The 288,358-nt window shown below is 42.6% G+C and overlaps 1 protein-coding gene across 10 annotated transcripts; it reads right to left on the bottom strand.

The window, feature by feature from the left end:
• Positions 1-91,144: 91,144 nt before the first annotated feature.
• Positions 91,145-284,395, bottom strand: LOC137521656 (myosin-binding protein C, fast-type-like). Of its 10 annotated transcripts, none has more exons than XM_068241196.1 (33): positions 284,115-284,395; positions 224,545-224,590; positions 223,455-223,527; positions 211,764-211,940; positions 206,738-206,767; positions 206,332-206,361; positions 202,552-202,623; positions 197,979-198,127; positions 194,311-194,428; positions 192,208-192,250; positions 190,487-190,549; positions 187,985-188,214; positions 183,420-183,552; positions 182,566-182,690; positions 154,280-154,385; positions 154,021-154,187; positions 153,763-153,928; positions 150,198-150,304; positions 145,813-145,842; positions 139,688-139,827; positions 138,053-138,212; positions 137,215-137,319; positions 128,966-129,154; positions 118,939-119,073; positions 116,466-116,633; positions 114,515-114,603; positions 113,709-113,904; positions 109,183-109,322; positions 101,135-101,294; positions 99,620-99,756; positions 97,038-97,224; positions 96,430-96,467; positions 91,145-95,144 (listed from the first exon to the last, which is right to left on the bottom strand). In XM_068241196.1, the coding sequence occupies exons 3-32, from the start codon at positions 223,501-223,503 to the stop codon at positions 96,457-96,459; spliced, it is 3,612 nt and encodes a 1,203-aa protein (XP_068097297.1). In that variant the 5' UTR covers positions 223,504-223,527; positions 224,545-224,590; positions 284,115-284,395; the 3' UTR covers positions 91,145-95,144; positions 96,430-96,456. The 10 variants fall into 10 exon arrangements, with proteins under 10 accessions (XP_068097297.1, XP_068097300.1, XP_068097302.1 ...); XM_068241199.1 differs by having other exon boundaries at positions 211,764-211,937; XM_068241201.1 differs by lacking the exon at positions 206,738-206,767.
• Positions 284,396-288,358: the final 3,963 nt, after the last annotated feature.

Here is a 288,358-nt window from a genome sequence, read left to right as displayed (position 1 = left end):
TGGGTAGAAAACCGGAAGTGGCCTTTAAATTGCTTTCAAATTTTTTTTTAGGGTATATGAGGCATGTAGCATCATTATTTTGTAAAGGGGAACACTAATTGATGATGTGGGGACTTAAAATCCCCCCCCTCAAAAAAAATGGCTGTCAATTAACATTAGGCCTAGGTTCCAGACAGTGGTCATGCAGCCCACATTGTGTCCAAAGTCCAACCGCACAACTAGGACATGGCAGTTTTCAGCCAAGACACCTCCAAAAAATGATGCAGCAATTGTGTTTTGGGTTAAATATAGGTGGTATCAGTGGCCTGTGGCACCATGGCCTGGCGGTAAGAGCTAAACAGGCAGCAGGAGCAGGGCAATGCAGCAGCAGGTGTAATGTGTGCCAGGAGCATGCCAGACGTGGCACGTTGCAATTGGAACTTAGCACGTGGCACTTGGCACATGTCATGTGGCACTTGGCACATGTCACGTGGCGCGTGGCACTTGGCACATATCACATGGCACTTGGCATGTGTCACTTGTCACATGTCACTTGGCATGTGTCACGTGGCACTTGCCAAGTGCCATGTGATACGTGCCACATGGCACTTGCCACGTGTCACTTGCCAAGTGTCACGTGGCACTTGCCACATGTCACTTGCCAAGTGTCACGTGGCAACACCAGGGGGGGTCTTAGCGTTAGGCACCACCAGTGGGATCACGTGACAAGTGCCATGTGACATGAGCAAGTGCCAAGTGCCGAGTGACAGTCAGACAGCAGAGGAGAAGACACTAGTGCACACTAACTGTCACACAGCAACTGCTCACAGCACAGCAGTTCTGTAGAAAGCTAACACAGTAATACTACTACTCTCTACAACTACTAGCACACTGACTGCAGTACTACCGTACTAACTACACAATATCACAGTAATCCTATCCCCTAATCCCTAACCTAACCTATACCTAAGGCTAATAGCTGGCCAGCAGGCAGCAGCTGGCCTGGTCTGTGCACAGCACACACAGAGACACAGCACACAGTGAGCCTGCAGCACATACTCTGATTGTCACACAAATGACATCAAGCTAATTAATGACTTAACAATAGTGTAGTGATAATGAAGGGGTTAATCACTGAATAGCTTATAACTGTGTACAGCTCTTGCTACTAGGCCCAGCAGCACTCGAGCACACACTTTGACTGTCACACTATAACATCAATCAAGCTAATTAACGATTTAACAATAGTGTAGTGATAGTAGTGAAGGGGTTAATCACTGAACAGCTTTAGGTTTATAACTGTGTACAGCCCCCTTGCTAGGCCACCAGCACTGGAGCATGTCTCTCAGTGAGCATTCAGCAAGCTAAGACGATATGTCTCATCATGGCAGCCCTCCTTATTATACAGGGGGGCTGGCCAGTGTTCCTTTCTGTGATTGCGTGCCAGGGTTTAGGCTGGGAGCCCTCTGATTGGCTTAATGAGGTCAGGTGGGGCTGGCCAGGGTTCCCCTCTGTGATTGGTTGCTAGGGCTTCTGCTGGGAGCCCTTTGATTGGCTCCAGGGTGTCAGCTCCTTAGTTACAGTATTTTGGATCCGGATATCCGCAATATCTGCGGATATCCAGGGTATGCGGCCAAATATCTGCAGATAGGAATCTTGAATCCGATCCGGATAGGGGAAAAAAGTTTGGATATCCAGGTTACCTGGATATCCGGAATCCTGATGAGCAGCTCTGACCACCAGGGGGGTCTTAGGGTTAGGCACCTCCGGGGGGGGGGGTCTTAGTATTAGGCACCACCAGGGGGATCTCAGGGTTAGGCACCACCAGGGGGTCTTAGGTTTAGGCACCACCAGGGGGGTCTAAGGGTTAGGGATAGGTAGAGGGAGGGTTATGTGTGAGAATAGGGTTAGGTTTAATTGTAGTAAAATGTTAGTAATATTTACTAATGTTTTACTACAGTTATTACGAATGTACTTAAATTTTTTTATGATTTGATTTTTTTTAAATATGTGAATTAAGTTTTAATCTGTACTAAATGACTTTTTAAAGGTTTATCAATTTTATTATAAAAATTGTTACAAAATATCGTTTAGAAACTTTATAGTAGTATAAAATGTAAAGATATGTTTTTGGATCCTGATCTGGTTAAATCATAAAAAAAAAAAAAAAATAACAAACAGTACTTAAAACATCGTTTATGTAAAATCCCTTTTAAATCATAATAATTATAATCATCATTGTGAATATACAAATGTTATTGTAATTTTCCATCTATAATTACAGAGAATAGTGTTTTACCAATACATTTCATATACATTATTTAATGATTTTAATTTGTAAAACATTATTGTAAAAAAAATATTAAAATATAATTGATTTATAAACGATATTTCAGATTAACATTTACACCAGGGGCCCTTTTTTCCCGACGCCCTTTTTGCATGTACGCACTCTAGAAAGTCCAGCAAGTGCAAGAGTCCTGTGTCATAAGGCCAAAGTGATAACTAAGTGGCTTGGGGAACAAACCATTGAGATTTTAGGTCCATGGCCAGGAAACTCCCCAGAAAATAATTCAGTTGAGAACTTGTGATCAATCCTCAAGAGGTGAGTGGACAAACAAAAATCCACAAATTCTGACAAAGCATTGATTATGAAATAATGGGTTGCCATCAGTTAGGATTTGGCCTGGAAACTGATTGACAGCATGCCAGGGTAAATTACGGAGGTCTTGTAAAAGAAGGGCCAACACTGTAAATATTGCCTCTTTGCATAAACTCAATGTAATTGTCAATAAAAGCATTTGCAATGTATGAAACACTTATAATTATACTTTATGTGTATAACACCACAGAAACAAACACCAAAAAGATTTAAAAACAATTAAAAACTAAACTTTGTGAAAATCAATATTTGTGCCATTCTCAAAACACTTGGCCACGACTGTAGGTTCAAACTTCCCCAGGCTCAATCGGGGACAGTCACAGTGTATCCGATATATGATCTGCTGTGACTGTCCAATTAGTGCAATCTATAACATGTCTAGCATCTGCAGGACAGAAGTTTGCATTCTGTCATCGCAACCAACAAATTAATGCTGTACTTAACTTAGGATCTGTTATTTTGATATGTTAGTTGGTCCATTTTAGGAAACTGCATATTTGTCCCTCCCCCTGTACTGAAATATAACCTTAAGTGGCTGTATTCAATGCGTGTGTATGTGTGTGGGTGTCTGTATGTGTTTTACAATTTAGATTATTTTACTGCATTGCAACCAATAAAACTACCCCTGCCATATTACCACCAAAAGTAGAAAATAAACCATGTCTCCACCTTAATAATTTATTTTAGCTTTTGCTGCATTGGTTGGGCTTATGGGTGCTGCCTGCAATCCCATGGGTATATGGTTAACAAGTATCCTCAAATTTATAAATAAAAACACTGCATTAATTAATTACCCAGTTATGTTGACAAGATTGTCTCAAGTACACATTAATTTAGAGTTTAACCTATTTATGTACAACACAAATGTACTCTTTTAGGGTTGGAACTCACAAAAAATTCAAATGACTCACAAAAACGATTGTATTTTTGAGAGTGATTTTGCCTCTAAAAACAGAGCAATATTGGCCCTTGCAACCCATGAATCAAATCGATCTGAAAAAAAAGCGTCATGGTAGTGGAATCACAGCCATTGGCTTTCAATAACCTATCATGTCTGAAAACACGATTTATGCTTTGTAGTAACTTAAACTAGTTACTGTGCTATGTTTATTTAGTTTCTGTTTTTCTAACACCCAAACCATGTTCTACAAGCAAAGTAACCCCTTTACTACATCAGCACCAATGCTTGGAGTCTCAATGCTGAGTATTCTGTGTACCTGTGCGGTGGACCTTTTGGTGCAGCCATCAAGTGATCCTATGGTCAACAATGTATGTCCGGATTGATAAGTGTGAATTCTTAATTTACTTAAGCATCTAACTATATCGCTTTTGCTAACTATATGTTAACTCATGGGTCACGGTTATTCTAGGTTAACCCAAACATCATTATGTGTTTAGCACCATTCAAAGGTCACTGCATGTCTTTCAGCTCTCACTGCTCATAACAGAAGACCTAAGCCTTTTTTAGGATGTTGAACTGATAATCTAAAGAGCGTCTACCACACGAATACAAGAAAAAATATGTTTTCCACCAAGCAAAGCCTAATTTTAATTGACAACATTCAGCTGATTTCCCTGTTCATGTGAATAAACTCCTTTGCACCTGCATCTTTTACACTGTACCTTTTGTACGTTTTAAGAAAACAAACTTTAGCTTTACATAGCATTTTAGTAAGAGAGCTTTTTGGTCTCTTTCAGCCCCTTACACACTCCAATGAGTTCTGGTTCACCATGAGCTTGCTTGGTAGTCTGTAACTCTGGTATGTGTTTCAAGTCCTACCCCATACAGCCACATTAATCCATGCCATGCACTGATGTGAATCAAGCAATCCGAAACAGTCTGTATGCATTTTGGATTACTGTGAAGAAAAATGTTAGGGCCAGCACTCAAATGGAGAAAAGCGTGCTATAGCTGATAAGATCTCTTTGCCCTCCGAGATTGAAAACATGTAAAAAATCATGTCAGAAACGGGCTGGAAGCAACTACAGTCCGCTGACTGCTGTTTCAAAGCAACATGCTTCTTTTTCAAGTCTCAAGCACATTCTTGTCCTTGCAACTTTGACAAAAGTGTTGCTTTGAAACAGAAGGCTGTAGTTGCTTCCAGACCATTTCTGACGTGATTTTTTACGTTTTCAACAAAGAGCTACTTTCTGTAAAAGAGCTACTTTCTGTAAAAGTGGTGCTGCTGACATCTGTTCCTGTGTTGGATTATTGTGGCTCTGTACAATTAAAAAGGTGACACATCATTGCATTCCAGCAGTCCTGGAGGTGTGGTTAGCTTACAGGGACAACAAAGGATGGTTTGCATATTCAGCAGTGATGCATCGTGGGAGACATCATATGCTCACTCCAACCTGAATAATCGCAAATACCTTCTGTTTTAAGAAGACAAAGTTTTGTTTTCCATTGCATTTTATTAAGAGGGCTGGGTAGTCTGTAACACTGAACTTTTTGAGATCCAGAAAGTGGTAAAATGTAAATCAACGTATTACATCTTAATTTGAGGTGGGAGCTAAGTTGGTGCTGAAGTATACAGTATATTAACATTCTTTTCGACATCACACACTTCACTGCGGGACCGTCAAGAATGGGCTTTCTGGAGATGTATATTTTGCCACGCAAAAATTGTCTGTTTTTATTTGTTCTAACTTCTACTCAACATTCTGATATGAGAAATGGGAATTTGTTTTGGGGCTGGTTCACACTAGTAAAGAAATCGGACCATTCAACAGACTGGACCACAATGGAGATGTCGATGGATCCTATATTATACACTTATCTGTGGGTCAATAATTGCACGTGATTGTGGATAATGGGTACAATATTGCCCAGTGTGAATGAGCCATAAATAACACAACCATAAATATTTTATTGAGTGAGCTAAATGCTTCTAGTTCTTTCATTGAAGAAGCTGTCACTTAAGGACTTGTACACACTGAAAATCGGCAAGCGCAAACTCAATGCAATGCAATTGAGTTTTTTAATCAAATCTCTCCTTGTGATTTTTGTGCATTTGCGATGCGATTGTAATTTTGCTAAGGCTAACTTTTCGAGATTGTTAACCTAAAAAACTATAAAAATCGCATGCATTACGTTTTTCATGTGTTTTTTAAGCGCAGCACTTAAAAAAGCGCTTAAAAACAGTCACTGTGGTTGGGTTTTCTAAAAACACGCGCATGATTCTCATGGTTTTTCAAAAGGCTTTGAGATAAACTTGCCTTAGCTCGACTTAGCTCGACGATAAGCTCGACTTAGTGGCTGATATTGTGGTGAAACCCCTCTCACAGTGTGACGTCATGATCATTGTCCTGACAGTTTGCTGTCTGTGATCCTCGTTGCATTGTGGGAAATAACATATTTTTTTTTTCAACTGCCAAGCAAGCAATATCTTCCTCTGTGCATAGAACTCTGAGTAACAAACATTCCGTACTGATCACCTGGCAAAACTAAAGATGTCACCACCAGTGATAATTCTCAAAATGTAAATGAGGGGGAGGAGACATTTTACAATGGGCAAACACTGACTAAATAATCTATAAATGAATAATACAAAAAATAAACAATTGCATTCATTATGTTATTTTCACTACAGTTCACAGTGATCAGGAGCCAATGAAAATGGCTCCTAACCAAGTCACGCAGCTCTGCTGTCTGTAGGTATCAGAGATCTGTTGTGATGGGGACGTGCTATTGGGCCCCTGTGCATGGGATCAGGCTGTATTAAAGTTACGCCTCATCAGGCTCTGGCAGCCACAGGGCCTTGGAGCCCATCTCATAAGGGTCAAAAAACAAGTGTGGCCATCATGATCTTTAAAGGGACTCCGAGCTCTACCTAGAATCAAAATTTGAACTTACCTGGGGCATGCGCTGTACTGTCACGCCGGCCGCCGTGATGACGCGTGGCGGCCGGCGTGATGACGACTGACGTGAGCTATCAGGAAGAGGGAGCCCGACACTCGTCCGGGTGTCCCCCGGGAGCTGCCGGGGAGATGGGCCAGAAGTACGCCGAGGGACCTCCCGACCTACGATGGGCTGGAGAGAGCCCCAGGTAAGTTCAAATTTTGATTCTAGGTAGAGCTCAGAGTCCCTTTAAACCCATAACAAGTGTAACAACAAATACACCAGGGTCCATATGCAATTCACTTTTTCAGCCTGAGTTATCCTCCAAGGTGATATTTTCACACCTTGGGGCCCAAATGCATTTTATTGACAAATTTAAAAATATCACCTAGGTGAAAACTAAGGTAAAAAGTGAATTGCAAATGCCCCCTTGTTATAAAATGCATTTTAAGCCACCAGTAAACAAAACTAATACTCAAAATTTTTGATAATACCTTTTTTCACCTACTTGTAAATACTTTTTCAATTGTAAAATGTTTAAAAGTTATTTTAAAGAGAATATGAAAATTATCTCACAACTTGTAAATAACATGCATTTTAAATCTCCAGCATGCAAAAACACTCAAAATAATTTTAATAGTAGTTTTTCAACTACTTTTTGGTACTTTTTCGATGAAAAAAAAGCTGGAAAGCAATTTAAAAAAAAAAAGGGTGAAAAATGATCTCCTAAGAGAAAACTCGGGAGAAAAAGAGAATTGTATATGGCCCCTGATCCGAAGTATAGTTCTCTTAAGAGGAGGAAGGGAAAGTTAGTAGATGGGGACCCCACAGCTCTGGGCTCCTCTGCTATCATAGAAGCCGCTCCCCTCGCAATGTATTATGTGATAGTATCCTAAGCAAATGTTATTCAAATAAACAGCTGTGTCTGATTCATAAACATTACTGTAATATCAATGTAAGATTGGAGATTCACCTTCCTCCAAATGTTCATTCATGACAGAGTCCTTTTACTGAAAAATAAATGTCAAACCCAACAAGAAGAATATCACTCGCTGAGCACAGCTCAAAGACACTGCCTCAAGACTACAGTTCTACCCACAGCCTGATGAATACCTATTGTTGAAACTTTACAAAATCGCACACTTGCAGTAGTTTGTGCATGTCTTTTTGAATAGTAAATGACATAACAGTCTGTTAATGTGACATTTATGCCCATTTATGTGAGGGAAACCACATAATCCTGAGATAATCTTCCTCATTAGCACTTGGTCGCTGTGGCTGGCGCCTTGAAAAATTTCTAGCAAGCGAATGTCAGACTGAGGTCTGCAGAAATGGAACGATGGAACAGAGATGATAGGGAGGGTAGAGCATGAATAAGAGCCCTTCTTACCAAGTCTAAAATGGTTTGTTGCTGCTTGTAAACCATGAATAAATAAAGAAAAAAGGGTCTGATTCACAAAGCTGCGCTGCTTTACCAGCACAAGCTACATGACAGCACCACATGCTAAATTCAGGGTGGCACGCTAAGCATGGTCGTGCAGCGTAGTATGCCTTTTTTAGTTACGTGCATTGCCTACATAGCAACACACGCTCCTTTAAATTCTGACCGCTACTGTGAAGTATTGCGACCCTGATACTTCAACAGCGTGGCCTCTACTATGTTAATTACCATAGTAGTGGCCGCGCTAGTGAAGTATCGTTATGCTATGTAAGCAATGAGCGTAACTAAGGAAGGCATGCTACACTGCACGACCACATGTAGCGTGCCTCCCTGAATGTAGCTTGCAGTGCTGTCATGTAGCTTGCGCTGCTATAGCTGAGCGTGCCCAGACTGGTGCTGCTGCTCTCTAAGGCTGCTCCAGACATTACATCTCATTTCTGCTACTTTAAACCTCTTAATGGAAAGACTGGACCGAAATTTCAGTGGATTCTAATGTATCACTTCTCCAGCAACACCTATAACCTTTCAGAACACCTGGATTACTTGGGGTGGCAAAGATTTAAGCTGGATTGGATCTTCCTTGGTATCACACACTGCTGGACACTGCACACCTTCCTTGGAATTGACCTGAGACCTTAAAGACTTTCTGCCTCTTTGTGCCCGCCGTCTCCCATCCTGTGAGTAACTTTCATCGATTATCTACAGCATCTATGCTCAATAGACTATATTTTTCTACATATATTATATATTATATCTTCAAACTCCTAAACAAAGGACTGTGTTTTCAAATTCATGCTGTCCATCCATACATCTCTGTGTAAGGACAATTCAGTCTATACAGGCCCTTTGATCTCTGCAGGATACCAGCCTCAGCTGTGAAAGTTCACACCTTGACTTTAAATAGGGCCTTTCTTAGCAGGAGCCCTGAGCTGTCTCTTGTCCATCCTAATGTGTAAACATCAATATTCAGCACAGACACTTCTAGCTGTATACCAACCAAGAAATATATATACAATTGACAAATCAACAATAATTCTACTGAAGTCTGTTGGAATCTACAGAAAGACAAAGAGAGGATCCAGGGGACGTGGGAAAAGACGTTATTCACTGCAGAACCAAAATAACTCTGTGACAAAATCTACAGAGTACACCCAGCCAACAACCCTAATAGCTCCAGCACAATCCAGCAGAGATGACAGCCACACATCTGGAGACTGTTCCCTCCTGGAGTCCTCAATCTCAGACCTCAGCTCCCAGGGTAGCCCCATCAAGGCTGTCCTCTGCAACTTCAGATCAATAAACAACAAAACAGCAATCATACATGATCTAATAGAGTCTTCTGATCTGGCCTGCCTGACTGAAACCTGGCTTTCTGAACCTGTTGGCCCCACCCTGGAGGCAGCTGTGCCAACAAACTATTCCGTGATATACTGCAACAGGAAAGAACGCAGGTGAGGAGGGGTTGCACTTTGCTTTAGATCAGCTTTGAAAATCAGACCACTTACTGTAGGTCCTACCAACTCGTTTGAATGCTTGGGGGTGCAACTTTCAGCTGAGGAAAACATTAACATATTGCTGATCTACCGCCCACCAGAAAAATACTCAGACTTCCTTGAGGAACTTGTAGACCTCCTATGCAACCTAACACTGGAACACCCCAGATGGATTGTTCTTGGAGATTTCAATACATGGGTGGACGACTCCTCTTCACAATTTGGAAAAGAGCTACCTCGTGCCTTACATAAACTGGGCTTCCTCCAATCAATCAGCTCTGCTACTCACAGGAAAGGTCACACTCTGGACCTTATATTCCATACTGGGCTGTCAATAGCCAATGTGGAAATTAATCCTGTTGCCTGGTCAGACCATCACACTATCCACTTCTCCCTCTCAATACCAGCCGTCAAACACCAGGTCAAGAATCAAATAAAATATCGCCGCTTAAAAGGGCTAACACCTCAACATATCCGAGATAACCTTAGCTTTGATAAATTGACTGACTCCAGCTTGGACCCTGATACTCTGGTGTTTAAATACAACAAATGTGTGTCCTCCACCTTTCAGACCATTGCTCCTCTGCGCACCAAATATCTTACTCCACACCATCATGCACAGTGGTTTGATAACGCTATAAAAGAGCTGAAAAGACAAGGCCGAAAACTTGAGAGGCTATGGCGCAAATCTCAGTCCCCAGAAGACAAACATGCCTTAATCTTCCACTTGAAGAGCTACCAAAAGGTAATCACGGGAAAAAAATCATCCTTTCTATCACAAGAGATTGCAAATGCAGTTAACAAACCAGCCCAACTGTTCCGCACAGTGGAAAAACTCTGCAACCCAGCATGTCAAAAACTTAATATCGAGTCTTCAAAGGACCTCTGTGACCAATTTGCCCATTTCTTCACAGACAAAGTCTCCGCTATAAGGTCCGCCATCCAACTTACAGCATCTGAGCCTAATATAGCGCCGAAGACCATTAGCAGAGACAACGTAACACCTTGGTCAAACTTCAAAGAAATTGATGAAGAAGTCACATCAAGCATCCTCCTTCACGTCCGCCTAACTACCTGTGACCTGGATCCTGGCCCAACACAGTTCATGTTGAACTGCCCCGAGCTGTTCGTACCGGTATTCCTCAAAATTGTTAACTGTTCCTTACAATCAGGGATATTTCCTGCTTTACTGAAGGAAGCAATCATCAGGCCTCTCCTCAAAAAATCCTCCCTGGACCCAGATGCAATGACCAGCTACAGACCTGTCTCTAACCTCCCCTTTCTGGGCAAGCTAATTGAAAAAGCTGTATACCTCCAGCTAGAAGCCAGAATCCTACAAAATAACAGTTATGACCCATTCCAGTCTGGCTTCAGGAAACACCACAGCACTGAAACTGCCCTCATCCAAATATGCAACCACCTGCTCATGGCAAGAGACAGAGAAGAGTGCTCGATCCTCATACTGCTAGACCTTTCTGCAGCCTTTGACACAGTTGACCATGACATCTTGATAAACAGGCTACAGGAATACTGTGGCATTGATGGCATAGTACTTCAGTGGTTCCAATCCTTCTTGAGTGGCAGAACCCACAAAGTGTCTATGGGGCCCTTCCTGTCCACCCCTGTAACACTTAAGTATGGGGTGCCCCAGGGCTCAATCCTCTCTCCCCTGCTTTTCACGATTTACATGCTACCGTTGGGAAAACTAATCCAAAAACATGGCCTGACATACCACTGCTATGCAGACGACACCCAACTATATCTTTCCTTCAAGCCTGGTGTGACAGACCCAACTCTAACTATAAACGCCTGCTTACGTGAACTACAGCAATGGATGAATGACAACTGGCTGAAACTAAATGCAGACAAAACTTCTGATTGGAGGGCAGAGCATGATAACAAAACAACTTAACCTGCAGTCTTCACCACTGGGAATAGGAGGCACGGATCTACGCAGCTCTGATCATGTGCGTAGCCTGGGAGTTCTAATTGATGGGGATTTAAACTTCAGAACTCAAATCTCTGCTGTGGTGAAATCATCCTATTTTCACCTGAAGAACATTGCAAAAATCAAGCACCTCATACCCCCAGAAGATCTGCCAACCTTAGTCCACGCCTTCATCACATCCCGACTGGACTACTGCAATGCTTTCTACACTGGCCTTCCAAAAAAGGTCTTGTACCGCCTACAGCTGATACAGAATACTGCTGCCAGACTGCTAACCAACCAACCCCGTCACTGCCACATAACGCCAGTCCTGCATTCCCTTCACTGGCTACCTATAGAATGGAGGGTCCTATTCAAGATCGGCCTACTGACATTTAAATCCCTGAATAATCTAGGCCCTGGATACATGAAAGATATGTTACAGCTGCGTAGCAATCCCACTCATTCTCAGATCCACAGGTTCTAATAATCTAGTCATACCCAGAGTCCACTTGGAAACTTTTGGTCCCAGAGCCTTCTGTCATGCTGCCCCTACGTTTTGGAACTCCTTACCTCAACAGATCAGGACAGCCCCATCCCTGGACGTGTTTAAATCCAGACTGAAAACCCACCTGTTCAGTCTGGCATTTGCAGAAATATAACTTTTGTTGTGTGAATACTTCATCCTACTAATTACTGAATCTGAGAGAGCCTAAGCGCTTTGAGTCCTATGGGAGAAAAGCGCTATAGAAATGTTATTGTATTGTATATTGTATTGTATAGCAACACCCCTTCATGAATCAATCCCATAGATTTAAACTGTTAGTCCACAGAAATTTCGTAGTGTTTGACAGATAATAGCCAGTCGAGGGGTCTCAACTCCGCTCCTGGAGCTCTGTGAAGCTGGCCCACCTACAATCAGCACAAATAAAAATTCCATCATGTTTGGTTAGTGCTACTTTTGTGCTGCAAAGGACAAAAGTTCACTCAGGGCTCACTTAGCTTTTGTGATTTTGTAGGGGGGGGGGGGGGGGGCTGAGTGAACTTTTGACCTTTATAAAAAATGTGAATATCTCAAAAACTAGAAAACATAGAAATATGATTTTGGCAGCACAAATGAGCACATGCACAGCACTACCCACCCATACCAGTTTTAGTCTGTCGGTTGTTGTATGGGGCTGAGTGAGGGGATTGTTTTGGAAATAATAAGTGCTATTATTTTCAAAACGAAAGCAGCGCAAATCTTAATTTTTGCAGCACAAATGGGCACAAATGTAGCACTAACCAAACTCTCTCAACTTGGTATCTGTCAAACACTACTAGAGGAAAAGGAGAGAGAAATGAAAGAGTTTAAAGCAATATTGACTAAATTAGGGATGCTTATTTAGATTCCACGGAATTTAATTTTCCATATTTTTGATTGGAAAACAGAAATCGAATTTCCAAAGAAAATCTGATTTACCACAACTCAGTAATTTTAGCCCAATCACAGAACTCGAAGCATTGGATCAATCAGAGAAGGCAGAATTTCTGCAGTAATTTTAGACCTATCACAAGACTCAGACGCTAACGAGTATTCTTGAGTCTTGTGCTTGGCCTAAAATCTCTGTGGTATTCTGATTACCGCTGTAAAATGCTGCATTACAAAAAAAGTCTCCTCTGAAATCGGAAATTGGAAAATCAGAAATCTGCAGAATCGGTAATCGGTTTTGGCGGAAATCAGAATTTTATCTTATCAGATATGCCTTTTAAGCCACCAGAAAGCAAGAACATGATTTTGACAGTACTTTTTCACCTACTTTTCAATGGCAGAGTGGTGAAGTTATTTTAAACAAAAATGATCTCCTAGTAGAAATCTTAAGCGAAATAATGAATTGGATGGTGCCTACTCTGTCTGCACCTACAAGCTGTGCTGAATTGTGCTATAATAATGAATAATAGACGTACATACAACATTTTGCATGCTGAATTTTGGGGGAACATGACACAATATTTTTCTCTTATTTGTTAATGTAAGTAACGTGAGTCATTAAATGTACACAACTAAAAATGTGCAATACATTTGTAGAAGTACTAATATCTTCTAATGAATAAAGCCCATAGGTGAAACTATTAAACATTTTGTGAAGATCACAAGGATGTTGCAGCATTTTTATAGCTACTACACCACTTACAGGGCTGGATTTACCATAAGACACTGTAGGCACGTGCCTACAGGCGCCTGATGATGGAAAGGCGACTCATTCCCCTCCCCTTCCTTCCTTCCCTATGCAGAGTCCTCATGAGAGTGTAAAATGAGAGGTTACTCACCTGCTCTCAGCATTCCACTGACGAGATCTGCCTTCAGTCAGGTGCACCTCTAGCTACTTAATACTGAGGGTACATCTGGCTACCTAATATTTTGGGGCACCTCTAGCTTCTTAACCTCCCTGGCGGTCTATTAGGAACTGCCAGGGGGCAGCGCAACACTATTTAACCACTTGCCGACCGCGCACTCATACCCCGCGTCGGCAAAGTGGCAGCTGCAGGACCAGCGACGCAGTTCTGCATCGCCGGCTGCAGGCTAATTAATCAGGAAGCAGCCGCTCACGCGAGCGGCTGCTTCCTGTCAATTCACGCCGGGGGGCTCCGTGAATAGCCTGCGGGCCGCAGATCGCGGCTCGCAGGCTAAATGTAAACACAAGCGGAAATAATCCGCTTTGTTTACATTCGTACAACACTGCTAACAGTAGCAGCGTTGTACCAGATCAGCGATCCCCGGCCAATCAGCGGCCGGGGATCGCTGTCACATGACAGGCAGGAGCCTGTTAGAGGCTGTACAGGACAGATCCGTTCCTGTGCAGCCTCGGATCTCCGGGTAAGGGAGGGAGGAGAGGGAGGGGGGGAATTTCGCCGCGGAGGGGGGCTTTGAGGTGCCCCCCCCGCAACTCCCAGGCAGGCAGGAGCGATCAGACCCCCCCAGCACATCATCCCCCTAGTGGGGAAAAAAGGGGGGCGATCTGGTCGCTCTGCCTGCATTCTGATCTGTGCTGGGGGCTGCACAGCCCACCCAGCACAGATCAGCTAAAACAGCGCTGGTCCTTAAGGGGGGGTAAAGGGTGGGTCCCCAAGTGGTTAAGAAAAAAAATTATATCATGTAGCAAGCCTAGGGCTCGCTACATGATAGCTGCTGTACAGCGGCATCCCCCTGCCTGCTTCGATCGCCTCCGGCGATCTTTTATCAGGAAATCCCGTTCAAAGAACGGGATTTCCTGAAGGGCTTCCTGAAGGGCTTCGTCATGGACGTCGTGACGTCTAAGGGAGTCCCGATCCACCCCTCAGCGCTGCCTGGCCCTGATTGGCCAGGCAGCGCACGGGGTCTGGGGGGGGGGGGCGGCGCAGCTAGACGAACAGCGGCGATCAAGCGCGCAGCGGCGGCGATCGGAATGCACACGTAGCTAGCAAAGTGCTAGCTGTGTGTTGCAAAAAAAAAAGTAAGTAAATCGGCCCAGCAGGGCCTGAGAAATCCTCCTGTGCGGCATAGCCCGAGCTCAGCCCGGGCTTACCGCCAGGGAGGTTAATATTGTGGGTACCTCTAGCTTCCTAATACTAAGGGGCACCTGACGCTGCCTGTGATGGGCAAGGGAAGTAAGATAGAAGTGAAAGCTGCGTCAGCCAGCACACTTGCTTAGCGGTTCGGCAGGGTTTGCATATGTGTGGTCCAGGACATCTGTGCCTATAGGCTCCTGTGAGGTAAATCTGGGCCTGACCACTAGTGATGGGCGAACAGTGTTCGCCACTGTTCGAGTTCGCCCGGATTTTGGCCTGTTCGGGTTCGGTTCGGCACCCCCCGAACACCTCATGGTGTTCGGGAGGGTGCTCGGGCACGCTGCCCGAACCCGAACAGGCCTTCTTTGTTCGGCCGAACACAGCCGTGTCCGGCCGAACATAGCCCCCTATAGGGAGAGCATGCCCCGAGCACGGGGGGGGGGGGGTCGGAAATGCCCCCCACCCCTCCCCGCTAAGCTCTTTCTTCTGCCGGTACCCTATAATTAAATTTAAGTGCCCAAAAGTACCTGAGGAGGAGGAGGGCAGGAAGAGGGAAGCCGGAGTTCTTGGGCGCTAGTACCATCTGGTACTTCCGCCCTCTCTTGACGCACTTCCTGTTTACATTTGAAGTCGCGTCAAGAGTGCGCAGAAGTACCGTGATGACGCGTACGAGGGTACGTGTCATCATGTAGATGACGCGTACCCTCGTTCGCGTCATCGCGGTACTTCTGCGCCCTCTTCACGCGACTTCAAATGTAAACAGGAAGTGCGTCAAGAGAGGGCGGAAGCACCAGATGGTACTAGTGCCCAAGAACTCCGGCTTCCCTCTTCCTGCCCTCCTCCTTCTCAGGTACTTTTGGGCACTTAAATTTAATTATAGGGTACCGGCAGAAGGGAGAGCTTAGCGGGGAGGGGTGGGGGGCATTTCCGACCCCCCCCCCCCCCCCCCGCGCTCGGGGCATGCTCTCCCTTTATGCTGGGACCCTATAGGGGCCCCAAAGGGACATGTTCGGGTTGGGTTCGGGGTTCGGCTCGAACATGCCGAACATCAGGGGCATGTTCGGCCGAACCACACCGAACCCGAACATCCAGATGTTCGCCCAACACTACTGACCACTTATTACTATATATTACCACATATTGCTATATCTGTGATTCTATTGGATATTTAGAATAAAATCTAATTTACCAGCAGTTATATTTTAGTGATGTACGGTAATATACAATGTTGAATCAACTGTATTATTACAGTGGGAAAATACAGTGAAATATGGTAACACACTTATGTGCAAATCTCAATACAGAAAAACTCTAGGAGTAGGAGATTATGGCCCATATGCAAATCACTTTTTCACCTGAGTTATCTCCAAGGTGATATTTTTAAATTTGTCGATAAAATGTTTTTTAAGCCACCAGAAAGCAAGAAAATACTCAAAATAATTTTGATATCACTTTTTCATTTACATTTCGGTACTTTTTTAATTGAAAAGTGCTGGAAAGTTATTTTTAATGGAAGGTGAAAAATGATCTCCTAGGTGAAAACTCAGGTGAAAAAGTGAATTGCATATGGGCCAATATGTGTAAGTCTTTTCATAAGGTGTGAACCAAGTTCTCACACATGACACTGGAGCGTACATTTTTCATTTGATATTTTGTATCATTGGGCGGTAGTGACAGCACAGATCAGACTACTGTAGTACAAATTGGAATACTGGGAGCTGAGTCAAATTTCTTTTTGTTTTTCATTTGTTCGAATGTCCTGCCAATGCCTCGTGCATTGTGGTGAGTCCACACATGCAGACGGAGATACAGTTCATATTCATAAAGTAGCATTTTAAATTAAGAATCATATTCCAGCCCTCTTTGATGGCTCTCTTGACACCTCCCCATGATACCCCATAATATACAGCCCCCACTCATGCACAGCCCCCACCCCCACTCAGGCACAGTTCACATCCAAAGTGTACCTGTAAGGAAAAAAGTGCCCAATTTAGATACTAATCTCAGTAGAGGGATGCCTCTGCATAATCCAGAAGCTTACCCCACCCCTCCAAATCACAGTTCCAGCGCTGCAACCCCCTCCCTGAATTTCATCGACGAAGGGCTTGTTGATGGAGAACAGGTGCACTGTGTAGGCACAGATGGCTTGCGCATCTGCAGTAGCACAAAGCCAATTAGGTTTGGCTTTTTCCATTGAGCACATGCGGTCCTGTGCTACTGCGTAAGAGTGAGACCCATCATGCACCCGCCACCTACGCAGTGCGGCAAAGCTTTTTCATCTATATTTTATGAGGGTATATTTGTAATGATTGTGTAACGATTGGTGTAGCAACACAGACGTCTGATTAAGTGGTGATCTGCAGAATCACCAATAATACAGACGCTATACCTGATTATGTGGCGATCTGCAGTATCACCAATAATGCAAATATAGCTGACAGGATAGCAAGGTGTATAGTGCTTAGTGCAACAGTAACGGATAAGTTTAATGAGACCTCACCAGAGGAGCTGGTGGGTACTATCAGAAACAGTAACTGAATAGCTTTAACTAAACCCCACCAGAGGAGCTGGTGGATACTATCAGAAGAGCACCTCACCAGTGGCGAGGGCCCACTGGTGAGTAAAGAGGTCCGACAGGCTAGGTTCGGCAACTGAGAGGCAGATACAGTACAGAATCAGTAAGCAAAAGAGTAGTAGGTATTCAGGCAGAGGTCCAGCAACTAGATCAGATGGGCAGAAGTACAGAAACGTAAAACAATAGCAGAGTCAGAGATAAGCCAGAGTCATACACAGAATATCCATAATATACAATAAAGCAATAGTCCTAGTCTTGTGTGAAATCCCTGGTTTCCTCCCAAATCAAAGCACACCGGATACTAGTGTAAGGTCTGAGCGCTAACACTGTGTATTCGCAACAGCAGACAGGTTGCGACTGAAGACTGAAGGCTTTTTAAGCAGAGGAGACCCCACGGCCGCGCCCACTACCAATCAGCCAATCCTGAACGGCGTGAGTCCCCTCTGACGTCAGCCGACCAGCGGGTCAGGTGACGCGCCTCCTCCCAGCATAGAGGTCCTGTCTACGCACGCGGCCGCGCGATACAGCAACCCGATGTGCTAATGACAATTCCGTCCCCGGCGTGCTAGACGCCGACGGAACGGAAAAAACCTCCGAGCAGGGAACTGAGGCGGCTGCGGACACACCCTGCGTGCCCGCAGCCGCATATGTTACAATATTACTATCACTTTACTACATAGGGGCCTGTAATTATGGACCAGACCAAAAAAAAGACAGAAAAATTACACCTATTGTATATTTCCCAATAATATATTGTCGCCATACATTGTCACAGGGACATAATTTAAACGCTCTAATGATTGGGACAAATGGGCAAATACAATTTGTGGGTTTTATCCACATGAGAATGTTTTATTTTAAAACTATAATGGCCAAAACCTGAGAAATAATGATTTTTTTGCCATTTATTTTTCCTGTTAAAATGAATTTAGAATAAAAAAAATTGGTGTAAAAAAAAACAAGGTATAGATCATTTTGTTGCGATAAATAGTAATATAGTTATTGGCGAATAAAAGGGAGGAACACTGACAGGTGAAAATTGCTCTTGTCCGTTAGGGTAAAAACCCCTATGGGGGGGGGAGTGGTTAAATATAAAATAAAACTGTGGGATATCTAAAAAAAGGTCATTTTTAGGAAAAGGAAGATAGATACAACTGTTTTTCTCATCCGTTTATTTTCCCATGCCTTCAATGGCATGAATACTATACCGATGAAAGATGATACAGCCATTATTTGAAGAACATTATGTTTAAATTGTTTATAGTACAGCTCCTAAGTCATTTGGTTGTAAACAAGCACTTGAAAGCTAACTAGTCTTAACATCATCAAAGACTTCCCCCCCAAGGTGACCCCTTCTTCTAAGAGAAGAGAACATGATAGCGTATTATTGTGATATAGTTACTCTGGGTCTGTTAATATGTCTCTGTCAACAACACCTACCAATTATACAGTTGCAGATTGAGTTCAATTTCATTTAATGGACTTTGCAATCATCCTATTTGTCTTGTGTTTATTTAAAGCAAACCTGAAGTGAAAATAAACTTATGAGATAATGATTGTATGTGTAGTACAGCTAAGAAATCTAACATTAGTAGTAGAAAGAAAGACTCATGTTGTTTTCCAGTAAAGGAAGAGTAAAAAAAACTTAAGTTGTTATGTATGTAAAAGAGTTTCTCTGAGTTCTCCAACCATTATTTCTGCTTTGTTTTGTAGCTTAAAACACAGAGTGTGCTTTCTAAACTGCAAATATTACAGAATGATGCAATGTTATTAAAAAATCAGCTATATAACTGAAAATAAAAACATGGGACTCTTTTCTTTGCTACTAATGTACTATTCATTATCCTTACTACATACAATTCATTATATCATAAGTTGTTTTTTTGCTTTAACCAGATAGACCTTACTATTGGAAGCTCTATGACCACAAAGAGACCCAGAGTGCTTGAAAGGTTTGATGGGTTATTGTATTGCTAAAAGCATGTGTACTTAAAGGGAACCTGAAGTAAGGGGCAAATGGAAGCTGCCATATTTATTTCTTTTTGAACAATAACTGCCTGGCAGTCCTAGGTATTTGTTATAAGGCTGTTATATTAATTTTGGCATCTGTTATATTGCTTCTGCAATGTAGCACCCACTGCTGCTTAACTCACACTTTAACTTATCACCCTCTGCAACTTGGCACCTACTGTAACACAGCACCCTCTTTAACTTACCACTCACTGTAATTCAATACACATTTCATCTTGATACTCAGTGCTATTTAGCAATAGCACCCATTGCAGCTTGGCATCTAATATAACCTAGCACCCACTGCAACTTAGCACCCACTACAACTTGGCACCTCCTGCTGTGTAGCAACCACTAAACTTTGCACTCCCTGGTACTTGGCTCTAGAGATGGCCCGAACGGTCCGCCCGGCGAGTAGTTTGCACGGATATCAACTACCCGCGCCTGCGGCGGGTGGCGAACACATGCCATATTCAATCCACACCTACACCTCGTCGTTGGGCTAAACTTTGACCCTCTACATTACAGTCAGCAGACACATGGCAGCCAATCAGGCTGCACTCACTAGGGATGCTCGCTGGATTCCGCGGAATTGGTAATTCCGTTATTCCGGCCGGAATTAAGTCAATTCCGATTCCGACAGTCGAAACGGAATTGCTAAACCTCTCAAACGGAATTCCGCGGAAATGTTTTTATTTCCGCTGAATTTTCCGGAAAACACACAAAAATCTCTCAATCTCTCTCTCCCTCTCCCCTCCTCCATCCTCTTGTATCATCCATCATCTTGTAGAGAATTGCAGTTTTTCCATGGCTGGGATTTGAACCCAGGTCGCAGTGTGTAGTAGGTATCTGACTTACCCCCTAGACCACCAACCACACTACATGCGAAAGCCAGCCTAGCATGTACCATTATGATCAGTCCAAGAGAAAAATGAGCTCTGTCTCTCTCTCTCTCTCTCTAGGACTTGATGCCATTGAACTGAATTTTCAGCTTAAAACCATCAACGGATACTGGCAGATTTTCTACAGGCATTTTCGGAATTCCGCCAGCTTGAAAAAGCAATTCCGTTCCGACCAAATGGAACGGAATGACCAATTTCCGCCTAAAAATTCCAGAAAATACAATTCCACGGAAAGCGGTGACCATCCCTACTAGAGATAGAGAGAGAGAGAGAGAGATAGAGATGAATCTACCTGATATCTGGGGTTCTCTTCGGACAACTGTTGAACACAAAAGGCATGGCCATGCCTTGCTACAAATCCTTAGCGAGAGCTCATTTTTCTCTTGGATTGATTATAATGGTACATGCTAGGCTGGCTTAAGCATGTAGTGTGGTTGGTGGTATAAGGGGTAAGTCAGATACCTCAGATACCTACTACACACTGAGACCTGGGTTCAATTCCTGGCCAAGGTATGTAAGCTGGCTTTTGAAAAAGTACAAATCCTTAAGCACGCTACTTTTTCTATTGGATTGATCATAATGGTACATGCTAGGCTGGCTTTAGCATGTAATGTGGTTGGTGGTCTAGGGGGTAAGTCAGATACCTCCTACACACTGAAACCTGGGTTAAAATCTTGGCCAAGGTATGTAAGCTGGCTTTTGAAAAAGTACAAATCCTTATGCTACTTTTTCTATTGGATTGATCATAATGGTACATGCTAGGCTGGCTTTAGCATGTAGTGTGGTTGGTGGTCTAGGGGGTAAGTCAGATACCTACTACACACTGAGACCTGGGTTCAAATCCTGGCCAAGGTATGTAAGCTGGCTTTTGAAAAAGTACAAATCCTTATGCTACTTTTTCTATTGGATTGATCATAATGGTACATGCTAGGCTGGCTTTAGCATGTAGTGTGGTTGGTGGTCTAGGGCGTAAGTCAGATACCTCCTACACACTGAGACCTGGGTTCAAATCCTGGCCAAGGTATGTAAGCTGGCTTTTGAAAAAGTACAAATCCTTATGCTACTTTTTCTATTGGATTGATCATAATGGCACATGCTAGGCTGGCTTTAGCATGTAGTGTGGTTGGTGGTCTAGGGGGTAAGTCAGATACCTCCTACACACTGAAACCTGGGTTCAAATCCTGGCCAAGGTGTGTAAGCTGGCTTTTGAAAAAGTACAAATCCTTATGCTACTTTTTCTATTGGATTGATCATAATGGTGCATGCTTGGCTGGCTTTAGCATGTAGTGTGGTTGGTGGTCATGGGGGTAAGTCAGATACCTACTACACCCTGAGACCTGGGTTCAAATACTGGCCAAGGTATGCAAGCTGGCTTTTGAAAAACTGCAGTTCTCTACAAGCTGATGGATGATACAAGAGGATGGATGGATGAAGAGAGAGAAATTGAGAGATTTTTAAAAAATTTCCAACGGAATCCGGAATTTCTAGGAACTTCATACAAATCCGGCTGAATTTTTTAAGGAATTTAACACTGATGGAATCCGTGAATTTCGGCGGAACGGAATTTGCTGGTTCCGATCATCCCTAGCTGTTTGTAGCCTGCCCCCTTTTCAGAATTTAAACCCCAGTCTCCCAGTGACTGACTGTACCAGATTTGAGGCATCTGCCACTAAGAGTGTAAGAATGGCAGCAATGTAAATATTCCCCTTGAAAGTCAATAGGTGAATTTTGGTTGGCTGCTGTAGGCTCCACACACTTTCCTGAATATTAATCCCAGGAGTACAGTGACCAACTGTGTGAGGTTTGAGAACCCTGCCAATAACAGAACTGAAATAAATAACTGAAATAAATCTAACAAATCTGATTGGCTCCACCCCCTTTAGGGAATTTGGACCCCGTCACCCAATGACTGACTGTGTCAGGTTTCAGGCCTCTGCCATTAACAGTGTAAGAATGGCTGCAGTTTATATTTTCCCGTGTTTGGTGCCGCCCACTTTTTCTAACCTTGATATACAGTCACTCAACTACCAAGTTTATGAGCTTTGGGGTCCTTGGTATCAATAATTTGTATATTCCCATTGAAATTAAACAAATCTGATTGGCTGTTTGTGGCTCTGCCCCTTTCTGAATTTGAACCCCAGTCACCCAGTGACCAACTGTACCAGGTTTGAGGCATCTGCTATTGACAGTGTAAAAATGGTAGCAATTTAAATATTCTATTGAAAATCAACAGGTGATTTTTTTTTTTGGCTGTTGTAGGCTCCACCCATTTTCCTGAATATTAATCCTTGTCGCCCAGTAACCAGCTGTGCAGACTTTGAAAACCCTGCCATTAACAGTGTAAGAATGGCTGCAGTTTATATTTTATCAGTGAAATCTGTTTTTGTCTCCGCCCACTTTTTGTAACCTTGACACACAGTCACTCAATGACCAAGTTTGTGAGCTTTCAGGTTCCTGGCATCAAAAATGTGTGAATGGAAGCAGTTTATCCAGCAAAGAACTCTGATAGGCTGTTTGTGGCCCAACCCCTTTAGTGAATTTTGACCCCAGTCACTCAATGACCGACTGTAGCAGGTTTGAAGCCTCAGCCATAAACAGTGTAAGAATGGCAGCAGTTTAAATATTCCCCTTGAAAATCAATAGATGAATTTTGATTGGCTATTGTAGGCTCCACCCACTTTCCTGAAACTTAATCTCAGTCACCCAGTGACCAAGTGTGCCAAGTTTGAGAACCCTGCGATTAACAGTGTAAGAATGGCTGCAGTTTACATTTTCATATTAAAAATGAATGGCTGAAATTTGATTGGCTGTTTTATGCTCCACCCACTTTTCCTTGATTTGTAACCTTGATCACCAAGTGACCAACTGTGCCAAGTGTGGGGACTCTGGCTTGAGTTCTGTGAGAATGGCAGCCTTTTCCATTGACATGAATGGGTGAAATCTGATTTGCTGTTTTTAGCTCTGCCCACGTGTGCAGGGGGGCCGTGAGACCCCCAGATCATATCATCTCAGGTAGTAAGGGTAGTAAGGTATCTGTATACCAAGTTTCGTTCAAATCAGTCAAGCACGCACGCACACACGCACACACGATTTTATATATATACTAGCTGATTGCCCGGCGTTGCCCGGGTATGTATTTGGCTAGTGTTGGCTCCGCCCACTTTTTCTAACCCTAACACACAATTACTCAATGACCAAGTTTGTGAGCTTTGCGGTCTTTGGAAACAATAATTTGCATTGAAATGAAAAAAATCTGATTGGCTGTTTGTGGCTCCACCCCTTTTCTGAATTTGAACCCCAGTCACCCAATGACCAACTGTAGCAGGTTTGAGGCCTGTGCCATTAACAGTGCAAGAATGGCAGCAATTAAATATTCCCCTTGAGAAGCAATAGGTGAAGTTTGATTCACTTTTGTAGGCTCCACCCACTTTTCTGAATATTTAACCCAGTCACCCAGTGACCAACTGTGCAAAGTTTGAGAACCCTACCATTAACAGTGTAAGTATGGCTGCAGTTTACATTTTCCCAGTGAAATTTGCATTTGTCTCCACCCACTAATGACGTGGAACTGCCTGTGTATGTATTTGACCGGTTTTGGCTCCGCCCACTTTTTCTAACCCTAATGCACGAACACTCAATGACCAAGTTTGTGAACTTCGGGGTCTTTGGCATCAATAATTTGTATATTCCCATAGAAATTAAACAAATCAGATTGGCTGTCTGTGGCTGCACTCCTCTCCAACATTTGAACCCCAGTCACCCAATGACCAACTATAGCAGGTTTGAGGCATCTGCTACAGCCCCGTTTCTATGGGTGTGTGATACGTGCAATCGCCCGGGGTGCTTTATTGTGCGGCAGGAGGGGGGGCGCCGGAGCGGGGGAACGGACATAATAGTTATAACTCACCTTCTTCATCCGTTCCCCGCAGTTTCAATATTTTTCCTCTCCCGGCGTCCGTCGCCTGGTAACAGCGCCCCCTGTGATGACATACCGCATGTCATCACAGGAAGCACTGTGACTAATGAGATAGATGCCGGGAAAGGAAGGACATTGAAGCAGCGCGGGTTCGGCGGAAGCAGGTGAGTTATTACTATTATGTTCGCTCCCCCCGCTCCTGCGCCCAACTCATACCGCCCATACCAACTAACCTAAACTGTGGGAACCTACCTAACTAACCTAAACTGCAGGAACCTACCTATTTATCCTACACTGCAGGAACCTACCTACCTAACTAACCTATACTGCGGGAACCTACCTAACTAACCTATACTGCGGGAACCTACCTAACTAACCTATACTGCGGGAACCTACCTAACTAACCTATACTGCGGGAACCTACCTAACTAACCTATACTGCGGGAACCTACCTAGCCAAGCTATACTGTAGGAACCTACCTAACTATCCTATACTGCGGGAACCTACCTAACTAACCTATACTGCGGGAACCTACCTAACTAACCTATACTGCGGGAACCTACCTAACTAACCTATACTGCGAGAACCTACCTAGCCAAGCTATACTGTGGGAACCTACCTAACTATCCTATACTGCGGGAACTTACCTAACTAACCTATACTGCGGGAACCTACCTAACTAACCTATACTGCGGGAACCTACCTAGCCAAGCTATACTGCGGGAACCTACCTAACTATCCTAAACTGCAGGAACCTACCTATCTAACCCATACTGGGGGGACCTACCTATCTAACCTATACTGGGGGAACCTACCTATTGAACCTATACTGGGGGAACCTACCGATCTAACCCATACTGGGGGAACCTACCTATCGAACCTATACTGCGGGAACCTACCTATCTAACCTATACTGCGGGCACCTACCTATCTAAACTATACTGGGGGCACCTACCTATCTAACCCACACTGGTGGCAACTATACGGGCTACCCTATACTGGAGGCACCAACGTAGATAACCTATAAAGCAGGCACCTACCTATCTAACCTACACTGGGGGCAACTATGCAGGCTACCCTATACTGGAGGCACCTACGTAGCTAACCTGTTCAACCTGTACTGCGGGCACCTATGCCTGGCTCCATGGGGGTGGGGTGGGGGGCGATTTTTACACCCTCGCCCTGGGTGAAATTTAGCCTAGAAACTGCTCTGATCTGCTAATACCAGTGTAAAAATGGCAGCAATTTAAATATTCCTTTTGAAAATCAACAGGTGAATTTTGACTATTTTGGCTATTTTGGCTATTATAGGCTCCACCCACTTCCCTGAATATTAATCTCAGTCACCCAGTGACCATCTTGGCAAAGTTTGAGATCCCTGCCATTAACAGTGAAGAAGGGCTGCAGTTTACATTTTCCCATTGAAATTTGTTTTTGGCTCCGCCCACTTTTTGTAAACTGGACACACAGTCACTCAATGACCATGTTTGTGAGCTTTGGGTCCTTGGCATCAATAATTTGTATTTTCCCAGTGAAATGAAACATCTGATTGGCTGTTTGTGGCTCTATCACAGGCATGGGCAAACTTGGCCCTCCAGCTGTTAAGGAACTACAAATCCCACAATGCATTTGCCTTTATGAGTCATGACTGTGGCTGTCAGACTCCTGCAATGCATTGTGGGACTTGTAGTTCCTCAACAGCTGGAGGGCCAAGTTTGCCCATGCCTCCTCTATCCCCTTTTCTGAATTTGAACCCCAGTGACCCAATGATCAACTGTACCAGGTTTGAGGCTTGTGCCATTAACAGTGCAAGAATGGCAGCAATTTTAATATTCCCTTTGAAAATCAACAGGTGAATTTTGATTGTTTTTTTTAGGCTCCACCCACTTTTCTGTATAATAATCTGTGCCATTAACAGTGCAAGAATGGCAGCAATGTAAATATTCCCCTTGAAAATCAAAAGATGAATTTTGATTGGCTGCTGTACACTCCACCCACTTTCCTAAATATTAATCCTAGTCACCCAGTGGCCAACTGTGTCAAGTTTGAGAACCCTGCCAATAACAGAATGGCTGAAATCAATCTAACAAATCTGATTGGCTGTTTGTGGCTCCACCGCCTTTAGTGAATTTGGTCCCCAGTCACCCAATTACTGACTGTATCAGGTTTGAGGCCTCTGCCATTAACAGTGTAAGAATGGTAGCAATGTAAATATTCCCCATGAAAATCAATAGCTGAATTTTGATTGGCTGTTGTAGGCTCCACCCACATTTCTGAATAATAATCCCAGGCACCCAGTGGCCAATTGTATCAAGTTTGGGAACCCTGCCATGTAAAAAATTAAGTTTCTGGCACCGCCCACTTTTTGTAACCTTGACATATAGTCACTCAATTACCAAGTTTATCAGGTTTGGGATCCTTGGTATCAATACTTTGTATATCTGATTGGCTGTTTGTGGCTCCGCCCCTTTCTGAATTTGAACCCCAGTCACCCAGTGCCCAGCTGTACCAGGTTTGAGGCATCTGCTATTAACAGTATAAGAATGGTTGCAGTTTAAATATTCCCTTTGACAATCAAAAGTTGAATTTTGATTGGCTGTTGTAGGCTCTACCCACTTCCCAAAATCTTAATCACATTCACTCAATGACCAACTGTGCAAAGTTTGACAACCCTGCCATTAACAGTGTAAGAATGGCTGCAGTTTATATTTTCCCAGTAAAATGTGTTTTTGGCTCCACCCACTTTGTGTAACCTTGTCACACAGTCACTCAATGACCAATTTTGTGAGCTTTCAGGTTCCTGGCATCAAAAATGTGTGAATGGAAGCAGTTTATCCAGCAAAGAAATCTGATTGGCTGTTTGTGGCCCCGCCCCTTTAGTGAATTTGGACCCCAGTCACCTAATGACTGACTGCAGCAAGTCTGAAGCCTCTGCCATAAACAGTGTAAGAATGGCAGCAGTTTAAATATTCCCCTTTAAACGCAATAGGTGAATTTTGATTGGCTGTTGTAGGCTCCACCCACTTTCCAAAATCTTAATCTTATTCACCCAGTGGCGAAGTGTGGCAAGTTTGAGAACCCTGCGATTAACAGTGTAAGAATGGCTGCATTTTTTCCCATTTAAAAGGAATGGCTGAATTTTGATTGGCTGTTTTATGCTCCACCCGCTTTTCCTGGATTTGTAACCTCGGTCACCAAGTGACCAACTGTGCCAAGTGTGGGGACTCTGGCTTGATTACTGTGAGAATGGCAGCCTTTTACATTTTTTCCATTGACTTGAATGGGTGGAATCTGATTTGCTGTTTGTAGCTCCGCCCAGGTGGGCAGGGGGGCCGCGAGACCCCCAGAACCTATCATCCCAGGTAGTAAGGGATCTGTGTACCAAGTTTCGTTCAAATCGGTCAAGGGGTTTTCGAGTGATCGCGGCACATACACACACACACACACACATACACACACACACACACACACACACACATACATCCGATTTTATATATATAGATAGATATACATATATAGTTAGTCATGTCCATAAATATTGGGACATCAACACAATTCTTACATTTTTGGCTCTATACACAACCACAATGGATTTAAAATGAAGCAAACACAAGGTGCTTTAACTGCAGACTGTCAGCTTTAATTTGAGGGTGTTTACATTCAAATCAGGTGAACGGTGTAGGACTTACATCAGTTTGCATATGTGCCTCCCACTTGTTAATAGACCAAAAGTAATAGGACACAATAATAATGATAAATAAATCCTTTGCAGTCACTTACGGCCTGAAGTCTGGAATGTGTAGACATCACCAGACGCTGGGTTTCATCCCTGGTGATGCTCTGGCAGGCCTCTACTGCAACTGTCTTTAGTTCCTGCTTGTTCTTGGGGTATTTTCTTCAGCAAGTAAAATGCATGCTCATTTGGATTCAGGTCAGGTGATTGACATGGCCATTGCATACCGTCCCACTTCTTTCCCTTTAAAAACTTCTTAGGTTGCTTTTGAAGTATGCTTTGGGTCATTGTCCATCTGCACTGTGAAGCACCGTCCAATGAGTTCTGAAGCATTTGGCTGAATGTGAGCAGATAATATTGCCTGAAACACTTTAGAATTCATCCTGCTGCTTGTGCAGGAAAAATATAAAAGAAGACAAGCTTTTGGGTCACAAGCTATCGGACAGCCCATGTAGTCATTAAGAAACTTTACATCCAATAGGAGTCCAATAGATATTGACCAGAGCACATGTCCACATCATATATATATAAACATACCCCTTTCCAATAAGCATTTAGGCCTATCGTATTAAGGTTAGGTAGGCCCAGTGGATACGGAGCAGATAAAAATGGCGGGTATAATAATGGCGCCGCATTAAGTTACATTGTATGACACTGTAAAATGCTTTTAAGGTTTAAAAAGGCCGGAGCGGAGACACAGATAGCACTGGAGGGAGGAGAGACATTTCCATACAATCCTCCTCTTCTCTCTGCCTCTCTCTAGGGGGATGAGCTGGGTTTCCACTAAGCTAAATGAGCCCCTCCAGTCACTCCATTCATTCCCAGCTCCCTCCCTGATGCTGGAGGCACAGCCCGTCCACTGACTGAGCAGCGATGTACGGTAAGCGGCTTCTCCTCTCTGTCTTCCTGGCTAGCAGCCAGGGCTGGGCCGAGGCATAGGCTGGAGAGGCTCCAGCCTCAGGGCGCAGTGTAGGAGGGGGCGCAAAATTCATTCAGCTGTCATTCCTAATTATGTTTGAAGCAAAAAGAAATAAGAAAAGGGGATACATAGCAGTGACTGAAAGCCAGATAACTAGAAGGTGTTGGGGAGGTTGTGGGCCCTGTGGCCCTGTGGCCCTCTTAGTCTAACAGCAATGAGTGTGTGACAGCTGGGGTGGGAGGGATCGAGGGGCGCACTTTGGTGTCTAAGCCTTGGGTGCTGGAGGACCTTGTCCCAGCTCTGCTGGCAGCATTGTGCAGGGTGGGCAGCAGGTCGTGCATGGGGTGTGATGGGTGCTGTACTGTATGCATTGTGATCAGAGCCAGCCCAGCATCATGCAGATTGATCAGCATACCTCCCAACATTCCACTACCGGCAACCCCTGTGCCTTTTTTTTCCATGCGCTTTTTTTCCTTGAATGCCTTGCTATGGGCCTTCTCAATTCTGCTACCACAGATGTAATGCACAACTTGTGCAGCACACGTGCAAATATGAAGTACAAATTAAAATGAAGGGAAAAGCAGCTAATGTCAGGTCAGATTAAATGTTGACGTATATGACAGCCATGCGGTCATATCAGTGTCGGATGAGGATTCAGAGAAGGAGTCTGATGTCTCTTTGGTTACAGGAAGAAATAATCTGACAGGTGCTGCAGAGCTTAAGACTGAGGCCTATCACAGCCAAATATCATCACCCTTGGTATTCACTGGGCCATGGTTAACTCACGATCCTCATCCTCTAATTACTGGAGATATTCTGATCTTCTTCTCCATGGAATAAACAATTATCATGCCAGGTTTGTATGAAGAAAGGACCGGCTCAGGATAAGCTGTTTGTGAAAAATGACTCTGAGCTTTAAAAAGCCACAGCACTGCCAGTTTTCACACCTATGAAGTCATTATGCTGACTCAATCAGCACATGTACAATGACAAGACCGATGATGAAAGAATTGTATTAAAAGGATGCATAGGCCACAGTGAGATAGCAACATAGAGGGGCTCTGAGTGGTATCAGGGGATTCAGGACAGACAACGTTTCATCCTGCTAACGTAAGCCATACACTATGGGCTTGATTTACAAAGCGGTGCAAAGTGTTTGCACGCCTGTGAAAACCTCTGTATCACGCCTAAACTCAGTTTAGGCGTGATAAAATGAAACTCGCGCGAAGTTCCGCGCGCAAAACTTTGCGCAAAGTTTTGCGCGCGCAGTCGCCCGGCGCACAGTGCAGTTCGCGCGATGTGCCCATTAAAGCCTATGGGCGCTGCGTACGGAATTGCGCGATTGCGCGCGCAAAACTTTGCGCGCGGGACTTTGCGCGCGATAAAGAGCAAAAGCAGTGATAACTCAGCTTTGCAAGTCTTTTAGGCGTGATAACTGAGTTATCACCGCTTTGTGAATCGAGCCCTATATGTTTGTATTAATAGGTTAGACACAGAGGCATAAATACAAATCAACAGGTTCTCCTGCAAAACCTTGGATGGGGCCCCACCAACTCCTCCCCAGCCCAGTATTAAGTAGTCTTTGGGCCCACAGATATCACTGTTAAGTAGTCTTTGCATCACTAGATTTGAGTTTCAGTCTTGGTGCCCTCCCTCCCCTAAAGTGGGAGAAACATTACAGCAGTCAAGTCATGTTTGAGAGGAGCCTCTGCAAATGAGCATCTGCTCTGATGATATCCTGTTTGGTAGCCATCTTCATTGTTAACAAAACAAAAAGTTTGAAACAAGTTCAATAGTACCTGGGCTGGTGGCACTGGCTGGCAGTGGAGTGAGGAGGAGGAGGAGTCCGAGTAGCAGAGTGACGTTGAGGCCGGGCAGCGGGCGGTTCAGCGCTAGTACCCTTGTGGTACTTCCGCCCTTTCTCTGACCTCACGTCCTCTGCGTGATGACGCATACGAGGGTACGCGTGATGCGTACCCTCGTATGCAGAGGACGTGAGGTCAGAGAAAGGGCGGAAGTACCACAAGGGTACTAGCGCTGAACCGCCCGCTGCCCGGCCTCAACGTCACTCTGCTACTCGGACTCCTCCTCACTCCACTGCCAGCCAGTGCCACCAGCCCAGGTACTATTGAACTTGTTTCAAACTTTTTGTATGGGGAAGCGGGCAGAGGGGGGAGCGCTAGCGGAGGGGGTGGGGGGAATTTCCGACCCCCCCCGCGATCGGGGCATGCTCCCCCCTTATGCCTGCGACCCCATAGGGGGCATAGGGGGGCAGTATTCGGCCGAACAGGGCCCTGTTCGGCCGAACAGGGGCCCTGTTCGGCCATGTTCGGCCATGCATTCTGCAGTTCGGGCGAACCCCGAACAGTTTGGCCGAACACCACCAGGTGTTCGGCCGAACTCGAACATCACCCGAACAGGGTGATGTTCTGCAGAACCCGAACAGTGGCGAACACTGTTCGCCCAACACTAGTGGAGATCTATAAACCTGACTCCACTCCACTTGGGTATTTAGGAACTGTAGTGGAAATAACATAATGAATACAATAGCTTATTTTTTACAGTATTCATTTCTTATTGATTATTTAGTCAGTGTTTGTCCATTGTAAAATCTTTACTCTCCCTGATTTACATTCTGAAATGCATCACTGGTGGTGACATCTTATTACTGCCAGGAGTTCTATGTAGAGATTTCATGAACTCGAATTTCTGCAAAAGTGAACTTCCGCAAAAGTTCGAGTTCGCGTGAACCGCCATAGACTTCAATGGGCAGGCGAATTTAGAAACCTACAGGGAAAGTGATGGGAAAGTTGTTTCAAGGGGTCTAACACCTGGACTGTTGCATGCCAGAGGGGATCCATGCCAAACGTCCCACCAAAAATTACAGAGTTGACGCAGAGTCGGGTTTTAATTGGTAAAGGGCAGAAATCACACTACATCCCTTCAATTGCGGAATAAAAGGCTGCTTTTAAATGTCCAGAGTGTAATGTAAGAGTTATGCCTGCTTCACACTGACAGACCAAATGCCACGTTTACCGAGATTAAGTGCTAACAGGTCTGTAAGGCCCTTAGACGTGTGGGTGCTGCATGTGCGCTCGAACTGAATGGAGCAGAGTAGCGTGTACTAGAGGCCAGGATGGGGAGTTATTTATGGCACTTTATGCTGGTAGAAAGCAGACTGGCTCTGTGTACAACCTATTTTTTTTAAGCCTATCTGTGAACTGCTCCATGCTAACTAGTTACGCAACTATGTAGCCACCTAAGATTGAGTGCTAACAGGTATGTAAGGCCGTTAGATGTGCGGGTGCTGCATGCGCACTCAACTGAAAGGACCAGATTAGAAAAATAATGTTATTAGTGCACTGGAATGTTGAATAGGCCCTGTGGACCTGGAGTTGATATGCCTGTCCTGACCGTGCTTTGCAGATCAGGTATCAGTGGTTAGATGGACCCTTGCCCCAACACTGTGTTCCAGAGATGCAGTGACTTGGCTCTGCACATGATGGCGCAGGTTTACACATACAAATTTAATTTGAGAAAAATGTCAAGGTTATTTCAAAAATAATTCATTGTTACATAGTTACATAGTTATTTGGGTTGAAAAAAAAGATCGAGTTCAACCAGAGCATTGAAAAACATTTTTTATTAGTGCACTGGGATGTGGAATAGGCCCTGGGGACCTGGGGTTGATACACCTGCCCTGACCGTGCTTTGCAGACCAGGTGTCAGTGGTTAGATGGACCCTTGCTGCAATACTGTGTGCCAGAGATGCCTTGACTTGGCTTTCCATATTACGGTACAGGTTGGGGATTGCCGTCCAGGAAAAACAAGTTCTGTCGGGTACCTTCCACTGTAGTGTCCCTTCCACGCGCGCTGCACACTCGTTCCCTCTTGGTGCCCAGGGGTGCCCCGGATCTCCCAGGAACCTAGAAACGCCCCTGATGGTAACAGCTGGCAGGCTAACAGTTTGAACAAGCCAGCTATCAGATGCCAGGCAAGTGAGTGACTTGGAGACATCGGCTTCTTACACTCAAAAATGTCCTTGACAGAAAGCTGACTGTGGGCAGATGAGCAGGAACTGCTTAAGGTGAGAGGCGGAGTAGAGGGTGGCTGCAAAGGGACAAGGACAGTAGAGGGTGATGTGGCTGAAAAAGCTGGACCAGGAGGAAGGTGGCTTAGACTTTGGGTGCTGATTCTCCTCATGTGTTGCTCCCATTGGTGTTGGTGTTTGGAACTCAGGTGCCTTATCAAAACAGTTGTGCCTAGGTGGGTGTTGGGGTTCCCACGACTCAGAGTCTTGTGGCACAGGTTGCAAATGGCTTTGTTGTTGTCAGAGGTAGACACACAAAAAATTGCCACACTGGTGAGCTTTGGGTTGACAGCATTCTGCTGGTGGTGGTAGTAACAGCAGAACTTGGCAGGCGTGTTGGCCGTCTGACCCCAGGTGCTGATACATGCTGTGTGGCAGTGCCACTAGCTCCTTTTGATAGTTACAACAACTCGTCTCCTCCTCCTCTCTGTCTCACCCATCTGAACTGTTCTCTGTTCTTCATTGCTTCTTGCGGGCACCCACATAAAATCCATGGACACATCGTTATCATCATCATCAACTGCTTCACTTGTATCACACACCTCCAAAAGGCACCAACTACAGGTACTACAAAATAATCATGACACCTTACGTTCATGTGTATACTGATGCCTGACTGAGACATATCAGGTTGTGTAACATCCTTATCGCCTTCATCCTCTGCCAATAATGATTGTGTATCACTAAATTCATCACACGAATGTGTGACTAACCCCTCTGACATATCAAGTGGAGAGGCCGTGGTGCTAGTGGTGGTGGTGGTGGCTGCCGAGCGAGTGGTAATAAGCTGTTGTGGGGTGGCCGAATCAGAGCAGGAGGAGGATGGTGGAAGCTGTAGAAGATGGGGTGTGCTGTGTAAGCCAGTCAACTACGTCCTCTGAATTTTGGGAGTTGATGGTACGCGCCCTCTGGACACTGGGAATTCTTCCAGGGCCACAGGAAATAACAGCAGCAAAACCTCGAGGACCCCTGGAGGGTGGCCTGCCTCTGCCTGCCATTTTTATTGGGGGGGTACTGGGCCTGCAACAAGTGAAAAATAATGCACTGGAGTGCTATTGTGCCTGCAACTGAATGGGCCAACAATCGCAGTAATGTACACAGCTCTGGGTGTCAGTGGGCTGTGTAGTGTCACACACAGAGAAATGCAATAATACTATGAAAATACAGTGGAAGAAAAAACACTGGAGTGGAACAGTGCCTGCAACTTAATGTGGCAACAGCAATAGCAGTAGTGTGCACAGCTCTGGGTGTCAGTGAGCTGTGTAGTGTCTCACACAGAGAAATGCAATAGTTTGAACACAATACAGTGGAAAATAAGGCACTGGAGTAGTACTGTACTTGCTTCTAATGTGGCACACAATTATAGCAGTAGTACTCAGCAGTGGGCACAGCTCTGAGTAAGTGCCAGTGGGCTCTGTGGAGTGTCACACACAGAGACATGCAATAAATCAAACACAATACAGTGAAAAATAAGGCACTGAAGTAGCACTGTGCTTGTTTCTAATGTGGCACACAAATATAGCAATAGTACTCAGCAGTGGGCACAGCTCTGAGTGAGTGCCAGTGGGTTCTGTGGAGTGTCACACACAGAGATATGCAATAGTTCAAACACAATACAGTGAAAAATAAGGCAATGAAGTAGCACGGTGCTGTTTTCTAATGTGACACACAATTATAGCACTAGTACTGGGCTCAGCTCTGAGTGAGTGCCAGTGGGCTCTGTGGAGTATCATACACAGAGATATGCAATAGTTTAAACACAATACGGTGAAAAATAAGGCACTGGAGTAGTACTGTGCCTGTGTCTAATGTAGCACACAATGGGCTTGATTTACTAAGCGGTGCTAACTTTAGCACTGGCCCTTAGCACGTCTAAACTCAGTTGAAATGTGAGAAGTAGTGATCGTGCGCAAAGTACCGAGCGCAAAGTTTGCGCGAAGTTTGCGCTCTGCGCGAAGTGGCCACTAAAGCCTATGGGACATAGGACTTTGCGCGCGCAAAACTTTGCGCGCGGTACTTAGCGCATGATCTGATTGAGAAAAACGGTGCTAACCTACTTAGCACCCTGGTTAGCACGCCTAAAGACTTTAGACGTGCTAAGTAGGTTAGCACCGCTTAGTAAATCAAGCCCAATAGCAGTAAGCAGTAGTACTGGGAACAGCTCTGAGTGTCAGTGTGCACTGTGGAGTGCTGCACACACAAAAAAAAGAAAGAAACAGCAGAAGGACATAGTAGCCCTCAGAAGGGCTGTTTGGGGTGCTTTATCAGCAAGCCAGTCAGCAGGAACAACACAACAGGCCTAGCTAACGTTTTCCCTATGTGCAGCAATGTCTCTCCCTTCCTCTCTTCCTATATCAGCCAAAGACTGAATGCAACATGGCCAGCGGAACTGCATTTTTAAAGGGGAGTGGGGGGTCTAGAGGGGGGGGGGTGCTAGCTAATTGGCTTCCATGTGTCTGCTGACTGTGGGGTATTGTTTCAAAGTTTAGCCCAATGATGATATATAGGGGGCGTGTCGAACACTCTATGTGTTCGCTACCCGCCACAGGCGCAAACAGCTGATCTTCGCTGGGAATTGTCTGCCAGCGAAACATTCGTGCAATCTCTAGTTCTATGCACAGAGGGAGATATCGCTTGCTTGGCAGTTGGAGAAAGCCGTTATTTTGCACAATGCAACAAGGTTCACAGACAGCAAACTCTCAGGACCATGGTCATGACATCACACTGTGGGAGGGGTTTCACCACAATATCAACCACACAGACCCCCGATGATCTATTCGGGAAAAGGTAAAGATTTCCTGTGGGGAAGGAGCTATCAGCTTTTGAATGGGTTAAAGTTCCTCTTGAAAAACCTTTGCACCAGAACAAATTCAGCTATTTTTAAAATGGCAGCTGTAACTCATCTAAAACTATTTCTATTGAGATGTAGGGCAGCGTGATAGAACGCTGGTAGTACAGCCTGTGTCTGTACTGGGTTCTTGTTAAATAATGCCATGTACTCTAGTAATCCGTTAGGAACATGTTGAATTACTTGACAGAAGATTTCATCAGCAAATGAAATGATAACCTCAGTGAGATTAGGATATGTTATAACGTTTATAGTAAATAGTCCTAAGTCGTAATACTATACTTTAATTAAGTCAGATATGAATAAATGAAGAGCTTCCTTTTTAGTACGTACTTAAAGAGACACTGAAGCGAAAAAAAAATATGATATAGTGAATTGGTTGTGTACTATGAATAATTACTAGAAGATTAGCAGCAAAGAAAATATTCTCATACTTTTATTTTCAGGTATATAGTGTTTTTTCTAACATTGCATCATTCTATAATATGTGCACATTACACAACACTCAGCATTCAAAATGAGTCTTTCAGAGCAGTCTGTGAAGTAATGACCTCTCCTCTGGCAGAGGAAAAGTAAATAGTCCAGGAACAGTTGAGATAATAAAAGTCAGATATCAGCCCTCTCCACCACTAACTTAGTCGGAGAGCTTGATGGCTTGTTTGCATAGGGATAACAACTGGAGTTTCTCAACTCTTCCTGTACTGGAAACAATTACACTGATGTATCTGATCTTAATGTTTTATTTCTTAGCTGTGCTACACATACAAATCATAATATCATCATTTTTTTTTTCGCTTCAGTGTCTCTTTAAAGAGGAATTTTAACCCAGGATTGAACTTCATCCCAGTCAGTAGCTTATAACCCCTTTCCCACAAGAAATTTTTACCTTTTCTCTAATAAACGAACAAAGTCCATCAGCGCACCAAATTAGATGCAGCGCACTTTAACTGGTTGCCAACTGTGTCACGCAGAGATGGGCATGACCCAGAGGACTGCCTAATGCCGATCAGCGTAAAGTCCTGGGACGGGGATTTGCAGGAGATTGCACGCTGCTCCTCCATCAGTCCCCCAGCAGCGATCACCATCTATTTAGTCTGCGATCTATGGCATCGCTGTACTGGGGACAGCCGTGTGACACGGCTGTCCCCCTGGGTCGCAAGAGAGCAATCGGCTCTCATTGGCTGAAGCCTATGACAGCCGATCGCTTTCATAGGCTGGCTAGGGGAGGGAGGGATTTATAAATTTAAAAAAAAGAAATTTCTTAGAAAAATAAACAATAAAGTATTTATAAAAAATCAAACAAACATTGGGGGAGCGATCATTGCCCACCAACAGAGAGCTGTGTTGGTGGGCAGAAAAGGGGGGGCTGGTCTTTAGGGGGGTTTAAGCCCATGGTCCTTAAGAGGTTAATGTGCAGTATTCCAATTTCCACATCAAGATACAGTGGGATGCGAAAGTTTGGGCAACCTTGTAAATTTTCATGATTTTCCTGTATAAAACGTTGGTTGTTACAAAAAAAATATGTCAGTTAAATTTATCATATAGGAGATACACACAGTGATATTTAAGAAGTGAAATGAAGTTTATTGGATTTACAGAAAGTGCAAAATAATTGTTTTAATAAAATTAGGCAGGTGCATAAATTTGGACACTGTTGTCATTTTATTGATTCCAAAACCTTTAGAACTAATTATTGGAACTCAAATTGGCTTGGTAAGCTCAGTGACCGGTGACCTACATACACATGTGAATCCAATTATGAGAATAGGGGGGTCAATTGCAAGTTTCCCTCTTTTTTTAAGTTTCTCTGAAGAGTAGCAACATGGGGGTCTCAGAACAACTCTCAAATGACCTGAAGAAAAATATTGTTCACCATCATGGTTTAGGGGAAGGATACAGAACGCTGTCTCAGAGACTTCAGCTGTGTTTCCACAGTTAGGAACACTTTGAAGAAATGGAAGACCACAGGCTCAGTTCCAGTTAAGGCTTGAAGTGGCAGACCAAGACAAATCTCGGATAAACAGAAGCAACGAATGGTGAGAACAGTCAAAGTCAACCCTCAGACCAGCACCAAAGACCTACAACATCATCTTGCTGCAGATGGAGTCACTGAGCATTGTTCAACCATTCGGCGCATTTTACACAAGGAGATGCTGTATGCGAGAGTGATGCAGAGGAAGCCTTTTCTCCGCCCACAGCACAAACAGAGCCGCTTAAGGTATGCTAAAGCACATTTGGACAAGCCAGCTTCATTTTGGAATAAGGTGCTGTGGACTGATGAAACTAAAATTGAGTTATTTGGGCATAACAAGGGGCGTTATGCATGGAGGAAAAACACAGCATTCCAAGAAAAACATCTGCTACCTACAGTAAAATATAGTGGTGGTTCCATCGTCCTGTGGGGCTGTGTGGCCAGTGCAGGGACTGGGAATCTTGTCAAAGTTGAGGGATGCATGGATCCCACTCAGTATCAGCTGATTCTGGAGACCAATGTCCAGGAATCAGTGACAAAACTGAAGCTTCCCCAGGGCTGGATCTTTCAACAAGACAACAACCCTAAACACTGCTCAAAATCCACTAAGGCATTCATGCAGAGGAACAAGTACAACATTCTGGAATGGCCATCTCAATCCCCAGAGCTGAATATAATTAAAAATCTGTGATGTAAGTAGAGATGTGGCGAACGGTTCCCGAACCGTTCGCCGGCGAACATCTCTAAATTCATGGGCCTCTTACTACTTCCGGGTCGCAATGACCCGGAGTAGTACGCCTGCGCTGCCCGGCGGAGCGCGTCCTAGATCGCGCTCCCGTTGCCGGGCACTCTCTGCGCATGTGCGTGACGTCATGAGTGACGTCACGCTCATGCGCAGAGAGCGCCCGGCAACAGGAGCGCGATCTAGGACGCGCTCCGCAGGGCAGCGCAGGCGTACTACTCCGGGTCATTGCGACCCGGAAGTAGTAAGAGGCCCAGAGAGGTTCGCCAGGCGAACTGTTCGGCCCAACTCTAGATGTAAGTTAAAGAGAGCTGTCCATGCTTGGAAGCCATCATTCCTGAATGAACTAGAGATGTTTTGTAAAGAGGAATGGTCCAATACACCTTCAACCTGAATCTAGACTCTCATTGGAACCTACAGGAAGCATTTAGAGGCTATAATTTCTGCAAAAGGAGGATCTACTAAATATTGATTTCATTTCTTTTTTGTGGTGCCCAAATCTATGCACCTGCCTCTGTTTAAACAATTATTGCGCACTTTCTGTAAATCCAATAATTTTCATTTCACTTCTCAAATATCACTGTGTGTGTCTCCTATATGATATATTTAACTGACATTTTTTATTGTAACAACCAATGATTTATACAGGAAAATCATGAAAATTAACAAGGTTGCCCAAACTTTCGCATCCCACTGTAACTGAGAATTCTTTTGGGGCCACGCAGGGTCCCCCTTTCTCAATGGGTGTGGTATACCACACGTAGCAACCACACTCTGTAGTTTCTGCAGGGTGTACAGATGCTCTGAGACCTTCTATAATACCCACCTTGTTGTTTTAAGCACTTTCCTTACATCTCTGGCTGCAGCTGTTATAAGTTTATTCTGTGCCGGTTTAAGCTACAATGGGGCCCGAGGCAAAATTAACTTGGGACGAATTGAACATTTTCGCAAAAATAATGCAGAAAGAATATCTGCATTTTCACCCATCACTGTTGAGGACCAATGATGACACTTACAAAATGTAATCAATATACTATAATAACTTCTGGGTTATAATTGATATGATACCCCCTCACATCCATACTTTATGTAACTGACAAGATATCTGTAGGACAAGTTACTTAGATGACATGCTAACGTCTGCTTGGTGTTCTGCCCTCTGTAACGCCCTGTGGAGTAGGGCTTTATTCATACTATGTGCCTTTTCTATGTCATTTACAGCAATGCTTATAATGTGTAATATAGAGGGCCATCACAGATTGCATAGACTGCAATGTCTGACACTCCCACTTGTGTTTTTTAGTCCATGGGGTTAGCGGTGCAGCAATGTAGGTGGTGCCTGTGTTGCTGTATAACAGTTGTCCCCCTCTAGAAGTTTACTCTACAAAAAAAATGGGCAGGTTAAACAAACAAAACAGTAGTACTTAACAGCAATACCGTACTTAGGCTGCGGAAGCTTTTGGACTGGGTTAGACAAATAGATTTAGAACAGCTGAATGAACTGCTTTCACAATGACCACTGCAGAATGCAGATCATATACAAGGCAGTTTTGTAAAGTTAGGTTGGCAACAACACAACATTGTGGTTATGGAAAGAGATAGATGATGTCTTTTTTTAAAAGGCCCGGTTCACACTTGTGGAAAAAAAAAGTCTGTTTGCGGATGGGAATGGACCCAATGTTAACCTATGGATCCATTCACATTGGTCTGTTAGAACGGATCCGTTCTGCACGATCTGCTGAACAGACCGAAAATTTGGTTCTGCAGAAGTTTTTCGGGACCGCCAAGCCCGCTGAGAAGGGAAATGGAAGCTGAAGCCCTGCATTGAAACGGAATCTTTCCTCACACTAGTGAAGCAATGGACTGTTCTAGCCAGCAAAATCCATTTTGGTAATGGTGGTCGGGAGGGGGGGTTAACAGAACGGAAGCAAATGACAGGCAAAGGGAGTGGAAACGGATCCTATCGACCGGTAATCAGATCAATTTTCACCGATCTGTTTTCCACTTAACGTCACTGTGAACTGGGCCAAATCTTTTACACACCATGCAATTTTCACTTCCGATTCTATTAAAGTGAGTGATCAAATCGATATTCAGATATGACATTGATTGGATGTAGAAGAAAGCTAGGGTATACACGTATGAGATTTTTTCAGATTTCTAATCATTTTTCCAATTGGATATCTATCTCAGTGGCTTAGCTATAGCAGATGCAGAGGCAGTGACTGCTCCAGGGCCCCTGGACCAGAAGGGCCCACATGGGGCTCTCCTTCAACTGCTTTATTAGCTCTTTGTATGGTAAAATTACCCATTTATGCCACGTGGACGTGAGCGTCACGTCCGCAGCGGCAGCTGCTAGAGCCGCAGTGACGCGCTAGTCACGTCCCTGCAGTTTGGGAAGTTTGCAGGCGATTATTCAGGCAAATGCCCATGATTGTGCTGTTACCAGGAGCAGGGGGAGATTGGCTGCAGGGGACAAAAGTTCCCCGTGCCAATCCGTACATTACTGCCGAGAATAAACATGGTTTTTGTTCAAAAACCATATTTTTGTGGTAAGAGTATACATATTTTGTGGTAAGAATGTTTGTGGTGAAAATCACTTTTTACGTGATTTCACGTTTTTGTAGTATAATATAAATTTTTCACGTTTTTGATAAAAACGCAAACAAAAAAGCAATAGCAATTTTCCATACGAAAATTATCTTGGTGAAAATTCACAAGCAACTCTGGTAAGTATTACTGGCTTTTAGTGCATCAAGACCCTTACCTGTTTTCACTCTATCTATACTAAACACTCAGCCAGCAAAAAGGTAACTTCTATCTCATTATTCACATAGCTCATCCATTCACTTGTACTGGACCCTCTAGGGGTTGGAGGTGGCTGGTAAGAGGGCCAGTTGGAGCAACCGAGAATGGGCTGGACAATACAGGATATGTGAGCTACAGAGTACTGATGTATTTAACACTTAGCGTAGAGGCATCTGCACAAGAGGACTGAGACAGATATAAATATAGGAGTGTGTCTAGTATAAAACTATTTATACATAAGTGGTACTTGGAAACTGGAATACCTTCTATATTTGTTTCCTGTATTCTTTTATTGATGACATATTCCATGGTGCTTCGTAGAATACACAGAGCCATTACTAGCTATGCTTCCCTCAGGGAAGTTAACAGTTTAATGTCTGAACTACAGTAATGCAGATGTGTTTGCAAGGACAACAGTCATGAAAACATTTTAAATTGAAGATGCATACATAGAAGATGTACATTTTTCCCAGGGTAAAATACACTTTAATTTACCTTTTTTCCACATTGCTGGCACTTACAGAAGGTAGTAAAAACCCAACAGATCTGAAAGGACAGACAAGGTCATCTTGTACTGGGTCATTATGTCATGGGAGATTCTCAGCATTACATTTATGTTTTTACAAAAAAGCATTCCCTGGAAAGGATCTACACAAAGATGTCATCCAGCTTCCATCCGCATGCATGAAGTAGAGGCGCTATGAAAAAAGGGCGCAGGATAAAGCCTAAATAATTGTTTTTGGCAATAATAAGGAAAATATTGGTTTAAAGGTAAATATAGGTTAAAATTAGCAATTGTTTCTAAATTAATTTTTGATGATTTTTAAGTATTTTTATTGTTTCTGAAAATATCTGAAATAGAATAATAAATGTATTAAAATGACGATGATAAAAAAAATGGTACCGGGTAAAACCGAAATCTCAAAATATAGTATAACAAATATTAAAGAGAGAAAGCTGCTGGCAATGCAGCACATGAAGATCACAGGAGGCTGGCTACTGCATTGTTACAGGAGCGGTACGCTCACTTGCGGAGATACTGCGTACTCTGACCTGTGAATTGAAAGTTGACACTTCAGTGCCCCGCACCCACCCACCCACTGCCTGCTCACCAGGACCGGTATGTGTATTTCAACTAGTTTGAACCAACTTCACTCACAACAATTGTTTATTGCTTGTTGCTTTTCATATCTACTAATGCATACTGAAGATTGCAGTGCCGATCTTCACCTCTTTCCTTCATTGAATACTGCAAAATATAGTATTTAACAATGAAAAAGAAAATGCATAGTAAAACATTGGTAAATATTACTGATATTTTACTACTACTAAGGCCCCTTTTACACTTAAAGCGGAATACAACCCTGCATTTCAACTTTGCTCTAAAACATTATTTACAGTATATTATATGCAACCAGCATTTTTTTTTACTAGACCAGCATTGGAAGGGTTACACAGAGTTTTAAAGTTCCTGGAAAGAACTGCAGACACATCCGAAGCTCAGATAGATACATTTTGTTTACATAAATGTATCTAAGTGTTGAATGTTACACACTTTGGTTGTCCTCCAGCTCAGTCAGAGAGAGTGAGTCACATTCAACACTTAGATACATTTATGTAAACAAAATGTATCTATCTGAGCTTCGGATGCGTCTGCAGAAATCTCCTGGAACTTTAAAACTCTGTGTAACCCTTCCAATGCTGGTCTAGTAAAAAAAAAAAATGCTGGTTGCATATAATATACTGTAAATAATGTTTTAGAGCAAAGTTGAAATGCATGAAATATTCCGCTTTAATCAGTTGCTCTCAGTTAAAACTGAAAGAAAACTGATTTTCAAAGTAATGCCCTTGTTTTCCTATGGCACCTTTTACACTTAACGCGTTTTAACTGAAATCTTTTTCACAATGCACTGCTATGGAAAAAACGCGTACCAATGCGCACCAATGTGTACTAATGCACACATACTGATTAAGTGTAAACGGGGCCTAAACCTAATCCTACACTCACACAGAACCTTTCCTGCACCTAACCCTAAGACTCCCCCCAGTGGTGCCTAACCCTAATACTCCCCTGGTGGTGCTAACCCTAAGACCCCCCCCAGGTGGTGCCTAAGACCCACCTGGTGGTGCCTAACCCTAAAAGCCTCCTTCCTGACGCCTAACCCAAAAGTCCCCTTCTTGACACCTAACCCTAAAACCTCCCTTCTCCACTGCAAATAATGTAAAAACAAAAAGCGGTTCATTTGTAAGATAATACATTTCAAAACTATAAGCGATACATTTGTAAATACTACAATTCAAAAATGATAGTTTACAAAATTAAAATTCTCAAAACAAGTTTCAAAATGTTAAAATGATAATTTACATTTCAAAACCAATTTCACAATTTTACAACAGTTAAAATGATAATTTACATTTTAACAGGATAATTTATAAAAAGAATTTAAAAAATGGGAAAACAGTAATCTGCAAAGACTGATAATTGTCAAAACGAATTTCAAAACGATATTTTACAAACTACTAATTCTCAAAACGAAAAATTTCCCACTATTTAGCGCATGCTCAAATTGTCCAGTTGTTCGCCCAACAGCCAATATTTAACATCAGAGTGAATGGAGGCACCCGATTTGTCAACTTCTTATATGTGCCCCATTTTCCTGCTACACTTCCCCGTTTGTTTGCACGTTATTTTGGCAGGTTGACTGAGCAACTAACTGCAGTAAGTGCTTTTGTAAATAAAGAAATAACTGAGAAACCACCATGAGAAGATGGACTAATACAAAACTTAACAAAGCTGTCTCAGAGTTTCACTATCTACAGTGACAGTGATATAACAAAAATGTCATTCATAATGCATTTAAATCTGAAAAAAATGTACATTTTATATATACAGTATGTATTTTATATTTCACAACTTTTCCCAATAGCTGTCCTGTAGTATTGTATAGTCCATGCACAGAATTTTCCTGGTACAAATTAAATACACTTTGTGCCAATGTTATCTTGCGAAAGAATGGGAAATACTTCTGTACAGCAATTGTTCTGCATTATGTTACATGAAAATCATGTTTTATTGTACGCCACAGTCTTATAATAATTTAACAGGCATTAGCAATATTGGATTCCCAGCTTATTGCTGCCATGAATATGTGCCATTTTCTCCTGCAGTGATATTCAATAGTCCAAGTCCAGTAACATCTCCTACTGTGCCCCCAGCAGTGAATCAGGATTATACAGGACAGCGTGCAATGCTAGGCTTGTTCTAAATGAAATCTTATATTCAGCTCACCCATCCCAGAGGATTATCGTTCTGCAGATCTGCAGAAATCAGAATTGGTCCGGCAAATCAACTTTACACAACCATTTTGCTTTTATATGTTTAAAAAGACAGTGTAGTGACATACAGTATAGTAGAATGTACCCACTTTTACATTAGTTATTCTGGTTTCAGCTTCAAAACCACTTCCTATATCTACATATTGCTGTACATAGCCCTGCCCTCTCAGTGATATCACACAAGGTAACACAATGCCTACTTTATGGGCGGGACATTTGTCAAGAGCGCCTGAGACAAAATAGGTTTTCAGAAATCCATGCAGAATTGTCTTTTAAGACATCTTAAGAAATAACAAGATAGTGCAGTTTCCTTCTAAAAATAGGAGGAGTTAGGAAGGTCTCTCAGACAGTGCAGTGTGTGAGGAAAATTACTGTTGATGAAGTAACAAATGCATCTGCTGTATTGCATCAATGCCCAGCTCTGAAAGTATTAAGCGCAGAACAGCTTCACAGGACACCTGGCAGCAGGGGGGGGGGGGAGGAGCCCTTCACAAATCTTGTCTAGCCTACACTGCTGCACTATCTGTAGAACTGCTATTAAGCACTTTGTAATCTGCAACAGTTTAGAAATGGATTTGCACTTTTCTTACTGTAGAGCAGTTCTAGAAATTCACACTAAACTGTCACTATTAAGTAGGATTTAAGAATCTTTTTATTGTAATGCAGAACTGTTCCCCTGCTGGTTAGAACTGTTTAAGAAGAAAAAACTGTTGGTAATGCTTTGATAAATCTGGTCCTATATGTTCGATAATAAGGGAGTACAAGAATGTCAGGGCTAGTTCATGCTAGGCCTAAAAATGCTACAATTCAGGGGGTCGGAATCACATGTGTAAACAAACCCTATGTTAAGGTTAGGATCCTTTCATACTTGCCAATTAAAGCGGAGCAGGAGCAGAGCACATTTTCCCGATAGGCAAGATTTTTCTGGGCACTGCAGATGCTGAGGATACCCATTTAATCAGTAAAAGCCTATGGGAATGGACAGTGTCAGTTCTAACTAGGCTGGTTTCCCCTTCTGTTCTGGCTCTGCTCACCTGCCTTTTGTGTCTTTCGCTAACATTCAAGTCCATCACTGCCGCTGCCCTCGGGAGACAAGAGCTGGTATATATCTATCTATCAGAGTCCCAGCAGAGGCATAGGGCTTCCACTGAATTTTAAAAGACCAGTGGGAATCCTCCCTAGCACTAGGGAATGATTTGCCTTGGCTCACTGAGTGGTGGACCAATGAGAATCTTCTCTGTTGCTAGGGAGGTTTCCTAGTGGTCTTTTGCAATCCAATGGGAGCCTGCTTCTGCTGGGACTCTGCCTTATGTGCCGGCGCTTGTCCACAGAGCCCAGCTGAGGTGGCAGCAGCAGTGGAGGACTCAAATGGTAGAGTAGGTGGACCCGAATGGCAGCGATAGTCACAGCCGCGGACAAGATGCCCAACAGTGAGTAGTGAGAAAGGCAGCATATGTTACCTCACATATGCAATGCAGCAAACATTACCTCATATATGAAATGCAGCAAAAATTCCCTGCATATGAAATGCAGCAAACGTTACCCCACACATGAAATGCAGAAAACATGACCCCCAAAATAAAATACAACAAACGTTACCCTTTATATGAAATGCAGAAAACACTACCATATGAAATGAAAGAAACGCTATCCCACACATGAATTGCAGCAAACGCTACCCCACACATTAAATGCAGCAAATTTTACCTTGCATATGAAATGCAGAAAACCTTACTCCACAAGCGCAGCAAACACTACCTAGTCAGGAAAAGCAGCAAATCTTACCTCACATATGAAATGCAGTAAACATTTCCCCTCATGTGAAATGTGTTGTCTACCACCCCCTAAACACTTATGCCCAAGCAGCAAGTACCCACATAGTGCAGGCACTATACTCTCCATATATTAATATCCCTCCTCTGCTTCAGCCTGAAACCCCCACCATATTTCACACTATGCTCCCTCTGCTGAAGTCTACATCCCACCCCCATATTTCACACCATCCCCCCTCTGCTGCATCCTTAAAACTCCCCCTCTCCTCTCCCCACACACACAAAATTAGATACTATTAGGTACTGAAAGTGGCTCCCTCTCCTCCTTCCACCTTGCTCACAGTGTTCGGCTGATTCAGTTAATCGGATGCAGGCAGTCAGGGTCCACCGTCTCGGCACTGCAGTAACTTGCAGGGCGCAGTAGGCTGTCTGATGCACCATCCACCGTGGTCTTCATCCAGCCGTCAACTGGTATAGGGACTATTGTTACAACCCTGCATGAGCATGTGAGTGCACCTCTGCATATCATGCAGAGGTACTCTGATACCTGTGGAAGTAGTCTCTGACCTACAAAAGATTTTAATAAACTGCTCAGTAAATTGGTTTCAATAATTGGTTGTGTCACTTAGGAAGTGAGCCAATATCTTCACCCTCCTTTTTGATTGGAATAATAATGGTGAGATACAATGGAAGTGCAGCTGAATATACAATGTATATTCTTCTGAAAATTCACAAGGGTACTCATCCACCGCCAGGGAGACCATTGTCTCTTTATTTAGTTAAGAAATCACAACTATTGGTCCATGAACTCCCATCATATGTACGCGACTCTATGGAAGTCCTAGATCAACTTAAAGACTTCAAAATTGAGGAGAACTATTTCCTGGCAATTGATGTGGAGTCGCTTTACACATCGATTCCACATCAAGTTGCCAACCGTCAGTAAATTTACTGACAGTCAGTAAAAAAGTCAACAAATCTGGGCTGTCAGTAAAGTCCATAAAAAACTTTGTGGTGTCAGTAAAAAAAAACCCTCTCTCCCAAAAGATCACAGAACTTACGGCTTATCAGTTCACGTATCACTCTGGAATTTCCACTGCTCTAGCTAAAGGTGGCCATACATCTCTAGACTTGGTGGCCAATCGACTGTCAGATAAGACAATTATTATTGATATATGATATTATAAAAATTGGTGCCACCAAGAGCATGCATATACAATCAAACCAATTTTGGCCCAAAATTGGTTGCATGTATCGATCGCATGTATCAATCGGACATGCTGGAACATCTCAGGTTAGCATGCTCGATCAGGTGCAAGCAGTGGCAAGGGCTGCGATAATGGAGAACAAGCATGATGGAAACCCCCGGTTGCATCCCCAAATGTAAATGTATCAGTGTCCCCCATTCCCCCCCCTCCTTAGATGCAATGCATTAATACTTTATCTGTCCGGTGTCTGCCACTGCAGCCCACATGGTTGCCGGTGTATTACACGTGGGGCGCATGTGTGGTATCTTTCATTTAATTTCAGTAATGTTAGATGTCAGTAAAAAAAAAGTGTTCTGTCAGTACATTTTTTATGTTTTGTCAGTAAAAATGTTTTTCCGAGGTTGGCAACAAGCCGTTGAACATTTCCTGTTTCGTGCCTTTCCATTACACGAAATACACAATTTGTTCCTGAGAGAACTAATGTTGTTTTTCTTGCCAACAACTTTTTTACTTTTAAGTAGAGGTATTACCACCAGATACGGAAGACAAGTATGGGGGCGGCTTGCGCCCCATCTTACGCCTGCCTACATCTGGGTATGTGGGAGGAGATGGAGATTTAAACCAACGAGCTGTTCCTATCGGTCCTCTGGCTGAGGTACATCGATGATGTGCTGATAGTGTGGAGGAGGTCAAGAAAGGATTTTGAGCGATTCGTTACAGAATTGAATCGCAATACATGGAACATCTGTTTGACATTCTCCATTGATCCAACCAGTATTTCATTTTTAGATCTGTTGATCTTTAAGTGTGAGGACTATTTGGAGACAAAAACTTTCCAAAAACCTACTTCGGGAAATACTGTCCTCCATGCTGCCAGCCATCATCCAATGTCCTTGGTCAGGGGTATCCCCGTCGGTCAGTTTCTGAGGTTGCGGCGCAACTTATTGAACCTGGAGCAAATTAAATTCGAATTGGCTCAACTTTACGATCGATTTATAGCGAGAGGATATGGGCATAGAACCCTGCGTCGAGCGTACAATCCTGCGTTACGCGAAGATAGAGATCATTTGCTTCGCCCCCGCACTTGTGCCCCTAGTTCTGGTGGTAGTGCCCGTATAATTTCCATGTACAATGGCCAATGGTTTAAAATAAAGGAGGGCCTTAGCAGATGTTGGCATGTTCTTCAAGTAGATGAAAATATAAAGAGAATTGTAGGCCCTTGCCCTCTGCTTACTGCTCGAAGAGCAAGAAATTTACGTGACCATCTGGTAAGGTCAGAGTTACCAAGGTTACAACATGGAACATGGCTAGACAGAATTCATCCTCCAATTAGAATGTTCTCTTGCGGTAACTGTAAGGGATGTAGATATGTTTTAAGAACAAGCACATTTGAGTCACAGGATGGCTTAAGACAATATAGAAAAAATCCTTCTATAATTGCAATACTACCTGGATTGTTTATTTGCTTATGTGTCCTTGTAAGAAATATTATGTAGGGATGACTACTCTTGCTTTTAAGGCACGATTATTGGAGCAATTTGTGTGATATTGTCAGCGGGGAGCGCAGATCCTCAGTCTCAGAGCATTTCCAGGAAGAACACAATGGATCAACGGCGGGTTTACGCAGCCTAGTAATATTTCTCCTTTGTTTCGTAACATCCGCATGGAAAAAAATGCTTCTACAAAAAGGAGCTATGTGAATGCACCAATTGGGAACTGTATTCCCCGCTGGCTTGAACATAGACTTCTCCCTTAAGTATTTCTTGTAATACTATTGATGGCTATAATCAGAATCAGAATCTTTATTTTTGCCAAGCACGACTGGGTCGTGCTCGGAATTGGTCTTGGCACGTACAGGATACAGGTAGGATAGGGCACACAGAATACATCAGAAGGATCAACACTATATCACACATTACATACAGAGAAAGCATACAAGCAAACAACACTCAATTTTTGCATAATTACACAAACACTCGGGCTTGGCGCTGCTATGTATATGTGCGACTGCAAAACATGATCACGTTGTGGTGGGGAGTGCGTGGAGAGAGTTTAGTGAGTTTACAGCTGAGAGGAAGAAGCTGTTTCTGTGTCTAGTGGTCCTGGTGTAGATGGCCCGATACCTCCGGCCTAAAGGAAGCTGGCTGAAAAAAATGGTTTCCTGGGTGTGAGGGGGTATAACCTTTCTTTACCTCTCTTTTTCTCTAAGTTCATTAGCAAGGTATATAAATAACTTTACATAGTATTGTGCTGATGATTCTCTCTATGTTTCTCTGTTTTTTAGAGATACATGCAAAATACAGTGATCTATCAGCTTTAATTAATGTATAAGAATAGGTCCGCACCTGGGGTGAACAAATGCATCGGTGTGAGTGTGAATTAGATGACAATAAATTATAAATACTGCTATTTGATCTTTAATTTGGGGTAATTGAATACCAGGATTATGAGTATCTAAGGCTACATTTATTTGTTTGTCTCACAATGGATGCACAGAATTTGTCTCCCCACACTTTAAATCTGAATTGGCATGATCCCAGCATCTGGAAATGCAGCATTGCTGCTTTTGGGGAGGTGGAGCCGGGAATTTCCTTTAAGAAGGTGGTTCACTTCTCTAAGCCCCGCCCTGATGAAGCTTGGTGACGCCAAGTGAAAGTAGGTGATTGGTTGCTGCCATCCAGCCCACTGACCTCCCACTTGCCCGGCGGTGATGTGCTGGAGAATACGTGGAAGCGCTTGGAGTCTGGCGTTTAGTGCCGAAGTGTTCCAGCTACCTAAAGGGGACCTTGCGCAAGACGGCCACGCTTGTGTATGGACTCTGTTTGGTGAGTCTGTTGCTTGGCTGAGACTGGCCGGACTGGTTGCGGGATATTCAGACCGCGCACATGTGAGTTACCAGCTTTCCAGCAGTGTAAGTGTGCGGCTGCCATCGCTTTTTTGAATCACATGCCGGTTCACACCAAGGGGGGCCCCCATCAGATTACTACATATACAGCCTGCCTGTGCGGCTGGAGCCACATAGCCAGGTGAAGCTCTATGTTAATGGTCTATCGACGGACAATATCGAGGGTCGTGAGTATAGAGCATTGAGCATGAAGAATTTATGATCAAAGGCATGCCGTTTTTTTGAATTAGACTTAATATACGTCTGTTCGGATGTTACTGGACACGCAGTTATTTGTTCCCATGCCCTTCCCAGTCCTTTGTTGCATCCTTTTCCACAGGTGGACTTGTTTGTGCTGCTAGTGGGGTACCCCAATATCTTTGGGATGTGTGATATGTGGTGTGTGTCAGTGTGGTATGCATGATGACAGCTGGGTTTTTAAACGACAACAGCACTGTTGCTTTTTAGCTCCGTTGTATTATATAGATGGTCTCGCATTTATTTATTAGCCTATAAAGTTTTTCATTTTTGCATGCAACGCTGAGTCCTTAGAAGCCCGTTGTTCATTCATTTTTGTATCCACAAATAAGGTTCAGGAGGACTTATACCCAATTTGGGATAGGTGATGCATATATATACAATACTTATGTTCCACTATTTCCAATTCCCGTGTTCCCCGTTCAATAGCTATAGTGGATAGAGAGGTGAAAGTGTAGAACGTTTGATTACTATTTGTGTCCCATCAGGTAAATTTCCTCTTACTTCCAGCTGTGTCACAGATGTGCAAATGCTTCCACTTTCAAACACAACCGAAAGTTAGAAAGGGAAGAGAAACAGTGCAGAGGGCTATCAATTGTCACAAAACAGGTGCCCCATTAAAACATTTACCCCAAGTTCTTCGCTCTTGACAATTTCACAATCTTGGAATTCACCTCGCTCAGGGACGCCTCTAGCCATTTTGTCACTCCAGTCAAGAAAACCTGTGAACCACTCCCTCCCCCCTCATGCCCCCCCCCCCCACCCCATGAAAATAATCGTAATGCAGAAATGTTTAGCCATAAAATAATCATAATGCGACAATGTTTAACCATAAAAAAATCGTAACGCGGCAATGTTTCACCATAAAATAATGGCAATGCAGCAATGTTTCACCATAAAATAATCGTAATGCGGCTATGTTTAACCATAAAATAATGGCAATGCAGCAATGTTTCACCAGACAATAATGGAAATGCAGCAACGTTTCACCAGAAAATAATGGCAATGCAGCAATGTTTCACCAGAAAATAATCATAATGTGGGCAGCGTTTCACCAGAAAATATTCGTAATGCGGCAATGTTTCACCAGAAAATAGAGCAAAACACAGTGGAACCCCGCTACACTGCACAGAATGATAGAATGCCGGATCTCAGGTTGCCAAACCAACGAAACTATATGAAAGCCACTAAATCCGCACTTGTATCTCCACAAATAGTATTTAATCAGGACATATCCCAGCACAGTAGAAAAGCATTCGCTGACATGTTTTGGACTCGCAGGTCCTTATTCATATTGCTATGTACCTGCAAGTCCGAAACATGTCAGCAGATGCTTTTCTACTGTGCTGGTATATGTCCTGAATAAACGCTATTTGTGGAGATACAAGTGTGGATTTAGTGGCTTTTACCAGAAAATAATCGTAATGTGGGCAGCGTTTCACCACCAGAAATTAATCGTAATGCAGCAATGTTTCACCAGAAAATAATCGTAATGCAGCAATGTTTCACCAGAAAATAATCGTAATGCAGCAATGTTTCACTAGAAAATAATCATGTGGGCAACGTTTCACCAGAAAATAATGCCCCTGTAAAAAAAGCATTTACTCACCTGGCAGAAGTCTCCTCTCCCGGCTGGCCTCTGGTGCGCAGCTCCCCGATCATCTTCCTGCAGCCAGTGAAAATCTCCTGCGCTGACAGGAATAGCAGGGCTACAGGAAGATGGCGCCCGAAGCCCTGTACTGGAGACACAAATAGTCTCCAGTTTAAGGCTTTGGACACCATCATCCCATATCCCTGCTATGCCTGCAGCAAGGCTTAGGTGAGCTGAAGGCTGCGGTGAATGAATTGGCATGGTGTCTATTGGACGTCACGTCCAATACAACACCTGGGGGATCACACATCCTGGTGGGGGGTGGGCATGGACCAGGCTCTCCTGACCTCGCAATTTGTTTTAAACAAAGACAACTATTATAGCCTAAAAGATGGTATAACACTTCTCCAGCCTATCCAAAATTAAACATTTATTGAACAGAAACTTTTTTTTTTATTATTTTTAAGTGATATTTACATTTCCAGTATTTTAGTCCTAAATATAGCTGGCACCCAGTTTTGAGCCTATGAAGATTTTTTCCATCCCTGTGCATGTAGAGCTCAATTATGACTCAGTAAAGTATCTCTGCACATAAGGGTCCGTTCTCACCTGAGCAGGAATCGCGCGATTCCCGCTCATGGCAAACTGCTATCGGTTCTGCAAGAACCGCTACACAATGTAGCGAGTGGCAGTGTTCCGCAATTAGCGATCGTGATTAGCGTGCACAGCACGCTAATCACGATCGCTCCAAAACCGCCGCTGTGTCCAGTGATTTTACCGCGCTAATCGCGGGAAAATCACTCCCGCAAAACAACGCCGGCAGTAATCGCCGGTGTTCTGCGATTGCAAGTGTGAACGGGCCCTTAGTGTAACAAGATCATCAACAACCTACCAAATGGCCCAAGTGTTGATGCACATCTGGCTTCACAATGATCAGACATCTCATTGGGCTATTACTATGCTGGGGACACAAGTGCAGAGGGGATATTGGGAAATTGCCTGAATATACTTTCCATGGCCCACGCTCACACTTACCGGAATTTGCATACATCATGCATTATTGTCATTTCACTTTTTCTTGCACAACTAATGTATTTCGATGGCAGTGCATTTGACTTGGATTTTTAATATCTTGCGCATTTTGCAGTTTTTCCTTTTTTTACTAGGCAAAGTGTGAATTGAATTTAATGTAAGTCAAAGGAAACAGAAAAATTGCAGTTTTGGTGCGATAAATCACATCTGATTTTGAAATTAATTAGATACATTGTTATGTAAAGTAACCTAATTGGTATGCACGAAAAAAATCGCAATCTGAAAAATTGCCATAAACACGTGCACAAAACTTGGAAAGTTGCTGAAAAGAAATGAAAAGACATAACCCTCAAAATTGCACCGCTAAATTGACTTAGCTCAGAGAATTCCCTCCTACCAATTGTGTCACTATGAAAATTGCTGATGTGACACGGAGCTTAGTTGGAGAGCTCAGGATTCTTTTTTTCATGCATTTGTTAGTGAGTCAAGATGCTGAAAACAAAGGATTACAGATTAGTAGGGACTAGTCGAGTGAAATCTTTAATATACTCAAGCAGAGGTGACATCACACAGCTCCCAGTTCCAGACACTCGGTGATGCAATGCCTGTCTATCCAAGCCAGGCAGAAGTCACACAGAAGTCACACTGTGCTCAGCATATGACATCCATGAGACCTTGGATTTCAAGCAACACAAAAGAAAAAGCCTTGAGTGGTCCGTGGACTCTGTTACGTACTGGTAAAGCAATGAGAGGTATGACAAGGAGAAAGACGAGGATGCAAGATTATTTTTCCTTCCGAGCCATATGACATGCAGAGCTAAAATGGACAGACAGGAGAGCAACAAGGTCAAAAGAATCTCTTACTAGAGAGCATGCTAAGCTTCATCTTTAGAATGGAAGCTGGATAAGCCTCAGGGTTAGTGGTGCAAACAGGCAGACGTCTCCCAAGACAAACAAATCATTGGCCTTATTACCAGGAATTCAGGATAAGCATACACTGGGGCAACAAACAACGAAGGGCAGTCATTTCTAGCAACAAACACAATATAATGGGAATATGACTGCTGGTAATTACTACAATTTGCACAATTCATTTCACTTTAAAGAGTTACTCCAGTTGTCAATATAAACAGAGCTTTCCTGTGTAAAATATCAGTGTTAAAGAGACTCCGTAACAAAAATTGCATCCTGTTTTTTATCATCCTACAAGTTCCAAAAGCTATTCTAATGTGTTCTGGCTAACTACAGCACTTTATACTATCACTGTCTCTGTAATAAATCAACTTATCTCTCTCTTGTCAGACTTGTCAGCCTGTGTCTGGAAGGCTGCCAAGTTCTTCAGTGTTGTGGTTCTGCTATGAACTCACCTTTCCAGGCCCCTCTCTGCACACTGCCTGTGTGTTATTTAGATTAGAGCAGCTTCTCTCTTCTCGCTTATCTTTTACAAGCTGGATAAATCGTCCTCTGAGCTGGCTGGGCTTTCACATACTGAGGAATTACAAACAAGGGCAAAGCTGTTTGCAGGAAGAAAAGAGCAGCCTGAAACTTCAGTGCATGAGGGAAAGAAACACACAAATGATCTCTTGAGATTCAAAAGGAAGGGTGTATACAGCCTGCTTGTGTATGGATGTATTTTCTATGTGTGGACATACTGTACATCAACCTACTTCCTGTTTTGGTGGCCATTTTGTTTGTTTACAAACAAACTTTTAAAAACTGTTTTTAACCACTTTTAATGCGGTGAGGAGCGGCGAAATTGTGACAGAGGGTAATAGGAGATGTCCCCTAACGCACTGGTATGTTTACTTTTGAGCGATTTTAACAATACAGATTCTCTTTAAATACCAATATTTTACTATGGCTAAACCTAAGGCTACTCTCACACAGAACCCTCCCCCGACGCTTAAGCCCAACCCCCACTTCTGCACAAACTTCCTACCTGACGCCTAAAGGTTCAAACATACCTGCCAACTATCTGTCCAACTATCTACCAAACGTGTCTGTTTGGTATATTGAAGTTGAAACAACTAAAAAAAAGTCCAATGGTTGGATTGACTTCTTATCAGTCTAATCAGCTTTTTAAACAATAGCAAAATACTTTTTTTAGTTGTTTCAACTTGTTTCACAACAAAAGCTGTTTGAGCTGCATAAAAGACTGCTGTTGAGAGTGTGAATGGGGCTTAAAGGGAAGGTTCAGGGAGGGGATTCAAAAAATAAAAATAAATTTCCACTTACATGGGGCTTCCTCCAGCCCGTGGCAGGCAGGAGGTGCCCTCGCCGCCGCTCCGCAGGCTCCCGGTGGTCTCCGGTGCCCGACCTGACCTGGCCAGGCCGGCTGCCAGGTCGGGCTCTTCTGCGCTCCATTTCCTGGGACTTCTGCGTCCCACGCCGGCGCGCTGACGTCATCGGACGTCCGCCGGGCTGTACTGCGCATGCGCAGTTTTCACTGTGTATGTAATTTTTGGGGTGTGGCAATTTGAGTGCAGTGGGGTATATGCACAAGACAATTTTGTATGTAATTAATGCTTTATAATATTTTTTTTCTTCTTTTTTTTTTGAATGGGGGGGGACTACTTTATTCCTGGACTCTTATTAGGCCCTGTGCATGTGGATTTGGTGTGAGCATGGTGCCGACCACTTCCTCTTTTGCGTGTCCTCATTGTGCAGCATAGCTCTATAGTGTAGTGAATCAGTGCCACTGTTTTGTAGGTGTTCCCAGTAGTGATGGAGGTCTACCCAGCTAAGCCCAACCAGCAGTGTTCAAGGTTCTCTCCATTGGACTTGGAGGAGGTGCTTGCAAAATTCCAAGTGGAATATATCTGCTGAGCTAGATTCCCATTGTCATTGATCTGGGCTGCTGATGGGTCTTCATACTTCCATAGAGTACGATTGGGGTGATGGTATTGCTAGAAATTGTAAGCTACACCTTCCTTTAAAAGTGGTTTGAGATAGTACAGTTCTTTCGGCATGTCTTCCTTGTTAAGCTTTGTATACACACTAGTTGGATATCCCAAGAGAATCTAGTATGTGTTCAATGGTCCCCGACCCATTTAGTGTCTCGGCCAGCAATCAGCATTATCAGCTGAGTGCTGGCGTTGTTCTTCAGAATCACTCTGCCTGCTCTGTTCCGCTCCATTGGCCTCCCCCCCCCCCCCTTCCCCAGCAACAGAACACGGCTAATATTTTTCAAAACAAGGGGTGTGTAGCATAATTGTACAAAGTTATTCATGTGTATTTAGACCAACAAACAACAGCATTAAAAACTACAGTTACAGCAATTAAAACCAGCTGATCTGCCACATAGCCAGTCCTGTCTAAAGGGGCCCATACACCTAACGATTTTCCCGCCGATATACAGCAGATTTGATCACTGTGATCGAATCTGCTGTGAAATCGTTGCGCAAACGCAAACGATTGATTTTCGTCCGAAATCCCATCGAGCTGTCCGTGCGGAAGATTTTTCTCGATCGCCGGCGGGTCGGGAGTGCCTCGATAGCGGTGTTTGAATGCCCGACGACTGACGCAATACAGCGCCAATACATTACCTGTTCCGCCGGTGCGTTTCCCCTGGTCACCGCTGCTCCGTCTCCGCGCTGGGCTCTGAGTCCAGCAGGCTTCACTTCTTCCTGTCCCGGCAGGAAGTTTAAACAGTGGAGCGCCCTCTACTGTTTAAACTTCCCCGGATCGAAAGAAGTGAAGCCTGCCGGAACCCGGAGCCCAGCGGAGAAGAGGACAGTGGGGACACGCGCCGGCGGATCAGGTAATGTATATGGTGGTGGGGGGGGGGGGGGGGGCATGGCAGCACAGATTGTGATCGGTTTCATGCCGAAATCGATTCAAAATCTGTTTGCAGTAAAGGCAGCCATACGATCCCTCTCTGATCAGATTCGGTCAGAGAGGGATTTATCTGTTGGTCGAATATGATGGCAAATCGACCAGTGTATGGCTACCTTTAGGAGGTTCTGAAGTGCACTTCATATTGGTACCAATCCTTATCTTCAGGCCCCCCTTGTATTAGCAGCAATGTGAACAGTTGTCAGTATAGAGCAATCTTCGATCCACACCTCTGTGCCAAGTTGCAAGCCTCTAACCAGAAACATATACATGCAAAATTAAGCATAACTCTCAGGGCTGGATTTACCATAAGGCACTGTAGGTGCCTGATGATGGCAAGGCAGCTCACTCCTCTCGCCTAGTGCCTCCCTCCGTCCCTCCCTATGTAGAGTCCTGATGAGAGTGTAAATTAGAGGTTAGTCACCCAGCTCTCAGCATTCCACTGACCAGATCTCCCTTCAGTCAGCAGAAACTTAATACTGAGGATACCTCTGGCTACCTAATACTTGGGGGCACCTCTAGCTACCTATGATGGACAAGGGACGTGAGGGAGAAGTGACAGCTGTGACAGCTAGCACACTTGCGGTGCGGTTCAGGGTGGGTTTGTAGGTTTATGGGGGGGTGAAGTCTAGAGTGCCAGGACATCTGTGCCACTAGGCTCCTGTGAGGTAAATCTGGACCTGATAACTCAGACACTAGAGACTCGGGGGTATTTACATCACCATCCAGTGGGACTTAAATGTGTGGAGACAGCTTACGCTGATGGCGGCAGTACTGCGTCTGGAGCAAAAAGTAGATGTTTAGGGCAGCCAGGAAGAGAACGGAGGCACAGGGGATTAGATCCTGTGACGCCAGCACCCACCCGCTTCCACCAATAGCACCCTTTCTCAGACATCTATAGGATAGCAATGTGTCTATACAGCTTAAGCCCCACACTGTCACCTTAGGGATGGAATCCCAATCCCTGCCAGACGACAGTCCTGTATGTGATTACAAAATGTAAAGCCTCTAGAGCTGGGGTAAGGTTTCCAGACTTATGTATATATTGTATGTTATATATATCTGTAAGAACTGTGTGTATATAGATTAGATTGTAAACTCCTTTGAGTGACAGTTAAAGGAAAAGGGGAAAAAAATTAATCAATATATTGCAAAGTGAGAAATTAGAAAATAGAAGCGAAATCAAGAAATGATTGAAATTCGCCATGTAATTTGTTCCTATCATTTAACCCACATTCAGCCTGCATATAATCATCTTTACTACTGGCAGACATGGGAAAAAAAACAGGCAGCACCAACTACCATGATCTATAACCACACTCCCTAACAATGGGATAGGCTAAAGGCTGTTTTTTTTTATAGATATGCACAGAGGGAGATACTGGTTGCTTGGCAGTTGGAAACAGACTTTTTATTCACCACAATGCAACAAGGTTTCCACAGTGTGATGTCAGGACCAAGTTCCTGACAACAAACTGTGGGGTTGGGGTCACCACAATATCAGCCATACAGACCCCTCTGATGATCTATTTGAGAAAAGGTAAAGATTTCTCATGAGAAAAGGAGTATCAGCTACTGATTGGGATGAAGTTCAATCTTTGGTTATAGTTCCTCTTTAAATACATGACTATATAACTCTGTAAAGGGCTATAGAAGAAATAATCTATATCCTAATACACAATAATCATAATGAGTACAGTGTAAAGAATCAAGATTTTTTAATGCCATATATATCTGCTAGGCTGTTGGTTTTATAGCTCATCACATTGAATTATATTCATTACTAGCTGGACGCCCGGCGTTGCCCGGGTATGTATTTGGCTAGCGTTGGCTCTGCCCACTTTTCCTAACCCTAACACACAATTACTTAATGACCAAGTATGTGAGCTTTGCGGTCTTTGGCATCAATAATTTGCAATGAAATAAAATTAATCTGATTGGATGTGGCTCCACCCCTTTTCTGAATTTGAACCCCAATCACCCAATGGCCAACTGTACCAGGTACACGTGATTAACAGTGCAAGAATGGCAGCAATTAAATATTCCCCTTAAAAATCAATAGGTGGATTTTGATTGGCTTTTATAGGCTCCACACACTTTTCTGAATATTAATCCCAGTCACCCAGTGACCAACTGTGCAAAGTTTGAGAACCCTACCATTAACAGTGTAAGAATGGCTGCAGTTTACATTTGCGCAATGAAATTTGTATTTTTCTCCACCCACTTATTTCCTAACATTGTTCAGGTATGTATTTGGCTGGTGTTGGCTCCGCCTACTATTTCTAACCCTAACACACAATTACTCAATAACCAAGTTTGTGAGCTTTACGGTCTTTGGCATCAATAATTTGCATTGAGATTAAACAAATCTGATTGGCTGTTTGTGGCTCCACCCCTTTGTCTGAATTTGAAACCCAGTCACCCAATGACCAACTGTACCAGGTTTAAGACTTGTGCCATTAACAGTGCAAGAATGGTAGCAATTACATATTCCCCTTGAAAATCAATACGTGAATTTTGATTGGCTTTTGTAGGCTCCACCCACTTCTCTGAATATTAATCCCAGTTACCCAGTGACCAATTGTGCAAAGTTTGAGAACCCTAACATTAAAAGTGTAAGAATTGCTGCAGTTTACATTTTCTCAGTGAAATTTGCATTTGTCTCCACCTACTGATGACCCGACATTGCCCGATTATGTATTTTGCAGGTGCTGGCTGCGCCCACTTTTCCTAACCCTAACACTCAATTAATCAATTACTCAATGACCAAGTTTGTGAGCTTTGCGGTCTTTGGCATCATTAACCTGCATTAAAATGAAACAAATCATATTGGCTGTTTGTGGCTCCACCCCCTTTTATAAATTTAAACCCCAGTCACCCAATGATCAACTGTCCCAGGTTTGAGGCTTGTGCCATTAACAATGCAAGAATGGCAGCAATGAAATATTCCTCTGAAAAATCAATAGGTAATTTTGTATTGCCTTTTGTAGGCTCCACCCACTTTTCTGAATATTAACCCCAGTCACCCAGTAACCAACTGTGCAAAGTTTGAGAACCCTACCATTAACAGTGTGAAAATGGCTGCTGTTTACATTTTCCCAGTAAAATTTATATTTGTCTCCGCCCACTTATGACCCGGCGTTGCCCGCTTATGTATATGGCTGGTGTTGGCTGTGCCCACTTTTCTAACCCTCACACACAATGAATCAATTACTCAATTACCAAGTTTGTGAGCTTTGCAGTGTTTGGCATCAATAATTTGCATTGGAATGAAACAAATCTAATTGGATGTTTGTGGCTCCACCCCCTGTCTGAAATTGAACCCTAGTCACCCAATGATTAACTGTACCAGGTTTGAGGCTTGTGCCATTAACAGTGCAAAGGCAAAAATGTAAATATTCCACTTGAAAATCAATAGGTTAATTTTCATTGGCTTTTATAGACTCCACCCACCTTTCTGAATATTAATCCCAGTCACCCAGTAACCAACTGTGCAAAGTTTGAGAACCCTACCATTAACAGTGTAAGAATGGCTGCAGTTTACATTTTCCAGTGAAATTTGTATTTGTCTCTGCCCCCTTTTTGGTTATGGGAAAAAAAAGTATCCTATACTTTATTCTAGGTAATGTACTATGTGTGTGCCAAATTTCATTCAAATCCGTTCAGCCATTTTTGCGTGATCGAGTAACAAACATCCAAACATCCAAACATCCAAACTTTCCCATTTATTATATTAGTAGGATAAACAGTTTTCCATGGCCGTTTACAGGGATGGCTCTGGGATATTCACTTTAAAATCTCATCTGGTTACATGAGCCAGCTGTTTGCAGGAGAGCAGTGATGTTGATATTCTGACAGTTTTTATATCCAGATTTTCCTTACGGGATAATATGATACCATGGTCAATTTTAGCTAATGTCTAACTGGGAGATGCTGTAATGTAATTCTCATATCCTGTGCTGGTGTCTATTACATATTTGACATAATTGCTTAAATATAATCATTTTCATTTTAGTTCAATACAAACTGATGTGCCATTTGATGTCTGCTGACCTCTAGTGGCCAAGAAGCAGAATACAGTTATTGATGTGTGACCATAATTCAAAACAGCGAATATGTTTACTCAAAGTTCAATTATTAAATATGTGGCCAAATGTAGATAGGATGACAAGACATCCTCTAAAAGGAGGACATTTTCAACTTGGTTTCCTCTGTCTTCCAGGCCTTTAAAAACTGTGGCTGTAACTGATTACATAATCTATATACAGAGATTGAGCAGCCTTCGGCCATTCTCAATTCATCTGAGCGACGATACATTATCATGTTATCAATAATTAATTATAACATCAAGTAGTTGGGAGGCAGCTCCCTTATTCTGTGTGATATATACAGGATCTTCTCAAAAAATTAGCATATTGTGAAAAAGTTCATTATTTTCTGTAATTTACTGATAAACATTCGACTTTCATATATTTTGGATTCAAATACACACAACTGAAGTAGTTCAAGCCTTTTATTGCTTTAATATTGATGATTTTGGCATACAGCTCATGAAAACCCAAATTTCCTATCTCAAAAAATTAGCATATTTCATCCGACCAATAAAAGAAAAGTGTTTTTAAAACAAAAAAAGTCAACCTTCAAATACTTATGTTCAGTTATGCACTCAATACTTGGTCAGGAATCCTTTTGCAGAAATATCTGCTTCAATGCGGCGTGGCATGGAGGAAATCAGCCTGTGGCACTGCTCAGGTGTTATGGAGGCCCAGGATGCTTCGATAGCGGCCTTAAGCTCATCCAGAGTGTTGGGTCTTGCGTCTCTCAACTTTCTCTTCACAATATCCCACAGATCCTCTATGGGGTTCAGGTCAGGAGAGTTGGCAGGCCAATTGAGCACAGTAATACCATGGTCAGTAAACCATTTACCAGTGGTTTTGGCACTGTGAGCAGGTGCCAGGTCATGCTGAAAAATGAAATCTTCATCTCCATAAAGCTTTTCAGCAGATGGAAGCATGAAGTGCTCCAAAATCTCCTGATAGCTAGCTGCATTGACCCTGCCCTTGATAAAACACAGTGGACCAACACCAGCAGCTGACATGGCACCCCAGACCATCACTGACTGTGGGTACTTGACACTGGACTTCAGGCATTTTGGCATTTCCCTCTCCCCAGTCTTCCTCCAGACTCTGGCACCTTGATTTCCGAATAACATGTAAAAGTTGCTTTCATCCGAAAAAAGTACTTTGGACCATTGAGCAACAGTCCAGTGCTGCTTCTCTGTAGCCCAGGTCAGGTGCTTCTGCCTCTGTTTCTGGTTCAAAAGTGGGTTCATGCTTCCATCTGCTGAAAAGCTTTATGGAGATGAAGAATTCATTTTTCAGCACGACCTGGCACCTGCTCACAGTGCCAAAACCACTGGTAAATGGTTTACTGACCATGGTATTACTGTGCTCAATTGGCCTGCCAACTCTCCTGACCTGAACCCCATAGAGAATCTGTGGGATATTGTGAGGAGAAAGTTGAGAGACGCAAGACCCAACACTCTGGATGAGCTTAAGGCTGCTATCGAAGCATCCTGTGCCTCCATAACACCTGAGCAGTGCCACAGGTTGATTGCATCCATGCCACGCCGCACTGAAGCAGTCATTTCTGCAAAAGGATTCCCTACCAAGTATTGAGTGCATAACTGAACATGATTATTTGAAGGTTGACTTTTTTTGTTTTAAAAATACTTTTCTTTTATTGGTCGGATGAAATATGCTAATTTTTTGAGATAGGAAATTTGGGCTTTCATGAGCTATATGCCAAAATCATCAATATTAAAACAATAAAAGGTTTGAACTACTTCAGTTGTGTGTATTTGAATCTAAAATATATGAAAGTCGAATGTTTATCAGTATATTACAGAAAATAATGAACTTTTTCACAATATGCTAATTTTTTGAGAAGATCCTGTAGATAGACCAAGGTCTTTCTGGGAGCTAGCAATGTGAGGAACCCCGTGAATATGAATATAAGGGGTGCTAGAGATTTATTTATTTTATTTATTTATTGGATTTATAAAGCGCCAACATATTATGCAGACCTGGACATTGGTTAAGGTTACAGACAATGTCCAGACAATATTTAGGGGTGACATACAGCAATATGACAATACAGGAATACATGAAAACCAGATCAAGCAGCACAGTATAAGTACAAGGTAATACTTAGTCAGTCACAGGATGGGAGCATGGAGATTAGGCAAGTTGAGTTCACGCAAATGCATAGCATAGGTGCACAGTAATGGAGGTGCATGATCAGGTAGGACACAAAAGGAGGAGGACCCTGCCCGAAGGCTTACAATCTAGAGGGAGAGGTAGGGGCACGAAAGGTAGGAAACCAGAGTTTAGCTGTGGGTTTGGAGCACTAGTGAGGGGGATAGGCCAGAGTAAAAGGTGAGTTTTGAGATCATAAAATATAATATATAGATCAAAAGAAACCTGAGACCAAGCAATACAAATAACTAATACTTGCCCACAGCCGGGCAATGGATGAAACTAGTGGCCGGGGGAGACGGCGAGGAAGCCCACGATATGAAGGGGGCTGGAGGATGCCCCAGGTAAGTATTAATTATTTTTCTTGCTTGGTCTCAGGTACACTTTAAAAGGGGAATTTAACCTCCCATGCCGTGTTTCTCAGTTTTCCAAATAATTTTAAAGGACCACTATAGTAAAAATTTTGATATTTTGCTATCTGTGAAGTTATTTGTGTTATAGCAGCAGAGTTAAAGGATACCTGATCCAAGACAAAGCTACCTAAGGAAAGCACAGAGGTAGGAATGTTGAGACTACAGTTCCCATCATTCACTTAGCAATCATCATTGGTGTAGAGTGTAGACGATCCACATGAACAAACACATGGTCAGGTATAGCTCGCTAGCAGTAAATAATAAAAAACATTTATAATAAGCTTCACCACTTAGACAATGCTTTTATATAGACAATGCGATAGATGGGTGTCCATTGTGAAGTTATCCCATACACGGTACTTAACTTGACCTTTTCTGTCAACTGACAACAATGGAAGCAATATCGAAAGTACATTTCCCATAAACCCTATGACTACTCGCGTTGGAGCTAATGGACCATGTGTGTAAATGCAAGATCATCAGTGAGTAACACAACACACAACACAGTGGCTGGATGGTGTAATGGTTAAGGGCTCTGCCTCTGACGCAGAAGACCAGGGTTTGAATCTCGGCTCTGCCTGTTCAGTAAGCCAGCACCTATTCAGTAGGAGACCTTTGGCAAGTCTCCCTAACACTGCTACTGCCTATAGAGCACGCCCTAGTGGCTGCTGCTCTGGCGCTATGAGTCCGCCAGGAGAAAAGCGCAATATAAATATTATTTGTCTTGTCTTAATTATTTACTACAAACCCCATAAATCATGTCTTTGGGCTAACGCTACGTGATTGACCAATGAGAGTCTTGAGGTATGCAGGGGGCATTAACCAATTACTAGAAACTTGTCCGGAACAATTTTTCCTTAGGTTAAATATATATTTATTGGTGCTTGCTGTTGGACCCCCCAAGACCCTGAAGATGCTGGATAGCGAAACCAGTTGGGTGTGGGGACTAGCAGAACCAGATCTGTTTGATTTTATTTTGTGTAATTCATTAACGGGGTACCCAATGGCATAGCAATAGGGGATGCAGAGGTTGCGACTGCACAAGGGTCCTTGGCCAGAGGGGCCCTGACGAGACTTCCCTTTAATGCAGTATTACCTTTTGATTGTTCCTGTGCTAGTAATGGTCACATCTATAGATGCTTTGAATAGTAGAAATCCTTAACAAATTGTTCCTCATGCCCTTCTTGCACCTCTGATACTGTGGTTGTCCTTGGCAATTATTGTGTACTAGCTGATGACCCGGCGTTGCCTGGGTATGTATTTGGCTGGTGTTGGCTCTGCCCACTTTTCCAAACCCCAACACACAAACACACAATGACCAAGTTTGTGAGCTTTGGGGTCTGTGACATCAATAATTTGTTTATAGAAATCAGACAAATCAGATAGGCTGTTTGTGGCTCCGCCCCTCTCCAGCATTTGAACCCCAGTCAACCAATCAGCAAAAACTCGGTATACAGAGGCGCCAGAGTAGAGTAAAACGTTTTAAAAACCGCTTAAAAGGAGAGGGGGATGTAAAGGTGGACTCACCTCCCTCTTACAAAAAAAGAAAACTCACTTCAGTCTCAATAAAACAGAATTGTCAAATAATTTATTCAACTACACAAATGCAACGCGTTTCGCGGGCGTGACCCCGCTTCCTCAGGCAAAAATGGGAGCACAACTCAGTGGGTCAAGCAATAGGTTTGAGCGCCTCTGAGGCGCTCAATGACAGTCACTCATTGACCAAGTTTGTGAGCTTTCAGGTTCCTGGAATTAAAAATGTGTGAATGGAAGCAGTTTATCCACCAAGGAAATCTGATTGGCTGTTTATGGCCCTGCCCCTTTAGTGAATTTTGACCCCAGTCACCCAATGACTGACTGTAGCAAGTTTGAAGCCTCTGCCATTAACAGTGTAAGAATGGCTGCAGTTTAAATATTCCCCTTAAATTTTAATTGGCTGTTGTAGGCTCCACCCACTTTCCTGAATCTTAATCCCAGTCACCCAGTGACCAAGTGTGCCAAGTTTGAGAACCCTGCGATTAACAGTCTAAGAATGGCTGCAGTTTATTTTTTCCCATTAAAAATGAATGGCTGAAATTTGATTGGCTGTTTTATGCTCCGCCCACTTTTCCTGGATTTATAACCTCGGTCACCAAGTGACCAACTGTGCCAAGTGTGGGGAATCTGGCTTAATTACTGTGAGAATGGCAGCCTTTGACTTTTTTCCACTGACATGAATGGGTGAAATCTGATTTGCTGTTTGTAGCTCCGCCCAGGTAAGCAGGGGGGAAGGGGGCACGAGACCCCCAGAACATATCATCCCAGGTAGTAAGGGATCTGTATACCAAGTTTCGTTCAAATCGGTCAAGGCGTTTTCAAGTGATCATACACATACACACACACATACACACACACATACATCCAATTTTATATATATAGATTGCTTGGGGGGCCCAATGTAAATATTTCACTGGCGCCCATAGCTCCTTAGCTACACCACTGGGTCTACCAGAGAATGCCAGTGATAAGGGGGTACCACTAGACTACCAAGGGATCCTTAAAAGGGAAAAGGTTACCACTACTACCAGGGAATGCTTAACCACTTGCCGACCGCACGCTTATACCGTGCGTCGGCAAAGTGGCAGCTGCAGGACCAGCAACGCAGTACTGCGTCGCCAGCTGCAGGCTAATTAATCAGGAAGCAGCCGCTCGCGCGAGCGGCTGCTTCCTGTCAATTCACGGCGGGGGGCTCCGTGAATAGCCTGCGGGCCGCCGATGGCGGCTCGCAGGCTAAATGTAAACACAAGCGGAAATAATCCGCTTTGTTTACATTTGTACGGCGCTGCTGCGCAGCAGTGCCGTAAGGCAGATCGGCGATCCCCGGCCAATCAGCGGCCGGGGATCGCCTCCATGTGACAGGGGACGTCCTGTCACTGGCTGCACAGGACGGATAGCGTCCTGTGCAGCCTCGATCGCCGGGGGGGGGGGCAGCAGGTAGGAGAGGGAGGGGGGAATTTCGCCGCGGAGGGGGGCTTTGAGGTCCCCCCCCCGCAACACCCAGCAGGCAGAAGAGATCAGACCCCCCCAGCACATCATCCCCATAGGGGGGAAAAAAGGGGGGCAATCTGATCTCCCTGCCTGCTACCTGATCTGTGCTGGGGGCTGCAGAGCCCACCCAGCACAGATCAGTAAAAACAGCGCTGGTCCTTAAGGGGGGGTTAAGGGTGGGTCATCAAGTGGTTAAAGGGGAAGGGTGTACCACTAGACTAACCAGAAATGCTTAAAGGGGAAGGGAGCAGGGATTGTTTAATCACTTCACCCCAAAGGGGTTTTTACCCTGACTGACAAGATCGATTTTCACCTTTCAGTGCTCATCCCTTTCATTTACCAATAGCTTATTCATTACTAATCACAATAAAATGATCTATATCTTGTTTTTTTCAGCACCAATCAGGATTTTTGGGGTTGATATTTGTTTTCAGTAATTATATTATTTTCAATGCATTTTAAAGGGAAAAACAAGGAAAAAATGAAAAAATACACTATTTCTCCAATCTCATCCCCTATAATTTTAATATAAACACTGCTACAGTACATAAAACCCACACATTTTACCTGCCTATTTGTCCTGGTTATCACAAGATTTTAATCATGTCCCTAGTACAAAGTATGGTGACAATACATTATACAATCATTTGGAAATAAATGTGTATTTTTTCTATTGTGGTTTTTTTTCGCTAATCTCACGTGAACGTGCACGGGAATACACGTGCAGGAGCACGCACATGCATGCACAAGAGCGCGCACAGTGGCAGCAGCACTGTTTGACTTATAAAAAACATCCTGGAGCCATTAAGAGGCTCTAGCAGGATGTTTTTATAAGTCTGTTTGTCATTAAGTGGTGGGGCGCGCTGCTGTGGATTATACGAGCAGGACAGGGGAATAGAAGCGGCGCCGAGCTAAGGTAATAGCAGCGGCGGCCGTGGGGAGAGCAGGGTGCACTATACTACTTACACTGGGCACTATACTAGCTATACTGGGGCACTACCTACCCATACTGGGCACTATACTAGCTATGGAAAGAAAAGATGGTATATGTGCTCCTCTATCACCAGCACAACTAATATCAATAAAATGAACCTACAAATTCACTCAAATCTCAACCTGGTCAGATGGATCGCTATATGATTGGGTGTGTATTGCCACCCTGTAAAGATTATAAATAGTAAATACAGCGCTCTAACATAATCCAGATATAAAACAAATTATTGCACTCAGTCCCTTTGGCATACAGAAAAGAAAACAGTCCTTATCAAAGTCCATATGCACAGGCCTCCAGAACGGATGGCTGATTAGTTATGATCAGCATATACAGCATATAAAAGATGCCATCCGATGCTCCTTTACACTTCTTCTTATATGCACCTCAGAATAAAAAGCATAACATAGCGTGATACCGTTTTTGACATATGAAAAACACGCCTTCACCAATGCTAGTGATCACCCGTGTGGAAATCATAACCAATCAGCCATCTGTTCTGGTGAGCGTGATTAATACTAACGATATGGAGGCCTGTGCATATGGACTTTGATGAGGACTGTTTTCTTTTCTGTATGCCAAAGGGACTGAGTGCAATAATTTGTTTTATATCTGGCTTATGTTAGAGCGCTGTATTTACTATACTAGCTATACTGAGCACTATACTAGCTATACAGGGGCACTACCTACCCATACTGGGCACTATACTAGCTATACTGTGCACTATACTAGCTATACTGGGGCACTACCTACCTATACTGGGCACTATATTGGGCACGATACTAGCTATACTGGGCACTACACTAGCTATACTGGGGCACTGTACTGGGCACAATACTTGCTATACTGGGCACTACACTAGCTATACTAGGGCACTACCTACCCATACTGGGCACTTTACTAGCTATACTGGGCACTTTACTAGCTATACTGGGGCACTACCTACCCATACTGGGCACTACACTAGCTATACTGGGCACTTTACTAGCTATACTGAGGCACCACCTACCCATACTGGGCACTATACTAGCTATACCGGAACACACTGGGGGGATCACATGGACAGCATTTCCTACCCCCGGCTTATATGAGGGTCAATCATTTTTTCCTGTTTTTTCAGGTAAAAGTTGGGGGGTTGGCTTATATGCGGGTCGGCTTGCTTGCGAGTATATACGGTACATTCTGCAGAAAAAATATTTTTATTACAAAATTGAATATCATCATCAGCATACATTTTAGCAGCAACAAAGTTAACATTTTTAATAAATGGGATAATTAGCCAAGTTTAATTAGTGTGGATTATCTACAATAGCACTTTGTATTTTAAAATTATATGTGGTGAAAACTGAGAAATGTAGTTTTTTTTAAATTTTAGGGGTACATTCATTGGGGAAAAAGTATCAAAAAGAAAGTCCATTTTGTCCAGAAAAAAAGTCATGTATGTTTCACTCATGTGTCATAAGTTATTGTTTTTGCTGATTAAATAGGGACATAGCTAAAATGTAATAAAAACTGCTCTAGTCCATACACCACAGGTCCTTCAGGGCAGGGGTCAATATTCATGCCAGTGTTTAGGATGGACCGAGAAATGGAGACATGTGTTCTATTTGATGAGCCACAACTTTCCTGATTTAGTACCATCAATTAATTTGAGCTGTGCCAAAAATATGTGAGGACCTCGGTCTTTGTCTTGTGATCGGTCTAAAATTTCTGTGGCATTATGATTTCCATGGTAAACTACTGCATTCTCTGATTGGTCCAATACTACTGAATATTTCCGAGTTTTGAGTATTGTGATTGGCCTAAAATCTGAAATTTTAGGCCAATCACAGGACTTGGAAATACTCAGTGTTATTGGACCAATCAGAAAATGCGGAGACCTCGGAATATGGAACAATTCTGCAGCCTGTGATTGGTTCAATGCTTCAGACTCTGAAGTATTTGGCCAATCAGAATATTAAGTAGTGCATCAGGGATGTCCGCATAATAGCGGACATCCGCAAAATAAAATGCATTCTGCATAACAACTTAAAAAAATTGCATTACTTTATTAACAAAAACAAACTTTTCTGCGGTAATAGGTGATGGAAATTTGGATTTCCAGGGAAATCTAAAGAACTGGAAATTGGCATTTTCGGAAATCAGAATTTCTGCAGAATCAGAAATCGTCATTTCCGACCATCCCTTTTAGGCGTGAAGTGATTAAAGAGCCCCCTGACAGCTGCATGGATAACCCAAAATATGTGTCCTCCAAAGCTGAGACCAACCCAAGAGGGCACAGAAAGCCACATGACATGAAACAGCGGAATGACACAGCTGGAAACAAAATACATATGTGGAAGGGAGTACGCAATCAAGTTGCTCGTGTGCTTGGTTGCTCGGCATCCAGAGCGGCAGGTGATGCTTACACAGGGGGTGGTACCGCTAGGCGGTGACTGCCCCATCACACAACATAGCCCCCATGTGGTCACAAGCATGATGCACGGGAGGGGTGAAGACCCAGAGTGGAAAGTGCCAGCACCGTTAGCCAGTGAGCTCCTGACTCACTTGGGCTCAGTGCTGGGAGCGTTCGGGAGGAGGCTGAATTCGGTTGAGCATTGCCTGGGGACGCAGCATCAATTATGCACTGGTGCGGGCATGGCCAACAGATCGGAGACAGTGGAGGACTCAGGATGCTTTATCTTCCAGGTATACTGTACACATGCTGTGTTGACCCTCTTTACAGTTGTATAAACATCATTGAACACAATGGCCTCAATTCACTATGCTTTATCAAACACTTTATCAAGCTTTGATAATTTACAAAATCTCATTTTGAATTCACTTATTTCTAATTTTGAATTTGCGTTATATACCGTACATACTTGAGTATAAGCCGAGATGTTGAGACCTAAAAAGTGGTCCAAAAGTGGGGGTCTCGGCTTATACTCGAGTCATGACCCCCTAAGAGTGCATCTACTGACCGCAGTTTTATTGTGTCTGGTAGGAAAAGTATCTACAGATGTGAACGATATAATCTTCCATATGCTACAGCTAATTTAGGTGCACTAGTTATATAAAGGAGCTTACACAAAGTAAACTTATGTTACTGTTTCAATGTATGATACATTATTAACACAACTTACCTTTCAATGAAGTAATCACACAATACCAGCATATTCTGTAGTTTGACCATTGTGGTACCCTAATTGACATGTGACATGATAATATAAACGTGCATGTACAGTGCCAAGCATACAAATAACTAGATTGTGTTCTTTTTTTCTTTTACTGCCTGAAAGAGTTAACCATTCAGGTATGCAACTGACAGTTTCTCTCTAGTCTGACTGTAAAGCAGAACTGTAACCAAAATAATCATTATTAATTAATAAAATTGCGTCATGGGTAGGGGAGGGGACGCTCTCCGTTCCCAGCAGACATCTGATTGCAATGGCATCTGGATATGGGTAATATTTTTTGCTCTTTTCATATGAAGGATTAAAAAAAGGGTTTTATTTGGGGGAGTTTTTTTTATTTGTTCTGGACATTGACTTCTCACTGTATTCTCAGGGGGACTCTTCAGCCTACTGTATCTTTATAGGGAAATATATTATAAATACATTATACTCATTTCTGTGTAGGCCCTAATGAGACATAGTCTGTCGAAACTAGTAGGGGGGACTAATGCAGAATTTAAGGGATTGAGGAGGCATGGATAAATAGAAGAGGTATCCAGTGGCGTAGCTAAGGAGTTGTGGGCCCCGATGCAAGTTTGACATTGGGGCCCCCCATGCACTCTATACATAACAATTGATACAGCGCACCAAAACCTGCCAATGGCAACTACAGTGTAAGAGGTGCAAGAAGGGGATGGGAAATAGCTTGTTAATGATTACCACTATTCAAAGCATCTATAGAAGGGATTATTATGAGCACAGGACCAATAGAGAGCTAATACTGCAGTTGAGGGAGGGCCCTTCGGGGCCCCTCTGCCCCAAGGGCCCCGATGCGGTGGCTACCTCTGCAACCCCTATTGCTACGCCCCTGGAGGTATCCTAAGTTGGCCAGACAACCAACGCTAAGGAGGAGAGCCCTTCAAACTCTATGCATGCTTATCCAGTTCTTAATATTTGAGTGGCCATTTTTAATATTTAATAAAATAGTGAATGGTTTTACGCTATGGAGGGATGCGTTTTTTTATCTTTGAGCTGTTATATGCTTTACCAACTGGGAAGGTGATTGAATTATCGGAAAATCGTGACAGGCAGAAGTTGGCCTTCTAACGACCCTGCAGGCTCATATTGACTTAACCACTTCAGGACCACAGTCTTTTCGCCCCTTAAGGACCAGAGCCTTTTTCTCCATTCAGACCACTGCAGCTTTCACGGTTTATTGCTCGCTCATACAACCTACCACCTAAATGAATTTTACCTCCTTTTCTTGTCACTAATAAAGCTTTCTTTTGCTGCTATTTGATTGCTCCTGCGATTTTTACTTTTTATTATATTCATCAAAAAAGACATGAATTTTGGCAAAAAAATGATTTTTTTCACTTTCTGTGCTGACATTTTTCAAATAAAGTAAAATTTCTGTATACATACAGCGCGAAAAATGTGGACAAACATGTTTTGGATAAAAAAAAACCCATTCAGTGTATATTTATTGGTTTGGGTAAAAGTTATAGCGTTTACAAACTATGGTGCAAAAAGTGAATTTTCCCATTTTCAAGCATCTATGACTTTTCTGACCCCCTGTCATGTTTCATGAGGGGCTAGAATTCCAGGATAGTATAAATACCCCCCAAATGACCCCATTTTGGAAAGAAGACATCCCAAAGTATTCACTGAGAGGCATAGTGAGTTCATAGAAGATATTATTTTTTGTCACAAGTAAGTGGAAAATGACATTTTGTGACAAAAAAATAAAAAAAAAAAAGTTTCCATTTCTTCTAACTTGCGACAAAAAAAAATGAAATCTGCCACGGACTCACCATGCCCCTCTCTGAATACCTTGAAGGGTCTACTTTTCAAAATGGGGTCATTTGTGGGGTGTGTTAACTGTCCTGACATTTTGGGGGTGCTAAATTGTAAGCACCCCTGTAAAGCCTAAAGGTGCTCATTGGACTTTGGACCCCTTAGCGCAGTTAGGCTGCAAAAAAGTGCCACACATGTGGTATTGCCGTACTCAGGAGAAGTAGTATAATGTGTTTTGGGGTGTATTTTTACACATACCCATGCTGGGTGGGAGAAATATCTCTGTAAATGACAATTTTTTAATTTTTTTTACACACAATTGTCCATTTACAGAGTTATTTCTCCCACCCAGCATGGGTATGTGTAAAAATACACCACAAAACACATTATACTACTTCTCCCGAGTACGGCGATACCACATGTGTGGCACTTTTTTGCACCCTAACTGCGCTAAGGGGCCCAAAGTCCAATGAGTACCTTTAGGATTTCACAGGTCATTTTGCGACATTTGGTTTCAAGACTACTCCTCACGGTTTAGGGCCCCTAAAATGCCAGGGCAGTATAGGAACCCCACAAATGACCCCATTTTAGAAAGAAGACACCCCAAGGTATTCCGTTAGGAGTATGGTGAGTTCATAGAAGATTTTATTTTTTGTCACAAGTTAGCGGAACATGACACTTTGTGGAAAAAAACAATTAAAATCAATTTCCGCTAACTTGTGACAAAAAAATAAAATCTTCTATGAATTCCCCATACTCCTAACTGAATACCTTGGGGTGTCTTCTTTCTAAAATGGGGTCATTTGTGGGGTTCCTATACTGCCCTGGCATTTTAGGGGCCCTAAACCGTGAGGAGTAGTCTGGAAATCAAATTCCGCAAAATGACCTGTGAAATCCTAAAGGTACTCATTGGACTTTGGGCCCTTTAGCGCAGTTAGGGTGCAAAAAAGTGCCACACATGTGGTATTGCCGTACTCGGGAGAAGTAGTATAATGTGTTTTGGGGTGTATTTTTACACATACCCATGCTGGGTGGGAGAAATACCTCTGTAAATGACAATCTTTTGATTTTTTTACACACGATTGTCCATTTACAGAGTTATTTCTCCCACCCAGCATGGGTATGTGTAAAAATACACCCCAAAACACATTATACTACTTCTCCCGAGTACGGCAATACCACATGTGTGGCACTTTTTTGCACCCTAACTGCGGTAAAGGGCCCAAAGTCCAATGAGTACCTTTAGGATTTCACAGGTCATTTTGCGGAATTTGATTTTCAGACTACTCCTCACGGTTTAGGGCCCCTAAAATGCCAGGGCAGTATAGGAACCCCACAAATGACCCCATTTTAGAAAGAAGACACCCCAAGGTATTCCGTTAGGAGTATGGTGAGTTCATAGAAGATTTTATTTTTTGTCACAAGTTAGCGGAACATGACACTTTGTGGGAAAAAACAATTAAAATCAATTTCCGCTAACTTGTGACAAAAAAATAAAATCTTCTATGAACTTCCCATACTCCTAACTGAATACCTTGGGGTGTCTTCTTTCTAAAATGGGGTCATTTGTGGGGTTCCTATACTGCCCTGGCATTTTAGGGGCCCTAAACCGCGAGGAGTAGTCTGGAAATCAAATTCCGCAAAATGACCTGTGAAATCCTAAAGGTACTCATTGGACTTTGGGCCCTTTAGCGCAGTTAGGGTGCAAAAAAGTGCCACACATGTGGTATTGCCGTACTCGGGAGAAGTAGTATAATGTGTTTTGGGGTGTATTTTTACACATACCCATGCTGGGTGGGAGAAATAACTCTGTAAATGGACAATCGTGTGTAAAAAAATCAAAAGATTGTCATTTACAGAGGTATTTCTCCCACCCAGCATGGGTATGTGTAAAAATACACCACAAAACACATTATACTACTTCTCCCGAGTACGGCAATACCACATGTGTGGCACTTTTTTGCACCCTAACTGCGCTAAAGGGCCCAAAGTCCAATGAGTACCTTTAGGATTTCACAGGTCATTTTGCGACATTTGGTTTCAAGACTACTCCTCACGGTTTAGGGCCCCTAGAATGCCAGGGCAGTATAGGAACCCCACAAATGACCCCATTTTAGAAAGAAGACACCCCAAGGTATTCCGTTAGGAGTATGGTGAGTTCATAGAAGATTTTATTTTTTGTCACAAGTTAGCGGAACATGACACTTTGTGGAAAAAAACAATTAAAATCAATTTCTGCTAACTTGTGACAAAAAAATAAAATCTTCTATGAATTCCCCATACTCCTAACTGAATACCTTGGGGTGTCTTCTTTCTAAAATGGGGTCATTTGTGGGGTTCCTATACTGCCCTGGCATTTTAGGGGCCCTAAACCGTGAGGAGTAGTCTGGAAATCAAATTCCGCAAAATGACCTGTGAAATCCTAAAGGTACTCATTGGACTTTGGGCCCTTTAGCGCAATTAGGGTGCAAAAAAGTGCCACACATGTGGTATTGCCGTACTCGGGAGAAGTAGTATAATGTGTTTTGGGGTGTATTTTTACACATACCCATGCTGGGTGGGAGAAATAACTCTGTAAATGGACAATCGTGTGTAAAAAAATCAAAAGATTGTCATTTACAGAGGTATTTCTCCCACCCAGCATGGGTATGTGTAAAAATACACCACAAAACACATTATACTACTTCTCCCGAGTACGGCAATACCACATGTGTGGCACTTTTTTGCACCCTAACTGCGCTAAAGGGCCCAAAGTCCAATGAGTACCTTTAGGATTTCACAGGTCATTTTGCGACATTTGGTTTCAAGACTACTCCTCACGGTTTAGGGCCCCTAGAATGCCAGGGCAGTATAGGAACCCCACAAATGACCCCATTTTAGAAAGAAGACACCCCAAGGTATTCTGTTAGGAGTATGGTGAGTTCATAGAAGATTTTATTTTTTGTCACAAGTTAGCGGAACATGACACTTTGTGGAAAAAAACAATTAAAATCAATTTCTGCTAACTTGTGACAAAAAAATAAAATCTTCTATGAATTCCCCATACTCCTAACTGAATACCTTGGGGTGTCTTCTTTCTAAAATGGGGTCATTTGTGGGGTTCCTATACTGCCCTGGCATTTTAGGGGCCCTAAACCGTGAGGAGTAGTCTGGAAATCAAATTCCGCAAAATTACCTGTGAAATCCTAAAGGTACTCATTGGACTTTGGGCCCTTTAGCGCAGTTAGGGTGCAAAAAAGTGCCACACATGTGGTATCGCCGTACTCGGGAGAAGTAGTACAATGTGTTTTGGGGTGTATTTTTACACATACCCATGCTGGGTGGGAGAAATAACTCTGTAAATGGACAATTGTGTGTAAAAAAATCAAAAGATTGTCATTTACAGAGGTATTTCTCCCACCCAGCATAGGTATGTGTAAAAATACACCCCAAAACACATTATACTACTTCTCCCGAGTACGGCGATACCACATGTGTGGCACTTTTTTGCACCCTAACTGCGCTAAGGGGCCCAGAGTCCAATGAGTACCTTTAGGCTTTACAGGGGTGCTCAAAATTTAGCACCCCGCCCACTTGCCAGGACAGTTAACAAACCCCACAAATGACCCCATTTTGGAAAGAATACACGCTAAGGTATTCCATGAGGGCCATGGTGAGTTCATAGAAAATTTTATTTTTTGTCACAAGTTAGCGGAAAATGACATTTTGTGAAAAAAAAAACAAAAACACAAAACCACAATTTCTGCTAACTTGTGACAAAAAAATAAAACATTCTATGAACTCACCATGCACCTCACGGAATACTTTGGGGTGTCCTCTTTCCAAAATGGCATCATTCGTGGGGTCTGTCCTGGCATTTTAGGGTCTCTGCAATCATTACATGTATGGCCAGTATTAGGAGTTTCTGCTATACTCCTTATATTGGGCATAAGGGTAATGCACTGTGGGCTGAAAGGAAAAATGAACGTCAAACAATCAATCAATGTGGATGCCAAAAAATTTTGAAAAAAAAAAAAGAGGAGGAAGGCGTCTGCCAGGACATAGGAGCTGCCGCCCCAAAAATCCAAACCCACCAGCTCGTATGCCCTGGCAAACCTGATTTATCCATTCACACTGATCGATGTGGATGAACAAATCATTGCCAGAGTTCTTTTTTGATACAAAGTGTTTGCCAAAGCATATGAATCCCCAACACCACTCCTCGGCCCATATGCCTTGGCAAACGTATCTTTTTGACTGCGGAGGAGAAATCTCGTCCTGCAGCGCTACATGCACCGACTTGTGTGTAAGCTGACAGACGCGCAATGTTCTGTCAGGATGCACCATCAGTGCTGCAGCTGATTGGTCGGTCTGGATAGAAAAAAAGACAAAACAATACAAAAAGGAGGGGAAGGCGTCTGCCAGGACATAGGAGCTGCCGCCCCAAAAATCCAAACCCACCAGCTCGTATGCCCTGGCAAACCTGATTTATCCATTCACACCGATCGATGTGGATGAACAAATCATTGCCAGAGTTCTTTTTTGATACAAAGTGTTTGCCAAAGCATATGAATCCCCAACACCACTCCTCGGCCCATATGCCTCGGCAAACGTATCTTTTTGACTGCGGAGGAGAAATCTCGTCCTGCAGCGCTGCATGCACCGACTTGTGTGTAAGCTGACAGACGCGCAACGTTCTGTCAGGATGCACCATCAGTACTGCAGCTGGTTAGTCGTTCGCTCGGTCCACCTGGAAGGTTATTGGATGGAAAAAGAGAAAAAAAACCCCAAAAAACAAGCAAGCAGCAAAGCAATTACTTCATTAACATTAATAACCTTTGAACTTTTTTAATAAAAAACTTAACATTGCAAACCAAACATTAACTTCTTTGCTTACCTGTTTTTTGTTTTTTTTTAACTTACCTCCCGAGGACAAACCTCTCCTCCCCCATGGAACAATGTGCGAAGTGCAAATCGCACAGAGTTGTGGCGAAATACATTCCGCAATTTGTCCCAAGTGAAAGGAGAGGTTTCTGGCAGCCCTGTGTATTAGGGTCTCTGGAAACCCGATGTTTGGTTTCACACTGCATATTGACATATCCGGTGGGTCGAGCCCGCCGCACCGTATCGTCCAAAACAGACCTTCAGGCAATACCACAAGAGTAGCATTCGGCCTAGTAATGAACTGCGTCGCCATAGACTAACATGACTTCCGCGCCGATCGATATTGCCACAGAAGCCACGCAGTAACGTAGGCATGCACTAGCGTTAAGTCAAGCACTTCCGGCGTAGGGGGGGACCGCAAAGTGTGACTTTTGCTAGGCATTTTGCCCTAACGCATCGCAGCAGTGTGAAATAGCACTGAGAGACCCTTGTGTGCCTACCGCTGTGTGTGGAGTTCCCTATTCTCTAATAGTGTACCTGCTCGTGGTACCTCTCAAAACACTCCCCTAGGCATAGGCCAGGCTGGTCAGGACAGGTGGGACAATAAACAGTGGTGTCACGCCTTATTCCAGCCCTGCTGCAGACACGACAGCGTTTTCTTCGGATTCGTTGACCTGGGGTAGTCGGAATTGGATAGGCGTAATGCCTTCCATGTAGCCGGCTAGTTGCATCTTGGGGTTGGGCCACGGCACCTCCTGGATACAGGAGTTCCATCACGATCTGTTTATTAAATTGAATAAACGAGCCAGTTCTCCCAGCCTTACTGTAGAGAACAAAGCTGTTGTAAATTGCCAATTGAATGAGGTAAAAAGACACTTTTTTATACCAGCGTCTTGTTTTTCGAGCAACTAAATAGGGCGCTAACCTCTGGTCATTGAAGTCCACCCCTCCCATGTTAGTATTATACTCGTGGACGACAAGGGGTTTTTCAATGACCTTAGTTCGCCGTTGAATTTCAACTGTCGTGTCTGCGTGAATGGTGGACAGGAAGTAAACCTCCCTCTTGTCCTTCCATTTCACCGCGAGCAGGTCGTCAGCACACAAGGCGGCCCTCTGCCCCCGTTGAAGTTTGGTGGTAATGAGCCGTTGGGGGAAGCCCCGGCGACTAGGCCGCACGGTGCCACAGCATCGGATTTTTTCTATTTTTAAGTGCTGAAAGAGGGCCACACTTGTGTAATAATTGTCCACAAAAAGATGGTACCCCTTCTGGAACAAGGGTGACACCAAGTCCCACACAACCTTTCCACTGCTCCCCAGGTAGTCAGGGCATCCGACCGGCTCCAATTTTGAGTCTTTTCCCTCATAGACCCTAAAATAAGATGTATAGCCTGTGGCCCTTTCACAGAGCTTATACAGTTTCACCCCATACCGGGCGCGCTTGTTTGGGATGTACTGTTTGATGCGAAGGCGCCCGGTAAAGCGTATGAGGGACTCGTCTACGCAGATGTCCTGGTCAGGGGTATAAGCATCTGCAAATCTGGATGACAGGTGGTCTATGAGGGGTCGAATTTTGTGGAGCCGGTCAAAAGCAGGGTGGTCACTTCGATGACAGGTTTCGTTGTCATTGAAGTGCAGGAAGCTCAGGATGTTCTCAAATCGTGTCCTGGACATGGCAGCAGAGTACAGGGGAACATGATGTGCTGGGTCCGTAGACCAATAAGACCGCAACACATTCTGCTTTACTAGTCCCGTGTGAAGGAGAAGGCCCAAAAAAATTTTCATTTCGGAAACTTGGACTGGTTTCCACCGAAAAGGCTGGGCAAGGTACTTTTCTGGATTGGCGGTTATATATTGTGTGGCCTTACGGTTGGTCTCTGCCACAATTAAGTCCAAGAGATCCTGGGTGAAGAACAGATAGAAAAAGTCTAGGGCCGATCCTAGATTATCTGTCTCCACCTGGACTCCAGACTGGGCGGTGAAAGGGGGAAGTACGGGTGCGGCGGAATCAGGGGATTGCCAATTTGGGTTTGCCAGCACCTCTGGTAAATTAGGGGTAGTACGGGCCCGTCTTCTTGGTGGCTGCGACTGGGATCTTACTGCACGTGCCACCGAACCAGTTTCAACTTCCATGCTGGTGCTCGCCACTTCACCAGGGTCTACGGAAGTACTGGTGCTAGGTCCAGGAGATGTTGTGCTGCTGGTGCCTGCCCCACTATGAAATCTCAGACCAGCACGAACACCACTCTGCTGCCCTTGAGGCTGATCCTGCGCCACCTGCGGTCCAACAACATGGGGTGTGGTACGCCTGGCTTTAGCCGGGACCTCAACCTCGTCATCACTATCGGTCAGTGAGCCACTGCTCAATTCAGGTTCAAACTCTGACCCGGAAGATTCGTCGAATGAGGCGTCCCAATCGTCCTCATCCGACTGGGCCATGTACCTGAGAACCTCATCATCGGAATACCCCTTTCTTGCCATGGTGGGCTGCTAAATTTAGGGGGTATTCCTCTGAGACTACGCAGAAAAAAGAGCACCTACCTAGCAAAAGGGAGTATTTGAGAGGTAGAAAGCTGTGCTCACTGAGTTTTGATAAAAAAAATAAATCAAAACTGAGGTTTACAGTGCCACAGCTATTGTACAGTGTTTTTTGCAGTGATCAGAAAAAAAATTCTGTCACTGCGGTGGGGCGGGCTGAACGCAAGTGCAGGCGAACGATCAGGCCTGATCGGGCAAACACTGCGTTTTTTTTTGTGGATCCTAGTGACCCTAATAGATCTGACTGCGATCAGTAATGATCACTTACAGATACTATATAGTACCAATGTTGATTAGCGACAGTGATGACGCTAATTAGTGACTGTGGTGCAGTGGGCTGAGCACTAACTGACACTTACAAAGGGGCCTAGCTAACTGGCCTAACTGCTAACACTAGTGATACTAAAAAAGTGACAGTTTTCACTGTTTTTAGATCACTTGGATAGTGACAGGGGGGTGGTGGCGAGTGGGGAATCGGAGGCAATCAGAAACAATCACAGGACAATCAAAGGCAATCACAGGGCAATCGCAGGCCAATCACAGGGCACTCAATTCCCGGGACAATCAAAGTCAATCACAGGGCAATCAAACCAATCACGACACAATCAAAGCCGATCACAGGCCAATCAAAGCAAATCACAGGCCAATCACAGGCCAATCACAGGGCAATCAAACCAATCACGACACAATCAAAGCCGATCACAGGCCAATCACAGGGCAATCAAAGCCAATCACGGGACAATCAAAGCCGATCACGGGACAATCAAAGCCGATCACGGGACAATCAAAGACGATCACAGGCCAATCAAAGGGCAATCACGGGACAATCAAAAAAATCACGGGACAATCAAATACAATTACAGCACAATGAAATTGAATGTCAGCACAATGAAATTGAATGTCAGCACAATCAAATACAATTGCAGCACAATCAAATACAATGCACTGGGAAGGTGATTGGGGGGGGGGCTGAGGGCGATCTAAGGGTGTGGGGGGTTGATTAGGTGCCCGCACGGGGCAGACTGGGTCCTGATCTGGTGGGTGGCAGACACAGGGGGTGACGATAGGAGATCAGTGAGGGATTACAGGGGAGAATAGATGTAAACAATGCACTGGGGAGGTTATCAGGAGGGGGGGGGTCTGAGGGCAATCTGAGGGTCTGGGTGGGTGATCAGGTGCCCCCAAGGGACAGTTTAGGGTCTGCGCTGATGGGTGGTGGTGACAAGGGGTGATAGACAGGTGATAGATGGGTGATAGACAGGTGATCAGTGGGTAAGGCAGCTATATAGCTGTATACACTATACAGGGGGGTGGTCTGGGAGGGGGGTCTGGGGGGGATCTGAGGGTAGGGGGGGTGATCAGGGGACCCTAGGGGGCAGTTAGGGACCTAACCTAGGGGATAGCGTCCCTAGATAGTGACAGGGAGTGATTGATGGGTTTTATGGGGGTGCTTGGGTGCAAAATGTGGTGTGCTGGGGTGAGCAGGGGGGGTTCTGAGGGCTGGGGTGGGCGATCGGGTGGTCTGTGTGGGTAAAAACGGGTGTTGATATGCTCACAGTAAGGGCTGCCGTCCTCTCTGATGGTCGCACGACGAGTGACCATCAGCGGAGGAGGCAGCCAGTATAATACACTTTGTTACAATAACAAAGTGTATTATACTCCTCTGATTGGCCGGATCGCCGCATTTGAAACCCGCCGGCGCTGCTAATTGGCCGGCGGGTTTCCGTGCAGAGTGGGCGGAGCCTATTGCCGGCGGCGATCGCGTCATTGATGACGCGATCGCCGCACAGCCACCGCTGATGCCGCCCCCGCCGATGGGCGTATTGCGGTCGTTTGGGCCCGGACTTTGCCGCCGCCCATCGGCTGGGGGTGGTCGTTAAGTGGTTAATCTCGCAGAGGGTCAAATAAAAAGAGTGAGTGTCCCCTTCTAGGGGTTGATGGTGGTGCTCACTTGGATGAAGAAAACCCATTGGTGTCACGTTTGGATCAAGATACACTAAAAGTAGAAGTCTTGAGATTGCCTTGAGTGGATTTTGCTTTGCTCCCTTTTGGCAGCATTGAGCGCTGCATCCATTGTTCTTTATGTATATGTACAGTGCCAAGCATGCACATTACTAGGTTGTGATCTTTTTTATTTTACTGCCTGAAAGAGTTAACCTGCTAGGTTTGGTACTGCAGACTCGGGTGTATACCATTACACTTGATTGGCTGACGGGCTGTTAGTGGACCATATAAAATGGCAGACTTCTGGGTGGTACTGAGCATTTGCTTCTCGTGTGTATTGCATTCATATAAAACCCCATTGAAATGTTACTGTGTGTGTTATGCAGACTTCTGCCCCAGTACACTTTGTGAGACCAGGTGTTGTTTTTGCTCACTTAGGAACACACAGCAAACAAAACATTCTGCAGTGATGCTCGTTGCCAGCAGTAAAGATTTTGCCACTTGTGTTGTGATAAATTTAATTCAGCCTCTGGCAAATGCCTAGTTTTACCCTATAGACGCATCGGCCCTGAAAAGAAACTTGAGGTGAAAGGAATATAAAAATATTTATTATGTTTACAGAATGCCAGTTACCTGACTGACCTGAATGGTCTGCATAGCTGTCCTGGTTTTGGTAGTGCAGAAGGTAGTGCAGAAGGTAGGTTCCATACACACACAGTCAGTGGTGTAGCCTGGGGCCTGCTCAGGGCTGTTTTGGAGGGCTGGAGCGGTCGCAGCATGAGGGGAAAGCCATGGCCACACTCGGCGGGGAGGGAAGACGGTCCCCCCCTCCCTCACTTCGGGCTCTCCTCTCTGCGCTCCCCTCAAGCTGCAATAACTGTGTGTGTGCAGCGGCAGGCAGCGGCAGATCCACATACCTTCCGCGCATTCCAGCGCAGATAAAGTTTAAAGAAACCGAGAGCCCAATATAGTGTAGTATGTTCAGCATAAATAAAGTAAAGCTATTCAGTGAGACAAATATACTCACAAACGTGGGTTACCACACAGGCAACCACTGTATAGGCAGGTGAGGAGTTTAGACCTGTCCTCACTCAGGATTAAGAAGTCGCTCTCTGTAGATCAGAAAAAGGGGGTAGATCACCCCTCCACCAGGAGTGGACACGGTAAAGCAGTAGTAGAACAGAGGCGCCAGCAGGATAAAACCTTTAAAATTTGCTTGGAGGAAGTGGTGGACTTACCTCCATAAAGCAGACATGAAAGACTGTCTGAATAGTAGCAATCACATTTATTATATAGTACCCCAAAAGTGCAACGCGTTTCGCAGGCCAAGCCCGCTTCATCAAGCATAACACGTGGGGACAAACATAATTTCAGCAGTAGCAGGTGTAGCGCTACACCTGCTACTGCTGAAATTCTGTCCTACCTGATCATGCACCTCCATTCCTGTGCACCCATACTATGCATTTGAGTGAACTCAACTTGCCTAATCTCCATGCTCCCATCCAGTCAGTGAGACTAAGCATTACCTTGTACTCATACTGTGCTGCATGATCTGGTTTTTCTTATATTCCTGTATTGTCACATTGCTGTATGTCACCCCAAATATTGTCTGTAACCTAAACTAATGTCCAGTGCTGTGTAATATGTTGGCGCTTTATAAATACAATTAGATATGGCCAGAACGGTTCGCCGGCGAATGGTTCCCGGCGAACTTCAGCGGTTCACGTTCACGGGGAACCGCAAACTTTTTCTACATCCCAGTCAGCAGGCACATTGTAGCCAATCAGGCTACACTCCCTCCTGGAGCCACTCCCCCCTTATAAAAGGCAGGCAGCGTCAGGTGTTGGACTCACTCATGTGCCTGCAGTAATTAGAGAAGGGAGAGCTGCTGTGCAGAGACCTATAAGGAAAGCTTAGTTAGGCTCTTGTAGGCTTCTTAGCTTGTCTTTGCTGATTGTTATTGCACCCACCTACCTACATGAGTGTCACTGTGCCTGTCCGGTATCTGTCTGTGTGTGACAGGTGCACATTATAATACCCATCACTGCATATACCTACCTGTTGTGTTCAGTGCACCCACCTACCTACGTGAGTGCACACAGTGTGATATACCACTCCGTGCATACCTGTTTACTGCACCTGTGTGACTGCACATTGTATTAGTCAAGTCAGTGCATACCTTTCACTTCATCCCCCCCAATATGGACAAAACAAAAGGCAGAGGCAGGCCACCTGGCAGAACACAGGTGATTTAACCCTCTCAGACATTGTTTGTGCTACCTTACACAACGGGACAGTTTTGATTTTCATGAAACTGTTCTCACTCATACCTACCAGGGAACAAGCACCTCATTTCAGGGAGTTATCAGTGTGGCGGAAAGGATCATAGGATCTCCTCTGCCACCCCTAGACCTCCTCTATACCTCAAGAATGAAGACAGGGGCCAGCAGAATTTCCACTGACCCCACCCAACCAGACAGCTGCTTCTTTGAGCTCCTCCCATTGGGTCGCCATTACAGGACCATCCCCTCAAGAACCACCAGGTGCAGGAGCACCTTCTTCCCCCAAGCAGTCCCCCTGCTAAACTCCAGTCCCCCCTGCCAGGCCAGACACACCCTCCTGCAGCACTCTAGCCCCTGGGGCAGCTCGCCTACTCTGAACTCTAGCGGTCTCAGTAAGCCGCCCACTCTGTACTCCCTAGCACCACTGGGTAGCACTACCCCACACCATGGTTAGAGTTCCAAGCTTGCCCCCATCAGCTTTTGTATGTCTCATTGTACTTATCCCATTTTCTCAATGTTGTGTCTGACTGTCATCTGTTTTTTGTGGAATTGTCCACAAACAATTCCAGGTATGACACTCGTTGTACTTATGTAAAAAGAAGAAGAACCGAGAGCCAAATATAGTGTAGTAGGTTATGATAATGGGTATAGTTTAGAAGAGAGTACAGTGATATACTCACAAACCAGGGTTACCTCCAGGCAACCACTGTGTAGGCAGGTGAGGAGATTAGCCTGTCCTCACTCAAGAATAAGAAGTCGCTCTCTGTAGACAGGAAAAAGATGGGGTATCCCCCTCCACCAAGGGTGGATATTAACGTAATGAGAACAGAGGCGCCAAAAGAGTAAAAACAGTAATTAAAAGGTTTAAAAGTGCTTAGGAGGCAGTGGTGGACTAGCGTCAGGGTCTAAGTGGGGACGGCATGAAGGGGATCTGGGGCTCCTTACTCCCCCTTTCCCCCCCCCCCCTCCTTGTTCTGTATACACATATTTTCCTATATATATTCCCCTATCCACTCACACAATTTTTTATGTGCTCACACATGAATATATACTTAGAATGAATATATCCCCACCCGGTCCTTGGTCCCCCCTGCCATCTCACTATTTTTATAAATACGCTCCCCCACGCCACTTCCCTATAACAGCATAATAACAAACATTGAATGATGTGAGTATTACATGCACTGTTGTATACTTATACCTCTATCACCTCATACTTGTTTAATTCACTTATGTGTATGTCTGAGATCATATACCAATTGTGCCTCTTGTCCCCAGTTATATGTACTCCGTTTTGTTATTGCCTGAGGAAGCGGGTTTTACCTGCGAAACACGTTGCGACTACCCCCCGGAGTGTACCAATAAATTTATTTATTTATGAATACACAGCTTGTTGTGTCTGCTTGCAGGAGGTAAGTCCACCACTGCCTCCTAAGCACTTTTAAACCTTTTAATTACTGTTTTTACTCTTTTGGCGCCTCTGTTCTCGTTACGTTATACTCGTTGTACTTGGCAAACAAATTCATTCTGAATTCTGAATTTGGCAAAGAAACGATGAGAACAAGAAACAGCAGTAGCACTTTCCATGTTTCCCTCACTTTATGATAACTGCAAGACCCATTAAGCACAGTCTATGAAACAGTTTAATACCAAGACCATTAAATATAAAAGTCAAGGCTCAGCAACAAGATCTCTAACCACTAAAAAAAGCAGTTTTGATTGGTTGCTAGGTGCTACTACATTGCTCTCTGCCTTTTAGAATAAGCACACACAGTGCTGGTGCATACCTTGTGAAACATAGCCTGGAATATAATGTGACCAGGAGATTAGCGAGGGTATAAAAGTGGGTTCTGCTGCAGTTAGACTAGCAGTTTGTGAACAGTAGAGAACAGCTGCAAGCAGTGATATTCCCTGGCTGGTGATCTGAGAGGTGTCATGTTAGGAGCAGAGTATGGGGTCAGCTTTCTCTGCATTCAGCAAGATAACCAGTTCTTCTCTGGAAGGTCATGAAGCTCACTTCATGATAACCTGTTATAAGAGCACTAACATCTGTGCTTTCTTGCAAGTAGCAGGGATTGTGTGTGTGTCCTTTAATTTCTTAATTTAAATTCCATTTAAATTCATTTGGATCTTGTTGGGAAGCATTTGATTTTTTTTATTTTTTTTTACAAGCTTTGAATTCTGATTTTCTAAACTCAGCTTATTAACCTGTGTTTGAAGAGCTTTGCTGATTGTGTGTAACAAAACACTATTCAAACACAAATTAAACATCTTGTTAGAAGCAAATTACATATAGAAGGCCTTAAAGTGCATACACATCTTTGTTAAATGTCACCCATTGGGGATCGGGACCCATCCCCTTTGGCGACATCACTGGGCCAGCTTGTACAGATGCATGTCAGCGGTTTATGACAACGAGTTCTGTTGCTATGCGGGGGAGCAGAGGGCCAATGGACTGGTGAGTGCGGCATCATTCGGCGGCGTGAACAAAGAAGTTGGCCGCTGCTCTGTCTAGTTGATTTCCTGGGCGTTTCGCTTGTGAAGCAGCGGTAAGGGGTCGCTGTACATGTCTAACTATCGGCTGAGGCTGTTGTCTATTGTGTGTATGGGGCATTAGAGTCAGGGCCCATTTCTACTGCTACCGAAATCAGGCCTAATCCGCAGAGTTTCCCCTCAAGCAAATCGCGTGGGGAAACTCTGCCAGAGGGGATAATGCTGCCGCCGTGCGATTCGCTTGCAGCATTTTTCCATGTGGGTGGCAGCGAATACAATAGCTGTGCATGGCACAGCTTCTGGGATTTGTCTGTGTACTTGCAGACCAAGAAGTGGAAATAGGCCCTTATACTATCCTTATTTATGGCTAACAAAAAAAATATTTAAGAGTTTATACCAAAGTAAAATAACTATAGTTAATAATAAATATAAAAATGTTTATGGTAAAGATTGAAATGGCACAGGGACTTTAATATCTATCAGAGTCTTTTTTAAAAAGGAATCCAAACTTTTGAGGAGACAAAAAATACTTCCTCCAAGATGGCTACTTACCAAAACACCTATGTAGTCGGCTTACTTTTTGCGTAGCTTGTGTTTTTCTGTGTAGTTTTCTAATCTGTAAGTGCAAGCTCTAAAGGTGCCCACTAATGATACAATCTTTCTTGTCTCCAATCTTACCATTTCTATGTAATGAGTGACTACTTAAAGTATTCATTCAATTTATATTCACTCAGTTTACATTTCTACTACAAAAAATGTGGTAAAATTGGACAAAAAAAAATTGTATCATTAGTGGACACCATTAGGATGCATACATGTATCCAATTTTGATTGGCCAATTTTACTACTTCCATGTCGAATAAGGGCTAACAGATTTTAAATACTAAGAAAAGATTGCATAGGTAAGCGCTCATACCACGTGAAGGTAGTAAAATTGGCCAATCATTGACCAATCAAATACAACTCTCTGATAATTTATTGTGCAAGGAACAGTATACTGTTGCCATGGGTACAAAGAAGCATATGTTGAGTGGCCTGCCCTTCCAAGAAAATTATAAGTGGCTACAAACTAAAATGGATAGGTAATTTTAATAGCATCCTATCACAAAATGACTTGTTTACCATTATTATATACTAGCTGATGGACCGGCGTTGCCCGATTATGTATCTGGCTGGTGTTGGCTCTGCCCACTTTTTCTAACCCTAATACACAATTACTCAGTGACCTAGTTTGTGAGCTTTGTGGTCTTTGGCATCAATAATTTGCATTGAAATGAAACAAATCTGATTGGCTGTGGCTCCACCCTTTTTCTGAATTTGAACCCCAGTCACCCAATGACCAACTGTATCAGGTTTAAGGCTTGTGCCATCAACAGTACAGGAATGGCAGCAATTAAATATTCTCCTTGAAAATCAATAGGTGAATTTTGATTGGATTTTGTAGGCTCCACCCACTTTTCTGAATATTAATCCCAGTCACCCAGTGACCAACTGTGTAAAGTTTGAGAACCCTACCAATAAAATTGTAAGAATGGATGCAGTGTACATTTTCCCAGTGAAATTTGTATTTGTCTCCACCCACCTTTTGGTTATGGGAATAAAAAGTATCCTATATGTTATTCCAGGTAATGTACTATGTGTGTGCCAAATTTCATTCAAATCCGTTCAGCCATTGTTGCGTGATTGAGTAACCAACATCCAAACTTTCGCATTTATAATATTAGTGAGATTATACCATTTTTTGTATATGTTACGGCCAGAACCCGAAGTTTGGCCACTTCTAGTTCTGGCCGGCCACTTCGGGTTCTGGCCGGCCAATTCGCGAAGTGCCCGCTGCGCTGCTGCGGCCAATGTTAGAAACGGATCGTTTACTCTGATATGAATGTATCTTCTGGCCGCAGCGCAGCGGCCAAACGTATTAATTTGTTGCAATTTTAAGCCGGCGGCAATGTAACGATTCAAGCCGCCGGCTTTTTCATCTGCCTCATCTCTCTCCCTCTCTTTCTTATGGCCAGCCGGCGGGGGGGGGGGGGGGGGGGGGGACACGCGAGTCCCCCCGGGAGTCGTTCGTCGCAGCAGGGGCAGCAGAGCGGGGAGGCTGCAGACATTGCTTCTGCCAGCACCCGCTCTGCAAGAACGGCAGGCTTCCCTGCCGCGACGAACGACTCCGGAGGGACACGCGTGTCCCCGCCCGGCTGCCCATAAGAAAGAGAGGGAGAGAGATGAGGCAGATGAAAAAGCCGGCGGCTTGAATCGTTACATTGCCGCCGGCTTAAAATTGCAACAAATTAATACGTTTGGCCGCTGCGCTGCGGCCAGAAGATACATTCATATCAGAGTAAACGATCCGTTTCTAACATTGGCCGCAGCGCAGCGGGCACTTCGCGAATTGGCCGGCCAGAACCCGAAGTGGCCGGCCAGAACTAGAAGTGGCCAAACTTCGGGTTCTGGCCGTAACATATACATTGATTAGGGACCCTTTCTATGGAGAAAGCCTCAATGCTGGTGAAAGGGTTCATTGCAGAATGTTGTTGCATGCAATCCATTTTGAAAGCTTATATACTGCATTCTTGCAACCGAATATAATTTCGGAATCTAGTTGCTAGTTTATCGCTACTAGAGTTCCAGCTTACTATGAGTGTTTTGAGTGCAGAGCGTTACTGATTGTTTATATGTAAATTGACCACTCCCCTCAGTACCTCCTTTCCCCTTTAAAATCCTAAAGAAATCCCAAAGCAGGATGAGCATTGCTATTTTTCTTGTGTCTATGTCCTTTACTAAGATGGTCATTACTTAGCTTCTGGTGATCATGAGCAACAATATGGTGAAATATGAAATAATCACAGTAATGAAAAAATTTATTTTGTGCAATAATCTAACAATGTGTTGCTGAGCTCCGAGGATTAATTCTAAGAGGTCTGCTGGATTCCTGACCGGGGCAGCAGATGCCGCACAGAGGACTCCAGAGAGGGATTAAGCAGTGTTAATATTTCAGGTACAGTTCGGAGTAATCTGCAATCTGATCCACTAGCACACTCTGCAGAGCACTGAATTAACTGGTTGTCGAGTAAATACCATTAATACCATTAATTCAATCCTTCTTTTTATATCCTGGGGCAGGATATTTGACCTCAGCTGTCCAAACCAGAGCAAAAGAAAAATCATTCTATACAAACATTTTGTATTGAACCCAAGTAAAATTCAACCAAGTTGTAGTTGGAGTGCCTTTTTAGAGTCATGTTATTTTGACTGTTTTTTGGTTCCTGCTTAGGGCCCTTTTCCACTAGCTGTGATTTCATCCAAAAATCAGATTGCTCGTGTTTTGCAAATCGGTACTGCACCACAATATTTTTCCACTAGTGCAATTAGTTTATTTTTCAATCACAATTGCCCGCCTGATGCATTTTGGCTGCATCTGCACAGGAAAATTGCATAGCAATTGCACCGCTATGTAATTTTCCCTGTGATTTGATAATTCAGATTGATTTTCCCAACAAGGTTTTTTTTTCTCTCCTGTGTGATTGGCCCACTTTCAAGCTGCATATAATTTGCATGACATTTGAATGCAAGCTAGAAATATTGGCATCTCATTGACCATCTCTAATGGCTCCAGTTTTTGAAGGCACTCAATCAACGAGGAGCAGGCAGAAAAACGTAATATCATATATATATATATATATATATATATATATATATATATATATATATATATATATATATATCTCAAACATTACTGGGTGCCCCCCCCCTTTCTCCCCTTTAGTGGTGGACACTTCATATCATATCAATGACACACTGGCATCCAGCAGACTATGAATAGGGGGGTAGCCTGGGCTGCCACTCACCCTGCCTTAGTAGCAGTAGGTGTGTCCTGGACTGCAGGGCTGCCGGGATGGAGCCTACAAGAAGGTGGGAACCCCATTTGGCTGCCAGGTGGAAATAAGAAATACAGTATAAACAAAAGTAAATCTTATATTTTAGGGGATGTTTATGGTGGAGGAAAGAAGTCGTACTTGAAATATTTTTCTTCATATTTTGAGACCAGGTTTACTGTTACAATGAAAAAAATCATCCACCCAACAATCTTTTCTGTAGAGACTTTTATTTCAGACAAAATACTGAATACACATAAGCATACAGTTCAAACTTATATTAAAGAAAATTATATGGTAACCTTGCTGGTGAGCAGCAATAAAAGTGTCCATACATTACTCGATTTGCGGCATCGATATTTAGCAGATTTGATGCCGCAACATGGTCACCTGTTTGTAATTTTGATCGATTTCCAGTTGAAATTGAATGCTAGAAAGATCTCATTCAAAAGGGTCTGGTGCACTGATGATGTAAACAGCAAGCAAACTGTGATAGCTCTTTATTTTATAGAGAGATTTTTTTTTCACCAGTTGTATCACTTGTAATAATGCCAACTGACCTGTAGATGGCTGACTGATTCACTGTGAGCACATAATGAACAATCTTAGCCAGAGCCAGGGAAACAAAGCTCCTGAAAAAGTGTGTTTCGGGGCACAAAAGAACAGTCAGCTCATGACACACAGTGGTTCAGTGGAGGGGTAACAAGAGAAGGCATAACAAAACTTTATTACTGTTTTTTCCAAAAAGATGTTAAAAAAAGTCATCTTGCTATAAAGTACAAGTACTGTATAGATATATATCGTGGTAATGCCCATTCAGGGTTATTTCTTGAAACACTCAATGCCAGTGTTATGCTCTTACATTCCGGGGTACAATTCAGGGAACATGCATAAGACACACCAAAACATGACCCAACCAGGTATGCAAAAGCCAAAGCAAAGTAGATTAGCAAAATGTGCTTCCTTAATGCGCAATATATGAGGAAGTATTGGTGTGTTGGGGTACAGTATATATAGTACATAAGTATTAGGCTGTATATATGCTCTACACCTAATCTATAAGCTGCCATAATAATTACAAATGACCGAGCCAGTGGAGCCTCATTCTATGACTCCAAGGGCCCATTCACATTATCAACGTGTTCTCTGCTGTGATTCTGGCCCATTCATCTGAATTGAATAGGTCATTTCATCCCAACACAAGGAAATGTGGACAGCAGAGCGGGAATCACACCTCACAACAACCTGCCACACTTTTGTGAAAGTGAGAAGAAAGCGTTAGAGCCAGGGGATTAGCATTATTGTCTGGGAAGTAGCATAAAATAAGCCATAGTGGCTGTCATGTATCAGACTTATGCTGAACGGTGAGGTGCATTTTACTTCTCTTAAAATTGGCTGATGTCTAATTAAAACACCAAACATCATTCATTAAATGTTCTTTATAGGCTCCTTCTGGAGTTCTAGCATGTTTCTTTCCCAAGGCTGATTCTAGAATTTTTGCCACCTGTAGCAATACATAGTGAGGACGTGTGTGTGCAAAACCCGACCACGGAGGAGAGACACATCGGACTATGCACTGCAGGCACCGCCACTATGCTTACCTCCCTCTGCTTCCTCCAACTCCAAGACAGCACCTCCTACCTGCTGGCCCGCAGCATCTGACCCCCAGGGAGCCGGGTATGTGCTGCATCGGCGCCGCATCATTCACTCTCTCTCAGCAGATTAGCGATGGGATCGCCAGCCACACGTGAAGTTCTGCTTCTTCTCTGACTACAGCGGCGCCTCATGTGACCCGGCAGCACGTAACAGGTCACATGAGGCACTGCTTTTGCTATGGATACAGGAGGCTGGACGGGCGGATGGAGATCCCATCACTGGAATGCTGAGAGCAGGTGAGTGAAGTGGCGCCGTGCACCTAGGGAGGAGGAGATGGGGAGTGCGAGGAGGAGGAGATTTGGGGAGGGCCACCCTCCAATTGTTGCCGCCCTGTAGCACGTTGCTTCTTGGAAGAACAGCCCCTGTTCTTTCCAGATATGCAAAAGGGAACTGGCAACTCTTTGCAATAAAACTGCTAGTAGTACCAGAAAAAGCTACACTCAAAAAGCCGCCACTATGTGCATCGAAACAAGTAAGCTATTGTGTGAAGCATTTATTTTAGCTTAGATAGTCCCTTGCAGGACTCTGGGTACCACGGTAACCAGCATGTCCAGTTAAAGGTATAACATTACATGTTTAAACCAATGAAATCGCAATCTCACACTGCGGGTTATATTGCCTGTACAGCGAGAGAACTCAGTGTCATAAAGTAATAAATCCCACCTTCACAGCATATATTCACTCAATCCTCCTATACGTTATATCACACTACCTATTCCTGTCAGGTCATTCTAAACATGCCAATTTTCCAGTCTTGTAAAATTACTTCAGTCACCTATCTTCATCAAGAAAATGAGAAAGAAACAAATGTATATAAATAACATTGTGAATTAACTTTCCATCATCCCAAACTCCATTTTACACTAAAAAATAAAGCTGACTTTGCACATAATATTTATGCACAGATACAGACACATCAAAACTATTCTTCTTCATATTTTATTTTATTTTTGTACATATGTGCTTTGTTATCTTTTGTTCTACAGTATATCTAATATTGTTGAGTGTTTTTTTTTATTTTGCTTTTTGGTTTGTTTTATGTTTTTTGAATCACTATGTAGATCATTAGATCAGCTTTCATGTGTATGGGAAATAGAGAACAGTTTGGCATCTAAAGGAAAATACTTATCCGATAATTCAATATTTTTGCTCTTCTGTTTTCATTTGCCTCGTATAGCAATGTATAGCAAAATTCAGTGCAAAATTACAGTTTATCCTGTAAGGAGAATTCAGATCCTGTACATGAAGAATGAACTGTTTGGTGTTCAATATCTCTTTAAGCAAAACTTACATATTCAGAGCCTGTGGGAGACATCCGGGCCCATATGTAATTAACTCCTGTGTTTTCACTTTGGAGATAATTTTTCAACTTGTTTTTAAAATAACTTTTCAGCACTCTGCAATTGAAAAAGTACTAAAAAGTAGATAAAAGTACCTTATTTGACAGATTTCTGGCTTGCTGGGGGTTTGAAGGGTATTTTATTGACAAGTTTTGAAAATATCACCTAAGAGAAAACTAAGGAGAAACAGTTAATTGCATATGGGCCCCTGTTTCTCAATCACAAAACTCAGCAAAACCATACAATTTATAGGAAAAATGAAGGTGTCAAGAAACCAGTACCCTCTAACACTTGTGTTAATGGACTATTCGAGAAAGGAGGGGCTCAGAATCATTAAAACAAATACGCCTGCACCCTTGTCTTTACTTTTATTATCATATTACTGAATATTTTTACCTATAACCTTAACATATTAAGTCACAAACGTTTTCTTTTGAGAGACATTTTTACTGTTGTGTGGGTAAGAACAGGTCTCAAAAAAAGTCGAAGTCTAAGCAATAGTCCAGTGAAGTGTGCTTTCTATATGGTAGCTAAACAACTTTTCGGAGCGGCACTCACTTCAAAGGTAAAGGTGTGCCCAAGCCTACAGATCCCTGCACTCCGGGATCACATGTAATCCAGCCTCTTTATACTTTTTGGATTGCCTTTTAAACAGTAATATATAGCAGGTTACTACATGAGGAACAAGAAGCCACACAAAGGGGATGAAAAATGTAACTCAAATACATAATAACTGTCAACAACACAAAGCAACAACATTACAAAAAAGGATAAGCAACACAAGAACAAGATATGAGTGAGGCTCCTTTCACACTGTGTCCGTCGCAAATGCAATATGGGGCTATTACATTGATTGTAGTGCAGCACGATCTGTCAGGGTAAAGCGCAGCATGCATTATGGTTACAGTGCCAAGTGCGTGTTTACATTGGCAGTGAGGCTTCAACTGTATGCCTCACTGTTTGGTTGCACTGCAATTGTAACGGGTGATGCGACTTTTCGGCTCTGTTGTGAATTTTTTGCAACACATTGTGCACAATGTCAAAGGAGCCTAACAGAAGATTTTTGCTCACATGAACCATCAAGTGATTTTGTAGAACCATACAAGCCACAATTTACCACAAGTGATAGTACAATACAACAAGATGGAATCTTTTTTTCTGTACTTTCTTGGCAGTTTCATGTGAAATACCCGGGTATATCTCATCCGCATTTCAAACTGTAATGTGGAAACAAAAGAAAAATGTTTAATAATAAAAAAAAATCACTCTCCATTAAGCACTTCCCTACCACAGGTTATCTCCATTTAAAAACTAGAGTAATTTTCACATTTAACGCTCCTCTAATTCATTCGTCAATAACTTTATCACTACCTATCACACCTAAATGATCGATGTATTTATTTTTGGGGAGAATCTAGGCTTTTTTTGGGTGGTACTTTTTGCTAATATATATTTTACTTCCTATGCATTTTAAAGGGAATAACAAAAACAAATGAAAAAGTCATTATTTCTCAGTTTTCATTATAGTTTGAAAATAAAAAGTGCTACTGTAGATAAAACCCCCACATTTTATTTGCCCATTTGTCCTAATTATTACAACATTTACCTTATGTCACTAGTACAGAGTAGGGTGCTAGTATTTTATTTGTAAATAAAGTTGTTTTTTTCTGTTTTCTATTTTAATATTACAAGTTCTTATTTGCAAAAATAACAGTCATGTACCTTCATAACATACAGTTCTATGGGAGAAAAGCGCTATAGAAATGTTATTGTATTGTATTGTATTGTATGGTATAATAAAAAAGCTGAGACCCTAAGGTAACTATTTATGTTTTTTTTTAATTGCTGTCACTTTGGGTTTTCTTTGCTTTTTTATTTTAGTTTTTTTATTCAGGTAACTATGGAGGAGGTAAAGGGTAGAAGGGGTTAATAGTTATATAATATTTTTTATGTACTTTAATGTATATTTAATGTAATTTTATATTTTGTCTAATACATTTAATGTAATTTTAAATGTTGCTTCTTCTATTTGCCAGGGATCCTTATACAGCAGTATAGCGGCTGTACAGCGTTCCCCGGCAACATCATTGCAACTTGCCCCAGAGTTTCCAAGTACTGCTGTTTTTTGGACATCTATATATATTTTCAGTACAGATGGGTAGATAAATTATTTGTCATTTAACCACATTTAAAAAAAAACATTTTTCCTATTGTAAATTTAAAATCATATTTCTCAAACTACAAGATCTTTTTGAAAAAAAATTATTCTTAGCATACCTAGCAAATTTAGTGATTACATCATGTATGGGGGGCCTTACTATTAACTGCTAAATGTGGCGCCTTTGACTTCAATGCAATTTTGCCACGAAATCTGCCAGCTAAATTCACAAAAATGTGAAAGGAAAATTTTACAGCAAAATACGTGGCAATTCCACAAAAATTTTAGTAAGCAAATCATTTTACACTATGAGTGTTCTTCTTGTGGTATTATACAGTACTCACCAGAACTTCTCATCACTCCATCTGTCTCTACTGGGGAACTAAAGGGTGAAAAGAGAGAAGATAAAATGTTTGTGTTACATGCAAAGTGTTGTGGATCTTCTTCCAACTACACAAAGAGGTAGCTAACCAATCTTGAATAGGTACATTTATCAGTCAGGTTACAAAATCTGTTTAAACCACTTATTTTATGAATTATCTCACCTTACTTATTTTTTACATCGACTGTAAGGAGAGATGATTCTTGAAATAAACCGATATGGAAAGATAATTCAAGAGATATATAATCATGAGATAAAACAGTAAAGACCTTAATTTAATCCTCTGTTCTCTTGAGTCTTCACAGAGGAGTAGATGCTTTCTCACTTTATCAATAAAATTGCTTTTAAGCCCCCAGGAAGAAAGAAAATACGCAAAATAAGGTATTAGTTCTTTTTTTAACCGACTTTTTAGTACTGTTTCCATTGTTTGGTGCTGAAAAGCAATATTCTAGGTAACATGAAAAAATATCTTCCATGGATTTCCTCAGCTTTTCCACTTCCCAGTCCAACACTGCTCTAGATTGATTACAGGTAACTAGAAACTTGATCCAATACTAAAGAAAAGCATACCTCTGACTTCCAATCTGCAGTCCACTTCGGCCTCTCCCAGTTCATTGACGGCTTTGCAGGTGTAGGTGCCTCCATCGAATGGGCTGGGCTTGCGGATGTTCAGGGTAAGGACGCCCTGGTTGTGTTTCATGAGGAATTTTGGATCATCTTTAATCTCTATTTTATTTTTAAACCAGACCACCTTAGGCTGCATTATAGAAGAAACACATTAATTAACAAACATTATTTGTGGGAAATTATATTGTGAGGTCAAGCAAACACATATGGTATGTACAATTGTATTGGCTGTCATGTTTGAGATGTTTTAATTAAATTATTTAAAAAAAAAAACAAATTATTAAATTATTTGAATTACATTAAATAAGCTACTAGCTAATGTGTGCCTACTGGGAAATAGAGTTCCCCAGTTTACTTGATTTGTAGGAGATGTTCAAGCAAACTCAACTGAACATAAACTTGAGATAATTAATTGTAGGTCTAGTAGTCATAGTACATAGAACATTCAGTCTCATATCCCTATTTTCCTAATTCAAGGGTTTACATTTTAACTCTTAAGTCTGCACAGCAACCATTTCATAGGGACATACAATCTGGGTCATCCAGCTACCAACAAAAAGAAATAATGATCATTTAAACTTTTCCTCTCTTTTACTATCTGCAATGTTTGCTCACCCAGACAAAACTAATTTCCTTCGGTTTACTCCTGTAGTGGAGAGTCAAATATGCATTCAATTTGCTATTCACTGCTTTGTATGCATACTGATAAAACTGGTCTAATAACACTTGCAATGTAAAAAGTAAATAGAAGGTACAGGCTGGTACCCATTAGGCTTAACAGTATAGCTTTATCTCATCACATGTCAGTTTAGGTATGATTTTAAAGCAAACTGTGCACTAGAATAAATGTATTACAGTTCACCGTTCACTTTAAGTACTTGGATATGCCATACTTATGACCCTGTTGTTGTTCAGTTGGGCGCAGGGTGAGCCAAAAGACAGCTCACCCTTATCGATGAGCAGAAATTTCACAGTCATAATTTTGCATTAGAATTCACAATTATTTGCATTACAATTGTGAAATTGTATTGCAAAATTTCAGAAACAAGTGTGATTCATTTTGTCTGTCATAATCAGGAACTGTAAGTTTGCATAATTTTTGCTTAATTTTGTACTGAGTTTAGCGGTTAATAGCACAGCCCCCATACGTGTTATTAATTTTGCCGAAAGACCTGGTACTTTTGAGAAAATCTCTTTTAAAGGGAAGGTCCAAGCAAAAAAAAAAATGAGATTCACTTACCTGGGGCTTCTACCAGCCCCATGCAGCCATCCTGTGCCCTCGTAGTCACTCACTGCTGCTCCAGTCCCCCACTGGCAGCTTTCTGACCTCGGAGGTCAGGGCCAAATTGCGTACATTTTTACACATTCCCGCTAGTGCAGGATCATTAACACATACATTTTTACGCGTTAGTGGTGAAACGCGTAAATTTTTGTTCCTGCACTAGCTGGAATGCGTAAAAATGTATGCAATGTGGCCCTGACCTCCGAGGTCAGAAAGCTGCCAGCGGGGGACTGGAGCAGCAGTGAGTGACTACAAGGGCACAGGATGGCTACATGGGGCTGGTAGAAGCCCCAGGTAAGTGAATCTCATTTTTTTTTTGCTTGAACCTTCCCTTTAAAAATGAAAATTAAAAAATGTTTTTAAACTGTTTTTTTTCTAAGTTTAAAAAAAATGTTTCCTTTGCATTTTTAAAAGCAATTTTCTCAAAAAGTAAAGAGGTCTTTTTGCAAAATTCTTTTTCTTCTTTTTTTTTTTTTCTTTATTCTTCTTAACGTATGTAGCAATTTTGGTGACAATAGCTTATATGGGGGCTTTGCTATTACGTGAAAATTACTCAAAATTACGAATGATTACACAAAGTCAGTTGAATATGGTCGTAATTGGGAAAATGTATGTGAAATTTCACGTAATCGTAATTAGCTGATTACCATCATCACTGCTCATCTTGCTACTGCTTAAACTCTGGGACCACATTAAAAAACTATTCCCCCTCTGAGTTGTAACAGCACGTAATTCGGAGTCTGGCTATTGCATGCACCCAAATTACAGGGATTTCTTGAGAAATCCCCCATGCGCTGCCACAGCTGTATTAATAATGGTCTAAGGTGGCACTCAAGTCAGGTGCAGCGTGGTGTGGACCTGATCTGCCTGGACATTGCACAGCATTACATTACATACTGCTGTAGTGTACACTAGCTCTAAGGCAGCATAAGGACCTGAGCTAGACACATATTTCATCATACACAGCAATACAGATGGGGTCCTCCTTACTGCTGAACTACATAACAGTTGCATCTGCTGCTAAGGCAATAAGTACTGTACGCTTTTAGGTACATGCATCACTTTTATATTTATTTTTCTTTTAAAATTGGTCTAATAATAATAATAATAATAATGTCTCCAGCCAGCAATTTACAAAAATAGCCCTAAAATATGATTACAATTATGGTGATCATGTTTCTATACATTATCTCTGTTACAAGCAGAGCATATGGGAGCAGTTTGACTACAGACAGCTGCATACCTTTGGATGGCCTCTGACGGCACAATTCAAGGCCGTGCTGTATCCAGCCACTACAGTGCGGTCTGTCAGAGGCGTGAGGAATTTGGGAGCCTCATCGACATCCATTTCTAGGTAGTCACGAGGCTTGTAGATTAATCCTGCAAAGATTACAGGCATGAGTGATTTGTTCATTTCAGAACGAGGTGTATTCACCAAGTACAGAGAGTTAGTATTACATGGAATTATCATAGGCACAGAAAAGCTTAGCAGAAGCACAAAAAAAAGTATTCAGTGGTAGGAGAAGGTGTGGAATAGACAAACATCTATGCGGATTGGGATGCAAACTCAAGGAGGGCTGGTGGGGCGGGGCTAAGTTGAGGTGCTGGATGGCTTGAGGGAAGAAGGAGTTCCCGTGTCTGGTAGTCTTGGGGGATATGAACCTACTTATACTGAAAATAAACAGCCAGATTCTTTAATCAGCAGCATACACTATATCTTCAAAAATGCAAAACATTCAAAATACTGCCAGTGTGCCTAGGGCTCGCTACATGATAGCCGCTGTACAGCGGCATCCGCCGGCTTCGATCACCTCCGGCGATCTTTGATCAAGAAATCCCATTCAAAGAACGGGATTTCCTTAAGGGCTTCCCCCGTCGCCAACGTCATGGACGTCATGACGTCTAAGGGAGTCCCGATCCACCCCTCAGCACTGCCTGGCACTAGTTGGCCAGGCAGCGCACGGGGTCTGGTGGGGGCCGGCGCGACGAACAGCGGCGATCGAGCGCGGAGCGGCGGCGATCGGAATACATACGCAGCTAGCAAAGTGCTAGCTGCGTGTTGAAAAAAAAAAAAGTAAGTAAATCGGCCCAGCAGGACCTGAGAAATCCTCGTGCACGGCATAGCCCAAGCTCAGCTCGGGCTTACCGCCAGGAAGGTTATACTGAATGGATAATTGAGGCAGTTCCCAAATATTACATAGAAGTGGTAAGATTGGATAAAAGAGTTGGATCATTAGTGGCCACCATTACACACGGAAGATATAAAACAAAAGCAATCTGTGTAGCCAAAACCTACAGTAGGTGTCCAAATCAACTGCATGAAATGATGCACATGAACATAGCTCCCAACTGCCCTCTTTTGGAGGGACAGTCCCTCTTTGGGAACCCTGTCCCTCTTCCCTCTTTCTTTTGTCCCTCTTTCTATGTAAATATATGTATTTCTCTACTGAAAAATGTGTTTAATTGCCTCTAAACTTTATTCCCATCTTTTAAATTGATATATTTCTTATTTTCAAATGTTCATTTGAAGGAAAATGCACCAGGATAGAAAGGACCAGTGTAGTTTGAATTATAAAACAACATTTTTTCTTAAGAAATCTTTATGGTATGCGCGACTACGGGATTGCCTGGGGCGTGATCAGGGGTGTGACAGGGGCGTGGCTTAAATGTCCCTCTTTCTCATCTCAAAAAGTTGGGAGGTATGCATGAATGTGGGTTCTATTACTGAAGATATGGCTATTGCTACTATAAAGCTCACCAGTTTTCTGGATGACGGCTGTGTTCTTTGACACTCCAGGGGTCTCACTGAGGCCAACTATGTTCTCACTGTACACTCTGAAGTAGTACTCATTGCCCATGATGAGGTCAGACACTGTGCAGCGAGGCTGGCGGTTGTGCTCATATACTGTGAACCATTCCTGAAGATGAAATGTAGGCCCATTATTCACTTTATGATTGTTAGCATCAAACAAGTTATAAGCGTCTATAATAATGTGGACTTTGCTACCAAAGACTGATAAAGGACTACATTAATGAACGTTTTGAATTACGGCTACCTCTGTAGTCATTCATACAACAGAAAACCATAGAGTAAAAGTGCCACAAACTAGTTACCTGTGATAGCGTTATTTGTTGGCTAGCTTCTGGGTGTGCTAGTGTGTTTTGTTTGATCTCCTGCTGTTGCCTGACTTGCTGATTACCTCGCCTGTATTGCTGCCTGGATGAACCCTATGCTTGGATTCTGATTACACATAGGATATCTGCCCGGACTAACCTTTGCTTGAATTCTGATTACATATAGGATATCTGCCTGGACTGACCTTTGCTTGGATTTTGACTACTCTACTGATGACACCATTTTGATGGATTGATCTCTCTGTATATAACCCTGGAGAGTCTGAACATTTTGAATGTGAATTGCTTAAAGGATACCTGCAATGTTTAGGGAAAGAAAAGGACATACTCACCGCTCCCCTCGCTCCCTGCCGTCGGGTCCCGCTCCTCAGCCACAGCTCCCGGTACTGGCCGACCCTCCTGACCCCTGACCCGGACATACTGCGCCGCGCATGCGCAGTATATCCTGTAATCTTCGTTTTATAGCGTTATCCTGTAATGCTAGCTTTATAGTGAAGCCGCTGGAGCGAACACGCAGGAGGTGGGGGAGTGTCCGTACTTCTGGCGTCATGATGCGACGCCAGAAGCGAAGATTACAGGACATACTGCGCATGCGCAGCGCAGTATGTCCGGGTGAAGCCGCTGGAGCGCACACGCAGGAGGTGGGGGAGTGTCCGTACTTCTGGCGTCATGATGCGACGCCAGAAGCGAAGATTACAGGACATACTGCGCATGCGCGGTGAAGTATGTCCGGGTCAGTGGTCAGGAGAGTCGGTCAGTACCGGGAACTGTGGCTGATGAGCGGGACCCGACGGCAGGGAGCAAGGGGAGCGGTTAGTATGTCCTTTTCTTTCCCTACACATTGCAGGTTTTATCTCTCTGCAGCCTGTGGGCTGCAGTATCCTTTAAGTTTAGTTTTGGTGGTACGTTTGTCTTTTGCCCTTCAGTCTCTATACCTTGTGCATTAAGGCCTGGGTTTAGCCATGTTCTGGGTAGACGCATCTAGTTCCCAGAGGCTGAGTGGGGTCGCGCCATATAGGGTGAAGACTGCAGTGGAGATTGGGACATTGAGACTGAATAGAAGGCAAGGGATCCATCAGGTCTTACAGCAAGGCTTCTTTTCCATGGGTGGTTGAACGTATGCTGCCCACTGCTCCTGCCCTGCTTTCCCCAGTACAGTAATAGAGCTCTCCTCCTTGGACCAAACATGGAGCATACACAGTGGTATGGTTGCATCCATACAGATGGAACTGGGTTCTGTCATCCAGCTGTTTATCTCTTGTGTGGTGCATTGGCCACACAGGTGAGCTCTATCATTGGGAGAGCAACATCCGCAAGCAGCATGCTAAACAAATTGGACTATGGTTTCCACTAGGTCTAAATCTACTTTTTTTATATATATTCAATTACACAAGTAAGAAAAATATTAGAAGTGTTCATTAATAATCATTGGGCTGTCTCTATCAAATATGATCTTTTTTCACAAGTGTGCAAAAAAAGCTGTCAGCATATGAACGTGTTGTTCCAGAACCCCGCACTCTAATAGTTGCACTCAGGCCAAGTGAAAATTCAGCCCAAGAGCACCAGGAACTCTAGCCACTTCCCGACCGCCTAACGCACAGGGGCGGCCGGGAAGTGGAGCCCTTAAGGACCAGCTCACCCACAGAGGCGGCGGTCCTTGTAAGGGCATGGGCGGAGCGATTGCGTCATCCGTCATCACCGCTCGCCCGCCGCAACATCCCGCCGGCTATACGGAAGCGCCGGCGGAATGTTAACCCCGCGATCGCCGCATACAAAGTGTATAATACACTTTGTAATGTTTACAAAGTGTATTATACAGGCTGCCTCCTGCCCTGGTGGTCCCAGTGTCCGAGGGACCACCAGGGCAGGCTGCAGCCACCCTATGTTGCACCCAAGCACACTGATTTCTCCCCCCCCTGCCCCAGATCGCCCACAGCACCCTCAGACCCCCCATGCCCACCTCCCCGAACCCCTGTTTGCACCCAATCACCCCCCTAATCACCCATCAATCACTTCCTGTCACTATCTGTCAACGCTATTTTTTTTTATCCCCCCCCCTGCCCACTGCCCCCTCCTGATCACCCCCCACCCCTCAGATTCTCCCCAGACCCCCCCCCCCTGTGTACTGTATGCATCTATCCCCCCTGATCACCTGTCAATCACCTGTCAATCACCCATCAATCACCCCCTGTCACTGCCACCCATCAATCACCCCCTGTCACTGCCATCCATCAATCAGCCCCTAACCTGCCCCTTGCGGGCAATCTGATCACCCACCCACACCAATAGATCGCCCGCAGATCCGACATCAGATCACCACCCAAACGCAGTGTTTACATCTATTCTCTCCTCTAAACACCCACTAATTACCCATCAATCACCCATCAATCACCCCCTATCACCACCTGTCACTGTTACCCATCAGATCAGACCCTAATCTGCCCCTTGCGGGCACCCAATCACCCGCCTACACGCTCAGATTGCCCTCAGACCCCCCCCCCCCTTATCAATTTGCCAGGGCATTATTTACATCTGTCCTTCCCTGTAATAACCCACTGATCACCTGTCAATCACCTGTCAATCACCCATCAATCACCCCCTGTCACTGCCACCCATCAATCACCCCCTGTCACTGCCACCCATCAATCAGCCCCTAACCTGCCCCTTGCGGGCAATCTGATCACCCACCCACACCAATAGATCGCCCGCAGATCCGACATCAGATCACCACCCAAGCGCAGTGTTTACATCTATTGTCTCCTCTAAACACCCACTAATTACCCATCAATCACCCCCTATCACCACCTGTCACTGTTACCCATCAGATCAGACCCTAATCTGCCCCTTGCGGGCACCCAATCACCCGCCTACACGCTCAGATTGCCCTCAGACCCCCCCTTATCAATTCGCCAGTGCATTAGTTACATCTGTTCTTCCCTGTAATAACCCACTGATCACCTGTCAATCACCCATCAATCACCCCCTGTCACTGCCACCCATCAATCACCCTCTGGCACTGCCACCCATCAATCACCCCCTGTCACTGCCACTCATCAATCAGCCCCTAACCTGCCCCTTGCGGGCAATCTGATCACCCACCCACACCAATAGTTCGCCCGAAGATCCGACGTCAGATCACCTCCCAAGTGCAGTGTTTATATCTGTTCTCTACCCTAAACACCCACTAATTACCCATCAATCGCCCCCTGTCACTGCTACCTATCAGATTAGACCCCTATCTGCCCCTAGGGCACTCAATCACCCGCCCACACCCTCAGAATGCCCTCAGGCCCCAGCCCTGATCACCTCGCCAGTGCATTGCTTGCATCTATTCCCCCCTCTAATCACACCTTGAGACACCCATCAATCACCTTCTGTCACCCCCTAGCACACCTACCCATCAGATCAGGCCCTAATTTGCCCCGTGTGGGCTCCTGATCACTCGGCCAAACCCTCAAATCCCCCTCAGACCCCCTTCCGATCACCTCCCCAGTGCATTGATTGCATCTATTTTCCCCTCTAACCACCCCCTGAGACAACCATCAATCACCTCCTGTCACCCCCCTAGCACTCCTATCCATCAGATCAGGCCCAATACAACCTGTCATCTAAAAGTCCACCCTGCATATGACCGGTTCCACAAAATTCACCCCCTCATAGACCACCTGTCATCAAAATTTGCAGATGCTTATACCCCTGAACAGTCATTTTGAGACATTTGGTTTCCAGACTACTCACGGTTTTGGGCCCGTAAAATGCCAGGGCGGTATAGGAACCCCACAAACTGACCCCATTTTAGAAAAAAGACACCCCAATGTATTCTGTTAGGTGTATGACGAGTTCATAGAAGATTTTATTTTTTTGTCAAAAGGTAGCGGAAATTGATTTTTGTTTTTTTTTCACAAAGTGTCATTTTTCACTAACTTGTGACAAAAAATAAAATCTTCTATGAACTCGCCATACACCTAATGGAATACCTTGGGGTGTCTTCTTTCTAAAATGTGGTCACTTGTGGGGTTCCTATACTGCCCTGGCATTTTAGGGGCCCTAAACCGTGAGGAGTAGTCTAGAAAACAAATGCCTCAAAATGACCTGTGATTAGGACGTTGGGCCCCTTAGCGCACCTAGGCTGCAAAAAAGTGTCACACATGTGGTATCGCCGTACTCAGGAGAAGTAGTATAATGTGTTTTGGGGTGTATTTTTACACATACCCATGCTGGGTGGGAGAAATCTCTCTGTAAATGGACAATTGTGTGTAAAAAAAATCAAACAATTGTCATTTACAGAGGTATTTCTCCCACCCAGCATGGGTATGTGTAAAAATACACCCCAAAACACATTATACTACTTCTCCCGAGTACGGCGATACCACATGATTGGCACTTTTTTACAACCTAACTGCGCTAAGGGGCCCAAAGTCCAATGAGTACCTTTAGGATTTCACAGGTCATTTTTGTTTCAAGACTACTCCCAGAGGCGTATCTAGAGGGGTGCAGGCATGGCTTGTGCCATGGGCGCCACAGCACCATGGGCGCCATGGCTGCCTCCTCCTCCCTCATGCTTCACCACCTACTACTGCGGGATGTCTCTCAGGCATTTGTACCTGCTCTTATACTGTAGGACATCACTCACTACCTATACTGGGGGGGTCTACTACTGGGAGACACCTGCCAAATCTATACTGAGGGAGTTACCTATACTGTGGGGAACCTCTTATTACCTATACTGAGGGACTACTTATACTGGGTGGATACCTCTTACCATGTATGCTAAAGAAGGCTACTTATACTGGGGGAGACATCTCTAACTATGTATTCTGGGAGGGCAACGTAAACATGGGTCTACTTATACTGGGTGAACTACCTTTGGCTACCTATACTAGGGTGCTACCTCTGGTGGTTACTTTTACTTGGGAGTTAACTCTAGCAACCTATACTGGGGAGACTTGTATCATTGCAAGAAGAGAAGCTGTTATTATGGGACAAGGTGGTCTGATGGGTGGAGGGGGGCGCAATTTCAGTGTTTGCCATAGGCGCTATGTCACCCAGATACGCCCCTGACTACTCCTCACGGTTTAGGGCCCCTAAAATGCCAGGGCAGTATAGGAACCCCACAAATGACCCCATTCTAGAAAGAAGACACCCAAACATATTCCGTTAGGAGTATGGTGAGTTCATAGAAGATTTTATTTTTTGTCACAAGTTAGCGGAAAATGACACTGTGAAATCCTAAAGGTACTCATTGGACTTTGGGCCCCTTAGCGCAGTTAGGCTGCAAAAAAGTGCCAATCATGTGGTATCGCCGTACTCGGGAGAAGTAGTATAATGTGTTTTGGGGTGTATTTTTACACATACCCATGCTGGGTGGGAGAAATACCTCTGTAAATGACAATCTTTTGATTTTTTTACACACAATTGTCCATTTACAGAGTTATTTCTCCCACCCAGCATGGGTATGTGTAAAAATACACCCCAAAACACATTGTACTACTTCTCCCGAGTACGGCGATACCACATGTGTGGCACTTTTTTGCACCCTAACTGCGCTAAGGGGCCCAAAGTCCAATGAGTACCTTTAGGATTTCACAGGTCATTTTGAGAAATTTTGTTTCAAGACTACTCCTCACGGTTTAGGGCCCCTAAAATGCCAGGACAGTATAGGAACCCCACAAATGACTCCATTTTAGAAAGCAGACACCCCAAGGTATTCTGTTAGTAGTACGGTGAGTTCATAGAAGATTTTATTTTTTGTCACAAGTTAGCGGAAATTGATTTTTATTGTTTTTTTTTCACAAAGTGTCATTTTCCGCTAACTTGTGACAAAAAATAAAATCTTCTATGAACTCACCGTACTACTAACGGAATACCTTGGGGTGTCTTCTTTCTAAAATGGGGTCATTTGTGGGGTTCCTATACTGTCCTGGCATTTTAGGGGCCCTAAACCGTGAGGAGTAGTCTTGAAACGAAATTTCTCAAAATGACCTGTGAAATCCTAAAGGTACTCATTGGACTTTGGGCCCCTTAGCGCAGTTAGGGTGCAAAAAAGTGCCACACATGTGGTATCGCCGTACTCGGGAGAAGTAGTATAATGTGTTTTGGGGCAATACCACATGTGTGGCACTTTTTTGCAGCCTAACTGCGCTAAGGGGCCCAAAGTCCAATGAGCACCTTTAGGCTTTACATGGGTGCTTACAAATTAGCACCCCCCAAAATGCGAGGACAGTAAACACACCCCACTAATGACCCCATTTTGGAAAGTAGACACTTTAAGGTATTCAGAGAGGGGCATGGTGAGTCCGTGGCAGATTTCATTTTTTTTTGTCGCTAGTTAGAAGAAATGGAAACTTTTTTTTTTTTTTGTCACAAAGTGTCATTTTCCGCTTACTTGTGACAAAAAATAATATCTTCTATGAACTCACTATGCCTCTCAGTGAATACTTTGGGATGTCTTCTTTCCAAAATGGGGTCATTTGGGGTGTATTTATACTATCCTGGAATTCTAGCCCCTCATGAAACATGTCAGGTGGTCAGAAAAGTCATAGATGCTTGAAAATGGGAAAATTCACTTTTTGCACCATAGTTTGTAAACGCTATAACTTTTACCCAAACCAATAAATATACACTGAATGGTTTTTTTTTTATCAAAAACATGTTTGTCCACATTTTTCGCGCTGCATGTATACAGAAATTTTACTTTATTTGAAAAATGTCAGCACAGAAAGTTAAAAAAATCATTTTTTGCCAAAATTCATGTCTTTTTTAATGAATATAATAAAAAGTAAAAATTGCAGGAGCAATCAAATAGCACCAAAAGAAAGCTTTATTAGTGACAAGTAAAGGAGCCAAAATTCATTTAGGTGGTAGGTTGTATGAGCGAGCAATAAACCGTGAAAGCTGCAGTGGTCTGAATGGAAAAAAAGTGGCCGGTCCTTAAGGGGGGTAAAGCCCTAGGTCCTCAAGTGGCTAGATAGCAGGTGAGCAATCATCCAGGAAAGGGGGTTGAGGGTATACAGAAACTGGAAGGGGCCCAGGACCCTATTAAAGTTTGAGAATAGAACCCAATAATAGGGATGCTCATTCGGATTTTGCGGAATTAAAATACTGCATTTCCAATCGGAAATTAATTCGAATCTCTGTGGAAATACAGAATTACTGCAACTCGGTAATTTTAGCCCAATCACAGAACTTGGAAACATTGAACCAATCAGAGAACGCAGAGTCAAATGAGAAGTATTTGGCCAATCAGAGAATGGACCCCCCCCCCCCCCCAAAAAAAAAAGACTCCTCGGAAATCAGAAATCCGTGGAATCGGTAATTAGCATTGGCAGTAATCAAAATTTCAGCGCAATCGGAAATTGGCATTTCCAACCAACCCTGCCCAATAAATTGTAGTTTCACCCCTGTTCTCTTAGGCAGCAAACATTGCTCCTCCCTCCAATCCATTCAAGTATAAAAAGCTGCAGGTACTGTCTCACAGACTCCTCCCCCTCGTCTTATTCAGGCCTGTCTGCCAAAGACATTTAACAAGATAATAAAGTTAACTTTAGCTACAAATATTACACCCAAAAAGTGGCCTTATACTGCAAGTCTATAATATACATGCTAAATGGAGGGGTGCCCATTTGCAGTGAAAGTTTGCTCAGAAATAACTACTTTTAGAATAAAACTTACCATGGTCTTTTTGTCAGCTTTTTGAATAGTGTATCCTGTGATTTCAGAGTTTCCATTATCTTTAGGGGGCTGCCATTCTAGCAGAGCATTAAATCCCCAGACCTCCTTCACCATGACCATGTGAGCTGGACCGGGCTTGTCTGGAAAACACAAACATTTGCATTAGTGATTTTACACATTAATGAACTGCTTTCGCTTGTGATCACTTTATCAATAAATTCTCTAGGTATTTCACTGTTGAGTTTGCTGAGAACGTTCATGTAAAGAGAGAGACAAGGCCACCGAGAATCCTAACTCTGTGGAGCTAGCTTGTCCTCCAAACCCAATCAACCTTTTTGTGGGCGACCCAGGAAGGGCAAAAGCACCAAACAAGCAAACAGGATACCCGATCCAAACCTACCAAGCAACTTCCAAGACCCAACATTGCACCGCAACTTAATGGCCAGGTGTAAAACCGACCTGAAAGTTACGCAAGGATACCTAGAGATCCCACTTTCCACATTTGGTTTAAAATCGAAAACTTGGTAGTACAGTGCTGTACAGTGACTACAGTTCACTATGTCAAGCTTGAACAGTAGACTGTAGCCATTCTACAGCATTATGATACACCTGTTGTGCAATAATTTTTAAAGAGGAACTGTAAGGAAATATAGTAGAAAGCAGATTAAAGCAGTAAATTATTCAGGATACCTAGTTTTATGTAAAAATATCCTGGTTTCAAGCATCAGAAACATTTCATAACTATATAGTGTTGTATATTGGTATGTAGCTTCGCCTTCCTGGTGAGGCTTAGCCTAGGCTGTTTATTATGCGGACCAACCTCACGAGCATTGTGATAGACCATAGATCTTTTTTTACTGGCTTTATAACTCTCAGTAAACAAACATTCCGCAGAGCACACCTGCCACTTGTAAAGATATTGCCGCCTGTGCAAAATTTCAGAAAGCAAATCAAGGATAGGAAAGATTTTACAATGAGAAAAAAACTGACTAAATGATTTACTGTATAAATAAACATTGTTGAAAAAAAAAAAACCAATTGTATTAGTTATGCTATTTTGACTACAATTCCTCTTTAAGAGCTATTTTTTTCTGAAGAAGATTTTTAGAAGCTGTGCTGGATTTTTCTGTGTGAATCTTCTTGTCCTGCTGGTACGATGGTGAAGTCTGTGCACGCTCTGTACACTGTACAGCCAGTTTGAGTGCTGTCTACCCCACCTAGCTGTGATAGTCAGATCTGCACAGAGCTGGCTACACTCCATTACACTCACACAGATCACGTAACTGATGGCACTGACTGTACCCACAGTGTAAGTACAGTCAGGGCTCCACACAGAGCTGTGTTTAATTTGTTTACTTTTGCCTCACTACAGGATCCCTTTAAAATATATGTGGCATTAATCCCAGCAGTTTTAGACTGCATGATTGTTTACTTTTCAGCAGATGTGGGATTTCACATTAAGCCTTGTGTAAACCCTTGGAAGATTTTCTCATTAGAGCTTACTACATGTTTGGTATAAAACAATTGTACAACAAAGCAGAATGGGAATCCAGGCAGAATTATCTCAGATAAATGGGATCATTTTCTTATTCCTGAGATTATAAATGGGTGTTTTAAAATGCGGAATTAGGATGTATGAAAATAACCCCCCTGTCACATTCCATCGCTCGCTGGCACTTGGGTTAAGCGGCCATAACGGGATATTATCCGCTATATATAGCTCAGATAAGGAAATCTGATCACTGTAGATATTTGGCCCACGTGAACTTTAAATGTTACTCCCCCAGCTCAGTCAGCAAGATGAAGACAGACAAGAGCATGTTAGGCAGACAGTCTGCATGCATTAACACTGGCGAGTATATTTGGTTGCGCTATAACCGGCTTTCACCAAGAGAAGAATGTATTTCAAATAGATTGACTAACGGGTCGGGCAGTAATATAGAACCTTGTATGCTTTGCTTCAAAGGGAGCTAACTGGAAATTCTAGGAACAACAGTCACTGTCTTTACAGGAAACCCGTCACAAACAATATATGGAATCTCCATTCTGATTGTGCTTCTACAGAGAAATGTTACTGACTTGTAAATACATATTTTTGTTCTATTTAATAGACAACCATTGTGACAAAACACCCATTTATTTTATTGTTTTAGAGGGAACACAAGACTACTATTTTAAGTTTTTTTTGTTTTTTTAATGAATACATTTCGTGTATTTTAGATCCATTTTACATATGTCTAAAAAGGTATTCAAGTGAGTATGAAGCCTAAATAAAAAACAAAAAAACAGAAAACGGATACTCACCTGAGGAAAGAGAAGTCTCTGGATCCTACGCAGAGTTCCCCAACCCTGTCCTCAAGGCCCACCAACAGTACATGTTTGGCAGAAAACCGCAAACATGCACAGGTGAGATAATTAGTGTCTCAGCAGAGCTGATTAACTACCTCTGTGGATTTCCACAAAACATGCACTGTTGGTGGGCCTTGAGGACAGGATTGGGGAACACTGCAAATAGAGACTTCCCATTCCTCCCCCACGCTCCACCACTGTCTCACCCGTTAGCAATCTCCAACTGATGTGTCAGAGACTGCTAACTTCCACCAGTACAAGAGGCTTCAGCAATCTTCGAGCACGCATTCTCGTACACTTGTTCATGCGCAGTATGGAGCGGTTGTCTTCGGGAGCACTCAGGCTCCTGAAAATTGCTGAAGCCTCTTGCAACGGTGGAAGTTAGCAGTCTCTGACCCATCAGTCGGAGACTGCTAACGGGTGAGACAGTGGTGGAACTTGGGGGCCGTAGGAGGAATGGGAAGGCTTTATAGGACTCAGAGCCTCTCCTCTCCTTAGATGAGTATTTATTTTTTTATTTTATTTAGCCTCAGACTCACTTTAAAGGATATCTGAAGTGAAAAGAATATGGAGGCTGCCATTTTTATTTCCATTTAAATAATACCAGTCGTCTGGCAGGCTGCTGATCTTTCATGCATCAATAGTGGCTGAATCACACACCTGAAACAAGCATGAAACAAATCCTGTCATATATCTGACCTACATGCTTGCTCAAGGTCTAGCGTATAGTTAAAAGTATTAGAGGCAGAGGATCAGCAGGACAGCCTGGTAATTTGCATAGTTTAGTAAGGAAATACACATGGGAGCCTCCATACTTCTTAACCACTTCCCTACCACATTAAAAACCACAGCAATTTTCACATATCATGCTCCACCTAATCATTCACCAATAACTTTATCGCTACTTATCACACTAAAATGATCTATACATCGTTTTCCCCCCCCTCAAATTAGGCTTTCTTTGGCCATACTTTTTGTTAAGAATGATTTTATTTTTTATGCATTTTAAAGGGAATGAGAAAAAAACATTAAAATAAATCATTATTCCTCAGTTTCCAGCCATTACAGTTTTAAAATAAAATGTGCAATGGTAGATAAAACCCACACATTTTATTTGTCCATTTGTCCTGGTTATTACATTTTCCTAGTACAATTTATGGTGACAATATTTTATTTGTTAATAAAGGTGTATTTATTCCATTTTGTGTTTCTTTATACTATATTATTAATTACAAGCCCCAATTTGAAAAAATAACAGGGATTTACCCTTATGACATACATTTTAAAAAAAGCTGAGTCCCTAAGGTAACTATGAATATTGTTTTAAATACTGTCACTTTTTTTTACAAGTTTTTTTTTTTACAACTATGGGGAGCAAGAAACAAGGGATTAATAACTAATGTGGAACTAATAGCAAATATGGGATTTATATTTTAACTTATTTTAATGAATGTCTAAGATGTATTTTTACTTTTTGTTCACTAGATGTCCCCACACTATCCTGTGTACTGAACAGTATTGAATCTGTATTGGTTATCTAAGCTGTAAACTTAGTGGCTAGGCCTAGCGTTAGAATTTAGCAAAATGGAAGGGTTTTAACAAGATTAGGGGATACAGATGACCAGTTTAGGAACTTGTAGAAATTTTTAAAAACCAACCCTTTTAACACTGGTCCTAGCCACAAGGGTTTGATAACTAACATAATAGCAACCACAACCATACTAACTGTATGTATAAATTATTCTATCTAGGGTTGAGATCTCGTTGTGTTACAGATCAGCATGTAATGGTCACATCCCTGGATGATTTAATTAATGGATAAAAGTTGGCCAAATCGGCTGATAGTGACAGCTTCAGCCAATGATCATTGGCCTTTCTAATATGAGTACAATCTATGGACACATGCTTGATCACTATGCAAAGGGAGGTGGGGCTTTCTATATTCAGAAGTCTCTGTAGCACCAGCGACCTTAGTCTTGTGTCTATTGGTAAATTTGGTCCTGTCGCCACTTGTAATTTTGCTGGGAGTTCCTGTAGACTAACGTTAGTCCATGTGCATTTACAAAACTTAAGTAGTTTGAGGTGCAGGTGGAACTAAAAAAGTTTTCATTTAACCTTTTTTGGGGGGTTAACACCATAGATTACTAACAAGTTACCATACATGTTTAGTTACTTACCAACTATGCGAATGTTTATTGTAGCTGAGTCTTGCATATTCTCAATCTGTACTGAGAGCTCATATTTTCCTGAGTGGGGTCGTTCTGAGGATCGGATGAACAAGATGGTGTCTACTTCAGAAGTTCTGATACTGACTTGCTTTGGATCCAGTGGTTCGCCATCTTTTGTCCATGTGACCTTTGGTCTCGGCTTTCCCTATTTGAGTTAGTCAAACAAAATATAATAACACTATCAAGAGATTGCCAAGGTATCCCTTCCTACTATAATACAAGAGATATGTGTCTTGCGTTTTACGTTGTATAAGTCAGAACATCCTTAAGGTGGTGCACGTATTGATTTTTCTCATCAATATCATGCAGTTTCACTCACTGTTATCCATTCTACTAGAACTTGATGCCCCAAACGATGACCGATAGATCGATTTTCAACCAATATGGCTCAACCTGCAAAAGGTCTGGTGTGCAATAGCAGCTCATTCAATTTAGGGATGGCCAACATGCAGAGTTAGCAGCAGAGCTAACTCTCACCAGAACCCCGGCAAGCCTTCTCCTGTGTCCGATGTTTTCTCTCCATGCCAAGGCACTCCTCCCTGGAGGCACCTGTGTCATGTGACAAATGCTAGGGGCAAACACTAGAGGACCTCTAATATTCAGCCTCTAGCGTTTGTCACATGACAATGGCGCCCCAAGGGCTCCCCAATATAAAATGATGAAATTTATTGGTGTGATTTTTCATTCATTTTTAATTCAACATTCAAACTGCTTCCAATAAGAACTGGTTTAGTTTAATGCTACGTTCACTGTACCTGGAAAGGAATTACTAAGTTGACTTGTTCTCCTACTTTCTTGATGTATGTCGTCCTTAGCTGTCGTGGTAATCTGATCTTGGGCGATTCTGGTAAGAGAATTTAACCATAATAATTTTAGTATATTTCTCCTTGCCCATCCTGGATCACAAAGTGTTAATGTGTAGGTCTGGGAAATGCCCCCTTGCCTGCCCTATAGAACCTGAAATGCTGAAATAAGAGAGATATCGAGGCTGCCATATTTATTTCTATTTAAACAGTACTAGTTGGCTGGCAGTCCTGCTGATCTCTCATGCATCTCTCATGCTAAGTACCCACAGCTAGATGGATCAGGGACTTTGCCAACGAACAATTGTTCCCCGATCCATCTGGCTGAATCTACAAGTGTTGTTGGCATAAACACATTAATGTGTAAACGGTCATTTACACAATTGCAGCAAAACCTGTGAAAGTCTATGAGGATTGGAACCATCCACTGGCATTTAATCCAACATGGCGGTCGTGCAGAGACGGGCCAGCACCAAGGGTGGCATGTGTTGAGAAACATCATTTAGCATATTTTCATTAAACTATGTTGCGCAATATATATATAAAAAAAAATTGTCGTAAAAAATTGTCCCAAAAAAATACACGCTGTTGGTATGGGCCTTCAGTGTTTGAATCACACGTATGAAACAAGCATGCAGCTAATCTCGTCAGAATTTTCTCAGACACCTCTTGTTCAGGGTCTAAGGCTCAAGGTATTAGAAGCAGAGGATCAGCCAGGCAATGTGTATTGTTTAAATAAAAATAAATATGACAGCCTCCATATGTCTCTCACCTTGGGTTCCCTTTAAAAGCGATACTCTCAGGAATATTCTAATACAAGGCTGCGGCAGGGTTCACGCTAACCATTATGAAAAACGACTTTTTGCATGCATTTTTTGTGCAAGATTTTTACCACAGCTAATGAAAGTCAATGGGAAATCACATGCAATGTGTGAATTTACAGTGCAAGAATAATACTTTTTTTTGTGCATGTGAAAACACAAATTTTAGCAGAAATGCAACTCTCCATTGACTTTCATTAGATGTGCGGCAAATGCATTTTCGCACATTTGCAAAATGCACATTAATTTTAATAAGTGTGAACTCCGCCTGCTAAAGGCCTGGACTGCTGCAGAGATTGCTTGGCAGTCTAGGTCAGACAGAAGAAGAAAGCATCAGTGGTCACATGACCACTGCTAGAGAGCTGAAAAAAACATGTATACTTTTTATGTCATACCACTATGGTAATGGGGCTGCACAGAAGGGAAGCGGAGGATAAGTTATATTTGATGTCTTATGGAATTGAGTCTTGAAGTGAAATTCCACTTTAATTAAATAAATAAACAAGCCAGTCAGACAGCAAGATGCTTTGCAGTTTAACATTATATCAATACTACTAGTATATGGCTATTACTGTTTAGAGGCAGCTATGAACAGGCACAACTGAAACGGCACTTCTCTGCAAGCTTGGAATCTGTACTCCAGAAATGTCCCACCCTGCTGCAGACAGACCTGTAACTACTTGGGGAGCAGCTCCTGCAGCCACATAAGTGCCCAGAGCTATGGGGGGGTGTAACTTCTTAGCCTCCCCTAAAACAGGTGTCATTGTGGCCACACTTGGTGGGTGGAGTCATGGTGGGTGGTCTGTTATCGGGCCGGGGGGGGGGGGGGGTCATGGTGGTCACACTTGTGATATAATCCTTTGTAGATAGGCCCCTTGGCTGTGGGGTTACTGTGGAGGACAAGAAGAATGGGTGTAAACGTAGGGAGCCCCATCAAAGTGTTTCTGGGGAGCCTTTGCCTTGCAGGACCATCCCCCCACCACAGCCATTAGGAAGTGTAAGACAGAACCACAGCTCTAGCTCTACAATTGTTCCTACCCTGTGCAGAAGCAGGTGTAAGGGAAAAAAATAAAGGAACTTACGCACAATCTCCCGGATGGTAACTGGATGGGCTAGAACCGCTGGTTCACTCTTGCCAGCAATATTCACAGCAGTGACTCTGAAGAAGAGCTTCTCTCCTGTCGGAAGACCCTTTGCCATGTAGCCACATCTTTCCACCAGAGCCTTGTTGGCCGGAACCCATTCGTCGGCTAACAGAAGTAGAACAGAATGAAACAAATATTACACTTGGCTTCTTGCTGAACATCAGTCCTTTGTTGAATTTGGATAAATGAAAGAACTTCACAGCATTGTCTTTTTTTATCACTGCATTTACTCTTGTAAGGGGAACCGGCATCACTTCCTGAGTAACTGGTGGACACTGGAACAGGAAGTGAGGAAAAATCTCTTCAATGCTGACACAAACAAGAATTCCACAAACAAATAAATAACACTATGCCCCAAATTATATCAGTAATCGCAATTGATTTTCAAATCCACTTTTTCCTCATTTGTAACCTTCTTTTAAATATTACTTAATGAGGAACTTTAACCAAGCAGTGTACTTCATCCCAATCAGTGGCTGATGTGCCCTTTCCTATGAGAAACCTTGACCTTTTTCTCAAATAGATTATCAAGGGGGGGGGGGGGGAGGTCTGTGTGGCTGATATTTTGGTTAAACCCCTCCCACAGTGTGATGTCATGACCATGCTCCTGACAGTTTGCTGTCTGTGAACCGTGTTGCATTGTGGGAAACAACTGCTTTTTTCAACTGCCAAGCAAGCAGTAGCTTCCTCTGTGCATAGAACTCTCAGCAACAAAAATTCCATATAGATCACCTGGCAGAATGAAATATGTCACCACCAGTGATACATTTTAGAATGTGAATCAGGGAGAGGAAAGATTTTACAATGAGCAAACACTGACTAAATAATTTGTTAATGAATACTGTAAAAATAAGCAATTGTATTCATTATGTTATTTTCATTACAGTTCCTCCTTAAAAATGGTTTTCTGCCCCTGAATGTTTGCTTTTTGAACTTAGCTTACAGAGACTCTGAAGTCTACATTTGTACACATTTTTACAATTTAATCCTCTTCAGCATTATAGCCTAAGTTAAATCCCCACAAAACGAGGGTTTATTCATAGAGAAAACGACCTGCAAAGTTCTATGACTTTGCAGGTCGCAGATCGTGCTGACCTGAAGAGGCAGAGCTTTGAACTGTAGCTCTGCCTCTTCGCAATCAATCTTCGCAAGATAGATTCCCCCAGTGTAGGTTAGATAGATAGATGCCCCCAGCATAGGTTAGATAAAAAGGTGCCCCAGGAGACTGAGTAGGGGGCTTTGAAGTTTAGAAATTGTGTTTTTGGGGCTTTGCTAGAACACAAATAGAAGGTCAACTCCAGGAGAGTCCCATCTCCAACAGCAGTCTGGCAATCCGGTAACAAATTTACTAAGGAGTGCCGAGGTCCTATACCAATAGGTGAGTATCTTAAAATCTTGCTCCTGCGTGGTGACATTAAGGTATCCTTTATGGTTCAAAGCCCAGATGGCCTGTCATTGCTCATCAGCAAAGGTCCTTCCCAGGGACCCCTCCCACTTTAGTATGGCAGAGTAGATGGGGCATTTGAGGTCACTAACCATATATATAGATAGATAGATAGATAGATAGAGAGAGAGAGAGTGTGCCTGTGCGGGCTCTGTGCAAGGAGGCGCTTCTCAGAACCTGTTAGGTCCTTAGGACACCTATGCTCTAGTCGACTGAGAGCTCAAAAAGCTACTGATCTGAAAGTAAGCCCAGTGGTAAAAAATTTTGTGTGTATTTTTCTTTTTTGGAAAATTTGTAGGTGTAATTTTATTTTTTGGCCACCAGATGTCCTCCACACTTTATTAGGATTATTTACATTTGACGGCATACACTCATTACAGGAAGTAACGCCTGTATGTGAACGTTTATTTTTGTCAATGAATGCCGGCATTTCATTAATGCCGGTATTCATTGATTTCGGGGACTTAGATCAGTGAATGGGAATTTCACTTCACTGGCAATTGACTAATATCTACGTCCCTGGGACTTCAGATGAAGTCCGGTGGGACATAGATAAACCGCCTGTGTCACGATAAGTAGTTAATGGGTAATTTACATTAATGTTAGGAATGTGTGTGTGTATGTGTGTGTTTGACGTTAGTGGTAGGAGTGGGGGGTGATGTTAGTGTTAGGAAAACCGGGGTGATGTTGGTGTTAAGAGTGATAATTAGGTTAATTAGGGATATACTAGAATATTGGTAAAATTACCAATATTTTGCTATTGGTAATATTTGGCGTCCATATTTTCCAGTAGAACAGATATTTTTATCTTAGTTTTTAAGTTAAGAAAAAGAGAAAGAGAAAAATGTAATTCCTATTAAGAAAGCCAGCTTCACTGTTTAGGGAAAATCACACAGCTCACATCGCCATGTTACTTGTTTCTGCACGTATATACAAATACAAACGTTTTGATCCACTGGCACTTACTTCCCTCTTTGCACCACTCAACAAGATAACCGTCTATTCCTCCAGCTCCAATACGATCTGGTGGCCTCCACTTCAGTGTGCAGGTAGTATCGGTGACATCATCCACTTTCAGCTGCAGAGGCTCACTGGTGGGAGCTGGAAAGTAATTTATTACATAGTAAATGAAGAATATTTCACCCATTGGTTTACATGAAAAACAAAAAGTTAAAGCTCCTGTTTTTTTTGATAATTTTGCCTATAGCAGCGCCCAGTGTATAATTTGGGTGCCAAAGTTAGGTCTACTGGGAGGCATATATTAGTAAAACCAGTAGCTTGCTGTGACCAATGATAAATCTAGTTCTGATCAGTCCTATAACTTGCTTATATTAAATATATAATCAGGGGCATAACTACAGGGGCAGTGGTGCTCAGCAGAGCTCGAATATTCGAGTAGCTCGAATATTCGAGCTCTTTTTCAGCTATTCGAGCTCGGTATTCGAGCTCCGAATAGCTGGAGCTATTCGAATGGGCTATCCGAGTACACTCGAATAGCCCATTCACTATTCGAGCTATTCGAGCAACTCGGCGCTATTCGAGCTCGGTACCGAGCTCGAATAGCGTCATAGCCCAGATTGATGTCCTTAGAGCCAATCAGAGGGCTCCCAGGCCCTCTGACGGCAGCCAATCACAGAGGGGGACCCTGGCCAGCCCCTACCCTATAAATAGCGGCCGCCATGTTCCGTTTCTCCATGCTTGCCTGAGACTTGTACAGAGAGAGAGTTGCTCCTTTGTGCTTTGGCTTAGCAAGTGCTCTATTGTGATCATTTACCTAGCGTTTTTGCTCACCTACACCTGCCATATACACCTATATTGTTGTTAGTTAGATAGACATTGTATTTTAGTTAGTAGCTTGTGTGTTACATTAGAGACAGGCAGCTGCTGCAAGCTTACAGGTTTAGGCCTCAGGGGGGCCTTGCCTCTGTGGGCAGCTGTCCTCTGTTTATTTCTCTCATCTATACCAGTATTTCTGCTGTCCTTTACTAATAGTATTGTAGTTATACTGTACTAGGAGTAGGACACTCACTGACTGTCACTGTTTATAGGCTACTAGCTAGCTCCTGCGTGTGTGCACTCACTCACTGTCTGTGTGTACACACACTCTATTTCCTTCTGATTACTGATAGATTATTGTTAGTTAGTTGTACTTACTTACTACTTACTCTTACTGTACCCGTAGGGACACTCACTGTCACTGTTCATATAGGCTACTAGCTCCTGCGTGTGCGCACTGCACTCACTGTCTGAGTGTACACACACAACACACACTCTATTTCCTTCTGATCGCTGATTGATTATCGTAATTAGTTAGTTCTACTTACTGTTACTACTTACTCTTACTGTACTAGGAGTCTAGGACACTCAGTCACTGTCCATAGGCTACTAGCTCCTGCGTGCGTGCACTCACTGTCTGAGTGTACACACACCCACACTCCATTTCCTTCTGATCGCTGATTGATTATTGTAATTAGTTAGTTCTACTTACTGTTACTACTTACTCTTACTGTACTAGGAGTCTAGGACACTCAGTCACTGTGTTCATAGGCTACTAGCTCCTGCGTGCGTGCACTCACTGTCTGAGTGTACACACACCCACACTCCATTTCCTTCTGATCGCTGATTGATTATTGTAATTAGTTAGTTCTACTTACTGTTACTACTTACTCTTACTGTACTAGGAGTCTAGGACACTCAGTCACTGTCCATAGGCTACTAGCTCCTGCGTGCGTGCACTCACTGTCTGAGTGTACACACACCCACACTCCATTTCCTTCTGATCGCTGATTGATTATCGTAATTAGTTAGTTGTACTTACTGTTACTACTTACTCTTACTGTACTAGGAGTCTAGGACACTCAGTCACTGTGTTCATAGGCTACTAGCTCCTGCGTGCGTGCACTCACTGTCTGAGTGTACACACACCCACACTCCATTTCCTTCTGATCGCTGATTGATTATTGTAATTAGTTAGTTCTACTTACTGTTACTACTTACTCTTACTGTACTAGGAGTCTAGGACACTCAGTCACTGTGTTCATAGGCTACTAGCTCCTGCGTGCGTGCACTCACTGTCTGAGTGTACACACACCCACACTCCATTTCCTTCTGATCGCTGATTGATTATTGTAATTAGTTAGTTCTACTTACTGTTACTACTTACTCTTACTGTACTAGGAGTCTAGGACACTCAGTCACTGTGTTCATAGGCTACTAGCTCCTGCGTGCGTGCACTCACTGTCTGAGTGTACACACACCCACACTCCATTTCCTTCTGATCGCTGATTGATTATTGTAATTAGTTAGTTCTACTTACTGTTACTACTTACTCTTACTGTACTAGGAGTCTAGGACACTCAGTCACTGTGTTCATAGGCTACTAGCTCCTGCGTGCGTGCACTCACTGTCTGAGTGTACACACACCCACACTCCATTTCCTTCTGATCGCTGATTGATTATTGTAATTAGTTAGTTCTACTTACTGTTACTACTTACTCTTACTGTACTAGGAGTCTAGGACACTCAGTCACTGTGTTCATAGGCTACTAGCTCCTGCGTGCGTGCACTCACTGTCTGAGTGTACACACACCCACACTCCATTTCCTTCTGATCGCTGATTGATTATTGTAATTAGTTAGTTCTACTTACTGTTACTACTTACTCTTACTGTACTAGGAGTCTAGGACACTCAGTCACTGTGTTCATAGGCTACTAGCTCCTGCGTGCGTGCACTCACTGTCTGAGTGTACACACACCCACACTCCATTTCCTTCTGATCGCTGATTGATTATTGTAATTAGTTAGTTCTACTTACTGTTACTACTTCCTCTTACTGTACTAGGAGTCTAGGACACTCAGTCACTGTGTTCATAGGCTACTAGCTCCTGCGTGCGTGCACTCACTGTCTGAGTGTACACACACTAAATTTACTTGTGATTACTACTGATTATTGTAACTGCTAGTTGTACTTCCTGACTGTTACTACTTACTTACTGTACTAGGGGACACTCACTCAGTCACCTCACCAACCAACCCACTCCATTAAAGTACCCCACTTTTCACCCGCCCTTTTACAAAACTTTTGTCTATACGCCCAAAACATTTAAGATTTCTGGAAGTGGCAGCCAGCGCGGTTTGGGCAAGGGGAAGGGCAGCAAGGGAATCAGGAGGAGAGGGAGCAGCATTGTGGCAAGCCGCGGCCGCGGGCGCGCCACCATGCACAGTTCCGCAGCAGCAGCGTCAGTGGCTAACATTCCTCCCATAGCCACTGGCCGTGGACGCCTTGGGCGCCGCCCAGCAGGAGCATCTGCAACTCACGCTGCAGAGACACAGCAGCAGCAGCGTGTAGCACCTGCTCCCATTTTCCTCCAGCCGGGTCGGAAACGTCCCATTGAGGAAAAGGATGCAGACACTGTGGTGCAACTCATGACGGAGGATGAGCAGCCCGCCATCAGCTCTGCATCCGAGGCCTCCACCCTCACCACCACCACCACCCCTGTTCGCAGCAGCCGCCCAGCAGGGTCTGGGGAGGAGGCCAGTTCACCGTCACTCGCCGACCTGTCATTCAGCAGTCTTTTGACCCCAGGCATCATGAGTAAATTGTCTGCTGTTGTTGGCGATCTTGAGGAGGAGATGCTGATGGGCACTTTGGGGGATGAGGGATTGGACAGCAAGACTGTGGCGACAGTCAAGCAGCCCATCCATGCATCAGGAGAGGAGTTTGGGGGGTCCTCATCCCAGCAGGACATGTTTCAGGAGGGGGAGGATGATGATGACCCGGTGACAGACAGAGACTGGGTGCCACCACCTCCAGGGGATGTCGTCCTCAGCAGCTCTGAGGAGGAGGAGGAGGATGCGCTTGTGGGCCTTGCAAGGAGGCGCATCATTGCAAGCATTGGCAGCGTCCCACAGCCTGCTGGTGTCTCAGGCTCAGCAGCAGCAGCAGCAGCATCAGCCAGTACCACCCCCAGCCGCACCCAAGCCCCCCCCCAACCACCACAGGGAGACAGGCAGCAGCGCTTCCATGCCGTAGGGGGAAGTTTCTGTCACCAATCTGGCGGTTTTTCACCATGCCCACTGTGTACAGCAAGTACGCCACTTGCAACCACTGTCAGCGGAAGTTGAGCAGAGGTGCAGACCCCTTAAAGTTCAGCACCAGCTCGCTCATCAACCACCTTGCGGCTAAACATTTCCACCAGCATGAGGAGTTCCAGAGGCTGAAGGCATCTGCTGCTGGCAGTGGCACCACACCCATCACTGCACAGCCTTCAGCAGCAGCAGCAGCAACAGCAGCCACCCGCCCTCCTGCTCCTCCAGCAGCACCAGCAGGAGTGCGGAAACGCACTGCTCCTCCCCCCTCTGCAACTCCTGCCGCCGACACTGAGGCCTGTTCTGGCAGCCAGTCCTCAGTGGCCTCCTCTGCTGTGTCTGCTGATTCCCGTGTCAGCAAAAGGCCACGCCAGAGCCTTTTGAGCGAGTCCTTCCAGGGGGTGGTTAGGGCTCTGCCTCCCAGCAGCCGTCGTGTGCGGCAGCTGAACGGCTTGCTGGCACGGGCCATGTGCTCCCAACTCCTGCCGTACACGCTCGTGCAGGAGGGGAGCGACATTCGTGCGCTGCTTGCTTGCGCAGCCCCAGACTGGCAGCTCCCCAGCAGACACTTCTTTGCCCGCAAGGCCATTCCTGCACTGCACCGCTTTGTGATGGCCAATGTGGAGCGAGGGCTGGAGCACGCGGTTGGTGAAAGGGTCCACGTCACCATGGACTCCTGGAGCAGCCGCTTCGGGACAGGCCGCTACCTGTCCTTCACTGTCCACTGGGTCAGCTTGGTGGAAGGGGGTGAGGATGGGAGAGCAGCAGCGGGCACAGCAGCAGCAGCAACACAGTGGGTGGTGCCACCCCGCAGGCTCAGGGGAACTGCAGCAGGTTCCTCCGATCCTCTGCCATCCTCCGGCACACCTGGCCAAACCCCCCGCCTCAGCAGCAGCGTGAAGGCCCGCCACTGCCAAGCGCTGCTGCACTTGGTCAGCCTTGGGAAGACCAAGCTGACGGCAACCCATGTGTTGGCCAAACTCCAGGAGCAGGAGAGGATTTGGCTGACCCCCAGAGGCCTCAGAGTCGGAGAGGTGGTGGCCGACAATGGGGCCAATCTGGTTGCCGCAATAGACAGGGGAAACCTGACCCACATCCCCTGTCTTGCCCACGTGCTGAACCTGGTGGTGCAGAAGTTCCTGCGCACCTACCAGGGGATGGGCGAACTGCTGGAAACGGCAAGGAATGTTGTGCGTCACTTCCGGCGCTCGGCTGCAGCCTGTGCGAGCCTGGAAGACGTGCAAAAGGAGCTGGATCTGCCACGCCATCGGCTGATCCTTGACGTTCCGACTCGCTGGAACTCCACCCTGGCGATGTTGGAGCGTCTGGTTGAACAGAGGCGCGCTGTCAAACAGTACCTTGCCCTGGCCACTGTTTCCGCAGCTCAGAGAAGGGACAAGACCAGCAACTTCCCGTCCATCGTCCCCGATGATGACTGGAGGCACATGCAGCAGGTGTGCTTAGTGCTGGCTCCCTTCCTGCAGGCCACAAACATGGTGAGCAGGGACCATGCTATGGTCTGCGAGTGGGTGCCCCTGGTTTCTCTGCTGAACAGGGCCCTCGATGCTTTGCTGGAACAGGGAGCGGCAGCCTTGGACCAGCAGGAGCGGCAACCAGCTGCGCAGTCCACCTCTGAGGGGGAGGAGGAGGAGGACTTGGTGGAGGTCCCTGACCTGGCTGCTGATGAGGGGGATCAGCACAGCGCAGCTGAGTTGGTGCGGGGGTGGAGAGAGGATGAGGCGGCAGAGGAGGAGGATGAGGACAGCACTGACGTCGATGTGCCAGCAGACGTGGCCCGCCCATTCCCAATGGCAGCGCACATGCTGACGTGCCTGCGCAGGGACCCCAGGGTGATCCAGATGAAGCAGAGGGAGGACATCTGGATCAGCATGATGTTGGACCCACGCCTCAAGGGGAAGTTGAGCCAGTTCCTGCCGCCTGCAGGAGGAGACCCAGCGCAACAAATAAGGAGCTTGCAGCAGGCCCTTGTTGAGCGCTTGGAGGAAGCCTTCCCCCAGCCTTCCACCCCCACTGTCCAGCAGCCAGCACAGAGGCAGCAGCAGGTGCCTGCATCCAGCAGCAGCAAGCGCCCCACAGACCTGCTGTCTCTCAGCCACGAGCTCTACAGGACTGTAGAGGCTCCGGCAGCAGTGACTAGAGAGGAGATGCATGCAGCAGCATCCTCCTCCGGTCACAGCCAGCGCCTGACCCGCATGGTGGCTGACTACATGGGGTCGTACAGCGGGCTTGACAGCGATGCCCCTGTTGATCCCATGGAGTATTGGGTCAAGCGCATGGAGATCTGGAGCGAGCTGGCGCAGTACGCCCTGGAAGTGCTGTCCTGCCCCCCTTCCAGCGTGCTGTCCGAGCGCTGCTTCAGTGCAGCTGGTGGCGTGGTCACCGAGAAACGCTCACGTCTGTCTCACAAGTCTGTGGACAGACTGACGTTTCTCAAGATGAACCAGGCGTGGGTGGAAGGCGAGTTCCTGGCCCCTGTTGTCGGCGAGAGGGGGACATGAACTGGCTGCCGGAACCATCGTTAATGTGCCTTACCACCCTTTACCACCTCCTGGCTCCTGCTCACTAAGCCAGCCTGGTTCACTTTGACTATTACGTCGCCTGCAGCCACACATTTTACACCTACAGTGGGCTGCTGTGTACTGCCCTTCTGCTGTCTGTCTGTGTTTCCCACTGCCAGGGTACACAGAATTACCTTCTTCTGCTGCCACTCTGCCACCAGCTATTACGTCAAACAATAGCTATATTGGTTGCAAAACCAAAAACCAAAAAACCATAAAAAAAAAAAAAAGGTTTAATTTTTCTGAGGTGCCCGGGTTGAAAACTGTGTTGTCCCAGTTGTGTATTGGACACAATGTGGGCTGCACGACCGCTGTCTGGGACCTCCTGTTGTGTTTATTTACAGCCCTGGTATCACCGCTAGGTACCAGGGCTATTATGTCACGCTGCCTACCTGCTGCCACACTCACACTGCTCCTCCATACCTCCTCCTGCTGCTGCTGCTGCTGTCTGTCTGTGTTTCCCACTGCCAGGGTACACAGATGATTTACCTTCTGCTGCCACTCTGCCACCAGCTATTACGTCAAACAATAGCTGCTCGCCTACTCCTCCATTCCTCCTCCTGCTACTGCTGTCTGTCTGTGCTTCCCACTGCCAGGGTACACAGAATTACCTTCTTCTGCTGCCACTCTGCCACCAGCTATTACGTCAAACAATAGCTATATTGGTTGCAAAACCAAAAACCAAAAAACCATAAAAAAAAAAAAAAGGTTTAATTTTTCTGAGGTGCCCGGGTTGAAAACTGTGTTGTCCCAGTTGTGTATTGGACACAATGTGGGCTGCACGACCGCTGTCTGGGACCTCCTGTTGTGTTTATTTACAGCCCTGGTATCACCGCTAGGTACCAGGGCTATTATGTCACGCTGCCTACCTGCTGCCACACTCACACTGCTCCTCCATACCTCCTCCTGCTGCTGCTGCTGTCTGTCTGTGTTTCCCACTGCCAGGGTACACAGATGATTTACCTTCTGCTGCCACTCTGCCACCAGCTATTACGTCAAACAATAGCTGCTCGCCTACTCCTCCATTCCTCCTCCTGCTGCTGCTGTCTGTCTGTGTTTCCCACTGCCAGGGTACACAGAATTACCTTCTTCTGCTGCCACTCTGCCACCAGCTATTACGTCAAACAATAGCTATATTGGTTGCAAAACCAAAAACCAAAAAACCATAAAAAAAAAAAAAAGGTTTAATTTTTCTGAGGTGCCCGGGTTGAAAACTGTGTTGTCCCAGTTGTGTATTGGACACAATGTGGGCTGCACGACCGCTGTCTGGGACCTCCTGTTGTGTTTATTTACAGCCCTGGTATCACCGCTAGGTACCAGGGCTATTATGTCACGCTGCCTACCTGCTGCCACACTCACACTGCTCCTCCATACCTCCTCCTGCTGCTGCTGCTGTCTGTCTGTGTTTCCCACTGCCAGGGTACACAGATGATTTACCTTCTGCTGCCACTCTGCCACCAGCTATTACGTCAAACAATAGCTGCTCGCCTACTCCTCCATTCCTCCTCCTGCTGCTGCTGTCTGTCTGTGTTTCCCACTGCCAGGGTACACAGAATTACCTTCTTCTGCTGCCACTCTGCCACCAGCTATTACGTCAAACAATAGCTATATTGGTTGCAAAACCAAAAACCAAAAAACCATAAAAAAAAAAAAAAAAAGGTTTAATTTTTCTGAGGTGCCCGGGTTGAAAACTGTGTTGTCCCAGTTGTGTATTGGACACAATGTGGGCTGCACGACCGCTGTCTGGGACCTCCTGTTGTGTTTATTTACAGCCCTGGTATCACCGCTAGGTACCAGGGCTATTATGTCACGGCGAGCTGCCTGCCTCATTGACTGCCTGCTGCCACACACTCATCCTCCTCCTCCTGCTGCTGAATTTACCTCCTGCTGTCTTTGTGTTTCCACTGCCAGGGAGCACATACAATGGCGCTTCCAACATGCGTGCGCCCACCAGCTATTTGTTACGCTCAAAAATAGCTGCATTTCTTTAAAAAAAAAATTGAAAAGAGAAATACGTGAAGAAGAAGAAGACGATATTGAAAAGGAAGGAGAAGATGAAGATGAAGAAGAAGAAGAAGATGAAGAAGAAGATGAAGAAGAAGATGAAGAAGATGATGAAGAAGAAGATGAAAAAGAAGAAGAAGATGAAGAAGATGAAGAAGAAGAAGAAGATGAAGAAGATGATGAAGAAGATGAAGAAGAAGAAGAAGAAGAAGAAGAAGAAGAAGAAGAAGAAGAAGAAGAAGAAGATGATGATGATGAAGAAGAAGAAGAAGAAGAAGAAGAAGAAGAAGAAGAAGAAGAAGAAGAAGAAGAAGAAGAAGAAGAAGAAGAAGAAGAAGAAGAAGAAGAAGAAGATGAAGAAGAAGAAGAAGAAGAAGAAGAAGATGAAGAAGAAGAAGAAGAAGAAGAAGAAGAAGAAGAAGAAGAAGAAGAAGAAGAAGAAGAAGAAGAAGAAGAAGAAGAAGAAGAAGAAGAAGAAGAAGAAGAAGAAGAAGAAGAAGAAGAAGAAGAAGAAGAAGAAGAAGAAGAAGAAGAAGAAGAAGAAGAAGAAGAAGAAGAAGAAGATCGAGAAGAAGAAGAAGAAAGATAAAGAAGAAGAAGAACAAGTATATACAGTAACACTACTGAACAAAATTAAGGACACAACTTCTCTTTCCACATTTTTTTTTAAAGGAACATCCCCACATAATCACTTGCTGTTGTTACTTGGAAAAAAAGAGGTTTCTTGCATCATTCACCCTCAAAACAAGTGTTGGAAGCTATTTAAGGCCAATTCGAATAGTTAGCTCGAATACCGACTCGAATAGTGAGCTCGAAGTCCGAGGTCGAATCGAATAGTAAAAATTATTCGACTCGAATATTCGACTGACCTCGAATAATTTACTATTCGAATTCGACCAAACTCGAATTTTAAAAAGGGGTATTTGAGCATCACTATACAGGGGAGCAGACTCTGCAACTGCAGGGGGGAAGGGGGCAAGAGCTGTAAGGGGGGCCCAACTACTACATAGCTCCCTCTGATAAAGGGGTCCATCCTTTGGATCAGGTGTTTTTGTGGCTACACTTGTTCTGGGTTTGAATATAATGATGTCCATGATGCCTCCCATTCCCCAGCTGTGAGGGTCACCAGGAGAGGCAAGGGAAAGAGTACGAACAGTGTGGGGCCGAATCAAAATTTTTCTGGGGGTTACTATGCTTTGCATTTACGCCGCTGTAAATAATATAATATGTAATGTAATCTATCATTGAAGCATATAATAATGTTGTTAATATTATAGGGTTTTTTAATTTGTTTAGAGCCCTCTAGATGGAAACTCATTTACCGATTGGCATGAATGGATTTGTCGTGTTGGCTTCTTTAGAAATGCCAATTGCATTGACAGCAAAGACTCTCATTTCATACAAGACTCCTTCAATCATATTTGTAGACTGGTATTTTGTGTCTGGGTAGAGATCAAAGTTCATCTTCATCCAGCGCTGACTTCCTTTCTTCTTCCTCTCAATGAGATATCCTATAGAAAGAACAGAAATATTATTATACTGATCAGCTAAGCTTCTCTAGCAAACATGAAGACTGCACCTTCTCAGGCAGGCAGGGCCGGATTTACATCACAAGAGCCTATCGGTACGGGAGCAGGAAAAGATGGCGCACAGCTGCGCTACACCATTATGGCGCCGCCATTGAGTTTAATGTAAACTGAGTTTAATGTAAACCGCTATTTAGCATTCTGTAACAGCAACATTATGGTGTATGGCCATTTTCATGCTGGGCAGAGACATTTTGACACTGGGAAATAGATCACTGATTGCTAAATAGTGTAGTAGCACAGTGGTAAAGACACAGGCTTAGAAATGTTTTTGTGCTCTTTGGAACACAGTCAATGCTACTTTTTTAAATGATTATTTATTTACAGATGCTCTCCTATCTATCTAGTATTAAAATATTAGTTTAAAAAACACTTTTATAAAGTTAAAGTTTTATGCTGCAAATATCACAACTGCATAACTTTATGCAGGGCTAGAAAGGAAGTGGGAATGCATAATAAGGATAAGAGAAAAGGAATTACTGTCTGCAAACTGACGATAAATTTGCAGCACAAAACTTTTTACTTCATAAAAGTATTTTTAGGCTAGGTTTCCACTTGTGCGTTTTGTGTCAGTTTTTCTGCTCAGAAAATTCACATAGATTTTAAAACTAATGTTAGTCAATACAGCCGTTTCCACTCTATGTGAATTTTCGTACGCGTTCGTACGCGTGAAAAAATCTGAGGTCCTGTATCATTTTTTCGGACATTGCGTACGATTCTCGTACAATGCTTTGTATAGGCAATGCAAATTTTCGCGTTACTTGCCCGAAAATTCGCATTAGATCCATGGTTACAGGAAGTTGTCAGCAGTCATGACTAAGCTGTTACTAGGCAGATTATGCATATGTAACTAATGCGAATTTTCGCGTATGAAAATTCGCATAAAAACGCGTGCAAATTTACATGCGAATTTTCACCAATCAGAAAAATCTTATACGATTTTTTGCAGGCGAAAATGTAACGCTACAGTGGAAACGTAGCCTTAAAGTAATCTTTTAGTACTCCATAGATAGCAGCGCATCTCCATTAATTCTCTATCAATTTAATAAAGGAAAAAAAAAGTAAGGTGGAGCAGATTTGAACATGCAAAATTTACTTACAAGACAGGGACCTTACCACTGTGCAAAATAACTTTTTGTTAGCCAACTTGAGCCAGTTTGGCTAATGTAATAATACGTTCTTACTAGCTAGTATAAGTGATAGTAATAGCACCATCTAGTGTTCAGACTACAACTCCACAACGCTAAATAGGTTTTTAAGATGTTCCAATACTGGCATAGCGTGGATTATTTGCGTAATGACTTTAACACGCTAAATAGCATATTAAGCACTTTACTGGTGGCACCGTGCGCCATTTTTTCCAGGTGCCACTTTTGCCTGTATGCATAGGCACAGATGTCCTGGCACCCTAGACTTCACCCTCCATGAACCAACAAACCTCAGCTGAACCGCACTGTAAGTATGCTGGCTGTATCAGCTGTCGTTTCTCCTTTGCTTCCCTTACCTGTCATTGGTAGCTACAGGTGCCCCTTAAGCTGGCCACTAACGGTTTAATTTCTAGTGAAAAATCGTTAGAGCGATCAGAAATTCTGATCGGACGAAAAATCGTTCACTACACCATCAACTAACCAATCATTCGTTTCTATCTATCACGACCACCAAGAAAATCCAAATTTTCGTTCGACGAAAATTCATTCGGGCGACATTTTTTTCACTCGTTCATAATCGATTGTGTCCACCAATGGAGATTATTTACAACCAATCCGATCAGAATTTCTGATCGCTCGAACGATTTTTCGCTAGAAATTGGACCGTTAGTGGCCAGCTTTAGTATTAGGTAGGTAGAGAAACCTCAGTATTAAGCAGCTAGTGGTGCCCCCGTCTGAAGGGAGATCTCATCAGTGGAATGCCGAAAGCATTCCACTGCTTGGGGCTGTGCATAGGAAAGGAGGGAGGCACTAGGGGAGGGAAGTGAGATGCCTTCCATCATCAGGCACCTGTAGGCATATGCCTACAGTGCCATACAGGGCCGGATTAACCTACTAAGCACCTCAAGCAGCTGCTTGGGGCCCCAGTCAGAGTTTAAGGGGCCCCATTAGCACCTAATCCGGCCCTTCACTGTTCCTCCTCACACTCAGCAGCAGCTGCAAAGTTCACCTGCAGCCGCCCGCTTTCCTATGCATAGACATAGCGGCAGCGGGTAGCTAAAAGAAAGCTGGAGGGACTCGGGAGCTGGGTAGTGTGATAAGCTGATCAGATCAGCTGTTTAGCAGCAAGAGACGCACGGAGGTCTCCCTGGCTGAGGGACAGCAAATCAGAATCCCCATGAGAGCAGGGCAAGACCTCCGTGCACAATGTACTGGTGGGAGGAGGAATGTAGCAGCAGCTGATTTTAAACTTCCCTCACTTTCAACGCAACGGCAAAACAAGGGAAAGGGAGACACAAGTGCTCATCAAATGGCCAGACAGACAGAGAGAGGGTTCACACTGCAGTTCCCGCCCCTGCCCTGCTCCTAACATCAGCTCACTGCGTGGAGATGGAGAGTAGAGAGACTCCACGCAACAGGCAGCTGAAGAATAGGATGCCTGCTGTGAGAGCTGTCACTGTGCATGTTTGTGAGTATGGTTTGTCCTGAGCTGAAGGTTGTGCTTTTGCTTCCCCACTGTCTGCAGCTGACTTTGATTTGTTTCACCCCATCCTGATTCCCCCCTCCCCACCACCACCACCTTGTTGACCGCCTGCCCCTATGGCTAGCACTTCCATTTTTACCTTCCCTACCTGATTTACTTGAGCCTGATCACACCCTCACATTTGACTAGTGTTGTGCACTATGAGTAGCTACAAGTAGGTAGCTACTTGTAATCGAAATTTAAATTGGCGCTGCCTGCGGTAGAGGGGAAGTTTAACTTACCCATGCCACTGCCTTAGCCGATGTGTTCCATTTTGCTTTCCACGTCAATCCTTTGCTTTTTTTTTTTTACCCGGAAGAAGAAAGCATTGGAGCAACATGGAGTGCAATGGCTAAGGCATGGGTAAGTTAACCCCCTCTGTTGCAGGCAGGGCTAACTAATTTAAATTTTGATTATGAGTAGCTACCTACTTTTAGCTACTTGTAGTGCACAACACTGCTTCTGCCTGCCCTCCATATTTTCTTTCCTCACCTCAGCCTGACTGATCTCTCCCAACTTTGGCTGTTCAGTTTTAACTGCCCCTCTCAATTTGTATGCCTCCCCAGCTGTTTTTCCTCAGTTCTAACTGCCTCTTCCATCCTCACTCAATAAAAAAAAATAATAAAAAAATTATATATATATGTACACTGTGCATATGTATATAATATTCAGAGCGGGGCCCAAATCTGCTACTTTGCTTAGGGCCCCATTCAGTCTTAATCCGGCTCTGGTGCCATATGGTAAATCTGGCCCTGCAGGCTGGTGTCCATGCATTCTTCAATCTGCCATCAGACCGACCATTAGATAAATCCCTTTCTGATTGAATATGAACAGAGGGAGCTATTACCTGCCCACACACTGCACACCGATTTCCAATAGATTGTCGCATGAAATCTATTGGAAGTCATCCTAGTGTTGCCACTGCCCCCACCCAAGTGTATGTGCATGCCTCATTTGCCAATATGCAGTATTGAAGGCTCACCTGGCCGTTGGTATGACTCCTGGCTTCCTCTTATGTCCGGCAATACCACGTGACACCAGCCCATGTACTAACATCACTACATGACCTAGTGTCATGTGGTAGGTGCTTAGGGTGACAAATTAAATAGATGTTGGGCATAGGAAGAGGCTTGCATCTCACTGACAGTGGCAGCTCCAGAGTCAAATTTTGGGGGGGCAAAAGGGGGCACGGTGGCTGGCTGGTGGGGCCCATTTGGGTGATCAAAATCGATGTTTGTATGGTGAGCTTTAGATATATTTTTGCCTAACTCATGTGATACAATTGGCTACTTTGTTAGTTGTTAGTTTGCTGGCATGCTTTAATCTTTACTTGCTAGCTAGCTGCTCCTGTGTGTTCAGATTCCAAACAAATCATTCCAACCCCAAGCCTGTGTTTCACAACTCTGCAAGCAATGAGAGGGGGAAGGGGCAGGAGGGAGAAAAATTGTGTGTAATTCCCTATGTTAGTAGCTAAGCATTGTTAGAGACTAAGCTCTCGTTTATTGGCTAATTTAAAAGAAAAACAGTAAAGGTGGCCATACATCAGGTGAGTTGGCCATATTACAGGGACAGGTGCCACCCAGAGAGACTGTAAGGGACTGGGCAGCCTCAAGGGGGCTTAAAGTGAACCGGAGATGGATTAAAGTAAAGATTTGACACTTACCCAGGGCTTCCTCCAGCCCCATAAGCACGTCTTAGTGCCTTACCGTCCTCCCGCTTTCTGGCTGCCACTCAGCCGCAATCAGCCTTGGTAACTGGTTCAGTCGCGTCAGTCGGGGTCTTAGGCACATACGCGGACCTCCCGTGCATTAGCAAAAGACAAGATAAGTATCAAATCTTTTCTTTATTCCATCTCTGGTGTACTTTAAGGAAGCCTCAGGTAAGGAGATGTTTTTTATCTCAGGTAGACTTTAAGGTCCTGAAGGCGAATTTCAGAACCACACAAGGAAGGCAATCTTTGAATCATGTTTTACACCTGAAACACAGATCCTAGCAGGGACAGTCACTTAGCTAATGCGGGTGTGGGAAATAAGTAACTACTGTTCTGCAAAAAAAAAAAAAAAAATAGGCAAGCCATTTCAAGCCCTTTCTGGGATCGTAAAGAGGTGCAGTATTTTGAAAATCCAAAGCTGGTTGCAAATTGAAATGCAAAAATAATTTGAATAACAAATATTTATTTTTTACTTCACAAAAGTGGAATTTCCCTGAATGTGGTACAATGTGGAAGTTATATCCTTAAAGAAAACCTGAACTGAAAATTAAAAGTCAAAATCAACATGCAAAAGTCATACTTACCTCCCGTATACTCTACTTATCAATCTCTTTTTTCTCTCCTGCGTCCTGTTCGTCGACTGTGATCAATGAAATTCTCTGTCCTCCATTTTGAAAATGGCCATTACTCCATAACAGCTTTCTGGTCAGCACACGGTTAAACTGTAACATCGCCTACTTGAGCCATAGGGAAACATGGGCACATCAGTTCTCCTCTCAGCTGTAACTGACAGCAACTGATATATTTCAGTTCTGACAAAATGTTGTCAGAACTGGAAGGGATCATTGTCAGAAGAAAATGGTGAGCTTCTGAGAGGAACCGATGTCAAGGCAACTATGTAATGTTCATTTGAAGTTACCTCATGTGTTTATTTTAAATCATTTTACTCAGTACAGGTTCCCTTTAAAAGCGAATCTGCCATGAATCTGCCAAGAATTTACTGTGTAAATAAAAAGAGTATTATGTATAATACACAGCCATCCTATATTGATGTTTGGAATAAGAGTAAGGTTACTACAAACATCTAAGCTGGACTGACAGAGGACAGCAGATGGCACTGTGTTATCATCTTTCACCTTGTCTTATGCTGTAGAAATGCACTTTTGTTGTATCTTTCTGACTCTAGAAGCACGGCAACACTCGATCAATTGTCCGACAATATTTCCTGTATGCTTGTTCAGCAACATCTAACTTGGTATTCAACGAGGGACTGTTTCCACTAGGGCTGAATGTGCGCAATTTCATGCACATGAATATGGATCTCAGCCTATTGAAATCAATAGGATACTTACGAATTTGTGTGCATGAAAAAAATCTGAAGCACTGCTTCAAAATTCTGGACAACACATCCACATCCCCGTAGTTGTGCATGGCATGGCTACAGGGATTTGGATGCCTAATCGGCACGCATAAGTGCTATCATCGGTCTCAGAGACAGGTGGCCGGCGCAAGTGGAAACCCGCTGTTACACAGAACTGGCCTTTTTATATATATCTTTTACTTACTTTAAACCCAGATGGTATATTATTAGAGGTAGGAAAGTAACCAATTCAATAATTGTTAATAATAAAGGTGACCCTCCATCTTGCCGGGTTCCACATACAGGCTAGCGGTGCATATCGTCTGATGTCAGACACTATGCGCCGCTAGGGTGTATGCGGCTGTGCGGCTGCCCAGCAAGATGGACTGTCACCACACGGAGGCTGCTACAGGACAGGTAATGTATAAATGCACACACTGTGGGGGGAAGATTTATATATTGGGGGCAGCGGCGGTGCAGAGGCGGCGGGCTAAACCGATTCACTGAAGATTTCATGCTGCAATCGGACGGGAATTGGCCTGTAGTTTATGGACAGCTTCAACTAAGAGACAAATTTATCTCTAATCAGATTTGATTAGAGATAAATGTGTCTCTTTGTCGAATCTGCCCATAATCGTCATATGGCCACCTTTAGGGTTACGTAATGGTTAAAATGGTAGCAAACTCAGCTTCACTGTTCTAAAAGATTAATTACAGCATACAAGGAAAAAAAAACTGGGCATTCAAACAGTTAACACTGCACCTTCTTTTTCAGTTGGAAGCTTATCAACCTCTGCTGACAAAGTGATTACGTTGTATTTTGTCTCCTTATCAGCCACAACTAGTAAACATTCCTATCAGTACTTTATCCCAGCTACATGCTTCAAAGAAGCTGGAAAAGGAGAGGAATGGTTACTAGATACTTTATAATATATAAATACAGCAGCTATGCAATAAATGCAATGGCAGCTTTCAGAGCAGATAAACTGTACTTTGGGAACGTGTAATAATAATAATTGTATGGGTAATACAAAGTAGGAAGACATGTTTTTATTAAATGTTATGTTACAGTTTCGTCCTGCTTTTAGGTTATCTGTGTCCCACAAAGAATTTTCTTTTAACTAGAAAATCTCTAAGCATTATGCTTACTTTGGGGGACTACTTATTCTATTAAAATATAATGGAATGTTTGGTAAATAGACACAATCATGGTGTTCTTCTAACAAGCATAAATGTGTCCAGGGGTACTTGTGATGATGTAACATTCTCTTTCGGCTTACATTCACCATCAGGGAAGGTTTTAGCTGAATTGGGTCCTGGGCAAAACATAATTTTAGGTTGCTTTACATTTTCATGCTGTACTGATTTTTTGGGCCTCTAATGAGCTTGGGACCCTGGGCAGCTGCCCAGGTTGATCCTTTAGAAACACCAGCCTTATTCACCAATAATGTTGAAAAACACTGTTCTATGAGGATTACTAAAGACCATAAAAGAGCATCAGTTCTACTTTTAAACATACTTCAATGCATTTTAGACGAAAACTGTGAAAAATAGAAATTCTGAACACAAATTTTGAATTTTTCTAGAATTCAAATCAAAGTGTCAAAATTCAACACTATTTTACAAGGTTGAATTTCATAATTTAGGCTCATTACTAATATCTACTAAAGTATGTAAAGTTCTGAAAGCCACAGCTAAATTTACTTTTAAGTGGGATTAAATGTTGACGCAACTTTCAATGAAACTGTGTTTTCCTACTTTTTAATACCCATACAATTGTCATTTGCTTTTGTGCACAAGTTTCATTGTCCATTTACAAATCACAAGTTCCCAAAGTACAGTTTATCTGCTCTGAAAGCTGCCATTGTAATTTATTGCATAGCTGCTGTATTTATATATTATAATGTGTCCAAGGAGAATTTGTCTTGTTTCACTTTCTGCTTGTGTACAGCTGAAGCGCTGCTAGGAATGTTTACTAATAGTGGCTGTTAGGGAAACATAAACAACATAATGTAATCACTTCCTCAACGTCATAAGCTTTAGCTTCAAATCTAAGTTTCCCACTGAAGAAGAAAGTCCTGTGTTTAATGGTTTGATTGTTGTTCTGCTACTTCAGGCATTAGGTTTTATTCTGTAAAGAATCTTTTAGAACAAAAAAAAATGCTGAATTTCATACGACTGTAAGTAAAACATTCATTCATAACAGTAACAAAATTTTAAAACATACTTTAATTGTTTGCTTACCTGTAATGGGTTGTCCACCATCATATTTTGGGGGATCCCACGTACAATCAGCCCAGTCTTCTCCAACACCCGTGATCTGGATGTTTTGTGGAGGATCGGGTATATCTGAATGAAAAATAAAACATAAACTGTGTGTTAATAATCATTATCACCTGATGTTTTGTAGACATATCATCTATACTACACAGCCTAATCCAATTAATTTTTTCTCCAAAGTTTTCTCCTAGGAGATAATTTTTTTTATCTTTTATTAAAAAATAACTTTTCAGCACTCTGCAATTGAAGAAGTAACAAAAGGTAGGTGAAAAAGTACCAAAAAGTAGGTGATGAAGTACTGTAAAATTATTCTGAGTATTTTGCTTGCTGCTAGCTTAAAAGGCATTTTATTAACCTCCTTAGTGGTAACCCCGTGCTGGAAATGGGGTAAGCCGCGCAAGAGGATTTCTCAGGCCCCGCTGGGCCGATTTACATAATTTTTTTTATACACGCAGCTAGCACTTTGCTAGCTGCATGTTACCTTCGATCGCCGCCTCTCGACGCCGATTCACTGCTACCCGCCGCGTCAGAGGGTGCCCCCCCTCCGGAGACCCTGTGCGCTGCAGTGTCAGGCAGCGCTGAGGGGTGGATCGGGACTCCCTCTGATGTCATGACGTCGATGACGTCAGTGACGTCATCGCGCCCATCGCCATGGTGACGGGGGAAGCCCTCATGGCAATCCCGTTCAGAACGCCAGCGAGCTTAATAAGATATGAACAAAAGAATTACATAGCGATCAGGCCCTTAGTATTTAATCTTAATGCAATGCTTTTGACCATTGTGATAAAACAGAATTCCTTACCTACTACTTTGACGTAGATTGTAGCACTGTCCTCTCCTGATGGGTTGCTCACCAGGATCTTGTAATTGCCTTCATCTTCTCGTTTTGCTCCATCAATTACAAAGCTGCTTAGTTCTTTGTCTTCCTCTGCACGGACCCGGCCCTCAATGTCCGTAAACTCCTACCATAGAGGAATAAGAAATTATCAATCCAAAAAAAGAACTATATCTTCATAATTTCCTATGGAAAAGAATATAAAACTCATAAAGTGTTTAAAAGTGTTTGCAGACAAGACAAATAACATTTATATTGCACTTTTCTTTTTCTGGACTCAAAGCGCCAGAGCAGAGCAGCAGCCACTAGGACGCGCTCTATTGGCAGTAGCAGTGTAAGGGAGACTTGCCAAAGGTCTCCTACTGAATGAGTGCTGGCTTACTGAACAGGCAGAGCCGAGATTCAAACCCTGGTCTCCTGTGTCAGAGGCAGAGCCCTTAACCATTACACCATCAGCCAGCTGCTGTAAGGGGGCTGGTGATTGTAGGAAAGCACCCCGTGCACTATAGCATTAGTGCTATAGCGGCACACAGCTAGGATAGCATAATTATCACTTTACTCTCTTAAAATCTTAATTTTCACCTCTATTTAGTGCCCCTGCAGTGTACCTAAAAAATAAATAATCTACTTAATTTGGACATTTCTGCATAGAAAACAATCCATTTCTGAAGTTTTACTGCTGCAATTTGAGATATTTACACATTTTTGGTCAAAAAATTCATTTTTTTAAAAAATTAAGTATATTGTCTCTTAAAAAAACAAGCAAATTACAGTTTTTTTATGATTAAATGGTATCAAAAGAAAGCCCTATTTGTCCTGAAAAAAATAAAACAAGACTAAATGTGTTTGGGTAGACTAAAATTTCCAGAGATCTTTCAACTTAAAGGAACACTATCGATTCACATATTTTTTTCAATTGACACAGGAATTGTTTGGGAAGTGCTGCTAAGTACTGGTGTATACATTTTAGTAGCAACTTCTTTGTTTACTGTTAGCAAAATACTTTCAATCTTTACTGACGTCAAAACTGACGGCTGACTGAGCCATGAGGAGAGGGGAAATTCCCCTCACACTTGATCAGTTAACTCTATGTGTAGCTCTCTGTGTGACAGAGAGAGACAGGACACAGGAGCTGCAGCTGTTGGGAGCTCTGTTTCTGACTGAAGTGTCTGAAGAGAGCAGAGGAAATGTATGGTAACTAATTGTCACAGCTCTTCATACTGTTTTTGCTTTCAGAGTTTGATATGTTTGATATTTGCTTTCTGTAGTCTGATGTGAAACTCTGGCTGTGCATTGAAGCAGACACCCCTTCTGCAATTGATTTGTCCCAATATAGCTAAATCCTACCCTCAATAAATTACAGCTTTTGCCTCTGATATTTAACATGAAAAGTAGGAAAATGTTTACACAGCTACTTAGACATTATGTGCACACTGTCATTTTAGAACACTTGGGTATCGATAGTATTCCTTTAAGCAAAGGCATTGCCTTTAAAAAGTTTAAAAATTGACTTAGTCTGTAAAGTACCAGAGAAAAGTTTGCCAGTGCTATATAAATGTGCAATAATAATAGTACAAGTAAAGAAGAAAAAAAAGATCTTACAACGCCTTCTTTGAACCAGGTGACAGTTGGAGCAGGTTCCCCTGTGATTGGCACATCAAAGCGCATTTTGTTTCCTGCCACCACAACAATGGTGTTGGTGGGTACTGCTCCAGTGCAATCAAGGTGTATTTTAGGTGGAACTAAAAGAAAAATGAGAAAATACTAGCTAAAATCTATAGATTAATATGTATCCCAGGACAGGGAAAAAGTCGTGTTTTCTTACTGTATGATTTTTGGGGTGCTGAGTTTTAGCACTGCACAAAATTTTCACCAAACTCTAACCTCTACAAAAGCAAAGACAAACAACTAAGAAATACCATCTAAGTGGTCTTATAAATTAGGTTCATGGCCTGTAGAGATGGCCCAAACGGTTCACCGGCGAACGGTTCCCGGCGAACTTCCGGTGGTTCGTGTTCGCCATCTAAGGCGAACTTTTTTGGAAGTTCGGTTCGCCCCCATAATGCACCATTAGGGTCAACTTTGACCCTCTACATCACAGTCAGCAGGCACATTGTAGCCAATCAGGCTACACTTCCTCCTGGAGCCACTCCCCCCCTTATAAAAGGCAGGCACCACCGGCCATTACATTCACTCGTGTGCCTGCACTAATTAGAGAAGGAACAGCTGCTGCAGACTCTCTCATAGGGAAAGATTAGTTAGGCTCTTGTAGGCTTGTTAGCTTGCTCCTTGCTGATTTCTTATTGCTAATATAGCACCCCACAACAGCTCTTTTGAGAGCTAATCTTGTTCTTGTGATATATTTTTTTTTCTGTGTGTCCCACTGACACTTGTGTTGCATAGACAGCCTTTCTAATTCATACTGTATGTGTGCCACTGCCAGCCAGGCCCAGCACATTCGGTGACTACCTGTGTGTGGGACAGGTGCACATTGTAATACCCAGTACTGCATATACCTACCTGTTGTGTTCAGTGCACCCACCTCATCACTGCATATATCTACCTCTTGTGTTCAGTGCACCCACCTACCTATGTGAGTGCACGCAGTGTGATATACCACTCCGTGCATACCTGTTAACTGCACCTGTGTGACTGAACATTGTATTAGCCATTACCCGTGGTCACTCGCAATGGCAGACTTGCCCTCCATAAAAGATTCTTGTTACAGGTAATACAGTCTATCAGTGTCATCTACAGCAGGGCCTCAAAACTCCTCCTGTATTGTTATTTTTGGTCACTATTTCGGGACGTGCATGCCATGCCTGATGCCTTCCTTGGATGTGTGGTAGCCGTTCCTGCTCCTTTGCCCACAGCATGCCTGCTGCCTTCCTTGGATGTGCAGTGGTTGTAGCCAGTTCTCAGGCTCTGACTCTGGACCGGAATCGAACCCTGATTCCCTGGCCATTACCCGTGGTCACTCACAATGGCAGACTTGCCCTCCATAACAGACTCTCATTACAGGAAGTGAACAGCCAGCAGAAAAAAGTAATTTAAATAAATAGATGTAAGCTTTAACTATGTTAGAGAAAGAACCATTGAAAGTTGATAAGGCAGTCAGACATTACCTGACATCACTGAGTGAGGAAGAGCACTCTGGCCATGGTGCGCACCAGTCCAGCATGGCTGTCACTACGCAAACAGCTGTTTGCGGTGCGTTACACAGTGAGTTTGGTGTGTCAGTGTGAAGCAGTACTCTAATTACACTCCCTGATTGATGTATACACATGCAAGATGTTTTAAAGCACTTTTGGCCTCCAATTTAGCATGCAATGTGATTTCTGCCCTTAAAACGCTGCTTTGCGTCCAATCCAGATTTTTCCCCGGGACTTTTGGTGTCTATCCCACTCCGCCATGCCCCCTCCAGGTGTTAGACCCCTTGAAACATCTTTTCCATTACTTTTGTGGCCAGCATAATTTTTTCTAGTTTTCAAAGTTCACCTCCCCATTGAAGTCTATTGCGGTTCGCAAAAGTTTGCGCGAACCAAACTTTCGCGGTAGGTTTGAGCCATCTCTAATGGCTTAGTGCAGAATAGAGTGGTCCAGCTCATTCACATACGTGCTTAACCACAAGCAGTACCTATTCTGTATGTCTGACCCTTGCCTTTCACCCATCCAAACGTACAATCTCCAGGCTCCTAGAAAATCTTCCACATAGAGTATTTTTAGATTAGATTTAATTTAAAATATTCAAAAAAATGTTTTACCAGTACCTTGCATTGGAATGAATGGTGGAATTTTGGAATTTAAAGAGAACCCAAGGTGGGGATATGGGGGGCAGATGGGACACAGAGCCATGTTCTTTGCCTAATGACATGGCTCTGTGTCCCCCAACCGCCGCACTCTGCCCCCCCCACCGCCCCGCCTAAACCCCCCCCGAGTTTAGCGACAAGATTTGTCAGTGCAGCGTCATGACCCAGGGGTCACGCAAATGAAAGTGGGCTATTGCAGCCCACGGGAGTGGCGGGGGGAAGTGTTTTTTTGCAGCTACCTGATCCGCTCAAACCTGCTGATCAAGTAGCCTACTTTTTTTTTATTTTTTGAGCCCACCTCCTGCTCTCTTTAAGGCAGAATGCATTTAAATCAATGGGAATGGTAGAAATTAGGCAGAATTTAAGTGCTTTTTTCCAATTCCTTAATATCATAATATCATATAAGTATATATATGTATATCATATATACATATATATATATATACTTTTCACACAGAGTTCTTCTTTAACCCTATTTTAAGATCTGTCATTTTGTACAGCCAAAACTCAACAGCACCCAAAATATCATACTTCACTTGATTTTGGAACCCTTCTTATAGATTGCATGTGGTTCTGATTACCGTAGGTACATATAGTTCTACCAAAAAGATTTAAAGGAGAATTCCAGGATGCATTGCAGAAGAATATCCCCCTAGTTCAATTACTCTTTTAAACCATCATTTTTTTCCTTTGACAATGATATGTTTTTATGAACTGCTTAAGCAGCATTTCTGTTGTTTAAAGGGACTCCGAGCAGTGCAGAAACTATGGAAAGATGCATATCATTTTAAAGCTCTCTTTCTTCTCTTTCCAATGAAATATAAACCACCACCCTACGCCTTTTAGTTTTCGCTATTTTCGCGATTGAAATTGCCGCGGCCGCAATTTCAATCGCGAAAATAGAGAAAACTAAAAGGCGTAGGGCGACGAATTTGGTGTCGCCAGAAAGAGGAGAAAGAGAGCTTTAAAATGATATCAATCTTTCCATAGTTACATTGTATTACACAGGCCGACTTTTTCTGCTGAATGGAGCTGCTGACACTGGGGAAAGTGTCGTCCTGTGTAATACAAGTAACTATGGAAAGACGGATATCATTTTAAAGCTCTTTTTCTCCTCTTTCTGGCGACACCAAATTCGTCGCCCTACGCCTTTTAGTTTTCTCTATTTTCGCGATTGAAATTGCGGCCGCGGCAATTTCAATCGCGAAAATAGCGAAAACTAAAAGGCATAGGGCGGCGGTTTATATATCATTGGAAAGAGGAGAAAGAGAGCTTTAAATTGATATGCATCTTTCCATAGTTTCTGCACTGCTCGGAGTCCCTTTAAAACATAGTTTTAAACTACAGTACCGTAAATTGAGTTTTTCACACTGCCTACTTTGATAAGACTGACAAGCTGCTTTTCTCAGTCAACCTTTTGTTCTCAAAGATAATAATTATTTGTGCTCCCAGCTGTTATGCAAATATTCTGACTCTTTTCTCCCCAGACTCATTCAAAAAGGTAAGCCAGTCAGCTGGACAGAGAATGTGCATAAAGTGTTTCCAGCTGAAAACTTTTAAATAGAGTTTTTTTTTTTAAAGTATAAGCTACAAATTGTGTTCCAATTCAATGCCTAATTTAATGAAACTTCATGGAGTTCTCCTTTAAGGCAATTGTGAATCTCCAAATGCCGAATTGAACAATCCACAGTTAGAAATCGTAATTGTCCAGAAGAATTGCAAATGGTACAAACAGACAATTTAAAGTTCAAAGAAATGATTCACGATTACCTACGTCATACACAATTTTAATTTTTTTTAGCCCAGTTTCTGGTAAGCCTCAAGGTGAGGGCCCATCTTGATTGGTCATTTTGTGGCCATTTCAGGAAATTGCTAATTTGTGTAAAACATGAATCACTGAGGAACAAATCATTAAAACTCATATTACAAAAAGAAGGCTCCGCACTTCACCGCTTGAATAAGGCAACAGAAAACTTTTTTGAACAATAACACCAATGAAGTAAACATCTATATGAATTTGCAGGGGTCTTGAGGGAAATCCTGTTAGGACTTTACATTAATAGGTTTTGATGTCCATGGAAAAATAGACAAAATCCAAGAGAAGAATGAGCATTCTAAAAGTTTTACAAGTCGCGAGGGTCAGAACTAGGGTTTTGTAAATGACTAAACGGAACCTAAAAATACCCTTAAAATAACAATTAGCATGTGTTTTAAGGATATTTGTTCTAACCTGGAGGATCTACACCTAGATAATGGGGTGATGGAGGCTGGATTAATAGAGCAAGTTATTCAAATGAGAACCTAGAATGGTCTGCAAGAATGGCAGAATCCAGAGTTAAGAGGAGATGGGAGTGATCTGAATCAGTCTGGTAAGTGTGGAAGGAGTAGGAGAGTATATGGGCAGAAATATGGACGAGTTGTTTTTATAAAAAGTTTCTTCCTATCATGAGTACTGACAATACTATAAAAAAGGGCTTTAAGTAAACCAGGGCTGTCCAACTCCTGTCCTTGTGGCAGAGGGCCATATCTATGCCAGTGTTTAGAATGGATTGAGAAATGGAGAACTGTGTTCTACTTGATGAACCACAACTTTCCTAATTCAGTCACATCAATGAATTTGAGCTTTGCCAAAAATGTGTGAGGACCTCGGCCCTCAATGTTTGGAGTTGGACAGCACAGAAGTAATGTCCAATGTCAATTAGAAATTTATACGGCTGAGTATTTTAGCATATAGATGTTGCTAAGCATTTTATTACATAACAAGAAGGTATCACATTTTCTGAGAACATTTAAAACTAAAAGTGGAGAAGATTAGCAAGTAAAACTTTTAAAAACGAATACTTAAAGAAGCATGCATCTTGATACCCCTGCTTGCTCCTATGGGACTTACTTCCAGACAGGGTTTGAATGTAATAAATTAAAAAAAAGATTCTGAATAGAAATGAGAATGTTATATATTCTGACCTGGATGTGCTCATCTTTACATATTTAGTTTTTATGTGTCTGTATTACAGTCTAGCATGATTTTTTTCTGAATAGGATTGTGAATGATACCCAGATCATTTCTGTGTTTTCTTTGGGAGACTAGGTATCCCCTGGTGGAGGACCTAGAGCATACATATTGTAATACGGCCGGTAAGCTGGGCACAGGGTAAGCTGAATGATGGCTCTCCCTGCTGTTGCTCTAATTACCAACGACATTAAATACTATTCCCCCTCCAAGTTGTTGCCTCGAAGGGAGGAGTAATTTGGGGTCTGGCGAACACCAGAACCCCAAATTACCCTTTGTGCATACTATAGCATTAGTGCTATAGTGGCGCTCAGCTTTGGTACTTGGAGCTGAGCGCTAAAATGACCTGCTTTGGGTCTAGGACCTGGTCAAAACCATGTCTGACCACTGCAGAATGTAAAGCAATAACTAAAGACAGGTATGTATGAATGAAATACCTCAACTGTACTCTTTGCATATCGTCCTGAATTCTTGAGGCAATTTAATAAAGGATTGTTTGATTTCAGGGGTGATTTGTGGAGCCTCCTCTTGTAGTATGACTTTTGAATTTGTGTCTGCTGCGCCACCACCATTTCTTATCCACTTGAAGGGCAGTAATAGAATATAATTACTTACTGTTATTAAAGCAGTAAAACTGACTGAGATTCGAAGGTCAGTTTACAAACTTTTAATGATCTAGACTGATTCATCTTTGGGAATTTTCCAACATTTGCTGGAAACATGTCATTACTTAGAAAGTTCCACAGCAAATGGACAGAAAAGAGTGGAGCTTCACAATGTTGAAAGAAACCAATCACAAACTGCATGTCAAAAGGATTAATAGTTTCAGAGATAGAGGCATAGAAGATAGGGGTAAAAGAGTGAGAAGAAAAGGTAGTAGAATACAAATACAAGAAGAAAATCCTTACTTTCCAGTGGGACATATTCAATAACGACCTCTGCAAAAAGAAATAAAGAAAGAAATATAGATTAACAACACGAATCCATGATTAAGCACATAACACCAGGTTCCATGCTTGTATGGATCTAGCATGTTTGCTCAAAGCTGAAGGTCCTTACAGGTACAGAGCGACATCTGAGCTGTGTTACAGCTAGTTCTTGCATCCAATCCTGCAGGAATACGAATCGTAACACCAGAATCCTTTGGAGAGGATCTAGAAGCCAATCACGTGGCCTCTAGTCACATGATAATTGTCTAAGACCCAACTGAACCAATAATTATGTACTCCTAATCTCTTTATTCATTGTAAGAGGAGCAGACACAGAGTTCAACTAAGTGTAACAGTTATTTATAAATCACTTACATTCTTTCCTCGTTGGAGCCCCTTTTCTCCCATTTCAGCACGCCTTTATTTCTAGGATTAGCACTAACCCACCCCCCCACCACACTATATACTGTACATGGTACAGACACTATACTGCCATGAAGTATAGGGACTGTTCTGCTTGTCTAGGGTACATACCATTCATTCTAGGCCATGGCAATCCATCAAAAGGTGATTTCAAGTATTTGTGTCCCAGATCCTTCCTCTCAAGATCTACATAAGCTTCACTGTGAGTCATTTCTTGTGCAGACTTCTGAACCAATGATTCATGCTGAGAGAACAGAGTTCTGGGAGTGTTTAACACCAAGCTGTATGATCATTTCATAATTTCCAGTAAGTTGCTTTAAAAAAATTACATTGCCAAAGGACTCACGTTTGTCTGCTTAGCTTTTGTGTGCTTAAAGGATACCCAAAGTGACAAGTGACATGATGAAATAGACATGTGTATGTACAGTGCCTAGCACACAAATAACTATACTGTGTTCCTTTTTTTCTTTCTTTGTCTGAAAGAGTTAAATATCAGGTATGTAAGTGGCTGACTCAGTCCTGACTCAGACAGGAAGTGACTACAGTGTGACTCTCACTGATAAGAAATTCCAACTATAAAACTTTCCTAGCTGTAAATGGCTTCTGAGAGCAAGAAAGAGAAAAAAGGGTAATTTCTTATCAGTGAGGGTCACACTATACTCACTTTCTGTCTGAGTCAGGACTGAGTCAGCCACTTGCATACCTGATATGTAACTCTTTCAGGCAGAGAAAGAAAAAAAATGAACATAGCATAGTTATTTGTATGCTATTTGTACATACACATGTCTATCTCATCACGTCACACGCCCCTTTGGGTATCCTTTAAACTGGATGTGACATCAAAATGTTTATTAATTACTTTGTCCCATCACCTCATTTTTCCACCCTGTCTGTGTGCTTTATACTGTCTACATTCATGTAGTTATCAGTTTCTACCACACTCCATTACATAAATAAAACTTCAGTAAGGAGTATCTCTCTATTTCCTTTGTTTCTTTTTCTGTTCACATTTATAACATATGTTGATTCAAAAGCTAATGCCAGTTTCATTACACTACCATCCATTCTGCCTTTTAATCTTCATTTCAACCCTTTCTCTAAAGAAATCATAACACTGTGCTCTCATTTAAAACACATATTAACATATTAATAATAACCTCCTGCTACTTCCATCAAAAAAAAAAATCTCCATAATTTTTCCCTTTCTTACACAAGAGGTTACTAGACAGTGGCATAACAATTGTACCCGCAACTGCAAGGGGGTCTGAGGGCACTTTGGGACCCTCCCATGTAATTTGCACAAAGAAGATGACATGCAGGGAGAAGATGCAGCGGCAGACCACACCCTGTGGACCGCACCCCCGAGCTGTCTCCTTATTCTCTGCCCCTGTTTATATCCCCCATCCTCATGATGTGGTCTGCTTCTCACTCTGTCAGTACGCTAGGTTTGCCAGGAAGAGCAGAGCTTGGGAAAGTGTAGAGTCATCCCCTCTCCCTTCCACTGCACAACTGAAGGCAGAAGCACATGGATTCAGGATGTATATGCTGCTTACTCATCCAGCGGCCGCCCCAGCGACCACCAGGGAGACACAGAGGATCCAGGCATCCAATACCACCAGAGGAATATATAAGTGTTCATCCCACCCTACTCAGTAATCCTTTAATAGTCTTAATACTTACCAAAACCTATGGGTGGCCATACATTATACTATAAAGTCATTTTATTTTTACATATTTGCAACGAAATTATGAATGCAATAGAAAAATCAAATAATGAATATTCTTTTAATCAATGACTTTTACATGTCTGAGAGTGGGCGTGGATGTAATATTTAGCTCAATTTAAGCATGTTTGAATAATATATGATAAAATATATCATAAAATGAACAGTTTACATTCAACTTATACTAATATATCACATAGGTAGATAGATAGATAGATCTATCTAGACAAGTAAACTTTATATCGCGCTTTTCTCCTTGCGGACTCAAAGCGCCAGAGCTGCAGCCACTAGGGCACAATTTATAGGCAGTAGCAGTGTTAGGGAGACTTGCCCAAGGTTCCCTACTGAATAAGTGCTGGCTTACTGAGCAGACAGAGCCAAGATTCAAACCCTGGTCTCCTGCGTTAGAGGCAGAGCCCTTAACCATTACACCTTCCAGCCACCATAGATAGATAGACAGACAGACAGACAGACAGACAGACAGACAGACAGACAGACAGACAGACAGACAGACAGACAGACAGATAGATAGATAGATAGATAGATAGATAGATAGATAGATAGATAGATAGATAGATAGATGGAAAGAAAGTCAGATGAACAAACGACAACAATATAGATAGGTGAAAATTATTTGAAAATAACTCATAGAGATTTTAGAAACACATAGCTAGTTATGCATACTTGATATAGGTATGATGTATAGAAATAGTATTCTATATGCAAATAGTTAAGAAAATGTTGTTTTTCTCTTTACTGTTAATGTTTATTATGATGAATAGTTAAGAGACAAACTGTGCTTCAACAAAAACTTTTATTGTATGCAGAACTGAAAAACAAATGTTAACAAATACAAAAATAACAAGTGGACTTTTATTATCAATGTCTACCTTATATATGTGAGAAAAGAGTATGGCATGGATGTTATAAAATGTAAGAAATCTTTAAGAAAAAAAATATGACACTATCATGCCGTTAGCATGAACTCGCACGTACGTATCTTAATATTACGGTATATAAAATAATAATATAATCGTGCAGTGAATTCCTTTTGGTTCAATAGTTTTAGTTTTACTTCCATAAAACCAAATGCATGTGAGTAGCATGTCAATCGCCGATCCGCAGAAACAATTGATCCATAAAATTGATCATATTGAACAAAAACTGAAAGAAACCTCTAGCGACTTGCGCAGATCTTCTTATCATCTGATGCTATTTATACTTACATAAGGGGATAGAAATTCTTGATAATGAATAAATACAAATTACTGGATGTTGAGTTTACCTGCTTTTAAAGGGACTCCAAACACCTCTTATGGGCCTACCTTTAACTCAGACGACTTCCAACAAAGTCGTGCTATGACCCCTCTGGAGGAGCCTCTTGCAATGGCCATGCGAGTCACTTCCTCTTCCTGCTTCATTCAGTGATGCACTTCTCTAACAGAGAAGACATGGGTGACCCGGAAGTTATAACGTAGCCAAGATGGCAGCCTTTTTTTTTCTAAATTAAAATCGAACGAAAACTATTTGGTGTAGAACGGCGATTCAGGCATCAAATGAAAGAAAACAAGCTACAGAGGAGAGCACAAGCTACTGAAAGGTATGCATCTTTAAGTATTTTGCAGTACTGGTTGGAGACTTAAAGGCTTACCCATGAGAGGCGCTCGGAGTCCCTTTAAGGACACCCCTGACTAGAGTAAATCAATTTACTCTACACTCCCCCACCCACCTCTCCATAGGACAGAATATTCCGCTTGGCAAATAGTCAGCTCATCAGTACAATGATCATGGGTAACCTGCCACAGAAAGGTTCATCTAGATTACATTAATCCAATCTGTATATAATTTAAGAGGGATTGATTACTGTATAAATAAGCAGGAACGCAGGTAAAAATGAAGCAGGACAAGCCCCGACATAGGCCAGGCGGCGATAGTAAAAGCCACAATTAGCAGCAATGAACAGTTATTATGGTGCCTAATTATTTATGTTATTATGGCCAAAAAAGTAAATTGTGGCAGGAATTTTAAAATGTGATTTCAAGGCTGTGTGTAGATTAGTGTTATGGAGTTATGCGTATGTATTTACCAGTATACTGAATTTTTATTTCAGTAGTGTCTTCACATATGTTTATAAACTGTATTGTACCGTAAAAACGTTGTACCCTTCCCGAAAATACAGATTACAAAGCAGTAAGACACAAAATAGAGCTACATTACCAAGGAAGTTGAGTTTTGCAGAGAGAGACAAAGCATATCCATCAGGGACAAAGGTGTAGTCCGCTTCATCATCTGGCCTGACATCATCAATGATCAGCTTGTGGACCCTGCAATAAAATAAGGAATGGATTAATCTCTGTAATAATAAACAAAGGCCATATGCAATTCATCCCCCCCCCCCCCCCCAACTTTTCTCTTAGGTGGTATTTTTACACCAATACTCTCAGCAAGCAACAAAATACACAAAATAATTTTTACAGTGATTTTTCAACTACTTTTTTGGTACTGTTTTTTATTTTAGAGTGCTGAAAAGTCATTTTAACCACTTCACCTCAAAGGTTATTTCCCCTTAAAAAAACAGAGCAATTTTCACCTGTCAGTGCTTCTTCCATTCATTTGCCTATACCTTTATTACTACTAATCACAATGACACAGTCTATATCATGTTTTTTTCGCCACCAATTAGGCTTCCTTTGAGGGGTATTTTTGCTCAGAATTATTTTATCCTAGCTGCGTTTTAACAGGAATAATAAGAATTTTTTTTTTCGTTTTTGGCCATTATAGTTTTAAAATAATACATGCTACCATTATTAAAACCTACACATTTTATTTGCCTATTTGTCCCAGTTATTGCAACCTTTACATTTTTTCCCTAGTACAATGTAAGGTGCCAATATTTTATTTGGAATTAAAGGTACGTTTTTTTCAGTTTTGAGTCCATCCCTAATTACAAGACCATAATATATAAAGTAACAGTAATATACCCACTTTACATACATATTAAAAAAAAGTTCAGTCCCTAAGTTAACTATTTCTGTATTTTTTTTATTTGTAATTTTTTTTCAAAATAAATAAATAAATTGGCAGCTAATGGGGAGTGTGGGACATCAGGGGTTAATGTTAAATGTAAAAATATAGTCAAAATGTAGATGTAATTTTACTTTTTGACTACAAGATGTCCTTGCTGCTCACTTTCTCATGCGTAGTATTAGTACACACAGAGAAAGTGATTCGTGGACGGTCTTGGTGAATAGACCGCTGCGGTCATTTACATGGGGACTTGCAGCTAATGATCAGTGGTGGTAACAAGCACAGGAGGGGGGGGTGCGGGGAGGTAAGCGGGAAAACGTGGTAGGAGGGAATGTAGTAGCTAGGTCCCTGCACAGAGTTTTGGCATTTTGCAGGGACGTAGTTACTCGTCCTGGGGGAGGGGAAGTGGTTAAAGAGAATATGAAAACATTTCTACTAGGAGGAAACTCAAGAGAAAATGTTATTGCATATGGGCCTAAATCTCTACTGTGTTCCAAGCACTTTGGTCTGATACACCTGATGAAGGGCTCTGCCTGAAACATGTAGTGTATCTGTCTGCTTCAATACAGCTTGTTGCTGCACACAGCTCCTGAGTGCCGTGTCATTGTTTCGTTTTGTGGTCTATTGGATTGCAGGTGTGGTGTACCTGCAGGACACTGAGCAATGGCTGGCCGACTTATCGTTGGTTTATACCCAAGGTGAGGAGTCCTTTTCACATTTTTTGGTCTGATAGAAAGATGACCATGACACTAATGTTCCGAATTCACCTGAACACCACACACCAGCAGCATTCAGCCCTGAACATGCAGACAAGGTCAGGGGGAGTTCACTTACTTGCTCTTCATTCCGCGTTTCACATGACTGATACTTCCTACTTTTAGGTTAGGAAGGAGGAAGTATCGGGTCACGTGCAATGCACTGTGAAGCACAAGTAAGTGAACTCCCCCTGACCCTGTCTGCATGTTCAGTGCTGAATGGTGCTAAAGTGTGGTGTTTGGGTGAATTTGGAACAATGTTCTGAGTTCAAACACCAACACTACTACAATATAGCAACTATGAGAGCGGGTGCATTCATGTACATGCCCATGAATTGTAAAACTAAATGCAATGATTTTGAACCATATATTGCATATTAAAAACAACATTTGAATTACTATTGTTTAATTTTTTAACTATAGTGCAGCAGCATAAGAAATTGAGACAATTAAATTCAATACTGGTGTCTGTCATGGGGTGCTGTTTGCTACTGGTGTCAGTCAAGGAGTTCTGTCTTCTACTGGTGTCAGTCATGGGGTGTTGTCCGCTTCTGGTTTCAGTCATGGGGTGTTGTCTGCTACTGGTGTCAGTCATGGGGTTCTGTCTGCTACTGGTGTCAGTCATGGGGTGCTGTCTGTTACTGGGTCCTGTCATGGGGTAGGGTGCTGTCTGTTACTGGTGTCTGCTACTGGGTGCTGTTTATTACAGGTGTCTGTCATGGGGTGCTGCCTGTTACTGTGTGCTGTCTGTTCCTGGGTGCCAGATGGATGCTGAGTGTGCAGAGACTGTTTTACAGATACTACTATATTTTGTCTGGGGAAGCAGGTTTTGCCTTGTGAAACGTGTCTCAAGTGGAATTCATCTTAAAAAAGCTGTTTTTTTGTTGTTGCATGAAATAGACCATTAATGTCTTCTGTTTGGAGGCAAGTCAACTGCTACTTCTTTTTTAAACTGTTTTTAGTGTATTTTACTCTTCTGTTTTACTATTTGCTACATTACCTACTGTGTATCCTTGGTGGAGGGGCGTTACCCTGTGCTTCCAGCTACCATAGAGAGTGACTTCTATTCCTCAATAGGGTGGGTTTGTTCTCCTCACCTGTTCTTACATTGGTTGCCTTTGAGGTGATTTACTTTTGTGAGTATCAATCTACTTTATGTAATTTGAAACCACATTTGCTTGGTACATACTGCACTATATTGGGCTCTTGGTTTCTCCTTGTTGTGTTCCCTTCAATCCCTTCTCTTGGATGCCAAGAGACCTTATAGCACGTGAAGCACCTGTGGCAAATTGACGGTAGCAGGACTACACAATCTGTGTGTGAGAGCCTGTATTTTTTTTGACGTGAGTGACGCCAACGGGACTGTCTGATCTGTATGTGGAGGCCGTACTCCTTTTACCTTTGGCAAAACATTGAAAAATAAGACATCCAATTAAAATAAGCCCCAGTGCATCTTTTAGAGCAAAAATGAATATAGAACCCTGATATATTTGGGGGTAAATACAGTATATCAGTGCTACACAAGTCTTTATGTAATTTAATGATATTAAAAAGAATCTTTCCAATTGAAATTGTAGGCAGTTTTTAGTTTCCATAACTGCCACCTTTGCAACAATGAAAACAATACTTTGAAGTCTATGCTGCCTAGAATATCCCATTTTGCTGCCTAAGTAACTACCTGGAAAGAGTAGAAGATCTTGATATCCCTTTGATGAGGTGGTTGGCATTAGGCTTTGACACGTGCATCTGGCAGTTTTTGCCAGTAATACTTTAGAACACTTGTGTTTTTTGGGCACCTAACACAATAAGAGCAAACTAGAATGTTTTTCTCTAAATTCTGCAATATCTAAAGCTGAACGAAAGAGATTTTTCCTTAAAAGTGGAATTTATTTTGAAGTTCCAGTAAACAGCAAAGCCCATCATATATTCTTATATTATAAAAGTATGGAATCTTTAGCTCAGTGCAGGTTATCCTAGACATATATGAAATATCTAATTACCTGCCCTTATGGGTCATCTGGATGCGTTTGCTGGGTCTGATCTCTATTCCATTCTTAAGCCATTTGCCTGTCACCTTCTCATCAGAAACCTCACATTTAAAAACAGCCTGTTCAGCTGCCTTCACTGTCAAGTCAGCAATACCTTGTAAGACTTCCAGCTTCTTATCTGTAAGCAACAAAAGTAAGACTCCACGTAAGCAAAACACACAAAATACACAAGGATCATTTTTGAGTGACCACAGAATCAAAATACTGTACCTTCTACTGCAAGTTCAGCCTCGCATTGTCCACCGTTAGTTATTACTGAGTATCGTCCAATATCATCCTTGGTGGCTTCATTAATGATTAGGACATGTTTTTTGCCGGCTTTCTTGAAGCGATATTTAAATGTCTCCTCGCGAGTTAATTCTTCACCATCTTTCAACCTTATAAAGAGGGGGAAAAAAATCTATTCATTACTTTGAACAATGGTTTATGTGTTGGATTTTGGTTGGCAGACACATTATTTCTCACATACCAAATGACCTGAGCACCTTCTTCAGACACTTCTACCTCTAATTCCACTTTCTCTCCCACAAAGACCTGCTGGTCCTCAAGTGGTTTGTCAATTGTAACTGGAGGCTCTAGAACACATATAAAGATGTTTATATTATAAACAGATTCATTTAGTATGGGTGGCTATATGAAATTGATTAAATGTGTTATAAACGTTATTCTAAATTTCATAGATTACTCTTCACTGTAAGATTAGGTTGGGTCCCACCACCACCAGGCCTACCACCTGACATTATATAAAACTCCACATAAAGCACATTCAGGAAACATAAAACACCTAAACATGTGACAGTAGTTGTACTGTAGATTCCTAAAAGGTTGAATCTAAACTTGTTGTTCAAAATTTGTGGTCCAAAAATAAATTCCTCTTGCTGCACACCACTGCACCATATTCAGATAAACATAAAATGCTTCTAAAGACGTTTTTTAAGGATTGTAAGGATCAAAATGTCTGTGGGACTTCTCCAACAACTGCTTCCAAGTTCTTGACCTCCAGTCACCTTCCCTTTAGTGGTTCAAGACACGGCATCCCATCTAGCTCTAGCTGTGATAAACCTATAGTGCCTCCCCATGGACCATGAAGAAGAAGTTGACACATCTAAAACTCTTCTCAATATTTTAGACAAGACATTTTTAAGTCAAAATTGTTTTTTTTCAATGGTGGTGCAGAATCGTAATGTTATTTTCAAAGCTGCACAGAAGAAGCTCTTGGACCCTAGACAGCAGTCAGTCACACAAGGAAAACAGGAAAGCACCCTCTTCAGCATAACACAGAGGTCTGCGTTGTCTATGAAACAAAATCTTGTGGGAAGAAGGATAATAAGTGAGGAAAAAGGAGGGGATTACATTATATTAGACAATAAAGGACAGCATAGGGGGCTTTGGAGGTGTAGACAAGATTGCTTTGTTAGTATATTGCATCTGACTGTAATGTAACTTGTTGCTTTGTCTTCTGATTAGCACTGCAGCAGATACAGCATCCTCTATGACCATGCACACGCAGCTGCAATAGTTTCTATGGTGTTCCAGTAAATGCAGCAGCTACAGTACATTCATTTTCCATATATTACTGCAGTTTACATATAAAGAGTATCTGAGTCTAAGGCCTCGTTCACACTATACATGCTGCCGTGCACATTTTGCATATGTGTATGTGCATTTGCACGTATGTTGTGCAAGTCCGACACGTAAGAACATAAGAAGTGCACTGTCTGATGCTCAGACTACATGCTCTGCACAGTATGATGCGCTATCACACTGCTGGAAGCATTTTTTGGCAAAGCGCAGAGCTGACCTATACACTGTCGTGAATGGGATCAGCAGCTCAATGTATGGCAGTGCAGATGGTGTTCAAATGCGGGCGTTGTGATCCGATCGTACGGCCATCTGCACTTGGAAGTGTGAACAAAGTTTTACAAATATCTAATCTGCACAGTGACTGTTACCAGTAACTTATTTTAACATATATCAGGCATATATTCATCTGATACCGATTCCTTATATTATGTTTGGCAAAAAAATTTTGCAGCTACCAATCAAGTCCTGTCCATTTTCGGCTTGACTATGCCTGGGTGTTTCTGTGCTCTGTAAAGAAAATTTCTTGTGTACAGCCGTCAGACATTTCCTGTGCAATTTTCTGTGTTCGATTACACTTAACGTGTTAACATGCTACACAAATAAATTCTCACATTTTATGTTTGTTATGCTATGCACAGCAACTGGTCAATTCTCATGCAATTTTTAGTTCAATATGCACACTAAACTGACTATACTTTAATGTGCAGTTGTGTGCTAAATTGTTTACAAATTTCTTTGCAATTTACAGTAAAATCCACTATTGGATGATACCTGCATGCTTTTGAAGACTACACATACAATTTTCATCTGTTGGGTTTGTGAAATTTGGCACAGCTACCAGGAAATTGCTGTGCAATTTGTAGTGGCAAATGTACATTAATTTGATAATTAATGGGTATATACTGTATATCCTCCGCAAATAGAATGTACTGGTATTTTGTGTGTTATTGTGTTCTGAAAGTTATTTTTTCATGTTTTGTGTGTGTGAAGTTTTACACCCCTATCAGTCGATTCCCATACAATTTTTATTTTGATTATAACTGAACATCAGCATACTCTAGCAAATAACAATTTCCAGTTCTTGTTTTATGCACAACCACAGGTCAGTTCCTGTTCAATTTTAATTTTATTACCATTAGTATGTACCACAAAAAATGTTTTCCAGCTTTTATGTTTGTTAAATCATTCGCAGACAGTAGTTCCTGTGCAATCTTCAGTAAAATGTCTCTTCACTAATCTATTTTCTACACATAAAAACAACTTTTTCCATTATAAATGCAAATTAGTTTGTCACAAATTTTCCATTTCTTGTGTTTGTTAGATCATGCACAGTAACTAGTCAATTCCAGTGCAATTCTTAGTACAATACAACTATTTGATTGTATTAGAGTGTGGTTTACAAATTAATTTTTCAGGGTTTTCTATTATTAAATTGATAACAATCACCAGTCAATTCTTCGTCAATTTTCACTACGAACACAACTCTGTGAATTTCATTGAGTAGTGTCAGGGTTTTGCATTTGTTAAATTGTGCATAGCCACCAATCAACTGATTGTAGAATTAAGTACAAATTATACATTTGTTTAATTATACTTGGATGCTAGTGTTATACAAATACATTTCCATTTTTCTTTTAATTATGGACATTCACCAGTTCATTTCTGTGCAATTTTCAGTAAAGAAACAATACACACCTATTTAATTATACTTGTGTGTCCTTCGTGTATACATTTTCCAGTTTTTGTATTTGTCAATTGTGCACAGCCTGCAGTCAATGTTTGTATTTTATTATTCTTGGGTGTCAGTGAATTTTATCAAAATATTTTCCAATTGTGTTTGTTGAATTCTACACAGCCAGCAGTCTACTCCTGTGCAATTTTCACCTTACTTTTACGATAGTTTGTTCTGCAAATACATTTTCCCATGCAGTTTTCAATTTTGCTATTCTTGGAAGTCATCATAGAGTCATCAAATTGTATATGGCCGCGAGTCAATTCTCATGCACATTCCAGTAAAGATAACACACACAATTCTTTGATTACATTTGGCTTAAACGTCTATGCACTTTTTAGTAAAAATACAAACGTATTTTGTTTGTCTTTGCATGTTACTGTCTCCCACAAATATATTTTCCATTTGTTTGTGTTTGTTAATTTGTTTACAGACATCAGTGAATTCCTGTGCAATTTTCAGTAAAACTGCATACCTATCTTATCATGCTTGGATATAGCGTGCTCTACAAATATATTTTTCAGTTTTGTGGGGGGTTTTTTTTCATAAAATTGCGCACAGACCCCAGTAGATTCATGCATGGTCTTCAGGGAAGAATGCACATATATTTCAATAAAATTAAGTGTAAATGTGCTACACAAAAACAGTTTTTAGGTTTTTTTTGTGAAACTGTGCAAAGCCACCAGTTTGCTTTGTGCAATTTTAGAACATACATTTTTGATTACACTTGGGTGTGTTAGTCCACAGATGCATTTTCTATTTTTTTCTAATATTTTCCATTGCACGGTTTAATTTTCTAGTTTTTGTGTTTATTAAATTTTGGACAGCCACCAGTCAATTGCTTAGCAAACCCATGCACATCTATTTGGTGTAAATGCTTTTACAGTTTTGTTAAATTGTGCATTTCCACCAGCCAACTTCCGTGCAAAATAAACACCAATTTATACGTGGGTGTTTTTTTGTGTTTGAAAAATTGTTACCAGCTGATTCTTGTGCAATTTTCATTAGAAAGCAAACATGTATTTGATTATTTTTGGATGCAAGTGTGTCTCATGCATAACTTTTGTAGTTGTTGGTTTTTGTTTGTTTGTGTTTTTTTTTTTTTTTTTTTTTTGGGGGGGGGGGGGGGGGTAATTCTGTAAGCTATCTATCAACTCCAATGCTGATTTTGAAATAAATACATAGAAATAAAGAAACATAAGTAAATTAAAAAAATTTAACAACCATTTGATTATACATTGGTGTTAGGATGATCCAAAATACATTTTCCACATTGTTTTCAGGCATCATTCAATTCCCATGCAATTTTCAGGTCAATATATACCTATTTGATTACACCATGGTGTTAGTATACTATGCAAATACATTTCCCGTATTTGTGTTTGTTAGCTTGTGTACAGCCACCAGTCAATTCATGTGCAGTTTTCTGTAGAAATTGTGCTTCCAAATTAATGTTCCATTTGTATACTCACTAAATTATGAGCAACCGCCGGTCATCTTTTTGTACATTTTTCGGTACACAACTATTTAAGTATATTTGAGTGTCAGCGTGCACTTTAGAAAAAGTGCCTGTTTTGTGTTTACTAAATTATGAGCAGCAACCAGTCTTTTCCTGTGCATATTTTTAATTTATACATGCATACCAAATACACTTGGGAGTTGTGTTCTTCAAATAAATTTACGAATGTTTGTGGGGTTTTTTTTAAATTGTGCAAAACCACCAGTCTATTTTCCTGTGCACTTTTCAGTAAAAACGAGCAAAACAAACAAAACACATATTTGAAAAAAATTGAGTATAAAGGGCATTATGCAAATATATTTTCCAGTTTTTAAGTTTGATAAATTGTGCACAGTGAACCCCAGCATTCCTGTGTAATCTAAAGTAAAAATATACATTTTAGTATGCTTGGTTGTCAGTGTGTGGTACAGATTTTTATGTTTGGTAAATAAAGCCCAGTTGTCAATTAAATTGTTTCCAATTTTCCAAAAAATAGATACTGACATTCTTCTCCATATCAATGTATCCCTCTAGTAAACCCTCTAAGTAGGAGGATGAAGAAGAAGGAGACAGAATTTAGGGGGTTTAGCTAAAGTGACATTGAGCAAAATGTCCAGAGAGGAGGTGGAAGAGATTGTGCCAAAGGTTTCACTGTGCTAAGAAAATGAGAATCAACAAAGTTCTGAGGTGTTACAAAAGGTGACAGTGTTCAGTATCTGCTGCAGTTTGTAGACCAATGGTCCCACCTGCTGCAATTATCTGTGAGATAGTCAATGACTAGGCTGAGAAACAGGACAATGATGATTAGGTCACTTTCTATACTTGTGTCATGTCCCAAGGAAAGGAAATGGTGGCAGGTCATCAGATAAGGTGGAGGAAAGGCACATTCTGTATACAATCACCTGCCTCTGTGTCTCTTTGGTGTACATTCAGCCCCCCTCCCCCCCAGGCTCTGCTGTCTCCCACTATAAAAAGCACCAGGCTAGTGACACGCAGTGTCGCTGCCACTCACCGCCGTTACCCCGCCTCCTATATAGCACAGCTGCCCGCCTGTTTTCCTTCCCTCCCCGCCTCCATAAGCTGATTGGAGGAAGCTTACAGATGCAGGGAGGGAAGGGACACAGGCAGGGAGCCGCGCTATAGAGAAGGCGGGGGAACGGCGGTGAGTGGCAGCCTGAAGGTAAACAGCAGGCTAGCGACAATCTGTGTGTCGCTAGCCTGTCGCTTTTTATAATGGGGGACAGCAGAGCCCGGAGGAGGGGGAGCTGGAGGCACACTGAAGGGACACAGAGGCAGGTGATTGTATACAGAATGTGCCTCTGTGTTCTAATATGATTTCACAAACCCACCTCGAGTTCTCTTTAACCTCCAAGCTTCTGAAAAAATTAGACTTAGTTATCAGTGCTCACCCTCCTGACCTATTGCTCCCAAGGCATTTTTTAATTGACCTGAGGAAGTGGGCCTGAACCCATGAAACATGTTTGTATTATGTGCATGAATAAATATTTTTCCACTAAAAAACGTGGTTTGTCATTTTGAGGAGGTAAGACACAATATCCTGTACCTAAAATTATAGCTTAAAAAGTGATATACCTACGGTGCCTCCACCATTGTATTTTGATTGGTGAGTTGGTTATCAGTAAGTTAGTGGGGCAGTAAAGGGGCATGATTTGGAATCGATGGAAAACAGGTATGAGTTGGACAGATAAATGCCACAATCCATCCTTGTCCTATTTAAAAAGTTGGCTTTCTCTGAAAGTCAGTTTTCTCTGCCAGTAATTACAGGAACCCGGGAAAGCGTGGAAGACACAGAGGTTTGTTACAGCCACCTGTTTTTCTTTTTTTAATCATAAAAAGTGTAGTGATACCACCCAAGAATGTCTGGAATTCACAGGACCATATAATAAAAATTAAGGTAAAAAAACGAGACATGGATTACTATAGATCCTCAAAAGGCCCCAATACAGCCCATTGAATTGTTCCATGGATATATCACTCTTTTGCTTTCTAGCCTGTATTCAAACCACATCTAATTACCACGTGTTCAGGAAAAAAACATCGATGAAATGTAAAAAGTCTGAACTACTGCTTTTTTCATTAATACTGTATGTTATCTGAAACAAACTATACCTGTGGCAATCAGTTTTGTGGAAACTTAGCTTTGGCCAACCAAGACCAACTACAGGTAGCCCCGAACTTACAAATGCCCGACTTACGAACGACCTGCTGATACGAACGGCATGGATTCTGTGTTTCCATGGGAACAAGTCAAACAAATTTTTTTTCGAATTGGACTTCTAGTTTTTGAGAAAATCAATTTTAAAAAAATTCTGAGAAGAAATGGCTTTTAAACTTGTATAAGCAGGTACAGAGGGCAGAGGTGACACAGAGGGGGACACTGGAGGCACAGGGGGGCACAGAGGAGGTACAGAGGACAGAGATGGCACAGTGTTCTGACTTAAGAACAGATTCAGGTTAAGAACAAACCTACAGTCCCTATCTCGTTTGTTAACCCGGGGACTACCTTTACTTATATCAAGTTCATTATTTCATGACAATATTGTCAGCATTCAACTGGTCTGACAAATGTTGCTGTCGAGGTTATTTACAAATGTAGAAAAGCAATCAGGGAAAAAAAATCACTAAATAATTGATACTTGAATAGTGTAAACACAAACCAAAAAAAAAAATGTTTTTTTATAAAGCTGCATTCAGTTAAAATGTTTCTTTTAGGTTATATGTATGAGAATAAGTGTTTTTGGAAAGTATTTCCTAGCAACTGATGTTGTGCCTTAAAGGGAACCTGAACTGAAAATAAAAAGTCAAAGTAACCATACACACATCATACTTACCTCCTGTGTAGTCTACTCCTCAATCTCTTTCTCCTCTCCTCCATTTGTCCATTGTGATCAATGGAATTCTCCATCCTCCATTTTAAAAATGGCCATTGCCCCACAACAGCTTCCTGGTCAGCATGCTGTTAAACTGTAATATCACCCACTTGAGCCATAGGGAAACATGGACAAAACCTTGCACATTCAGTTGTAACTGACAGCTGCTGATATATAACTGACAGCAATTGGATATGTCAATTCTGACAAAATATTGTCAGAATTGGAAGGGATCACTGTAAGAAGAAAATGGTGAGCTTCTGCGAGGAACTGACTGTGAGGTTAGTATGTAATATTCATTTGCAGCTACGTCATGCGTTTATTTTAAATAATTTTACTCGCTTCAGGTTCCCTTTAAGGCCCTTCTTGCAGTACATTACCTTATGACATATTTTCCCCACTGTTTTATAATAACACCGTTTTCTGCTATCAATCCAAGTCACATTTTAGGCTACTATTACACATGGTGCAGTGCGATTGTCCTGCGGCAGAAGAGCGCAGAGCAGGACAATTACATTGCACCATGTCACCTTGCATCTTAACCTGCGGCAGAGAGTGCCAACAGGGTAATATGCAGAGCTCTGCCCCCCCCCCCCCACACTCAGTGACATGTTCCCTGCTTGACAGGAAGTATGTCACTGAAATGTTGTAGCTCTCCACCTGCACGCCACACCGCTATTAATCATTCATAATTACTGTGCTGCCATAGACTTGTATTGCTGCATAATCCATACAATAGGCAAGGATCATGTGAAACATCATAGCGGAGTTTACAGTGGCCTTGTGTCAATTTTGTTGCTTCACGTCCACATTGGGGCACAAACCGATCCTCCGGTCCCCGCAGCAACTTTTCAGCAAGTTTCTTTTTCAGCGACTGAGCCTGTTGATGGCCACTGTGCCTGTCACTTTAGGTTTCCTTTAGGAGGAAGCTAATCTCAAGGATGACACAAAATTTTGAAAAAATATAAGTTCATTTGCACTATTTGCACTAACGCGTTTCATGAATACAGAGATGACTATCTTCCTCAGCCCATGTTCAGTGCCAGAAAGAACCTATCACTTTATCAGCTATCATATATTGTTGCACTGATCTTGGTTTGAGGAAGTTAGTTACTGATGGAACGCGTTGCCATAGTACAAATCAACTTTTATTTTGAGTCATCCTTGAGTTGAGCCACCTCTTAATTTGTGTTTCTTGATTTTAAAGTAATTCTTCCCATTCTATCCTATACAACCCATTGGAGGGCGGCTTCCTGCCAGTTACACCCCATTGGAGAGGGGCTTTCTGCCAGCTCCACGTAGCTGGCATGGTAAGGTTCTTCCTTATTTGTTAGGAGAGCGACCAACAAGCACAAAAAGACCTGTTGCAACCAAGTGGAGATTGTTTTTCTCCTTGTGCCTTATTGGATGGTTGCCCTTTACAGCAACCTAATTTTGTAAATTATACAATACTATATTATATACTTCCATTACCTAAACATATTGAACTAGCTGGGCTCCCACTGTCTCTGTGTTTACTTTTCCTAGGATTTTATATCCTTGTATCCCTCAAATCAGGCAGAAGTAAGCTGATGGCTGTGAGATATCACCATCTCTCGTATGAATGGTCTACCATAGTCATGGGTGCGAAGTATTAGGGGCAGGCAACCTTCGTGTAACGATTGTGGAACTTTCTCCGTGATCAGCGCACAACGCGTGCGCTGACACAGCGGAAATCCTCCACAAGCGTATATTTGCAGGCACCCAGCAAAAGGTGCTACGCACCTGTAGAGGGAAATTCCTGTCGGCAGATGGCGCTGGGGAGTGCAGAGGAACCAATCCTCTGTACCTCCACAAGTGCCAGACAGGAATTGTACAAAGCGCAGAACGCAATCGCAAGAGAGGCGATTGCGAATGAGATTGAGCAAAGGGACAGGTTGTATGTGTGTGCGCCAATCCAGTCGCCACCCCGCGACCGCGCACACACAACAGCAGATATGAAATAGGAACGCGATCGCGAGAGGTGCGATCGCCAGACGTGACACAAGGCAGATCAGAATAGAATACGAGGGAAGCAAAGGCACAGCAAATAATACAATAAGGAGATACGGAAAATAACAAACGCTAGCTAACCGCGAACACCGCACTCATTCGCAACAGTGCACGCGGTTATGCGCGGTCTCCAGCTATACTCCAAGAACAGAGATCAGAACCATTTCCTGTCGACCACCTTTGGGACAGGATAATGGCAACAGGCAAGACAAGACAGAACAGGCAATACAGATAATACAACCTGACTGGGCTAGAAGGGGAGCCTAAAGCAACCCCCAGGAATTAACTATACTAGATAGCAATGGCTGACACTCCAGCAGTGTCCATCAGGAACAGACCATGGAAAGGAAATGACCAGCCAAGCCTTCTGGGAAACATAAAGCTCTTATAGTGCCAGTCATCAAAGAAGGCAGGTAGGGGATTTGCATAACGAATGTATGCAAATTCCCCAGCAAGAGAACAGACCAGAAACTTGCAATGGAAAGACAGGTCTCTGTTCCAGAGACCTGCAGCCCACAGACTAGAGGAATGGACAAACAGCTGTCTGCCTGTGCAGCCGGCTGAGCGGATCATCACAGTACCCCCCCCCCCCCCTCTAGGGATGGATTCCAGACATCGCTCAAAACTGGTATCATCACAAAACTCTAACTGAAGACTCATGAAGGTCGGGACAGCCCGACAAGGCCCAATTCCAGAGTCAGTCCATCCGAAACCGACCTCATCGGAAGCAGAAGCCACCGAAACATGTCCATCAGCACTACAAGTCTCAGCGTAACACCCATCAGGACTGTGGACACCAGAGAAGAAGCCATCGACACCCTCCAGACAATAACCACCACCTTCCAAGGAGCGTCCAAGAATACCAAACCTGCCGCAATACCTGTTTGAAGTGTCCCTTACAACACCAAAGCCATTGCTGATCGTATTCAGGGCACCAAGCAAAACCTTTCCCGGAATCTCCCAGAACGCCTTGAAGCTCCGCAGAGATCCCAAGAAGCCAGAACGCTCACCAGGCTCACATGGAGAACCACCAAGAACCCCTATGGAACCTATGATCATTCCAGACTCAAAATTAGCAGGACACCCATCAAGATCAGGACTTTCAGGGACCACTTCTGGGCATGCAAGCAGGCAGGCTATATCAGAACATGTCTCCACTGAGGAAGCATCTGAGTACGCTGGTAACCGAGGCACACTTGGGCTTTCTGGGTCACAGAGCACATCGGGGTACACTAGTACAGGAGAAACCTCAGGACATGTCGGGGAACTGCCAACCTCAGAGTCCGACACGACAAGACCAAAACCAGTACCGGGCAGAAAATCATCACGAGTAAAGGTCACAGGTACTGTTCTTTCAAAAGAAGACTCGGACTCAAATTCAGAATTTTCTGTAACTGTAATATCATCATTGACTACACATGAATGAAGCTCCACAAGAGCTGCAAAAGTAGTCAGCAAGGCAGCAATGCCTACTGAAGTGGGCAACACCTCAGAAGGACCTGGGGGGCAGGAGACATCTCCTACAAGTTCTGCACCCTTTGGGAGGAACTCGGAGACCTTCAGATCATCAAACAAGACCTCAGGAACATCATTTTTCAAGTTGTCTAAGAAGGATTCTGTACTATCCATTAGTGTTGGGCGAACAGTGTTCGCCACTGTTCGGGTTCTGCAGAACATCACCCTGTTCGGGTGATGTTCGGGTTCGGCCGAACACCTGATGGTGTTCGGCCAAACTGTTCGGCCATATGGCCGAACTAAGAGCGCATGGCCGAACATTACCCGAACGTTCGGCTAGCGCTGTGATTGGCCGAACGGGTCACGTGTAGTGTTGGGCGAACATCTAGATGTTCGGGTTCGGGCCGAACATGGCCGAACTCCGAACATAATGGAAGTCAATGGGGACCCGAACTTTCGTGCTTTGTAAAGCCTCCTTACATGCTACATACCCCAAATTTACAGGGTATGTGCACCTTGGGAGTGGGTACAAGAGGAAAAAATTTTTTTGCAAAAAGAGCTTATAGTTTTTGAGAAAATCGATTTTAAAGTTTCAAAGGGAAAACTGTCTTTTAAATGCGGGAAATGTCTGTTTTCTTTGCACAGGTAACATGCTTTTTGTCGGCATGCAGTCATAAATGTAATACATATAAGAGGTTCCAGGAAAAGGGACCGGTAACGCTAACCCAGCAGCAGCACACGTGATGGAACAAGAGGAGGGTGGCGCAGGAGGAGAAGGCCACGCTTTGAGACACAACAACCCAGGCCTTGCATGAGGACAAGAAGCGTGCGGATAGCAATTTGCATTTTGTCGCCATGCAGTCATAAATGTAATACAGATGAGAGGTTCAATAAACAGGGACCGGAAACGCTAACCCATCACAGATGTTCATTGTTCATGTTACTTGGTTGGGGTCCGGGAGTGTTGCGTAGTCGTTTCCAATCCAGGATTGATTCATTTTAATTTGAGTCAGACGGTCTGCATTTTCTGTGGAGAGGCGGATACGCCGCCGATCTGTGACGATGCCTCCGGCAGCACTGAAACAGCGTTCCGACATAACGCTGGCTGCCGGGCAAGCCAGCACCTCTATTGCGTACATTGCCAGTTTGTGCCAGGTGTCTAGCTTCGATACCCAATAGTTGAAGGGTGCAGATGGATTGTTCAACACAGCTACGCCATCTGACATGTAGTCCTTGACCATCTTCTCCAGGCGATCGGTGTTGGAGGTGGATCTGCACGCTTGCTGTTCTGTGTGCTGCTGCATGGGTGTCAGAAAATTTTCCCACTCCAAGGACACTGCCGATACCATTCCCTTTTGGGCACTAGCTGCGGCTTGTGTTGTTTGCTGCCCTCCTGGTCGTCCTGGGTTTGCGGAAGTCAGTCTGTCGGCGTACAACTGGCTAGAGGAGGGGGAGGATGTCAATCTCCTCTCTAAAGTCTCCACAAGGGCCTGCTGGTATTCTTCCATTTTGACCTGTCTGGCTCTTTCTTCAAGCAGTTTTGGAACATTGTGTTTGTACCGTGGATCCAGAAGGGTATAAACCCAGTAATTGGTGTTGTCCAGAATGCGCACAATGCGTGGGTCGCGTTCAATGCAGTCCTAGGCCGAAGAGGTCATAGCCTAGGGTCACAAAACCTGTTTATTGGGCAATTTCAATGGTGGCGAGTCTGACGTACATAAATCGCAGCAATGGCCGTTAGCAACGTCTGAATCTCACGAAATGTCTCATGCAGGTAGAAGACATATTGTTAGACTTGGGCTCCAAAGATGGGTTCCCTACATCTCTGCAAACCAGAGTTACAGGGCTCCAAATTTGGTAAAATCCCCCATAGGCTTTCATTGGGCCTCCTATTTACCGTTCCAAAATCTCACATCTTTTCAAAGGGCAATTACTCAGCAGTGGCAAATTTTCTAGCATTGTAGGGACCCTTAGGGGGAACATGACTGGTGAGTTTCGGGCCCCTAGGCCGAAGAGGTCATAGCCTAGGGTCACAAAAACCTGTTTATTGGGGCTATTTCAATGGTAGTGATGGTGACGTACATAAATCGCAGCAATGGCCGTTAGCAAAGTCTGAATCTCACGAAATGTCTCATGCAGGTAGAAGACATATTGTTAGACTTGGATTCCAAAGATGGGGTCCCTACATCTCTGCAAACCAGAGTTACAGGGGTCCAAAATTGGTAAAATCCCCCATAGGATTTCATTGGCTCCCTATTTCACTTTCCAAAATCTCACATCTTTTCAAAGGGCAATGGCTCAGCAGTACCAAATTTTCTAGCATTGTAGGGACCCTTAGGGGGAACATGACTGGTGAGTTTCGGGCCCCTAGGCCGAAGAGGTCATAGCCTAGGGTCACAAAAACCTGTTTATTTGGGCTATTTCAATGGTAGTGATGGTGACGTACATAAATCGCAGCAATGGCCGTTAGCAAAGTCTGAATCTCACGAAATGTCTCATGCAGGTAGAAGACATATTGTTAGACTTGGATTCCAAAGATGGGGTCCCTACATCTCTGCAAACCAGAGTTACAGGGGTCCAAAATTGGTAAAATCCCCCATAGGATTTCATTGGCTCCCTATTTCACTTTCCAAAATCTCACATCTTTTCAAAGGGCAATGGCTCAGCAGTACCACATTTTCTAGCATTGTAGGGACCCTTAGGGGGATCATGACTGGTGAGTTTTGCCACTGCTGAGCCATTGCCCTTTGAAATGGTGTGAGATTTTGGAACGGTAAATAGGAGGCCCAATGAAAGCCTATGGGGGATTTTACCAATTTTGGACCCCTGTAACTCTGGTTTGCAGAGATGTAGGGACCCCATCTTTGGAATCTAAGTCTAACAATATGTCTTCTACCTGCATGAGACATTTCGTGAGATTCAGACGTTGCTAACGGCCATGGCTGAGATTTATGTACGCCACCATCACTACCATTGAAATAGCCCAAATAAACAGGTTTTTGTGACCCTAGACTATGACCTCTTCGGCCTAGGGGCCCGAAACTCACCAGTCATGTTCCCCCTAAGGGTCCCTACAATGCTAGAAAATTTGGTACTGCTGAGCCATTGCCCTTTGAAAAGATGTGAGATTTTGGAAAGTGAAATAGGGAGCCAATGAAATCCTATGGGGGATTTTACCAATTTTGGACCCCTGTAACTCTGGTTTGCAGAGATGTAGGGACCCCATCTTTGGAATCCAAGTCTAACAATATGTCTTCTACCTGCATGAGACATTTCGTGAGATTCAGACTTTGCTAACGGCCATTGCTGCGATTTATGTACGTCACCATCACTACCATTGAAATAGCCCCAATAAACAGGTTTTTGTGACCCTAGGCTATGACCTCTTCGGCCTAGGGGCCCGAAACTCACCAGTCATGTTCCCCCTAAGGGTCCCTACAATGCTAGAAAATTTGCCACTGCTGAGTAATTGCCCTTTGAAAAGATGTGAGATTTTGGAACGGTAAATAGGAGGCCCAATGAAAGCCTATGGGGGATTTTACCAAATTTGGAGCCCTGTAACTCTGGTTTGCAGAGATGTAGGGAACCCATCTTTGGAGCCCAAGTCTAACAATATGTCTTCTACCTGCATGAGACATTTCGTGAGATTCAGACGTTGCTAACGGCCATTGCTGCGATTTATGTACGTCAGACTCGCCACCATTGAAATTGCCCAATAAACAGGTTTTGTGACCCTAGGCTATGACCTCTTCGGCCTAGGACTGCATTGAACGCGACCCACGCATTGTGCGCATTCTGGACAACACCAATTACTGGGTTTATACCCTTCTGGATCCACGGTACAAACACAATGTTCCAAAACTGCTTGAAGAAAGAGCCAGACAGGTCAAAATGGAAGAATACCAGCAGGCCCTTGTGGAGACTTTAGAGAGGAGATTGACATCCTCCCCCTCCTCTAGCCAGTTGTACGCCGACAGACTGACTTCCGCAAACCCAGGACGACCAGGAGGGCAGCAAACAACACAAGCCGCAGCTAGTGCCCAAAAGGGAATGGTATCGGCAGTGTCCTTGGAGTGGGAAAATTTTCTGACACCCATGCAGCAGCACACAGAACAGCAAGCGTGCAGATCCACCTCCAACACCGATCGCCTGGAGAAGATGGTCAAGGACTACATGTCAGATGGCGTAGCTGTGTTGAACAATCCATCTGCACCCTTCAACTATTGGGTATCGAAGCTAGACACCTGGCACAAACTGGCAATGTACGCAATAGAGGTGCTGGCTTGCCCGGCAGCCAGCGTTATGTCGGAACGCTGTTTCAGTGCTGCCGGAGGCATCGTCACAGATCGGCGGCGTATCCGCCTCTCCACAGAAAATGCAGACCGTCTGACTCAAATTAAAATGAATCAATCCTGGATTGGAAACGACTACGCAACACTCCCGGACCCCAACCAAGTAACATGAACAATGAACATCTGTGATGGGTTAGCGTTTCCGGTCCCTGTTTATTGAACCTCTCATCTGTATTACATTTATGACTGCATGGCGACAAAATGCAAATTGCTATCCGCACGCTTCTTGTCCTCATGCAAGGCCTGGGTTGTTGTGTCTCAAAGCGTGGCCTTCTCCTCCTGCGCCACCCTCCTCTTGTTCCATCACGTGTGCTGCTGCTGGGTTAGCGTTACCGGTCCCTTTTCCTGGAACCTCTTATATGTATTACATTTATGACTGCATGCCGACAAAAATCATGTTACCTGTGCAAAGAAAACAGACATTTCCCGCATTTAAAAGACAGTTTTCCCTTTGAAACTTTAAAATCGATTTTCTCAAAAACTATAAGCTCTTTTTGCAAAAAAAATTTTTCCTCTTGTACCCACTCCCAAGGTGCACATACCCTGTAAATTTGGGGTATGTAGCATGTAAGGAGGCTTTACAAAGCACAAAAGTTCGGTTCCCCATTGACTTCCATTATGTTCGGAGTTCGGGTCGAACACCCGAACATCGCGGCCATGTTCGGCCTGTTCGGCCCGAACCCGAACATCTAGATGTTCGCCCAACACTACTATCCATGTTACAGGGCAAAACTGGAACTTTACTTTGAGAACAGGGCAGATGTCCCAGGGAAGGTTCCACCATAAACTGAGACTGAATTTCATCATCATGAGTGGAACGTACAGGAATATTCACTGGACCACACACTGACTCCCTAACTTTAATCTCGCTGCACCCAGAACTCTGCGTAGTAGTCAAACTAGCTTGCAACTTCAAAACTGCAGAAAGACAGGTAAAAATAGCAGCAATACCTAGACGAGCCTCTAGGGGCAGGGCAGGAGATATTGTACAAGGCAATATTGACTCATCCAGAGTACTGGGTGGAGAGTCAATACTTTCTTCAGAATCAGACTCGCAAATGTCAATGCAAGTGGACATCATGCCTTCATTCATGGTACAGGGCAGGTTCAGAGAAAGCTTCTCTGGACAAGGCAAAGAAGCTTCAGCATCAGATTCGCAAAACCGAAGCGCTGTCTCACTCTTAGATTCGGCTAACAATGTCGAATCCGAGGAGTAAGAACGCAAAATTTGCGGATCCAAGATCGCTTTAGGTTGCGAAACTGACGCTTCCATATCGCAAACCTCCGCAATCTGCGGAGCAGACTGCAAGGCATCTAGGACAGAAACACTGGAGCAACTGTCATCAGGCAACAGGCCTGCACAGGTGCGAACAGAATAAGACATAGATTCATTTGCAAAAGAAGTGGCGACAACAACAGGAGAAACTTTATTAGACACATCAATAATTTTCTTAAAGTTGCATAACTTAGGAATTTTCCCCATGGCAGGCTCACAAACGGACGATCTTAGAGAACCTGAGGGAAAAAATCTGTCTTCCTTAGACACAGGACCACACAGACCTTTTGCAGCCATACGTGCGGTGGCGACATCAGACCGCACTGGTTCAACTTCCACACAAGCAACTGCTCTGAACGACTTGCACTCAGACTTCAAACACTCAGTTGCTTTGGGAAAGGGAATGCATTCAAAACTCACTTTCTTTAAATCCAGAGGATTGGAACAATCGTCCGCTGACAATGTGTTTTTAGCAGATTGAAGCGCATGTAGTTTATCCAAAATCATTCTCCACACGTCAAACAGCGGAGTCACAAAGTCAGAGATACATTCACCAGTCTTGATTAAAGTGCACGCAGACTCAATGCACGCATACAAAACTGCTTCGTTTTTAGAACGGTAATGATTGCAAAACGATCTCTAATCACATTCCAATTCATAGACCAGGAGCTCGATCTCCCATTTCTCAAACGGGGGCTCCCATGCACACTTAACAAAGGATGAACAATCATAGTGCGCACAGTCTACAGATGGAACTGAAGCAGGAACAGAACGGGAATCTTTTACCTCTTTATTGGGATCAATTAATTGGTGTGTGTGTAATTCATCCAAAATGATCTGCCACACATACATCACCAGATCCACAACACACTCGTCACATTCATCAGAATCAATCAAAAGGCACACAGAGTCAAGACAGTCGTTCAGGACATCCGCGCTTTTTGCGATGTAAAAATCGCGAAAGGCTTTCCAATCCAAATCAAATTCCTCCACCAAGGCCCCGATTTCCCATGAGGCAAATGGCGGTTCGAACAACCCAGTATCTAAATAATCTCCATATGGGTGGGGATCAGGAACGAGTACAGATTTTTTAACTGCTTTAATATAGTGTGCGATCCTACCTATAGCAGGATCCACATAAGCTTTGGATTGGGGCAAAAAACCTGGAAACTGATCAGCAGATGCATTATAAACATCATTATCATACTGCATGGTTTTGCCCATTTCAGACTTGACAGAAATAACCTCTCTATCTGTGGTTGCCATGGGCAACGGATCTTTCCGCTGGGAAGCCTTCCTAGATCTTTTACGTTTAGACTTATGCTGGGAATACACGGTTCGTTTTTGCCTTCGTTTAAACCTTCGATTCGTTCGGTAAACGAATCGAGTGTTGAAAACGTATGTGAAAATAGTCATAATCTCATTATAGTTTCGATTAATAGACCCCAAAAACGAACGACTAGTGATCGAACATGTTTGATATTATCTCTCTTTATCCATCTAATCGAGCCATTGGTAGGCTTGATGGCTCTTCAGATCGATTATATATTCGTTTATGCTAGTCCGTCCCTGTAAAAAGGGATTTTCGTTTCGTTTCTTTGCAGCCTTCGATCATTGGAAAAACGAAACCATCAGAATCGAAAAAAAAAACGAAACCGTGGGTGGTGATATTAACCGTATGATCGATTATTTCGGGATCGAAAAGGACAAAAGGCACAATCGAAACGAAGGTTTAAACGAAGGCAAAAACGAACCGTGTATTCCCAGCATTAGAGGCTTTGGATGGCTGCTTTATGGATGAAAGAGTAGATGGAACAGCTGATTGAGCTGCTGACAACAACTCATTAAGGGGGTATGGTAATTGAGGTAATCTCAGCCAATTGTGAATTAAAAAGGCCAAGAATTCCAGGGGTCTTTGACTCAGGGTGGTATGATCTAACACATCATGACCCCACATTGACATTTCGCCCCCAACAGAATGTAGACCATTTGGGGGGCCCAGGTAGACACTGGGGTGCATTGGAATTCAGGGTTCGCTAACAGTTTCGTACACTCAGACAAAAATTCGTCTGCTGATTCAGGTTCAAGTTTTTTAAATCTCTTAAAGGTACAAGAGCCATATTCGACAAAATTGTACAAATCGGAAATTCCGTCTACACTGGGGTTTTGGGTTGGGCTGGTCATTCTGTAACGATTGTGGAACTTTCTCCGTGATCAGCGCACAACGCGTGCGATGACACAGCGGAAATCCTCCACAAGCGTATATTTGCAGGCACCCAGCAAAAGGTGCTACGCACCTGTAGAGGGAAATTCCTGTCGGCAGATGGCGCTGGGGAGTGCAGAGGAACCAATCCTCTGTACCTCCACAAGTGCCAGACAGGAATTGTACAAAGCGCAGAGCGCAATCGTAAGAGAGGCGATTGCGAATGAGATTGAGCAAAGGGACAGGTTGTATGTGTGAGCGCCAATCCAGTCGCCACCCCGCGACCGCGCACACACAACAGCAGATATGAAATAGGAACGCGATCGCGAGAGGTGCGATCGCCAGACGTGACACAAGGCAGATCAGAATAGAATACGAGGGAAGCAAAGGCACAGCAAATAATACAAGAAGGAGATACGGAAAATAACAAACGCTAGCTAACCGCGAACACCGCACTCATTCGCAACAGTGCACGCGGTTATGCGCGGTCTCCAGCTATACTCCAAGAACAGAGATCAGAACCATTTCCTGTCGACCACCTTTGGGACAGGATAATGGCAACAGGCAAGACAAGACAGAACAGGCAATACAGATAATACAACCTGACTGGGCTAGAAGGGGAGCCTAAAGCAACCCCCAGGAATTAACTATAGCAATGGCTGACACTCCAGCAGTGTCCATCAGGAACAGACCATGGAAAGGAAATGACCAGCCAAGCCTTCTGGGAAACATAAAGCTCTTATAGTGCCAGTCATCAAAGAAGGCAGGTAGGGGATTTGCATAACGAATGTATGCAAATTCCCCAGCAAGAGAACAGACCAGAAACTTGCAATGGAAAGACAGGTCTCTGTTCCAGAGACCTGCAGCCCACAGACTAGAGGAATGGACAAACAGCTGTCTGCCTGTGCAGCCAGCTGAGCGGATCATCACAGTACCCCCCCCCCCCCCTCTAGGGATGGATTCCAGACATCCCTCAAAACTGGTATCATCACAAAACTCTAACTGAAGACTCATGAAGGTCGGGACAGCCCGACAAGGCCCAATTCCAGAGTCAGTCCATCCGAAACCGACCTCATCGGAAGCAGAAGCCACCGAAACATGTCCATCAGCACTACAAGTCTCAGCGTAACACCCATCAGGACTGTGGACACCAGAGAAGAAGCCATCGACACCCTCCAGACAATAACCACCACCTTCCAAGGAGCGTCCAAGAATACCAAACCTGCCGCAATACCTGTTTGAAGTGTCCCTTACAACACCAAAGCCATTGCTGATCGTATTCAGGGCACCAAGCAAAACCTTTCCCGGAATCTCCCAGAACGCCTTGAAGCTCCGCAGAGATCCCAAGAAGCCAGAACGCTCACCAGGCTCACATGGAGAACCACCAAGAACCCCTATGGAACCTATGATCATTCCAGACTCAAAATTAGCAGGACACCCATCAAGATCAGGACTTTCAGGGACCACTTTTGGGCATGCAAGCAGGCAGGCTATATCAGAACATGTCTCCACTGAGGAAGCATCTGAGTACGCTGGTAACCGAGGCACACTTGGGCTTTCTGGGTCACAGAGCACATCGGGGTACACTAGTACAGGAGAAACCTCAGGACATGTCGGGGAACTGCCAACCTCAGAGTCCGACACGACAAGACCAAAACCAGTACCGGGCAGAAAATCATCACGAGTAAAGGTCACAGGTACTGTTCTTTCAAAAGAAGACTCGGACTCAAATTCAGAATTTTCTGTAACTGTAATATCCTCATTGACTACACATGAATGAAGCTCCACAAGAGCTGCAAAAGTAGTCAGCAAGGCAGCAATGCCTACTGAAGTGGGCAACACCTCAGAAGGACCTGGGGGGCAGGAGACATCTCCTACAAGTTCTGCACCCTTTGGGAGGAACTCGGAGACCTTCAGATCATCAAACAAGACCTCAGGAACATCATTTTTCAAGTTGTCTAAGAAGGATTCTGTACTATCCATGTTACAGGGCAAAACTGGAACTTTACTTTGAGAACAGGGCAGATGTCCCAGGGAAGGTTCCACCATAAACTGAGACTGAATTTCATCATCATGAGTGGAACGTACAGGAATATTCACTGGACCACACACTGACTCCCTAACTTTAATCTCGCTGCACCTAGAACTCTGCGTAGTAGTCAAACTAGCTTGCAACTCCAAAACTGCAGAAAGACAGGTAAAAATAGCAGCAATACCTAGACGAGCCTCTAGGGGCAGGGCAGGAGATATTGTACAAGGCAATATTGACTCATCCAGAGTACTGGGTGGAGAGTCAATACTTTCTTCAGAATCAGACTCGCAAATGTCAATGCAAGTGGACATCATGCCTTCATTCATGGTACAGGGCAGGTTCAGAGAAAGCTTCTCTGGACAAGGCAAAGAAGCTTCAGCATCAGATTCGCAAAACCGAAGCGCTGTCTCACTCTTAGATTCGGCTAACAATGTCGAATCCGAGGAGTCAGAACGCAAAATTTGCGGATCCAAGATCGCTTTAGGTTGCGAAACTGACGCTTCCATATCGCAAACCTCCGCGATCTGCGGAGCAGACTGCAAGGCATCTAGGACAAAAACACTGGAGCAACTGTCATCAGGCAACAGGCCTGCACAGGTGCGAACAGAATAAGACATAGATTCATTTGCAAAAGAAGTGGCGACAACAACAGGAGAAACTTTATTAGACACATCAATAATTTTCTTAAAGTTGCATAACTTAGGAATTTTCCCCATGGCAGGCTCACAAACGGACGATCTTAGAGAACCTGAGGGAAAAAATCTGTCTTCCTTAGACACAGGACCACACAGACCTTTTGCAGCCATACGTGCGGTGGCGACATCAGACCGCACTGGTTCAACTTCCACACAAGCAACTGCTCTGAACGACTTGCACTCAGACTTCAAACACTCAGTTGCTTTGGGAAAGGGAATGCATTCAAAACTCACTTTCTTTAAATCCAGAGGATTGGAACAATCGTCCGCTGACAATGTGTTTTTAGCAGATTGAAGCGCATGTAGTTCATCCAAAATCATTCTCCACACGTCAAACAGCGGAGTCACAAAGTCAGAGATACATTCACCAGTCTTGATTAAAGTGCACGCAGACTCAATGCACGCATACAAAACTGCTTCGTTTTTAGAACGGTAATGATTGCAAAACGATCTCTAATCACATTCCAATTCATAGACCAGGAGCTCGATCTCCCATTTCTCAAACGGGGGCTCCCATGCACACTTAACAAAGGATGAACAATCATAGTGTGCACAGTCTACAGATGGAACTGAAGCAGGAACAGAACGGGAATCTTTTACCTCTTTATTGGGATCAATTAATTGGTGTGTGTGTAATTCATCCAAAATGATCTGCCACACATACATCACCAGATCCACAACACACTCGTCACATTCATCAGAATCAATCAAAAGGCACACAGAGTCAAGACAATCGTTCAGGACATCCGCGCTTTTTGCGATGTAAAAATCGCGAAAGGCTTTCCAATCCAAATCAAATTCCTCCACCAAGGCCCCGATTTCCCATGAGGCAAATGGCGGTTCGAACAACCCAGTATCTAAATAATCTCCATATGGGTGGGGATCAGGAACGAGTACAGATTTTTTAACTGCTTTAATATAGTGTGCGATCCTACCTATAGCAGGATCCACATAAGCTTTGGATTGGGGCAAAAAACCTGGAAACTGATCAGCAGATGCATTATAAACATCATTATCATACTGCATGGTTTTGCCCATTTCAGACTTGACAGAAATAACCTCTCTATCTGTGGTTGCCATGGGCAACGGATCTTTCCGCTGGGAAGCCTTCCTAGATCTTTTACGTTTAGACTTAGAGGCTTTGGATGGCTGCTTTATGGATGAAAGAGTAGATGGAACAGCTGATTGAGCTGCTGACAACAACTCATTAAGGGGGTATGGTAATTGAGGTAATCTCAGCCAATTGTGAATTAAAAAGGCCAAGAATTCCAGGGGTCTTTGACTCAGGGTGGTATGATCTAACACATCATGACCCCACATTGACATTTCGCCCCCAACAGAATGTAGACCATTTGGGGGGCCCAGGTAGACACTGGGGTGCATTGGAATTCAGGGTTCGCTAACAGTTTCGTACACTCAGACAAAAATTCGTCTGCTGATTCAGGTTCAAGTTTTTTAAATCTCTTAAAGGTACAAGAGCCATATTCGACAAAATTGTACAAATCGGAAATTCCGTCTACACTGGGGTTTTGGGTTGGGCTGGTCATTCTGTAACGATTGTGGAACTTTCTCCGTGATCAGCGCACAACGCGTGCGATGACACAGCGGAAATCCTCCACAAGCGTATATTTGCAGGCACCCAGCAAAAGGTGCTACGCACCTGTAGAGGGAAATTCCTGTCGGCAGATGGCGCTGGGGAGTGCAGAGGAACCAATCCTCTGTACCTCCACAAGTGCCAGACAGGAATTGTACGAAGCGCAGAACGCAATCGCAAGAGAGACGATTGCGAATGAGATTGAGCAAAGGGACAGGTTGTATGTGTGTGCGCCAATCCAGTCGCCACCCCGCGACCGCGCACACACAACAGCAGATATGAAATAGGAACGCGATCGCGAGAGGTGCGATCGCTAGACGTGACACAAGGCAGATCAGAATAGAATACGAGGGAAGCAAAGGCACAGCAAATAATACAATAAGGAGATACGGAAAATAACAAGCGCTAGCTAACCGCGAACACCGCACTCCTTCGCAACAGTGCATGCGGTTATGCGCGGTCTCCACGTGATAAGCACAATAGAGACAAGCACGCCTAACTAACCATCGACAGACAAACATGAAACAGAGGACGCGAGCGCTTGCTTAACGGGTACCTCACCGAGCCTCCAGCAAGCGTAGCAGACAAGACAGACACACGAAAACAGGGACAAGCGAGAGATAGGATCCACAGCACTAGCGAAAAGTGGCTAGCGCGATCCAGGTACTGAGTAGCAGAACAGAAGGATCCCCAGCGCTAGCGAAAAGTAGCTAGCGCGATCCCAGAAGACAGAAAAGAAGGATCCCCAGCGCTAGCAAAAAGTAGCTAGCGCGATCCCAGGAGACAGAACAGAAGAGATAGCTGGTAGCAACCGCTGCACCAGCTATACTCCAAGAACAGAGATCAGAACCATTTCCTGTCGACCACCTTTGGGACAGGATAATGGCAACAGGCAAGACAAGACAGAACAGGCAATACAGATAATACAACCTGACTGGGCTAGAAGGGGAGCCTAAAGCAACCCCCAGGAATTAACTATACTAGATAGCAATGGCTGACACTCCAGCAGTGTCCATCAGGAACAGACCATGGAAAGGAAATGACCAGCCAAGCCTTCTGGGAAACATAAAGCTCTTATAGTGCCAGTCATCAAAGAAGGCAGGTAGGGGATTTGCATAACGAATGTATGCAAATTCCCCAGCAAGAGAACAGACCAGAAACTTGCAATGGAAAGACAGGTCTCTGTTCCAGAGACCTGCAGCCCACAGACTAGAGGAATGGACAAACAGCTGTCTGCCTGTGCAGCCAGCTGAGCGGATCATCACACTTCGGCAATGTAGCATGAGACCCACATCTTGGGAAACACAAATGTTACCCCAGTTTACATGAACAAGGTTGAATATAGTACATGGGGATTGATTCTCAAAACGTGAGTAAAATTGCCGTGTGCAGCTATTTTTGTAATACACATAGTATAGCTGGTGTAAGCACCAGTAGAATTGCCATGTGCTGCTTGTGCACTGCAATTTTTTTGAACTTTTGTGAATAAACCCAATGGAGAGGTTGTAAGGAAAGAAAAGACTATTGCACATGCAACGAAGAGCTGATGTACATGAATGAAAGCACATGGAGGAGAGAATATACTATATGCGGGATAAAAACATTTTTTTTCCAAAAAGACATTGTAGTTTTTGAGAAAATCGATTTTAAAAAATGCTTAGAAAAATGTTTTTTAAAGTCAGAGAAATAACAGTTTAAAAACCATTTTTCGATGTATTTTTAAAATCAATTTTCTAAAAAACTACAAGGTCTTTAAGAAAAATTATTTTTTTGCCGTGTACCCACTATTCTCCTTAACATATGGTAACAATAGCATGTATGGGAGCTTTGCTATTCACCACCAAGGTCGGCACAAAGTTACGTAGTTACAAATGCTTACAATTACATATGAAATTAATTACGATTTTTACCAAAATTTCGCATTACGATTACAATGCGTATATGCGAATTACGATGTGTAATTACGCATAGGCATCATCTCTGCTCACCCCTACACACGTGTAAGAGAGAGGATGCTGCACATGGAAGAGGTTGTAATGGAAGAGCCAGTTACTGCACATGGAGTGATGGGCTGATAATGGTCTGCACATGGAAGAGGGTGGAATGCTGCACATGGAAGAAAGTGGAATGCTGCATATGGAAGAGAGTGGATGCTGCATATGGAAGAGGGTGGATGCTGCACATGATACAAACAACAACAATAGTGCTGATATACACAGATGACAACACATGGAAGAGAGAGGTTGCTGTATATGGAAGAGAATGGCTGTCGCACAAGAAGAGGTTGTAATGGAAGAGTCATTTACTGCACATGGAGTGAGAGGCTGATAGAGCACTGCACATGGAAGAGAGAGGATGCTTTGTATTGAGGAGGATGGCTGTTGCACATGGAGAGGTCAATATGGAAGAAGAGACTATTGCACATGGCTGATGTACACGAATATTTGCACATGGATATATATTTATAATGTTCGCCTAATTTTGTGCCAACTTTAGTAGTTATTAGCCCCCATTCATGCTTATTTTTGAACTAAAATAAGTGCAGGAGCAAGGCAAAATTTTTTTTAAAAAAGACTTTGTAGTTTTTGAAAAAAATCTATTACAAAAATGCAAACAAAAATTGTTTGAAAGCTTAGAATGACAGCTTAAAAACCATTTTTCCTTTGCGATTTTCTCAAAAACTACAATTTGGTGATGATAGCATGTATGGGGGCTCTGCTATTGAAGGGAAGCTTAACTGAACGGAGGGTAAAGAGTTTCACTTACCTGGGGCTATTACCAGCCCCCTGCAGCAGTCCTGTGCCCTCGGAGCCACTCTGGAATCCTCCGGTCCCCCGCTGTCACTTAGTTTCGTTTTTGACGACTCACCAGTTGGCCGGCCGCCATGCGTATTATTGGACGCATTCCCTACTGCAATTAGCGCTGTTGCGGACCGTAACGCGAAGAAAAATACGCGTTGCCGCATATCTACGCGTGCGGAATGCAGCAACGTGTATTTTTGTACACGTTGCGGTCCGCAACAGCGCTAATTGCAGTAGGGAATGTGTTCAATAATACGCACGGCGGCCGGCCGACTGGTGAGTCATCAAAAACGAAACTAAGTGACAGCGGGGGACCGGAGGATTCCAGAGCGGCTCCGAGGGCACAGGACTGCTGCAGGGGGCTGGTAATAGCCCCAGGTAAGTGAAACTCTTTACCCAGGGCCGCCATCAGAAATTTTGGTGCCCCTCACACAACATCAAGCCTGGGCCCCCCTACAGACTGCTGTGCAACCCCAGTACAGTGCCCCAGTATAGCCAGTATAGTGCCCCAGTATAGCCAGTACAGTGCCCCAGTATAGCCAGTACAGTGCCCCAGTATAGTGCCCCAGTATAGCCAGTACAGTGCCCCAGTATAGCCAGTATAGTGCCCTGGTATAGCCAGTAAAGTGCCCCAGTATAGCCAGTATAGTGCCCCAGTATAGCCAGTACAGTGCCCCAGTATAGCCAGTACAGTGCCCCAGTATAGCCAGTACAGTGCCCCAGTATAACCAGTACAGTGCCCCAGTATAGTGCCCCAGTATAGCCAGTACAGTGCCCCAGTATAGCCAGTATAGTGTCCCGGTATAGCCAGTATAGTGCCCCAGTATAGCCAGTATAGTGCCCCAGTATAGCCAGTACAGTGCCCCAGTATAGCCAGTACAGTGCCCCAGTATAGCCAGTACAGTGCCCCAGTATAGTGCCCCAGTATAGCCAGTATAGTGCCCCAGTATAGCTAGTATAGTGCCCAGTATAGCTAGTATAGTGCCCAGTATAGCTAGTATAGTGCCCCAGTATAGCCAGTATAGTGCCCCAATATAGCCAGTACAGTGCCCCAGTATAGCCAGTACAGTGCCCCAGTGTAGTGCCCCAGTATAGCCAGTACAGTGCCCCAGTATAGCCAGTATAGTGCCCCGGTATAGCCAGTATAGTGCCCCAGTATAGCCAGTATAGTGCCCCAGTATAGCCAGTACAGTGCCCCAGTATAGCCAGTACAGTGCCCCAGTATAGCCAGTACAGTGCCCCAGTATAGCCAGTACAGTGCCCCAGTATAGTGCCCCAGTATAGCCAGTACAGTGCCCCAGTATAGCCAGTATAGTGCCCCAGTATAGCCAGTATAGTGCCCCAGTATAGCCAGTACAGTGCCCCAGTATAGCCAGTACAGTGCCCCAGTATAGCCAGTACAGTGCCCCAGTATAGCCAGTACAGTGCCCCAGTATAGTGCCCCAGTATAGCCAGTATAGTGCCCCAGTATAGCCAGTATAGTGCCCCAGTATAGCCAGTATAGTGCCCCAGTATAGCTAGTATAGTGTATAGTGCCCAGTATATCTAGTATAATGCCCCAGTATAGCCAGTATAGTGCCCCAGTATAGTCAGTATAGTGCCCCAGGATAGCCAGTATAGTGCCCCGGTATAGCCAGTATGGTGCCCCCCGCTCGTTCCCGTCGCTGTTGTTACCTTAACAGCGGCCGCTCTCCCCTCTCCGGCGCCTGTACTTTCCAGCAGCATCTCCAGGCTACTGTGTGTGATACGGCAGGAAGCAGGGCAGCGGCTTCCTGTAACGGCGATGTGTATCGCCGTTACTATGGGAACCGAGCCATGCTTCCTGCCGCATCATCACACACAGCAGCCGGGAGATGCTGCTGGAAAGTACAGGCGCCGGAGAGAGGAGAGCGGCCGCTGCTAAGGTATTAACAGCGGCGGCCGCTGGGGGAGGGGGACCATTAAGCAGGTTAATGCCTGGGGGGGGCCCGAGGCTGCGGGCCCTGGGCCCGGCCCCGTGACGGAAGTCACAGTTGTACCCCCGTGATGGCGGGCCTGTCTTTACCCCCCCCCCCCGTTCAGTTAAGGTTCCCTTTAAGGGCTTAAGTCTGCACAAAATTATGCAAAAATTACTTGAAATTGCAAAATGACAGTTCCTGATTACGTTTAGGAACTAAATAAATTACAATTTTACCCAAAATTTAGCATTATGTTGCATTGTAATAGCGAATTAAGATGCAAAATTACGATTAAGCAAAATCTGTACTCATCGCTAATATACGTATAGATATTTTTTGGTAGACAATGGCTGTTGCACATGGTGTGGCTGAAAATGAAGCGATGTTAGGCTGGCGTACATGGGTCATGGAAAACTGCTCATGAAAGAAAGGATGCTGTGAATGGATGAAGTTGGTTGCTGGCACTTGCTGCACATGGAAGGATGATGCACATGGAGGAAGAAGCAGCACAGAACAGTTTGGTTTTGAGAAGCAAAATATATAATTAAATGCCAGCATGCAGCTAAATTCTAAGCTTATAAAATGTTTCATGGCTGAAGACAAATTTCTCATTATTAAAAAAAAAAAATTCTCCAAGCAAAACATGCCCAACATGGGAAAAAATAAATGTGTACCTTTAACAAAAAGATCAGTACTGCTCCTTTCATCTCCGCACACCACCGCGTAGGTGGCATCGTCTGCCAAGTTGCACTTTTGAATGGTGAGGACTCTTTTGAGACCAATATTCTCAAACACATATCTGTAAATGGACGAAAGTATTAAACTAGTAGAGACACAAGGAAAAAATAGCAAAGCTGGGACAATGAAAGGCATGGCCGTTACTGTAACCTTATCAACCCAGCTCTGGTTGAATAGTCTGGTTTTCCCGAATCAGCTGATATCAGCACTGTGCTAATGGTTTCAGCACCAGCCCAGAGTGCCTGATTTGGGCACCCAGAGTTTCAGCCAGGCTGAAAACAAATTATTAAAAAAAAAAAAGAGTTGCTACAATTCGGAGGGGGAATAGTAATAAGCATGGGGCCGGAGTTTGTGCATGAGCAGGGTGAGTCATTTTTCGCCTTATTGCCACTTTCTGTGCACATGGTCATTCTCCCAGTATTAAGTAAATATAGCCCACTGTCTTAAGCTAAGTATCCACGTGATGATGGATAGGGGATCAGCAGTGACCAACAATCGTTCCCTGATCCATCCTCACAATCACGGCAAACAACAGCACAATTTTTGAGGTAAAATGTTTGTGTTGGGCAATGGGGATCTGAATGATTGTTGTCTAATGATCTTACATGATGGTCATGATCGCCATACGTCGCTAAACATCGTTTGATTCATTTTTGTTAAATGATGTTACGCGACATCACAGAAAAACAATCATTGTTATGAAAAAAGTTGCCCATTGCAAAAAAGTTGGGTGAAAAATTGCATTGTGGGTATGGATCTTAAGGATATAGCAGCATTCACATTCACTTACTTGGCGCTGGGAGCAATCACTTGCCCATTCCTCAGCCACTTGATAGGAAGGTCAGGGTTTGACACCTCTACTTCTAGCCTAATCTTCTGGCCTTTGTCTACAGTATAGCAGTCATCTAATTTCTTTGTAAATGCTGCCCAAGAAAAATGAAGCGTAGATGGTTAACATATTCTATGTGGTATATATAGGACATGGTATCTATCTTGGCTAGTAGAGCTTATTTGGATCCATTTTCTCTACACATTCTGTCTGCTGTGCGTGAAATACCATCCTTTGCAAAGTGTATACATTTGCATTTCATTTCATTTCCCTTGAAGAGTGCTATAATGACATTTGTATATCACCCAGCCAGAAGCCCCATTCATTAGCTCACTGGAAATGAGGAAAGACGGGCAATAAATTGGAGTTCAGCTATTGCCAAATTCAAACACTTAGACATAATGGCTTCAATTCACTAAGCTTTATCAAACACTTTATCAAACGTTTGATAATTTACTTCATGAGTAAAATCTAATTTTGAATTCACTAAGGTGTTGTAGATTTATTGAACATTTTATCGATAAAAACATTCAATAAATCTATAACACATTAGTGAACTCAAAATTAGATTTTACTCATGAGGTAAGTTATCAAACGTTCGATAAAGTGTTTGATAACGCTTAATGAATTGAGGCCATTGTCATGGGATGAATAGACAGTGCTGTCTGGTGTGTATTGACAAAATAAAAAAACTGTCAAACATGTGAATACACTTAAAGTGGGATGTCATTCCATTTGATATTGTTCATGCTATGCTATAAATGGTCCACTCTGAGATCCTGTGAGCATAACTCTGTGGAGACTGCTACACGCTAGGGGTTACCCTGATTTAAAGAGAACCAGAGACGAAGCACCCTTATGTAATTTACCATATACTGTATATCTATGGGAACATGACAGTAAACACCTACTCTGCTCTTTGTTTCATCTTTTATTACTAAGTGTTCTTGTTATCAGCTCTGATAAAATCTCCGACTGAGCATTCAGTCTAGCTTTTCCCAGAATGTTTATAGCTGAGTCAGTCTTCTGTGTTGTCTTTTCAAGCCTAAGCCCACCCCCTCCTGGCTCTGCTTTCCTGCTATGTCTCCTCATAGCAGGAAAGCAGAGCCAGGAGGGGGCAGGCTTGGGCTTTAAAAAGACATCATAGAAGACTGACTCAGCTATAATCATTCCGGGGAAAGCTAGACTGATTTTATCAGAGCTGGTAACAAGAAGATTGAGCAGTGAAAGATGAAACAAAGAGCTGAGTAGGTGTTTGTGTATCCCATTGATATATATGGTAAAATACATGAGGGTGCTTCGCCTCTGGTTCTCTTTAAGTCAGTGTTGTGTTCTCCCACACCGGGGAATTAGACCTTACACTGAGCAAAGTTCTATTTCTGTTTTATTCCCTTTTATTTTTATAAGCAAATGTCTTGTTATATGTTCTTGTCATTTTTACTTTTGTTTTTGTCAATATTATTTTGTATATATTCTTCCTGAACTATTCAACTTTTTGGAATATTATATCTTTATTTCATAAGTTAGCCTTCTGTGTACTACTAAGCAGAGAATTTACATCTCTTAGAGAGAGACTACTGAGTATTGTGTTACATATCAGTGCCGTATTGTATGCTTAGTTGTTTCATTGCTACCCATATGAGATTGCATTATATGTGTGTGGTGTTCCTGTAGTTTGGGTCTAAAGCCCTTGGCTGACCAAAGATAAGTGAACACCAGCCTGACTGTGTGCAGCTTGGCAGCAGTGCATGACATTTTTGTAACTGGTATAGGCAGGGACAGATCTCCTTTCACCACATCATTACATCTCTAAATACTTAGGTTGTGCTCAGTAAAGGAGATGGCGCAAGCTTTTAGATACTCATGCTACTTTAGACTCAAATCCTGGATGCTGACAAGAAGTTAGATGAGAGGATGTTAGCTAATTTATGACAAATAGATAAGACCCTTTGTTTACTCAATCCTCACATAACTGAGACCCAGACTGGTACAGAGGCATAGTAAATTACAAGTTCAAAGATAGCTACAAGCAGAATGGATGCAATATTGTCAAAGCTGAAAAAGAATTATGATGTTCAATACCATCAACCTCCTTGTTCAATCCTTTATCTACAGATTTGAACCAATGTATACATTTTTTTCTGCTATTAGTCGTTCTTTCTGTGATTTAAAGACACCCTTCAGTGCTAACATGGTACAACACTCTACTGATACAAAAACATATACATGTCTTTTAATATAGAGTTACATGTTTAATTTGATAACTAATCTCCAATTTAGATTTAAAACATATTGTAACAGTATCTATACAGATATGTTATAGACTATAACATTTTTATTAGATTTATCTCTTAAGGTGCCCATACATGGTACAATTTTAATTTTTTATTAAATCATTTAGTTAGATTATTCAGTTAGATTGAATATAAAGATTTTTCCAACATGTCTGATCGGATTTATAGAAAAAAAAACGTGCCAATTGTTAATTTTTCTTGATCGAAAAAAAAGATTATTTTCAACTTTGATTCGATCAGTTGATTCAACTTTAATTGATTCGATTTGATCGTTTTGGTCTAAAAAAACCTGGAAAATCAAGCGTTTTTATTGTACTGTGTATGGGTACCATTAGGCTTGGTTCACACATAAATCTAACTCTAACCTCCTTTGTATTTGAGAGCTGGTGCACAGTTACATTATATCAGTTAGGCATCAATGCCCAGAAACATTTTTCAATAGCTGGGACCCAAATCAAACACCTGGGGCCATATGCAATTCACTTTTCCACCTGAGTTTTCTCCTAGGAGATAATTTTTCATCTTCAATTTAAAATAACTTTCCAGCACTTTTCAACTAAAAAAAGTACCAAAAAGTTTGTGAAAAGGTACTATCAAAATTATTTTGAGTATTTTCTTGCTTTCTGGTGGCTTAAAAGGCATTTTATTGACAAGTTTAAAAATATCACCTAGGAGAAAACTCAGGAGAAAACATTAATTGCATATGGGCCAAGGTGTCTAAACTGGCATATGGCTAATAATTCCATTATGTCAATAGCAGCACTCAAATTAAAAAAATAATGCTATTCAGCTGCTTCAGTCTGGGGATGGGGAAGCAGTATGCAATACCTGACTACGGGGAACATTGAAGTATACTCACTAAATACCAGTAACATTTACGTGCGCAGCAGGTAGGCACACACGTAATTTACTGGGCATTATGTAAACTACGTAAGATATGATGCACTTTGTGTAGCTCAGGTTATACACACAATGCACACATGGCTTGTAGAATACGAGCTAAGCTATTTGTGTAATGATGTAAGAGTGAACAGAGGCGCCAGCAGGATAAAAGGTTCTAAAAGGCTTAAAATCCCTCAGGAGGTGGTGGTGGACTCGCCTCCTCGAAGCAGACAAGATACCATCAGTTTTATGACAACAGGCTTATTAATATACTCCAAAACAAGCAGTGCAATGCGTTTCACGGGTATGTTCCCGCTTCCTCAGGCAATAAACAGATAGGAGTACACAGTAAAGTCTCAAGGTCACGAATAGTGCCTGTAATGAGCATTACTCATCCAATGTATGCATTGTGTGTATAACATTTAGAACATTTTGGGGTTGATTCCCAAAGCCGTGCTAACTCATAGCACGGTCGCGCTATGCTTCGCGCGGTTTATGCGCGCGCTTAAAACTTTACTTTTGACATTCAATTTGAGAATTATCATTTTGAAATTTATGGTATGTCTTATGGTGCCCATACATGGTACAACTTTTACTTTTTTTTCAATTAGATAATTTAGATGGATTATTTCGTTAGATCGAATATAATGATTTTTCCGATCCGATTTTTATTAAAAAAAACAGGATAATCGTTTGTTTTTCTTGATCAAAAGAAAATATTATTTTTGCCTTTCATTAGATTTGATTGTTGTGGTCGAATAAATGGGAAAACCAAATGTTTTTATTGTACCGTCTATGGGCACCATTAGGGTTAGGCAATAGGCATCAGGAAGGGGGGTTTTAGGGTTAGGCAAATCCAGGGGGGGTCTTAGGGTTAGATACCACCGGGGGGTTAGGGTTAGGCATCAGTAGAAGGAGGATTCTGTGTGTAGGGTTAGGTTTATTTGTAGTAAAATATTGGTAATATTTACTAATATTTTATTATCCTTATTACGACTGTAAATATTTCTTCGTTTTCATTGTTATAGATGATATACTGCAATTTCCCCCACGCCCTTTATAATACCGTTATTTTAACATATTTATTATTCTAACTCAAAGATGAAATGATAAAAAACCATTGTTGCAGGTGATATTTTATAATTTTGGCTTCACTCCACAACCTTTTCTCCTGGCGCCCTTATTGAATCTTTGCCCAGTGAATGTACCCCATCGTGTCTTGTATACATGAGTGGAGAATAAACATTTGGCTATGAGGCATTATATAAGTCCTAGTTACAATCATGATAAGGCTGTTATGATCCCTGAAGTTCGTCGAATACGGTTTCAAATTCAGAACTATATAAATACCTTCAATTTTCTTAATTTCAATTTTTTTCTTCTTTAAATGCTTAAGCATGCCTCTCAGGTCAGTGACACCATGTTGGAAGGCAATTTTTTCATATTCACTTGGCTTGGCTTTCTTCAATATTTCCCAGACATGAGGGGGGATATTCTCCATTGGATCATCTTCATTTTTTTTCTTGGCCTTTTCCTTTGGTTTTTCTACTTCCTTCTTTGGCTCTTTCTTCTCCTTCTCTCTATGAATGCGATAAAAGTTGTTTATAACCAAGGCAATAGTGTAGCAGTGTATAGCAAATTCTGAGAGTGACTGTCCATCAGCACTAAAGCCCCTATAGACTCAAAACCTATCCAAGCAAATCCTGAAACCAGCCATGTTGACTAGCATAAATTATAAATATTACATTCAGAAGTACATTTTTCAGATTGAAAGATTCTTTCAGCAGCTGTGCACCAAGTCGTATCTAAAGCCTATGTACACTATAAACATTTTCCCCCTTTCAACTAACTTTAAAGCGGAATATAAGCCTGCATTTCAACTTTGCTCTAAAATATTATTTACAGCATATTATATGCAAAAAGCATTTTTTTTTACTAGACCAGCATTGGAAGGGTTAAACACAGAGGTTTAAAGTTCCGTGGAGAGATATGCAGAAGTTCAGATTGTTACATTCTATTTAGTTATATGTATCTATTGATAAATGTTACACACTCTTTGGCTGTCCTCCAAGCTCCTTCTCAATCAGAGAGAGTGAGTCACATTCAACACTCAGATACATTTATGTAAACAAAATGTATCTATTTCAGCTTCGGATGCGTCTGCAGAAATCTCCAGGAACTTTAAAGCACTGTGTAACCCTTCCAATGCTGGTCTAGTAAAAAAAAATGCTGGTTGCATATAATATACTGTAAATAATGTTTTAGAGCAAAGTTGAAATGCAGGGTTATATTCCGCTTTAAGGTGGTTCTCCCTTAAGTCCTCCCCCCACCACCACCCCAATAATCACCAGGACTCCAAAAAGGTCCAGTGACTGCATCAAAAGGGGAGCAGGTTTAGCCTAGGACCGCACCAGCATCTGGAAGGGGGATACTGCACCATTGCTGTGATCTCTAGCTTTCCAGTGACATCTGAGAGGAACAGGGAACTCCACCACTCCACCATGGTAGGAGCATGCATGGCTGTGGTCATGTAATGTGGTGGTGTGTGCGGGGGGGGGGAGCATGGCACTGTCCCAGTAATGAGGAGGTCCTTGGAATGTGGTACAGAGGATTGTGGAGGGCAGGTGGTTGGAAGCAAAATCTGCTTACGTCTTTAAGTTTTGCATGAGAAACTGGCCAGTGGCCATACAGGATGCATCCTACTATCTGTCAGTCAATTTAAAGAAAACAAATAGCTGTTAGCTACTTATTTATGATGCTCAGTGTTGGGGATGGGGAAGCGAGTTATCAAGTACCATAGTTCAGAGGCATGAACCCCTTCCTGACCACCTAACACAAACAGACGTCGGGAAGGTGGCAGCCTCAGGACTGCCTAGCGCCGAAAGGCGTTAAGGTCCTGGGGCGCATTTTACATGGGATCATGCGCATCAGAGTGTCACTTGAGTGACGGGGCTCCACTCCATCATCAGTCTACCAGTGCCGATTGCCGCTAACAGACTGTTAGATGTTGAAACCGCCGTCTATTTACATTGTACAACACTGCGACCCTGTCACTAGGCTGTCCCCAGGAGAGGCTCCGATTGCGATCCCCTCTCATAGGCTGATGTCTATGAGAGAGGATAGCCGTGATTGGCTGGCGGGGGAGGGAGGGGAGAAAAATTAATAAATAATAGTAATTTTTAATAAAAAAAATAAAATTAATTAATTAAAAAAAAGAGTAAAGCCTGCAGCAGCGATCAGAGCCCACCAACAGAGAGCTCTGTTGGTGGGCAGAAAAGGGGGGGATTCACTTGGGTGCCAAGTTGTATGGCTCTGCAGCGAGCTATTAAAGCTGCAGACCACTAAATTGTAAACAATAGCCTGGTCACTAGGGGGGTGTAAGCCTATGGTCCTGAACACTGAAGCGAAAAAAAAAATTATAATCTAATGAATTGGATGTGTAGTACGGATAAATATTTTTTTCCTCATATTTTTATTTTCAGTTATATAGTTTTTTTTATAACATTGCATTATTCTCTAATATTTGCAGTTTACACCTTACACTTAGCATTCTAAATGATCTCACAGACCAGGCTACTGACCTTTTGAACTTTCCTCTGCAGAAAAAAACAAAATCCAGTGACAGTTGAGATAATAAGCTTCAGAAGACAGAGCTCTCTGCAACTTTGAAAGTCGGAGAGTTCAATGAAGCTTTTTTGCATAGATAAAAAAAACTCTTCCTGTACTGGAAACAATATCAGACTCGTATCTCTGCTGCTAATGTTTTATTTCTATTTTATTTACTACACATACAAATCAGTATATCATACATTTATTTTGACTTTGGATTCCCTGTAAGACAGAGCATTTTACCTTTTTTTGAGCAGAGCACTGAAATCAAGTTCTCCAGCGTCACCTTTTCTCTTTCCATCTCCACTTTTCGTAAAGAAAAAGACATAGCACAGTGTTAGTGATTGTGCAATAAAGTGAGCCTACCACTCAAGACTGAACCAAGAAAGCATAATATTTTCTCTTTAATATATAGTTAGAAACAAGCTACTGATTGGCTCTGATTTTATGACAGTAAAGTGGTATAAAACTCAAATTTCATCTATGGTCAAAGCATTAAACACAGCATAAAACAAATAGCAAAAAAAAGACATAAATGGTTTCCAAGTTGCTGGAAGGGTTAATACTGACACTTCTACTTAACACAGAAGCTAATTGTTGATGCCATACCAAAATTATCAGATTGACTTCAGCTACACTAAGCTCTGTATTCAATGCAGAATAGCTTCTGTTGTATCCATTGGGGAAGCAGATAACTTTATCTAATTTGTTTGCACAGCAACTACTTAATTTCAAGACAATCTGATCATTTGTCTTGCAATTGGCAATGCTACATATTCGCTTTAGTGAAGTGTAAATATGTCTTCAAGTGAGATAATATCAGTCTTTTAATGTTTTCTGTAGTTTATTGTGGTTTTGTGTTTAATGTTTTGAGGCAAAAATGTAGTTTTGAGTTCCATACTAGTTTAAAGCGGATCCAAGTTGAAAAACTAACTATACCAAGTAACTTGTCAATATATCTTATCTAAAGTTTAGATAGTTTACACAGCAAATATAGCTGCAAACAGCTTCAATAGTATATGATTACTTCTTCCTGTGATACAATGACAGCAGCCATGTTCTGCTTGTAAACATTACACACAGGCAAACTGCTGTGCATCTCCACCCCTCAGCCTGTGAAAACTTCACTCCCCTCTCCTTCTCCCTCCTCCCCTCTGCCTCTGAAATCTCCGGCTAGTAACCTCCTCCTCCTCCTGCCCAGACTGAGGTCCCATAAGCCCTTGCTACATGGATATGAGAGTGCTAAGGCACTGGAGAAGCTGTGGGTAAGGCTTGTTTAGTTTATAGGGAATTAGGGTATTAAAAAAAAGTATTTGGCTTCAGCAATGCCCTATAAACTGTATGTAGGGAACACAATTATGCAATGAGTAAAAGTTTATCTAAGATCCACTAAGATCCACTTTAAGGGATTTATTCTGCTTCTGTAACATTAGAGTTGAGACAAGGCCCTCTGGCAGCCAAGGCAGAGAGTGTCCCCTTCCCTCACTTGCTCAGGGTGATATGGAGACCGCCCCAATGCCCCAACGCCCCCACTCTCTCCATTCAAACCCTCTGCTCCGATCACTCATACACAGGGTTATATGTCCACTCAAGCACCAGCTCTTCTGATGGAAAATCTACATCATGGGTAGAATAGAGAAAGCCCGGCACAAATGCCTCAACCAGTGAGAGGAGAAATAAAGTGTGGCTATACTCTTCATGGTGTACCCTCCCCCATCTCTCCTCCCTACCCACTGCACCTAAGGCTGATGTCACTCTTGCCTCTGCCTTGGCCTGGCCCTTTGTATTAATGCTTATGGGAGGTGCAGAATGTCAGCATCTTCACTAAAGTGGCTCTTTAACAACAGAAAAGGTTTAAGAGTGAACATTAGCTATAGTTTATCTTTTGGGTGCTGCCCACCCAGCTTCACTATCCATGTAATGTCCAATTAAAGAGTACACTATTAACAGAGAGGCATACTTACGACCGCTTGAAAGCACTCAGAAGATCTCCTTCACTTGAAGCCGCTGTATAAGGAATACAATATCAGTCCTTTACACTTAAAATATTATATTTATTCTGTTACGAAGCTTTTAAAGGATGCTGTTTTCATGCTGAGCAAAAGTGCCCCCATAAGCTAGCTCTATCTGCATACTCTATGTAGTTTACTCAATGATAAGGTAAGGTTATCTTAGACGCTAAGGGCCTGTTTCCACTAGGTAAAGATTCAGAGCGTTTCCCCACATGCGGGCTGCACTGGGAAATGCTGCCTATCTGTTACATGGCTTGCACTTTGGTGCAAATCTGGATGGCATGCTACAGATTTATGCAGCACGAAGCTCAATCCCTTAGCCATGTGTGGCACAGCTAGCCATTCGGGCCGTGGCTAAGCAGAATGGGAGCTACAGCCGTTTTGTAAACGGCAGCAGCTTCCAGTGGCAGCAATGGGCCGAAATTTTGTATATGCAAAATTTCATATTGAAATTCGGGAAATATCAAGGAAAATCGTAATTAAGTTCGTATGTAATTGTAATATTTCATAATTTTGCGTAATTTTTCACGTATTTTTTGCAATATTTTGCGTAATTTTGTGCCGACTTTAGTGGTTAATAGCAAAGCCCCCATACATGCTATTGCTAACAAAATCGCTACGTATGTTAAGGAGAATAGTGGGTACAAGTAAAAAAAAAGAATTTATCCAAAGACCTTGTCGTTTTTGAGAAAATCGATTTTAAAAATGCAATATTATGTATGGGGGCTTTGCTATTCACTGCCAAAGTCGGCACGAAATTACGCAAAATTTTATATGAAATTATGAATGCGAAATCAATTAAATGTACAAAACATAATTACGTATAGGCAAAATTGCGAAAAATGTATGCGAAAATTTGCGTAATGGTAATTAGCTGATTACGATCATCACTACCCAGTGGGAATAGGCCCTAAGGGGCAGATTTATTAATCATCAGTAAAATTCACATGTGCACAGCCCACATAAAGTTTACTAGCGTATATACAACTGCATAATGGCAATTGCAGAAATAGTTCAGCTCTCATTATATACACAACCCTGTGTTGCTTGCTATTTGAATAACAAGCACTATACAAGAAATGTGCACTGATTCAGTGAGTTTGCCCCATAGAACCTGTTTGTAGTTACCTCTTTCAGCATCAGGTCCCTGATGCACTCCAGCTGCAGCCACTGACTATATTTACATATTTACATTACTACATTTACATAGACTATGGGGTTGATTCACTATAACAAATAGCGTGCCTAAAGGTACGTACACATGTCGGATTTGCACAAATGACTGGTCGTTCGGACGTCCAAACGACCTGTCGTTCGGACGTCAAATTGGGTGTGTGTACAGTCTGTTGTAAAGCTGATAAGAGTGGACTTGAGTGATCCGCCAAGCGGATCGCTCAAGTCCAGTCTTATCAGCTAAACGACAGATTGTACACACACCCGATTTGACGTCCATACGACTGGGCGTTTGGACGTCCAAACGACGGGTCGTTTGCGCAAATCCGACATGTGTATGTACCTTTATCAGAGTTAACATGCCTTTTCAAAGTTAACATGCCTTATCAGAGTTAACATGCCTGCGGGTCTAATCACTTTAATGGACATTATATCACACTTTGATTGGCCCAATAGGCTGCCTGTCACTTTACAGGAAACTTGACAGGCAGCCTATTGGGCCAATCAAAGTGATTGGACCCACAGGGGCTCAGGCAGGACGAGTGGAGCTCTCGTCATTGCCAATTAGCAGGCATAAGTTTGTAGTGTTGGCTATGCCACTCTGACAAGGCATGTTAACTCTGATAAGGCACGCTATTTGTTATAGTGAATCAACCCCTATGTTTACTAATATAAGCTTTAGACATAGTGACTGATCCCTAGAGCTGCAGACTGCAATCTCCCCTGAGAGCTCTGTGCATGACCTACCTGCTTGCTGTCTGAACAGCATGGGTGATGCCAAACTCTATGCCTGGAACTGGGCTTTAGTGTACAAGGTGCTATACTAATCACACATTCCTAACATCATCTAATGATCAGTTTTCACTGCAGATTATAACCTACCTTCTATTGTAACGGTGAAGGTGCAGTTTTCACATTGGTCAGGTGCACTGACTTCACACCTGTAGGAACCCTGATCAGCTTTAACTGCTTTGAACACCTTCAGGTTAAAATGGTAGACCTGCACAAAAAGAGAAGGAAAGATTTGTCATGAGTCCCAATGCATATATAGCCTATATAAACTCTGTATATCAACCCCAGCACTAACTGCGGTTAGGGCTTCCACCTGGTATTTTTTTAAATTAAGGAGTTCTTGCTTTATTCCACATGCTGTTTCTTTAACCACTTTACCACTGAGAGGTTTTTCCCCTTCTGGACCAGAGAAATATTCACCTGTCAGGGAGGACCTTTCATTTGCCAATAACGTTATCACTACTAATCACAACAAAATGACCTATATCTTGGGTTTTTTTTCTCCACCAACTAGGCTTACTTTGGGTGGACATTATGCTAAGAAGGATTTTATTCCAAATGCATTTTAATGGGAATAATAAGAAAAATGGAAAAATGTATTATGTCTCAGTTTTTGGCCATTATAGTTTTAAAATAAAATGTACTACTGTGGATAAAAACCCACACATTTTATTTGCCCATTTGTCCTGGTTATTGCAACGTTTAAAATATTTCCCTGGTACAATTTATGGCGCAATATTTTATTTGGAAATAAAGGTGCATTTTTTCAGTTTTGCGTCCATCACTAATTACTACCCCGTAATTTCATACATAACATTAATACACCCTCTTGACATACTTATTACAAAAGTACAGTCCCTAAGGTAACTATTTATGTATTTTTTTTATTTGTCATTTTATTTTTATTTTTAATGCAAAAGTTTAATTTGGGTAACTATGGGAGAGTTTGGCAGGTACGGGGTTAATTTTAAATGTATATGTAGGTATTTTATTAAATAAAAAGTAGGAAGGTGTATTTTTACTATTTTGCCATAAGATGTCCTCTCGCATTATTTTCCTGAGCGTACTATTAGTACATGAACAGGAAGTAATGTGTGGACATGTTACTTCCGTAATTACAATGACCACAGGTATCTCATTGATGCCGGCGATCATTGACACGGGGACTTAGATTAATGAATGCGTTCTCATTCATTCATCTCCCCTCTAACGCTCTGCAGCGAGAACGCGCATGGGAGAGAGTGGGAGTGTGTAGCAGGACAAGAGCACATGCACTCTCCTGTCTTAATACTTTTTTTTAATTGTGCTCCTGAATGGCTGTGCACAACAGCTGTGGCTGGGAATGTCCTGGGCATGTGTAGTTCAGATACATTTATAGCTGTGCATGCATGAGCAGGGCCACCGATAGGGCATCACAGGAGATACATCAGGAGGGTGCCTGAGATGAGGCTGGGGCCCTTAACAGTGACAGCGCCACACAGGAGCCAGCTGCAGTTTGTGATCAGCCACAGCCAAGATGTGCACCCGCGGGAGGAGGGGGGGGGTGAGGGGAGTGTGAAGGCAGACCAGCAGGTCATCAGGGCAGCATTCATAACTCACTTAGCTCCACAGCATGGGAGTCCTCTCTTCTCTGAATTCTCCTGCAGCCCTCCGATCATTCTGCTCTGCTTACATCTGCTCTGGTCTTCCCTTTGTCACCAGACCCGCAGCTTTTCCAAGTATGGGGCCCAGAAATTTCTGATGGTGGTCCTATGCACGGGACGCTCCCAGTAGAGGCTCCAGCACACAGCGGCAGTGGAGCATGCACAAAAAAATGCATTGAGCATGCACTAACAAAATAACTTGCTACATGTTTTTCTATTTGGGGCTAATTATGGACCCTTTGATTTATGCTCGCCACCAAGAAATGGGTTCAGTTTTTCAGCCATCTAAAAATACCTACAGCAGCTCTGTGACCAATGAATAAAGCTGCCATCAGAGTGGGCGTTTCTTCTTCTGATCAATATAAGACTGAACAGAGGCGCCAAAAGGTTAAAAGCAATAATTAAAATATTAAAAAATGCTTAGGAGGCAGCGGTGGACTTACCTCCTTCAAGCAGACACAGGCAACTGTGTATTTCAACAAAAATGAATTTATTGGTACACTCCAGGGTATTTCTTACAACGCGTTTCGCAGGACTAACCCTGCTTCATCAGGCAGTATAGGTAGGAGCACACAGCAAAGTGTCGGAATCGCACCTGGCGCCTTTATCTTATATTGCATCATATATCCACCCTTGGTGGAGGGGGATACCCCTTTCTTTCTTCACGCCTACAGAGAGCGACTTCTTAATCCTGAGTGGGGACAGGCTAATCTCCTCACCTGCTTATACAGTGGTTACCTGGAGGTAACCCTGGTTTGTGAGTATATCTTTTACTCTTGAATATACCATTTGCCTTGACTTACTACACTATATTGGGCTCTCGGTTCTCTCTTCCTTCATCTGATCAAAGCCAACACCTGACCCCTTCCACCTCCTCCCTTTGCTTCTTCCTGTGGACCGGACGGACCTATACTGTCTGTGTGTGATGTATGCATGTTCATGTAGTATGTGTGTTTGCCTTTTGTGTGCTCTGCACAGGATGTACAGACGGCTGTGATGTTTTGGGGTCTAAGGGCTCATGTAACACTTATAATGTACATTCAAATGCATTGTCCCTCAGGCATGTTGAGACTCTCCCTGTGTCTTTGTACTCTTGAAAATGAACTCATTTTTAGTTGCAAACAGCCCAGAAACACATGAGATGAGTATGCCATCTGTAAAAATTCATCCTGTCATGTGGTAACACAGAGGATAGAAATGAATGTTAATATGAAAGCTTCATGCTCAATGCTCATCACAGAGCATGGGAAGTGCATTAAAGCTGACTGGGGACTATGTGTATAATATACAATGTTTGCTTTAGGCAGCAAAAAGTAAAGAACCTGCCCTGGGCCCAGCAAATTGGTGCCTGCCTGGCTGTCCTTACTGACGTGTGCAGCAACACATCAGCAAACTTTTCAAAAACACGTCAATGTTACAGATGATGAAAAGAGAGCACAAGGGCATCTGCGTGTTCATGCCTTTAAAGAGTTTTTTTTTCCTGCAGATTGTGATTTGGTATGAGAGGGGGCAGTAGGTTTGCCCAGTATGCGGCCCAGAAACTTCTGATGGTGACCCTGTATCTTCTACACATGCATTAAAAATCACTAGCCTAAACCAGTCCTTTAAAGAGACTCTGTAAAAAAAATTTCAGCCTTATTTCTTCTATCCTATAAGTTCCTATACCTGTTCTAATGTGATCTGTCTTACTGCAGCCTTTCCTAGTTGCACAGTGGCTGTATTATCTCTGTTATATAATATAATCGTCTTTCCTTTGTCAGCTTTGTCGGCTCAGGCAGGAATATGCTGCTCTCCTGTGATAGGTAGAAGTTATACACACCCTCTCCATGCCCTCCAGGCTCTGTATGAGTCACAGACTGAGCTTCTCTCAGCCTATAACATGCTGGTTAGCAGCCATGTTTTTTGTTTGTAAAAAATGACTAAAACTGGCAATTACAACCCAGGATTGCAGCAGGGAGTGGCAGAAACAGCAAAGAGGGGCCCAGGACAACATAATGAATAGAATGGTATGCTTTTTATTGTAAGAATTTTAGAGTACAGATTCTCTTTAAATAATAAAATGTTTTTGGCTAGAGAGTCACACTGAGAAAACTATTCATATTGTTCCCAACCTACCTTATTTGTTTCATCATAGCTATCTTGAAACTTGTAACGAGTTCCACTTTTACTGCCCAGTTCCAACCACTTGCCTTTAAACCATTTCACTGTAGGCTTTGCAGTGAGCTTAGTGCCATTTATAGTGACGTTTGCAGAAAAATCCTTTCCTGAAAAAAAAGGGGTTTAAAGAATTGTATTCTTTAGCTAGTGTATATTTTTGTATAATCTTTTTAGTACAATATATACTAAATAATTATAGAAGCAGAGTTTTGGTTATTGCACACATTGTACTGAGGACACTTGCAAGCATCCTTCTCCTGTTCCTACTAGAGAGCTAGTATGGTTGGGGTGAGCCAGAGAGAAAGTCCATAGGCAACAATTCTCCAGTCACAGCAATGTCTCTACAACTTAAAAAGGAAATCAAAACATATGACCTTCAGCGCTAATCTCAGGATTCCATCACCAGTAACACCAATAAAAAAGATGCGCTTACCAGAATGAGTTTAGACCTTAATTACAGGGTCTAAAATAAGGCATCATAAGACCAGCGGCTGGTTTCCTCCCTGCTGGCCTCCGTCTCAAGTATAGGTGTTCAAAGTTACTTGAATAGTTGTATCCAACAAGATTTGAAGCGCACACAAAAGATAATGAAAACTCATCTAAGCGTATCAATCTTATGAAATTTAATAGCAGCAAAGCTTATAAAAACAACAGTTAAAAGAAACTCACATATGGGCCCTTGCAACAGGGACCCAGGATGATAACAACTTACAAGCATTGTATATATCACAGGACTCTGTCCAGCCAAATGTCAGCCACGCCCGACTGGTTTCACTAATGTGGTTTCCTCAGAGGCCCCCTTTTATTGGTGTTACTGGTGATGGAATCCTGAGATTAGCACTGCAGGTCATATGTTTTGGTTCTTGAAGACGCTACACTGGAGTGTTGGACTTTAGCAGCTTATCTTTTGACTACTTATATTGATGGTTGCGCTGATATAGTTTACCGTTCTTTAACTTAAAGGAAATGTCCGAGCTAGTTAAAAAAAAACATCTACTTACCCGGGGCTTCCTCCAGCCCCTTGCAACGAACATGCCCCATACCGCAGCTCCACTCTCAGCCGCCGGCCCGGGGTCCCCGCCGGTGCAGAGGCCAGCCTCAAAATGTTGCAGTGCGCTCTAACACGTACTCTGCATGGGGGGCTACAGTGGCACATCAATGGGGTGGGGGTGTCAACTTATCAGCAGGTCACAGCTCTTGGAGTGTTTTTTTTTAAACTAAAAGTGTGTTGGTGGGTGCTTTTGAGCAAGGCAGCTTATCCGCATGTAAATACGGTACTAAATCTATAATAATAATTTCCAAGCTGTATGTGTGTGTGTCCGACTGCCCTGTTGTGATTGGCCGTGGTGCAGATTGGATGCTGCACACATGCTGCAAGACAAAAACATGGACTGTAATTATAAAATTGTGTTGTGAGACTGGTTTCCAGTGGAAAGTGTGCATGAGGTGGCCTCCAGTGGCAGCTCCTAGTATTGCATGCAAAGTAATCTAGTAAATCCACTGCATCTACGTAACATCATTGCTTCACTTTCTAGCTAGCAATGGTTTACTGAGGGAGGGTTCACATTGTGGAAAAAGCATGCAATTTTTTGCATTAAAGATTCTATTTGCGATTTTATTTGTGTTTGTGTGCGATACAATTATTATTATCAGTTAGTATTTATATAGCACTGACATCCTCTGCTGCGCTGTACAGAGTATATTGTCTTGTCACTTAACTGTCCCTCCAGGTGGCTCACAAATGAATCCCTACCATATTCATATGTCTATACATGCATCATAGTCTAGGGCCAATGTATATATCGTGTAGTGTATGTATCTAAGGCCAATTTAGAGGGAGGCCAATGAACTTATTTGAATGTTTTTGGGGTGTGGGGGGAACCGGAGTGCTTGGAGGAAACCCACTCAGACACTGGGACAGCATACAGCACACATAAAAAAAAGGCGCCTGGAAAAAAAGGAATCAGGGGATTGCAGCTAGTAGAATATTGCTACAATTAGCAATTTTATACTGCTGGATTTCGACAGTAAAATATTGGTAATGTTTACTGATATTTTAATATGGCTAAACCTAACCCTACTCTCACACAGAACCCTCCCTCCACCGATGAATGAAGACCTCCCTCACCACTGATGCCTAACCCTTATCCCCCCTGGGGTACCTAAACCGATCACACTTTTCTAAACCTTAACCCCCCCCCCCCCCCCTCTTCTCTATGCGGCTAGCAAGGTAAATTTCAGTCTAAAGGCGTGTACACACGCCATACGCCATTCAGCCGACAGTAGCACGTGTGTACGCGCTGTCGGCAGACTGATAAGGACCCGTCGTTTGCGCCGGCATGGCATGTGTACGTGCCTTAAGAGTTTTCATATTTTTCTGTAAGGACTTCTGCGCCTTTTTTTCAGGTTTCAGAACATACAAACTACGCACAGAAAGTGCCTTGGATCAAAGAGGAGACCGAGTGCTGCAAGGCTAACCACTACATTATTGTACTGCTCAAACAATGTATTTTTATGCAAAAAATCACAATGCAAATTCTACATGAATACCAATGTAGTTAATGTATATGATAAAAAATATCAAATTAACTTGTGTGAGTTATATGAATTCAGTAAAACAAAGTCTAAAACACAGAATGCGGTATTTTACCGACCCTTTCTTTTTTTACTAAATGTGTCTCAGTGAATTGAAGCCATTGTAATAAAGTAGGGATGGGACGACGAATCCGGCGAATCCACGAATCCCTCGAATATTAGGAAATATTTGAGATTCGTGGACTCGAATCCCGACGCCATTTTCCGCTCGCCGAATCCCGACGCTGCATCGCGCGCATCCGCCGCTTCCCCCGCTCGCAAGTGTCCTCCTCCCGCTCCCCGCAGCCTCCCCCGCTCGCCCGCCGCATAAATAAGAAGCAGCAGCCTCTCTCACCTCCAGCATGGAGCCCGGACTCCGGAGCGGCAGACCTCCTGCAGACTTCCTTATTCCCCCTAGTGACTGGCTCTTACTACGTCATCAGTAAGAGCCGGTCAGGCGGCCACTAGGGGGAACTAGGAAGTGAAGTCTGCTGCACTGCACTCCACGCTGGAGGTGAGAGGCTGCTTCTGCTTATTTATGCAGGGGGCGAGCGGAGGAGGCTGCGGGGAGCGGGAGGAGGAGGAGGATATGACCCAGCTACCTACTGCAGTGTAGGTAAGGTAGCCCACCCAGCCTGCTAACTACACTGATCCCCCCAGTCTGCTACCTACACTGAGCCCTCCAGCCTGCTACCTATACTGAGCCCCCCAGCCTGCTACCTATACTGATCCCCCCAGCCTGTTACCTACACTGAGCCCCCCAGCCTGCTACCTATACTGAGCCCCCCAGCCTGCTACCTATACTGAGCCCCCCCAGCCTGCTACCTATACTGAGCCCCCCCAGCCTGCTACCTATACTGAGCCCCCCAGCCTGCTACCTATACTGAGCCCCCCAGCCTGCTACCTATACTGATCCCCCCATAGCCTGCTACCTATACTGAGCCTCCCATAGCCTGCTACCTATACTGATCCCCCCAGCCTGCTACCTATACTGAGCCCCCCAGCCTGCTACCTATACTGATCCCCACAGCCTGTTACCTACACTGAGCCCCCCAGCCTGCTACCTATACTGAGCCCCCCAGCTTGCTACCTATACTGAGCCCCCCAGCCTGCTACCTATACTGAGCCCCCCAGCCTGCTACCTATACTGAGCCCCCCATAGCCTGCTACCTATACTGATCCCCCCAGCCTGCTACCTATACTGATCCCCCCCATAGCCTGCTACCTATACTGATCCCCCCATAGCCTGCTACCTATACTGGATCCCCCCATAGCCTGCTACCTATACTGAAGCCCCCCATAGCCTGCTACCTATACTGAAGCCCCCCATAGCCTGCTGCCTATACTGAAGCCTCCCATACCCTGCTGCCTATACTGAAGGCCCCTATACCCTGCTGCCTATACTGAAGGCCCCTATACCCTGCTGCTTATACTGAAGCCCCCTATACCCTGCTGCCTATGCTGAAGGCCCCTATACCCTGCTGCCTATACTGAAGGCCCCTATACCCTGCGGCCTATACTGAAGGCCCCTATACCCTGCTGCCTATACTGAAGGCCACTATACCCTGCTGCCTATAATGAAGGCCACTATACCCTGCAACCTATACTTAATGCCCCTATACCTTGCAACCTATAGTGAAGGCCCCTATACCTTGCTAGCTATACTGAAGACACCTTTACCTAGCTACCTATACTGCGGGCACCTATGCCTGGGTACCTATACTGCGGGCAACTATACCATGGATCGCACAATTCTTATGTGCAGGATTCGTTAGATTCGGGATTCGAAAGGTTCGAGATATTCGAGAACCTTTTTAGATTCGGATTCGAAGAAATTGTGGATTCGTCCCATCCCTATAATAAAGTATATTCTTTTCATCATAGCCTGTGTATTTACATATACAAAACAATCTGTGAAGAAGAGTTCATGTTTGTTAGGCTAATCCATGATACATACCGGTTTCCACAGATACATTTTCTGGCTTCCGCACCAGTAGCCCTGTCATCTCAGACAGGTCCATGTCAGTATCTTTAACGAGAGCAAAACAGTGATTAACAATACAGTATACCTATATCAATAACATACCTGATTAATGAGCAGCCTAATAATACATAATAGTTGCAGCAGATCTCTTCATTTCAAAATTAGATAATTATTTTCTAAAGAGTACATTCTTCATTTGCATACTTGTCCAATCTAAGTAGGCCCAGACCTGCACCAGCAATTATTAAGATTGTCCATCCTGATTGATAATATTTACTGTACCAGTAATTTGGAAACAGGGGAAGTCCATGTGACCACAGGGGGGCCAAGCACTACGGGGGGCCCCCCAATGCCTAACCTGACGGGGGCATCCATCCCCCAGATCAGGTGTTTTTGTGGCTACACTACACGTAGTGGCTGGATAGTGTACTGGTTAAGGGCTCTGCCTTTGACATGGGAGACCAGGGTTCAAATCCTGGCTAGGTCAAGTATCTATTCAGTAAGGAGTTCAAGGCAAGACTCCCTAACACTGCAGGGTGGCCTCTTGAGCGCGTCCCAGTGGCTGCAGCTCTTGAGCGCTTTGAGTCCGACAGGAGAAAAGCGCTATACAAATGTTCAGATTATTATTATTATTACACTTGTTATGGATGTGAAGATTATAATGGCCACACTTGTTTTGTGACCCTTATAAGAAGGTCCTAGGCTGTGAGGGTCAACAGTTTAGGCAAATGAAAGTGTGTGTACATTGGGGAAGGGCCCATCAAAGTTTGCTGGGGAGCCACATCATGTGCAGTTATGTCCCTGTTTAGAAAATATTTGTAGAGAAATGTAAGCAACGGGATGGGTGCTGAAAAGTCAAGGGGCCCCTATTGTGAAAAATGTCTCCCAAAGTAAAATGAACTATAAATTTCCTATGTCCCTGTCACTTACAGAAGATAGTAAAAAGCTGACAGATCTGACATATTTTGGACTAGCCCATCTCTTTAGGGGGGGATTCTCAGTATTACCATTATTCTTTACAAAAGCATTCCCTAGAAAAGATCTATATAAATATTTAGACCCACCTCCCTACCTGTATGCACACTATTTTGGCAGTTGGACTTAGCAACTGCCTTTCAGCCATAGTTTTTCAAAATAAAGATCCTAAGAACCTCCAAAGAGGAGATAGGCTAGTCCAGAATCTGACAGATTTTTTTTACTACCTACTGTAAGTGACAGCGACATAGGAAAAAGTAATTTATAGTTAATTTTACTCTTGGAGAAATGTACATTTATATATATGTATTTTACATTTGAAAGCTCTGTGAGATCAGGGCTCTAGGAACTAATTACATGTTTAAGAATATAAAATTAGTGGTTACTTCTGGTGAAAATTGCATATCAAGGTTGATCAATAGTTGCAGAGTAATGCTGAACAGATTTGCTGAGCTTCAGTCTGATTGGGTCAGATCAGATTTTCTGCGAACCTCATAGCAGAGCCAGATCCACACTTTTTGCACTTCAGCCACTATGGCACTGACCCGGTACTATTTGTGGCTGAAATACAGGTAGTGCAGAATATCAGGGAACATCTGTCATCAAGAAAATAAAGAACACCTAAGTAGCAAACTTGATTGTAAGATACAATCCTGATCCACCTTATTCTTGGTTATATAAAAATGTATTTTAAAGTTCATTTTTTTGCACTATACTACAAAAATAATTTTTGAAATGATGAGGGTACCTGGAGTGTGACCTTAAAGACCTTGTTGACACTATAAATCTTATTTGTCAGAGCTCCTCTGACTTGGGCTGGTACTATGTTTGCACAAATGTTGTTTCTGTGACTACTTTGCTAAGGGTTTGGTGGGCGGTGGATTTAATGGTTGTATGTGTTGTTATCATGTATATATACACCCTGATGAAGCCTGTTCTTAGGTGAAACATATTGTTATCTCAGGAAATGAATTATAACTAGCCCCTGTACTTTAGTTAGCGGTATCCCCAGGTAGCAAGCTAGCTACAACAGAGTGTGGTCTTGTTAGTGGATGTAGAATCACATTATAATTGCCTCATACGGGCAGATTAACAGTGATTAACTGACCCAGACTGAGCATGTATTTTTTTATTTCTTTGATAGGAGGTTTAAATTATAGATACCCCTCCACTGCTCCTGTATATTTTTAGTCTTCTTCTTTAGGCCCAATTTAATTCACTTTTTCTCCTAAGTTTTCTCCTAGGTGATATTTTTATATCAATAAAATAGCTTTTAAGCTACCTGCAAGCAAGAAAATACTTAATTTTGACAGCACTTTTTCACCTACCTTTTGTACTTTTTTATTTGCAGAGTGCTGAACCATTTTTTTAATCAGAAAATGGACAATGTATCTCTTAGCAGAAAAATGTGGAGAAAAAGGGAATTGAATCGGACCAAACTGAATTGTATCGGGCCCTACCTATCAAAACATATCCAATGCACTCTATTGCACCAAGGGCCAGGGGAAGCTGTGTCATTATGTGTGTGCACTAAATATATACGTTTTAGACTATTTATTATTTGTCAGTAGGGCCTAGTTTTTCCCTGACATCCTTTCAGATCACGTGTTGATGATAATAGTAGTCAGTTTGATAATTTCAAGTACATTGTTTCAAGCACACTGCAATAAAAAGTCATCTGAAGTTATCTAAACATTTCCTTAAACCATTCATCCAATGTATAGAGTTTAACATTCTTCCAAGTGGTCGTCTTAAGCATTTGATACTGTATTTTCAATACATGTGGTTGTCGATAGTTCAAAAATGACAACGAAAAATGTAAAGACTGAAAAGTCCTAAATGGTTCTAATTATTAACTGTAGTTGCATAGGCAGACTGAGAAACAGCCAACTGTCCACTAAACTCAGCCAATATAAGAAGAAAAATAATGCATTATCAAAAGGCAAAAAAGGAAAGAAAAAAAAGGGGAAAAAGGAAAAAAAAAACGTAAAAACTAATTTAAAAAAAATCCTTGCTAATTCCACTAATTCCATGTGGCAATCAGGTACTGTTCCTGAATCTAAATTATTATTTCAAATCTTGTTTGTGATGTTGCCTTGTTGTCCATGTTACCATTTAATAGACTGACAGTTTCATCAGTATGTTGGGTTCCAATGTAAATCAAGATGATCTGCTGCTGTTCTTTTCAGTTCATGAAGTAGTTCATCTATTTGCAGCAGATTTCATTTTCTGAATCTTCGGATGTTTTGCTGCACAGAAATCTATGTGTTTAGTCTTCTGTTACGTACTGCAGGCTTCTTCCAAAGGAAAAAAAAACTGATTCATTTTGGGTAATTTTGAAGACATAACAACAAAATTTGTTTAGGTGATACCTTTAATGACTGTCCAAGATTACTTTGCAAGCTTTCGAAACTTTTCTTCAGGCATGTTTCAGAACTGGATCAGTTCTAGGTAATTTCTCTCTTCACTCTGGTGAAAAAGATTCATTTCTCCTTTGTCTCTCTCTGTCTTTTTTTTTTTAGAAGAAATTCTGCATCCCAAGTAAGAAAAGTCTTCTTGTATCAGTGAGTATAAAAAAAAATATTATCCAAGTGTGAAACATTGCAGATGAACGTTTCAGTGAATCTCAATCACAAGATTAATAAATACTCTCCACCCGATCAGATCTTCACACTTCGCTAAATGAATACTTTTGTTTTCATCTGCTTCAGTATAAAATAGTGAGTCACAAGTACTAATGGTCATTTTGCAAGACATTTCTAAAAGTCATGAACTTACCGAAAGATGACATTTCTTCAAAATAGTCCTCTGCAAATTAAATGAAAATTTATGAATAAGTACAGAAAAAATGATATACTATCAGTATTGTTGATACCTGGGAGCTGTAGAAACAAATAACTATAGGTTTACAAATAAACAATTACAGTAAATATTAATAGAAATATAAAATGAATTGACTGCATTAAAATTTTAATTCAATCAATTTTTTTATATATATTGGCAATGGCAAACATTCCTCCTAAATAGGCTAATAGGGATAAGCTATTATTTCTTGACTTGTAGTCGGATGCAGTAACAAAATGAACCACTAGACGTCCCTATTCCAGTCTTCATTGAAATGTGGCTTTCTTCAGCGGTTGCCAGTGTTGGTTTATTGTCATGTTGGTTCTGTCGGAAGACTCACCAAGCTCCTGCATATCTTCATCATTAAATTCTGTAAGTCAAAGAATGAAAATGGAATCTCAGAAATATATAGAGGAAAGTGGCTGGCATTGATACTTATCCAGATGTGTACCGTGCATTACACCAACTGTGAGACATTACTGTGCAAATATCAAGGCTCCACCACATTGACAAGCCAACCGGATTTCTGACAAGACGGTGGTTTCAGTTGAGGTCTTCCAATGAACTCTCATGCCCCATGCAAAAAGGCTCTTGAGCTGCATCTCCAAACTGGCCAAAGTGCTTGGTCCTTCAATAACAGATGATGAGCTTTCGGAAAAGTGAGCATGCAAACACAAACAGGTGGCAAAACACAGATATTTCAGATGACAGATGGACAAAACAATCACTAATAACATGCAAAAAAACCTCAGCTACAGCACAGACTTAACACTTTACTCATTTGTAACTCACCATACATATCATAAATAAATGCAATTCAAGGAGAACTGCCCAAGGAAGCCCAAGGTCACGTGTACAGTGTACAGGTACAACACATTCATAAAAGCATGCTTTGCAGGCAACATCTTAATTCTGTCCACCAGTAATAGCAGCCAAGCAAGTATAGAGACATGTGTTTAACGCATACAGAGAAACCAATCCCCTTATATCCTTAATTCCAATCTACTTTGAATCCCCCTCTTCCTTGCAGCATCATTCTTCCATCATCTTTCTTCCTCTTCCAGTACCTATCTACACAATCCTTTCACTAATTTCAATCCTCCTCCAAGGCCAATGTTTTCTGTAACCTCTCCCATCTCTAGAAACTGATCTCATCCCCCTCCCTTCTTTTGTACAGGTGTCCTCAACAGCTCCTCCATCTTCCACTCACACTCATTTTTTTCCAACTACCCACTTCATCATGCAACAGCCTCCTACTTAATCCTACCCTCTTCTCTGCCACATACCCCCCCATCCTTCCTCTGCCACTTGTGTCTTCTCAAGTCCTCTTTCCTCCTCCCACAAAAACGTGTCTTCGCCTCCCTCTTCATCCTACTTGTTTGAGTAGACACACAATTTTGTTTACTATTTGTTTTGCTTGCTCTCTCTCTTCCATCAATACAAAAGTGCATGCTTGGTTGAATCAAGTATGCATGCTTATAGAATAGAAAGATCACATATCTTTCAGTTGCCAAAAAATGCAAGTGCATATGCAATGGTCGTGCCCAGCCTTCGACATGAGTTTTGTGTATACAAATAAGTGATCTAATTTCTATGCAATTACTAAAATTCTCTTTTGTTAGAAATGTTATAATGCATTTTCTTTAAATTTAAGCCCATCTCCAGACACAGATTTAAATATAAAAAAGTATCATCGTGTAAATAATAATAAAAATATTTAAAGATAAAAGAGAGAGAGAGAGAGAGAGAGAGAGACTTCTGCAATCAAAAGTTCTGTTGTAAAAAATTTGATCACATGATTAGAAGCAGAAAAAAATTAGGAAATTAATAGCAGGCTCTGAGGGAGGGGCTGTTGCTTGGATTGCTTTATCCTGCTGCTCACATATCAAGGGGGCAGGCACAGACTGTATTTTTTTTTTTTTTTGAAAGATTGCAACTTATAGCATTGTAAGTCTGTGATGCAGAATATGAGCCTGAGCTTCTGAAAAAGTGGTTTAAAAGTGATTTATTTGATTAGATTAACTAAGGATTTTCCACACTGTTGAAAACAAGTGGCTGTACAGGTCTCGGAAAGTATTTGTGTCTGGAGAGGGGCTAAAAATACAGCTGCCTCTGGAAGCAACTATATAATTGACTGGCTTGACCCAATCGATAGACTTTTTCATAGGTTCATGTTTCGCCTTAAGCTTACAACATATAAAGACAAGCACATCCACAGAGAAATAAGACAGACATGAAAGGCATAAAAAAGACACAAACATTTCAACAAGCTTGTTCAAGGAGGAGCTTCATGTAAATGGGAGTGGCTTGTCTCATATTTGAACTGGTAAATGAAATGTGTCAAGGTTTTCCAGAATCAAACTCAAGGATGCATGTCGGTCTTTTTTTGTGTGTGAATATTTTGAGGGCTTTTGAGGGATGGCATAAGCAACAAGAATTACTGATCTCACTTAGCAAAAGAATTGTATTTGTTTTCAAGCGAGTTTAAAAAAATGCTCACAGTAAAAAAAAAAAAAAAGTAATTACAAATGAATCTAGCATTAATTTTGGAATATATGCAAAACATATATTGAAAGGACTCTGTAGAGTTTGAACATATTCTTATTTATATTTAGTTCAGTAGATAGAAAATGTAAATATATAAATCAATAATAATAATATATATTTTTTTTATTTTATTTATGTATTTATTTATTTTAACCAGATCAGCACATTTTGCATCCCATGTTTTACCATCTACAGCCAGCAGATGGAGCACCTGGGCAAAGAAATAAGGCCATGGTTTATAATCATCTCTGCTATTAGATTCCATGGCAGTGTAGACTTATAAATGACTCATCTAGTTACAATTACAGAACTCAGTCCATTTGGTGTAATGCTGATCTGCTTCTAAGCCATTGCTGTGCTTTGTCAGCTACTCTCTGTATTAAACTAACATTGACAAAACACAACTTTACATAAATAATAAACCAAATATAAAACGCTGATCCTTTTAAAATTATATTTCATTACATATTGAAATGATGACTCTCGGATTACTTTATGAACAATCTCTATTCTAACATAATAACATAGTTTGGTTGAAAAAAGATATCCATTCATCAAGTTCAACCAGAAAAAAAATCACTGCACCCTCACATATCTCAGTTGATTCAGAGGAAAGTGAAAAACCCTTACATGGCTTGTGCCAATTGCCTTAAAAGGGAAAAAAATCCTTTCCAACTGGCGGAAGTCAGATAAAATCCCTGGATCAACACCGCTGAGAATTACCAAGTTTTTATAGTCGTTGGATGCTCTTTTTGTTTGATCCTTTTTCTTCCTTTGCAAACAAAGCAAATCAGAGCTCTATTTCTGGATTCTCCTCTGAATCTTATCACTTTTCTAAGCATAGCATTTTACCTGTTCCTTGGTGTTGGCCACTGGCCAGTAATAAATCTCCTAAATCTGTTTGCCACTTAATTAAAAAAAAAGTGGCAAGATTTAAAAAAAAAAAAAAAAAAAAAAAAAAAAAAAGCAATCAGCGGACTGTGGGCACTCCCAAATAAAAGTTTTGTGAATTCTGATTCTGCTGAGATTATGATTTTATTTTTATTTTTTTCTAGGGGGGGGGGGGGTACAGAAAAAACTTAATTGTACTGTTTATTTTTTTCGTTGGGAACCAAATGTTGAGAAACACTGGAAACTGACCACACACAGTGGTGTAATGTTTGGTTCTTAACTACTTTAAGACCACCTCACGCCAATGGACGTGACCGCGGCGGCAACCCCAGGACCGCCTAACCCCAATTGGCGTCAAGTCCTTGGACTGCACTTTGCAGGAGATCGCGCGTAGGCTGCGCGCGCATCTCCTGCTCGGGGGGGAATTGCCCTCGGGAGACTGTTAGACGGCGAAACCACCATCTTTACATGTAGTACAGCGTTGCGATCAGCAGCAGCGCCGTACTGGGGACAGCCATGTGACACGGCTGTCCCCCTGGGGGACAAGAGAGCAATCGGCTCTTATAGGCTGAATCTTATGACAGCTGATCACCTGATTGGCTGGCTGGGGGGAGGGAGGGGTTTTCTAAAAAAATCAATTAAAGAAATAGTAAAAAATATAAAAAAAAACGGACATAAATATTGATTTAAAAAAACAACAACTGGGGGTGATCAGACCCCACCAACAGAGAGCTCTGTTGGTGGGGAAATTCACTCGTGTGCTGTGTTGTGCAGCCCTGCAGCTTGGCCTTAAAGCTGCAGTGGCCATTTTAGCAATAATTAGCCTGGTCTTTAGGGGGTTTACCACTGTGGTCATCAAGTGGTTAAACTGGACCTCTAGTATAAAAATAACATTTATACTATCAGCACAGGCAGGAAAGGTTATGACAAAGTAGCAGGAAAAAAAATGTCTAAAACTGACCAAATTCCAGGTTTTGTTGGTTAGCCACACATCCTTTCTGAAAAACAGCCATGGCAGTTTTCTGCCTTTGCAAAGAGATTGTGTCATCTGTGGGTGGGAGGAGCCTCATAGTGTGGCCTGAGCGAGTACTTTGCTTCTACCTGTGCCACTGAGCCAGTCTATCTCAGATAGTATGTTGCATTCTAGAGCTGCCACAGTGCCTCCCTGCTGCTTAAAGAAGTAGACAGCCATTGTTGCATTGGGTAAAAAAGAGAGGGGGAAAAGGTATAGTAAAAAAAAGTACAGCAATTGTCCTTGTGGCTCTTTTTTTCTTTGGGATCTACAGCGGAGGTCCACTTTAAGCAACTTCCTATTCAGCTGAATCACTACGAACAACTGCTTAATGATATGCTATCCTCTCTTGTTCACACTTGTGACCTTCATGCAGTAGACACCCTTAATTGTTGCCTTAAGTTGAATTTTGGCCTGATCAGTGAGTGTCAAATCCCTAAGTTATGTGTGTATAGTTAAACGTATTCATCTGTTGGAAATATTTTCTTATTTCCTGATTTTGCACACAAAGCCGTACATACAAACAGACATATTCCAATGATACAGAACAGTCATGGAACAAACAGGTCAGACAACGTATAAAAAAGACTGCAAAAACTATACAGCGAACACCGATACATTTTGAAGTGGAAACAAATTTATTAACAGGTCACATAAAAAGGACAGTACAGTAAAGTGACAGTACAACAGCACATTCAGGTACTCACACACATTCTTTATAACGAAATACACAAAACAATACAAACAACCGTGCATTTACAAAACACTTGGGAAAAAAATATCACACAAACTTCGCCGGAGAATCCACTTGCTTGTTTCCAAAAAATTTGAAAATGTCCACCAGGTTTAGTTTGGGGGCTTATTTCACTCTTGGCTGCTTATGTGGCTACAGAAGGATTAATGTCATCTTCCTTACCTTTCTGCTCCTCCTGTGAGGCATCTTCTGGAGTTGGTGATGCACGTTCTTCTGGAGCTGGAGTTGTACGTTCTTCTGGAGTTGGTGAAGCTTCGGCAGGAGGTGGAGCAGGCATTTCCGGTTCTGGGGCAGGTGGCTTTTCTGCCTTCTTCACAGGGCCAACTCCCTTTTTAACTGCTAAACAGAGGAAGAGCAAAAAACATGACCCTTCCAGGAAAAAAAATACATGTAGTAATTTTTAACAGGTCCTACGTTAAAGGGAAGCCTTGATTAAGACAGGTGTTATTAAAAGTACATATTACCAGCATACATGCTTAGAAGTTTATTTGTATTCTTGGGTTGCCAAATGTCCTTTATAAAGACCAATCATATCTGGTCAGCAGATTTCCAAATAGGAATTGACTGGATGGTGTGAAAGGGCCAGTGTTATGGACACTACAAGAGAGGACATTGCCTAGGCTAAGCTTGATATCCTGCTAAGGGTCCAAGACAGTTATTGCATCACTCTGTACCCCTTAAAGCAGTGGTTCTCAACCTGGGCTCCGCGTACCCCTGGGGGTATAGCAGTACCTGTCAGGGGGTCCCCCAGGGGCCACGGACAAAATGGCGGAGAACCACTGCAGCATGGAGCATAATGTGCGCTGCAGGTGCCGCTTAATTGTGGTGCCCTCCCAGGTGTTGAACTGGCCGCGGCGTCTAATAGACGCCCTGCCAGTTCATTCCCCCCAGCCCGCAGCCCCGCTCCGGCCTGCATAGTCTTCCGGCAGGCAGAGCAGGGCTACGGGAAGATGGCGTCCGAAGCCCTGTACTGGAGACTATTTGTGTCTCCAGTACAGGGCTTCGGGCGCAATCTTCCCATAGCCCTGCTATTCCATTCAGTGCGGGGATTTGAGCAGGAGGATTGTCCGGGGAGCTGCACACCAGAGGCCGGCCGGGTGAGGAGACTTCTGCCAGGTGAGTAAATTTTTTTTTTGTGCAGGTGAAATGCTGCCCAGATTGCATTTATTTTCTGCTGAAATGCTGCACCCATTGGGCTTGATTCACAAAGCGGTGCTAACTGTTTAGCACGTGAAGTGCCGTTCGCGAACTTTTGCGCGTGTAAAGTGCCGCAATTCACGCGATCGCAGACTTTTGCGAGTGCAATTTGCCGTGATTAATTGCGTGCGTAAAAGTTCGCGAACGGCATTTCACGTGCTAACTGTTTAGCACACCCATTGTGTTTATTTTCTGGTGTTAAGCTGCCCACTGTACGATTGTTTTCTGCTGAAAAGCTGCCCACATTGGGATTATTTTCTGGTGAAAAGCTGCCCACGTTGCGATTATTTTCTGGTGAAAAGCTGCCCACATTGCGATTATTTTCTGCTGAAACGCTGCCCACATTGCGATTATGTTCTGCTAAAATGCTGCCCACATAGTGTTTTTTTTCTCCTGAAATGCTGCCCACATTGAGTTTATTTTCTGCTGAAATTCTGCCCACAATTTGTTTATTTTCTTGCTGCCCACTTTACAATTATTTTATAGTGAAACGCTGCCCCCATTACAATTATTTGGCAGCTATGGGAGGGCCCCATCCACATTTTTGCAGGGGTGCCCAGTGATTTCTAGTTACGCCCCTGATTCTAAACTGTGCTGCAGCACATATACAGTATGTATGTATTGTATGTATGCAATACATGGGCAATATAGTTTTTCTGAGTGGGGGTGGGGATGGTTGAGCATTTTCCTGTAGCCAGGAATAGAGGAGCAGGCCAAGGGAAGCGGAGGGGAAGGCAAAGGAGGAGGCAGAGGCTCTTTCGCCATTTGCAGACTGTTGCTGCATGTGGCTGGACGTGTGAGAGGGAGCTCTCACTGTGTATCACTGTCAAAAATACTAATCCTAAAAGCTTTTATAAAAGCTATTATTAGGAGAAGAAGCGGTGTTAGTAGTGAAGTGGATAGGTAGGCTGGTGGTGGTGGTGGAAAAAACTGTTCTTTCTTTTTCCTTGCTGAGCCTGAGGCCCATAGATTTTCATTGTGTGTGCTGTTATAATGCGGGACTAGTGCAAGGCAATCGTACTGTCTCTCCTGCCCAGCGCAGATATACACCTCTGCAGATATACACTGTCAGCTGTCACCTCTGATACCAGATTTTACCAAAATTGCTACAAATATGCAACAGCAGATTTCGCATTAACTTTTTTTAAAATTTAGTATGGACACAGTCCCTGCCTATCTCATTTGTTAACCATGGACTATCTGTATTTCGCGTGTATTTGGCTCCACCCACATTATGTCATGGGCACATCCACTTTTTCCGCCACCTTATTCGGTAGGGGGGTACATTTGCTTAGGGATGACCCACAAAGGGGTACATGTGCTGAAAAGGTTGAGAACCACTGCCTTAAAGTATTTTCATTTTGTCCCTCGCCAAAGCTCCGGTCTTAACCTGGGTTGCGCTGGCAGCTTCTGAAAGATCGCCGACCACTGATGGGTTGGAGTCTTCTGCGCAGGCGTGGTCCCGCCCTGCGCAAGAATGCGCCCACGTCACCCGAAGTATACTGCACATGCGCAGAAGACGCTTACCTGAAGAGGCTGCCAGCGGGACACCGTACAGGAATGGAGCTGCGTTAAGGGACACAAATTACTTCTATGTGCTGGAAGAAGCCCCAGGTAAGTAAAGCTACATTTATTTTGTTCACCTCAGAATTCCTGTAATGATGTAAACAGGGCTATTAAATATAGAGCAATACAATTTAAAAGGGGCATTGTAAAGTGATGCAAATGAAAGCATTCAAAAATAGTGCTAGATTAGCATAACAAATCCAAACAGTAGCACATGTTTATGATGTACCTAGAAGAGGAATCTTTTAGCTGGTGTTTTCCTCTGCTACGTGACCTCACACTGAATACCTTCACAGACTGGGATAACTGATCCTCTATGTTGGGTTAGTGCTATTTCACAGTGCAGCCAGAGAGTGTCAGTGTGCTTCTCTGGTTGTTTATAGCAAGCTATGTCTTGTGATTGATAGGAGTCAAGGCAGTGTGGGTGAGGAATAATGAACCATGGGATAATCCATAATTTTTTTTGTAGCAGAGTCACACCTTTGATGATGGCATGACCTTTTACACAGTCAAAATCGTCAGTTAAATTCGGAGTATTTACTTTCTATCCAGAAGTTTTGAATCAGGATGATACCACTTATTGGCTAACTTAGAGGTTAATAAAAAGTAAGCTTTTGGCTAATAAGCCTTCTTCAGACTTTGCTTCTGTATCCTGTTCCTGTTACAGTCTGAAGAAGGCTTATTAGGCGAAAGCTTAGTTTTTATTTACCTCTAAGTTAGCCAATAAAATTGTATCATCTTGATTCAAAACTTCTTGCATTTACTGATGGCTAACACGGTACAACACTCTACGGGCTTGATTCACAAAGCGGTGCTAACCTAGTTAGCACACCTAAAGACTTTTGGGCGTGTTAAGCATTGCACTAAGTAGGTTAGCACCGCTTTGAGTGAAAAACTTGCACGCAAAGTTTTGCGCACAAAGAAAAAAAAACAACAACAACCCAGTCTCTACCGCCCACTCCTGGCCAGACACAGAGCTTACAACAGCCACCCACAAATTCCAGAGCACATGGAGTTTGCCAATCGCAAGCACATTTGCTTTTCGGGCAAATCTCTGTTCTCTATTTCCACTACTTGAATTGTAAAGTGATGCAATTCTTTGTAGTTTGCAACGCACTGCCTGCTGCATTTTCCGTGCAGTTGTGATGCAATGCATTTGAACGGGACTTTCCAATCATACAACAATTAGACCAAAAATCACTATGCATAGCGGAGGAAAACAATTGTGTTCCCTCCTGCACACTGTGCATAAAGAAAAAGAGCTTCACTGCTGTAGCACTCTCCCAAGAAATCTCACTACACTTTTTTTTATATTTTTTTTTTCTTTTTGCAGTGAAACACTTCAGTAGCTAAAAATAGTGTCTTTAGAATTTGATCACATGACCTAAAGAAGCTGAATTGCATCAGTAGCAGACTTTACTGCTATGGCTGCTACTTGCCTGGTTTGTATCATCCTACTGCCAAAACTAAAAGGGGACAGGCACAGACTGAACTACTGTATATGAGGACATTGCAGCCTGAATCACAAAATGACAGTGATTTATATAACTTACTAGTTGAAGACCGGGCGTTGTTCGGGTATGTATTTGGTTGTGTTTGGGTCTGGCCACTTTTTCTAACCTTGACATGCAGTCACTCAATGACCAAGTTAGTGAGCTTTGGTGTCCTTGGCGTAAATAATGTGAGAATGGAAGGAGTTTAAATTTTCCCTTTTAAATATAGCAAACAAATCTGATTGGCTGCTTGTGGCTCTGCCCCTTTTCTGAATTTTAACCCCCGTCACCCAATGATTGACCAACTGTAGCAGGTTTGCCATTAACATTGTAAGAATGGCAGCAATGTACTGTAGATATTCCCCTTGAAAATCAATATGTGAATTTTGATGGGCTTTTGAAGGCTCCACTCACTTTCCTGAATAATAATCCCAGTCACCCAGTGACCAACTGTGCCAACTTTCAGGACCCCACGATTAACAGCCTAAGAAATGGCTGCAGTTTACATTTTCCTAATTAAAATGAATGGCTGAAATTTGATTGGCTGTTTTATGCTCTGCCCACCCTGAATTTTTAACCTCGGTCACCAAGTGACCAACTGTGCCAAATTTGGGTGCATTATTATTGTGAGAATGGCAGCCTTTAAAATTTTCCCATTGACGTGAATGGGTGAAATCTGATTGGCTGTTTGTGGTTCCACCTAGATGTGCAGGGTGGAGGGGAGGAGACGTGAGACCCCCAGAAGATATCTTCCCAGGTAGTAAGGGATCTGTATACCAAGTTTCCTGGAAATCAGTCAAGGTGATTTCAAGTGATGGTGGCACACACACACACACACAGACATACACAAACAGACACACACAAACACACACAGACACACACACACACACAGACACACACACACACACACACACACACACACACACACACACAGACACACATACACACATACACACACACACACACACAGACACACATACACACACACACGATTTATAGATATACATAGATTATCAGCTGATCAAGAAGCTTCCATACAGATTAATAAGAACAATCAGTGAGTTCCTAAACAGAACCAGGAAACGCTATAACTTCATATGATCATAAGCACAAATCTTGCTGTCCTAAACTCAAAAGAGGTGCCCTGTAACTACAATGCAGAGCATCAGACAGTGTCAAAACTTTAAAAATAAAATGATCTTGAGTCTTTTCTTTCTGTGTGAAGCTCTGGACTTTTGAAAAACACTCGTACTCATTTTTAATCAAATAATATAAAATACTGCCAATGAAAAGTTTTAGCAAGTATGTGAAACTTCAGATAAGATGATCCAAACTGGAACTTGTGATGGTTTACTAGCTTACTGTGAGATCAGATTACCTAACATTGTAGACCAGTCATGCAGGACTGATTCATGTCATTTTCATTTAGGCTACTTTCACACTACAATACAATACAATACAATAACATTTGTAAAGCGCTTTTCTCCCATAGGACTCAAAGCGCATAGTTGTGTCTCAGATTAATACAGGGTTGCAGGCTGGGTTGTGTTACAGAGGAGATAGTCAGATGTTCATGAATGCCAGACTGAAAAGGTAGGTTTTCAGTTTAAACTTAAATGCTTCCAGGGATGGAGCTGTCCTGATTGGGTGTGGCAGGGAGTTCCAAAGTGTAGGGGCAGCATGACAAAAGGCTCTGTCTCCAAAGGTTTTGAGGTGGACTCTGGGGGTGACCAAGGTGTTACGTCCTTTTGATCTAAGATTGTGGGGGGTGTGATGCAGTTGCAACAAGTCCTTCAGGTATCCAGGGCCCAGATTGTGCAAGGATTTGAATGTCAGTAAGCCAATCTTAAACAGAATTCTCCATTTTATCGGTAGCCAGTGGAGTGAGCTCAGGGTTGGTGTTATGTGGCAATGGCGGGGTTGGCTCGTTAACAGCCTTGCGGCGGCATTCTATACCAATTGCAGGCGGCGTAAGTCTTTCTTATGCAGGCCTGTGTAGAGGACGTTGCAGTAGTCTAACCTTGGTGTGACGAAGGCATGAACTAGGGTTGGAAGATCCTCTGAAGGAATTAGGTGTTTAATCCTTGCAATATTCCTTAGATGAAAGAAGGAATGTTTCACAACAGCTGAGATTTGATTCCTGAAGCTTAATTTCCCATCAATCAGTACTCCCAGGCTGCGCACACATTCTGAGTTGTTCAGGTCTGAGCTCCCTATCCTTAGCGGTGTTGGTTGAGACTGGGGCTGCTTTGCTGTTGAGCCCTGGCCCTCGATAACAAGAACCTCAGTTTTGTCAGCATTAAGTTTTAGCCAATTATTATTTATCCACTCATGAAGCTCAGCTAAGCATGCGTTTATTTGTGGAGTAGGGTCTGTGACGCCAGGTTTGAATGACAAATATAGCTGGGTGTCATCAGCATAGCAATGGTATGTCAGGCCATATTTTTGTATGATTTCTCCAAGTGGCAGCATGTATATGGTGAAAAGTAAAGGGGATAATGTTGCGCCCTGAGGTACACCGTATTTTAGTGGGACAAGGTTGGAGAGAAAGGGCCCTAAGGCTACCCTTTGTGTTCTGCCAGCCAGGAAGGAGTGGAACCACCGGAGAATAATGTCATCTATGCCACAGCACTCTTGTAGCCTGTTGAGCAAGCTTTCATGATCGACTGTGTCAAAAGCCGCTGAGAGGTCGAGCAAAATCAGGATGGAACATATGAACTAAGGGCCTGTTCTCACTTGGGAGATTAGCGGGTGATTCCCACTTATAACCAAAAGCATTAACCTTATGGCAGTGATCTCACTGCTGCGATTGCCACCGATTGCGGATGTTTCGCGATTAGCGTCAATCGCAAAACGTGTTCCCTGCAGCATTTTGCAATGCTTCAGGAGCGATTGCGATATGGTGCTTATAAAAGCGATGATCGCGATCACTCTGAATCGCGAGAGTGTGCAGGGATTTAACTGCGCTAATTAAGCGTGAATGGGCCCTTACTGAGTCGCATCGCGGTACTCTCTCCCTAGAAGTAGTGAATTTGCCCCAAGGCTGCCACAAGCTCTGTAGTGCGTTGCCACATAATCCATGCCTACTGCAGTAAGTGTAAATGTCCAGTTGCAGGCACAGATCGATAACACTTCTTTGACATACTTCCTGTCTGGCAGGGAGTGCGTCACTCAGTGGAGGGGAGGAGCACTACGCATATTACCCTATTGACACACTCTGCCGTAGGGTAATAAGCACAGGGGCTTTCCTGCTGGAAACTGCAGCATATTTTACAATTTTAAAAAACAAGAAAAATTGCAAACATACAAAATATGAATAGCTGTAGACCCGTACAGTTTCGCTTCAAAGTTCATTCTTTCTTATCCAGTTCAAACTCTTAACTATAACTTACAAAAGCTCTCCACAATCTCTCTCCTGTGTACATCTCCTCACTAGTTTCAAGATACCAACCCATTCACGATCTCAGATCTGCACATTACATTCTATTGTCCTCCTTTAGAATCACCTCCTTACATTCACATATACAAGATTTCACACGTGCTTCACCCCTCCTCTAAAATCCTTTTCCAGTTGCCACTTGCCACAACACATCTGTCACTTCCCAACCTTTGATATCTTTAAGCGTGCCCTGAAAACTCACTTTTTCCATCAAGCATACGCTCTACCTTAGGCCAGTTCACCTTCTGACCTCTGGCCAAGTTGTACTTTCTACCAGATAACCTACAACACACTGTCTCTAGGGTTGAATATTGTATACTACCCCCGCTCCTTGCCCCCCATTCCTTTAGATTGTAAGCTCGCAAGGGCAGGGCTCTCTCACCCTTTTGTGTTTTGGATTTTGTTACACATTTTTTCATACTAATTATGTCACTGTTATTACCGATTATGTACTCATTGTACTAATTCTGTATTTTGTACACACTCTATATTTTGTACACTGGTGTATATCATTGTCTGTAATTTTTTGTACCACATGTTTGTATCTTGCTTTGTACAGCGCCATGGAAAATGTTAGCGCTTTATAAATCAATTATACTTTACAATAAAGTGCAAGTGTCCCTGCGTCATCAACTGAATGGTTGTGTGTCCCTGGCTTATTTGTACTGAGCAGGTGCGCAGCCAGGGCAGTTAGGACACAAGGCCAGATCTCACAGTTTGCTGTGTGTAGTTCACCGAGGTTCTCATTGCATTGTGGGAAATAACAGCTTTTTCCAACTGCCAAGTAAGCAGCTCACTGTGTGCATATACTTCAGACAGTGGTGGGGAACGAGCAAGCGGGACGCGGATGTGCGGGGGGTAGCGGCTGTGACCTAGCGCCCATTTTTTTACGGGCGTTTTTTTTTTACTAGTAATAATAATAATTTCTTATGCTGTGCTGTGACATTTTCCTAGTTCTAAATACAAATAGTAAGTTTTAAAGTTAACAGGGAAGGGGGGCCTTACAGGTGGTGTATAAAAGCCTGCCTTGAACAAAGGTTGCTGCAGGAGGATTGTAGATTCTTGGTGCTTCATGGAAGCCATCTTGGACCACCCAAAGAGTGAATTTTATTTTGTACCTATACAGACAACTTTCAGAACTTTTTGTCCCACCAAGAACCATGCAATTTGCTATAAATGTTTGAGCAAAACACATCCTCATGCACTTAGAGACACCAGCATTAATCAACACCAAATGAATACTGTATGCATTTAAAAATAAGCAAGATTTTAGATGCTGGACATTAATTTAAGAACAACATTTTAGTGGTTAGGGACTGTCTTTCCATAAAGGGGACAGTTGGATTTTATGCAGAGGGAATCCAAATAATGTATGTTGATACAGTGAACACGAGGTGAGAGTTATATGGAGGCTGCCATATTTATTTCCTTTTAAGCAGTTGCCTGGCTGTCCTGCTGGTCCTCTACCCTGAACAAGCATGCAGCAGACCATGTGTTTCTGACATTATTGTCAGATCTGACATGATTAGCCACATGCTTATTTTTGGTGTTATTCAGACACTGCTGCAGCCAAGTAGACCAGCAGGGCTGCCAGGTAACTGGTATTGTTTAAAGGATACCCCAACTGAAATGTGACATAATGAGATAGACATGTGTATGTACAGTGCCTAGCACACAAATAACTATGCTGTGTTCCTTTTTTTCTTTCTCTGCCTGAAAGCGTTAAAAATCAGGTATGTAAGTGGCTGACTCAGTCCTGACTCAGACAGGAAGTGACTACAGTGTGACCCTCACTGATAAGAAATTCCCCTTTTTTACCTATTTCTTGCTCTCAGGAGCCATTTTCTGCTAGGAAAGTGTTTTATAGTTGGAATTTCTTATCAGTGAGGGTCACACTGTAGTCACTTCCTGTCTGAGTCAGGACTGAGTCAGCCACTTACATACCTGATATTTAACGCTTTCAGGCAGAGAAAGAAAAAAAGGAACACAGCATAGTTATCTGTGTGCTAGGCACTGTACATACACATGTCTATCTCATTATGTCATATTTCAGTTGGGGTATCCTTTAAAAGGAAACAAATATGGCAGCCTTCATATCACTCTCACCCCGGGTTTACTTTAAGTCTCTTATCTGGCAAACCCTTCTTTATTAAAATTTTGTTAGGTTGAGAAAAGGCTTCCATAAATACATCATGATGCATCAAACAGAAATTAAGAAATTAGTGCCAGTATTCTGTTGCTTTGATTTCATTCAAAATTTGGGGTTCAATTATGTTATCCTGATATCCTCATTCATTCTTTTTTAGGCGTACGTTAAAAAAGGGCGCCGGGAAAAAAGGGCGCAGGGTATTAAAAGATAATCATGAATAACATTTAAAAAAAATTGTGTTATATTTCGTTTAAAAATAATGTTTTATAAAGTTATAAATCATTAAATAATGTGTATAAAATCGGCAATTTTAAAAACGTTAATCTTCCCTGTTTAAAAATTGAAATTTATAATAACGTTTTATAAAACATTAATAGGAATTTTACTAAAGCTATACCTAACCCTACTCTCACACAGAACCCTCCCTGTACCTATCCCTAACCCCTAGACCCCCCTGTTGGTGCCTAACCCTAAGACCCCCCTGTTGGTGCCTAACCCTAAGACCCCCCTGTTGGTGCCTAAACCTAAGACCCCCCTGTTGGTGCCTAACCCTAAGACCCCCCTGTTGGTGCCTAACCCTAAGACCCCCCTGTTGGTGCCTAACCCTAAGACCCCCCTGTTGGTGCCTAACCCTAAGACCCCCCTGTTGGTGCCTAAACCTAAGACCCCCCTGTTGGTGCCTAAACCTAAGACCCCCCTGTGATAAGCATTAATAACGTTTAAAAAAAATATGGTGCGGTTTTTCGTTTAAAAATGCAAAAAAAAAAAAAAATTGTACGGTTTTTCGTTTAAAAGTAATGTTTTAAAAAATATTGTACTGTTTTTCGTTTAAAAATAATGTTTTAAAAATTATAAATCATTAAATAATGTGTAATCATGAGAAACAGTTATAAAACATTAAAAGTCTCCGGGCGCCGCTTTTAAAACGTTATTTTTCTCCGGCGCCCTTTTTTCCTGTTGGGCGCCGATTTAAACGATATTTATTATGGGAGTGAATGGCGGCGCCCTTTTTGTCCACCTGCCTCATGCGCCCAAATTTCCTGCTTCCCTTTTTTGGCCCCCAGCAGATGACCTCTCCTATCCCCAACCAACCTAGAGGTATATTCACCCAACTGTCTTACTGCTTAATGCGTCAGAAAATGCTAAAAAAAAATACAAAAAAGGGTGAAAATGGAAATCAGAGAATCGGATAAACGGAAAATCAGTCGTATGATTGGTCTAAAATTATCATGGTGATCCAATGTTTGGCAGAAAATTTCTGTGATTGGGCTAAAATTAGGGACTGTTTCCACTGGTGGTGAATGGGTTCCGAAGGGATGCGATGTGGCTACGCATCATTTCCCCTCCCATTAGTGTCAGATGCAGCCACCCATGGGAGGAGACGGGACGCGGATGCAGCCGTGCGAGAATCTGCAGCACTGCACCCACCACCTCTGCTGGACGTCGGTGTGTATAACCAGCACACAATGAAAAATGCTTCATTGCTGTGCATTGGTTTCAGTTTGGCCGCAATGCAAAACGGCTAGGTAGCTGCATCAACCGCATGTATAGGAAACTGGACTTTACCGAGTTGCAGTAAATCGGATTTTTGCAGAATTCCGATATCCATTTTCCAATTGGAAATGACGATTTTTCAGAATTGTGGTAATTAAAATTCTGCAAAATCCAAATGAGCATCCCTAGTCTTGCAGCCTCCACCTCTGCTGGATGTTGGTGTGCGATCTTTGGGATTACTTTGTACCCAGTTATGAATCCAGAACTGCTTCTCAGAAGCTCTTACACACAAGCCCCTATATAGACTGTCTAATAACTGTTGCTGTTACTTATGATTATTTGTTACGACTGCACGGTTCATGCTGCTGTAGTGATCAGTAGAAGACTGTTAATGTATCATGACACTAGGGCAAATCAAATATTTTCAGCATGCAGGAACCAGACCAAGAAGACCAATCAGTGTCAGTTTACACGGCTGCACATCGAGCCTATGTGCGCTCAGCATGTTCCGCTACCTTGAACTTTCCGAGCCTCTGTTACTAGATAGGGAACCGGCGAGGACATACTGTCATTAAATCCAACAGATCTCTGGCAATGAAGGAGAGAAATTGTAAACGAAGCTGTCAAGAGACAGATCAGCACTTTCCAGATGAAAACAAGCTGAAAGCAAAATGGTCTGACAGGCGCTCACATGAACAGGCAGATTAGTAAAGGGAACATAATGCTATATATTCCCCACAGCTCTCATCTACTTGTCACCTCCCTGTCCTACATGTATGTAATTGCGGGGGTTACGGTCTAATGTGACATTATGGAAAACAAGATTCTGCAGATTGCCTTTGCCGCTGACTTTAGGAAGGATGTAGAGTGTAAAAGCGAAGTCATGTGGCTGATTTGTAAGGTAATGTTTTCCGACACATCTATTCTTGGTGAGCTAGATCACCACAGCCCAGCAGTGACCGAGCATTGCTCAACATAACACACTAGCGAAGCATAACTATAGAGGGAGCAGCCTGTGCAGCAGCAAGGTTGCACTGGGCTTCTCGCTCGCCCCCATCCTTCCAGTATCAGGGCCAGGGGCGTAGCAATAGCCATAGCAGTCATAGCAACTGTTATGGGGCCCTGGAGAGGAGGGGGCCTAGGTGGTACTTGATGCATTCACTTTGTTTTTCCACCGTCTGGCTTTGTCTCAGTGCCCATGGGCTATACACAGTGTACAATGCATGGAAATGTAAATTGTTCAGTCAACTCATATCCATAGGGTAGGGGCAAGTGGCATTGCTCAGGAGTGCCTAGATATGATGGCCCCATTAAAATTTTGCTATGGGGCTCCAAAGTCTCTAGCTACGCCACAGATCAGGGCAGATGTTATTTGGGCCACACAATGTCATGGTGGCTGCATGTCTTAGAAGGGGGAGCCTTCGAGTGAAATAAATAAATCAAATTAGGATTCTCCTTTAGGGGTGGAGAGCATACTTTCGTGAGAGTATGGGCAGCCTGCTAAGGGGCAAATCCAAACTTGTTACTTATGGCCTGACAGGTTCCCTTTCCTCTTCCAGAAAAACTCCACTGCTACCCATGCCTTTTTGTGACAGAATTACTCACATATCTGTGATCTCTTATCTGCACATCAGGTCTGATGATCAGTGATCTGGGAATAGACAGGAAAGGAATGGATTACAGATAGCAAACTTCAGACCTGAAGCGCAGATAACAGATAAGTCATGAATGCTGTTACACACAGGATGGGATGAAGATGGGAGTGATGGGAAGATGTAAGAAGTATTGAGATGCAGAGGAAGATGTTGCACAAACAAGCAGTCCCAGAATAACCCTGGTGTACATGCAATTGCAGAAGAGATGCAAAGTAAAACAGTGGGCAGGTTGGGTGTGGGGTTAGTTCTTAGATCTGTTCAGGGAGTTAAAATAAGTAATGGATAAGATAGATTATTAATTACTGATTTAGCATATTTATATTATAAGTGCATTTGTTTTTGAATGAGGACCTGTCATGAGATGATTATTAAGGTTACCATCGCTGACTTTTTTTGGAGATGCTAGATTTTGTTGCTATAATTTTTCCTCTGGATCAAACGTTCTAAATCGCCCACATGGAACAAGTAGGAAGATGATGTTGTTTTTTTCAGATAATGATAGCCTCCATATATCTTTCATCAGGGGTGTGCTTTGGGGTTTGTCCAGATGACTGCACATGCATTTAAATATGGGCATCTACACAGGTGCCTACAAGGGGGGGGGGGTTACCCAGTAATCATGAACTGTGCAGTTAAAGACAAGACACAGAACATTTATATTGCGCTTTTCTCCTGCCGGACTCAAAGCACCAGAGGCAGAGCACACCATTGTTTTTCTTGTGAAATTCCTAATAAGTTTGATGTGTCACATGACCCTCTTCCTATTGAAAAAACAAAAGTTGGATTCAAAATGGCCGACTTCAAAATGGCCACCATGGTCACCACCCATCTTGAAAAGTTTCCCCCCTCACATATACTAATGTGCCACAAACAGGAAGTTAATATCACCAACCATTCCCATTTTATTACGGTGTATCCATATAAATGGCCCACCCTGTAGTATATCCATCACAGCAATTCTCTAAGCTAATGCCACCTTATCTATATTATAATAATATAGCTTGAAGCAAGTAAATTCTTAAAAATAAGGAGAAAAATGTAAGCTCAGTCTTGAGGTTATTCAGAGATAGGCTATTTTTAGTTTTCTTTTTGTTTTTGTTGTATGTTAGGAGTTGAAAAGTAAGATGAGGATAAGATTAGGCGAGAGAACGCATGGCAAGACATTGATACAACAAGGTTATGGGATGCTAATGGGTTCAGGTCAGTGAACTTGCCAGGTTTTTCTTAATAAGCAAATCACGAATGATAGGTTTGCTAATAGATCCTCACACTTCAGGGAAAGGCAGGATAGATCTAACTAGCTGAACTGATGGTAAGGTGAAAAGCTATTCTAGTGATTAGCAATGAGCCAAGATCTTTACACATACCTAGAAAGAACAAGCAGACGTGCTCTTAGAATATATATAGCTGTAGTATACGGTACAGTGCTTAGTACATGTTTAAAGATAAAGAATGTAGAATGCATCATAGAAAGGACAACCAGCTTAAAAACCACTCTTACTCTTCACCTTTAGTGAGGGACATTGATTTTACTTTGGTCTTCTGTAGCCTTCGCTAGATTCCTTCTAGCTAATCCCTGTCTGTACAAATTGCATAACCTGTTTATTTCAAAGGACAGTGGATATGGAGGCTGCCATATTTATTTCCATTTAAACAATACCAATTGCCTGTCTATCTTGCTGATCAGTCGCCTCTAATACTTTAAGCCATAGAGCCTGAACAAGCATGCTGGTCAGATGTTTCTGACTGAAGTCTGACTTAATCTAGTCAGACTTTAGTTGCAAGCTACATACTTGTATCAGGTGTGTCATTCAGACACTACTGCAGCCAGAAAGATCACCAGGACTACCAGGCAACTGGTATTGTTTATAAGGAAATAAATATGGCAGCCTCCATACCCCTCTCAGTTCAGGTGTCCTTTAAAGCAGGATTGTCACCATAAAAATCTAATTTCAACAGTAACTGGTCTGACTGTAATAATAATAAAGATGCTAATCCTGCATTCAAAACTTTCAAAACTTTTTTTCTGCTGTTATGGTTTGGAGTTATAACATACCTTAGGAGTACTGACCCTTTAATTGCCATTGCTATCGGCTGGCAAAACAGATGCATGCTGGCCTGGGGGGGTCTTTTTATCTATAATATATTCTTCCTCTTCCCTTTATTTCTCCCTCCTTCTAATGACATAAGACAGTGTACTTCCTAGTATAGACCTCAGTGGGAGTGTCTGAAGACTCTGGGAGGAGGGCGGGTAGCAAATACACAATGAACAAGAATTTAACTACTTATATATGTGTTTTTAAATTCTAGGTGAGCATGGGTGTCACTTGTTCTTTGATGCCAGGCATACACGGGTCGACCGGCGGCTCGATTAGCCGCCTGATCGACCCCAGCCGCGTCCCCGCCGTGTCCCCGCTTGTCCACGCGTGCGTGCGGATTGATTACCGCTCGCCCCCACCGGCCATGCCTTGTCTCTGCATCTATAGCAACGGTACTGTGTTTGGAGCATAACATTCCATCTTCCTAGATTACTGTTTTTATCACATCTGGTGAGTCTGTAATCTGTGCTCTTCCCATCTAGTGTTTCTTTTGAGGGCCCCTTTGGAGTGGTACGGGAGCACATACTAAAGGCGCCCATACATAAGGTCCGATCGACCATGAGACAGATCACTCTCTGATTGAATCTGGTTAGAGAGAGATTGGCTGCTTGCCAATACAACACAGACCGATTTCCAATGATCAAGTGGACATGTGTGCGACAGATTCTGTCCTATTTTATAAAATTATCTAATTGGAAGTTTGATCGACCAAGAAAATTGCCTGATGTATGGACACTTGTAGCTGACCAACTCTTTCCCATTGATCCATTTCTTACACAATCTGTCCCGCACATGTGTCCTTTCAGAGGTGGATTAACCGCCTTATGACCACCTAATGCCAATCGGCGTTCACAAGATGGCTCCCCCATCTGGCTCCTGGGGGAGGAGATTGCAGGGGATCACACATGCCGATGCACGCGCATCCCTACTGATTGATGGAGTGGAGCTCTGTAATCAGCCTTCTAAGCCGCGATTGCGGCTTGCAGGCTGTTAACAGTAAAAAATAATTTTCAAAAAGGGTCTGTTTACATTTTGTATAGCGCTCCGATCTAGCGTAACACTGTACAGGGGACACTTAGCTGTCCCTCCGAGTGCTTCCACTGAAATTCTTCTCATAGGCTGATGGTTATGAGAGGAGGAGAAGCTATACGATTGCCGCCTAGGGCCAATTTAGGGGGGAGGAGGGGAGGGTTAAGTATCAAAATTTTAAAAAGATGCTTTTTTAAAATAATTCAAAAAAATTAATGATTGAAGCAGCGATCAGACACCACAACGAGGGAGGCCTATAAATGACAAGAAAATGAGGTAAGATCCACTTATGTGGTAAGTCGTATGGCTCTGCAGCGAGCTGCTACAGCTGCAGAACACTGAACTGTAAATAATCGCCTGGTCACTAGGGGGGTGTAAGCCTGCAGTCCTCAAGTGGATAATACATGTAATGGGGACCTAGGCAAGGTGAAAGATTTGGGTCCCCCTTGTGGTCATTTTGGTAAACTGAAGTGGAGAGTTGTCAAAGAAGGTGGCAGGTGGGCCCCTTGTCACCCACTAGGCCCCAAGCACCTGCCTAAGTTGCCTGGTGGATGCTGCTGCTCTGTGTGCCCCTCTAAGCAACTGGATACTGTTGTGACTCTATGCAGATAATGTAGGGACTGGTCATACCAGGGATCACTGTGAAGGAGTTGATCAAGGAATGATATGCTATAAAGTGTAGATGAAAACTCCCATTTGTTTTACTTTGAGCTAGTTTATGTTTCAGTGTGTTGTGGAAAGAGGCTGGGTTCACAGTGGTGTGTTACATCATGCACACGTTATAATGAGTGTGAACTGCAATGGAGACTAGCCATAGACTTTAATGCAAAGCCTGCAAGCAGCGTGTTAGAATCACACGATCAGTTACAACGGAGTACTGAGAACAGCCCCATAGGATTGTATGGGCAGTGAGTTGACATGCAGAATTATTCTGCAACACATCTGATCACTGTAAACTAGCCCATATTTAAATATTCACCTTGCTGTTTGGTCACATCCACCTGACACTTCAAATTGCCAATATAAATGCTGCTTGGGGTTGAACATGAACTTTATTGAATTGCTAAAGCTACTGCCTGTCACTGAGCTAATACAGGCAGGGGGAAATATGGAGCATAATGAATTACTTATGCTGGAAGAGGAAAATAGCTGGTCATTCAAAACTGAATAGTACACATTCCAGGCTTAGAAAGTAGTGCAGCTTGTGCTTAGGGTCAGTTTTAATCATTCAAAGCGGCTGCAAAATTATGTACAAAGCTAACTTCGTATTAACATTAAGATGGAATTTTAGATTAGCACAAATTTCGCATAGTCATAATTTCGCATTGTTATTCGCAATTATGATGCAAAATTGTAATTCTAAATTTGGGGGGAAAAAAACGTAATTCATTTTGTTTGTAAACTTAATCAGGAACCGTAACTTCGCACAATTTTTGCATAATTTTGTGCTGACATTAGCGGTTAATAGCAAAGCCCACATACATGCCAAATTCCTGGGTATGTTAACCTCCCTGGCGGTAAGCCCGTGCTGAGCACGGGCTATGCCGCGCAGGAGGATTTCTCAGGTCCTGCTTTGCATATTTTTTTTTGCAACACGCAGCTAGCACTTTGCTAGCTGCGTCTGCACTCCGATCGCCGCCGCTCCGCGCCAATTAGCGGCTGCTCGCCGCGCCGCCCCCCCCCCCCCCAGACCCCGCTGCCTGGCCAATTAGTGCCAGATACTGGCACAGACTGGGAAGCGATCGAAGAGGGTGGGGGGATGCCGCTGCACAGCGGCTATCATGTAGCGAGTCCTGGGCTCGCTACATGATTTAAAAAAAAAAAAATTAAAAACTGCTCTGCTGCCCCCTGGCGGTTTTCTATAGACCGCCAGGAGGGTTAAGGAGATAAGTGGGAACAAGTGAAATTAAAAAAAAAAAAAAAAAAGACCTTGTAGTTTTGAGAAAATCAATTTTAAAAATGCAAAGGAAAAATAATTATTTAACCACTTTACCACCGCAGGTGCGGATATCTACGCCCCTTTTTCCACCCCTTCCCATTAGATATCCGCACCTCCCGGCGCTACCGGCGCTGTCCGCGCACCAGCTCGCTCGTGCGCGCGCTCCTGCTCGCTCGTGCACGCCACCGGCCACCCGATGATCAATGAATGGACGTTCCCGTTCGTTGATCTAAGCCCCACAGCAATGATCGGCTGCTTCTATATCATTTCCCAGCCTCACTGAACTTCCTGTAAGCTGCCTTTCGACGCTTACAGGTAGCACAAGTCATCTTGTGGCCAAATAGTAAAACTACACCCAAAAGCATTTTTCATATACAAATACATTGTTTTACACTATAAATTAACTCATTACCTCCCACAATCCCAATTTTTTTTGTAATAAAAAAAAATTACAATAAAAAAAAATACATAAATAGTTACCTTAGGGACTGAACTCTTTAAATATTTATGTCAAGAGGGTATAACACTGTTACTTAATAAACTACGGGCTTGTAATTGCGGATAGACGCAAAACTGAAAAAAATGCACCTTTATTTCCAAATAAAATATTGGCGCCAAACATTGTGATAGGGACATAATTTAAACAGTGTAATAACCGGGACAAATGGGCAAATAAATGTCATGGATTTTAATTACAGTAGCATGCATTATTTAAAAACTATAAGGGCCAAAAACTGAAAAATAATGATTTTTTTCCCACATTTTTTCCTATTTTCCCATTAAAACACATTTAGAATAAAATAATTCTTGGCATAATGTCCCACCTAAAGAAAGCCTAATTGGTGGTGAAAAAAACAAAATATAGTTCATTTCATTGCAATAAGTAATAATAAAGTTATAGACAAATGAATGGAAGGAGCGCTGAAAGGTGAAAATTGCTCTGGTGTTTAAGGGGTAAAACCCCTCAGTGGTGAAGTGGTTAAAAATGTAAACGAAAAATAATTATTTAAAGTAAAAAAAAAAATATATATAAAAAACATTTTTCCTTTGCATATTTAAAATTGCTTTTCTCAAAAACTACAAAGTATTTTTGAAAAATTCTTTAGAAAAATTATTTTTTCTACTTATTCCCACTACTCTCCTTAACATTCAATACGTAGCAATTTTATGTGAAATTACAAATGGATTACACAAAAACGATTGACTGTCCAAATTGTAATTACATATGGCCGCAATTGCAAAAATGTACACAAAATTTTGCGTAATCGTAATTAGCAGATTACGATCATCACTATCGATTATTACCTACCTTCCTGAAAGCTCAGTAGAGTCCTTTGCTCAATGGCTGTTATAAAAGTAAGTCCATAGATGGAGGCATCTGCTGTAAGTACCCCTAGTAAAGCACAAGCTACAATACATTATTGTAGCAACACCAATACTGCTATCAGATTAGCATTAAAACCCGCCATTGCATCACTCAAAGCTCAGAACAGCTTAGAATTGACTTCTGCACCTGCTTCAATGCTATCCTAATGTGTCCTCATCAGCGGCAAAGCTACTGCTACCCGGCTCCCAGCTTACCACTCCCGTCTTTGACACCGGTCACAGCTGAGGATGTCTGTCCAGTTAGTCGAGTTCCACAGACCGCTTTGCAGCTGCAATATGCAGCAGCTATTCAGCAAAGACAGCCAAGTGTCACTAGAGGCATCCGTTGATGATATTTGTCAGAGAAATGTCACTGTCATCCATCAATGTCAGTGAGTGTCACAGTATTACAGCATGAGCACATAGGATACTTTATTCCTTCATGAACAGACTAAATGACTTCCTTCTGCTGGTTTTCTGTTTGGGCAACCGCTCATTTTGGCACAGAGATGAAAGCACCAATCATTTTTCCCAATACATAATAACTCATTAGCCCACTATATGATACAGGAATTAGTGCCGGGCAATAGATGCAACTTAGCAGCGTTGCCAACTCATATTTGGCAGTTACTTTTGCACAGTGTAGCTCGGCATTATTCAGTATACCTGTCCTTCTAAGTTCTAACGTGCTACAAACCAGCCTTTTAAAGTGCCACACTGCCCTTCTCTTGAGTAAACAATAGGGATGGTTGGAAATGCCCATTTCCGATTACACAGGAATTCCAACTTCCGTCAATGCCAATTTCCGACTTTCAGATTTTCTGTTTTTTTTTTTATTTTACGATTTTCAGTTTTTCCGATTTTCGAGGAGTATTTTATTAGTCTTTTTTGTATCAGAGAATGCAAAAAAATGAAAAAAAAACCTGGAAAAACAGAAATTGGAAAAACTAATGTGATTGGTCTAAAATTACCACGCTGAGCCGATTTTTGCAGAAAACGTCTGCATTCTTTGATTGGTCCAATGGTTTGTAAGTTCTGTGATTGGGATAAAATTACCGAGTTGCGGTAAATCGGATTTCCGATGAATTCCGATTTCCGAATTCTGATTGGAAATGCTGATTACTGATCCAAAATATGGAACTTTCAATTCCGCAGAATCTGAATGGGCATCCCTAGTAAACAGGTTTTTAAAAAGTCTGACCAACAACCGTGATGTGTCATTGCCAAGCAAACACAGATAGTGTGAATGAGACCTTGGCCTTAGTTCCAAACCATGCTGTAACTTTCAGTCATACCCTATCCATTACCGTAACCTTTTGCCTTACTCACGCTTTATTTCCAATTTAACCCTTAATTAACAGTAGCTCATCAACATTCCTAACACAAAGCATCACAATAACCTTAATCCTTTCAATAACAGAAACCTAACACCGTCCTTCAACTTTCTCCAAGTGTAACTTTAGCCATAAACCTTTGAGAGAATCCACACACTAATCTGTACCTAAAACAAAACCCTAAAGGGCCATACTCACTGACAGATGGATCGGGGAACTCTGTTAGCGATGTAACCTGACGAATGAATGTTCCCCGATCCATCTTCCTACCTGTAGGAACATGCAACGTCACACGACGGGCGCGAATCATAGCTCAAACGATTGTGGCACTTTACGTAGGGGTCGTCAGGGATCTTAAATATCCAATCGATATGACGGTTGTAATTGCCGCGCGCAATAAAACATAATTCACTTAATTGCACACATAAATGCATGTCGTAAAAAAAGTGGAAACCATCACAAAATTCCGGTCTCGAGTAAAATCGCTTGAAAAATTGTGATGTGAGTACGTAGCTTTACACTAACTTCATGTGATAGCACTGCCTAATTCTTACCTTAGGGTTGATTCACAAGGCATTTGCTTTGAATTACCTTACTTACTTATTTTTCAGCTTAATTCTAAACCTACTTACACATGGACAATTACAGGTCCCAACACTTACAGGCTACAGACTGTAGCCTGTAAGTGTTGGGACCTGATGCCTGACAGTTCTGGGCACAAGCTCAGACACATCCCTCAGCTGCAGCCAAGTGTCGTGTACTATTGCTATGGGGAGGGGGATGAAGGCGTGGCATATGCTGGAACAACTTCCAGGGGTGGAGGAAGGTGGGGAGAGGAGCAGATCTTTAACCAACCATGAGGGTCTTCTGTACACATTCTAGATTCTCAGTCAAGATGGATCTGAATGGTACAATGCTTAAAGGATATCCAAGGTGAAATGAAAACGTTGTCTTTTACTTACCTGGGACCTCTTCCAGCCCCCAGTAGTCTTGATCCTTGCTGTCCACCTTCGTTGATCTGCTGTCAGGCCTGGGAAAGTCAGTGACCACTGACCTAGATAAGTCGCACACCACACTGCATGCACTGACCCAGCAGCGTACCTCCTTGATTGCGCTCCCATGGTTGGGAGCATTTTGTGCATGTGCAGTTACGAGTTTAATGAACTTCGCATGCACAGAATGCTCCAGGCCACTGGAGAGCAATAAAGGACACATGCATAGCAGTGCACGACTCTGGGTCGCAGGCTTCACCAAGCCTAACAGCAGATCAACGAAGAGGACCAGGATGACAGTGAGCGTCCTACAAGACTATATGGGAAGGGAGGAGTGGGCTTGAAGATGTCCTAGTTAATTATGCTATACTTGCCTATGTGCCTTTCTAAATTAGGCTTTATGGATGGTACACAGCTACTTCCGTGGTTCGCGATCGCTTTTCTGGAAGTTTGGTTCGCCCCCATAGTGCACCATTAGGGTCAACTTTGACCCTCTACATCACAGTCAGCAGGCAGTCAGCAGGCACATTGTAGCGAATCAGGCTACACTCCCTCCTGGAGCCACTCCCCCCCTTATAAAAGGCAGGCCCCCCCGGCCATTATACTCACTTGTGTGCCTGCAGTAAATAGAGAAGGGACAGCTGCTGCAGTGCAGACTCTCTCATAGGTAAAGATTAGTTAGGCTCTTGTAGGCTTCTTAGCTTGCTCCTTGCTGATTCTTATTGCTGTGTGTCCCACTGACACTTGTGTTGCATAGACAGCCTTGATAATCCATACTGTGTGTGTACCACTGCCAGGCCCAGAACATACAGTGACTACCTGTGTGTGTGACAGGTGCACATTGTAATACCCAGTACTGTATATACCTACTACCTGTTGTTCACAGTGCACCCACCCACCTACGTGAGCGCACACAGTGTGATATACCACCCCGTGCATACCTGTTCAAGGGACCATCTGACCACATGGTCTGCAAAGCATGCTCAGGCCTGCCCGAAGACTAAGTCAGTCCGCACACACAGCATCTTTGCCTGCACGCCGTGTGACTGCCTTCTCCGCCACCACCAACAGGGTCCAGGACTCCAGGCAGATTCATGAATTTTTAAGGCCGCTGCTAGCAGCGGCCACTATACTAATTTTTTTGGTGCGTGTACATGCCTGCCTAATTTTTCTGGCTGCACTGCGGCTGCAACAACAAAACGAAAGACATGTACATGTGCCAATTCCCCTTCGTGATCATTACCTTGCCGTGGTGAAGGGGCAATGAAGCAATGACCGCCAGCTATATGAGTGTCCCAGGGGGGAGGGGGCACACCCAAGATAATAAGGTCATTGCTTCATTGTGGACAGACCAAATTCGATCAGCTGGACAATCACCTCAGCCTGGCGACCATTTGGGCTTGAAAACCGCTGTCGCCTGCACTCTTGCCTTGGTACGCACTAGTCCAGCACCACCGTCACAACACAAACAGCTGTTTGCGGTGTGTTACACAGTGAGTTTGGTGTGTCAGTGTGAAGCAGTACTCTAATTACACTCCCTGATTGATGTATACACATGCAGTGGCGTAGCTAAGGAGCTGTGGGCCCCGATGCAAGTTTTACATGGGGCCCCCCAAGCACCGTATACATGACAATTGATACGGCGCACCAAAACCTGCCAATGGCAACTACAGTGTCAGAGATGCAAGAAGGGGATGGGGAACAGTTTGTTAGTGATTACCACTATTTAATGTATCTATAGAAGTGATTATTATGAGCACAGGACCAATAGAGAGCTAATACTGTAGTTGAGGGAGGGACCTTCGGGGCCCCTCTGGCCCAAGGGCCCCGATGCGGTCGCTACCCCTGCACCCCCTATTGCTACGCCCCTGTACACATGCAAGATGTTTTAAAGCACTTTAGGCCTGCAATTTAGCATTCAATGTGATTTTTGCCCTTAAATGCTGCTTTGCGTCAAATACAGATTTTTCCCCGGGACTTTTGGCGTCTATCCCACTCATGCAAAAATTCAGATGTTAGACCCCTTGAAACATCTTTTCCATCACTTTTGTGGCCAGCATAAATTTTTCTAGTTTCTTCTAGCTTTCCAAGTTCGCCTCCCCATTGAAGTCTTTTGCGGTTCGCGGAACCGAACTTTTTGCAGAAGTTCGCGAACCCGGTTCACGAACTGAAACTCGGAGGTTCGGGCCATCTCTAACAGCAAGCACAGCTACACAAAGAATCTTTCAATCTAAAAAAAAAAGTTGAGTTCCAAAAGGTAGTTCTTATCATTTATATCATTTAACAACAATTGCTTCAAGAATTTTTACTCAATTCTGGGTTTAGTTGGACTTGGTATTACTGCTGGCCTGCTGGTAGTTAAATGCACCTGAACTCTTGCACAGGGCAGAAGGAAATCATAGAGTAATGCACCCTGTATGTATTTAGACTTTTTAGCCTGTCTAATTCTCCCTCATCTATGACTAATGCCTAGTACACATGATGAGATTTTCAGGCATATTTCCTGTCAGATCGATTATTTCCAACATGTCTGATCTGATTTCTTTTCCATACAAGTGAAAGGAAAATCGATCGGAAATCAGATCGGACATGTAGGAAATAATCGATTTGGCAGGAAATATGCCTGAAAATCTCATCGTGTGTACCCAGCATAATAATCACCACTGTAATTTGATCTCTTCAGCTGTGTCAGCTCAGGATTGGATTATCTCCTCTGCCATGGCAGAGTTGCTAATTTATAAACACAGGATGTTAAACCTATGTCTGCTACCATAAAAGCAGGAAGTAGACACACTGCAGATTTATTGCAGGATTTATATCAGCTGTAACAAAGAAATGTTTTTCTTTACAAGTTATTATACTGTTGGGTATTTTTTAGAGCAGAGAGGAAGTTCTGAGTTCTGGTCGGCATTAAATAAAGGAAGCCTACAATGACCATCCGCTTAGAAATGAACCACAATTTATATGGTTTTCACATGTCACTAGCAGCCGTACACATGTAAGATGTCGGGTAATACTTAGGAGGAGCCCAGCACAGATAAGATATCCCATGAGCTCTTACAATATGAAAGGCAAGGATAAAAATACCATCCCTGTAATCTAGTTTAGGAGATCAGTTAATTTACATGTTAGCAGTTTCACTCAGTGATCTGAACGGAGACAAATTAGTCATTTGCCAGACCTTTCCTATTAGTAACAACTGAAAAGTCACTTCTTTAGACCAAATCACATTTATGTCCCCTGATGATGACCTTGTCCTGGTGTCAGCTCTGAGATATTTGCATAAAATAGTCCTGGGCACAATGCCTTAAGATACAGCATCTCAGATCTCTCCATAGTGCTGAGCAAGGGCATACAGACACGTACTAACTGTCCTCACTTCTTCCCTCAGCACACCCACAACTCACCTCACACCGCTCCACCAGGGACAGAATGCCCTGCGGTGCTCTCACAGTTCAGGCTTTCCATGGATTGTATTTGTGGTTGAGTAGTTTGATATCATTCCTCTTTTTCTTTCTTCTTTCTGAGAAATCAAGGACTGGATGCAGCTGTCGTACGTGTTGGTTGGTACAGCTCTATAAGCAGCTGAGTTGTCGTCTACTTCTCTGACGTAGCATAGATTAAGCAGTGCAAATGTGCTTTGAACCCTATTTACAGTAACTTTGCGAAGTAGGCATAAATGGCATACTTGTAAAAAGGGTGCCGTGGTGAAAAGGGTGCCTGAGATAGTTGCTAGGTGGATATCGGAAAATTTCAAATACTAGTGAATTTCAGATAGTAAAATATCAGTAATCCTCACCAATATTTTTCTACAACCTAAACTAACCTTACAAGAGCCCTCCCTCTCAATGCCTAACCTTAACTGATCCCCCTGACAGGTACAGGGTACAGTCAAAAAAGGTGCTGCGCAAAAATGGCACAGGGTGATGCTGATAATGGCATCTTGCTACTAAAGTTATTTAACACTTCAGAAGTGTTCTGAAACGTTAAATAATTTTAGTACTAAAATGTCTTTAGCGGCATCTGTGATACATTACCTGGTCCCTGCAATCCCACCTTCTCTCCACTTCCTATTTAGTTTGCAAGAGTCCTGCAGCCAGCCAATCACTTTCATGGGCAGCCTGTCCCAGTCTTTAATTTATTATGTGAATGTTTTCTGTTGATCACCTGACTCAGTGAAGATAAATACAATCTTGTTCCTCTAGGACCAACTAAGCCATGCTTACAGATTTTCTCTATCCCTTTCCGGCATCATTGCTCCAAGGGTCCAGCCTTCTAATTGTGACTTGTTACTTTTGAAACTGCTTGGGTTCAGCTGAGATTGGTGGCTTCTTTGCACTCAACCAGGAAGGGCTTCCAGAAGGTCCATGCAGGAAAGGTTATGTGTTAACACCTTTTGGTACTACTGACAGTATATTTTAGGAGGATATTTGTTTTCTCCTAATTTAAGGTGGTTCTTCTATATTATCTTCATTATCAGTGTTGTGCTTCTTGATGGATTTTAATTAAGTTATTAATTTAGTTGGAGACGCCTGGAAACATACAACTGTATCTTATACAGTACAGAGATTGACTATACTGGAGTAAGGTACCAATGTTCCTAACTTAAAGAAGTCACACTCACATTAAAGGTAATAGCATAAACTTTTACTAAGTTCACTTGACAACGCGTTTTGCAGCCACTGCCGCTTCCTCAGATCTGTAGGTGTGCAGCTAGTGCTTTGTAGTAGATGTGTGTTGTCAGAGCAGCATGTTCCCTAGAGAAGGATCTGTGTGTGAGCTGGAGGTTCCTGTCTGTCCTCCAACTTTCTCCAAGCTACCTTTACCCCTGTGCAGGGGAGTGCACCCCTGGAAGAGCCCCAAGCGTGCCATCCTTTCTTTCTTTGGAGTTGTGACCAATTCTTTCACCGGAAACAAGGCCGAGTGAGGATGGCATTTCCTCACATGCCTGATGAGTGGTTGCTTTTATAGTGACCCAATTTTGTGAGTATATTTCTTCTCTTTGAACTACATCCTCTGGTGTATTGTCGATAACAGACCACATCGGGCTCCCAGTCTCTCTGTGCCTTTTTGTTTCCCACCAGAGCCTGCCAAAATGTATTACTAACCAGGCTGTTTTACTTGTTTTATTTTGCTGCCTGAAAGAATACATTTTTGGGCATGAAAGTGACTGCTTCTGTCTTGTCAGTACCTTGTTGGGAATATAGTAAACATCACTGATAAGCAAATTACACCCATAAAGGTTTTCCTGGCAGAATTGAACTTCTGAGTGCAGGGAGAGATACAAAAAAAGGTCAATAGTTCATGTATTTTCACTCTGGGACACTTACTAGGCAATCACTGAGCAGAGCCAACAAAACATTCAATCTACTTTGTAAATGTTAATATATAAGATAAAACCATGGGATATCCAAAAAAAAGTCATTTTTTAGGAGAAGTAGAATAAATACAATTGTTTATCTCATCAGTTTTTTTTCACCTTGGGTTCACTTTAACCTCCTTGCCGGTTATCCCAAGCTCAGCTCGGGGTAACCTTCGCAGGAGGATTTCTCAGGCCCCGCTGGGCCGATTTGCATAATTGTTTTTTTCCTACACGCAGCTAGCACTTTGCTAGCTGCGTGTAGTACGCGATCGCCGCCGCTACCCGCCGATTCGCCGCTACCCGCCGCGCCGAGTCGCCCCCCCCGGCCCCAGACCCCTGCGCAGCCTGGCCAATCAGTGCCAGGCAGCGCTGAGGGGCGGATCGGGATTCCCTGTGACGTCCCGACGTCGATGACGTCGGTGACATCATCTCGCCCCGTCGCCATGGCGACCGGGGAAGCCCTGCAGGAAATCCCGTTCTGAACGGGATTTCCTGCTTACTCTGATCGCCGAAGGCGATCGGAGTGGGTGGGGGATGCCGACGCTTAGCGGCTATCATGTAGCGAGCCCTGGGCTCGCTACATGATTTAAAAAAATAAATAAATAAAAAAAAGTGCTGCGCTGCCTCCTTGCCGGCGGAATTAGACCGGCAAGGAGGTTAAACAAGGCTGTTCCTGTGTCTGTCGGGCACACGCGTGTTCTGTTTTCTATTTTGTATAACTCACTCGATAAAAATTAGACACCACTGAATCTCTGCCATTTTACAAAACGCGATTTTAAAGTGTTTAAAAGGCTAGCATGTTTTCACTTAGCATTTCAGACTTCGCAATAATTTGTGAGAGAAAACACACCTCTTAAAGAGACAGTGAAGCGGAAAAAAAATTATGATATAATGAATTGGTTGTGTAGTACAGATAATTACTAGAATATTAGAAACAAAGAAAATATTCTCATATTTTTATTTTCAGTTATATAGTGTTTTTTTACAACAATGCATCATTCTCTAAGGTTTGCAGGTTACACACTACTGTACTCAGCATTCTAAATGATTTTTACAGAGCAGGCTGTGAACTTTTGACCTGTCCTGTGCAGAATAAAAAACAATATAGTGACTGACAGTTGAGATAACAACCTTCAGAAGACAGAGCTCTCTGCCACTTTGAAAGTGGTGGAGCTCAGTGGCTTATTTGCATAGATAACAACTGGAGTTTCTTAACTCTTCCTGTACTGGAAACAATATTAGACTTAGGTCTCTGCTCCTAATGATTTATTTTTGAGCTGTACTACACATACAAATTATTATATCATATTTTTTTCGCTTCAGTGTCTCTTTAAAAGAACTGTTGTTTTATAAAACATTGGCCACTTTGAGTTGGTCAGAGTTTGATATTTAGAAACCTTACTGAAGCTTACTGTATGTGTTGTTCATTCATGATTCCAGTATACACCTTCCATGTTGCAATGTGACAGTTTACCACAGAAGTAAAGTTTCTAACTTACTAAGTAGATAATTAGCGAAACAACTGTGCCACATGATTAAAAGAACACATTGAACATCGTTCTTCTGTTCTTCTAGTTAGGACCTCTTTTCACTTATCTGTGTCTAAGCACTTTCTCATCTGTCCGTCAGCTTCTAATATGCTCTTCAGCTATGTAAAGCTTCGGTTCTTTAAGAATACATTGTAACTTGAGTCTTGTTGTGACAGGGCAGTCATAAGAGGCAGTCTCACATGACAAATATCTAACCAATCTATTCACTACTAATTACAGACCCCACACTGCCTTAAGCATGAGCAACTAAGCCTCTTCTCGGTTTGCCGGCTTTCTGGGGTATCTCCTATTTAGGGCACAGAGTATAGGGCAACAGACTGTTTATTAAACATGCAACAGCGCCAAATTTAGCTCCTTGCTGAGGGTAAGGGGTGCAAAGCTTATGGAGATTATGAGGTTGAACATTTACTGATTCAGTATGAAAACATGTGCAGTCCAACGACCTGCTTTGATAAGGCAAGGAGAGGTATTTTACTTGCATAGCTACATGTTCAAAATTGGGAGATAGTCAAGATGCACTACAGAACGGAATAGTGTAATATAAGAATTTAACACGATGAAGCTAAAAATATGAAATGCACTCATGACATTGAATGGAATTCTGAATGTGCAATGTCTGACTAAAAGGAGATGGAGAGTCATTTTTCCTGTAATTTAGGAAGCTTGATTACATCAAAAGAAAGATGTAAGAGATAAGTCAAGTCTTGGTTAGCCTTCAAGACACATGTTTTTGTCCATGTGGAGATCTAAACTAAAATCAAAGGCAATGTGTGGACCCTTAATTTTCAGGAACTTTTGACTTTACAACATTCTCTGGCAACCACTATCACTGGAGAAAAGATGGTTGCTATCATTCCTGAATAGTTATTTGCCACAAAGGATGACCATTGAGATAACCTCTGAGAAGGATATACAATATTTGCAATAATGTTATCAGAAACCATAACAGCAAATTTCTAAGAATCCTCTCAGGCAGAACACTAGGGTCATGGTTAATAAGGCTGCCTATATGTCTGCCCTGCTGTATGGGACAGAGACATTGGCTACTTCCTGATGTTATTTATAGTTCAAGAGAGATTCCATAAACACTCCTGTTGTAAGATTCTTCATTCTCATCCTTCTGGATCTTTCCTCTGCTTTTTATACACTGATCCATCCTCTCCTTCTCCAAATCCTCTCCTCTCTGAGCACTCCAGGTTTTGCTCTCTCCTGGCTTTCCTCCTATCTCTCAGGAAGTTCCTTCAGAGTTTTACATCTAGGCAGTAACTTCTCCTCCCGCACAACTCTCATTTCTTCCATTGGCATTTCCCAAGGTTTAGTCCTGGGACCCCTCCTTTTCCTTCCTTTAAACCTATGGTCCTGGACAACATATCAGCTCAACCTTTTGGTTTTCATTATTTCTTTATATGCTTATTACACCCAGATCTATCTCCCAGCTCATGATCTAGCTGTGTTAACAGCTTGTGTCCCCGACTACCTCAACGACATCTCTTACCTCACATTCTACCACTTACTGAAACTTTGTGGCTGGATGGTGTAATGGTTAAGGGCTCTGCCTCTGACACAGGAGACCAGGGTTCGAAGCTCAGCTCTGCCTGCTCAGTAAGCCAGCACCTATTCAGTAGGGAGACCTCAGGCAAGTCTCCCTAACACTGCTACTGCCTATAGAGCGCGTCCTAGTGGCTGCAGCTCTGGCACTTTGAGTCCGCCAGGAGAAAAGCGCGATATAAATGTTATAAATGTTATTTGTCTTGTCTCAACATGAGCAAAACTGAAACTGCTAAGTGTACTATCTGACTCAACTCTCTGAACCAAACCACACATTCACTCACTACCTCCTATCTGCCTCCAGTTTTCTCCAACTAAAGACTATTTCCCCCAGTCATCCCATTCTCACCCAGGATGGCACCAAACCTCTTGTGCATACCACAATTGTCTCACTAGGGATGCTCATTCGGATTCCGCGGAAATGCAATTTCCGAAATTCCGATCGGAAATTGCATTTCCACATCGGAATGGGGAAATCGGTAATGCAAGTGCCGTAGGCGGATTTCCGCCGGAAATCGTGGAAATTCCACCCGACTTTAACATCGATTTTCTCAAAAACTATAAGGTCTTTTTGAAAACTTTATTTGCATCTTGTTCACAAGATTCGGTTTAATAAACCCTGAAAATTTGGTGTTTCTAGGACTTAAGGGGGCTTTGCTATTAACCGCTAAAGTCGGCGGATTTTTACTGTAATGTAAAATGCAGAAAATCTGCATCTGCCTATTTTCTGCATTTTACATTACAGTAAAAATCCGCCGACTTTAGCGGTTAATAGCAAAGCCCCCGTAAGTCCTAGAAACACCAAATTTTCAGGGTGTATTAAACAGAATCTTCTAAACAAGATGCAAAGAAAGTTTTCAAAAAGACCTTATAGTTTTTGAGAAAAACTATGTTAAAGTTGGGCGGAATTTCCGCGATTTCCGGCGGAAATTCCGCATTGGAATGCGGAAATTGGTAGCGGAAAGCGGAATCGGTAATCGGTACATGACGAGATGCGGATTTACCGCGGAATCGGAAATTGGCATTCCGACCATCCCTATGTCTCACTATTCAATGTATTAATTCAATGTTAATTCAATAACATAACCATTAAACTGTTACGTTTTTCTTTCAATCGATATTTATCAATTTAGTTGAAAATTAAATCGTATCAAACATTTTGGAAAGTTCTATAATTAACCTAATTATTTGCAGAGGAAAAAACATAGTGCAAATAAAAATGTCAAAAAATCAAACCGTGCATGCGTATGTTAATTTCTCACCATGTTTGATTGGACCTTTATTGAATTCTTTACAAAACAACTGATCGAGATCCAAAGATCAAAAGATAAGTTCACTTCAACATTTCTATAGTCGATCATTTTATTGAAGAATTGCAAGAATCAAATGATTTGGTGGTTTCATGTATGGCCACATTTAGAATAATGAGAGTATGCCAATTCGGCAAATAATTTTTTTTTTATTTAGTTTTCTATTATTTAACCTGTGCTCACTTCAAACATCCAAATACACACTGTTATTTTCTACTTTCTAACCTCTTTCTTCCTCCTTAGTGCTTTTTTCATCTTTGACTGAGGTAAGTATGGAACAATATATCCCCAAGCATGAACCTTGTTATGCAAGGCATGTAGATCAACTGCTGCTCTAAGATCAAATCTCTTCACACAGAGTGCTGGCTTACACATCCCGTACCCCTCCCACCCAGCACAGCAAAACAGATACCTGTCTTCCTCAGTTAAAGAGAAGTAATGTCCCAACATGTAGATCCTAATTTCCAAAAATTTCGGGATGCTGAGTAGAATGTAATTAACATAGAATGGCATCATTTTTTATACAATCCAAATGTAACTGAATATTTTACAAAGACAACAAAAGTTAGAACTGAGAAATATTGGTTTTGAAAGATAGCTTTTATTTCGAATTTGATATCAGTAGCAATATTAAAAAAAAAAAAAGTAGGGATGAGGTCGTGTTTACCAGAATATTGTGTTTCTGCCTCAGTTAACAAAATTCTGTAAACATTTTGAGATCAGGAATCCAATTGCTGCAGCTCAAAAAGTAAAATACCCCAGTCTTTCCTGATATAGGGTTTTAGTAGCTCAGCAGTGCAAGATTCCCTTTGTCATTTTTTTTGTTTTGTTTTATAATGCACTAAAAATTTCAACGAGTGAAGTGAGTCTGGTTTGCAAGTAGGCAAAAGAGATCTCTCTTTTTTTAACTAAGGGGCATGCTGTTGTTATACGTGGACAATGTGGTTTGTCTGGAGTCCGGAGGCTTTATGAACTATGTACTGTGTTATGTACAGTGAATTCATAGGCAGTGCTCAGTCATGTCTACCCAGAAGAATATAGGAGTTATTACTGTCTATTTAACCTTTATCTATCTTTGAACAGCTTGTCATTGCCGCTCTAGAAGTTGAACCTTAGAGGAGTGAAAAGTCCTGTCTGCGCCTCAGTCAGCGCCGAATCAGAAGCACAGCTGCCCTAGATCTTGTAACTTGTCTTTTAACAGGATATTACCAATACAGCGCCGTGAGCAGCATGTCCAGTACCTGGATACCGCCGCTTTCATTTATAGAAGGGAATAGGAATGCAGAGGATTCTCAGTTTAGCTTAATACTGCAGCACAGAAATGTGTGATTTCAATTTGTCAGGTTTTAACTGGCAATGATGAACCCTAAAGACACAACAGGAAGCTACAGTAAATCTTCTCAAAAAGCTCATTTCACACTAAGTCCTTGCATTGCCTCACAACAGATAAAATCATTGCAACATGATGCAATGATATTCCTATGAGGCTTACACAAAGAGCGTGGTGCGGCAGGTTTCAACGCAGTAACACAGAGTTAGCTGGGTAATGTGCACATTTACAGTGGTATTGAGGTATAATTTCATGGTATTGTATGCTTCACTGTGCTTCACTGGTTGGACGCACAGTGAGAGTTTTCAGCAGCATTCCCATTTTTTCGCAACACAACCTGCACAGTGTTTAAGGACCCTGCAGCAACAGGCATGCCAGTTGACAGGTGCAAGAATGGGAGGTTTAATCTGAACCCTTAGGCCTCATTCATATCTAAGCGGGTATCATGTGATTCCAGCTAACCGCTAGCGGTTTTTAAAACTGCTTGTTCTATCACACGCTATGGCAGTGTTCTCACTGCGGCAATCACAGGCTTTTTGTGATTAGCGATAATCGCAAACCCATTACCTGCAGCGTTTTGGCGGCGATTCTGGAGCGATCATGATTAGCATGTAGAGAACCGCTAATTGCAATTGCTCCCAAAACGCTACTTTGTGGTATGAAACCCAACATTTCTTCTTTGCTTTAAAAGATTATTTACAGCATATTATATACTACCACCATTTTTTTTTACTAGAACAGCATTCAACTAGTTAAACACAGGACTTACAAGCTCCTTGCAGGGAAAGCTGGACACATCCTAACTGGAGATAACATTATCTTGTGTTTACTTAATTGTATCAAGTGAGGAATGTAAACATTCTCTGGCAAGTCAGACACTCCAGAAAACAGACAGACCCTCAGAAAGCATTACAGTATGAATACACCAGTTATGAATAAAATGCAATGTCAGCTCTCAGAGCAAATAAATTATACTTTGGGAACTTTTGATTTCTAAATGAATAAAAATACTTATGCACAAAAGCAAATAAATTTAGCTGTATGGAATATAAGAAGTAGGAAAACATGTTTTTATTGAATATTATGTCAGAATTTTAGACTGCTTTAAAGGGATACTGTAGGGGGGTCGGGGGGAAATGAGTTGAACTTACCCAGGGCTTCTAATGGTCCCCCGCAGACATCCTGTGTTGGCGCAGCCACTCACCAATGCTCCAGCCTCGCCTCCAGTTCACTTCTGGAATTTCTGACTCTAAAGTCAGAAAACCACTGCGCCTGCGTTGCCATGTCCTCACTCCCGCTGATGTCACCAGGAGTGTACTGCGCAGACACAGACCATACTGGGCCTGCGCTGTGCGCTCTTAATGACATCAGCGGGATCGAGGACACGGCAACGCAGGCGCAGTGGTTTTCAGACTTTAAAGTCTGAAATTCCAGAAGTGAACCGGAGGCGGGGCCGGAGCATCGGTGAGTGGCTGCGCCAACACAGGATGTCTGCGGGAGACTGTTAGAAGCCCTGGGTAAGTTCAACTCATTTTCCCCTGACCCCCCTACAGTACCCCTTTAATCGCAGATAAATCACTCCCGCAAAATGCTAGCAGTAATCGCTAGCGTTTTGCGATTTTAGATGTGAACGGGTCCTAATACTCTGGTACCAGGAAAAATCATAGCAGTAGGACTTGTGCTGTAGGTACAGCACTGCCCTGCCTGGTTTACCTGCAGGAACAGCTGATTTCCATAGAGCAGCTGGTGTGCAACTTCCTTAGGGCTAGTTCACACTGGGCGCTTTGGTAGCGTTTTGCTGATCGGCGCCGATCAGCAAAAAGCTGCTTTTCCACTTTAGGAGCAATTGCGTTTTTTGAGTCTACAACTTTGAAATGCAATCGCTCCAAAATTGCTCCGAAAATGCTGCATGCACCATCAGCAAATCGCTAACCACTGGCAATTGCTACAGTATGAACACTTCCATTGACTTTAGCATTAGCAGCAGTGATCAGCAAATCGCTGAAAAATCACCCAGTGTGAACTAGCCCTTAGAGATGTTCAACGAGATGCTAAGCAGTTTTGCTTGCAAATTTTCACCACAGTAATTTTGACATCAAAAATGTCATTTTCGATAAAATTTTTGCAAAATTAGCTTGTCTATCGATATTTTTACTGCAACTCACGTAAAGGGCAAAAACATGGAAAAATAATATTTTACCATGCAAATTTTTACTGCATAAATGCAAAAAAACCCCAATATTTTTACTGCAAAAATTTGCAAAAAGAGCGGAAAACGTGAAAAATAACAAAACTTATTTTTGATGGCATGCTTGCTTCGAATTTAACATTACTTTCGTGAAAATTAATGCAAAAAGAATATTGGCATTTTCACTTCACCACTGATGCCGAGCATTCCAGTCTGCATGCAAAATTAACCTTTTGGCCACCAACTTATTTTTATCTCTGTACGCTATGGTGCCACATTCAGCTTTACCTATCCTGCCTCCCCCAGCTGGCCAACCCTCCAATGCAGAGAGCGCTTTGATATTAACATGATCCATTCAATGCATTGGTTCTTCTCTCCCTCCCGGGAGCCGTGCTGTATGCTGACACCATCCTCCGGGTCCCAATCACATGAAATTACATGTTGACAGCAACGGTGGATGTGATGGCAGCATACAGCCTGACTCTCGGGAGGAGGAGGAGATCCGCTGCAGCGAATGGAACAGGTAAATGTCACAGTGCTTCCTGCTGAGCTACTCTACATTTGGGGGCTGGCCAACTGGATGAGGCCGGACGAGTAAAGCTGGCTGCAGTGCAGATGTGCTGAGTTGTCTCACACGAGATTACTCCCACATGGTGGCCAAAAGGTAAATGCAGCTTGGGAATGGGGCGGTCAGAATTGGCACAAAATGCATTTGAATAGCTCAGTTCTGGCTTGCATACAATTTGCTTCAAATTTGCATGGAAGTCAGAATTTGCCAGGAACCATACTACATCACTGTTGCCTAAATTGGGTCCGTCCTGGGTCCCAAAGACTGATATTAGGTGGGAGGCCCATGCACACATGTGGTCTAGGCTATCTTTCTAGTGGCTGCTTTTCCATGTGAAACCTCTTCTGTACATCACATGTATATGCAGCAGCCTCTTGCTGTTTTGTACAGATTTCTTGGGCAGCAGTTCCCTTCTTATTCCATGTGCAGCCCCCTCTCCCATGTGTAACATCCATGAACAGCAGCTTTTCTCTTTTTGTTCAGCCACCCATCGGGTAGCAGCTCCCCTCTTTCATGCGTTATTCTTTATTCGTGGGCTATCTTTTCATCTGCAGCCCCCTCTTTCAAATGCAGCAACTCCCTTTCATTGTCCAGCCATCCCCTTGGGCAACAGCCACTGAGCCACACTGAGCCAGGTCGACATCTTCATTCACTGATATCTGGTCCTGGGACTAACTTTAGTCTATGAGCATTGGATCTAAGAAGTTGCAACATGGCCCTTGCTCCCAGCAAAATCACAGGTAGGATTTGTTAATGAAATGCAAAGAACTTTGAGTTGATGCAGGATTATGTAAAGTGTTTACACAAATATGGGCAACTTGAAAATGGACCAATTAAAGTGGTCTGAAACTCTGACATAACATTCAATAAAAACGTGTTTTCCTACTTTGTATTACCCATACAGTTACCGTATTTGCTTTTGTACACAAGTAATATTGTCTGTTTACAAATGACAAGTTCCCATAGTACAATTTATCTGCTCTGAAAGCTGCCATTGCATTTTATTCAAGCTGCTTTTTATTATATGTTAAAATCTTCCAGTGAGCTGTTCTAAACTGTCTGCATGCTTGAAGCAGAGAGAGCTTGTTTTCAGTTGTTACACACTATGTAACAAAACCAGAATTGTTTTGTTTTGCTTAGGAAGTGCTGAAAAAACATTTTATAGTTAAGATGAAAAATAAATAAGGAGGGATACTTCATGAAACAAGTTTTATAAATCAGCCTCTATGCAGGATTCAGGAACAGAAATGGGAAATCTTCACAACAGAGACACAGAAAGGCAAAGGGAAAAGACAACTTCAGCTGTGACACTTGGCTCATCACAAGCTGGTGATGGCCCGGGGGCAAGCATAGGATATAACACTGAGAAACCGCAATAGATGACACACTCACACATAGCTGCAAGCCCACAGTTTATTTAGATCATTGGGAATCATCACACATCAACATAGATCAAAGCTCCTTGTGAGTTTCACCCTCCCAAAGCCTGTTTAGTAACTTTAGATGTCAGAAATGCACAAGAAGCCTTGTTCGCTGCTGGTATGTGATAATCTTTGATCATTTGAGTAAATGCCTGAGATTGCAACTGCGTCCACACGTAACATCTTCCATCATCTGAACAATAGAACTCGGAGGAGGTTCCACAATCTCCAAAATGTTTTGCATTGGCATTCACTTCAAAAGGCGTGTGCTTTAAAGCGGACCTGAACTCAGAACTCCTCTCTGCTCTCAAAGTTACCCAACAGCATAAAAACCTTTAAACAAAAACATTTCTTTGTTACAGCTGATACAAAATCCTAAAATAAATCTGCACAGTTTCTACTTCCTGATTCATGGAAGCAGACATACTGGTTACAGCCTGTGCTTTCTAATGGGCTTATCTGCTTATCTGCCATAGGCAGTCAAGTGACACAGGGGGGTATCAAATTACAACTAGTGATTAGACACAAATGAGGGGGAATTAGACAGGCTAAACTCTCTAAACACATACAGGGTGCATTTCTGTTATGTTCTCCTTGTGTCCAAGTTCAAGAGTTCGGGTCCACTTTAAAAAAAAAAACTGTTACTACATTGGTTTGTACGCAAGAGATATCCACATGACTGAGTTGATTAGATCAGAAGTTTTGATTTAGGTAAAAGCGTTTCGGAGGGCCATCTAGAAGCCCCTGAGCCCCCTCACCTGCAATTGTGGGATTTGCGGGGCTATTGTTATGCCCATGTTGTCGCTAGTTCTGCTGACAGCAGGTAATGCATGCTGATTCCGCTGTCACACTCTGCATCCAGGCCCTAGGTAACCCCGCAACGGCGGTGGTTATGGTGGCTATTGTTACACCCGTGGTTGTGACTCGGTTTGTTATAGATCGGTGGCGCCAGGCAGGCTGCAGTGTTATATGGCCAGTACCAGAAAGAACTACTGGCCATGGGCTTGTAGAATGGTTTTGTTAATCCTTGTAGTAACCTCTTACACAAGAATACCTGAGTGAAAAGAGAGACCAGGTCCCCAGTGGTGCAGTATTGCTAATAAGTGGAGGATTGTAAGTATATACAGCTATACTCACAAGAGTGGGTTACAGATCCCTGCAACCACCATGTAAGCCAGCGGGAAATTACCCAGGTCCTGCTGGAAGCTCAATAGTCGCTCTCCTAGGTCCCTGGTTTTTGGGGAAAAAAATTACCTCCGAAGGACGTTTAGCTAAATACTCATAAGGTAGGAGGCGCCCAAGTATAAAAATATATATGAACTTTTAATACAAGAATTAGAATGAGGGGTAATTTCTTACCTTTCCGTAAGACAAAAACACCAGTAGTACTGGAAAAGTATTTATACAAAACAAACAAATAGACAACACGTTTCACGGGTATTTCCTAAGGTCAATGCACAGTGCCTTTCAGCAAAAGTGATTACAAAATGAGCCCCACTGATCCTGGCCATGGGGGTCACCAATAGGGTAGGCAGAAGAGGGTATGAAAGTTGGTGACCACAGCAACATTTTTCTGGAAGACCTGTGATTTGTAGTTACACCCCTGTTAATATAACAATCTTTCAGTAGCTTCACTATTTTCTGATGTCTTCCAAGCGAGGGTTGCAATCTTTCCTCACTTTAGTGACAATCTTCAAAAAATCCAGTCCAGGTTTGCTATATGGCTTACCTCCTCCACTGCTAACTAACCTTGGTAAGTCAACCTCTGGGACTTATATTTGACACTTCCGACGTCTTTTTTTCAGTGGATGTTGCCATAAGGCCTCTTTAGTTTAAAGTGAGCTGAATTAAGCACGGTCTTTATTGAGCCCGGTTATCACTTCAGAGTTAATCTTTAATATGCATCCGTAATATCGAGACACAAGTGCCGCCTTCCCAGCAGGCACACTTGGAATTTGAGGACCTTCACGTATAAGTGATATACGATATGCCGCGTTATAAATGGCTAAGCTGATATATGGCAGCTGCACTATTCTAATGATTACATAGATGAAGCTTTGTGAAACATTATCATTCTATATTTAGGGGTTGGGGCATTACGGGGAAATAAAACTTTTATGTTTGTAAAACAAATGTACATTTTATTTGTAGCCATGCTGAGCTTGATGCATTAAATGGCAGTATCACACTTGCTGTGTGTTACGTGCCATATCTAGTGCTATTATATTCTGCTGCACAAATTTGATTGCGGCAAATTTTCATCAATTTTTTTTTCAGATTTCAATCAACGTTCATCACAGTAGCCTGATTCAATTAACTTTACTCCTACGTTTTACTGACAGTAAGCTTGTGACCTCTACAGTCCCTGACTCGTGGGGCCCCTAAAGAGCTTGGGGCACTGGGAAATTACCCAGTTTGAACCCATGTCAGCACCAGCTTTACCTTTTCAGCTGCCAGCAACCAAAAAGAAGTAATCCTAGATTTATTTAAGATGTACTTGAGATAAAGAATACAAGTATTTATACTTAATACTTATCTCGGGCTTCCTCCAGCCCCCTGTAGTCCATCTGCTCAATCACCGTCCCCACAATCCCTTCCACTCTCAGGCCCATTAATTCCCCTGACTGGCCCAGTCATGGGTCACTGCGTATGCGCAGTCCAAGCCACATGCTTGGACTGCGCATACACACTTGGACTGCGTATGCGCAGTCCAAGTGCTTTCATTGCCAGGAGCATTCTGCACATGCACAGACTGTAACTGTGCAAAATGCTCCCGGCCACAGGAGCAGACACAGTGGCCCACAATCTGGCTGGATCGTGTTCTCCACTGTGGGAGAACTGAGGGGATCAGGAGGATGGAAATCAGGCAGATGGGCTACACGAGGCTGGAGAAAGCCCCAGGTAAGTGTCTAGTTTATGCCAAGTTTCCTTTAATTGAAGCTCTTAAAGCTTCCTTTACTTTTCATTAATTTTTCACTTGCTAGATAGTGAAAAATGGGATTTCGTAAACAAGAGGAAAATACATTTCCTGTTTAAAAACTCAGGAGTGACATTTGGTATGTCTAACCAGGCCTGACAGAGGGTTAACATGAATGTGGGCTGACAGGCAGAAGTACTTTCTCTGCAATAACAGTGGTAACAGGAAGGGATGGAGCTTCATGATGGGGGGGGATCTGTCTCAGCTATAAATAGCAGCAGGTAAGTGATGAGAGTCATACAGTCTTGAGAAAGCCCAGATTGTGGGGTGAAATGATCGTCTACCCTCCTCCGAAACTCTTATCAGCTTCATCTGTGTCTGATTAGCATCTGTGTAGCATCTGTGGGCCTGATTCACAAAGCGGTGATAACTCAGTTATCACGCCTAAAAGACTTTAGGCGTGATAACCTTTGCACTAGCAAAGTTATCACCACTTTGTGCTATAATTCGCACGAAGCTCCCGCGCATAAAGTTTTGAGCGCGCAAAGTCCCATAGGGTTTAATGGGTGCTTCGTGCGAAGCACGGTGCGCTGCGCGCGTAGTGCGGTGTGCTGCGCGCGCAAAACTTTGTGCGCTGGAGTTTGCGAAAATTCCTTCAGATCACGCCTAAACTAAGTTTAGGCGTGGTAAAGGGCTTTTCACAGGCGTGCAAAGTGTTTGCACCGCTTTGTGAATCAGGCCCTGTGTGTTTTATCTACTGCTGCTTGCAAATTTTATACCCTAAGAGCATTTATTAAAGTTAATGGATTTTGTATTCTTTGGTGACCTATATTGGAACAGATCATTTTATTTTTGAGGTGCATCTTGACAACCAAATACCAGTAACAGTACAATGTATGTACAGTGGGTTGCAAAAGTATTCGCCCCCCTTGAAGTTTTCCACATTTTGTCATATTACTGCCACAAACATGAATCAATTTTATTGGAATTCCACATGAAAGACCAACACAAAGTGGTGTACACATGAGAAGTGGAACGAAAATCATACATGATTCCAAACATTTTTTACAAATAAATAACTGCAAAGTGGTGTGTGCATAATTATTTAGCCCCCTTTGATTTGAGTGCATTCAGTTGCCTATAGACATTTCCTGATGAGTGCTAATGATTAAATAGAGTGCACCTGTGTGTAATCTAATGTCAGTACAAATACAGCTGCTCTGTGACGGCCTCAGAGGTGGTCTAAGAGAATATTGGGAGCAACAACACCGTGAAGTCCAAAGAACACACAAGACAGGTCCAAGACAGGTCAGGGATCAAGTTATTGAGAAATTTAAAGCAGGCTTAGGCTAGAAAAAGATTTCCAAAGCCTTGAACATCCCACGGAGCACTGTTCAAGTGATCATTCAGAAATGTAAGGAGTATGGCACAACTGTAAACCTACCAAGACAAGGCCATCCACCTAAACTCACAGGCCGAACAAGGAGAGGGCTGATCAGAAATGCAATCAAGAGGCCCATGGTGACTCTGGACGAGCTGCAGAGATCTACAGCTCAGGTGGGAGACTCTGTCCATAGGACAACTATTAGTCATGCACTGTACAAAGTTGGCCTTTATGGAAGAGTGGCAAGAAGAAAGCATTGTTAACAGAAAGCATAAGAAGTCCCGTTTGCAGTTTGCTACAAGCCATGTGGAGGACACAGCAACCATGTGGAAGAAGGTGCTCTGGTCAGATGAGACCAAAATGGAACTTTTTGGCCAAAATGAAAAACGCTATGTGTGGCAGAAAACTAACACTGCACATCACTCTGAACACACCATCCCCACTGTCACATATGGTGGTGGCAGCATCATGCTCGGGGGGTGCATCTCTTCAGCAGGGACAGGGAAGCTGGTCAGAGTTGATGGGAAGATGGATGGAGCCAAATACAGGGCAAACTTGGAAGAAAACCTCTTGGAGACTGCAAAAGACTTGAGACTGGGGTGGAGGTTCACCTTCCAGCAGGACAATGACCCAAAACATAAAGCCAGGGCAACAATGGAATGGTTTAAAACAAAACATATCTATGTGTTAGAATGGCCCAGTCAAAGTCCAGATCTAAATCCAATCGAGAATCTGTGTCAAGATCTGAAAACTGCTGTTCACAAACGCTGTCCATCTAATCTGACTTAGCTGGAGCTGTTTTGCAAAGAGGAATGGGCAAGGATTTCAGTCTCTAGATGTGCAAAGCTGGTAGAGACATACCCTAAATGACTGGCAGCTGTAATTGCAGCAAAAGGTGGTTCAGGGGGCCGAATAATTACGCACACGCCACTTTGCAATTATTGATTTGTAAAAAATGTTTGGAATGATGTATGATTTTCTATCCTCTTCTCACATGTACACCACTTTGTATTGGTCTTTCACGTGGAATTCCAATAAAATTGATGCATGTTTGTGGCAGTAATGTGACAAAATGTGGAAAACTTCAAGGGGGCCGAATACTTTTGCAACCTACTGTACATGTGAATATAAGAATAACCACTGGTGATTTCCAGTTACCTTCTGTTTACTATATATTCTAATCATACAACAACAAGGTGAGTTACCTTTTAGCATTTCCAGGTCTGCTACTGCCTCCCTGACCTGTACTCCAGTATATGGTTCAACCACACGAGAGTCCAAGTATAGATCGGGAGGAAGAAGAGGACAGGAGGAGGAGTGGGAATGTCCATAAACAGAAAACTCCAGTACTCAATGGGAAAGGACAACCAACTGGATATCCCCAATGGGACAATTTATAATAATAAAACATTATTTTTGTCAGTATGTCATTGTCTCCATATATCCCATGCACAGTACAACTACATAGTAAAGTATCCCAATTTGTTATGAAAAAAGAGATATCAACTGTAACCTATGTGTAGCGGCACCACCTAGTGACCTGGGCAGTGAACATATCGGTAATCTGTTCTTACCAATATTTACCTAACGATGTAACTGGCATCTATCTTTCTCACACTAACCGTCACCCCCGGCGCCCAAGACTTACCTACTTCTCCTAAAAAGTTGATTGGCTAGTAATAGCCAGGCACTGGCAGGGGTTTGTGGGTAATACACTGTAGCAAAAAAAAGTTTCTGTACCGTGTTAGCCAAACAAATTAAGTTGGTAGCAAAAAATAATATTTGTAAAAGTAATATATTTGAATGGCTAAATTAATACATATTTATGTAATTAATATTTAAATTGATATTTAATATTATAAATGCTAATTTAATAAATATTCATGTAATGCATTTATTACTAAATTAATTAATATTTTGGGTAATAATCTGTATTCCAAACTGAGTACCGTGGCTGTAAGAAGGGCAGTTTAAACCTTGCTGTCAGTTTTAGAGATTATTAGCCGTCTGTTAATAGCATTAAATAACAAAAGGACGGACTGGTCCATAACTGACCTATATTTATGCAATTTTCTTACAAAAATGGATTTTCAGTTTAAAGAGGAACTGTAGTGAAAGAAACATAATGAATAAAATTGATTACATTTTACAATATTCATTTATAATTTATTTAGTCGGTGTTTGTCTCTGATTTACATTCTGAAATGTATCACTGATAGTGACATTATAATTATTATTTTAGTATTTATATAGCGTCATCATCTCCCACATCGCTGAACAGAGTATATTGTCTTGTCACTTAACTGTCCCTTGGAGGGGCTCACAATCTAACCCCAAACATAGTCATATCTATATATGTATCATATAGTGTATATGTATTGTAGTCTAGTGCTAATTTAGAGGAAAGCCAATTAACTTATCTATGTTTTTGGGATGTGGGATGAAACCCGAGTGCCTGGAGGAAACCCGCACAGACACGGGGAGAACATACAAACTCTGTGCAGATAGTGTCAGGGACCCAGCACTGCAAAGCAAGACCGCTAACCACTGCACCACCTTGCTACTGTGACTTCTTCAGTTCTGCCAGGCAGGGCCGGCGCTACCATTAAGGCAAAGGAGGCAGCTGCCCCAGGGCCCCAGAGCTTGTAGGGGCCCCCAGTGGCTACAAGAGGGAAAAATTTTTTTTCAAATCGGCCTTATAGTTCCTGAGAAAATCGATTTTAAAGTTTCGAAGGAAAAAAAATACATATTTAAAAACCAGCCGACTTTAATGGTTAATAGCAAATCCACCTTAAATTCTAGAAACCCTAAATTTGCAGGATATGTTAAGGAGATCATTGGGAATAAGAGGAAATAACAATTTTTCAAAAAGACCTTATAGTTTTTGAGAAAATCGATTTTAAAGTTTCAAAGGAAAAAAGTATACTTTTAAATGTGGTAAATGTCACTTTTAGTACCTAACGGTAGTGTAATTTTACATGTATCAAAAGAAAGAGCAATAAATTTCCTGACAGGGTTTCCAGGGGGTCCATACGCAGCTGCAGCGCTTTGGCCAGGGATCGCTATACAGCCGCAATATGGCTGTATGAAGATCCCTGGCATTTTTTTCCTATTTTCCCAATTTTTTTTTTTTTTATGTTTAGAGTGTGGGAATTTGTTTTTTTTAAATTATGTGGGGTCCCCCCTCCTGAAACTTTTTAACCCCTTGTCCCCCATGCAGGCTGGGGTAGCCAGAATGTGGAGCTCCGACCGATTGGGGCTTCAATCCCTGACTATACCAGCTGCAAAAAAGGTCCCTTAATACCAATTTTTGCTCTGGGGTATCTGTTGGGGGGGCCCCCCAGGTTTATTATGCCCTGGGGCCCCATTGTTGCTTAAACCGGCCCTGCTGCCAGGTAATCTGCATGGAATGTTGGTTACCGAGAGTTCTATGCACAGAGGGAGATATTACTTGCATGGCAGTTGGAAAAAAACATTATTTCCCACAATGCAATGAGGTTCACAGACAGGAAACTGTCAGGACCATGGTCATGACACCCCACTGTGGGAGAGGTTTTACCACATATCAGCCATACAGATCCCCCTGATGAACTATATGAGAAATGATAAATATTTCTTGTAGGAAAGGAGATATCAACTACAGATTGGAATGAAGTTCAATCCTTGGTGACAGTTCCTCTTTAAAAGGTGGAAAGGATATTAAGACATTCCCATGAACACATTTACAGACTGCACAGAATTTACACTGGACAGAGTCTATCCTGGTTGCTTTCTATGAGATATATTTAAAACTCAACTTCAGCGTTATTCCTTTCTCAGCGAAATAGTGCAGGTGCAAGAAACTGATAATGCACCTAATCTTACATATTCATACAGAATTCCAGCACTGCAGATTCCAGGCAGTTAACACATCTATTTTATGGCAGCCAAGTTAAAAGCATCTCTTAAAGTCAACAATGTAACTAAAGCTTATATATGTTGCTCACAGCCAGGGATCGGAGGTGTGGTATAGCACTTATGCGGTCAGCAGCTATTTCATGCAGTACCACGTTTCATCAAGAGCAAAAATACACCCCTGTGCCACCTGCATTTCACTTTAGTATTCACATCCAGAGAGCATTGCAAATACAGAGGATGATTCACAAAATGTATTTCATGAATTAACCCTTCTTATCTGTCTTAAAGTGATACTGAAGCAGAAAAAAACGTATGATATAATGAATTGTATCTGTAGCACGAATAATTATTAGAACATTAGTAGCAAAGAAAAGAGTCTCATATTTTTATTTTCAGTTATATAGCTTTATTTTTTAAGACAAATAGCATGCCTTATCAGAGAAAAACGCACCTTATCAGAGTAGAACAGCGAACGCTACGAACTTATGCCTGCTAATTGGCATTGACGAGAGCTCCACTCGTTCTGCCCTGAGCCCTTGCGGGTCCAATCACTTTAAAGGACATTATCCCCGCATCGTACTTTGATTGGCCCAATAGGCTGCCTGTCAAGTTTCCTGTCATGTGACAGGCAGCCTATTGGGCCAATCAAAGTGCGGGGATAATGTCCTTTAAAGTGATTGGACCCGCAATTAGCAGGCATAGGTTTGTAGCGCTCGCTATGCTACTCTGATAAGGTGTGTTAACTCTGATAAGGCATGTTAACTCTTATAAGGCATGCTATTTGCCTTAGTGAATCAAGCCCATTGTATTTTAAACTATGAAACAGAGCAGAGCAAATGACCCTGCTCTGAACTCCCATTATCTGAAGCTGCCTCTCGCTGTTTCTTTGTACAGTATAAGTGCTTCAGAAAATAGGACTGTCTTTGACCCTATTTGGGTAGGAGAGCTCAGAGAAGCTCTTTTGCATAGATAACAAGTAGCGTTTCTTAACTCTTCCTTTCCTTACTGGAAACAATATGAGACTCATATCTGTGCTACTAATGTTCTATTTCTGTACAACACATACAATTCATTATATCACAAGTTCATTTTCATTTCAGATTCCCTTTAGCATATGTCTTTATAGGTCTGATGCACTAAAGTCTGGTAAAGTTGGGGTGCGCAGGGAGTGCACAGCTACTGCTACTTTACTGCCATTTGTGGCATGAGCATTACCACTGCAATGGGCTCTGTGTTATGGTAAAACGTGGCTCAGGGAGCGCAGGCGCAGTTGCCATCGACTTATAAGCCACTTCTAACGAAAGTAGCTGGCGTCGGAAGAACGGAGGACCAGCGCAGGACAAGAAGGCCTCACGGGGCTGGCAAAAGCCTCAGGTAAGTAAAGCACTTTGTTTTATTCAGATCTTCAGTTCCAATTTAAGTTAAATGACAAAAAACATAAAAATGGTAAAGTGATTTTCTAACATAGGACTCAAAGTACTTGGCAATGGCATGTCTCAGACCAGCAAATAGTGGCTGGGTGGTTTATGTCACAGAGAAAAATTCTAAAAGTCCTTAAATGCCAGATTAAACAGACAATCCTTTCATCTAGATTTGAAGACCTCCAGGTTTGGAGCTGTCCTGACTGAGTGTGGTATGGAGTTCCAAAGGGTAGGGGCAGCATGACTTAAAATGGTAATAAGGCTGCTTGCTAAGGCTGGGCAGTCTGTCTCCCCAAATAGAGGTCTTCTTATATTTCAGAAATCAGAGAACAATCTGATTTCTGACTTAATGACAAGACCACCCCTTCCATATGTGACCATTTCTAAGTATCTGCATTGGTGAAAGAGCTGGGATGTTCAGAGGATGAGGTGGGAATGTGATTAGATTTCCATGAGGTTCAGATTACTCCATTTTAAGAGACAAGTTTTGAAGGTATATAATTATACTGTACACCAGGAGCCTTTAGGAAAATACAGCTCCCTCTGGAACCTAAGCATTTTTAATAGGTCCAACACCAAGGACCTTTAAGGGAATATTGCTCACTATGCAACCTAAACTCTCTTAATAGGTCTTTGGACATATTAAGATAGTTTAGGTTCCAGAGAGAGCTGTATTCCCCTAAAGGCCCCTGGTATTTGTCTCTTAAAATGGGCAACCTTTTAATCAGGAATTAAAATCTTCCAGGTTTAGAGTTGTCCTGACTAAGTGTGGTAAGGAATTCCAAAGGGTAGGAGCAGCATGACTTTAAATGGTAATATTAAGGTTACTATCTAAGACTGGACAGCCTGTCTTCCCAAATAGAGTTTTTCACATATTTCTGAAATCAGAGAACCATCTGATTTCAGAGTTGACAGCAAGACCACCTCTTCCATATGTGACCATTTCTAGGTCTCTGCATTGGTGGAAGAGCTGGGTTGTGATGTTCAAACAATGAGGTGGAAATGTGATTAGATTTCCACAGGGTTCAGATTACTCCATTTTAGGAGACACATTTTTAAGGCACCCTCTGGAGCCTAAACTCACTTATTAGGTTCTAGTAAACAGCTTTACCAGCATGGGAAATATGTATGGTTGCATAAGACTCCAGGGTGGGTACAAACAAGCCAGGAAAAATTAAACCACAGAGATCTTGTGGACCCTATCGGACTAAGTATTCAATTTAAATATCAGTATACGGCTGAGCTGACACTTTTAGTAGATGTATGCAATTTTTCATTAAAACATATTTTTAGTTTAAAGCGGACCTGAACTCAGAACTTTCTCTCTGCTCTAAAAGATACGGAACAGCATAATAACCTTTAAAGAAAAACATTTCTTTGTTACGGATGATAGAAATCCTGAAATCATTCTGCACTGTTTCTACTTCTTGCTTTCACAGAAGCAGACATATTGTTAACTTCCTGTGCTTTCAAATGAGCTTATCTGCCTTATCTGCCATGGCAGTCAGGTGACACAAGGGAGAGATGAAATTACAATTTGTGATTAGACACAAAATGAGGGGGAATTACAGGGGAAACAGTAACCTTAATTTTAACTTCAGGAATAAATAAATTAACTAACGGTGGTCCTTATTCAATTCACATTTTCTTCTAAGTTTTCTCCTAGTTGGTATGAATATATCACCTAGGAGAAAACTTAGGAGAAAAAGAGAACCGAATAATGGTCTATAAGTAATAATTACCAAACAAAACACTCCGGCCTCAATTCACTAAGCTTTATCGAACAATTTATCGTTTGATAATTTACCTCATGAGAAAAATCTAATTTTGAATTCACTAGGGTGGTTATAGATTTATTGAACGTTTTACTGATAAAACATGCGATAAATCTATAGCACCTTAGTGAATTCAAAATTAGATTTTACTCATGAGGTAAATTATGAAACGTTCGATAAAGTGTTTGATAAAGCTTTGTGATTTGAGGCCTATGATGGTCCATATGCAATTCACTTTTTCTCCTTAGTTTTCTCCAAGGTGATATTTTACACCTTGTCAATAAAATACCGTTTTAACCCCCCAACAAGCAAGAAAATACACAAAATCAATTTTTCTAATACTCTTCGTGATTTTTAAATTGTGAGTTGCTGAAAAGTTATTTTAAAAAGAAGATGAAAAATTATCATCTAGGAGAAAACTCAAGAGAAAAAATGAATTGCATATTAGCCTGGTGGACTCACTTTATTGTGATTCTATTGGGCACTGCAGTATACATTACTTTTAACAGGTGAAGAAAGGCCAACTCCTTATTAGTCTGTCAGAAGAAGCACCGACCTGCCTGCTCATGTCCTTTCGCCAGTATGACTTACAGCAGCGGGTAATATTTATCTAGCTGTGAAAATTTATGTAATAGCAACTCTATATTAGATGATTGCAAGGCAGTCTTGATGTACGTGCTTAATGAGCATGCCTACACCACCGGATTTTAATAACCTGGTAATGTGAAATCTCTTAGCACATGTCCATAGCAGTTTGAAACATAAATAATAACTGTGACAGATCTCTAGCTAACTGGTGTTATGAAATCTAGTACTCAGTTATATTTAGCAATAATATATTTTTACAGGAGACAAAAGTCTCATGCGAGACTGTTAAACAATATTTAACCCTTATTCAGTTCCCTTTTTCACCTAATTTTTCTCCTGGGAGATCATTTTTCATCTGGGCAGCAGGGTGGCGTAGTGGTTAGTGCTTTCACCTTGCTGCCCTGGGTGTCCGGTTTGAATCCCAGCCAGGGCACTATCTGCAAGGAGTTTGTATGTTCTCTCCATGTCTGCATGGGTTTCCTCTGGGGACTCTTGTTTCCTCCCACATCCCAAAAACATCCAGATAAGTTAATTGGCTTCTCCCTAATTTGGCCCTAGACTACAACATATACACTACACGATACATACACAGAGGACATATGACTATTGTAGAGACTAGATTGTGAGCTAACTTTTACAAAAATAAAATATAATTTAATGTACACAGTGTATCTATCAAATCAGAAGTTTGCAGTGACTTTTTTTTTTTTTTTAATTCTCTGTTAGGATTTGTATTTGAATATTTTTTTTATTTGGTTTTACTTTTAATTTTTTCATCCAAAAAATAGAAGCTATTACAAATGTTATAGTTGTTCAAAGCACCATTGTTTGATGGGTAAGTTTTTTAAACACTAAAGATTCTTGTTTTACTGCTGTGTAGTAAAGGTAAGATAGTCCATAGGTAGCAGTTGGATTTGATTAACAGTAAGAAGAGTTGATTTCTTTAACATGTAAGATTTGTTTACTACAGTAGTAAAGCAAAATGGGACTGATCCATCATCCAATTCACTTTTTCTCTTAAAGGGAACCTGAAAAGGGGATTAGTAAAATGTATACATACCTGGGGCTCCCTCCAGCCTCCTCTACCCTGACCGCTCCCATGCCATCCTCTTCTCGCTTTCCGTTCACCTGTCTGCAATTGGCTCCAGAAAGCCCTCCGGTCTGGTGCCAACTATGCGAGTTCGGTCTGGCCGCGTTCACATTGCCATGTGCTCTGCGAATGCAGTGAGACAGGGGAGCGCACCTGGCCAGACGGTGCATGCGCCGACTGGCCCCAACTGGATTATTTTGCGGGGCCAGATGAGGATGACAAGGGAGCGATAAGGCCAGAGGGGGCTGGAGAAAGCCCCAGGTATGTATACATTTAAAAAAAAATGTTTAAGTTTACTCCTAGGAGACAATTGTTCATCTTTTGTTAAAAATATGTTTTCAGTGCTCTACAATTGAAACTTCCCAATGGGTCAAAATAGATCTTTATTCAAATGGTGGGCAGAAAAAGGCCTCGTTACTATAGGCAAATTCATGTGAGCATTCAAAATTATGCAAATATCTCAGTTTTATGAGGAATTCGCTGTCCCCTTCAACGAGCACTATAGAGTTAAACAAGTCTTCCAATATCTAAGGTCAGTAGATATGCAGAATGATACCTTAGTATATACTCCATTCGAAGTGAGATGTAAAGGACGTTCGTTGGATAGCGGCTTTATATCTGAACTCTATAGTACACTTTTGAATTTTGACCTAGATTTAAAACTTAAATGCCAGCTTGAGTGGGAAGAAGACTGTGGGATATCTTTATCTGATCCTAAATGGTCTCATTGTTGTTCCCAACTAACGAAGAATAGCTTATTCTATTCTTCAATTGAAACATCAATAAAGCTATTCCACAGGGTGTATTATACGCCTGCAAAGTTGCACTTGTTCTCATCCACACACTCGGACTTATGCTTTAGAGGTTGCAATTCCTGAGGGGACATGTGGCATATTTGGTGGTCGTGCCCTCGAGCTCAGGTCTTTTGGAAACAAATTTTTACAAAAGTTAATTTAATGCTGGGAAAATCACTACCTTTAGATCCCACCGTGGCCCTTCTAGGCAACCGACCAGCGAATTTACCTTATGCACACCACAAATTAGTGCAATTCATAATGGCCCAAGCCAAGAGACATTTGGCTTCTAGTTGGAGCTCCAACATTTTAACAGCTGATAAAGTATTCCATAGCCTCAATGATACTATGCTTTCTGAGCATATATTAGCTAAAATTTGGGACAAGCTGGAGAACTTTTTCAACATTTGGGATCCCTGGATTGTGTGGCAGGATAACCAAGGCCTGTCATATACCCTTCATACATTTTAGGTTTATGCAATGTGTATAGATGCTATATTTATATGATGTGTACAGTACAAGTCGTCTGTGTTCGATGGTTTGAAAATTAGGCAATAATGAGCAATGTTTCTTTCCCCTGGTTTCCTTCTATTCCCTCTTCCCCTTACCCAATTACCCATGCGAAGTGCTGGGGTACATCGGAATGATGTGGTAACCCAACCCATGTCCCCAGCGCTTTGCTCCCCTATCTCCTAACCTAATTCCCCGTACCTACCCCAGTTCCCTTCCCTATCCCCAATGACCTTAAAGAGCAATAAGACTATGGCTATAGCTTTTCTCTTTATGTATGATTTAATTTTTGAAATCAATATGTCATTAGAAATGTATACTTTGTTTAAAGGTAAGCAATCTTGCTGTTCCCCTATGTGGGGAAACAAATGTTTGTATACTGTTGTGTTTATTTGCGCTTATTTCTTCAATAAACACCCTTGAAACGAAAACATTTCAAAAAGTAAGCGAAAATGTACTGTCACAATTAGTAGTAGAGTAGTATTTTCTTGCTTGTTGGCGGCTTGAAAGTAAGTGTATTGATAAGGTGTGAAAATATCACGTAGGAGAAAACTAAGGAGAAAAAGTGAATTGGATTGGGCCCATAGTTTTTTGTTTGTTTAGAAAATTTACAGATGGAATATTTTATATTTTCTTGCTTAAAAAAACAAAACCTTGAAATCTATTTTTGCACCAAGTCTAATAAATAAATTGAGCCAAGCATTTCCTATACGTCGAATTCACACACATTTTTTGGAGAGTTTTAAGTACAGGACCACAAAACAATTTAGTCAAATAATGAACAATCGATCACCACCTCTAAACTGTATGTATAACTGAACTAGAGCATTTAAACTAGCTGCTGAACAGTTGTACCGTGTCTGTCAACTATAGTGGTTGACTGCTCAAAAATGTTACCTGCAATGATTTAGAGTACATTATTCAGCTTGATGACCACGATAGACTTGAATGTAAATGTCTTGCAGATGCTTAGAAGCGCTAGTGAATGTGGCTATCAAGCAGTTGATGGACATGTTGGCAGGCTGGCTTTAAAGGAAATGGTACTGAATGAAAAAGGAAGTGACAACATTGATATCTAGCTGCTTTGTGATTACCCAATAAGCACTTTAGCAGCCTTCTGACAGGTGTTTGTCAGAATCTCATTAATGCCAATAAAAATGCTTGACATGACAATCACTTAACACAACCACCAAACACAATTGATTCAGAGTACTGAGAATTGGGAACTGAAATCGATACCCAGTCGTCCATGTGAAGTAGCCCTTACCCCCTTGATTCCAACAACTCTACAATACCAGCCAACTCTGCTTTATTTTAACCATGCCATGCATTTTTTCATTTGGCCTCAATCGTCCTGCTTAATAGATTGAATCACTCTTCCAATTGAAAATGGCTTGAGGTGAAATGGGGCCTTAGGCAAGTAACAACTTTGGGCCCACTCATGATGGCCACCTGGCTTGTTTAGTAACATTTGGTGAGGGCTAGCATCAACTAGGCCCTAGTGTCCCTTCAGGTCCTAGGTACCTTTCTAAGTGTCTTGTGGATGATCTGGCTCTGCTTCCAGTTGCTCTCAGATGAAAGCATAAATACTGTAAAAAGTATCCCTTCTCCCCTCTGCATTATTTATGAACAATTTTGGGTCCTTTGGACTCCTTATCAGTTGTTTTGCCAAGTGAATTTGGGAAGTCTGACCTCCATTCCAGCTTATAAAGTAAAATAACGTTTACTTCAGTGTGAGCAGCTGTTATTTTTGTTTTTAGAAGTGTACATGTAATAACAGCTTTCAGCAAGGTTAGTGTAAATTACAGCATTACTTTACCTCCACCTCAGCTACCAAGTCACACCTCCTAGACTTCTCTATTCATAAAAGATTGGAGTACAAAGAAACAAAAAAAATCTTGACGTTTCATAGTAAAATTTGAATATTATGCGCTTGTGCAAATACATCAAAGCGTAAATGTGTTTGGGTGCCTTGACACTTTAAAAAGAAAGAACAACGACAACAGAACCACAAATAGTGCAATATGACTTAAAAGGTGGTGATTGAAATAAGACAAAAGTTTACTCACAAACTTACAAAGGTGGGTTGCATGAGGTGGTGGAGGGTGTATGTGTATGTGTATGAGTATGTATGACCTGACTCCATTTGGGTGTCCTGCCTGGACTGGATACGGTCGCTCTCTTGAGGAAAAATGTGTTACCTCCACTGTTACCTCCACTGTGATAGACACCCGGTTGAAGGGGTACAGGCTACCCCTCCAACCGGGGGGGGGGGGGGGTTATAAATAAGCACAAAGGGGGTAAGAGGCGCCCAGAGGTGTATAGAACTGAGTTAAAATCAAATAAAATGAAAAAGGAGGAGGTGGTTTACCGCAGTAATGACAATCTCAAATGTATTTAGCACAGGCACCGTGTTTTGTAGGTCTGAGCCCATTCCCTCATGCCAAATACAGTGCCAACAGGAATAGTAGCCAAAGTAATGAGCTTATTTAATTACTTTGGCTACTATTGCTGTTGGCAGTGGCACTGTAATTGGCCTGATGAAGTGGGCTCAGACCTGCGAAACGCATTGCTTGTGCTAAATAAATTTCATTGTCCTATGAGATTGTCATTATTGAGGTAAGCCATCTCCTCTTTTTTGTTTTATTTGATTTAAACTCAGTTTTATATACCTCTGTGCACCTCTCACCCCCTTTGTGCTTACATACATCCTAGTGACTTACACATGTGCATTTTAGTAATATTCTGGAAATGATGTAGAAAGCATTTACAGTAGACAATGCTTCTGTGCCGGCACAGTGTCACATACTGTACTGTCTGTCATTACATAGGAGGAAGGATTTAGCTCGTCTGGGGAATTTCTCTTTGAAGAACACCAATACAAGGAACACACACAAAACACACACATGCCAGTGGATAAACACCACAGTAATGAGGGCACAATAAATAGAACAAGCTTTGTTTTTTTCCATTCTCATTACCACAACATGTTTCTTAGATGTTTGTGTACATTGTGTTTATCATGGAGGTCAGTGACCCCTGAGGTCCCACCATATCTCCTCTGCTAATCAGGAGAGACTTGTGAAGAGCCTACTGTGATCCTAGTCTACAGATTGGTCATTGCTCTTTCACTTGTCAATAAAGGTGGCCACACACGATACAATAAAATGATCCGATTTTACAGCAATTCGATAAAAACGATCGGATCTCCCGAAAAAATCTAAAGCTTTTTTTTCATTCAACTGAAAAATCCGATCGGATTTCCCGTTTTTTTCGATTTTTATCTATCCGGAATGCCAGATATTTTTCTTCAATTTCTCTAAAGATTGTATGGTGTGTGTTAGATTGTCAATTTATTAATATACACACCCAAGCAATTTTCTCAGAATTTCCAATCATTTTTTTCATAATTGGGGGAAAATTGCACACAGGTGTGTGGTACATTGGTCATATTTTTTGAAATGTTACAATCAGTCAGAAAAATTGATTGCAATTCTTAAATTGAACAGATATTTAAAAAATTGTATGGTGTGTGGCCACCTTTAGTCTGACTTTTTTTTTCAATTCTCAGCTGATGATGTCTGGAACCACAAAACAATTTGTAAGCAGTGGCGTAGCTAAGGAGTCAGGGGCCCCAATGCAAGCTTTACGGGGCCCCAAATACTTTATTGGTATGAATCCTCAAAACCTACCAAGGACATCTTCATTGAAAAGCAAAAAGGAACACATGGATACCGGGAGCACGCTCTAATGGGCAAGATGATAAGGCATGAAAGCACATACTCACAAGTGTGGGTTTCACTATGAGGCACCCACTCATTAGGGCATGTGAGGAGTTACCATCCGCACTCAGCCTTTGTACACAATGTGTTGGTTGCTGCTACAGAAAAATTGTCATTCCACAATATAATACCATAGAGATATAGGGTAATAAAAATGTGGTACACAAAGACAATCAGGAGGCGCCCAAAGAAGATGATAATATGTCTCCAAATATGAGATAGAACAGTTAATCCTACTTTAATCAAGGAGGCTCACAGAGGTGTAAATATAAAAAATTTAAATTTTATCATGCACCATGGACAACACATTTTGCAACATAAGCCGCTACTTCAGGTCAAATGAAGGTCATTTCATGATTATATGAGTTTATAATAATCCGAACATTTGTATAGTGCTTTTCTCCTGTCGGACTCAAAGCACTCAAGAGCTGCAGCCACTGGGACACGCTCAAGAGGCCACCCTGCAGTGTTAGGGAGTCTTGCCTTGAACTCCTTACTGAATAGGTACAGACCCTAGCCAGGATTTGAACCCTGGTCTCCCATGTCAAAGGCGGTGCCCTTAACCAGTACACTATCCAGCCACTTTTATCTATATTTTTATCCTTAATCTATTATGTATTAGTCTACTCTTATTAGAAATATGTTGGATGATTGTTTTTATCTACTCTGTTTATTTAGCTATGTTTTAATGGTTCTGAGCGCCTTCCTTTGTTCTCTTTAAGGCACGTTAACCACTTCACCACTGAGGGGTTTTACCCCCTGACCACCAGAGCAATTTTCACCTTTCAGCGCTCCTTCCATTCATTCGTCTATAACTTTATTATTATTTATCGCAATGAAATAAACTATATCTTGTTTTTTCCGCCACCAATTAGGCTTTCTTTAGGTGGGACATTATGCCAAGAATTATTTTATTCTAAATGTGTTTTAATGGGAAAATAGGAAAAATGTGGGAAAAAAATTAATAATTTTTCAGTTTTCGGCCATTATAGTTTTTAAATAATGCATGCTACTGTAATTAAAACCTATGAAATGTATTTGCCCTTTTGTCCCGGTTATAAAACCGTTTAAATTATGTCCCTATCACAATGTTTGGTGCCAATATTTTATTTGGAAATAAAGGTGCATTTTTTTCAGTTGTGCGTCCATCCCTAATTACAAGCCCATAGTTTATAAAGTAACAGTGTTGTACCCTCCTGACATAAATATTTAAAAAGTTCAGTCCCTAAGGTAACTATTTATGTATTTTTTTTTATTGTACATTTTTAAATTTTTTTTTAATTACAAAAAAAAAAATTGGGAGTGTGGGAGGTAATGAGTTAATGTTTTGTGTAAAAGTAATTTATTTGTATGGGAAAAATGTTTAGGGTGTAGTTTTACTATTTGGCCACAAGATGGCCACATTAACTTTTTGTTTTAATGCGACCTCCAAGCGTCCTTCCGGAAGCTTGGAGGAAGTACTTGGAGGCTGGGTAAGTGTGTGTTTTTCACAATGATCGCGCTGCCCATCGGAGAGCAGCGGATCATTGCGGGGCTTAGATCAACGAACGGGAATGGATTTTCCGATTCATTGATCTCCGGGCGAGAGCGGGCGGCGGCGTGTTTACTAGCGGCAGGGCGGCGTGTTTACGAGCGGGAGCGCGGACAGCGGCGGGAACGCGGAAAGTACGGATTGCTCCGTCCCTGGGGGTTAAAGGATGGAAAAAGGGATGGAGAAATTCATACGCGTGGGGGTAAAGTGGTTAAATTTGACCACTTGCAAGTCATGGGCTCCAGTACAAATGTTATGCTGCCCTGCCCCCAGGAGAAAATTATGTTATTGATTTTCAACATTATGTTTTATGCCCATCCCATAACCTTCCTCCAAACACCGGCAGCAGTGAGAGATGGCTGGGAATTATGTAGGGTACCATTTATGAAAGAAGACCACTAGGCAAAGTAGATATACTGGAAACCATTCCCACTATAACACCAATGAGCGGCTAATCCAGCCCTTTGGAGCAGGGGCCTACTTGCAGTCACAACCTCTCTAAAACCCCTATTTGTCCATTAGGAATTCCCATCATGGAAACAAACCTTGCTATAGTCTTAATATTGCAACCAATGCTGGAAAACACTGGAACAAAATTGCATTTTATCAGTAGCCATAGCTACCAATTGGATTAAGTGATCCACATATAGTAAAATGACAGTTCTTACAGTGTACGACCCATCCCTAGGGCATAAACTGTACTGTTGCTGTGGAAAGGGCATAAAGGACGAAAGTGTGATGCATAATAAAGGGTCTTCACACGAATAAGATAGTGTAAAGGTTAAGGGCTCTGCCTCTGACACCAGAGACCTGGGTTCAAATCTCGGCTCTGCCTGTTCAGTAAGCCTGCACCTATTCAGTAGGAGATCTCGGGCAAGTCTCCCTAACACTGCTACTGCCTATAGAGCGCTTCCTATTCACTTGCTAGGTTCTCCACTGAGACAGCCTCGAATGGCTGCCTCAGCCAAGTTCCATTTAGGGTGTGTACCTGTGTGCAAGCCCGGATTTACACCACAGGAGACTGTAGGCATAAATGTCCCGGCTCTCAAGATTTCGCCCTCCATGAACCTACAAACACCTGCTAAACTGCACCACAAGTGTCCTGGCTGGCCCAGCTATCACCAACTCCTTTAGTTTCCTTGCCTGTCATAGGTAGCTACGGGCAGGGTTGCTCGGATAACCCTTATCACGATCACAAGCATGACTCCGCCCACTTCCGAACTGACTCGTGATCACGATCATGAGTAAAAAGGGATATCCGACTCGAGTGCAGTTTCGAGTCCAATAACTAGGGATGGTCGGAAATGCCAATTTCCGATTCCGCGGTAAATCCGCATTCCGACATTGCCAAATACCGATTCCGCTTTCCGCTACCAATTTCCGCATTCCAATGCGGAATTTCCGCCGGAAATCGCGGAAATTCCGCCCGACTTTAACATCGATTTTCTCAAAAACTATAAGGTCTTTTTGAAAACTTTTTTTTGCATCTTGTTCAGGAGCCCTGAAAATTTGGTGTTTCTAGGACTTACGGGGGCTTTGCTATTAACCGCTAAAGTCGGCGGATTTTTACTGTAATGTAAATGCAGAAAATAGGCAGATGCGGATTTTCTGCATTTTACATTACAGTAAAAATCCGCCGACTTTAGCAGTTAATAGCAAATCCCCCTTAAGTCCTAGAAACACCAAATTTTCAGGGTTTATTAAGCAGAATCTCCTGAACAAGATGCAAAAAAAAGTTTTCAAAAAGACCTTATAGTTTTTGAGAAAATCGATGTTAAAGTCGGGTGGAATTTCCGCGATTTCCGGCGGAAATTTCCGCGATTTCCGGCGGAAATCCGCCTAACACACTTGCATTACCGATTTCCGCATTCCGATGCGGAAATGCAATTTCCGATCGGAATTTCGGAAATTACATTTCCGTGGAATCCGAATGAGCATCCCTACCAATAACCGCATGTAATCACGAGTCGGTATTCATGATTAAAAACCTACCGACTTGTAGTGGTTAATAGCGTTGCGGCTCTGGAGTGGTTTCCAGGGGGTCCGTACACAATGCGTACGAACTCCCTGGAAACCCCATCATGAAATTCATTTCTCTTTCTTTTGATATATGTAAATTTACACTCCCATTAGGTTTGCTACATTAAATGTCATTTACCGCATTTAAATATATACTTTTTTCCTTTGAAAATTTAAAATCGATTTTCTCAAAAACTATAAGGTCTTTTTGAAAAAAAAAAATTCCCAATATTCCCATAGTTCTTCTTAACATAACCTGCACATTTGGTGTTTCTAGCATGTAAGGGGGCTTTGCTATTAACCGCTAAAGTCGGCGGGTTCTTAATCATGAATACCGACTCGTGATCCTGAGTAACTCGTGATCACACGTTGGGTAACGAGTGCGATCACGAGTGCATTCGTAATCGCCATTCCTGACTGAGAGCCAATCACGGATGCTGATCACGAACTGGTGATTGCAAAAAACAGCTTGTGATCACGAGTTATTAGTGATCACGAGCTCGTGATAAGCACCACTGGTTACGGGTGTCACTTTGGTATTAAGTAGCCAGCAGTGCTGCTCGGATACCATTTTTCACTATCTGGAAATAATTCAGATCCGGATACCCCTCTATCCGATCCGGGTCGGATATCTGGATTAAAAATGTTCCAATCCGAATCCGGGTCGGATATCCGACCCCAGTATCCGGCCAAATTCGGATATCTGGATAGAACAACGGAAGTGACCTGAAAATGGCTAAAAATCCTGTCGAAGGTCTCTCTCTTCGGATTTTAAAACATATCTGTATTGCTATTCAAAGTTCGGATAGTAGAAAGAGTTCAGATTATCTGGGTAGTTTGGATATCCGGAATCCGGATGAGCACCACTGGTAGCCAGAGCTTTCCTCAGTATTAAGTAGCTAGAGGTGCCCCCAAGTATTAGGTAGCAAGAGGTGCCCTCGACTGAAGGGAGATCTGGTCAATGGAATGCCGAGACCTGGGTGAGAAACCTCTCATTTACACTCCACTTGGGACTCTGCGTAGGTAAGGGAGGAGGAAGGCACTTGGGGAGGGGAGTAAGTCACCTTTCCATCATCAGGCCCCTGTAGGCACGTGCACAGTGCCATATGGTAAATCCAGCCCTGTCTATGTGTGTCTGATCAACAAACATACTTGTTGCATACCTTATAAGTAACTCCCATGATAAGATAACAGCCACATAATATGTAAGTTCCCCACAAAGCCTGAAGCATGTAGATAGACGATATTCCCTTTTCCATCTTCCTTCTGCAGCACTGTATCTAAATCCAGCCTGACACATAGGACTTAAAGAGCATTAGCAAAACTAAACCCCTTCCTACCACAATGCTTAATGCAATAAAGATGGCTTATCCTACAGAAGACTCTGAACTCTACAATGCTGCAGCTGTAAATAAAATCTGCTCAGGGGACTGTGGTGATAATTTGTTGTATTCCTTTAACGAGAAAACAGAATTACAACAATCACAGCACTGCCTCTCCCTCATAAGCAAGTCCTTATTTTATTTAGTGTGAAGGTTGGCGCGGCTGGCCAGGCCTGTCAGACATTTATCAGCAACTGACTTTATGTCCAATCACTTGTGCAGTGAGTGAGTGATTTAGATCTGGTTATCCTACGTACTCAAAGGGGAATGTCTTTCTCCTTAGTGCTGTAATTATTGTAACCCAACCGCCTAAAAAAATGTCCTCAGGCGATTGTCATTACAAAATGGGTAATTGATATGGACATGTGATGGAAAGAATGGGTTCTCAAAAGACTCCCATGTTAATGTTATGAGATCACTGAATGCATCATTAACATTTATACGCACATTTTCATTTCAACACGCTGGTTTGGAAGCTGCTGCAAAGCAAGCTCATTGCCTACATCACACAAGGCTGAACTGGTCACCTGAAAAAAAACTTTGGACTTCTTTGGGAAGAGTAGGGAACTTGATTTTTTTTTTTTAGTTTTCTTTTACTTCTAAAGTGCCAACATAATACTTGATAACTGTATTGTTTTAGCCCAGCTAGTTCTTGCTAGAGATGGTCAAAGGTTTTATGCAAAATTAGTTTCATAGCAATAATGTTAGGTTCTGCTGCTGAACACCAGATCATGGAGCCATGTCTTACTTCCACTTCCTGTTTTAGCCAAAACAGGAAACAGAAGTGAGGTATGATCACTTCCATCCAATCAAAGAGTCCTAAATGAATCACTTGATAAAATTATCACACACAGGAGGGTGTCTGTGATCCTTGTAGTGACCTTGTACTCAAGAATACCTAGGTAAACAGAGAGACCAGGAGCCCAATGGTGTAGTATCGTTAATAAATGGGAAGTTGTAAGTATATACAGCTATACTCACAAGGGTGGGTTGCAGATCCCTGCAACCACTGTATGAGCCAGCGAGTAATTAACCATCCCTGCTCAGTTTTCCAGGTCCACCTCTTTAGACTTTTGACACCAGTAATTATTGACTGCTGAATCCACGCTAGTGATGTCAGCTTTGCTGTTGTTACATTGCAAAGCATGGTGGGGGCTGAGTATCTGGAGAGCAGTCAGTGATTGCTTGTGAGCCACTGCCAGATCTCAGTTCAACTCCAATTAAAGACCAGTGTTATGACCAGTGACACAGCAATAGGGGATGCAGAGGTCGCGACCACACCCTTGGATCAGAGGGGTTTGCAGCAAGGAGCCCGCCTTCAACCACTACATTAGCTCTTCACTGGTGCTGTGCTGGTAATCTTCGCCTCAAATGTCACCTCAAACTGGTCCCATCCCCTGATTACACCTGTTATGCTGGGTACACACGATGAGATTTCCCGTTCGATTTGCGGATCGATTCGATTAAATCAAACATGTTCGATTGGATTTCGATCGTTTTTTTCATGATAGGTATGCAAAATCGATGGAAAAAACGATCGGAATCCAATCGAACATGTTTGATTTAATCGAATCGATCCGCAAATCGAACAGGAAATCTCATCGTGTGTACCCAGCATAAGACACTGCAGCTGTCCTTGGCAGGTGTTCATGCTCCATATTAATTGTTATGTACAGAGTACATGAGGGTGCCCAATGTCAACCTCCAGCTGGGGCCCATATCTGGTGCATACGGTGCTGCAACAATTAATAGCACAAAATACTCAGAAAAACAGTTAGACTGGTTAACAGGGACTCCTGCTGGTCACTTATTTTTATGGTCACATATTTCTCTATGTGTGTTCCTCAACAAAGCCATTCAACCCTTCTGTGAGATTTATCTGTTGAATTTTAATTGTTGTATGTGATTAATTACATTTCCTACTGTACAAGATAGGGTACAATTTGCACATGACTATGTATGACTACATGCCATGCTGATTAATTTGGATGTTCTATTGTTCTATGTCCACCATGACCAAACTTACACAGCAGCGATCTACTGTATATGTAATATTAAAGGGATACTGTAGGGGGGTCGGGGGAAAATGAGCTGAACTTAACCGGGGCTTCTAATGGTCCCCGCAGACATCCTGTGTTGGCGCAGCCACTCACCGATGCTCTGGCCCCGCCTCCAGTTCACTCCTGGAATTTCTGACTTTAAAGTCAGAAAACCACTGCGTCTGTACGCCCGTGTCCTCGCTCCCGCTGATGTCCCCAGGAGTGTACTGCGCAGACACAGACCATACTGGGCCTGCGCTGTGCGCTCTTGATGACATCAGCGGGAGCGAGGACACGGCAATGCAGGCGCAGTGGTTTTCAGACTTTAAAGTCTGAAATTCCAGAAGTGAACCGGAAGCGGGGCCAGAGCATCGGTGAGTGGCTGCGTGGGCACAGGATGTCTGCGGGGGACCATTAGAAGCCCCGGGTAAGTTCAACTCATTTTCCCCCGACCCCCCTACAGTATCCCTTTAAATAACTTTGTTAAACAGTCTCTTTCTTCCTGAGTTTACAGCAAAGCTTTACATTATCTAGGTGCAGAGGGTCAAAGAAAGTTGATACTAGTCTAGGATTAATGTTAGGAACTAGATCAATGTATGGTTGGGTTGGGTTGGGTTAGGCTAGAATTACTGATGAGCATTACTGAAAATGAGTTAAAGGTTTCAGGTTATGGTTATGTTAAGTGAAGGTCAGATAGGAGAATACGGTTATATCACAATCTCACCTGGGGCATCGCCTGTTTGTTGCAGCTGAGCTGCAGACAGACAGTGTTGACTTCCCTGCATGCATGCTGCTGCAAAGTGTTGCATGTATTTGCAATGAGTGTTCTATCCATCTGCAATCAGCCTGCAGTCTTTAATCAGAGTAGCCCAGTACTGAGTAATTACCATTCAGCCAGTGGTGTAGCAATAGGGGATGCAGAGGTTGCAACTGCATCGGGGCCCTTGGGCCAGAGAGGCCCACTAAGGGCCATCCTTCATCCATCTTATTAGTAATTAACACCTCTATTTTCATTAAATAGTGGTAATCATTAACAAACTGTTTTACTTACTCTAAATACACCTCTCTGGCACTGCATGTATCCTTGGTATGTTTTGGGGCTCCATATCAATAGAGTTCTTGGGGCCCCATGTAAAACTCGCGCCGGGGCCTCAGGCTCCTTAGTTACGCTACTGCATTTAGCTGTGTTGGAATTTTCATGCCTGCTTTCATTGGTGGATGTTTCATGTCTGCTTTCATTGGTGGATGGCCACATAAATGACTCTTCCTGCTTGACCTCTTTACCTGTCATAGTAATCAGCTTACATCATAGCTGCACTGCTGGGTCTTATGTGATAACTGTTTGTTACCTTGCATTGTACCTTTGTGATCATGTGCTATTCCTGCAGTGGCGAATAGCAGCATTCCTTCCAGCCTTGTCGTGGGTGCCTTGCCATTTCTGCTGATGCAATGGGCAGATGCTCCCTCTACCTTGCTGCATGGACATCACCATAGCTGCTTTTGCTATTGGTGATGCTCCTTCCCATCTTTCTTCCTGAACGTTGCCATCACTGCAATTGTGATTGGCAGTCGCTTCTTCTGATCCTGTCGTATGGACCATACAATAGCTGTTGTTGCTATTGATACCACTCCTTCCTGTCTTGTCCAGCATTGTTATTTCTGTGTAGACATTTATCATCGTTTGGATGTGATTGCATTGGTAAATGTTCCTTCCTGTCTGTCTAATCGTGTTTATTGGGGAGGTTACCAGAAGGTTACCAGTCACTCTGAGCAATCTTCCTCCCTGTTTCTTGTCTAGCTACTCCTGCTGTGTTCTGAGTTGGCTTCTCCACAATGCATCCCACACTACTTTCTGATATCACCCAGCATTACCTGCCTTTGCCTAGTTCTAGTGGTTCTAGTGGTACTCCTGTCTTCCCAGCCTCAACCTCTATACCTTGCTTGCTAAGTCCTGAGGGTAACCATAATCGAGTAGGCGCAACTTGTCTCCCGTTCACGCAAGGGCTTTGCTTTAGGTGAAAAACATGGTGTCAGATTGAGCTATAGAGGCCAAAGGAAGGCAAGATATCTTCCAGGCCTTAGAGGTTAAGCATAGTTTTAAGGAACAAGGTGGGGGTTAGATACAAGGTTAGGTTAGGGATTGTTACACTTTGGAGGAAGGAGAATTACTATTAAGACTAAACCTAGTGTTTTTGAAGGGCTTAACAGTCAGGCTATAAGTAAGGGGTACGCATAGGAGATAGGAGAAGTTAATCTTAGGCATTGGAGAGGGGAGAGAAAAGGCATTGGGACAGGTAAGGGTTATACATAAGAGAACAGAGAAGTTAGGAATAGGCATAATCTAGAGGCTTCCCTCCTCATTGGTAAGTATCACATTTCTTCCACTAGGTTCACCTTGGGTACACTTTAAGGTTAGGAGCAGGAGAGGGTAGAGATTAGGGTAACAGGTAAGGTGTACGGCAGGGGTTATTGTTAAATTATGAGGAAACCATACTGTCCATACAGGTCAGACAAGGGCACACAAATCCAATAAATCAGGTCTGTGATTTAAACCTACTATCCACTTAAATGGAGCCATACTTCCATGTTACATGAGATGCTTCTAGTAAATGCAGGCAGTGCTGGTTTTACACTTTGGAAAACCAACATGCTTTGCAAAGTTGATTGTGGATGAAAGTGGATGAAACATTTATTCAATTAAAAAAAGTTACAGCACAAACGTTTAATGTTAGAAAAACAAAAACACTTTTCAACATTTACCAGAAACTCTGTACTTTTTCTTTATAAAGTTAAATTAGTAATGCTGATGCAATGTATAACTTTATTTGTCAGTCTTTACAAGCCAGCAAACTGTTGGCATCATGGTCATTGGTGCCAGGTATTTATCATGCTGGCCTGGTACTTGGAGTTTAGTTCTGGAAAAATAACTCATCAGGATAATATTTCAAAGGCATCAGAAGACTAGACAGTATAAATTTCATCTGCTTATCACCTATCACTCATACACTGGTATTAATATACTATGAATGTTTGATGTAGGATTATATATACTGTATAACCGACTCTTCTCACTGTTCTGTATCAGCCTCCAGATTCTAACTGAAAATGATTTCTTGTCATCTGAACCCACAGTGCATCTCAATAGATTAAATCTGATGATGATGATCACAGATCACTTTAAGGCAAGCGTTATTCTTTTTATGATTTGCTGGATTAATTAAAAAACTATCTGTCTATAATTCAATAAGAGGATCAAGACACATGGGAGCTGCCATTGCTGGCTGGTTTTTAAAGGTTAAAGCTATGGGGGTGACATGATCAGCTTTGCCTCTCTATTGAGTCAGTCACTGACTGGGAACAAGCAAGAAGATCAGGTGTTCCACGGCATTATTTTGAGGGTTTTTTTAGTTAATGACTAGGTGATGAAGTAAAGATAGCTGCAGTACCCCCAGAGTTTGCACCTTCAAGACAAGTCAACAGTAGCTATGGTTGCTTTGGTTTAAGGGTTAATAGAGTAAAAGAGAACCCCAATGTAATCTCCCAGAATAATATTTGCTGCTTTTCGCCAATCTCCATACCTCTGTTCACCCCTAGGGGTGATAAAAAAAAATGTACTTTCTGAATCCAAAATGGTTGCGACCCCAGATGTACTTCCGGCCATGGCACGTCCATGAGACTTCACAAGTTCATGGGAGGACCTGAGCTCCAGGCATGCTCAGTTTGTTCTCTTGTGCACTTATCTAAAACCCTTCCAAATCAGGAACTCCAGAGGAGGGAGCAGATAAGCTGCCACTCAAACCTTCTCCCACTAGGATTGTTATACTCACGTGGCTCTGCTCCGTCCTCGGCGTCTTCCGTGTGCGGTCCTGTCCCTGCACTGGTGTCCTCTGGTCTCTGCGCACGCATGCGTTGCCGGCCGTGGTTTAGCGATGGCGGCTGGGGGCGCGCATACGTTCATACGGAATGGCGTCAGACCTCGTGTACGCATGCGTGGTGTTCGAGATTACGCGCCAAAGTGCAGCCCTGCCTCTATAAAAGGCCTGCTTTCCCAGCAGCCAGTGCTGTTTTTCTGACAGATAGTGTGTGGTTCGCCTGCTAGCCCTCGAGCTCTGGCCAGCCTTCTTACTTGTTTGATCTGCCGTTGTGACCCGGATTGCCTGACTACTCTTTATCTTCTGCCCCTGGTTTGACCCTCTGCCTGATACTTGACTACGCCTGTGCCGACCACTGCCTGAATCTCGACTACGCCTGCTTGCCGCCTGCTCCAACCACTGCCTGAATCTCGACTACGCCTGCCTGCCGCCTGCCCCGACCACTGTTTGGAACTTGACTACGCTTATTGGATACTCTACACTGAGGTGTCACTGTTTTCTCGACCACCAGCTGAGATTATCCCAGTAGTGACCTGGTGCACACTAGGCGGCTAAGTCCAGCCTTCCCTTCGGGGTTTGTTAGTAAAAACCCGTGGATGCTTAGACCCCACTACTGGGTAACATCTGCTCCTGCGGTGGAAGTGTCAACAGCGGCCGAAGACATAACAAGGATGAAGAGAGGACGGTAGTATGGATGGCAGAAGGAAGTGTGGTCATGCTTTAGAGAGCACTGTAAGGGAGCATGGCAGTTGGCTTACCAAAATACGGAGCAGCGTAAGGGCCTGTTTCCACTACATGCGGATTCTGGATGCAGAAAAACTGACTCCAATTAATCTTAGGCCCTGTTTCCATTAAACGCGAATTTCAGATTTCCCACCAGATTCTCACTAGGCTGCCATTCGGTTCGTATGTGGGAAAAAAATGGAGAGCATGTAGCAAAAAATTAGCAGCAAGCATGTGAATCCCAATTGCCATGCTGGCATTGTTATTGGGATTCGGATGCATTCTCGCATCATCACAAGCCCTTCTGCAGCCTTCACACTTATCTCTGCGATCTTAAGCCACATTTTCTTTGTTTTTGCGATTCTGAGTTTTTTGACTTTTCAAATGTGATTCTTTTTTTTCAAGGGTGTTTTTGATGCAATTTTTCAGAACCTGATTTTCCTGTGCATATCAATAACGTTAATTTACATGCCAATGTACTCATTAAAGAGGAACTTCAGCCTAAACAAACATACTGTCATTAACTTACATTAGTTATGTTAATTAAGATAGATAGGTAATATAATCTCTTACCCACTCTGTTTTAAAAGAACAGGCAAATGTTTGTGATTTCATGAGGGCAGCCATCTTTTTGGTTGAAAGGAGGTGACGGGGAGCATGAGACACAGTTCCAACTGTCCTGTGTCCTGATCACCCCTCCAAGCTGCTAGGCAACGAGAACAACAACATCAGAAACCCCATCATGCTTTGCACAGCATCAGGGGAAAAAGGCCCGGGCAGATTTCTTTGATGGGGTGGAGCTTAGCTTCTAAGCTGCTAAAAATTAGGCTTGGGTATGAAAAACAAAGTTCTGATGCTGTGAAACTGTTAAAGAAACACCTTTTTTTTCTCCCCTGATGACGCAAGACTGCGAAACCGGTCGGGAAGGTAACAGGCGGCACCATTGTCTATTGATCTACGATTGACCATTACATGCGCGCTAATCTTCCGGGGTTCCCTGTTTATGGGCCCCGTATGTGAGTTATCGTTTTTATATCTACTGCCTTTTAAAGAAATTTTATCTAAATAAACGGGTTACGCTTAGATATTGCCGTTTTTGTTTTCCTATATAAATTCCTGAAACTTTACCTCCATACGGATGTCCACTGGATCTTCACGACGTCTGATGTCCCCTGGACGTTATCTGTGACCTGAGCCATTTTACAACCTTATAATGTGGGTTGTTGGGAGCTGGTAAGCCTTTTCTAGTTTTGATGTTTGGCGGATATCTACCTCTGAGCATTTGATATATTGTGGTGAAGAATTTACCATTCCCTACATATAATGACTTTCTAAACCTGCGCTGACCTTTGATGTATGCCTGACTTCTGAACTTTTGGACATTGTTCTTCTCAGCGGCGGTTCCATTGTCCCTTGGCGCCGATATATTTGCTACTATATAATATAATCTCTTACCCACTCTGTTTTAAAAGAACAGGCAAATGTTTGTGATTTCACGAGGGCAGCCATCTTTTTGGTTGAAAGTAGGTGATGGGGAGCATGAGACACAGTTCCAACTGTCCTGTGTCCTGATCACCCCTCCAAGCTGCTAGGCAACGAGAACAACAACATGAGAAACCCCATCATGCTTTGCACAGCATCAGGGGAAAAAGGCCCGGGCAGATTTCTTTGATGGGGTGGAGCTTAGCTTCTAAGCTGCTAAAAATTAGGCTTGGGTATGAAAAACAAAGTTCTGATGCTGTGAAACTGTTAAAGAAACATCAAGCCTTTTCAGTGCTGCTGAATAGATTTTTAGTCTGGAGGTTCACTTTTACAATTTTTACGTGATAGCGGTCCTTTAATAAATCAGACCAACTGCAGCTTATTTACAAAGATGGAGAACAGTGGGGAACATGAAAGATCATGTGATCCTGCAAGGTGGGACTGCAACAGCACAAACTCTGTGTGACTAACCTTTCAGTCATTCTTCCTTCGGTCTGATATGACCCAATTGTAAACTGCAAACTTTTTGTCACCTACTAGGAGAGATTTAAAAAAAAAATCCAACCCAGGTTTGCTGATTCACTTTTATTATCTTGTGTTCTCCTCTGACCTCCATCCCATTCGCACTCAGGCGCCTGGCGCCAGCGATCAGCAAAGCGCTGCTGCACATGCGCTGCACAAGTAATCCTATGGGATTACTCTCACTGCAGTGATTGCGGCACGTCTGCAATTATGACCGATCACAAACGCGCTACATGCAGCATTTACCTGGCGATTGTGTCGTGATTCTCATTCACTGGAATCAATAAACACAATTCGCAAAAAACGCAATATAGCTCAACGCAAAGCTAGGTGATTGCGAGCACGATTTTGCATTCCCGGGTGTGAATGGGGCCTAAAGGTGCATTTTTTAGTGATTGATTGAATTTTCAATAAGATCGTTCAGATTAAAAGAAAAGATTGTATTCAATCCGATCTCATCATTAAAAAATCGATCATGTCAATAACATGATGGTAAAAGATCTATTGGGTCCACCAGCTTCTCTATTTTCATACAACACATACTTAATGGTCTGATTAAAAATATGATTGTCCACTAAAGAATCTACTGTTAGTGGACACCTTTAGTAAACCAACCTCCTCTTTCACTCGTAGAGTAACAGTCTGCAGTCTATGTCTTGTAAATACATGTATGAATGGATAAGTGTATAAATGAATGAATGAATACACAAAGTATTTGTTTATAAATGGATCTATAAAAGTAGAGAAAAAAATTGTCTATCTCCATTTTTTAAAGTAGATCACTGTCAATGGTGTAACTATAATTCATTCGACCCCCCGGCAAAACTTTGATGAGCCCCCCCAATGGTCACACCCCTTCCCTTGCCTCCCTTTGGTGCTCTTCATGGCCTTGGGGCCCATCTCACAAGGGTCATAAAACAAGAGTGGCCACCATGATCTTCACACCCATAACAAGTGTAGCCACAAAAAACACGGGTCTGAAGTATAGAGGAAGGGAAGGTCAGTAGTCGGGCCCCACACAGCTCTGGGCCCCGCCGCAGGTGTTGCTCTCCTCTAGTTACCCCCCTAGATCACTTGTTTTGGGTTGATTTCACCACACATTTAAAAGAGGACAGTCTTTGTTTTCAGTGGATTTCTAACAGAGAAAACTAGGCTGGAAAAAATAGAGAAAAAAGTACTGTCCTGAAGAGAATAATAAAAAAGTACCGTACTATAAATCCCTACAGTGGGGTGGAGAAGGGCCATAATCCTCTAAAAGCGAACAAAAGAAGCTCCTCTGCAATGTATTGAAAATGAAAAGAAGTGGTGAACAAGTAGCGTAAAACTGAAGACTAGTTATGAGCAACTATTGTCAAAAGTAGTCGTCATAAAATGTGAGCTCATCCCTACTGAAGAACAGGTGCCCCATTGATTTTGCACTGAAGTGACCACAAATTAAAGATAAATGCCAAAAGTTGAGAACCAAGTTTGGAGAATATTTCCCTTTTCTCTTTTAACCCCCTAAACTGGAGTTCTCTACTTTTGAAGTGGCGAAAACAGATTAACACTTTCTTTTTTTGGTGAACAGAACCGTTCAACTTTTAATTACTAAAAAGACATTTTTTGAATTTGTGAACAGTGAATGAAAAATAAAAAGCAGATAAAAAAGTGAGAAAAATATGATATCTACACCTTTTGGACATTTTTATAAATATGGTGAACAAAACTATGGTGGCATTTATTGCCAGAAAGTTGGAAAATTACCTATTTCAAGCTCCCTAAATAGACCAGTTTTATCTTATGTTCTTACCCATATTTATCTTTTATTTAATAAATTAATAAAAAAGTGTGATGCAGTACAACAACTGGACTGGTTTATTTTCATCTTTCCCACACTGGCATATTTTGCAAAGTTTATCAGTAAACCTGCATATCCCAGGTAGAGACAAGAAGGTTTCCAACAATTACCTACACAGAAAAAAAAGCACCAGACTTCTATTTAATTCCTTAGCAAGGTATTTCCTATTATGATACTACCATTAACAGTACAGTCATTCTTTATGAATAAAATTGTGTAGTCATCAAGTGGACATTATGCTGATGTGTCCTACTGTACAAGCTATTGTATGCAGGATTTGTAATCATATGGCTTTCTTAAATGAAATACAAAGGTGAAAATAATCTGATGAGATAAACAATTGTATCTACCCTCCTTCCCTTAAAAATGACTATTTTCCAGATATGCCACAGTTTAATTTTTTTTTTAAATCTACTTTCTAAGCTTTTACTGTTTTATTGTCTCTGCTCAATGACACATTCATTGAAGTATGCTAGAGCTAAAATCTATGAAATCTTGACTCCTTTTATCTCATTCCTGCTCTCGGAAGCCATTTTCTGCCAGTAAAGAGTTTTATGGCAGTAATTCCTTGGTGAGGGTTACTCTATAGTCCGACCCGATCCTGACCTGGAGTGGACAAAAGCTGTCACTTGCATACCTGAATTTTAACTCTTTCAGGCAGAGAAATTAAAAAAAGAACACAACATAGTTATTTGTGTGCTTGGAACTGTACATACACATGTCTATCTCATCATGTCACATATTACCTTGTTTATCAGTTATGGAGGAACATAGACAAGAAAAACGTATCTGTCCAAAAATGTTTTTTTTAAAAAGTCTTGTTCTAAAGACTGATTGGTCTAATGATACTATCAAAAAAAATGTCCATAAACATTTGGGCCAACGTTCTTAGACAAACAATAAATTTCATGCTGAACCTTTCCCTAAAAGTATGATCTAATATTAATTAGTAACCTAATGGAAGTCACATACAGAATTGAATTCCTTTCAGATTCCTTAGATCAAATTTAGGAATAATTTCATCAGATACGACACACGCAGCTTTTATATTTAAGATCATTTCACATTTGAAAAGATTTATAAAATGTATGTATTTATTTTTGTTACATTGAAAATCCCATCAAAATGAATGCAATTTTTTCATCTGGCTTCATGAATTTCTTTTTCTCTGTATCACTTATAGCTCAAAACTCCAAAAGTAACAATATGTAATCAATAATGTATGCATTTAAACAATTCCAATCTATTTTCCTAGATCCTATTGGGTCATCATGGGTAAAATCAGATCACTGAACAAACAGATCACTGTTTATGTAGACGCCATATTCCGGATGCTACAGTGGTAAATATTAATTTGCCAACCATGCAAAAAAAATAAAATAAAATCACTCTCATTATGTACATCACATTAGTTTTAAGATAGCTGTTGCAAAAATTATTTGCAAAAGGAGGTTGATTTCCAAAAATCAAGCAATGGTGCATTTTAACAAAAAAAATATTTTTTAATTAATCACTGCTCCACAGCCCTGAAATGGAGAGGAGGAAGGAGGAAGAGGTAAATGCTGTTTGCTTCATTTATAAAATAAGGGGAATTTTCCCATACTAAATATAGCTCTGCAGAATAAATCTCACTGTAAAGATCTTTTAACAGCTGCCCCAAAAAGTAGAAATTGTGCAATGATTTTGTCATTCTAGACATAGAAATATCATGGTATCCTTTTCCTTTGCTGCAGTAATAAGATGCGGTGGAAGAAACTTCTCTGCCATCCACAGAGCAGAAACTCATCTCATGAAATGAAATATTAATTCATGACTAAATACATCTCACACATTGCTCATCTGCATCCTGGAATAAAATGTCCTTTGCTGAAGACTGATTCTTCATTCAGACAGTAGTGGATACATGAGAAAAAGTCCTACCAGGTTTGGCTGGTTCTGGCATGCTGAGGTCACCGTCCTCTCAGGTCCAGGGACAAACTTCCTCTTCAGGCTCTGTTAGTCTCTTTAAAGACAGTCTCTCCTCTCCTGGGGGACGTTGATAAATGACACCTGACCCTCAGAGCTGCTTGCCAAATTCCTAAGTCCTTCTATATACTTCCCTAAAACTCTTGATGGAGGGGATTTGAGCCCGTGCCTTAATAGTATCATGCGGTGGAGGGGACTAGGTCTGACATTGTTCAGGAGAATTCTGAGTCCATAGCCAGAATAGAAGGACCAGCTGCAGCCACAAGGACAAGAGAATCAAAAATGGGAGGGGGATGCGAAGCACAGCTGCCTATTGAACTGTGATCGCTATAAAACCCAAACATCTCTCAAGCTTCAAGCTGTTCTCCAGCTCTTCTTACCATTGACTGTCTTCTATTATGTTTCAGTAAATACATTCAGCTGAGCTAACTTAGGCAGTTAGAAGGATGATTATCCTTGAGCATACACAGGTAATTGGAACAGGGGCAACAGTTCCCATGTTGTTTCCCCTCTCATTGGCAAGAACCAACAGAAAAACACTGATCTGGGCTAACAGTTACTAGAACCCACCAGCATCAGTTAACAGTAGGAACAGGAAAAGCCTGAGGATCTTGAGAGAAATATGGGCAAATAGAGTACTGAAGCCATATATAGGTGAGATCCCCCCTTCCCCCCCAAAAAAATAAAGAAAACACGCGCAGATCAGCCCTTTATTATACTTATACATTAATCAGATGATTTACTAAGGTTCTCCAAGACTGGAATAGAGAAGAGAACCTAAATAATCTAGCAGACATGGGCTGGATTTAGAAGGTGGCAAAAGCTTGCAACCAACAGTTTCCTTAAAATAATCCATCATAGCAATGACTGCTAAAATATTAGCAAAATAGTGATCTTTTAGATATGGGCAGCGCTAAACTGGGGTAATCTGGGTCACAGCCTTCCCCCAGGAATCACCGTTCCCCCCTGAGTGCGTTGCTGCCCCCCGGCTTAGTAACATACATTTAACTGTTTCCAGGCTCCAGCAGCATATAATGAACAGGATAGGGTCTGTTAAAACTCTCCATGTCAGAGTCTATATAGGTGAAAAGTTAACCATGGGTCTTGTCTATTTGCCATAAATGCCTCACAATCCTTGCAATATCCTTTGTAATTAATGTATCTCTCTACCTCCTTTTGATTGTATGTTCTAACATGGCCAGTCAACAGGAAGAGTCTGAAGAAGGCTTACAAGCTGAAAACTTACTGTATACTTTTAAATTAGCCAATACATGGTATTCCTCTTTGTAAAATACAAGTTCTAATTTCCAACCATGCTTAGCTACTAAGATGAGGAATTACACACACATATGCAATTAACTTTTTCTCCCGAGTTTTCACCTAGGTAATATTTTCACACCTCGTCAATAAAGTGCTTTTTAAACCATCAGAAAGTGAAAAAAATACTCAAAAACATTTGATGGTACATTTTCCTCTACTTGGTGGTACTTTTTAAATTGCAAAGTGCTGAAAAGGTATTTTTAAAAAAAGTTGAAAAATTATCTCCATCGGGAAAACTCAGGTGAAAAAGTGCTTCTTCCCCCTCCCCTTGCTTGTAAAATCATGAGACACAGGCTGGGGGCTGGAATGATTTGTCTGTGATCTGTCCACACAGGAGCAGTTTGCTTGCAAGTAAGGATTAAAGAGGACTTCCAGTGAAAATAATGTAATAAAAAAAGTGCTTCATTTTTACAATAATTATGTATAAATGATTTAGTCAGTGTTTGCCCATTGTAAAATCTTTTAAATCCCTGATTCAGATTCTGACATTTATTGCATGGTGACATTTTTACTGTGATGTAGCTGCTGCATTTTTTGGCATTTGAATACAGCTGTAAACAGCTATTTCCTACAATGCAACAAGGTTCAAAGACAGGAAACTGCCAGGAGTACCACGGTCCTCAGGGTTTCTTGTGGGAGGGGTTTCACCACAGTATCAGTCATACAGCGCCCTCTGATGGTCTGTTTGTGAAAAGGAATAGATTTCTCATGTAAAAGGGGGTATCAGCCACTGATTGGGATAAAGTTCAATTCTTGGTCGGAGTTTCTCTTTAAAGCATGCCAGCAAACTGCTAACCTAACCTTCCCTTTCTCCTATACAGGGGACTATACTTCAGATCAAGGCCCATATGCAATTAAATTTTTCTCCTGCGTTTCTCCTAGGTGATATTCTTAAACTTGTCAATAAAATGCCCCCAGAAAGAAAGAAAATGCTCAAAATAATTTTGATAGTACTTTTTCATCTACTTTTCTGTACTCTTTCATTTGAAAAGTGTAGGGAATTATTTGAAATAGAAGTTGAAAAATTATCTCCTAGGAGAAAAAAGTTAATTGGATAGTTGTTTTTGTGGCTACACTTGTTATGGGTGAGAAGATCATGATCTTCACACTTGTTTTATGACCCTTGTTAGTTAAACCCCAAGGCTGTGAAGGGGAGGCAAGGGAAAGCGTGTGAACATGGTGGCTCCAATCAAAGTTTTGCTGGGGGGCTCTATGAATTGTAGTTAGCCACTGCAAAAAATCTCAAGCTCGCCATACAAACATTGATTTTGATCACCCAAATGGGCCCCGCCAGCAGGCCATCGTGCCCCCTTTGTGACCACAATAAAAATTTAAGCTGGAGCTGCTTCTGCTTCCAGATGTCTTCACGTTATCACATAGTGAGAAATGTATCCTGGCCAAGTACAGATTTAGTGCTACGGCTTTATCCAGTTCCTAATCAGTAGAGTATTGGTAATGTTATTACCGATACTTTATTTTGAGTGTGTAACACTATTTTTGCCAATGCTATCTCATTCTTGGCGTTACCTCCTAACAAATGTTAGTTATTAACAAGAAGCCCTTCCTGACACCCAAGCTTAACATTTCCATAATGAGGGGACGTGGCCACCGCTTGAGCAGGACGGGTGGTGGATAGTTGCTGAGCTACGCCGACAACCCTTCCAAACCAGCTCATATCAATGCCTTCACCGCTACTTTCAGCCTCTGAAACGGAGGAGATGTCCCTGAAGACTGACCCCAGCAAAAAGAGGAAGAAGCGCGGCCAAAAACTTCAGAAACTCACCGACTACTTTACAGAGAAGGCCTCGCGCGCTTCTTCCTCCTCCAAAGATGGCGCCCGCTCTCAGCATCAACAAGCCATGGGATGCCCGCAGGCTTCACAATCAGCCGTGGTATGCAGTCCCTGCACCTCGAACCAACCAGCAGACTGCTCCTCCTCATCCCCAGACAGATCCCCATCCACCAGGAGCCCGGTAAAGACGAAACCCTGCACTTCGCCTCCAGCAGATGCTAATGAGGTAGGCTCTCTCACACAGCCCTCCGCTGTTCATTCCCTCGCAGCCGACATAGAGTCTTTTCCTGCCTCTGATCACCCGGCCACTCAACACTACATAAAAGAGATACTTTTAAATCAGCCCTCCTGCTGGACATTTCTAATGCTAATAAAGCGCTCCAACATGATATTGATGATTTAGGGGGGAGAATGGACACTGCTGAGCAGAGACTGCCTCTGCTCACTGAAAAGCACAATAAGCTGATTGATGTTTCCAACGCCCAAACAGATGAAATCTCATGGCTAAAAAGCAAAGCTTCTTATCTAGAAGATCGCTGCCGTCGCAACAACATAAAATTTAGAGGGATGCCTGAACAAGTAGCTACCAATGATCTCAAAAAATACTTGATGCAGCTTACCAAAGCAGTGATAATGGAAGCCTCAGACATTGAGCTTAGTATTGACAAAGCACTTAGGCTGCCTAAACCGGCTTTCCTCCCAGATTCTGTTCCAAGGGACGTTATAGCTCGCTGTTTTACCCAGTGAAGGAAAATCTAATGGCAGCTGCGAGACAACCTAATTCATTTCCAGATCCCTTTAAGCATATCCAAGTTTATGCAGATCTCTCACAGCGTACCTTACAGCGCAGACGTGATTTACATCAGATAGCAGGTCAACAAATTGTTTACAAATGGGGCTTTCCAACAAAACTGATCTTCAAAATAAACAACCAAACATTTCCATAATGTAATCTTCTTCCTAAATCTTTACTCTGATCTCCTCCAATGTTAACACATTGGGAGTACCCACTTGATTGAGGGCCTAACTGGAAGTCACCTTGGCTAAATGGTGATCATTTTGTCTTAATATTTCAACAGAATACCCA

The sequence above is a fragment of the Hyperolius riggenbachi genome, chromosome 6 (assembly GCF_040937935.1).
Source record: "Hyperolius riggenbachi isolate aHypRig1 chromosome 6, aHypRig1.pri, whole genome shotgun sequence".
Taxonomy (NCBI): domain Eukaryota; kingdom Metazoa; phylum Chordata; class Amphibia; order Anura; family Hyperoliidae; genus Hyperolius; species Hyperolius riggenbachi.
This window is presented reverse-complemented; position numbering and strand designations above follow the sequence as displayed.

Excerpts from the sequence above, each read along its gene's own strand:
- LOC137521656 (XM_068241196.1), bottom strand. The coding sequence starts at position 223,503 with ATGTCCTCGCCGGTTCCCTATCTAGTAACAGAGGCTCGGAAAGTTCAA. Across the intron at positions 198,128-202,551 it reads AAATGTATCTGTGGAAACCG|GAAAGGATTTTTCTGCAAAC; the intron begins GTATGTATCATG and ends CTTTTTTTTCAG. Across the intron at positions 97,225-99,619 it reads CCGTCAGAGGCCATCCAAAG|CCTAAGGTGGTCTGGTTTAA; the intron begins GTATGCAGCTGT and ends TCTATAATGCAG.